This window comes from Orbicella faveolata, unplaced genomic scaffold, assembly GCF_042242905.1.
Source record: "Orbicella faveolata isolate gen_17 unplaced genomic scaffold, um_ofav_v1 contig_12, whole genome shotgun sequence".
Lineage (NCBI taxonomy): Eukaryota > Metazoa > Cnidaria > Anthozoa > Scleractinia > Merulinidae > Orbicella > Orbicella faveolata.
This window is the reverse complement of record NW_028301539.1, coordinates 33,922,834-34,210,117: the sequence shown is the minus strand read 5'-3', so window position 1 is coordinate 34,210,117 and position 287,284 is coordinate 33,922,834. Positions and strand designations below refer to the sequence as shown.

At 39.3% G+C, this 287,284-nt stretch overlaps 16 protein-coding genes, 2 long non-coding RNA genes and 3 pseudogenes across 25 annotated transcripts in view; 8 read left to right on the top strand and 13 right to left on the bottom strand.

The window, feature by feature from the left end:
* Positions 1-385, top strand: part of LOC110067793 (uncharacterized) — a 4,386-nt gene extending 4,001 nt beyond the window's left edge. The window contains exon 3 of the mRNA XM_089283419.1: positions 1-385. This exon is cut by the window's left edge and continues 189 nt beyond it. Within this exon, the coding sequence (XP_089139545.1) occupies positions 1-52 (52 nt within the window). The 3' untranslated portion in view covers positions 53-385.
* Positions 386-1,499: 1,114 nt separating this feature from the next.
* Positions 1,500-4,499, top strand: LOC110067826 (uncharacterized). Its single transcript, XM_020775166.2, has one exon. The coding sequence runs from the start codon at positions 2,217-2,219 to the stop codon at positions 3,015-3,017; it is 801 nt and encodes a 266-aa protein (XP_020630825.2). The 5' UTR covers positions 1,500-2,216; the 3' UTR covers positions 3,018-4,499.
* Positions 4,500-6,315: 1,816 nt separating this feature from the next.
* On the top strand, positions 6,316-16,546 carry LOC110046043 (uncharacterized). Its single transcript, XM_020751711.2, has 14 exons — positions 6,316-6,751; positions 6,934-7,020; positions 7,637-7,735; positions 8,621-8,762; positions 9,170-9,270; positions 10,231-10,430; positions 10,961-11,075; positions 11,700-11,839; positions 12,474-12,635; positions 13,470-13,622; positions 14,224-14,337; positions 14,849-14,905; positions 15,353-15,530; positions 15,857-16,546. Exons 1-14 carry the CDS (start codon positions 6,667-6,669, stop codon positions 16,000-16,002), a joined length of 1,779 nt encoding a protein of 592 aa, XP_020607370.2. The 5' UTR covers positions 6,316-6,666; the 3' UTR covers positions 16,003-16,546.
* A 3,051-nt stretch (positions 16,547-19,597) lies between these two features.
* LOC149117611 (monocarboxylate transporter 10-like) lies at positions 19,598-28,745 on the bottom strand. Its single transcript, XM_089283416.1, has 5 exons — positions 28,432-28,745; positions 26,959-27,255; positions 25,461-26,029; positions 23,511-23,880; positions 19,598-21,671 (listed from the first exon to the last, which is right to left on the bottom strand). Exons 2-5 carry the CDS (start codon positions 27,164-27,166, stop codon positions 21,499-21,501), a joined length of 1,320 nt encoding a protein of 439 aa, XP_089139542.1. The 5' UTR covers positions 27,167-27,255; positions 28,432-28,745; the 3' UTR covers positions 19,598-21,498.
* A 10,530-nt stretch (positions 28,746-39,275) lies between these two features.
* Positions 39,276-46,641, bottom strand: LOC110046041 (zinc finger CCHC-type and RNA-binding motif-containing protein 1-like; annotated as a pseudogene). Its single transcript, XR_016205711.1, has 7 exons — positions 46,547-46,641; positions 45,627-45,715; positions 44,095-44,123; positions 43,835-43,946; positions 42,772-42,879; positions 41,314-41,409; positions 39,276-40,502 (listed from the first exon to the last, which is right to left on the bottom strand). The product of XR_016205711.1 is annotated as a zinc finger CCHC-type and RNA-binding motif-containing protein 1-like (transcript).
* Positions 46,642-46,737: 96 nt separating this feature from the next.
* Positions 46,738-75,976, top strand: LOC110046040 (uncharacterized). The gene is made up of 18 exons (XM_020751702.2): positions 46,738-48,274; positions 54,431-54,643; positions 58,786-58,938; positions 59,842-60,144; positions 60,738-60,985; positions 61,546-61,753; positions 61,966-62,104; positions 62,897-62,982; positions 63,601-63,846; positions 64,034-64,604; positions 64,959-65,185; positions 68,131-68,405; positions 69,177-69,738; positions 70,095-70,395; positions 70,612-70,956; positions 71,595-72,261; positions 72,601-73,372; positions 74,024-75,976. The coding sequence occupies exons 1-18, from the start codon at positions 46,888-46,890 to the stop codon at positions 74,347-74,349; spliced, it is 7,029 nt and encodes a 2,342-aa protein (XP_020607361.2). The 5' UTR covers positions 46,738-46,887; the 3' UTR covers positions 74,350-75,976.
* On the bottom strand, positions 49,397-52,098 carry LOC149117610 (uncharacterized). The gene is made up of 2 exons (XM_089283618.1): positions 50,680-52,098; positions 49,397-50,575 (listed from the first exon to the last, which is right to left on the bottom strand). Exons 1-2 carry the CDS (start codon positions 52,096-52,098, stop codon positions 49,397-49,399), a joined length of 2,598 nt encoding a protein of 865 aa, XP_089139744.1.
* LOC149117609 (uncharacterized) lies at positions 52,213-53,363 on the bottom strand (annotated as a pseudogene).
* Positions 75,977-101,644: 25,668 nt separating the features above from the next.
* On the bottom strand, positions 101,645-104,577 carry LOC149117608 (uncharacterized). The gene is made up of 3 exons (XR_016204192.1): positions 104,368-104,577; positions 102,590-102,832; positions 101,645-102,406 (listed from the first exon to the last, which is right to left on the bottom strand). It is a non-coding gene; the product is annotated as an uncharacterized LOC149117608 (long non-coding RNA).
* A 6,021-nt stretch (positions 104,578-110,598) lies between these two features.
* LOC110057881 (centrosomal protein 43-like) lies at positions 110,599-121,699 on the bottom strand. Of its 4 annotated transcripts, XM_089283412.1 has the most exons (15): positions 121,586-121,699; positions 120,817-120,870; positions 120,114-120,168; positions 119,919-120,007; positions 118,071-118,199; positions 117,267-117,350; positions 116,653-116,709; positions 115,627-115,808; positions 114,859-114,927; positions 113,655-113,689; positions 113,356-113,472; positions 113,191-113,259; positions 112,400-112,475; positions 112,053-112,122; positions 110,599-111,507 (listed from the first exon to the last, which is right to left on the bottom strand). In XM_089283412.1, the coding sequence occupies exons 1-15, from the start codon at positions 121,664-121,666 to the stop codon at positions 111,421-111,423; spliced, it is 1,254 nt and encodes a 417-aa protein (XP_089139538.1). In that variant the 5' UTR covers positions 121,667-121,699; the 3' UTR covers positions 110,599-111,420. The 4 variants fall into 4 exon arrangements, with proteins under 4 accessions (XP_089139538.1, XP_089139539.1, XP_089139540.1 ...); XM_089283413.1 differs by lacking the exon at positions 116,653-116,709 and having other exon boundaries at positions 121,586-121,698; XM_089283414.1 differs by lacking the exons at positions 116,653-116,709; positions 117,267-117,350.
* A 72-nt stretch (positions 121,700-121,771) lies between these two features.
* On the top strand, positions 121,772-144,279 carry LOC110057814 (DNA mismatch repair protein Msh2-like). The gene is made up of 30 exons (XM_089283411.1): positions 121,772-121,896; positions 121,972-122,021; positions 122,110-122,145; positions 123,477-123,564; positions 124,322-124,470; positions 125,187-125,297; positions 126,140-126,226; positions 126,401-126,524; positions 126,848-126,928; positions 127,263-127,321; positions 127,882-128,002; positions 128,437-128,550; positions 128,724-128,785; positions 129,356-129,427; positions 129,623-129,739; positions 129,899-130,013; positions 130,629-130,684; positions 130,805-130,894; positions 131,561-131,732; positions 132,264-132,327; positions 132,571-132,632; positions 133,022-133,117; positions 133,309-133,373; positions 134,382-134,549; positions 134,897-134,988; positions 135,664-135,818; positions 138,201-138,268; positions 141,729-141,801; positions 142,666-142,715; positions 143,479-144,279. The coding sequence occupies exons 1-30, from the start codon at positions 121,863-121,865 to the stop codon at positions 143,632-143,634; spliced, it is 2,787 nt and encodes a 928-aa protein (XP_089139537.1). The 5' UTR covers positions 121,772-121,862; the 3' UTR covers positions 143,635-144,279.
* Positions 144,280-144,929: 650 nt separating this feature from the next.
* Positions 144,930-150,046, bottom strand: LOC110057870 (uncharacterized). The gene is made up of 7 exons (XM_020764475.2): positions 149,896-150,046; positions 149,664-149,753; positions 147,785-147,848; positions 146,797-146,845; positions 146,299-146,365; positions 145,361-145,428; positions 144,930-145,139 (listed from the first exon to the last, which is right to left on the bottom strand). The coding sequence occupies exons 1-7, from the start codon at positions 149,966-149,968 to the stop codon at positions 144,954-144,956; spliced, it is 597 nt and encodes a 198-aa protein (XP_020620134.1). The 5' UTR covers positions 149,969-150,046; the 3' UTR covers positions 144,930-144,953.
* Positions 150,047-150,747: 701 nt separating this feature from the next.
* Positions 150,748-158,503, bottom strand: LOC110057919 (uncharacterized). The gene is made up of 7 exons (XM_020764530.2): positions 158,229-158,503; positions 157,691-157,777; positions 157,025-157,092; positions 156,489-156,581; positions 155,146-155,240; positions 154,380-154,485; positions 150,748-151,379 (listed from the first exon to the last, which is right to left on the bottom strand). Exons 1-7 carry the CDS (start codon positions 158,350-158,352, stop codon positions 151,191-151,193), a joined length of 762 nt encoding a protein of 253 aa, XP_020620189.2. The 5' UTR covers positions 158,353-158,503; the 3' UTR covers positions 150,748-151,190.
* Positions 158,504-158,809: 306 nt separating this feature from the next.
* Positions 158,810-168,567, top strand: LOC110057818 (glycine receptor subunit alphaZ1-like). Of its 2 annotated transcripts, XM_089283410.1 has the most exons (9): positions 158,810-160,342; positions 160,483-160,627; positions 162,050-162,138; positions 162,991-163,058; positions 163,372-163,607; positions 164,233-164,315; positions 164,421-164,555; positions 165,367-165,704; positions 166,131-168,567. In XM_089283410.1, exons 2-9 carry the CDS (start codon positions 160,521-160,523, stop codon positions 166,443-166,445), a joined length of 1,371 nt encoding a protein of 456 aa, XP_089139536.1. In that variant the 5' UTR covers positions 158,810-160,342; positions 160,483-160,520; the 3' UTR covers positions 166,446-168,567. The 2 variants fall into 2 exon arrangements, with proteins under 2 accessions (XP_089139536.1, XP_020620077.2); XM_020764418.2 differs by having other exon boundaries at positions 158,810-160,627.
* A 1,255-nt stretch (positions 168,568-169,822) lies between these two features.
* LOC110057911 (melanocyte-stimulating hormone receptor-like) lies at positions 169,823-171,939 on the bottom strand. Its single transcript, XM_020764522.2, has one exon. The coding sequence runs from the start codon at positions 171,470-171,472 to the stop codon at positions 170,525-170,527; it is 948 nt and encodes a 315-aa protein (XP_020620181.1). The 5' UTR covers positions 171,473-171,939; the 3' UTR covers positions 169,823-170,524.
* Positions 171,940-174,744: 2,805 nt separating this feature from the next.
* LOC149117607 (uncharacterized) lies at positions 174,745-175,646 on the bottom strand. Its single transcript, XR_016205710.1, has 2 exons — positions 175,355-175,646; positions 174,745-174,947 (listed from the first exon to the last, which is right to left on the bottom strand). It is a non-coding gene; the product is annotated as an uncharacterized LOC149117607 (long non-coding RNA).
* A 5,078-nt stretch (positions 175,647-180,724) lies between these two features.
* On the top strand, positions 180,725-207,141 carry LOC110057816 (gamma-aminobutyric acid type B receptor subunit 1-like). Its single transcript, XM_089283409.1, has 17 exons — positions 180,725-180,897; positions 185,934-185,976; positions 193,286-193,568; positions 197,320-197,457; positions 198,020-198,190; positions 198,614-198,718; positions 198,922-198,987; positions 199,322-199,507; positions 199,857-200,093; positions 201,000-201,063; positions 201,529-201,609; positions 202,397-202,547; positions 203,181-203,310; positions 203,626-203,733; positions 204,167-204,295; positions 204,911-205,243; positions 205,725-207,141. The coding sequence occupies exons 3-17, from the start codon at positions 193,305-193,307 to the stop codon at positions 205,851-205,853; spliced, it is 2,292 nt and encodes a 763-aa protein (XP_089139535.1). The 5' UTR covers positions 180,725-180,897; positions 185,934-185,976; positions 193,286-193,304; the 3' UTR covers positions 205,854-207,141.
* On the bottom strand, positions 206,894-226,223 carry LOC110057821 (protein DOP1A-like). The gene is made up of 18 exons (XM_020764421.2): positions 225,595-226,223; positions 223,938-224,290; positions 223,034-223,220; positions 221,824-222,690; positions 220,108-221,203; positions 219,689-219,924; positions 218,845-218,997; positions 218,105-218,220; positions 216,387-216,437; positions 215,696-216,114; positions 215,072-215,392; positions 213,651-214,518; positions 212,944-213,382; positions 212,387-212,578; positions 211,364-211,669; positions 209,610-209,962; positions 208,710-208,980; positions 206,894-208,607 (listed from the first exon to the last, which is right to left on the bottom strand). The coding sequence occupies exons 1-18, from the start codon at positions 225,730-225,732 to the stop codon at positions 207,819-207,821; spliced, it is 7,155 nt and encodes a 2,384-aa protein (XP_020620080.2). The 5' UTR covers positions 225,733-226,223; the 3' UTR covers positions 206,894-207,818.
* Positions 226,224-226,294: 71 nt separating this feature from the next.
* On the top strand, positions 226,295-233,708 carry LOC110057822 (protein kinase C and casein kinase substrate in neurons protein 1-like). The gene is made up of 5 exons (XM_020764422.2): positions 226,295-226,732; positions 228,845-229,114; positions 229,884-230,220; positions 230,869-230,989; positions 231,792-233,708. Exons 1-5 carry the CDS (start codon positions 226,411-226,413, stop codon positions 231,945-231,947), a joined length of 1,206 nt encoding a protein of 401 aa, XP_020620081.2. The 5' UTR covers positions 226,295-226,410; the 3' UTR covers positions 231,948-233,708.
* Positions 233,709-238,377: 4,669 nt separating this feature from the next.
* Positions 238,378-258,653, bottom strand: LOC110057886 (serine/threonine-protein kinase mos pseudogene; annotated as a pseudogene). 2 transcript variants are annotated; one of them, XR_016205709.1, is made up of 2 exons: positions 258,428-258,653; positions 238,378-241,417 (listed from the first exon to the last, which is right to left on the bottom strand). The product of XR_016205709.1 is annotated as a serine/threonine-protein kinase mos pseudogene, transcript variant X2 (transcript). The 2 variants fall into 2 exon arrangements; XR_016205708.1 differs by lacking the exon at positions 258,428-258,653 and adding an exon at positions 242,419-242,531.
* A 1,047-nt stretch (positions 258,654-259,700) lies between these two features.
* Positions 259,701-273,108, bottom strand: LOC110057832 (DDB1- and CUL4-associated factor 6-like). The gene is made up of 12 exons (XM_089283408.1): positions 272,902-273,108; positions 272,419-272,480; positions 269,867-269,959; positions 269,404-269,481; positions 268,092-268,196; positions 267,489-267,602; positions 266,153-266,370; positions 264,314-265,577; positions 263,241-263,397; positions 262,646-262,731; positions 261,706-261,811; positions 259,701-260,817 (listed from the first exon to the last, which is right to left on the bottom strand). Exons 1-12 carry the CDS (start codon positions 272,987-272,989, stop codon positions 260,768-260,770), a joined length of 2,421 nt encoding a protein of 806 aa, XP_089139534.1. The 5' UTR covers positions 272,990-273,108; the 3' UTR covers positions 259,701-260,767.
* Between the last annotated feature and the right edge of the window lie 14,176 nt (positions 273,109-287,284).

Sequence of the window (287,284 nt, the reverse complement as noted above, 5' to 3'; positions counted from 1 at the left end):
CAAACTAAACAAGAAAGATTTTGATCAGTATGCCAAGAAAGTTAAACTTTAGAAACCGTTATGTACACCTTACTGACCTTATGAGTTACTGATCAAGCCTGTCGCGATGGCTGGATATTGGCCTAATAACGTAGCTGTGTTTCTGTCAGATTCAGCTTGGCAAGAATCGAGATGCTATGTTCGTCGCTTCCCACCTCTCCCTATTTTAACTGGCAGTGACATCCACAGATGTCATAAAAAAATTGCTTTTCGCATTTGTTCATTTTCATTTAGTACCGTTCTAACGGGCCACTATTTATTGTCGTACATTTTATGACTGTATTATATAATCAAAGCGGTTTTAGGTGTGTATTCTTTTAGCAATTAAAGATGTAGATTGAAGAAAGAGACTTTGCTTTTTGACTCCGACTTTTGCGAGAGCAAACATCGACGGAGTCGTCGGGAGTTGTGGGGCAGACGGGGGAACTCGCCCCACTACTTCCCGCCTCGTCGATTTTTTTACTCCACCTCAATTTTCGCGCAGGCAGGATGCAAAATAAAGCTCCTCGTTCCTACGGGAACACTTGCTGCGCAGGCTAATGATTGACGTGATGCTCATCGATTTCCGTTCTCGCGATCGAGTCCGGTCGCGATCCTGGAATCAGGCGGAAATCCGTCTTCGTTCGAAGGCTAAGTTCGGCACCCTCGTGTGTCTGTGGTCTTTCCCGCACGGCTGGTCGAGTCGTGAGGATGAATGAGTGTCGGTTTTCTTCGTTGAATTCCTCTTCAGCAATTGTCAAGCAACGCAACTGAGTGTTTTTTTTCTTTTTTCCGAGGGGGTGTAGATTTTTGTTCTCTCTCTCTTTTTTTTTAATGGTGCACAGCCGCCAGTCCGATGCTGATCCTCTAACGTGAGCCCTCCAGCTACATGGTGAATTGAACAACACCACTGAACCGCGGATCATATTTGACGGCGCCCGTTATTCATTGCGTGAATGGGGTTTTGTGGGTGGGTGGGCAGAGGTTAGTTATGAGATTATTTTACAATGTAATTCTTCCTTCGAGATCTACATTCTTCGTTCAAATCTTGCGACCTTAAAATAGTTTCAGTTAGGAATACTTCTATACTTGGCTTCAGAGACTGATGGCCAGGAAACCCCATGTGCGTGAGCACAGACCACGAAAGCTGAGCTTCGCGTGATGAACTGTTGAACTGACAGGTCTCAGCCATCGCGTTATAATCCCGTCGTCTATAATCTATTTTTAAATGTTGCTTTTGGCTGTTGTTTTGATAACCACTTTAATCCCAATTATGTGTACATCCGAAACGACGGCTGTGTGCCAGAATTAGATGCATAGGTTAACTTGCGAAAAGAAAGAAATCAGACCCGGATGTGTGAATCCCTTGAGCGCTCAGACGGGATCACTCGTGGTGTTCATCAGCCACGTACTCAAACCACAGATGTACTACGACACTCTCCTTGCGAACCTCGTGATTCCTAGATTTAATTAATCATTGCATTCCTTCAATAATACCGTAGCTTTCTTTATTTTGTCTATTGGTAAGACAATTCACAAAGAGCAACAAAACAAATCTCGGGAAATCTGCTGCTTCATGCATCTGTGTGGCCAAAAGGTTCCCACAGTAAGCAAAGCATGATTCAGTGTTTTTACAAGGTTCATGTTTCACTGGGCTACCATCTGTCATCAGGTTTCTAGGCACGTAAACATTATTTGCTCCAAACTGCTAAAAAACCCAGCGACAGTTCAGGGATATTCAACACTGTATAAACTTTACTTCGCGGCTTTTTTTTCTAAACCAAAACGAGAACACTTTTTGTGGCCGAGTCGAGACATGTGTCCAGATGGAAAAACAATCGCACCTGTCAAAAGCGGTCTGTTTTGATTCAGCAGTCCAAGGCGTCAAAAGTTTAGAGGCGCAATCTTGAAGAGCATTCTTGAATTACGCAGCTCAACACATGTTTGCGAACAAAGTTATCGTTGTTCGAAAAGGCGCTGACTGGATAGTCAATGAAAAACCCTGCGAACGTGGAAATCTAACTTGTTTGGTAGCCAAATCTGGTCAAATCTGATCTTCAAAGCTCTTTGTTTACAATACCAACGCAGTTGTGGGTCGGAGTTTTTATTCCATGTTTACGAGGACACTACGTCGCTTCTCTACAAGCACTGCACGGTCTATAGTTCAACAAAAGTGTTGATTAGCATTCAAGGGGGAAATGTCTCGATATTACCGCACGGGAACTGATCCAGGGCTTTCGCGACAAAGTTCGAAATCCTACAAAGTAGTCAGACAAAAATCAAACGCTGAACTCAACGAGAAACTCCGCCGCTTGGACATCGAACATCATTCCACCATTTCGAAAATCCTGACTGAAAGATATACCTGGAGAACGATTCATTACAATTTAACACATCCTAGCGAAGAATCGTCATCTGAAAGCGATGAAGAAAATAGGTCAGAGGAAACCACCCTCTGTACTGTTGTCGGGGCCGAAGAGGAGCACCAAAATGCAGAGAAAAAGGTACAAGCTGCAATTGTAGACAGCACTAAGAAACAGGGCTTTCTTCAGTTACCAAGTATAATCGAAGAATCGACGGCTATCTCAAAACAGAGGTGTTCGAAATTTGGTCGGAGTCCTCTTCCACCATTGTCGGAACACGGTTTTCCGACTCGTGTACGAAGAGCCAGCGAGAGCAACCATGAAAAGGAAACGACGACACGACAGCGTCAACGAAGCTCGACCCTTCCGATCGGACATATGCCAGGAGATAGGCAGAGGAAGAGCGAATTTAAGAAAGTTCCAAAACATGAGAAGTTGACTAACAACGATGGAAAACGAGTGGGTGACGAGAAGTCAGGCCATAACCGAACTTTGGACGATAATGAGCCGAAGAAACCGACGTTATCCTGGGGAGAAGAGTTGCATGGCTGTCGGTACTTGAGAAACAAGAGGCATTCCTCGCCTGGCGTTCTTGACACTGATGTAATATTTGACAGCTTAACATCTGACAAATGAGTGAAAATCCCTCAAAAATTGTGAAGACTAGCGGAATAAATGTTTACAATGCTATAACAATATTGCTAACACACTCCGGGTCGCGGCTAAAGGCTTCCAAGGGGAATTCCAAAAGAAGGACGAAAGGAGTGTGGTAGGGGTGTCCTCCTGTGTAGACGTAGCCTGCGTGCAGCCTCACGTTAGAGCACAAGCGTGCCCGGCTTAGCCGCGAGCGTAAAATCAAGCGGCGAAGCCGCGAGACGAGAAAGTGACTTTCTTGGCGCCTCTTCACCGCTTTGCTCTTGGCCGCTCGCGCGTGTGCCGCTCAAAGATGAGCCTGCTCGTAGGCTAGACGTCCTATCAGCTCGTAATGCAATCTTTCCTAAGGAGCTCAAGGACAGGGATTTTTTCCCCCTCGGTTTAAGGCTTATCTTACTAGAGAGCGCCATAAAAAGGTTATGGTTAAAAAGAAAGTTGCAAATGACACCTGGCCATTTCCGAGTTACCTTTTGCCTCTTTTTTATAGCGATTTCTCGTACAAAACTTTTCATTCAGAAAATGAGTGTGATAGAAAGTGAACGTGCGTGTGTAATTAAAACTAATCTCTCATGTGAAAAGTTTTGCCCGAGCACTTGTTTTGACGTAAAGAGAAAATCGGAAACCGCCTGTTAACTACTGATCACTACTCAAAAGGGATCATGCAAATATATAGCATAGTTTGTCATTTTCTCTATATACACCTCCGGTACATTGCGTTCGTAATAACTCGTAAGTTTCTTTTTGAGTAACGGTGTACAAGAGACCATAACACAGATGCATACTGGGAGTAATTAATGACCTCAAAAATACAAGCGTCTCTTATCAAATAGACACGGTCACATGCATGTATACATTATGACCTTATGACAAAAAGGATTTTTGCAAGACGTACGATACCCCTATTGGAAAAGACCGCTATATCTTCTAAAACAATAGCTGGGGTCGCCAAATTTAATGTTTAAAATAAAAGCGAGATTCAAAATAAATCCAATGATGTGAAATGGACTGGTAAAATTGCTTTCAGTAAGTAAAGAGTAAAGAGGAAGAAACCCGACACAATTTCGTTCAGAAAGTAAACAGATTTAATGTTATAGATTTATGACATCTCTCCAAAATGCGGGCACACTGAGGAAGAGAGAAGGAATGTTTTACTTAACGGCTATTTTCGCTGATCAAGATGTCTTTGGGGCACAAAACAAATTGTAGGTCAGTTGTAAGTGAGAGTGACTGGTCACTAAGTAAGTAAGAAAGTAACCTTTATTTAATTAAACACGATAAGTAATTAAGCTTGCAGCTTGTGGGGTCGTGTATAAATAAACAATAAAGAATAATTACAAAATAAGAATTAACAAAAAAAAAAAATTTACAATGTAAGGTGTAATCTAGTTTACATAAAAATTTGTAGCTAATAATAATTACCTAATTATTAAAATTATGTGACTAATAAACGTATACCAATGGGCAGTCGAGTCATCTTCTGCAGTATATATTCGCAAAGCTAATGTCCGTGACCAAAGTAAGATTATTGATCATCTTGAAGAAGCTGTTTACACTGTTCGCCATTCGGCATCCAATCGGTAGAAAATTCCACAGAATTGTACCTCTGTAAGATACGGAGGATTTCTTGATATTTGATTTAAAATGAGGGATTTTCAGCTTAAGGCTGTTTCTTAGATTATAGGAGGACTGTGATTTTGCAATATGTGCAGTCATACAGGGTGTTGAATCATTGTAGTACATTTTATAAATTAGTTTCAGAATGGATTTCTTATAATAGGTTCTTAGAGTGTCCCATTTGGCCCTGGTGAGGGCTTCAACTGATGGTAGGTCTTTAGGAAAATTGAAAATAAGCCTTGCTGCTCTGGACTGTAGTCTTTCGAGTGAGTCGAAGTCATCTGAGCGATTCGTGCCTCCCCATACGGATATACCGTACGTGACTGCAGGGATTATAACTTTGAAATATAGGTTTAAGAGATCTTGCTTAGGTAAAAATCTGCTCTTCTTTATGAGACTCAATTTGTTGACGAAGCTCTTCTTTAGTCCCTTAATATGTGCTGACCAGTTCAATTTATCGTCAATATCGACACTCAAGAGTCGATTTTGTGTGACCCGTTCCAGAATGTTATTTCCAAGGTATATGGGTGGGTGGGGGCCTGTAAAGGATCCTCTGTGGATTAGCGTGTATTCGGACTTTTTCGGGTGCGGGGTCAGCTTATTTCTCACACACCACGCATACAACTCGGTTAGGGATTGATTTAGCGCAGCGGCGACCTCGTCTACGCTCCTCCCTATGTAGTAGATGGTCGTATCATCAGCATACATATGGACGGTCCCAGACTGAACTGACTCCACGAGATCGCTTGTGTAGAGAATAAATAGAGTGGGACCCAGGACACTTCCTTGTGGGACACCGGAAGACACCGATCAGAATCTGGATCATTGCCCGTTTAGGGCCGTGTACTGCAGCCTAGATGTAAGGTAACTCGTCAGCCAATCTATTAAGAGGCCACGTATTCCAAATTGACATTGAAGCTTGTTTAATAGGACGTCATGATCTACACAGTCAAAGGCTTTCTTAAAGTCGACAAATGCAGCACCCACCACGAGACCTGAGTCTATCGCATCTCTCCAAGTTTCTGTCAGGTGGACAAGGAGGAGCTCGGTGGAGTAGCCCTTAATTTCGATATGCCCACTGATTATCTGTTGCCAGACGATTAAAGTTCAGCACGTGGTCTATAATTGTATCGTTGACACATGATTCCAGAATCTTGCTTGGTATGCTAAGAATAGAGAGGACGATAGTTTCCTCTGACCGTTTCATCGACACGTGATCGTTTGCAATTTGTAGAAATAATTTGTTCCACATCCATAGCGTGTCGTCCGGATCATCAAAAATCATAGCTACATGAAAAGGAACACTTTCGATATCGCGTTTGAAGTCCTTCTCGTTCAGTTTGTTGTAGTCACTCACAGCCGAACTTTTTTTTATAAAGGGCCAGTCATTATTTATTGCCTGTGGCGGGGGGAGGGTGGAGGGGGGGGTGTGAGGATTTTTTGGGGGGTATCATTTGATTTTTAGGATAAGAGTAGGGGCGTCAGTCATAACTGAGAGCCCTGAGGGGGTGCCCGGTAAATATCACACGCCCTTACGGGCTTTGTAGCCTGCTACTTGGCACTCTAGAAAGTAACTTTGCAGTTTCCAAGCACTTGGGACGGTTACAGCAAAAGATACGGATCAAGAGACTGCACCATGGCGGCTTCATTATACTGTTAGTGCATCATAGTTAGAATTATTACCTGCATATGAATGTTAAAAGCACTATACGCGTCGAAAGGTGAGTATGTGTGCGAAGACCTTGGGGGCGGATATCACGAAATTTATCACTAGTTATGAGGGGGAGTCACTTCAATAAAATAACATTTAAAAGGGGATCAGCTAAATGTCATTGTCTTTAGCCGAAAATCCTCCAACCAACCCTCCAACCCCAACCGCGACCGCGACCCCCTTGCGAGCCTGCGAGTCTTGGAGATCAGCAGCACTACCGGAAGGCCCGGCTGCTAAGGCAACATTCACGTGCGTTTGAGTGTTGAGTTTTGCTTAGGTAATTTATGTGAAGATTTATCGTTCTTTATGGGTATGGATAAGCATATTAAACAGAAAAATAAGAAAAATTTAAAGCGAAAACTACTACCCAGGGATTCGGAGATCGATAAAGGTAAGGTTCATTGACACGAAACCCGTGTTCGAGCTCATCGACTGGTACATTCTAATGTTGATTGCAATTGTTCAGACTCGTGTTTCACCGTTTAGAACTGAAATCTCAGCTGTTTTGTGCATAAATTCCCTGTTGCCAAAGCCTTTTTAAGCTGAAATTAATGCTTATTGTATCGTTTACAGCTTCGAAGGCAAAGAAACGTAAGGAGATAAAGAAAAGCCACGGGGTTGTAAATTTAGCAGAAGACGAGAAAGTTCAAGATCACCATGGTACATGTCATGAATATTGTTAGCCTTTTTCGGCTTCAAACGTGTGTTGAGTTCAGATTTATCAAACCAGTAAGCTTAGAACACTTTATAAACATTTTCCCTCACAGATATTTCCTGCATACCGAAAAACTAAATAGTGCTTACAAATACAAATAATACAATAGCTCAAAGAAAGGTTGTTGTTTGTTGTTGTTTGTTACTTACTCTAAATTAAATGTCACATGTAGTAGTTGCTTACTTTGCAAAAGGCGGCCTAGACGTTGAATACAATTAATGCGTGACATCTATTATGCTGTTGGTGATTGCATTATGATTGCAGCCGTTTATAAGAATGTATGAGAATGAATTGAAAATTGCTCTAAATGATTTGCATAGAAAATTACATGTATGTACTAAATAAAAGTAGCTTTCCTCATGTTTGTATTGCATTGTTTTGATGTCTTTGTGTTTCTGGAGGTAGTTTAAAGCCATTTAGTTGAGTTATACTTTGTGATGGTTTAGACCACCATGGCTGAAATCATAACACAATCACCAACAGCACAATGTCACATATTAATCATATTCAATGTCTGGGCCACCTGTGACTTTCCATGAAATTTGTTTTTTCAAATTCTAGGTAATGAACCCCCTGTTTTATCAGATGGTGAACGCTGCTTGGAGCCTGCTGTGGCAAAGCAACAGAAACGTTCATATGAAAGTGTTAGCTTACCAGAAGGTAACTTCTAATCCTTATCGCGAATCTCTTCATTGCAAAGGAAGGTCTAATTTAGCACCCAAATGAGACAATAAAAATAATTTTATCACTCTTGGGTAATCATGTGAAAAAGTTTTGTCTGTCTGTTTTATTGGCTGGGAGAAGTAATCTATCCTGTCAAATTTCCCAAGCAGTTGTATGAACACTTGTAACAACATTTTAATAGGTGTATAGAAATGGAGTGAGACCTCAGAGCAGACCAACTTGTTTAGTAGGTCCATATGAAGGGGTTAGGAGATCTTGAGAGCTGTGCTAAGTTAGTGATGGTGTATTGTATGCAGTGCTTTATCTGACAGTTACGGTTAACCCTTCTACACTTTTTGCTCAGTTTGTCATTTGCCGGCAAACAATGACTTAACTTGCATGCTATTTCATAACAATTTTCCCAGACAGGATGTTATAAGCTGTAATTACTACACAAGTTAGATTTGGTTTCTACATTTTACTGACGAAGCTTATTACAGTGCTTCCAGTGAAAGAGATATCCAGTACTGGATGGTTGCTACCCTACGTGTAGTGTAACATCTGTCAGAGAGTATAAGAATAAGAAAGGCCCCCTTCAATTTTTGAAAGCTGCTAATGTTGTAGCTGTCAATTTGCCAGAGTTCCGGAACTGTGATATATATGATGCAGTTATGCATTATTTTCAATTATGATTATTTATGTTTATTAAGTCTGTTTTGGGCTTGAAATTTTTACATTAGGTTCCTTTCTATTTTCCCTGGTCTGATATTTATAATGTTATTCTCTAGATATAAAACAAATGAAAATTAAAATTTAACTTTAAATTTGAAATCAAAAACAAATTAAAATCACAGCTTAATTAGGGCACTTCTTCCTCTGTAGATGTGGCAGTTCCTGATAGCACAGAGTTTAAATCTCTTGAAGAATTTGTGAGTGAGAAGACTCTTAATGCAATCGCTGACATGGGCTTCACCAATATGATGGAAATTCAACACAAAAGCATAGTGCCGCTTCTTAAGGGAAGGTACGTCTGCACCTTGACAGTCACGCAAATAAATGTCAGGGTGTTTATTTCAAACTTGTCCTTGTGGACCTGTGATTATTTGAACTCTTTGGCAACTTAACTCAGCAGCATCTAACCTTGATATACTATAATAATACATGAGGTGCTTTAATGAGCAACTGTCAGTGATATTATTGGAACTTAAACAGGAAACTGAAGGATTTTGACTTGTATCCATGTACTTACATACTTGAGTTTATGGCACTGAGAACTTGACATTTTGATGAACATTGTGCTCTGTTGGTGAGACAATTCTCTTTGAACAATTACTTTTGTCAAGGAGAAATTTTAGATTTTCAGTATTAACTTTTTAACAGCAATAATTATAATGGTTTTTAACAGCAATTATTATCATTGTCACCTAACAGGGATTTGCTTGGGGCAGCGAGGACAGGTAGTGGAAAAACACTAGCATTCCTTATCCCAGCTGTGGAACTGCTTTACAAACTTAGCTTTAAGCCAAGAAATGGTAAGTGTTTAGATGTCTCATCTAACCTTTAAGTATTTTTTATAATTACCCATACATCTATTTCACAAATAATTCATTTCTTTAGGAGTGAAAAAAAATCTCTCTGAGTTCAAATCTAACTTAAATTGCAGACCTATACTGTTCTAGAAAAAAGATTCCAACAAAGTTATTATATGGCAAGTATTGTATGATGGGTTAATAGTGATGTACAAGGCTGTCATTAAGAGCTACGTATAGCAGATGGTTATATTTATTTGACCAGCAACTACAACTGAAAGTGATTAGCAACTTAGCATTTGAAAAAAAAAACAGTTACTTATTAGAACCTTGACAACCTTACTACATGTATCTCAAACTCATCAGTATCTTGAACTTTCCACAGTCTGAAACTCAAATCATTTTCTCTTGGATAGACTTTTCAGTCACTTAGTATCGACCTGGTGACATCTCAAACTATTTTTCATTTGCCCTAAGAGTTTCAGATAGCGGTGTTAACTGTACCCAATGGACAACACCCACCACACGGGGAAAACCATTGTGAAAAATTTAATTTGTGCTACATGTATGTTGTGTTACCATCTTCTCCAAATCATAGCTTACAACTGCGCTGGATGTCACTGAGCACTTCAAAGGAAATCTTGCAGTACCTTATTGTAGCTTACCAATATTGATTAATATTAAAACCACTATGCCTCAAAAACAGTGTGGCATACATGTAGTCAGCATTACTGAGCACTGAATGTACATTGTATTCTTTTCTGGTTATTAGGAAGTTTTTCTCTGCCCTGCGTATCTTTCTGAGTAAATAAATGGGAGAATTTGTCTGTCTGTTTTGGGGTGACAAGTCCACAGAAATTGCCCAACCCTCCTTTAATGTATTTTATAAAGATTTTGTAGAGGTGGGAACTTACATGTAACTGGTGACTTCTCTGATGTATGTTACCCAATATTGATACCTAGGTACTGGAGTGATTATTATCTCTCCCACAAGAGAGTTATCCCTTCAGACGTATGGTGTGGCAAGAGACTTGCTCAAGTACCATAGTCACACGTTTGGGATTGTAATGGGAGGGGCCAACAGAAAGGGTGAGGCTGAACGTCTGCAGAAAGGAGTCAACTTAGTGATAGCTACGCCTGGACGGCTACTGGATCACCTACAAGTGAGTCTAAAACTTGAGGAATGTAAATGCCTTTATACAATAGGTCAAATTATTCTTGCATTTTGATTGGTTCTTACTTATGATCCACGTGTATTGGAGGACAGGCATATAGATGACATCATTAACATTGTTTTTTGTTTTTTTTTAGTATTAAAAACAGATAGATTCCGTTTTGCTGTGCATCTGTTTAGTAACGGATCACAGAAGATGTCAAAATGTGGTAAGAACATCAGTGACACTCTTGCCTAACCACACATGTGCCACGTTTTGTTCTTATCAAATTTTGACGTCTTCTGTGATCTAACACAGAACAGATGCACAGCAACATGGAAACTATTTGTTCAGTTTAAAGCATGCAGCATAATTGCTTCAGAAAAGTGAGGGAACTTAAATTTGTACTTGGAGGAAGTTAATAGACAGTACTTTAGCTGGATTGTGAACAACATGACTTTGTACAATTTTACATGTTAAAGCATGGACAAGTTAATTTTTTATCTGTTTCTTCCCCAATGTCTGCATGTATTTTGCAGAATACACAAGGGTTTATTTTCAAGAATCTCCAGTGTCTTATCATTGATGAAGCTGACAGAATTCTGGAAATTGGATTTGAAGAGGAAATGAAGCAGATTATCAGACTTCTTCCAGGTAAAGCTTAGAATTGTATTAATATTAGTTCTCACACAAAACAGGGGGCCATGCCAAGCCGAACCACTCAGCCTGACCTTTAATATTACAAAACGTTAAAATAGTACAAGAAAGTGACCAGCGGGAAAAGATGCTTCTATGATTACATGCTGCAAAAAAACTCTAATAACTACTGAAAATGATAACTCATGGCCCAACAAGGGCATCACAAGAACTAGAAGAGTGAACTTAATGACCTTGAGAAGCAAAAACCTATCAAGCTAGAAGGGTGGGTGGGTGGGAGGTCAGGCAATGGCAAATGGCAACAAGAAAACTGGCAAACAATGACAAACCATGTGACCTGACCCCTCACACACTAGCACCCACACTCCCAGATGTGTGGGAGAATAATGTTTTCCGCTTCTTTCATTCCTCAGCCAGCAGAAAGCAACACATATATTGTTATTACTAAATTGTTGCTGTTTATTGATCAGAAAATTTGTGAAATACTGCACACGCTTGATGACTACATGTAGCTTTGTTCTCAAAATGTGTGTGCTTGATAATGTACCGGTACTGTGAGGAGAAATTAGATGCTTGTCACTGTTAGGAGTTAAGCGCTTTAATACTGCAGTTACTCTTTAGTTCGCAGGCAGACGGTTTTGTTTTCAGCCACTCAAACACGGAATGTTGAAGACCTTGCACGTGTTTCCCTCAAGAAATCTCCTCTCTATGTTGGTGTAGATGATCACAGAGAGACTTCAACAGTGGATGGTCTTGAGCAGGTTAATAAGTGTTGAATTCAATTCATTTAGGAATGATTTCCTTCTAAGGTGCGAGAATCGCTTTATACAAGGTGAAATTGATCATAGTTCATATTGGCTCCACATATCTGAAAAGTAATTGTTTTTCAAACTTGTGTTCGAAAATATCTAGTTTGGTTTACAATGTATTTCAGACCAGCCACACTTGATGCAGAAAACAATAAATTATCTTAAGTTCTATTTTTGGCACTCTTAGCTACTGTTTTGTACATACATGTACACCTGTGTAAAAATCACAGTGACTGTTATTATTGTCACAATTAAGGACAAAGATGCACTAAAAATAACATAAGTATCAAAAATTGTTGCAGTGTTATAGAAAACAAGACAACATAACAATTATTAGAAATTTTCATGACTGTATTGTAATACATTACAAATTCCAAAAGAGCAGCAAACTGCAGTACAAGTACACACTTGTGGAAAAAATACTCATGGATGAGTGGGCAGGCATGTACATGTAACGCAATGACATGACAGTAGCCTGTTTTTTTCCAAAGAATTACAGTCTTAACGTCTAATCCACAATCTTCTGTAATCTGTTCTTAATTAAACCAAGTCATATTTTTGACAAACCATATTCTTCACAACACAGGGGTACATTGTGGTTCCTTCTGAGAAGCGTTTTCTTGTGTTGTTCACCTTCCTTAAGAAGAATAGAAACAAGAAAGTCATGGTGTTCTTCTCGTCTTGCAACTCTGTGAAGTATCACTATGAACTGCTCAACTACATCGACCTCCCAGTGGCTCACATACATGTAAGTACATTATCCTTCTGAGTGATTCAAAGGCCCAGCCAAACACACACAGCATCTCTATGCAACATTATTGCAACGTTGTGAAAGATGTTCACCATGTCAGGGCTGTGAGACAAAGAAAAGATCGCAGTCTCCAACGGGATTAGAACCCCACGTCCCAGATGCCAGTGGAGTGCTGCCAGTAACCACTGAGCTACAGAGAGACTCCATAGGCTATTTACTAGGTTCATATGCGGCAGTGCAAGACAATTGTATAGTGTATGTTTCACATGTTTTGCCATCCTGTTGGCCCATCCAACACCTTGGAACACATTGAAGGCAGGAGAACAAACACACAGCAGTTTTGTAGTGCAGTGTGTGTTACATTGAAAAGTTTTTTTTTTGGGGGGGGGGGGGGCGCACTTTTAATGACAATTTGATAACTGTCAAAAAAGGCCGCCATTTAAATCAATGTTAACCAAAAACGCGAATAACAACAGCATTTTGCTCTTACAAGTTACTCGCGCTATACGAATTATTTAGATGCAGCTGCGTGAAGAACAAAGTTGATATCGAACCATGTTAACCAAACAAGCTTAGTCAATAAAGGACTTAATTTATGACTTTCGGGGAAATGTTTCTTGTTGGACGCAGTGGGTAGTCCCTAGCAGGCAAGATAGCACCATCTTGCCCGCTTGATTAGCCAATCACAGTGTAGGAGTTGGTTCATCTTGCCTGCTCACGGAACTACACATATAATAAGGCTTCCTTCAGTTTATGCACATCTTTATGCACGTGTAATGGTGCACTCGCCATGCCCTGTGGTATAATGACCAACATATTTGTTTCTTCTAGGGAAAGCAGAAGCAACAGAAACGTACAACGACTTTTTTTGAGTTTTGCAATGCCAGTTCTGGAACGTTGCTGTGCACTGATGTGGCAGCACGGGGCCTGGATATACCGGAAGTGGATTGGATTGTTCAGTTTGACCCTCCTGATGATCCCAAGGTAAAAGGAACAGATCGTTGATTAAGATCATGGAACATTAGGCGTGTTAGAACTCTTTGTGAACATGACTTGATATCTCACAATCAAGACCAGGAAATGACCATGGTGGCAAAAGAGTGTACACCAACGTACACTGTGAACTTTTGCTTTGTATGAAACATGGTTGAGGATCTCCCTGACAAGGGCTGCTTGACGGGGGGGGGGGGGGGGATGGATGGATTTTTAGCTGATGTAGCTTGGGAGAGACGTACATGTATATGTCTAAGTCTCCGCCTTCCACCGAACTACCCCCCCCCCTCCCGACACACACACACACACACACACGCACAAAAAACAAAAAACAAAAAACAAAAAACAAAAAGAAGGAAGGGGTGGAAGACCTGTTCTAAAAGGCCCCATCCCATTGAATATATGCTAGTCCCATGGGTTCATCCGTAGATTCGCCTTAGACTTAATGTTTTGCTTTTGACTTATAACGTTACAGTGTGTCACCTGAAATTTTCCGCCACAAAATCGCAGAGTCCAAACAATGCCGCGTATAACAACTCACGCGACTTGAAGCATCTCAGATCGATGGCTTCTTTTTCATTGTCTCTGACAGGAGTACATTCACCGTGTAGGAAGAACAGCACGTGGAAGCGATGGTCGTGGCCATGCCTTGCTACTGCTGTTACCAGAGGAGCTTGCATTCTTGAGATATCTAAAGCAGGCGAAGGTCAGTTTAAGAAGTGTAACCGTTTTAAAAGGGGTTTCCAAGATCATTTTTTCAAAGTTGATTGAAATGACTTTCGTGCGCACTGTTTAACGTATGTGCTCTACATGTAGGCGACATATGCACTGACATTCTTCTTTCAAACACTTGCTCTCCAACTCAAAAACAAGCTATAACCAAATTCCATTGTTTAGAAAACTTATTTTACCGAGAGTTAACTATTTCTTACAAATCCCTGGAACTTGAAAGCTTACGCGTTCATTCAGCGCATGCAAACCTTGTGACAAACACCGCGAGTTTGATTTCAATTCTGAGAAAATTTACCTTTTTTCTGCTCTCGGAGCAAAAACAGAAGACGTTTGCGCACAAAACCTGCAGACTCTCATTCATTTATCCAGTAAGAACATTTTCAAACTAACCTTACCCGAAGACCTACCTACTACAACGAATTTTCACTTCACTGTTTAGCTCGAGGACAAAGTTTTTATGTAATTTTATTGTGTTTTTCTTCAAGGTTCCTCTCAACGAATACGACTTTTCAGCATCAAAAATATACAACATCCAGTCACAGGTGAGCTTACTTTACGCAACAGAGCGTATTTGGGTTAACGCGAGAAGAAAATGCGATTCACGGGCCTCTTAACTCTTGCAGTGTTCTCTCAATATCCCACCTGGGTTTCCAGAGTAAGACGAAATTTTTCAAAAAAAAACCCTTTCTTCATGTTGGAACAGTTTTTACTTGAGTGTCAAAAAGTAATTGGTTTTGCATTACTACGCTTTACGATTGGCTTAAAAAACCCGCACCACTCTTTCATCCTATCAGAAGTAAAACCAATCGTGATTGGCTCGCACACGTTTTCCCGCGCTTCGCGTCAGCTCCACGTATTTACTTTGAGTTTTGATTGGTTCATTGGATTGTCGGCGTGTATTGTGATTGGCCAGGGTGATTACTGTGGTTTTCTTTTACGACACTCAATTGAAAACCGCTGCAACTGTATGGGTTCGTTGTATCTTGCAGCTAGAGAAACTCATAGAAAAGAACTATTACCTTCATAAATCAGCTCGGGAAGCGTACAGATCATACCTACAGGCATACGCTTCACATCAACACAAGACCATCTTCAATGTCAACGCTTTGGACCTTCAAAGAGTCGCGCCTGCGTTTGGATTCCTGGTGCCACCACGAGTCAATTTAAGTATCCTTTTGATCAGCGTGCAAAGTCGTCTTACTGAGTTCCTTATGTTTCGTTTGATTCTCTTTGGGTGAATTTAGTGTTGCAGCTAAATGTTTGATTACCTGTCGTTTAGCCCCTAACCGGTTAGCCCCCAACCAGAAGTCCCCGTTCACGCTCAGAGAACGGGAAACAGACTGTGTTTTCGACTTCTGGTTTGGGGCTAAACGGCCAGGGGCTAATCGACTGGGGTCTAAACGACGTACTATTTATACTGACCGAAATTTCTGGAATATTTGTGTAAATGGTAAACAACCTTTGTCTCTTTATACCTTAACGAATTCTCCCAGATGTTCACAGCAGCAAAGGAGAGCGAATTCAAAGACGAGGCGGTGGCGGTGGCTTTGGTGCAGGATATAAAAGCTCGAAATTACAACAGAAAGCCAAGATATTCAGCAAAAAGAAGAAAGGGGATTTCAGACAGTTTAGCAGATGAGGCGGTTTGCAGAAAGTGTAACAAAGTATAACGCTGTGTCGCGTCAAGACGTCAGTTACATCATACTACAGAGCCGGAGACCAGACGATATGTGACCTCATTACAACGTGAACTATCTTTAAAGGCTGTTTCCCGCGAGATCGCTTGCGTTCATTGATTGTCACGTATGCTACACACCCAGTGGGTTCCTGTAATTGACTCGAGATGCCACGAAGGGGAGTGGGGAGGAGAGAGCGGGGGAGGGGGGGGGGGACTTACATATGAAATTAACAAGGTGGTGATGGTAAGAAATTTGGAAAGGAACTGCAGTAAGTTCGTTTGTATCGTTTGGTAGTGTGACTAAAATTCCTTTCTCACCACGGTGGAAGAAATCGCCTCGCGATCGAGTTATTGCTAGATCGTATTGGAAACGATATGAAAAGAACAGAAAACTGTTCGAAAAAAACGGTTTTTTAGGAGTTTTAAAGTTCATTACCCAATAATTTATGAGTACGCTTTTGCTACCTGTAGGTAATAATACAAAATAAATCGTTCAAACGTCCAACAGACGATTTGTTAATTTTGTTTCAAACCCCCAGCCGAGCCCCGCAGAACGAAACATTTTTCCGTGGAACTTGTCTCGTAGTAAAATAAATTGCAAACGAATTGCCACGTGCATCCCACGTGCATTATTCACGTGAAACATCCCCAGGGAAGTGTTGCTTATTTGTGCAACTTGCACCTGCAACTTGCATGCTGGAGTGCATTCATCATTCGGTCAGTGTAAAACGAAGATTGTCGACCGGGGATAAAATGCAGACTGCAGACTGTAGACTTCAACTAAATCGTGTTACCATTTCCACCATTGAGAGCTAACAGTAAACAGGCTAACCGGAGCGTTATTTAGGCTAACTTGAGTGATATTCGGGTTAACCGGAGCGATATTCAAGCTAACCAGAGTGATATTCAGGCTAACCGGAGGGTGGCAGAGGGTTTTTGCGTGACGTGTGATCGCCCTAAAATTAGCATCGTGATGCGTGATTGAGACCACATTAGCCGCGTGACGCGGGACAGGACATAACGTGATGCGTGATTTGCTATTTTACAAACACGTGATGCGTGATTTACCAATTAGATTTCCGTGATAAGTGAACGTTCTTTGAACTGGAAGGATGGCATTCATTCAAAGTAAATAGTAAATAGAGTCGTACAAAAAAGATCATCAAATCGTGGCAGACGTGACACCATTTTCTGGTCTTTTTCGTCGTTTTCTTGACCTCTGATATCTTTGATCTTCGTGGATCTCATGGTACTATAAGTCCAAACAATTGTGATACAAATTATAGGAATAAGTCAATTGAACATGGTTAAACTTTGTACAGGGACTATGAGCTTCAGTGTTATTTTTGTCCATTTTGTCGACCAATCATTTTTGGCAGTGCAGCAGACCAAGAGAATATGACACACCATATCCCGAATCCGGCTTTCGTATAAAAGGTCTGAACGAATTTCGTGCAAAAGGGCTGAAACGACAGCACACGTTAGAGTTTGGTGTCATTTTATACCGCTCGAAAAGACGGCTGTGTAAGCAACGAGAGAACAAGGGAAACGTTTGTGTGCCACTTAATGAAGGTCGTCATAAAGACCTAACTGAATTCAAAAGCCACGTTATATCCTTCATAGACATAAAAACGTTGCTGCACAGAAAAGGTCAGAGAAGGATTTGCAGGTGTAAAGGTTTGACACAAATATTGCTTGTATATTGAAGCATGGCAAGGGTGGCGTAGACGTCTTCTCAATTCGTATACAAGATCTCTGCCAACTTAGCCTGTGAACAGGCTCCCGATTGTGTTTTAGGGGAATAATAAAAATGTTTAACAAAACGAGCGGCTTGTAGTTGTGCACCTTAGATCTGGATGTCATGAGTTTCCTTCTGGGTATGTGAATCCCACACAGATGGTCTATTACTGAAAAATAACAAGAGTTTGTCTTAAATGTGTTCGGGGCAACAATGCAGGTTCCTTCTGATAAATCTGACAGTAAAAGTAAGTAAAGTAAAACTTTGTTTAGCCGCCGGGTTAGCTCAGTTCGTGACAATGCTAGTAACATATTACAAATATTTAACTTGATCGAGGTCCTTAAAGAGTTCCACTCCTAGATATTTATTTTGTTTACGATGTTTATTTTTGGTGCGTTTCTCCTTTGCGCGGGACCTCAGTCCTTCGACTTTTTGCTCTTTGGACTCATTGAAGAACGCAGTCTGATTATTGACTTCATTACGAACCTAGGAAGCGTCCACACTACACCGGAGCGATTTAAAGAAAGCAACAATCAGCGGTCGTTTTACATTTTTGTTTGAGGAAATATCGGCCAGGGAAATCATGTGGTTCTCCTGATCCTATCGTGTTCGAAAAGGTCCACACGAAACCTCAAAACCGGCGTTTTCAAATTCCTCCGTTTTGAAGTCAAGAGCGTTTTCTAAAAGCGTTTTCGTGACGGATTACTCTGGACCGTGGGCCTAACCGTATGCGTTTTTAAATTCCTCCAGCGTAGTGTGGACGGAGTCTGGAGCAAACCACGACGTCAATGAGTACCACCAAACAAAAGTTTTGATGAGCAAAACAAAGGCTGTGCAAGGGTGTCCAGTAAACCTTTGTACTGATTTCATAGTCCTTCCATTACAAATCAGCAACGCAAAATGACTGCGAACAAGAAACGATGAGTCGAACTGCTAATTTTTCGTATTTCCATTTAGAATTAAACGCTGTCATTACATATTTAGCCAGAGCGAGGTTTTAGAGCCCTAGGCATCCTGGACAAATTTAATTTTGGCGTTGTCCCCGGCGTCGCCGTCGTCATTTTCAAGATCCTTATATCTGCAATTCGGATGCTGGAAGGTCGATACACTTGTTTAACGTGGGGGTCTGTCATTTTTTTTTTCTAATAATTTTCATTTACAAAACACAGCTCTACAGTACTTACTTACGTTACTTACAATACGGGTTACTTATGCTGGCAATACAATACTCAATACAGTTCCTTACATTTAGAATTGCAAGCTGTCATTACATATTTAGCCCGAGTGAGGTTCTAGAGCCATATGACATCCTCGACAAATTCAATATTACAAGGAGGTTGTCCTCGACGTCGCCGTCGTCATTGCTAAGATTCCTATATTTGCATCTCGGATGCTGGAAAGTCGATGCACTTGTTCTGAACGTGGGGTCTGTCATCCTAAGTGGCATGTGCTCATGTTTTATCCCAAGACCAATCGAACGCAGATGAGAGTATCTTGTAAAAACCGTAAATAATCACATAAATTGCGGCTCTTTGCCAAGGTTCTTTTTAACTCAGCGATTAAGTTGTCGAGCGTTTCGGTAGGAAGTTTTTCCCTCCTGCTCAAACAATCTCGTTTACGTTACTTCGCCGATGCAATACCTTTTCATCTTTCCCATTACTACACGGCAATCGTTGGCATCTTCTTCTTCAGTATAGCTTAAGGCTTTGAACACTTAAAGGCCATCGTCATCAATAAGATAACGTCCTTGAACATGGCGAGTACTCGGGGCTTTCCCGATCCAAACCAAGTAATTATTACAGTATTTCTCTTTCCATAGCTTCCAGTTCTCGGGGATCTCGCTACTTAATTGACCTCAAACCTAAATGCTGCGGAGACAATGATATCTGGCGGAATAACATCGAAAATTGTGATGCTTAAGGCTGCAAGGCACCGGAAGTTGTTTTCGCTCGTAGGCATTCGTGGACGATAAACGTTGACGACGAATTTGAACTACCTTTTCGCTGCAACGTGTAATATTAGATGACAGAGAGAACCTTAAAAGAACGACATCAATCAAGCCTTAATCCGGCTACTGTAACTCAAGAATGCGTATATTATAGAACTGTATGTATGGTATAAATTACATAGCCGTTACAGAACATAAGCGTGAATATAAAGAATGTTTGGCAAATTAACATATTAGAGTCTTAAATTAAGGTATGTCCGCCATTTTGAATAATCAAATCCAGCCGGTGTCAGAAACTCGTTTGTCCAGTTTGGCTGTGACTTCAGTGCTTTCTCATTGGCTCACAGCGAAGCCTTTTGTTCTTTCGCTTTATAAGTGCGACACCACCCGGATGGTTGGGCGGCCAGTTAACTCCACCGCCATGTACACATCTCTCTTAATCTCTCTTAAAACAATACCTCCCTTCAGAGCCTACATCGTATTTATCCCCTACATACATCTTCATGGTCCACTTCTCATTAATACCTCACATATACCTACACAGCCCACATCTCATTAATCCCCCACATGTACCTACCCAGCCTACATTCCATTAATCCCCCACATATACCTACACAGCCCACATCTCATTAATTCCCCACATATACCTACACAGCCTACATCTCATTAATCCCCCACATATACCTACACAGCCCACATCTCATTAATCCCCCTGCATATACCTACACAGCCTACATCTCATTAATCCCCCACATATACCTATACAGCCTACATCTCATTAATTCCCTACATACACCTACACAGCCTACATCTCATTAATCCCCCGCATATACCTACACAGCCCACATCTCATTAATCCCCTGCATATACCTACACAGCCTACATCTCATTAATCCCCCACATATACCTACACAGCCTACATCTCATTAATTCCCCACATATACCTACACAGCCCACATCTCATTAATCCCCCACATATACCTACACAGCCCACATCTCATTAATTCCCCACATATACCTACACAGCCTACATGTCATTAATCCCCCACGTATACCTACACAGCCCACATCTCATTAATTCCCCACATATACCTATACAGCCTACATGTCATTAATCCCCCACATATACCTACACAGCTTTCATCTTATTAATTCCCAACATATACCTTCACAGCCCACATCTCATGAGTCCCTCACATTTACCTTCACAGAGTGATACTTAGGCTAACCAGAGTGATATTCAGGCTAGCCAAGCTAACTGGAGTGCAGACTTTCACTGCGATTAGCCCGATTAACCGTGTTTCCGGTTAGCACTCGATAATGGAAATAACACGATATACACCAAAACGTCTGTATTCTGCAGTCTGCATTTTACCCCAGTCTGCATTTTACCCTCGGTCTGCGGTTTACACTGACCGATTCACCATTGCTAAGTGTAAAAGGCACTTGAAAGACGCATAGTTTGCTGGCTCACTTCTCGTTACTCGGTGCTCGACCCCGTGGTCCACCATTGACCGAGAAGCTTGAAGACTGGGTGCAAGGTTTGTAGTGACATCTTCAAGGCGCCATGAACGTAGGCGGTGTCCGCATGTCAACGAAAGCACAAGATACGTAACTGCACTATACTATACAGATCCATAAGGATTTGCAACGACCGGGAAAATTTGAGGGGGGTTTGGGGAGAACTCTTCAGTGTGTAGACGCCTTGGCGAGTTCGTAGGTGGCGAGACTCTTCCCACGACGGCAAGTTGACCGTAAATGTTACATCACATCAAACAACAGTTACTTTTTCTACCACCACGAGGCTGCTCTGCGCTTTTGTTTCTTTTTCGGCCTGTTTGTGGAAAAAGTATATCATAAAGAACAGGCTTGCACCAGTCAGTATGCAGCTTCCAGCCACGTAGAACGCGGGCGCATAAGAGCCCGTGGAGTCCGCTATGTAACCTGGAAACAATTTGAAAACCACGATAGTGAGGAAGCGTCTTTTTTTTATTATATTAATATTTATTTTTCGGAGTTCATGTTCACGTGCATTTGGTGTTTGTGTTTTATCCAATAAGAAGGAATTTTTCAAGCTGAGGACACCTTTAAGCCTGGGTTACGAAAAAGGGTGGGTAAACTGATCTGTACGGGTTCGCAAATGATCCCAGGACCGCAAATGATCCCGGGCCGCAAATGATCCCCAAATTGGACCGCAAATGATCCCGGACCGGAAATGATCCCCGATAGGGACCGCAATTGATCCCGAATGGCATGGATGGTGGGATGGTGTGGATGGGGAATTGGCGTACGTGAATACCGATGTTTTTATTAAAGCCATCTCATAATTATAAGGGTTTACAACTTGCTTTTTTTTCATAGTTTCGACTAAATTTTGTTGCTAACTACGATGTTATGAATATCACCACTCAATCATCAAAACACGACTTGGCTTGCATTTCTTTGCAATTCTCAGTAAAATTATGATCAGTGCAACGTACGCTACATATCCTCCTTTGTTAAACATTGATATGTCAGTGTTATAGTTAAATCACATTTTATCAGCCATTAACGCCACTCGTCTAAAGTTTTAAACTAAAATCTAACCATGAAGCAACTATTAAGGAAGACGCTGTCACCTGAGTAGACCCACAAGCCTACAACGCTTCCTCACCCTGTAAAACACCTAGTGTGTAGCACTGGAAATTTGAACAAATTTATTTTGTAATTTTTCCTTGGTCGTATTTTGGCTTTAATTCCTCGGAAATGACTACTTAAGTATTCTAAGAAGCCAAAATTCCAAGCTATAGTTGTGAAGTTCAGCTTCATGACCAAGCAAGGCCAAGGTTTGCGTGGGTCGGTACATTTCGCTGACCCGGCTAGTCCATGGACTACCCCGATGGACCTGGGGACATAAATTTAACGATGCTAGAACCCGAACAAAAGATGTGATTGATCGACAAACACACTACGGAACACTTGCAATTTAACAGATTTAACGATCCCGAACAAAATCAGATCAGAACAGTTGCGATTTAATCCTCAAACGTTTCCTACCTTAACATCTGGACCTTTGTAACAAGATATTGGATTCGAGCGAGTTTTCCTTTTGTTTAATACCTACATGATAAGACACGACATTCACATAACCCCATACACCCATATACCACCATCTTGTATTTCTTCCCCCTGACCAAATGAGTGTAGCTAGTAGGCGCAGTAGTCGCTCACGAGTCGCTCACGGTCGATCACAATATGAAAAGGACGCTAGATGGTAAGTGGAAATTTGGCATATATAATCGCATTCATCTCTGACTTGTGAGCCAATTCTTTACGCCATAACAGGGAACGAGAAAAGCAACTCATTTCCTCTATTTCGGTTGTAATATTTTGTGACAAAGGTCCAGTTGGGGATTAAATCTGTTCCATCGCAAATGTTCCGTAATTGTGTTTGTCGATCGATCACATCTTTTGTTCGGGTTCTAGCTTTGTTAAATTTATGTTTGCCACAGATTTCAGGGTGGTCCATTTAGGGTAGTCCGTGGGTAGTCCATTCAAGTAGTCCACGGACCAGGTCCATCGGGGTAGTCCATGGACTAGGGGTCAGCGAAATGTACCATCCCTGCTTGCGCTTCGTTTTGACAAGTTAGCTGTTCGACGGGGTTGTAAACGAAATCGAAAGGTATGGAAAAATTCTGATTCTTCCGACTCCGATTCCGTCGAGCTTACGACTCCGCTTACGACACCGATTTCGTTCAGGAAAAATCGGTCGGTGCTCCGGTCAGGAAAAATCGGTTCACTCACCTGCAAGTGGTGGTCCAGATGCCATGGATAGAGACATAAAAAAGAGCCACATTCCAAACGCGCGAGCCCGCTGTTCTTCACGAACAGCGTTTAACACCAGTACATTGGCCACGGCCGAATTGGCACCGTCGAAGAAACCAAACGTGATGAAATAGAGCAGCAAACTTGGAAAAGTTGTTGCCAAGGGACAGAACAAGGTTGAAATACCCGTAACACAAAGACAGACGTGGTAGAAATAACGACGGTTGACGAATGTGAAGTCACACAGGCGACCGGCCAAGAGTCTGGCAAATACTGAACACAGACCAAGTACTAGATAAAGCTTCGAGACTAAGTTTAAACTGATGCCTTTCTCCTCACAGTAGCGTCCCTAGAAAAGAAATTCTTATGGTCAGTAAAGGGCAGTTTCTGATTAAAGGTTACAAGTACTTGGCACGGCCACCCCGTTGATACCGTCACCTCGTTACTACGGCCACTTTATTCTGGTCCGAACAAAACTGAGCTCAGTCAGTCATTTTCATAGTTAAAGAACCCTTATAACATAACTAAAGCAAAGCGCGCGCTCTGATTGGTTAATTTAGCGTCTACTATTTGCCCATGGGTGTACGCTGCTGACGTGTGTGCTAATGTTTACAAAGCAAATCTTTTGACAGACATTGTTTCCAAAGTAATGGCCGACGTCCTTCTCCCAGAAATGCGAAACTGTCTTCACAGTTGTGTGAAGATGAAACTTTATCGAGTTACTGGTGTGCAGTCGGTTGTCAGGAATGAATTTTCGCGCGCTTGTTTTCTCTTGTCATGTAAGACTACACGAACATTTTTTTGTGATGTAGCTCAATAAAAGGACTTCTGTTGTTCAATGTCTCAATGTTATGTTATAAAACAAATGGTAAACGCCATAGCGTGTACTATTGAGTTATGGATGCACTTGGGAGGTTTGCTAAGCACTCAAGAAGCTAGAGTCGCACGAGGCGATCGCCTCGTGCGACTCTTACCGCTTCTTTCGTGCTTAGCAACCTCCCGCGTGCATCCATAACTCAATAGTGCACGTTATGGCGTTTACCATCTGTTAATTTTAATACGGCCACCCCGTTAATACGACCAAATTGTTGTGGTCCGTTGGTGATCGGATTAACAGGATTCCACTGTAATCGTCTTTGCTCTAATTTGGGTTGGCTTGGTTGCCTGTACAGGCCAGACATTATCCTAAAACCTATTTCCCTGTTTGTTATTTTTTTCTCAAAAAAGTGCCAAACCAAAACTAATCGTGAATAGGCTACAGGCACAGATGGAGGAGGATTGGTGCAAGTTCTTGTCCGTGTCTGAACTCCTCCTCTACATATATGTTACACTGACTTCTCCCCAGCTAGACCAATGAAGACGTCACTCAACTCAGACCAGTCATGAGATTTGACCCTACCCTGTTAATACGGCCACCTCGTTGATACGGCCAAATTTTCATGGCCCATTGGTGACCATATTAACGGGGCTCCTAGCTAGGGACGAGGTTGGGCTGCATTGTGATTTGCTATAAAATATATCGCTCTTACTGTTTAGCTTTGATGGTGCGCAGTTGAACACTCTAACCACATATAAGAGGTACGAAGAAGTTTCATAAGGAGAAACTCTCCACAGAGAAGTTGTAAAAAAGGCTGTATTTAACAATAACGAAGCCTAAGCCGTTTGTGACTGTGATAAAACACGACGGGCATTTGAGAACACGAGGGAAATGTCCGGAGTGTTTTATCACAGTGCAATACACGACTTAGGCTTCTTCATTATTTTGCTTTATGATACAGATTTTACACGCGCAAAACAATAAAACACGCCTTTTCTATGTTTTATACTCTGATAAAACACGGGTTTTTGACCAATCAGAGCGCGCGCAGGGTCCTGTCTATACTCTAAAAATTGTTATGACACTGTACTAAATGGCTTTAATTGACTTACCAGGTGGACTTGTGGAACGGAGTTCCCTAAGACAACAATAGTGGTAGCAGACACTATTAACAAGTATTCAGCATTTTTTATCAATTTCCTTCTCCTTTCTTTGGCATATATGCTCATATGAACATGTTCTTCGGAAGTGTTCTTCGGGGTGTTCGGATCAAATGTACATCCAAGGACACAAATTAAAGCGACAATACCGGCCATTACAATAAACGCTCCTCTCCAGCCCAGCCCCTCTATGGAGAGTGCCAAAATTGGGCTCATCACAAAGGTACCAGCACCTGGCCCCGAGGCTATCATTCCGGTTGCTAAGGAACGTCGTTTAAGGAAGTACTTTGGTACAATAACAAAGACAGCAGTGTAAGTGCAACATCCTCCAAAAGCAAATAAAATGCTATATGTAAAGTATATGACGTATAAGCTCTGGGCTAGAGAAGTTGACACACGTCCCACGACAGATACCAAGGCTCCCATGATTGAAACAACTCTGGGACCGAACCGATCGCAGAGTTTTCCCGCCAAAGGACCAAAAAAGAATGTTAAGGACATACCGAGAGAGGCAATCCACGCTGAAAACAATCAAGTGAAAAAATGATATAATTACTATATAATGTAATAAATAAATAAATAAATAAATGAACAAAAAATAAATAAATAAACAAATAAATAAATAAGTAAATAAATACAGTCGAACCTCCGGTTGTAACCACCTCTCGTAGGTGGCCTCCTCTTCGCAGCGACCAGTTTTCCAAAATACAAAAAGTTTCCAAGTCAAATCACCACCTATCGTAAGTGACCACCACCACTTTTAGAGCTAAAAGTTTGAAATGTTCCTTTGTTTTTAACCTTCCGTAAGCGACCACTTGACAGATAATTATATATAATAGAGCGAAAATTGGATAATAAGTTGTTGCAACATTATCGCATTCCTGGGTAGTGCAAGAGACGGCCATTTCTCCATGGGAAGTGCCGAATTTTTTCTCGAAATTGACTTCTCGCATGATTGAAACATTTAATCATGTGGCAAGTTGCAGTAACCATATGCTAATGAGGCAAAATGTTGACCCAATACGATCTAAACTCTCATAAGCGACCGGGATTGACTTGTTGGGTGGTGGCTTACGGGAGGTTCGACTGTAGTTAAATAGTTAGCTGTTACTACTATGCCCGTTATTATGCAACAAAAATGTTCCCCACCACCCTCCCTCCTGCGAAAAGAACGTAATTTTCATGATATCACGACAGGCTTAAACAAGTTGTAAACTAATCAAGGGATGTGAACAATCTAATTGAGAAAAACACTCCAACTGGTGAGAGAAACAAATCAGTAACACACGTTACACACTGGGTCCAAAAGAACGTCTGATCACAGGTTAAGCTGGCAAAAGGGTACTATTATCTCTGGGTGATCCTCGATGCTCTACCTCCACCATCGTTCTAGAAATTATGCCGGCACAGTGTATCATCCTATACCGCTGTTTTACTGGGGAAAATTTACCTGTCTGTGCTTTGCCTCTTTTAAATTCATCCAAAAGCGAGGGATATATAACACCAAAGCTGTAGGAACATCCGAGAACGAACGCGTTACACAGACTACCACAAATGACGACCACCCATGCCCAGCCACTGTCGTGTTTTTGAACTCGTCTGGTTATGCAGCAAGCGGAATGTGAAGAACAGGGTATATGATCTTCAACGTCTGCCATTATAAAGTGCCCTGGTTCCTGCAGAGGTTTTCTTTCTTCTTTCTTTTACTGATAGCAATCCAATATTGTATGTCTTGGCTGCTGACCACCTACGTTATACAGTATGCCAGTTCGTTTAGTAAGGAGTCGGTACAGTTACTTAACCCCTACTGAATGAAACCTACAGGTCCTAGAGTTTTTATTGTGGCTACGCGCCCATGCGGCGGCCATGCAGGAAAAACCGTAACACTGGCCCTTTGTTTACCTCAAATAGAACACAAGGATAATTGGAAGCCGTATGCCACTACTAACCCTGACGCTCTATTAAACTTTCCACTCAAGAGAAAACTATCATATGTCGATTAAGAACTGCCAAGCGATCCAGAAGAGCTGTATAGATCGCCAGTCTAACGCTCGGTTTATGCTCGGCTCGGAGAGTGAGACCATGGTTTGCGACACTTAAAATTTTTTGGGGTTGACTGCCGGTCACGATATTTAAGGAATCGAAGGAACCCATCCATTCTCATACTTGTAATATAGAAAAAAAAAAATTTGGATCGCTTGAAACTCCTCAGTCGACATATTGCAAGATAGCTTGTACATGATCGGTTCGCTCGATTCCCTTAACTCCGACTGCCGGTCATTTAGTAATTTGAAAACCGTGACCGGCAGTCGACCTAAAAAAATTTAAGTGTCACAAACCATGGTCTCGATCTCTGAGTAGGTTCGATAACTAGCCGCGTTTTCGGGAAATGAGCCCGCGCTCACGCGGACCCGAGAGAGCGATCTCTGAGCCGAGCGTATTAAAACCAAATGTTTATCAGACTTGCGATCTATACAGCTCTTCTGGATCGCTCGGGTTGGGATGGGTTCCTTTGATTCTTTAAATTTGAGAAAAGTATCGGACTACCGGTCATTTAGTGAGTTGGAAACCGTGACCGGCAGTCGACCTAAAGAAATTCTAAGTGTGACAAACCATGGTCTCGCTCTCCGAGCCGAGCGTAAACCAAGCGTTAGACTTGCGATCTATACCGCTCTTCTGTATCGCTTGGCAGTTCTTAATCGACATACGATAATTTGAATTGGATGGGTTCCTTCGATTCCTTAAAATTTGAGAAAAATATCAGACTGCCGGTCATTTAGCCACAGCTTCTCAGTCAAGCCGAGTATAATATTTACTAACCTCACTCACCGTTAGTGGTTTTTCAAGGTCGGTTCACAGGGAGCATACAACATGGTCAATTAGGATGAGACGAAATAAAGGAATGAAAAGAATAATCGTTTACCTGATATTCTTTGCCTTAATATCGAACACAGCAGCTTATAAAGGAAAGACCGCTATCCACATGTATTGCGAAGCGCTGGCAGTTAACCCGTACCCAGACCATCGCACTTTAATTGCAAATTTTCTTTTGCTTTCACAAATTAAACAGATTGACAAGTTTACATATAAAAATTGAAATTTATCCATTTCCATTAAAATCGCCATTCGGTTGATGGTTCCTGTTATGAATTCCAAGAGTACTGCTCTGTATAAAAGCCAAATGCTATTGTTGGTTTTACCGGCGAGATCTGGAAACGTGTCAACATCAGTGCGCATAGATTCGGTTTGAAGAGTTGCCTGAAAACCACTTTTAAGCGATGGGAACATCCTCATAAAATATTTTTAATTATTATTATTATAGATATGACAGAGTTCAGCTCCGTATGCCGGGATTTCTTTGATTTCTTTAATACATATTTTCTACTTAAAATGTTGCGACAATGGGGATGCGATTAGTGTCGTGGGAAGACATCATATTAGCGAAGAGCAGGATTACTTTACATTAACAGGACATATATGACCCGGTATTGTATTATCGACCAAAAGGCACATTCGAAGTCTCAATCGCTGCCTCCTGGACCTATGATTTATCTGGATTTGTTGAAACATTACTCGCATACACAATAGCAAGAAATAAATGAGCATTTTCAAGTTCTTCACATTTGCTTAATGCACTAATGTTCCGTTCTATGTAAAAATTGCGCCTCAATTTGTAAGTAAGATAGTTAAATACATTTTCTCTTGTAAGACATACATACATACATACTTTATTTGAAATAGGTTAAATTAAAGGGAGCCAGAGGCTGATGTGGACCTATATTTAATCTACAAGTAATATTATATAAAAATTATGCTAATAACGATCTAAATACAATTGTCAATTTAAATTTAAATTTCACAAGATAGAGCAGAAACAGCTGGTAATAAGCTCAGAGTCCGGGAAAAGACGTCAATAAAAGTGTGTAAAAATGAAAAAATAATAATGTTCAGAGGTTCCTTAAGCCCTACAAGCTTACTGACTCTTATAGAACGCGCCGGAGTTCTCACAAAGTTAGTAGAATTTATACCTACCGTTGATCAGTAATTTGCTGCTGTGTTATTGCGGTACTGTGCATGACCGACTAAAGCCCAGAAATGTTAATCATTCATTCCAGAAAAAAATACATTTCAGGCGTTCTCATAACATTTCTTAAGTAAATGTTCTGCTGAAAACGAGCCGAAAAAAAAAAAAGGAGCCGGCCGGTGGTCTAATGAGAGAGCGGCGGCCGACAAATATACTTAACAAATTAAAATTTCCTCGGTTTAAATTAAAATATAAACAATGTATAATAATCTGATCAGAATGCACACCCGTGTTGCTTTTTATAACGATCGAGTAACTACGTATTCTCTGAGGATCTTCCTGTTTCCTGGTCTTTGGTAAGTTTAGCCTTTTTCTTGTCTTAAAGCATCAGGAGATTGTTTCTAACTTAAATTTTCCTTGTCGAAATTCGTTTATTTCTTTTAGAGGCGAAGGCGAGTGATGCAATAGCGTTTAATCCTTTTTATCTTGAAATGAGTATAGCACCAAAACTTGCAAAAGAAAAAAGAAAAGAAAAAAAAAGTCGGTGAGAGGTGTACGACACAAACTTTCTGATCCAAATATTATCATAATAGTTGTTTTCATACTGAAGAAAAATTTTGAGATAAAATGATTTTAAACATCTACAGTGCAAGTCACACGAAGTTTTGTAGGTATATTAGATTCGACTAATAGATTTGCACTAAAATAATTAGATCATTTACTCTCGATGTCTATGCAAGGAGCGGGGATGGGGCAGTGGCGAGAGCGCTAGCACCAGCCAGGTTCGAATTCCGGCCCGGTGCCATATGTGGGTTGAGTTTGTTGGTTTTTCTCCGGGTTCTCCAGTTTTCCTCCCTCCACAAAAACCAACATCTCCAAATTCCAATTTGACCAGGATAGAGGACCTGCATGAAAACTAGGCTGATGTGGCTTCCTCTCTAAATTTTATTGTGCGTGATGGTTGACGAAGGCGCCCAGCTGTCTAGCGATAAAAATTTCGAGCTCATATAAATCTAATTGTTTAATATTTCAAATTCCAGGTAACAAAAATCATCTCCGATTCCTACACTAACAAAATGATTACAAATGAGTATGGCTCAATTTGTGGTTTGCCTGGTTGGATTGGTATGATAAGGAATGACACAGTAGCGTACATCAACGACATTTTTCTTTCTGTTGTCAATGGATCCTTCGCCACTTTTGCATTCCTTAGTAATCTGGCCATTATTGTCGCTGTCGCCAAGAACTCTTCATTACAGAGGCCAAGTAACATTCTACTGTGCAGCCTGGCCTCCGCAGATTGCCTCACAGGAATCACTGCTCAGCCCATGTTTGTCGTGTGGCGGTTTTTCCTTCAAAGAGCTCAGCAGTCGTGTTCACACCAAGTGTTGATATTCGACGTGTATTACACTTTGAATCTGTTTACAACCGGGCTGTCATTTACCATTTTTATGATCATCAGTTTTGACCGTTATTATGCTTTGTCAAAACCTTTGATATATCGCACAAATGCCACAAAACGAGGTGAGTTTTCAGATGTACATGTTGTGCCCGTAATTGTAACCATTTTTCTTTCCTTATATATTGCGATCTTCGGTTTAGTTTTCGCCAATATGATAGGTTTTCCAGCTAAAATCGGTTGGCCAGTACATTAACAGTAGGGAGAGATCGAAAAGAATGCTTTACCCAGATAGATTCGCTGAGGTCGCGAGGTCGTCAAGATCATAGTTAGCGATCTACGTAGATTGAGCGCGGAAGCAAAGCAAAGATTTCAAGAAATATACATTAAAAGTGAAATATTATTTGACGAATTAGCAAAAGAAAAAAATATGCACTCGATTCCATGTTTAGCTGCGGACCTTTTCTGCGTGGCTTCAGTTTTGTACCCCAAATACTCAAAATTTAAAGCAAAGACGTGGCATCGAAATGTGCCGAAAACTGGAAACTCACTGTTTGTAACAGAAAACATTTTTTTCCTCTTACAAACAATGATTACTGGCAAACTGAAGATCATCAGAAATAAGCAGGGAGATCCGTCTGAAAACACTACTACATTCACAGAACTACCACACCTTACCAATTCCATTTCCACCTGTCGTGATTATAAAATTTGAAGTAGTATTTGTTACAACTGTTGAAACCACAGGAAAGGTCTTGAGTTATATCACACAGCAATCGCAGCCTACGTTGTAAGCGCTCCAATAAGGATGAAAGGTTATTTTCCAGCCTACGGGCAAGCTAGAACACTGGAGCGAAGGCAAGAAAGAAAGGCAAACAAACAAAAAAAAAAGTGGAGGGGAAGGATGCGGTCAAAATGAGAGGACGCTCACCTCGTAGGCTTCATCTTCTGCACTTAAATCCAAAAATGTGTCTGAAGACTGTGATATTTTAGTCTCCTCTGCCATGAAGTTTGCTCTGGAAGGCATCTTTCCTTTGCTGTCGCGTAATTCTTATTCCACATTACCGTCCAGTGGGTTATCTCTTCTTCTGCGACTTATTAGTATTGTGAATTATCGAGGATATTTAGCTATACATGGGTCCAAAAGCAGGCTTCGAATCAGTGATTATCTTGACATTCACAAGTATATGAGGAAATAATGCACCCGCTCTACACATAAACTGTACTGTTTCACTCTCCTCAAAACATTAGTTTAAAAAATATATATAATTTTCGTTTAGCTATAACGCAACCAACATGGCAACATCATTTTTTTTTTCCACAGATGCGATGAGAACTGTCCTTATCGCCAGTGCTATTTGGCTCCTGCTTATCATCTCCATTTGTTTTATTTTGTCACCATTGGCTGGGTACATTGCTATGATTATTTGTGGCCTGTTGGTTCTTGTGATCCCAGTTGTCAATCACATCAGAATGCTGTTCGCCATTCGCCATCACAACAATCAGCTGGGTGATGCTGTGCCTGCACATCGAATGTCAGTGGTAATGCGGCGAGAGAAGCAAGTTGCCGTCAACATGTGTGTTGTCGCCATCATCCTTCCGGCTTCCCTGATGCCAGGCTTTTTAATGAAGTTTTTTGAACTTCGATATCCTCGAGTGCACGCTATTGTACTACCTTGGTCTATAACCGTAGCACTTCTGACGTCATCTATTAATCCCGTGTTTTATCTTGTCCGGAATCCAAATCTTAGAAGTGCAGTGAAGTCTATAATTAACATATGATTATTGGAATTTTTTAGAATACGTTTACATTTCAAGGTTTACTTTGCAATTTAATAACCCAAACCTACCTTCGCCCCTAATCGCTCCTCTGGGACAAGAGCACTACCCTCACTTCCATAAAAACCTTGTCACATCTAATAGGCCCAAAAGTTTCGAGAACGGACGAAACTTACGCTCTTATACAAGTACACCTGGAGTTTTCCGGGACTTCTCTAAAGAATTAAATAGCATTGTGCAAAGTTTTCTAAATTCGAATATTACATGAGAAATAGAACAAAGACGATAAGCCGTAATTTTTGCGAAGGGCTGGAATAAAGTACATGTATATGTTTCGAATCCCCCGCGTGTGATTTCCAAAATGTTGCGTAAATCTGTGATTTTTTAAATGATATAGCACAATACAATGTTGTACCTTTTTCACGAGTGATTACAACCGTGACTGGTTTACTTCTGCACATCTGGTTTTGACAGCTTTGCAGTTACAGTAAACTAACGATAAAATTTTGAAAACTGACTTGGTTCCTTATGGAGTCACGGCGGGCGCCTTTGACCTACTAACTTCTTGGTTTCTGCAATTTTCCAAATGACTTCGATTAGGATTTGGTGATACTCCACAAGAGTGTTTTGTTGGATATCATGGACTGATCGATGCTCCTGTTGTTCCCGAAACAGCAAAACGAAACCACCAAAACGAAACGACCAAAACAAGCGAAACCACGTCCGAAACAACCAAAACGAAACGACCAAAACAAGAGATTATGATGAATAGTCCGAATCGAGTAAAGGAGTAAATAAAATAAGAAAAACAAAATGGATGCCTTAGCACATGGAGCATACAATCTTGTTGAAAAGGATGAGAGTGTTAAAGGAATGAAAAGAATGTACAGATATTTTGAATCAATGGAGGTAAAATCTGGTTTTTGCTAATGTTTGCTCTTCAGCATTCGTCACTGATATATTGATTACCCCAGCAAGAATTTGATTGTTTACCCTCTAATAACTGTTGTTCTGGGTTACTCTAAAAACAGAAATTAATCAGTTAAAAAATCGTAGAATTTTGTAGTCAGATTGAAGCTTTTTTGCATTCCTCACTCCCATGAAGAAACTTCTGCTGGCTGAACCCTAAAAAGCTGACTTCCCCCCTCCCCTCCCCACCCACCACGACCGACAGGGGACTAGTAGCAATACTCGGACGTTATTTAGTAAAATGAATACTCCTTTTCCTATCTGCTTTCGTCAAACTGACATTGATGTTCCTTCCTTAAAATACATATTAGAGTCAAATTATTGTTTTAAGTGGCCCATAGCAATTTTTTTTTTATTCTTAACAGTGGCCTGTAATGGTCTTCAAGAGTCCCATATGTGTACCTAAATGCGAAAGAATTCCGCCGTTTTTGTTTTGGTCGCTTCCTCGTTTGCGTTGTTTTGTTTCGGTCGCTTCGTTTTGGTAGTTTCGTTTTGTTGTTTCGGGTTTAAGTACATGCCCTTTCATCCTTGCTTTCATCGATCGAAGAGAGCATATGGAAAACAACGTATCTTAATTCTTCCATTCGCGCATAACCACAATTCCTTGTGGCCATGATCTTACCGCAGACCACAATTCCTTGTGTTTTGCACGCAAAGTGGTTGATTTCCCCTAATATATAGATTTAGGCCAGCCTAAAAGCGTAGCTCCTGGGCGGGTTGTTCAAAGCCCGATTAAGCTAACCCAGAAAAAGGCAGAATTTTGATTTGAGTTTTGTAAATTTGCGGTGAGGTTTCTGTATATTGTTTGGCCTTCTGTTTTGAGTTTTAATAATCACCATATACACAAAACAAAACAGCAAACACATTTGTATAGAAGAAAAAGTTATAATTCGATTAACTTTTAATCCTGGGTTAGCGTAAACTGGCTTCCGAGTAATCCTGCCCTGTTTCCAACAAGCTAACCCAATATGAGCCCGCGATCCAATCGATAACCAGCGCTTGGTCAGCGGTCAACTTCATGAAAAAACGTGACCTCGAGGAGCTGTAAACCTGAGCCTGCGATATGGTCACGTAATACTGGTCAGCGGATACCTTGTATTGACAGGTGTCAATTGATCATAACATGGTTGTCCAATATCAAGGAAATACACGGTAAACCAAGGCTGCATGTCTCTGTCAACCTATTATTTGGAGTATGGCCGCCATGTTGGGCAACTCCGCCGTCGCCGTCGTTGTCGTCGTCGTCGTCGTCGTACGTACGCGCCCACGAGCAATACCGCTAGCCATGATAACCATGAGAAAATCAACTCATGGGTTTCCTTTTCTTTCCCATATGAGTATGGGGCTCCGCTTGGCGGCCCTTCGGGCCGCCGGAGCTCCGCTATAATGTAATTTTTTAGCGATTAGATCTGCTGCCTCGGCTTCAGGCTCACTCACTGCGGCAGCAACAAATTGAAACGAATACATTTCCATTAAAATCTCCATTTGGCTGATGGTTCTTGGCATGTGTTCCGGAGAACTGCTCTGTAAAAGCTCCATGCTATTGTTAGATTTGCAGAAATCTGGAAAGTACGTGTAACAATAGATGAAAGAGCTTCCGTATGTCGGGAATTCTTTGATTTCTTCAATACGCACATATTTTCTACTTAAAATGTTGCGATAATGAAGATGTTATTAATGTCGTGCGAAGAAACGTAAATAAAAGTGTGTACTAAAAAAACCGATAACGTTGAGAGGTTCCTTAAATCCTACAAGCGCTTTCACTGACTCTTAGAAGGTGGAGGAGTTCTAATAAAGATAGTAAATGCCTCTGTGAATTAACTCATTTCTACCGTTGATCAGTGATTTACTGCTGTGTTATTGCGGTACTTTGCATGACTAAAGCTCAGACAGTTTAATTATTCATTTCAGAGAAAAATGCATTGAATGCAAATGTTCTGATAAACCAGCCGGCTGGTTCTTCAATCGGAGAGAGCGGCGGCCGGCAAATACACTTAAGAAATGAAGATTTCGATGGTTTAAATTAAAATAAATAAAAAGGAAAATCGAATCAGAATGCACGCCTATGTTGTTTTTGTAAGGATTGAGCACATATCTTTATTCACTCAGGATCTCCCTGTGTCCTTATCTTTGGTATGTTTAGCGTTTTTAATGTCTTTGAGCATGACGTGTTTTAAGTTACAGAATACACAAAGAAAGTTTTCTATGTAGAACCTCGGTAATTTCTTTTAGTGACAAAGTGTTGTGATATAGCGTTTAATCCTTCTTATTTTGAAAGGAGTATAGCCCCAACACTTGCAATTGGTAAGAGGCGTACGACACAAACCTTATCCAATCATTAGCGTTATAGTTGTTTTCTTGATCAAGGTTTTGAGATAAAAACGATTTTAAACAGCTATTTAAACCAACTACTATGCAAGTCGTATTTCGTGTCAGAGGTTATCAAAAGTACTATTCAAAAGAAGTCAGTAATAGCCGATTTTAACACTGAGACATGAAGCACGAGGTTCTGTAGATATAACAGATTCGACTAATAGATAAACGCTTTTCAAAGTAATAAGATAGTTCGCTCTTGATGTCTATGCGTGATAGATGACAACTCTGGAGCTCTAATTTGATAAAAAGTTCAAATTTCCAGGTAAATAAATCATCTCCAATTCCTACACTGACAAAATGACTGCAAATGAAAATGGCTCAATTTGTGGGTTGCCTGGTTGGATTGGTATCGCAAGGAACGACACGGTCGGCTACATCAACGACGCTATTCTTGCTGTTGTCAATGGACCCTCCGCCACTTTTGCATTCCTTAGTAATCTGGCCATTATTGTCGCTGTCGCTAAGAACCCCTCGTTACAGAGGCCAAGTAACATTCTACTGTGCAGCCTGGCCTCCGCAGATTGCCTCACAGGAATCACTGCTCAGCCCATGTTTGTCGTGTGGCGGTTTTTCCTTCAAAGAGCTCAGCAGTCGTGTTCACACCAAGTCTTGATATTTGACGTATATTACACTTTGAATCTGTTTACAACCGGGCTGTCATTTACCATTTTTATGATCATCAGTTTTGATCGCCATCATGCTTTGTCAAAACCTTTGATATATCGCACAAATGCGACAAAACGAGGTGAGTTTCTAGATGTGCATGTTGTGCCCATAATTGTAAGATTTATCTTTACTTATGATAACGATGTTCAGTTAAGTTTTCTCCAATATGATAGGTTTTCCAGCTAAAATCAGTTGGCCAATACATTAACAGTAGGGAGGCATCTAAAAGAATGCTTTACAAATTGCCAAGTTCAGTCAGATAGATTCGTTCAGGTCGCGAGGTCGTCAAGATCATGGCTAGCAATCTAAGTAGATTGACCGCGGCAGCAAAGCAAAGATGCCAAGAAATATACATTAAAAATGAAATATTATTTCACGAGTTAACAAAAGAAAATATATGCACTCGATTTCATGTTTGTTTGCGGACTTTTTCTGCGCGCATTTTTTGTACCCAAAATACTCAAACTGATTACGAGACGATCGAAGACGTGGCATGGATATGTGTCGAGAACTGGAAACTCACTGTTTATAACAGAGAACCTTTTTTCTTTTATAAACAATGATTACTGGCAAACTGGAGATCATCAGAAATAAGAAGGGAGATCTGAAAACACTGCTACAATCACAGAACTACAACACCTTACCAATTCCAATTCCATCTGTCGTGATTATAAATTTTGAAGTTTATTTGTTACATCTGTTGAAACCACAGGAAAGGTCTTGAGTTATATCACACAGCAATCGCAGACTACGTTGTAAGCGTTCCAATAAGAATGAAAGGTTATTTTCCATCCGGTGGGCAGGATATAACACTGGAGCGAAAGCAAGAAAGAAAGACAAGCAAACAATAAAAAAAAAAGAAAAAAAAAAAAAAAAAAAAAGGGTGGAGGGGAAGGATGCGGTCAAAATGAGAGGATGCTCACTTCGTAAGCTTCAGCTTTCCGCACTAAAATTTATTTCAGTCTCCTTTGCCTCAAGTTTGCTCTGGAAGGCAACTTTCCTTTGGTGTTTCGTTATTCATATTCCATATTACCGCCCAGTGGGTTATCTCTTTTCTTGCGACTTGCCATTATTGTGAATTATCGAGGATTTTTAGCTATACATGGGCCCAAAAGCAAGCTTTGGATATGCGATTATCTTGCCATTCCCAAGTATTTGAGAGAATACACGCGCCCGCTTTACACATGAACTGTTTCACTCTCCTCAAAATATTCATAAAAAACACTTTCATTTAGCTGCAACGTGACCAACATGAAAACATTTTTTTTCCACAGATGCGTTGAGAACTGTCCTTATCGCCAGTGCTATTTGGCTCCTGCTTATCATCTCCATACATTTTATTTTGCCACCAATAGCTGGGTACGTTGCTGTAATTATTTGTGGCGTGTCGTTTCTTGTGATTCCAATTGTCAATCACATCAGAATGCTGTTCGCCATTCGCCATCACAACAATCAGCTGGGCGATGCTGTGGCTGCACATCAAATGTCAGCGGTAATGCGGCGAGAGAAGCACGTTGCCGTCAATATGTGTGTTGTTGCCATTATCCTTCCTGCTTCCCTGATGCCAGCCATTTCAATGAAGTTTTTTGAGCTTCGATATCCTCGAGTGCACGCTATTGCACTACCTTGGTCTCTAACCATACCATTTCTAACGTCATCTATTAATCCCGTGTTTTATCTTGTCCGGAATCCAAATCTTAGAAGTGCAGTGAAGTCTATAATTAACATGTAAATTATTGGCATTTTCCAGTGAACCACTTTTATTTCCTGTCATTAAAAATGTACCGTCAAGTTTTATTTTGTAATTTAATAATCCCACCCCACCTTCGCCCCTAATCCACTACCCTCACTCTCATAAAAACCCTGTCATATCTGATAGCCTTAAATCTTTTGAAACCGTGTTTTTTTCACTTCCGCCATCAAGTGCGCCAAATTTACGCCCGATCTCAACGCGTTTGGCAGGGTCACCCAAGCTGACCTCGAACTTTCTTCCGTCTCCCACGAAGGCACTTCGAGTCATCGTCGAGTCGATCGTTATAATGTTTTGGGCGCGTTCCCAGCACATTTGGGGCGGTGAGCCTGACTTCTAGATTTTTCGAATACTCCCATCTCCCTTGAAAACCTTCTGTCGCACTCCTTGGTTTCTTCGCATCTCTGCGTACTTTTCAATTTCCTCCAGCCTCGTTCCCATGGTCTTTCCCTATTAACCAAAAATGTATGAATTCTTTCATCGAGGCAAATTTTGCTCGTCAGAGGCTAAGAATGGTCAATTGGACAGAATTATGGAGAAAATGAAAGTTTTGGAGAAAATTTGTGCTTTTCTTTAAGGAAAAGGCCTTGAGAACGAGGTTGAATTTCCTCGCGCTATTTTTTTATCTTCCAATAACTCACAAAAACAGTTCTCATCGCCACATATCCTCAATTAAACTTGAATTTAATTTCCAGTATGAAGGGCCTCTCTTCTGTTCATGGCTATTAAGAGAAATATCTATGAACGTCTTACCTTACTACTCTTTTCTTCTAAATCACATTGTGAACACATAAAAGTCAAGTCTCCACGAGAAATTGTTTTTATTTGTCTCCAGGGAAAGAAGCGTTTATTTTTTACAGTTTGGGTTCCGGGCTCTCTACATGTCGATTCGTACTTAAAACAATCTCTAGATTAATTGCTACAATAGATAAATTAAGGATATGCAATTTAGAAAATACCTGTATTGCTGTTACGTACGTAATGTTCCGTTAAAAATTGTGCAAAATCGATTCTTTATAGTATGTAGGGTAAAGAAGCTGTCTTGTACTGAAAGTAGTGTTAATAGGTCTAAGTAGTGTATGTAGCCTTTATTGTACTGTTTTAGTGTAAAGTAACAGCAAAAGTATTGTAAAGTAGATGCAAACATGATAAAATAACTTCATTATGAAAAAAAAAAATTTTGAGAAATTTATTTGATTTCTTCTCTTTGTGAGCAATTGAGATCTTGGTCATTAACAACATTGAAATGCCCTCCTGTATTTAATTTTCTGACTTTCATGCTTTCTCACAAATAAACATCGATTAACAGTGTTGCTCTTCTACTTCATGTAATGGGTCACGGAAAACTTCATTGAATCCTTGTGAGCATGATGTACCTCTTGTGGTATATGAAATACATATTTTAAAGTTCTTAGTTTTAAACTATTTCAGTTCAGTGTGTTGACCAGTTTTTTCAAAACGCAATTCGCCCATCCGAGGATTTGATTTTGAAAAGTGAAAAGTAAAACGTAGAGCTAATTACGGGAGAATCATGTCGGAAGGATCATGTTTTGAAAACCTGGGTCTACGGCCTGTTCTAAATCGGCTGAAACATTGCGTCCGTGCTTCCCACAAGACATTACTAGCTGTCCTTCCTTCGTTATATTTGATCTTCCCCTGATGGAAGGGACAACTTTATTTTGCGTCAATGAAGCGGGGCAGTTCACATTTAAGACACTGAAGTACACGAACAGGTAGGCGAATGGTATTATGGTACCCAGATCGCACACATTTTCTCTCCTAAGTCGTGGTCGGTAAGGAGTTGGGGCAAGCGCCCGTTTCTAATCTTCGTCCTCTTCGTCACTAAAATACGAACTCTGTATAATTTTTTTTTTTGATTGGCTGCCTCCACTTGAGGACGTACCAGGATTGGTTGGATCGTCTTTGGAAGCCATTCGAGCGCATTCATCGATGACAGCACTCAGGCTGAACTCGTACGGATCTTCACCGCCATCTTCTTCTTCGTCTTCATCTTGTTCGTCTCCGTCATATCTGCAACAAAACGACATTTCAACTTTGAATACCAAACCTAACAAAGTCAGTGAATTTCCTTTCTTTACGTAACAAAGACCATTGTGTGGGTGACATGAAGACATGCACAACCCGAGAAAAGTTCAGAAAGTGCGAGTGTGCGGGCATTCACGTTTTCAAAATTTCAATACAATCAGAGACTTTGAGGGGCACGGTTTGCGCATCTTGAAACGTTTAGCCTGAATTTTTCAAGTTCGTCGTTTGTCATCTGAGTCAGTCTTCTCCATTGTCAACCATCCTTGTTCCTCTATGGTTTATTATTATTTCTTTGGTGTTTTGCTATCTTAGTAAACTACAATTTTCAGGTTTCCTTCAATTTAAAAGTAGTTTGTACCTGGCCAAAATAACTCAAAAATATTGTGACTGAGCTCCTTTCAGTATATACAAACGAAACGTAGGGAAAACTGAAGGCAAATTAAAAAGTAGTTTCGGGAATCAAGGTGTCGATATTACTGGCTTCGATAATAATGAGATAAAGGAAAAAAAACTTAAGAAAAAAAAGACAAAAACAAAAACAAAACAAAACAAAACAAAACAAAAAACAAAAACAAAAACAAAAACAAAAACAAAGACAAAGACAAAGACAAAGACAAAGACAAAGACAAAGACAAAGACAAAGACAAAAACAAAAACAAAAACAAAGACAAAGACAAAAACAAAGACAAAAACAAAAACAAAAACAAAAACAAAAACAAAGACAAAGACAAAGACAAAGACAAAGACAAAGACAAAGACAAAAACAAAAACAAAAACAAACAAAACCAAAATGTACCGTTCGTCTTGTTTCTTCCTCTTCCTCTGTTTCTTTGGAGGAGGTTCTCTCTCCAAGCATATTCTTTGGGCACTGATAACTCAAGTGGCCATATTCCTGAACAAAAAAGTGAGGAAAAAAAAAAAATCAGTCAAGATGTCCTGTTGGTGGACAAATAAAAACAAATTCCATTTGTACGTGAAGTCTGCAATAAGCGTCTAAGTGGCTACACACCGCCTGAGCTTATATTGGTCCAGTTTGTTCCATGAAGATGGAAAGCTAGCCAGACGCAGGTACGAGACTTAGGTGCTGGCCTCTATTTGACTGGGTGTATTTTAAAATTTCTAACCTGGACAGCGATCAGAATTCCGCTAATCAGTATCGATTTCTAAATAATATTCGTCTCACATTCACTATGCATAATTCTGGGCTCAATGTCTACAAGGCTAAGACCGACATGTATTCAATGGCGCTATGTCTGTTAATCGCTCCCATCATTGATAAAACTAGTCTATATTCACCGCCGTCAAATATAGTATTTAATCGCGCCTGTCTCCACTTGGTCTGACAGCAATCCCGTTTAAGGTTTATCTTGTAGCTCAGCTGGTAAATGTATGGAAAGAGCAACAGTAAAATCTGTTTAATGATCGTGGCTCAGGTCGTGGGTTCAAGATCTTGATTGCGTAGGTTAACGTTAGGACGTATCGAGGGCTATCATTTCCTGGCTTACAAGGACTAACAGCAGTTTGTCTAAATAAGTCGTTATACGTCAGGCATAACTATGGCGGCTAAAAATCGTTCAAAATGTATTAATTAGCGCAAAAATATTGCTGTTTGGTAATTGAAAAACATGGAAAGCTTCGCCGTCGCCAATTTTTAAACGCTAATATCTCTAGAGCTTTAAATGTCTTACATGTATCGACTTAATGAATGTATACAACTATACACAGTACCCGGTTGTGCTAGTTCTATGATCAACGGGATACTGGACAGAATTTATACATACGCGTTTTACTATGGTTTGAGAGCGGCCAACAGAAAAGCATTCGAAATTCCATGTTCTTGTTTTCTGGTCAAAACATAAAATCGACAGAAGCTGGAATTTGTCGTTAATATTCACAATAAGCTGATATTTAAAAGCGTAACCTTTAATCCCCTAGTATATTGCCATTAGACGTAAATTAAAGATTTTCAAAGATACTGGACATTGTCTCAACTTGTCTTAACCCATTAGGCATTAACTAAAGATTCTAAAGATACTGAATACTGTCCATAAAGTTAAAAGTAAAAAACCGAACGTTTTCGACACTATGACGGACGGTCTTTACTTACCCCAGAAGATGACCTAGTGTCGAAAACGTTCGGTTTTTTATACTTTTAACTTTTTTAGCTTTGTAAATAGAAATTATTTTTATACTGAACACTGTCTCTAACGTGTCCTAATATATCGTTGTAAAAACCTTTGCTGCCGAGTCTTACCCCACATTCGTAACAATGTGATTTATCCGGATAGTTTTTTCTCCTGATGAACTCCGTGGCGCGGCCATTGTCATTTGCGATGGTACATTTTATAGTACGGCCAAACATCTGAAAAGAGAGGAGTGCTTACTTACAAACTTTAAGGCAATATCATAAATTAGTAGAGACTTCGATAAAAAGAAAACAAGTGGAACCTTCTGGAGCAGTACAGGAATGAAGTCAGACAGACTGGGTGTGTTTTGAAACACAAAAACAGTCCTCAACCCACAAAAATAGAAGATTGTGTCATTCCTAAAATGTGTTGCATTCTTGTACAGGGCAAACAAAGCAATAACATTCAGTGTGTGAGAATTAAAGAGGTTGGGCCCCTGACATTAATTGTAAGTCAAGGTGGAAAATAAATAGAAAACTGCGATATTTTGACTCTGCAGTCACTTCGCCAAAGGCACTTTTATCTGATTACACTTAACCAGTGGTCAGGCATATTTTTTCGCTTTTATTTATTTTCCTAATGGAGCAAAGGGGAAGCCCAAACAAGGGTTTAAAACAAGAAGCTTTGCAGTACACATGCACTTACATCTATGATAAAAAAAGTCCAATTAGGCTGTTAATATTCACTCAGACACTCAGTTCCAAGAGTACGAATTCCATCTGAGAAACATTTAACATTTACTGTACTTATTCTCCCAAACCAAGTTTTGATTACAAGACTTTCAACTAAACCAACTAGCAAGGCCCACTGGTAATACTGCAGTCTACATAATGGTAAACGATGGGTAACACAACTCAAGGTAAAGTCTGTACTCAACCCTAGAGGCCCATCAAGCGAGAATTATCTACAGTTTCTGTAGCATGGAGCAACTAAGAGTATTGCACCTCCCCTCTGGATGGGATGCTAATCCATTCCAGGGTTACGACCATCCCAAGAACACAACTGTACCACCAGGCTGCTTGAGTCCTGTGCACTAAAAATTAGCCACACTGCCTCCCAAATAACCAAAGTGTAACACCAACTCCCACCAACCTCCTACCACCCAAAATATTTGTCTGACCCAGTAAATACCTGTTTCTTGTTGACTGCTGCAACTGCTTTCTGTGCCATCTGCCGATCTAAGAACAACACAAATGCCACTCCTTTACTCTCTCTAGTCTCCTTGTCTCTAAGAATTGTCACCCTTATAAGAGAAAAATGATAATTTAACTGAAGTGGTAAACAGCTCATTTTGCCTTATAAAATACCAACTCTACTGAGCAAAAAGGTGATGAGAACTGAGATAATAATCATTCAGAAGCACCTTTTTTAAATATGGACATTAAACTTACTTCACAACTTTTCCATACTTCTCAAATATCTGTTAATAAGATAAAATATGCACAAAAGTTACAGTAATCTAAAATCTCTATGGCAAACTGCTAAGTTCAACAACAACAACAACAACCATTTTATTTTGCATAATACATAGAATATCATTCAGCAAAAGAACACATTAAACTTGATAAGCAAAAAAACCACTCACAACAGTAAAAACTAAATGAGCTGGGTAGTTACAAGAATAATTACGCTTTAAATCAGTTGTAGGAAAAATAAAGAAAAGAAGAGGTAGAAAGAGAAAAAAAATATATAGATATAAATAATAATAATAATAATAATAATAATAATAATAAAAAAATAAATATCAGTAGTAACAGTACCAGTCATAGACAGAGCATTGTTTAATTAAGAGCAATAGTAACTTAAAGAAAAAATACTAAGCTAGCATATACAGTACTTGTCCTATTTGATTATCAAATTTGCAATCAGTTGATGGTTCAACTAAAAGCACTAATTTTATCCTTTTATTATTCAAGACGTACACAGGGTGGGGGGGGGGGGGAATCCTATATGAAAAGGTTGGGGATGCTTGTTGTCTCACTTAGGGGTATAAATCAAGGATTCTGGTCTCACTTAGGGAGTTTATGATTAAACACTACTATTTTGGGCTGTCAAAGTATCTTTTAGGGTGCAATCGAAGAAATAATAATTATACAACACTCTGACTTATTTCCCATTTTTAGGCTTGATTTCCAATGGTCTCTCGAGTGCAGTCTACTAGCGCTGGCCCCTTTCCTGGACAGTGGCTGGTAACCAAGCCTAATCCGTTTTAAGAGGTATCTTTTAGCGTCTTCAAGGGGTCAAATAAAGCTCGATCCATGCTCAGATTGGTATCCTTTAGGAATTCAATTCAGATTTTATGATGAGCATCACTGACCCTTTTATATGGGAGTCCCCCCCAGGAAGGGGGGGGCATATGGCACCTTAAATATACAGCTCTGATTTTTTGAGTCACCAAGGAACTATAAATTGGTTCAAAAAATTGACAGGTTCAAAAATACATGTCTGAGTAAATTTCATTTAGCTTATATTTAGCCCATTGACACCTGGAGGTTTCTAAGAAAAATGCATCTTTGACACTTTTTTGGCATTTTCAGTCTGGATATGAGCTAAATTAGCTCCAATCTACTCAAAAAGGCATTTACAACATGAAAGCATGCCTTTCTTTCCACTAGCATTGTGTTTTAATCAAAATTTTGAAAAAGTGACCTATGTCCTTTTCGTTTTTTTTTTAATCTACTTTTTTGCCTTTCTTTTTTCTCCTTTTCTTAACTTTTTGCTACAGTTGATCTTTTCACTTGTGAAGACAACATGCCACTGTATTTTCAGTTGTGAAGATATTGTGTTTTTGCGCAAAAGCTCACCTGGTATTCCATTGGTGTTTATATAATAAATTACAATATTCAAACTACATCTGTGATGTCTCTTTCACAGTCATCATTTGAGTGACCTTTGGCACAGGCATTCTATCTCCATAAATTACCTTGTGTAAATCATTATTTGTGAGAGAATAAGGTAAATTTCCCACATATACTGTAGACTTGCTTGGTGCTAATCCTCCACTCATGCTTACTGGAAAAAAGGATGCTAAATAGGTACTTATACTGTACTTTCCCTAAAACAATGCCATTTCAGCAGTGCTGTGTGATTGGTTAGATAAAAATCAACATAACTTGTATTTATGGTGGGTACCATGGGGGAAGTGATCACAACTACCACTTACTGGAGGAATGGTGAAGTGACTTCCAAGACCTTTGTCTTAAATGGTGGTGTGTGCAATTCCCAGGTCTGGTCAATCAACAAAGTGGCAATCAATAACAATCAGTACCAAAATATATCAATTGCAATCTTGGACTGATATCTAATTTGTGTGATGCATTGCTATCAATTGCCGATAGAAAATAAGAAATTGATCATGATTGATCCATCGAATGATATAGATTATTGAACGATGATTTTCATTTTCTTTTTACAAGTTAAACTAATCAGATCGTAGACAGTTTAGTTTATTACCAGATTGTCGATTGATATTTAAGGCATAGATTGTTTTCCGACATCGTTTTTTATCGATTGATTATATCTGACAGACTGTACATATACACATACATATGAAAGCTACTGAGCAGAACTTTCATGTGAGGCAATTTTGCCATATGTATACGAAGTGATCCTAACTTTTCAGCCTGTAAATAATACCCTAGTGTGTGACTATTCAAATGAAAGGTATTAAACAGTATACTTGAATGGCACTCCTAGTTTTAGTACTTTCATGAGGCATTGTTATTTGTAAACACTGTTATTGGTAAACACTTTTCAATATAAATTAGTGCAAATGCTGTCCGATCGAGTTTGTGTAAATCACTATCTCAAAAATTTTTTGTCAGCGCTAAGCTTAACCAATACCTCCGACCTTGACAGATGCTACGGGTATTTGCTTAGACGATCTGCTTCATACGCTTCGCCGTCCGCCATATTGAAAACCGATGAACATCGTCCATTGTCGGTAATCTTCGTTACATGGTCGGAGTAACTCGGGGAAAGCAACGTAACTTCGTGGTAAAGCGTGGTTACCAAGCTGACAGCATTTTCAAAACATCCTCAAGCATGGAGAATTATATTGACCTCGTGTTTACAACGTGTATTGCTTTTTTCTTTCAATTGGAGTCATGCCAGTGAATTGAAGAGGTTATCATGAACCATCAGAAAAGATTTATCAAGAACTCAGAGCAGTGTACTTGGCCTTAATGCCTTCTTTCGCGCGCGAAAATCAGATTTTGCGGTTCTGGCAGGTTGTTTTGACGTTGTTGACAGTCGTCCTCGTTCCAGAAGTTCTGCCGGAGAATTTACTGCATGGAGCAAGGCTGGCTACTTTTCCAAAACCAGACTTCAGAACTAATTTTACTCTAAAGTCAAATCAAGGGGTCGGTTCATTTAAGGAGATTCGTCATGGGTTGAATGTGGACCCATTTTACGTTCGTGTTTATGCGAAGCCTCGCAATGGGAACAATAGTGCCTTTTGCTTCAATGGAATAGGTTCCAGCCAGTCTTCGCCGTCGAGGAGCTCTTTCGGGGGATTAATTTATGCTTACAACGCGGAATTCGTTCGAATATGGGCTCCGACAGATCCAAATGGTCATGTAGTGTTCGTGAAAGATGGTTGGGGAGGTGAAGTGAACACCCAGGTTTCAAACGAAGCTGAAGTCGTGGTGCAAGTGTGGAAAGACGGGCCGGCGCCAACTTTTCAAATTGAACACGTTGTGGACACACGTGCAGTCCAATTAAACCAAGTCTATCATCAAGTTGATCATGAGTTAAGACAGTTGCCTGAGAGAGTTGTGGTCAGACTTTCCCCAGCGGAATCTGACGATGATGTAAGCAATCCAAACAAGGGATTTTGGTTTCCTGCAGTGGCTTCTTCTCAAAATCCTGACCCTAACAGTAACTTTGGCGGGGTAATATTTGCGTACAACGAGAGATACGTTCGTTTGTGGGGTCCTGAGGGAGCTAACAACAACAACACTGGATGTATTTTTATAGGCAGGGAATACACTGGGGGAGGTCACAGTCAGAAAGTGACTAAATGCAGGGTGGAGACACTGCTTTGGGTCAACCAACTACCGACACCAGCTTTTCAGACTGAATGGTTTCACTTTAACGGGCAGAGAGGTGATAATTCCTTCAAAGAAATAGCTCATGGTATTAACTTGTTACCTGCCCTTGTCATCGTTCAAGTGAGAGCAGTAAATGGAAAGAATATCGACTACGTCTTTGAGGCACAGGGTGCCACTCAGTCTGACGATGATGGCACTAATGAGTATGGAGGTGTTGTGTTTGCCTATAACGAGAACAAGGTCCGTATCTGGGCTCCCAGCAAGCACGATGGATCAAAGAAAGGATATCCCATTCTTGTAAAAAGTGGCTGGGGATATAGTTCAAATTTGCAAGCAGGAAGTGATTATGTTGAAGTCAGAGTTGTCGTTTACTCTAGTAAATGCAATAATTCTGCAGAAGTTCTATTTGAGGGTGACCAGTGTGTTTCAACACTGTATGACTCTTACAAAACAGTGGTGTCAAAGTGGTCTGAATGCTCCAGTATTTGCAACAATGGAACAAAGAAAAGATCGTTAACAGGTGAATATATGTGATTGGATTTATGAAAACAGTAATAATCTAAGCTGTTGCTTAAGGGAATTTTTAAGAAGACTAAGTTAGGAGCCCAGGATAAAAGTTTCCGTGGTCAATCCTGGGGGTTGGGAGTTTGGCGTACATATGGGGAAAAGGGGTTGGATGGAGGTGGCCTAGCGGGTATCCTCCTTTTCTCTGTTGAGATTTTCCTTGAGACACTAACATCAATCAAATTTTTGGAATCAAGCATTCAGCAAAGTGATGAGGTCATGACTGAGGAAGAATATTATTTATGTTGTAATTTCAATGAAATAAATAAAATTCAATAATTGATGTACACATGCAAGTGCTGCAGCTGTTTTTTGCAATAACATTATTGCTTTTGCTTTTGAGTTTTGCCATTCCATTTGAACAAAACAAAATACATCTATGCCATACAAATCATGAGATGCAAGCAGCATGTGAAAAGAAATTATAATGAAAGTGGCATTTTAGGGGGTTTGAATTTGGCGTGACCCAGATATATCTTTTTTTATAACCAAAACTGAATGATTATGTAATTGAAAAATTAAACGAGACTTACCTGTAAGTTGAAGTTTGATTGGAATTCTATGAGTCACCTACTGCAACAAGGGGATCACATGAGATTGCATCAAGCATGTGCCCGTCAGTTTTTGAAGCTCTAATGTGAATGTCGTCCAGAAGTGCATAAATGCAAGTCCCTTCTGTTGCTGCGGTTGGTGTATGACCGCTGTGTTAAGGTAACAGGGTGTAATTGAACACCGTGCTATGGGCGGGGATCAAATGTAACAGGGTGGGCATGTGATCCCCTTGTTGCAGTAGGTGACTCATAGAATTCCAATCAAACTTCAACTTACAGGTAAGTCTCGTTTAATTTTTCAATTCTATTTCGTCACCACTGCCACAGGGATCCCATGAGACTTCAAAGCCCAGACATTCACATGAGAAATAATGTAAAACAAACGGAAATTTAATCATAACATAGTACCTATGTGTGTACAATAGGTCTGAATAAGAGAACGACAAATGTTATATGCATATGGGTAGGCATGACAACATGCAAACTGTCGGCACCCACAGTCTATGGTTTTGTAAAGTGCATTCTAGCTAATCAATGTGCAACACAGACGTGGCAAAAACACCATTCCCTTGGAAGGGCTTGTAGAATCTATCAAATGTTCTCTCCGAAGACCAACCAGCAGTATCTAGAATTTCCTTGATTGGAACAGATACATTTTTCGCTTTCGATGCAGCTGCCGCCCTGGTATTGTGAGGTTTGAAGGTGTTAACATCAACACCAGCATCTGCCATTACAGAACGAATCCACCTTGATATGGTATCTTTAGAGGCCCGGTGATGTGGTTTCATATGTCTAAGAAAAAGCTTTGTTTCAGTACCTCTTAGTGGTTTTGTTCTCTGTAGATATTCTTTCAAATGAGTAAAAACACAGAGAGATTGGTCTTCAGGGTAGGCTTGTAAAAGCACTGAAGGTACCTTGTATCCAGGTCTACTTTGTTTTATGTGTTCTGGTAGGGCGAACTCAAAAAAGTTATCCCCTTCTTTCATAAACTGGATGTCTAACATGTGGAGACTTTGTCCTCTTTGTGCAGATACAAGTGCAATTAACATTGTCAGTTTTAGAGTCAAGGATTTTAGACTTGACTCCGTTGGTTTGGACAACGATGACAAATAAGAAAGGACTAGGTTTACATCCCATGTAGTGCGGTACCGTGGCATTGGTGGGTTGCTCTTGTAGATGCCTCTCATGAAGCGGGAGACGATGGGATGGCTCCCTATGTTCACATTGTCTGTGGGAAGAATGACAGCAGATAGTGCACTTCTTGCAGTGTTTATAGTTGTGTATGACAATCCTTGTTCATGCAGACTGACTAGGAAATCTAGCACTTTGTTCAAAGGTGGATTGTATGAATTAACTTCTCGTTTAGAACAAAAGTCATGCCACTTCTTGAGATAAGGGGCATATTGTTTTTGGGTACCTGCAGACCAAGACTGCAAGATGATGTTGGTAGCTTTGCTTGAAATAGCTCGCTGGCAGAAGGATTCCCTGATACTTTGCAAGCTATCAGTTGCAACCGCTTGCTGAGAGGATGGACTGCATTGCTGTGAGGCTGGACTAGAAGAGTGTCCGACTGGGGAAGTACTAGGGGGTAGTCTGTTAGAAGGTTCAGTAGAAGCGTAAACCAGGGTTGTGTTGTCCAGAGTGGAGCAGTGAGGAGTCCTGTTGATTGGTCTTGTTCGATCTTCTGCAGGCAGTTTGCAATGACACTAAAGGGTGGGAAAGCATAAAAGTAATGAGGTTTCCAGTCCATGAAAAAAGCATTAATAAATTGTGCTCCAGGGTCAGGTCTCCATGAGACATATTGAGGGACCTTAAAATTAAGTCTGGAGGCAAACAAGTCAATGTCAAATGGACCCCAGCGATCATGTATGGCCTTAAAGGCCTCCTGCGACAAGGACCATTCTGTCGCGTCCCTTAGTGCTCTTGATTCCTTGTCAGCTTGAATGTTATCAGACCCTGGGATATGAGTGGCACTTAGCCAGATGTTGCGTTGTATGCACCATTCCCATATAATGGTTGCCATGTCATTATATGGAATTGATTTGATACCCCCCATTGCATTGATATATGACACAGTAGTAGTGTTATCAGATTGAACAAGAATGTGTTTCCCATTAATAACACTACAAAGGGATTGTAGGTCCAGTAGTACCGCTTTCAGTTCAAGATAGTTAATGTGGTTTCTTTGTTCCTCAAGACTCCAAAGTCCCCCAGTGGAGTTATTTCCACAGACAGCTCCCCAACCTAGATTAGATGCATCAGTGGTGAGCATAAGGTCAGGGTTTCCATGGCTAATAGCTTTAGAGGCATGTGGGACATTATTTACCCACCAAGTCAGTTCTGTCCTAGATGGGGTAGACAGGGTCATAATGGCGTCAAAATTCCCCTTGTTATCACGGAGTGCACAAATTTTGTCAAGCTCCAAATGCCTGTAATGCATTTCTGCAAATTCTAATGCTGGGAAACTGGAAACAAGGAAGCCTATGACCTGAGCAACAGTACGGATAGTGGCTGTCTTTTGAAGGAGCAAATTTTCACAAGCGGATTTGACCTTCATGGCTTTAGACTCATTGAGAGTTACCATCATGGTGATACTGTCCAGCACAAAACCCAAAAAATCTATTTTTTGTAGGGGTTGGAGCACAGACTTCACAGGGTGTACAGTGAAGCCAAGTTTGGTAAACAAACTGACAGTATCAAATACATTTTGTTGACATGAGTAAAAAGTCTGACCAATGAGAAGGGAATCATCAATGTGCCCCATACATGTATGTCCATTAGAACGTAGATGTGCATAAACCGGCTTAAGGATTTTTGTGAAAATCCTTGGGGCAGAGGACAAGCCATTAGGTAGGCATGTGAATTGGTAGTATTTCCCTTTCCATTCAAACAGAAGGAATTTCCTGTCCTCCTCTGCTATGGGGATAGAATAGTAAGCATCTTTGAGATCTACCGATGCCATAAAGCATCCAGGTCGGATGAGCTTGAGGGCAGTTCGGAACGTATCCATTTTAAAATGATGATAATCAACAAATTCATTGAGTGGTTTCAAATTAAGTATCATCCTGTGAGTACCATCCTTTTTAGGTCGAATGAAAATATTTGAAATAAAACTATCAGGTGTATTGTTCACCAATGTAAGAACTTCCTTACTCACAAGTTTAGCAATTTCTGCATCAATGATATTGATTTCCACTGGTGAGAAATGGATTTTGTTAGGCCTGGCCATCTGCTTCGGGAACTCAGCCTCAAACTCTATATGGTGATGTTTTATGGCATCCAAAATAATGGGGTCATTAGTCAATGATTCCCACAATGGCAAATGGTGTTTCACGTGCCCTGCTTTGAAATTTTCAACACTTTTGTGCAGGTCCTCTAAATTAATATTTGTGGTGGAATCTATTTCCCTTACCTGTTGTTCTACTGGGACTTTGGGGAGGTCTTGTTCATCTTTGTCTGATGGGTTGTTGCTCGGCCGTGCCCTAAAAAAGGACGGCGTTTGAACGCATTCAGACGATTTGATGGTCGGTCATAAGGCTTCGAACGTGGTGCCTTGGAGTTCGAGGCCTTATTAGTAAAGGCTGAACCGCTGGTCGCTTTCTGCATTTGTTGTCCGGCACGTTTTACGTCGGACATTTCTTTGAGGTGTTTGGATAAATCGTCGCCAAACAGCTTTGTTGAGGGTTTTATTTCCTCTTTACACAGTCTAGTGTAAGGTGGGTTAAGGTCTGGCTTGATGAGCTCCCGGCGTTTCATGTTAAGCTTCCAGTTTGCATGTCCGAAGAGTGCAATGCTATCCATCACGTGCGTTAAGATTTCGCGCGCGTTCACAGTTTTCACGCTCTGAACATCTTTGAATAGCCGGTCGGCTAGAATTAAGAGTGAGGATAACCCAGAAATAATCGGTTCCTGAACACGTTGAAAAGCCAGATCCACTGACCTGTTCTTTCTAGTCAATAAATCCCAGATTTCTTCATTCACCAGGGTCGGTGTGAGATATTTGCAATTTGCAGGTGGTGGATATTTCTCGCCTCTCTCTTTCACTGAATCTTGAGACAGTTCTCCAGTCAGAATATTGTCGACAAGTGTGGCAATTTTCCCCTCAATATCAGGGGACTTTTTGCTAGTTTACAGTAGCGCCTGAGTCAGGCTGTCTAGAAGGTCGTTCTTTGACCCTGAGTCAGAGTGAGCAGGCTTTGGACTTTGGCCTTTGCTCGAGTCGAGCAATTGATTTGTGGCCGCAGTTAAGTCGAGTGAATTGGACGTCTTATCCAAAGCGCCTTCCTCAATCTCTTCGTCTGGATCGGGTTGCAGGAGAATATCTTCTCTGAGGCTATTAAAAGCTTCGGTTTGGGCTTTCGAAACCTCGACAAGCTGTGTTAGTGAGCTTTGTAAGCCTTGCAAAACGCTCGCCATGTCGGCCGAGCTGTTTTTCTCCTCAATCCTAGAAGGGTTGGCACTGGAATCTGTTTTTTCCCTGTCGTCAGCGCTCATGTTCCTTCAGTCGGTGATTTGTTCTTCCAGATAGCGTAACGGAAGTGTGCAAAAGGAATTTTTCAGAATTTCATTCAGCAAAAATTTTTGCTGCCTTCCGACGGCGCGAAGCGAGAAGCACTGACGGGCGCATGCGTGATGCAATCTCATGGGATCCCTGTGGCAGTGGTGACGAAATAGAATTTCATATTTTCTGTTATTTTGAAATTTATGTTTTCTTCATAATGAGAAGTTGGAAATATTATGTCATTAGCATCATTACTTCATTTCTAAAAATGTTTGTTGTTAAAATAGTTATTTGTAACTGCAATAATATTGCCTTTTCCTCAGAAAGGTATCAACAGAGACAAAATCCATTGGTGTACATGATTTGCATTTATGCAATACTGAATTTGCAGTTTTCAAATATGGTTGTTTTTGGCTGTTTTGTGAGTGGAGTGAGACTTTGTTGCTGTGTGTTAGCCCACATTTCTTGTGATAAAAGCACAACAAGAGGAGAGTAACTGTTGATTTCAGTTTTAAAATTTATTGTGTGACTGATTTTATGACCGATTTCATGAGAAACATCCCAGCCGGTCAAAATGAGAGTTACCCAGTGAAAACATCAAATTTACCGAACAAATGCACAATGACTGGTGATGGTTGGCAGGCTTGTTAATGGGAATTTCTTGTATTTCTTATTAGATGGGAATGGAAACTCCATGTTTAGACGCCCACTCGGGCTCCTTGAACAAAAATTTAATCACCTGCACTTGTAACTTAGGCACTTGACTGGCGACTGGGTACCCATTAGACAAAAGCCTTGGGTAATGAAAGGTTTGTTTGTTTTTTGTACCAAGTGAACTACAGACCTTGATTTTATGAATCTTAAAGGTCTGAAAATCTCTCCAAGTGATGGGTAAAAAGTAGAATAGTACAAAAAGTGAGATAAGAGAATGGCGAAGGAAAAAAACCTGGCATTCCTTTGAATGTGCATGAACTGATTATGCGTGAACTGATTATGTAATTTGAACCTATTTACTAGTTACTAGTAAGTTAATTTCATTTTTCTTTGTCTTATCGTGCAGGTTGCCAGGTAGTGTCGCAAAAACGCATCCTGTCATGTGATTTTGAGAATGGAATGTGTGACTGGACTTCTGCTCAGCAAGGAGGCAGCTCTATAAGATGGGTTATAACTAACACATCGACTCCTGAGCCGAACACAGGACCACTGTGGGGTCATCCGAAAGGCTCCCGTTATATATATTCCGACACTTCTCAGGCAGCGCCAAATCAGAGAGGTATATTTAAGAAATAGATAAAATAAATAAAAAAACCTATAAAATATACTTTTATGGAGCTGTATGCATGATATACTTTTAGTAAGGGAGCCTAATAAGCCAATTAATCCTTTCATTGATCTCTGTTACTACATGTACTTGTAACAACATTTTCATTTAACACTTAATTTGACAACAGAATAAGCCTCTTTTCCCTCAAGTCTGTACTTCACAACTTAGCACATTGCATCTTCAACCTACTTCTAAAAACAATTAATTATATATGAATCCATACATGTATTAATTTTTCCCACTCAGACAGCATTGTATTATTTCTCCTTTTGTCATGAAACTTGTCACCAGTGCAAGTATGCAAGACATTATACTTGCCCTGACAAAAATGTAACTTATTCTTAAAAATTTGAGAAAGAAATTTTGGTGAATTTAAACTTTGTTTTGTTTATCATCGTGCAAACATGAGTTGAATTAACACTAACTTATGCAAGATCGTATTGTAAAAGTATGTTTTTGGCCAGTTTGATAACAAAATCATCACTAAATACAATTATTTAACTGAAATGACCAACTCAGAGTGACATTCACCATTATTTTATTTATGAATACTTCTTGATCAGACTACTTATTTATTCAATGTCACTATCCACATCACCTTCATCATCTTCTCCTTTGAACTAATGTCCGAAGGGCAAGATTTCTTACATAAAAAAAAAAAAACATGTACTTGTCTATGGTTAGCCAAATGTTGCAAAATTCAACAACTTGGACCTTCATATTCAACAACTTATATTTATTTTCAACAACATATATTTATATTCAACATTTTATATTTATATTCAATGATACGCATTTTCTTTCAACTTCAACCCAACTTATTTTCATTCAACAAAAATATTTGTTCAACTTCAACCAAAAATAATTTCATTCAACAAAAATATTTGTTCAACTTCAACCGAAAATAATTTCATTCAACAACAGTATTTGTTCAACTTCAACCCAGATTATTTTCATTCAACAAAAATATTTGTTCAACTTCAACCAAAAATAATTTCATTCAACAACAATATTTGTTCAACTTCAACCACAATTATTTTTATTCAACAATGAAGTTCCCGGACATTCAAAATATCGTCATTCAACAAAATTCCCCGTCCCTCCCCCTGAACTACCCCGAACACTGTCACAAATCCCTAGTGTTTTGGGTACCCAAAACACTGAAAGCGTAAAACTGATGCAAGTGAAATCATCCGCAATTCTGCTCAAAACCCATTTATCTTCTTACGAAGCTTTGTCTCAATAAATTAAAGCGTTCTTTAGCTTGATATAAACACAATACGTCTCTGAAAATAGTCGCAATTCATAACAGACTGTCTGATCCGAGTCCGCAGTTATAACGACATATAAAACCGAATTCACGCGCCAAAGATCCTTGTATGAACATGCGCTTGGTGCCTATTGATAACCCTTGAAATGCACGTTATTTAAAACGAGAAAGGCGCTTTCTAAACCTCCGATAGTGCGGCGATTAAAATCAATATGCGAATGAACGGCCGTCACGCAATATGCAGGTCTCAAGCTGTGACCGACCTCTGTATGTGTTGCCTGTCGGAAATAAACTCTGGCTTAAACTTGTTTGTCGCTCTTTCCTTTACCATCCCTCCTAGTATATGTAGATTTTGCTGGAATGTATAAGATGAAGATATAAAAGGTTTGCTTTGCCTTTTAATCCTCGGTCGATTTGGCTACCCTGAATTAGAGAAACGATAACAAACAAGCATATTGGAAAGGGATACCCATATATCACCAGGGATTTAAGTATCCAACTTTCCCAGTGTTCAAAGGACTTAGTCTTGTCTACTTTATTTGTATTTTTTATAGAATTGTCTCCGAAGAAAAAAACTGCTTTAATGGCAAAATCTAATAGGAGGGATGGTTAAGGAAGGAGCGAGAAATAAACAAGTCTAAGACTTTCCCTGTATCCAAGGATTAGCTTTGTCTATACTTTATTTATATTTATTTTGGTTTTGTCTCCGAAGCAAAAACTTATTTAATGGCATAGAGAACTGTTCGCTGGCAAAATTTACGTACACTAGGAGGGATGGTCAAGGAAAGAGCGACAAACAAGTCTAAGCCAGAGTTTATTTCCGACAGGCAACACATACAGAGGTCGGTCACAGCTTGAGACCTGCATATTGCGTGACGGCCGTTCGTTCGTATATTGATTTTAATCGCCGCACTATCGGAGGTTTGGAAAGCGCCTTTCTCGTTTTAAATAATGTGCATTTCAGGGGTTATCGATAGGCACCAAGCGCATGTTCATACAAGGATCTTTGGCACGTGTATTCGGTTTTATATGTCGTTATAACTGCGGATTCGGATCAGACAGTCTGTTATGAATTGCAACTATTTTCAGAGACGTATTGTGTTTATATCAAGCTAAAGAACGCTTTAATTTATTGAGACAAAGCTTCGTAAGAAGATAAATGGGTTTTGAGCAGAATTGTGGATGATTTCACTTGCATCAGTTTTACGCTTTCAGTGTTTTGGGTACCCAAAACACTAGGGATTTGTGACAGCGTTCGGGGTAGTTCAGGGGGAGGGACGGGGAATTTTGTTGAATGACGATATTTTGAATGTCCGGGAACTTTATTGTTGAATGAAAATAACTGTGGTTGAAGTTGAACAAATATTGTTGTTGAATGAAATTATTTTTGGTTGAAGTTGAACAAATATTTTTGTTGGATGAAAATAATCTGGGTTGAAGTTGAACAAATGTTGTTGTTGAATGAAATTATTTTCGGTTGAAGTTGAACAAATATTTTTGTTGAATGAAAATAATCTGGGTTGAAGTTGAACAAATATTGTTGTTGAATGAAATTATTTTCGGTTGAAGTTGAACAAATATTTTTGTTGAATGAAAATAATCTGGGTTGAAGTTGAACAAATATTGTTGTTGAATGAAATTATTTTCGGTTGAAGTTGAACAAATATTTTTGTCGAATGAAATTATTTTTGGTTGAAGTTGAACAAACATTTTTGTTGAATGAAAATAATTTGGGTTGAAGTTGAAAGAATATGCGTATCGTTGAATATAAATATAAAATGTTGAATATAAATATATGTTGTTGAACATAAATATAAGTTGTTGAATATGAAGGTCCAAGTTGTTGAATTTTGCAACATTTGGCTAACCATACTTGTCTGCGCAACTTAATGGTTGTCATAGACCATCAGACGACTGCCAATATGGATCCACCAGCTACAGTCTCTATCCCACGATCAATAGCTACAATATTATATATTAAGGGGTGTAATTGCTGTTGCCAATACAGCTTCCTTCTTTTCCTTTTTCTGTAAGGTATGTATGATGCCATATTTGTCTTGCTTATTAAGTACAAGCGAACCTGGACTGTTATCCGGACTTGTCGGGACTAGACGAAATAGCCGGATAATCGAGGTTCCAGATAATCAAAAATATGAATATTAATGAAGAACAAAACTGACTGACTGTAACCGTGAAACAACACTTTTACAAATCGTTTGGACAACAATATGGTCTACATCTTCACTGTCCGTTTGCGAGCTGTTCATCATGGGCAACTTTCAGCGATTTTCGCTTCAATCTTTCGCTGGTCTCTAAGTTGTCGGCAAACTTCATGATCTTTTCCTGACAAATTGGTTCCTTTTTCTCCTTTCTCTGATTGAAAAAAATTATAGACTGTTTATCTTTGATTGAAAGAACAAATCGCTTACACTTCAAGGACATGATGATCGTGAAATTTCTCTTTGCGATAAAGCAACTCTGAGCCAATTAGAACTCATTCGAATGTTCTTCTTAAGTTACGACGTGTGCGAGCGCTGCTCTTGCTCTTTGAAAGCAAAAGAAACTCGCTTTCCACTGTACCTTTCAATGCTGTAGTTTTAAAAAGAATATGACTAAGGATCTTGATCATGACTGATGAATATTCATGACAGAACTGGGACTAGTGAAAAAGTCTGGATAATCGAGAAATCTGGATAATCGAGGTATGGATTATCGAGGTTTGACTGTAATCATCTTAATATATAAATTAAGGCTGTGTATGTGTACTTATATGTATTAAAGTTAGTAAGAGTTCTTTTTCGTTTTTTTCAATTGTTAACAGCCACTCTAACAAGTTCTAATATTCAAGGAGCTAGCAAGTGTGAGTTCCGTTTCTTTTGGAACATGTATGGAGGTGACATCGGTACACTTTATGTGCATGTCAACATTCAAAATCCAGAAGAATTGGGAAGTCGTGGCAAATGGAATGATTCAGGTGGGTCTGAAAGTACAGTGGCAACCAGATGTACTGTAACATCAATAAACACAAAATGTTGCATGGAACTGTTCAGTAAATTGAGTTTGTAACAAGCAAGGGACTCATTGAACTATTTATTAATTAAATAACCTTTCACACAATCAGTATTAGGAGAAGGTCATAGATTTGACTCCCATTTGAAACTCAATCTTTTATTTAATAATAATAGTAATAATAGTAATAATAATAATAATAATAATAATCAAATTTATATAGCGGTAATTATATAAAATATTCATAAGCGCTTTACATTTTAAAATATAAAAATGTAAAATATACGTATTTTTAAAAATTTAAAATATAAAAAGTAGCATTACAAATAAAAAAAAATAGATGAAAGTAATAAAATTTATCACTGAATGTTATAGGCTTCTCTGAACAAATATGTTTTTAGCTGTTTTTTAAAGGAGTAAATGTTTGGCACCATCTGAATGGGCTTTAGAAGCTTGTTCCACATTGATGGCCCAGCATAGGCAAATGCCCGATCACCCAATGTCTTACATTTCATTCAAGGCATAACTAACAACGTGAGATCGTTAGATTGCAGAGCGCTTTGAGGAGATGACTTTTTCCTTGTAAGATCTGCGATATTTGTCCCATACTCATGAAAAGCTGAATACACTTACTGTAACTGCTTAATTGTTGATTGCTCATGTCCAAATACAAGTCTGAGCTGGTGAATTTCAAATCATCTATTTACTCACTAGACAGGCAGTTAAAATTTTCCACACAGCCTAGAAGGGCAGTCTGTTTTAATCAGTTTGCCTCCTGTTGTTGTATGTAAAACTGCTCCACAATTCACAGAAACAGGTTTGTTCTTTGTTTCTTTTTGAAAACTGTCTGTCATCTGCAACTCTGCAGGCTGGAACATGACTGGTGATCACGGGGACATTTTCTGGAGAGCCGCTTTTGTAAACCTTGAAAAGTTTGACAAGATCTACCAAATTCGGTTTGTGCATATATTGCCTGAGGGAAACTGTCATGCAGGGAGCCCAAAGTGTACTGTTTGCAAGTATCAGAAGTGCCCAGCTGCTAATCTTGCAATTGATGGAATTGAGTTAGTTTGCCAGAGCGAAAAAAAAGATGTCCCTGTTGAAGTGTGCACAAAGAGGACAGCAGTATTGGCTGGTTGTGAAATGGAAGCTGTTATGGCATCAGTTGCTGGTAAGAAATCAGTGTAACATTGTCCATGGTGCAAAGAAACAAACTTTTAGGCTTCCAGGCTGCAAAGAAAACCAATTTTCAGTCCTTTTGGCAAGCTGTACCTATGATGTACTAATGCGAAAGTCATTCTCACTAGTCCCAAATAATTTCTTCTTTTACATTACTTCTGTAATTTGAATTTCCTCAAACTTTTGCCAAGAAACTTCACTTGTCTGAATGTCCACTAGCTAAAATGCATAATCCACTAGTCCCAGGCTATCAAAACAGGCACATGTATCTGATATCATATGGCATGCTTGTAAAATTTTCCATTTAGCATTAACTTTTTCTTTAATACTGTTCATGCAGCTACTTTTGTTAATAAACATTGGGTTGACTCCTTCCCTATTATACAATCTTATATGTACTAGCTAGCTGATTAATGATAAAAAATTTGAGGATGTTAGAAAATTTTCTGTGAACAAAAGAGAAGCTTCTTTTAAGAGCTTTTGATTTTATTGCATAGTTATGTACATGTTTATATGCTTCTCTGAGGTATAAATACTTGTGTATGAAATACATGTACAATTTAAGTCTGTTTGGATTTTTTCAAGGTCCAGCATACAGTGTTAAGACAATTGGCTTAGACACCTACGTCAAAGCAGCTGGTTTACCCCAGCAACTGATAGCTGTGTATGAATTTGAAGTGGTGTTCACAGCCAGTTATGCGATTTGGATGCATTTTTTCGCTACAACAAATCAAACCAATGATATCTCATTCAGAGTTGGTGAAGGAGATTGGACTGTATGGCGACCACCACACAAAGGTTCCCATGCCTTGTGGACACAGTTCTTCTATCAGGTATATTTTCATTCATCTATGTGAGCTCTTTCATTTGTGGGAAGAAATTTTTGGTTTCTAAATCCTCCCTAATATAAAGATATGATTGATTATTACAGTTATGTAGACAACTTAAGCAGCTCTGAAATTAAAGCCTTAAAAATAATTCAGGCCTGAATGGGATTCAAACCTCTGATACCAGTGCTTTGCTCTACTAACTGAGCTATATATCAAACGAACTGGGAGCTGTCACGTTGTGAGTTCGTAGTGCACTGTACCCATAGATGATTAAGATACAAGCAAATATATGAAAGATCATATATTTGAACTGCGGAGAAAGATATGAAGACATGGTTGAACATCACAGTCGTATACACAACCTAAGCAACTATAAATTAAAGCCTTGAACTCATCTGTAAAGGCTTGAATGTTTAATGTTATTATTACAATAGTTATTTTTTTCATTGTCTAGTCAACTTCGTTTATTTATTTATTTTTTTGTATAAATTCTTTGATGTAAATTTGATCAATTCAGGTACCAGATACTTGAAAGTTTCTCCAATTATTTGACCTCTTTTCAGCCTTTCACACTGAAGCCTGGCATCCACAGAATATCTTTGCGGCAACAAGAAGATGGTTTTCTTCTGTCCAAACTTGCTCTTGTTCCAGTTAAGCTATCGATGTGGACTGATTTAGGAATGCAGAGTCATCATATCCCAGATGGGTTTCTGTATGCATTTCCTGAACAGTCAAATCCTGAGCCAAGATTTGGGAGACTACATTCTCAAGGTTTGATTTTTTTGTTTAATTGTACATTCAAGGCAATCTACTGTATGCATGATGCATTCACAGTGGCATATCCATTTAGACCTTCCATACAGGCAATAACATCAGCATCAAGAATCTTTTTCACAACATTGACTTGACAAAAACACATTACAGTCCTGATCTCTGGCCATGCAGGTTGTTGGTAACAAAATGTATTTGGATCTTTTCCTTAGATGCTTGGTGTTCCTCCGACCACAACCCTGGATATGTCTTCTTCCAGATTAAACTGCCTCAGTTAGCACTTCTCTCTAGGATATCAATACAGGGAGGCAAGGACATTCTGCAGAAGCGAAATGATTACTGGGTGAAAAAGTAATGATAATGATGTTATTTATTTATTGGGTCAGAAATCATAGCCAACCCCCCATGGGTGGATCTTTTTGTTAATTGGGGACACCTAAATCTTTTTACAATAATGTAAAAAATTGTAAAATTAAGTAAGTTGTGATTTCTGAGTGACATTTTACTTAATTTATGCAGGTACACAATGTAGGTACTAACAGAAAATTAACTCCCCTGTATTTACAGTTGTATAAAAAACAACACCAAAGTACAATAAATTTACAAAAGAAGAAAACTCAGTTAATAAATTGTTATTATTACACATAATACTGTCTGTTGAAAGTTAAGGTCTGCCAAAGTCGTCAAGTTAAGCATATTGAAGGCAGAACTTAATTCTGTTTTTTATTGTATTCAGCACAAAAGGAAATTTGTTGCCCCTCTTGGGTTGAACTCTGGCCATTTGCAGCTAACCGCCCTTCTTTCTTCCCTGTCATGGTCATTTTTTTCTGCTTTACCGGACAATTCAGCAGGCACCATTTCTGCTTATGGATGGAGTGAAAGGTTGTGAGAGTACAGCATCTTATTGTGCAACAACACAAAACATCGTTCCAGCATTAAGCTGAAACCTTATCCAGAGAAAAAGAGAGAGAAGAGAGAAAAAGTATAATAATTTTGAATAACTGGTGGATTGTCTTGGCAGACTTTGGCTTATGCTAATAATAATAATCAGCAGCAGGGAACAGTTTCATTTCACAAAGTAATGAAGTGTAGGTAGGCATGCTTGCATGTTATTTAATAATATGGTGCAATTTTCGCTTGTAGTTTCAGACTGAAAGTTTCTTTAGATGGCGTCAGGTACACATGGTATAGGGATACCAATGGTCGGCGGACATTTATTGCTAACAAAGGTGCAAAATCCTAGTGTAATGACAATACACATTACATCCAAGTAGTCTGTACATGTACATACAGTTATGGGTCAAATATCCTGCTGCCACACTTCTAAAGCTAATAAACTGATAGCCCATGATCAAGCTGCCCATTGGGTTATAGGTGAAAAAAACCGCAAAACAAAAAAACGCACACACACACACACACACACAAAAACAAACAACAAATTAAACAGTAAGTACCGGAAATTAGGAGTGACTTGTAATGTAAAGTATACAACTGTACTTAGCCTTGGTAAATGTGGGATTTCTTTTTTGCAGTCACTGTGTTAAAGTAGTTACAGTATCTGTATCACATCCTCTTTCATCTCTCTTTAGCCTAATAATTTTTTATTTGGTGCCCTATGGAAATTCTGTGGGGTGACATTTGCAATAGCCAAAGTTTTGAAGGAGAGAATGAAGTTTAACTAGAGACTCCAGAGGGGTTGGCAGTTCAAATGGGAAAAAAAAACCCTCTCTATGGGCAAATGCTGTGGATATTTTCTGTGATATGACTCATTGTCAGTGTCATTACGAGAACCCTGACTAGGCTTGAACTCAGACCTTCTAATTATTTGATTCAATTTTTTATGCCAGATGCATCAAGTGTAATTACTCACACCTTGATGTTTGCTGCTTTGGTGCGTGGGGTAAGAATCTTCCCATATGGCTATGAAAACTGGATTTGTTTACGTGCCGAGTTGTATGGATATTACTTGAGTAACAAGATGTGTGCTTCCTCTGGTCCTGCTATGATGACTAGCAAGCCATGTACTGGTGACAGGAACTGTGGGCAGAATGCTGAGTGTGCATCACCAGGAACTTCAGGAATTAAAAAACAGGGTACAGTGTAATATCTGGACTACAACAAGAATTGAGATCTCATGCATGTACATGCAGTGGACTTGTGTGATATTCCATGGTTTACCACTCAAAAGCATTGCATAGCTAGTTTATAAACTGAATTTACTCTGATCTTAGGATCTGACTCCTAGGATCTTGTAACTCTTATTTTTCTCCCTGGCCATAGATGGTGACAGCAGCATCCAGTCCAGTAACATAACTGAAGAGTTCTGTCACTGTTATCCTGGTTACCATGGTCCCAGCTGTCAGCACTATGGCTGCTCATCCAACCCTTGCCTTAATGGCGGCAGCTGCTCTGAGGTCAATGGCACCTATTCTTGCGCCTGTTCACCTGGTTACCATGGTCACACCTGTCAACACCCATGTAAATCTGGCTACTATGGTTACAACTGCAGTAAACAGTGCCAGTGCACTCGTCATGGCACTTGTGATATAGCCACTGGTCACTGCAATTGCAGACGTGGATATTATGGGACGTACTGTGAACTAGGTTGCAGCCCTGGATATTTTGGCTACAATTGTGCCCAGAAGTGCCAGTGTAAGAATGGAGCATCATGTGATAGAGGAACAGGGTTGTGTAACTGTACTTTGGGTTGGACAGGAGCAATGTGTAATAAACCCTGCTCCTGGAACTTGTGGGGAGTCAACTGCACACTCAACTGCTCATGTTCAAAGTCAGCCAAGTATTGTGACAGATTTACGGGGAGATGCATTTGTTCCTCTGGATATTTTGGCGAGTAAGTTAAATGGTAACATTGTGTACTACTGGAAAGACATTATGACTGGTATTGGGGAATAAAATAGTTTATTTTTTACACTGTAACTATCTCCAGATTACCTTGTTGTATGTTTGTGTCAGTGTGAGATATGTGAAGCCTTTAATTTCTGAATTAAAGTGATCAATGAGTGGCTTGAAATTTAAGCTGATGGCTTTAACTGAAATTTGGTGCTACATCTTAGCAAAATTCCTTGTGTGAAGTTGAGGATTTATTTTATTGTCATTGAGAGTAATTACTTCTCTACTTAATAATTTTCATGTAATGAGGCCGTGATAAGAAATTTATTGTTTAATGCCATTCTATGTTGCACAGGAAATGCCAGCTACCTTGTCCAGTAGGAAGGTATGGCTTCAACTGTAGTGGTCAGTGCCAATGTCAAAACAAGGCAACTTGTTCTAAAGAAGATGGGACCTGCAATTGTACCCAGGCAGGGTGGACTGGGGTGCTCTGTCATCAGCCCTGCCCAGGGGGATACTATGGAATCAACTGTATTAAAAACTGCACTTGTCAGAATGGGGGAGCTTGTGATCCAGTAACAGGTAAGAGTGTGTTGCTTCCCTAATTTTAAACTCAGAACTCAAGTTGATTGAGACAAATCATTTCCATTTATACTAGTCTTAACTTCCAATATAACAAGGAATGATGCTGAATTTACATGTACATGTACCCTGATCAACTTCAAAGTTTATATTAGCCTGTGTAGTCGACGTTTCCTTTCTATTTTCCAAGGGGAGGAGGAGATTGAGCAAGTGAGCGAACAATTGAGTGCACCTGGGATGAGCAAAAAAAGGGGGGGAGACGTTCCTTTCCCTTCGTGTGTTTTGAAAATGACTGCCTGCTATGCCAGCGAAGTTAATATTTAATATGATTGTGTTTAGCTTGCCTGCTGGTGCAGAACAGTAGTTTCTTTGCTTGTTGTTAAAGTGCTTGTAATTCCTTGTGTTTGTTAATTTTAACTTATCAGCTGTTTCATATATAACCAGGAGCCATAATCGGGGACAGAGACCATAAGCGCGCGCTATTTCTAGTATTGGGGCTGTCCCTATGATATGGGACAATTTTTCTATTTTTAGAACAAATTGCGCCATCATGTGCGGCACACGCGCGTACGTGCTGCGTGGATTTTTGCGGATATAGCGCGGGGAAATGGCGTCCGAAATTCCCGAAATGTTTGATGCTTTTGGCCCACAAATCAATACGTTCATGTCTGTTGGAATTTTGCTTCAGTATTTTCGTCGTAAGCTGCTCCAGTTTGAGTGAAATACGAGAGTGCCGAATTTAGTTATGTCCCGCTTTATATCGCTGACCAAGTTGTGTTCCGCTGCTTCTTTTACAAGAGCTCCACATTGCTCCACTCTACGTTTCACATATGTTGAAGATTAACAGCTTTTCCATGACACAGCGAAAAACCAGTTGGATATATTTGGATACAACACCGTTTCAGGACTTCAAAGTTTCCCTCCTCTTGCCACACGCTTGCGTGGATTTCGCCAGAGTCTATCTCGACCGAAAAGTAAAACAAAGTAATTGCAAGTTTGAGTTTCGCCTGAATTGTACTGAAGCAATGCTTGATGCTTTATCAAGACCCAATAAGTGACAATAAAGTTTATGTCTGTAGATGCTGCTCAATTTTGTTCGTGTAAAAATTCAATAAATTGTCTGTTGTCGATGAATAAGAGCGCCCGCCAATGCGTGTTTTGTACAGTCAGTAAAACATGACAAATTGGACTTCCCCACTTTCGTGTGAAAACGTACATCGAACTCATATAATATCTCTAGTTCTTAAATATATCTAAGGTTGATAAATGTTTGATAACATATTAAAAGCTTAGCTGAAAATATGTGAATACAGCAGAAATAATCAGCAAAGTTACGATGACGCTTTCCGTCTTTAATCAACTCGAAAAACGATTTCGATTTCGTTGGTTGAGTTAGCAAAACTCCTTGTCTATTTTATTTTCGCAGTGTAAAATTTCACTATGTTAAAGAAATACACATGATGTTAGTAGCCTTTTGGCGTTGGTGAAAATTGTTGCAGCATCTCAGCGCAAAAGACAACGAAAGAAATCTTTGTCAAGATTTGTTGACAATTGAAAACACCGACTCGGATTTGAAGGTGCACGCGCTGCACTATGCAAATGAGCTACTTATGTACGCGTCAGACTTTCCTTTAAAAAACTTTTGCAAACTCGCCAAACAAACAGAAGCAATAAGAAACTGTCAAAAACAGGGTTTGGTTATGATTAAGCATTGTTTGGGAAACTTTCAAACTAACTCGATACCAGGGTAAAGAGTTTTCTTTCATAACTTTTCTTTACAGAACAAACGCAAAAGCTTACGCGTTCAACTAGCGCGGGCACATGTTATTATTCATTCACAGCGCGAAATTGAAGTCTTGTTTTCGACCCTGAAAAACTCACCTTTTCCATCAGCTCAGAGCATAAAACTACATATAAGAGCCCTGGATCTAATTCCTTGCCTTATTCCCTGTCATCGCTGTGAAAAATCTGCAAGAGAATCTCGCAACTCTCACCATTTGATCACGCAACGTGACAACATCCACGCGAGAACTCCCGACACGTGCGTGGATCCGCGCGGATATATGACGTCAGGATGGCGCAATTTGTTCTAAAAATAGAAAAATTGTCCCATATCATAGGTGCGCGCGGATCCCAAGACTTACGGTCTCCGTCCCCGATTATGGCTCCTGATATAACATGATCATTAGGTTTAAGTGGAAATGGCTGAATTTAGGAGAGGGGTTAAAATGTCCATCAGTGTTAATGGTGAACACTTGAGTAGCGTTTACAACAATTGTCTTGCCCAAGAACACAACAGAATAACCTCACCCAGGGCTTGAACCCAGGGCTCTTGATTCTGAGTTCAGTGCTAGGCTACCACAACTCCCATTTGCAGGTGATGGGATAGAAATCTTTACAATGATATGATGTACAGTTGGTTCAAGATGTTGGTAGTTTATTATACTAAGTGGCTGAAAAAGTATATCCAAGGAGAAAATATCTGAGTTCGGGATAACCGATTACGAGATAGTGAGATTCTGTTGTAGCTAATTATAAACAATTATTGGATGGGGGTTTTGTGATATCAACAATAATTAAGGTTGAAATAGGGGTTATCAGCCAAAGTGGAAGGCTGAGGATGATAACCCCTACCTCGACCTTGACCTTACGGAGACCTTGATTATTCTGGATATCACAAAAACCAAATCTAATAATTGTTTTATTATATGTTGAACAAAGAAAAAAAATGGAAGGCAAGCTTCTGCTTCTTCACTGTCGGCAAGCAACACAAAGCACGTGAACTTGACATGATTACCCTTAGAAATCATGCTCCGCATTCATACATGACATGATTACCCATAGATGGCGCTGATTTTGAAAATTCACTGTACACTTTCGGCCAATCAGAAAAAAGATAGTGTATTCGATGTACAATATAATAATTCTTTTTTTCTTTATCTTAGGATCTTGCACTTGTGTTAGTGGTTATTCAGGTGAGTTCTGTGACAAGCCTTGTATCCAGGGTTACTGGGGCAGGAACTGCTCCATCCCATGTTGCTGTGTTCATGGTGCACGTTGTAACCCTGTTAATGGAGGGTGCACCTGCCGAGCTGATGAGGGCTGTCAGTGTGACCCTGGTTGGTCTGGCTCTGACTGTGGCACACCCTGTAGTGATGACTCTTGGGGACCAAACTGTAAGAATGCTTGTCTGTGTCAGCACAGTGGAGTGTGCAATCAGGTATTTGCGAGTTTCCTGTGATTTACAGTGTATGCTTTAGTCTGCATACAGTGTAGCAAGCGTTCTGTAAGCACTTCCCACAGAATGCTCTCTATGCAGGCTATGGCTTCAAATGAGAACTACAAGTAATGTGATACACTTCAGTATTATTGAAAATCAGTTTAATTTGTAATGGAACAAATTTTCAGAAGTAACAAAACAAAGTGCGTAGCATTCTCTATAGCCCCAGGTGTATAGCCTGGGTGGCGGGGGGAGGGGGGAATTTCATATAAAAAGGATGGGGGTGCTCATTGTACCTTGAAGAGATTTAAAAAAGGCTTTTGGTACCTCTTGGGGTGTTCAGCCTCAAAAGGTCCACAGCCTGAGCTTTCGTGGTACCTTAAAGGGTATTGAGCCCAAAAAAGTCGGTGTCATTTAATGTGTTGTTTGAGAAAAGGTACCTTATACAGGTAAAAAAAAAAATTCAAGTCACGCCCACAAAACAGGATCTTGATACATCTTAGGTTTTTTTTTTTAATTTCCGACGAATACCACGGTCCTTTTTATATGGGAGTTCCCTCCCCCCCGGGTCTATAGCCTCCTACGCAGACGCTTTTTGATCTTGTCACGCAAATTGGGGAGGTAAGATTGCGTGACGAGCCACGAGGATGTCTGCGTAAAAGGATACATTCACTAAGACAATTGATATGTCGTGCCTGGAACTTCTATTTTGAATCCTTTGTTATTGCCTTTAATTTGTATCATCATAGCACAGCTAATTTTCCTCAACAGACTACTGGAAATTGCCTATGTGCACCTGGGTTCATGGGTCTCAACTGTGAACATGCTTGTCCACCAGACCGCTTTGGTAAAAACTGTGTTCACAAATGCAACTGTGCCTCCTCTTCGTCTCTCGGCTGTCACTCGCTTAATGGCACCTGTCAATGTAAACCAGGTTTTGCTGGACCACAGTGCGATGTCCCTTGCCCTGCTGGCACATGGGGTGTGAACTGTTCACAGTCTTGTTCTTGTGTTAACGGATCGTGCCATCCAATATTTGGAAACTGTACTTGTGATCGAGGTTGGCAAGGACTGCTTTGCGACCAAGCCTGTCCCAGCTGTGGTAAGTCCTGTCCAGTGTGTTACCACGGCAACGGATCTTGCGATCAAGCCACTGGGAAGTGCATTTGCTCCCCAGGGTACCAAGGAAGTTCTTGTCTGGAGTCTTGTAAAGCTGGTTACTTTGGTGAAAAGTGTCAGAGGAAATGTGATTGCGTAGATGGTACACTTTGTCACCACATGACAGGGCAGTGTCTTTGTAAGCCGGGAAGGACTGGAACGCGATGTGATGAAGGTATTGACTGTTGTTGTGATTACGTCTGTCCCTTGCACACTACGAAATTATTTTGAATCAGAAGTGACGCGTTAATAGTTTGTTTTGATGCACCCGTTAATGGCGAACCGCATGGTCAATCCTCCTTAAGGTGCTTTTAATACAAAGAGGAATTTGAGAGAAACACTGCATGTAAGATTCAAGGTATTGTGGTTGATGGCACAGGTTAGGAATAAGAGCTCAATGCACCATTAAATTGTAAGGCACATCTCAATTATTAAACCCCACAGTTTGGGTTTTAGTTATAAACCAGTACTGAGACACCGTCAAGAACTCACTAACGATGGTTGACAATATTTTATTGGAATTTTCGCCAGTGTGTCCTCGTGGAACGTTTGGACAGAACTGCACCCAGACCTGCTCTTGTGTTCGTGGCACTTGTATGCCTGAAGACGGTTCCTGTGTATGTCCCACTGGTTACCATGGCTACTCCTGTCAGAGACCCTGCCCTAGTGGCGCTGAATGCAGCCAGAAATGCTTGTGCCGCAACGGGGGCGTTTGTGATCGAGAAACGGGACAATGCAAGTGTTCTCCTGGTTGGACAGGTTTAATGTGTGAGCAGTCTTGCCTTGCAATCTCATCTATTCCTGGACGTTTTGGAGCAAACTGCTCAGAAAGGTAGGGTAAGCCAGTAATAATAGAAGTAATCTGAAATGAGGAAACCAACATCACGAAGTGGTTTTACAGAAGGGTGCTCAATTAAGAAATAAAAAATGAAAACAATCAGGAAAAATCAGTAAAAAAAGTAAAGTTATAAGCTTTGCTAGCTTTTGAAGACCAGAAAAGTATTCTCTATTACTAGCTTAAAACTCACAATTTTGATTTCTCTACTAGATGTATTTGTCCTGGGTCATGTGATCCAGTGTCTGGAACTTGTTTGTGTCCACGTGGATTCCAAGGTCCAAACTGTGCTGAAGCCTGTCCAAAGGGCTGGTACGGAGATAATTGCGTGTACAGGTGTCCCTGCATGAACAATGCATCGTGCGATCACGGGAATGGCACGTGCACTTGTGGGCCAGGTTGGTATGGCGCAAACTGCACGGAAAGCTGCCCTTCTGGTTACTACGGAATGCAGTGTGCTTCTAGGTGTCAGTGCAGTAAAAATGGTACAGACGTTGCGACATCTTGCGATCCTTTGTCAGGACTATGCAATTGTATACCTGGATATCAAGGTTACAGGTAAGATTTAGATTTTTCTTTCCTTCTAGGTTTGTGTACTGTATTGGCTAAGTTAGTTCTGTATCATGCTCTCACAGATACCTTGATTTTGTCTAGATACAATCAGGCGGCAATGTCTTGTTGACGGTTTCGCTTCTGAAGTACTATTAACACTGATGCTCAGTTTTCTTTCGAAAAGAGGAGTTGGGGACACCAAATCACGGTGGTTAACTTTGTTTTTTCTAAAAAAAATAGTGGCGGTTCAGCAGAAAACTGCATGTGGCCTGCAGGTAGCCGCAAGAAATAGACCATTTTGCAGTTGTCTACTCAGTGACCTGGTCTTTGGATGGCAGCGAGGCTGGAGTTGACCTTGTTTTGATACAGACCTCACAGCTTTTATTGTGTAAAACAAGTTGTTCTGATGCTAACTAGGTGCATTTACATGACAAAAGCAGTGAGGTCTGTATCAAAACAAGGTCAACTCCAGCCTCGCTGCCATCCAAAGGCCAGGTCACTCAGCAGACAACTGCAAAATGGTCTATTGCCGAAGTTTGCGCTTGCATTATCTTTTTGAGTTGTTCTGTATTACCGAAGTGGTCGTCGGGTTCCACTGTAGTATGATTCTCATAAGTAATATCCGTCCTTTTGGTTTGTGTTAGGTGCGAAGAGCAGTGTCCTGAAGGTTACTTTGGTAAGATCTGCAGGCAAAGTTGTACGTGTAAGAACAGCTACGCTTGCAGTTTTACAGATGGAAGTTGCACCTGCAAACCTGGTTACTATGGTAAATCGTGCGAGCTAAGTTGCCCTTCAGATCGCTACGGTATGAACTGCAGTAACGTGTGCCAGTGTGTCAAGTCAAATACCCAGTCGTGCGAAGTAGCCGATGGAACCTGCACGTGCTTGAAGGGATACACGGGCGTCTTTTGCGAGAGTGTTTGTCCCGAGGGATGGTACGGTCGTGACTGCGTCGACCCATGCACGTGCCAAAATGGTGCTGTTTGTGATCACGTGTCAGGTGCCTGCACGTGCGCGGCAGGATTCGAGGGTCGAAGCTGCGGAAAAGCGTGTGACGAGGGTTCGTTTGGTGTGAACTGCGCGTTCACGTGCGCTTGCCGGAATGGTGCGAGCTGCAGTCGCTTTACTGGCGAGTGCCATTGTGTATCTGGTTTCTATGGCGACCGTTGTGATCGTGAGTGCGCCAGTGGAAGGTTTGGGGTGAACTGTAACAGTTCATGTGACTGTAACCTGCAGAACAGCGCTAAATGCGACCCCAAAACAGGCTTGTGTCTGTGTGTGCCCGGGTTCAAAGGTATAAGATGTGACGAGGTGAGTATCGTTCTTTTTGGTGCAATGTTTGGTCTGATTGAACCCTAGAGGAAGTGGGTAGTAGTGATAGGTAGCCTTGTTGGTCCACTATTTCTCAACAACAGCAACAACAACAATAATCATAATTTCGAACATTTACGGTGTGTGACAGTATCTTAAGCCTAGGTTTCTTCACACTTTGCAGTAAAGCAGCTTAAAGTTTTGAAGTTCGTCGTTCATAATCCTTCTCGATCATTCCGAATCTTAACCATCACTTTCTCTTTTTTTGGTCTGTTTTTCAATTTAAAGATATGCTGATAAAAGACTTGACTGTAAATGTCTTTCAATCTATTTTAACAGCCTTGTCAAGATGGCTCTTATGGCAATGGCTGCAGTACGCCGTGCCCCGTATGTTCAAGTCACGTGATCGGCCCATGCGAAAAGGCACATGGCAACTGTTCGTGTTCTCCTGGTTACCAAGGCTACCTTTGCCTAGATGACTGCGCTTTGGATCGTTACGGTCTGCACTGCAAGTTAGCCTGCGAGTGTTCAGCGGGCGACCTTTGCCATCATATAAACGGCATGTGTTTGGACCTGGCCCGAGGACGGTTCAGTTTAATCGTTGAGGACAGTATAGACGATCTCAGTCTTTTGGTGCGGAAGAGAGACATCAAGCGTGGATTGGAACAACTGATGGAACAATATTACGATGACGAGCCTTCTTCTCAATCTGACTATGAAGGTAGCGCAACTCAAGCGCGTCTCAGCATGCTGGACGGAGACAACGGAACAACCGCCAACGCTGATAATCCCTCGGATGATTTCTCCACTCCCGTCAGAGATGACGGAGATCAGGAAATGTCACCCACAGGAACCAAGCACGTGTTCATGGTCCGCTTGCTGGAGTTACAGACAGTGGTTAAGGAAGACATGGGCAACGCCACTCGCGTTGTGTGTGTTCTGCTCGATAACTTTACCTTGGTGGATGGACACTATGTAGATGAGGTTCTCTCCAGAGTACCAAGCGGGGATATTTCGTCGTATCTCGCAGTTGAGTACTACCCTGGTAAGCTGTACAAGCCTGGTTCCTCAATGGAGATGCACCTCCCTCTCATCATTGGCGTCTCTGTTGGTGAGTATGTTTAGTTCGTGAGGGGTGGGGATAATTTTACGAGAGGTTTTTTTGGCACTTAAACTATACCTGGTGGAATACCGTGATTGGTGAGACGTTATGTGGTTCAGAGCCATATCTTGTACCCTGTTTGAGGGACAAGAAAAAAATCACAAGCTTCTTCAAAATGGAACTTGTTCCTGGTAGTTCCACTGTTCCTCCGTGTCCAGTGACGTCGTTTTCGTATTAAGACGTAATCGTCTTTTGAAGATTTGTTGAAGGCAAAGCTAGAACTGCAATTTTAGCACGTTTGTCTGAGTAACTAACAGATTGATTGGCTGGCCGGCTGGCCGGTGGACTCACCGACTGACTGACTGACGGACGGACTGACGGACTGGCTAACTGACTGACTGGCTGGCTGGCTGGCTGGCTGGCTGGCTGGCTGGCTGGCTGGCTGGCTGGCTGGCTGGCTGGCTGGCTGGCTGGCTGGCTGGCTGGCTGGCTGGCTGGCTGGCTGGCTGGCTGGCTGGCTGGCTGGCTGGCTGGCTGGCTGACTGAGACTTACTCACCGAGCTTTAAACTCACTTATTGCTTGATGATTGATTGGCTGACTGACTGATTGATTGGTTGATCAATTGACTTACGTAATGTTTCATGCTTGTCTTTTTGTAGGCTTCTTCCTTATACTGGTCATAGTAGCTTTGTTCGCGCTCATACGCCGTAGGTACAAACGGAAATGTGGATTCGCCGCATACAAAAAGAGCAATAAAGAGCAAGCCGAGTTTGAGCTTCAACCGTGGATTGGTCGCAACACGGGCTACTTGCTGGCCTTTGACAACCCTTACTATGACGTGCTAGCGGCAATGGGATTAGACGATGACGTAGAAGAAGACTACTACAATCCTCTGTATGATGACGTCAGTGTGTACAGTGATAGTGGAGAAAACACCAGCGAGGACAGTTGTCACAAAGATCTTAGTTCCATGGTGATACGATAGACCGTAGTTGTCACCATTAGCTAGCATCGCGATAGTCCGTGTTTGGCTTTGAGTGGAAGGCTGTAGACTCGGTTGAGTTTCCTTGCGTTTCACTTCGCAGCTGCGCATCGCTTATAACGCATTTAGCTGCTCAAACATGAGCCTGCGAGAAGGTTCTCACGCGCTGCGACATGATAAAACGTCCAGGAAGGACCTCAAAAGCTAGAAGCCTACCAGAAAACAAAGGGACTTAAAATATAGAGAAAATATTTTGATACCTGTATAGAATAGCGCAATACTTTTTTAGGTTTTACAGAAAGTTATTTAACTTTTATAACTTTTTTTACGCGAATACTGCGGGATTAGTGCAGGACGATGCTTGTACCATGTTTTGTTTGTAGCACTTACCACAGTTGCCAGCGGTTTACGAGCGAAGAAAAAAACAACTTGCATGCGACGAAAATATAGAATATATAATATCAGGTTGTTTGCCCACGGAAAAGAAAGCACTGCATGCGCTACCCAGCCCCAGTAATTTCGTGCAAACGCTGACAACTAGTCGAGTTGTCCAGTTCTGGCCCTCTCGCTGTCACGCAACGCTACGCCCTCGGGAGAGGACCGTCCCCCGAGAGCGTGGCGTTGCATGACAGAGGGCCAAAACTGGACTACTAGTCCAGTTATTGAACGGTATTTTGGGGTACCCTGACAATCGTTATCTTGATCATTACTTAGAAGCTAACCTATTTAATGATTGGAGAGTTTTTGTTCAGGTAATTTTAACTGAGGGGCGCGGAGTTTAAATAGTTAGAACCTGAGGTCACTGGTATTGTGTAGTTGTTAATGTTTAGGTTTTTTTGTTAGAGCACTCTTCCAGACACTTTTGAAAGTGGCAAGATGCTTTCAGAGTTTGTTGACAAGGAACAATTGTAGTTTCGGCTGCTATCAACGGGACCACTGCAGTTCCTGGCGCTACCCGCGGCAGATGTTACTCTCGATGCCTAGTCATTGCAGCAGGTGTATGTTCTATAGACATGAGGAGTGACACGAAAAGGCTCGGAGTGGCCACTCTGTACTACATATTAGACCAAGTTGAACGAATTTTGTCGATAAAACGATTTGTGGAGTGCCTCGAACGCAGTATGACAAACTTCATTCATTTTGAAAGCGGTTGTGACACGGCTCAATTTTTGCCGCTGTTTACCTAACCCATTGCACGTTCAGTTCAATGTTTATATATTTAATTGATGCCGCATTTCTTGAAGGGCGTGCCCTTGTTTGCCTCTTGGACGCTCTAAGGTTATTTTATTTCCGCGTAGTTAGAACGAACTGAAACCAATGTTACTCCAACCGTTGTTTAATGTATTAATTGTCGAAACAACGGAGCAAGAACTACTTCGATTTTTCAGCCATTGTGTTTTTAGTTATCATTATATAGATTTTAGTATGTTATGTTCCTTGTTCGTATACAACCATGACAAAAGTTATACCGCCGTTGGGTCATGGCACGCTTTTTGATACCCAAGGTATTGCAACAAAAGGATAAATTTGAACTATAGTAAAAAGCTTACCTATTTATATTAAATTAACGTTGTATTTAAACAGTTCAAAACTTGTTATCAATTAATAAAAGTAAATTTATGGGAGGCCATATCAGTCAAAAGTGGTATGAGTTCACGACTGGTGATCAAGATATCGATCGCTATGGTTGAGTTTATCGATTGGTGATTGAAAATGTCGATCGCTGTAATTGAGATTATCGATTGGTGATTGAGATTGTCGATCGCTATGGTTGAGATTATCGATTGCTGATTGAGAACGATGGTCGCTATGGTCCAAAAAGCGATTACATACAAAGACTTACGATTGCTATGGTCGAAAAAAAGATTGGTGTCTGGAAACGATCGTCCAGAGATTGACGATCCAGAACACCTACCGCTATGATCGAGAAATCGACTTGCAACTGAGAAATAGAAAGGCCTGGTAATAAGAGAGGGATATCTCACGTATTTTAACATGACGAAGTATCCCAAGAATTTACTATGTGATCTAAGATGGCGGCTGATGATAGGAGTACTTGACGTTAATTGCAGGAATGGCTCCGAGCCTAATAAACCGCTGACCAAAACTATATATGCTGACAGACTTGCTTACATCGTATACTTTCACCACCTTTCATGTTCGTCCATACACCTTCATTCACTGATATACACGTTCATAGACCTTCATTCACCTTCGTACACCTTCATCGACCTTCATACACTTTAATTCACCTTCATACACCTTACATACACCTTAATTCACCTTCATCCACTTTCATACACCTTAATTCACCTTCGTACACCTTCGTACACCGTCATCCACCTTCATCCACCTTCATACACCCTCATAAACCTTCATACACCTTCATTTACCTTCATAGAACTTCGTACACCTTGATACACCTTTATTCACCGTCATCCACCTTCAATCACCTTCATTCACCTTCATTCAACTTCATACACCTTCATTCACCTTCATTCACCTTCGTACACCTTCATACCCCTTCATTCACCTTCATCCACCTTCACAGACCTTCATTGACCGTCATTAACCTTCATTTACCTTCATCCACCTTCGTAGACCTTCATCCACCTTCATTATCCTTCATTCACCTTCATAGACCTTCATCCACCTTGATAGAAATTCATTCACCTTCATCCACCTTCATAGGCCTTCATACACCTTCATCCACCTTCACAGACCTTCATAGACCTTCATCCACCTTTATTCACTTTCATTCACCTTCAGCGTCCTTTATCCACCTTGATAGACCGTCATTTACCTTCATCCACCTTCATAAGCCTTCATACACCTTCATCCACCTTCACAGACCTTCATTCACGTTCATCCACCTTTATTCACCTTTATTCACCTTCATAAACCTTCATTCACCTTCGTACACCTTCATTCACCTTCATACACCTTCATACCTTCATTCACCACCATTCACCTTCATACGCCTTCATGCACCATCATACACCTTCATTCGCCTTCATTCACCTCCATTCACCTTCACATACCTTCATACACCTTGATTCACCTTCATCCACCTTCATATACCTTTTATTACCTTCATCTACCTTCATTCACCTTCATACACCTTCATACACCTTTATTCACCTTCATACAACTTCATCCACCTTTATATACCTTCACTCACCTTCATACACCTCTATCCACCTTCAAACACCTTCATTCGCCTTCATTCACCTCCATTCACTTTCATTCTACTGCTCCATTCACCTTCATATATACACCTTGATTCACCTTCATCCAACTTCATCCATCTTCATACAACTTCATTCCTTCTCATATACCTTCATACACCTTTTATTACCTTCATCCACCTTCATACACATTCGTTCACCGTTATTCACCTTCATACACCTTCATTCACCTTCATACACCTCTATTCACCTTCATACACCTTCATTCACCTTCATACACCTTCATCCACCTTCATACACCTTCACTCACCTTCATACACCTCCATTCACCTTCATACATCTTTATTCACCTTCATACACCTTCATTCACCTTCATAAACCTCCATTCATCTTCATACACCTTTATTCATCTTCATACACCTCTATTCACCTTCATACACCTTCATTCACCTTCATACACCTTTATTCACCTTCATACACCTCCATTCACCTTCATACACCTTCTAAACGTAATTTCTTCTGTTTTCACTGCTGCAAAAGCGTAAATACGTCTTTATTAGGTTATCCTTGTGTTTTCTGTTTTCTTACTGTCGGCCCTAGCTTAAGTCCTGAGAAGAAAAGGTAATAAATTCACTGAAATTCTCATGCTTGTTTGGATAATTAATTAACGCAAGATGTAGCTTAGATGTTGTTGTTTTCATAACCGGTTATCAGAGCAGCTCGTTTGTGTCTTTTCAGTTGATAAACTATTCACAGAGCACTTACCTCACATTCATATTTTATTTATTTATTTATTTATTTTTTCATGTGATCAGTTTCAACGAACCCAGATCAGTGCTGAACTAAAGCGGTGACTATTGACGACTATTCGCCACTATCCGTGACTGTTCACCACCATTCGCTATTCGAGTTTTTTTGACACCCTGCTAAAGGTCAGGAAATTGTCAGGAAAAAGACATTTTCCCTATGAAAAACGATTTGTTAAAAACTTGTCAGTCATAATGAATCGGTGGAAAGGAGGTCTGCCCCTGAGGGCAGGCTAGAAACCGTTACTATGTCTGTTGTTTATTTGGTTAGAGAAATTTTATTTTTATCAATGGAAAGTCAGAGAAAAGCATTGTTCTGGACCTCTAGTTTTGTCTCTAACTCAAATCCTTGCATTGCGGGTAAAAAATTATGTTTGGAATGCAGGACAGAATTGATGTTAAATACATTTATCAGAATTATTTTTGATATGTTTATATTTTTTGCTTTTACACAATTTTACAGTCCCAGTGTTGTCACCGAATAGTCCGAGAACGCCTTCCGTGCCTATCATGGTAAACACCTGACACCTTTAGTTTTCAGGGCTTGGCTCTGTAAAATGCCAACACAACTGAGAATAAGACACGTTGTGCATTTAAAACGCGGCGATGAATTTCAAGCTCCCGAAGACACATGTCCAGTCTTTCCTTGGGGTTTTTAGTGATATCACAAAGGACTTCAAGAGTCAACTTCTTGAAAACTATTCAACGAATTTCATTTGAAATACCTGTACTTTTTTAGAAGAAAATAACTGGCGACTGAGTGCGTGCTTTATTCGATATTTTTTTTTATTGATATCATTGTATACTCTATTGTTTGACGCACATTAATCTCAACGAAATATTCTGATGCAGCAAACACTTTTCTAGCGGGTGGAATGAATTTTAATCGTGTATGTAAGGAAGTCTCAAAGGACATCCCGTTCATTTTAGTGTCAGAAAGCGTCGTGTGTCGTGAAGGTGAACCAGTATCCTCGTCGATGTGCTCCCCTTCGCAGATAAGTATACGCTTTCGTTTTTTCATTTCATGACCTTGTTCGCTTTTCGCCTCGTTCCGCTACGCTTGCCCTTTTCCGCAGTTTAGTGGTTTAGTATATCCAGTTCGCTGAGCAATTTTTTACGTCCACACAGTGAAGAAATTGTTGAATACTGGGAGGGTGTGAAACTCTCGGAATAAAGAATTACCAAGTTCGTTTAGACAAGCACATCGGAATAGCAGGTTTGAAAGTTTCTTACTGAATACCACAATTCAGAAATACTAGCTCTCTTGTTCGTCGTATTTGTAACTGTTTAATGTTGTCCACGGCGGGTCTGAACTGCAGGTCACATTCCACAGGTCAGAGTACAGAGTCACTGTGCTACAGATAAATAAACAGCACCAAGATTCAATCTCCTAGCCCTAATTAGCCCTAGCACTCTGCAAAAATGTTGTTTTAGATCGAGGGTAAACTTTTGGCATAGTTATTCATCAGTAGAGTAAGGATTTCTACTCTTGACCTGTGGAATGTGACCTGTGTTTTAGACCCGGCTTGTTGTCCATTGCTCCGATGCTCTGAGTTACTAAGGGTATGAAGATCTGACTGACTTAATATCAACAGTTTTAAAGTTACGTCAATAATATTCTCTGAGAATTTAAATTCTTTTCTCATGCAGGAACAGTTTGTTTCATTACAATCGCTGAACTTACTGCTCGTGAGTGTTTTAATTGGAGTTTAATTTAGTCGGTTTTACTTTGAGAGCGACTTTGTTGAGATGTTATACAACCATCCTTGTTCTTTGCCACACGATTGATTTCTGATACATTTTCGGGTAAGTAATATCAAAATATTTGGTTAGAATTTCAGACATAAAGGCAGATTTGAGTTATAATTGCATTGTGGCTTTTGTTCATTTATCCTCATGTTTTCATAATTGTTCACATTTTCGTGAAATCAGAAATTACTTGACGAATGGAACCAATTTTGAGCAAACTTGCGTTGAATTCTGGCGAGAAAATAATCCTAAGAGAACATTAAGAAATTTGTTAATGCAGGCGATATTGTCCGATGTTATATGACCGGTTTCTAACTACCAAACTGATTGACCGACTGATAAGACCTCAAACTCAAAAGTGATATATTTTTGACAGTTTCCTCTCTCCTTCTGGCATTAGACGAACAGAGGGGAACCCAAAGGAAATGTAACCATTATGAGCAGCCGTGTTCAGCTTTGAAGCTCCGTTCTCTCCTTATCAGTCTCTTCATGTTGCGATCAACTCCAATTTCAGGTAAATTCTAGGTTTTACTTTATCTTTATTTTACAAGTATGGTCTGACCTTGTTGCAAAGTCTGATTTAAAAATTCTGACTAAGCTAGCTATCACGATAAATTGATTGTTATGGTTCAGTTTGACCTTTGCTACAATTTTATGATTTTTTTGTTCTAGTGTATGGTAATTTAAATTAAAATGTAACAGAAACCTTTTTGGATTGCAGGTTGTAGTTCTTGGGTTCTAGCGCAACCTGGTAGTTGACTACAGGAAATGACTGATTTCAGATAAGTACAACGTAGTTTTGTCATTTGTTCGTCGTTTTCCTGGTAAACGATTTAATTCAGAGCAACGTTGATCGAAATACAATATACCACCAGAATCCCAGACCTAACACGTTTGTACTCGGTAAATTCCTCAGCGAAAAGAAAGCCAGTCACCACTATAAAATGCATTTCTCTAGTCTCTTGATTTCAGGCTAGCGAATACAATGTAATATGCCTGAAAATAGCAACATTGTACAACTACAAGACTGTTCTATTGAATAAAAGGAGATTTACTTCATTTATTGACATTTGCTTTCTTTTTCCAAGGTTGAACACAGAGTGCACGTGCATTGAAAGAAAATACAGCCATTTTGGATTGTAGTGTTTTACCCTTCGCTTCGATGCAAGCAGACGACATCTGAAAGATTTTATAGCCAGATAAGCTCGTTGTCATTTTCTTAACTCTTCTGTCTTACACCATTTACAGTATCAGTCCAAGAAGGAAAATAATTGATTTCCTATTATCATGTTGAGTACATCCTGAGGGAAATAACCAAATGAACTGTCTTCATGTAGGAAAAAAAAAAATTTATACTGCTTTGTGCGTTCAAACGCTGCCTGAATAGTATTTATGCTTTAAATGTCTCTGTGAACCGCTAGCTCTGCATTGTTTTGACCAAATTCCTAAGCCTAACGCAATTTTTAAAAGTCAGTATATCAAAGCTTCCTTTTTTCTTTTTCATGCAGGTTTTAAAAAAGATGTGCTGAGAGAAAACAAGTCCATTTTGTACGACAGTGCGTGACGCTAATGTTCTTTGGTACAAAGTAAGTGTTGCAAACATCTTTGTTCAGATAGACCAGATATTATCTTCGCGGTTTTCTATTCATTAACTGAGAAATGTTGTCTAAATGTACCACCAAAGCTCAGCAGTAACGTTCATAAAATATTTTTTGCCGGTGTTAGAAATTTATCTGCAACTTGCCTCACTTAGTTTCTGGAAAATTTATGAAACGAAGGACTGAAAATTTGCCAATGAAAGAAAAGCAACTTCGTTAGCTCTTGGACTCAGTGGTTTCAATCAGTAGTTCACTGCTTGCTAATGGCTGGAAACGCTTTTTCTCCACAATAAGTCCAGCACCTCAAATTTTCCGTTTTTTTCGGTTTCAGTCCAAAGTTAATAAAATCTCCTTCCATGTCAATACATTTCAAAGTATCTTGCAGAGAATATCTTTAACTATTGTAATGTCCTCGGCAGAACCAGGAAGTTTGTTTGAGATTTGCCAGCCAACAAAAATTTAGTGTTTTCTTAAATAATTTTACCATACAGTATTGATACCTGCTTTAAGAAGTCACGGCAGAATTGTCTGTTATTAAATTTATAAACGCGTTTCGAATTTGTAGATGAAAAAAATAGTTCGTTTTATGTTTAATCTCCCTTTTTGCCAGGTGAACTCGGATATTGAAGAGAAAGTGTGGCCATTTTGGATTGCAGTGTGTAATTCTTGAACGCTGGTGCACTATGACATATTGGAAAAATCTTAATTCAGATAAGTTCCCCCTTTCCTTATTTTACTTGAATTTGTCGTCGACCACTTTAATAACTGTGTCATTCCAAGTATCCTGTAGAGAAATTTAATCGGGAGTAGTGAAAGATGAAATTTTGATCCTATGGTGAGCGTGGGACAAAGAATTGAACATCTCAGTCCGTGACGGGATTCGAACCCATAAACTCTTAGATACCGGTTGGGCAACGAGGAATTGTTCTGATGTCCGAACGAATTCTTAAAAGTAACACGATTGCGAGAGATTTGTTCATCAATTTCAATAAAGTAATGCTTTAGAAAAGCACTGTAAATGTGTATTTAGGGGCAAATATTCGTAATTAACACAACTGGAGATCCGATAATTGTTGAAAAGTAATTTAATTTGTTGTTTTTTGCTCTTTTTATCACCAGGTTGAATGCAAACGTCGTTTCAATAGAAAGTGTAGCCATGCTGGATCAAAGTGTGTAAGCTCTCGAAGCCTGGTTCAAGTTGACAGCCGTTGAAAACACCTTTTTTCAGGTAAGTCGTTTTCTTCTCTGTTTATCACGGAACGGTTTCAGTCCAAAGAGTGATCAGAGTCTGACCATATAAATGCCTTCCTGACCCTTGTTATAAGTATCTCAGTTGGAGAGAAAATATTGGAATCAGGATATATTGTAACTAGTAAGAAGAATTTTACTTGAAGATTGGAGACTTGTCCAGTGACATAATGGAATCAAAGTTAACAGAATGAAACAACATGCTGGTGTTAATTATTAATTAGAACTTTCCTAAGAACATTGTGAAAACAGTGTTAAGTGATGCAATCAATGTTAACCAGCTATTGTATCGATGTTTCCTTTCTTTCTAGGTTAAATGCCCTTTCAAAGAAATATGTAGTCATTTTGGATTGCAGTGTACTGGCTCTTGGACCCTGGCCTGGAAATGTCTTACTTCAGATAAGCGTTTTCTTGTTTTTCTAGTCGTTTACCATTAATTAACGGCTTCAGTCCAAGAGTGATCAAAATATAACCTCATCTTACCTCGTTGCGTTGTCAAGTATGTTACAAAGGCAATTTTACCAAATTCATAAACTAAGAACAAAAGAAATGTATGACAATCAATTGGGAAAATTAATATTTTGATTTGAGACTGAAGTGAAAGGTTGAACATCGCAATTTATTATTCAAAGGACAACTTGAAACGGCCGAATATCCTCCGCATTGCAAAATTGAAGTGCTTTTTCCTGACATTTTGAATTCAAATTTAACAGGATAAAAACGTGGTTGTGGTGCTAGTAATTGTTACAAATTTATTTTGATATAAACCTTGTGAAAAACAAAGATTCTAGAGTAGCATTTCAGCTTACTCTCGGCTTGGCTTTGCGAACGAAGATTTAACCCTTTGAACACCAAACTTTCGCCAAAAAATACCACTTCTAACCGTTTAGTCAGGTCTTTTAGGTGCCACGACGCTAAATAAGCCTAATTTTTGCTAAAAAAGCTTTTTTTAACTAAAAGGAGAGATTTTTCGAGGATTAGGTACAAAATTGAGCAAAACTTCAATTCCGGGCATGCGCATAAGCCATATTTTTTTTTGCCATTAACCGTTCTCAATTTCGTTTGTTGGCCCTTTCCTTTCTGTTTTTCTCGGCCCTTTTACACTGGCTACCTTTTGCATTGTATGTTCTTTTTGGCTGCAGTGAAAAGTTGGATGTTAATTACGGGCGAGGCCTAGAAATGGACCTTGATCAATCATAAGCGTTGTGGACCATTTTACCACCGTTTTTGCACCAAAACTGATAGCGTTGTTTCTCGATTTGCGACGTCAGAATGTCGTCGATATCTAAACCTGACCATTGTGCGGAAAGGGCTAGCTTAGCACTACTATTTGCTTATCAAGAATATCTGATGACATTTAAATTGATGACGTCGCAAGTGGTACAAAGAGCACGACCATTAATTACGCATATATGCGTAGTTGATATTCAAAGGGTTAAGGAAGTGATCCACTTATACTGCAGACAGAGAACCATGAGCGACAATTTACGAGAACAATTCCAGTTTAATAGTACAATGATAATTTGCAGTGCGAACAATGCTTTCCTTATACGCCGCAAATGAACTTTAAAGGCGATTCATTTAGAGAAGGAATTGCTCAAAATCAAATGTATTTTAAAATAGTGTTGTCAGGCATTCAAGAACGAACAGCAACTTAATTTATAACGACTGATAGAGCGGCATGACAGTTCTAATTGCGCTTTGGTAAACACGATCATTTTTTGGTCATCAATGTTCGAAGCTTGACCAAAATCTATATAAACATGCACTACTTTTTCGTCTGTGTAACTGATATAAGTAGTGTTAAACATTGAGGTGAATGAAAAAATATCATCGCCTAGGGCAAATTAGTGTCTTGCTACTGACACCATTTAATATGGAAAATTAACGTTTAGAACAGAGGAAACAGAATTAATTTTTCAGGTGGCTGAAAATATTTACGAGCGTTGTTTAGTTTCGATACGTACTTACATGTGTCCGGGCACAAGTGGGCTCAAGCCTTGAGAGAAATGTCATGTTTTCGATGTAGCGATGTTTCACTGACATAGATTTCAAAGTGTAGTTTGAGTATTTTCTTTTTTTCAAGAAAACAACAGTTTGTTGCATGTGAATAAAGTTTTTGTGTCAGTATTCAAGCAAACAACAAACAAATAACATTCCAGCTAGAATAAATTTGTGACACTAGTCTCGCAGGGTAGCTGAAATGATAAATTGAAGTAATGGTCGATACATTTTGAAACAAACAGCAAAAAAACAAAACAAAACAAAACAAAACAAAAAACAAAATGGACCCAGAGAAAAATGAATAAATAAAACAAGTACACAGGTCAAAAGGTGTCAAAACTACTGTTTACACATTTGAAATGTAATAATGAAATGGAAAATAGATAAAATAGAATCGAAAACTTTAGAAAGCTTTGAATTTACATAGTATGTTAATTGCTGCACGCGCAGTCTCCCGCTTCCTTGGAATGTCGTTTTCCGTAAAAAATAAACAATCTTCAATCTAAGCAGGAGCCATAACTGGGGACGGAGACCGTAAGTCTCGGGATCTGCGCGCACCTAATGATATGGGGCACTTTACAACAAAAACAACAACAACAACAACAACAATCTTTATTTCGTGCCCACTTTTGCTATTTTTAGAACAAATTGCGCCACCCTGACGACATACATCCGCGCGGATCCACGCACATGTGGTGGGTTCTCGCGTTGATGTTGTCTAATGTAAGAAATCTCTCTACTCTGGTATCGAGGTAATTTGTGAATTTCTCAAACAGTGCTTAATCATAACCAAAACCTGTTTTCGATAGTTTCTTATTATTTCTGCTCGTTTGGCAAGTTTGCTCCAGAGCGTGCACTTTAAAGTCCGAGTCGGTGTTTTCAATGGTAGCTAATTGGCAACAAATCTTGACAAAGATTTCTTTCGTTATCTTTTGCGCTGAGATTCTGCAACAATTTTCACCAACGCCAAAAGGCTACTACCATGTGTGTTTCTTCAACGGGCCGCTGTAATTGGCTAAGCTGTAGCGACTCCCCTGGCCATTTTGTTTTTTTGTTTTTGTTTTTTTCTTTATGTGTAATAGTAGGCCGAAGCTTAATAAATAAATAAATAAACGTAGTGAAATTTTACACAGCTGCGAAAATAAAATAGACAAGCAGTTTTGATAACTCGGCTAACAAAATCGAAATCGTCATCCGAGTTGATTGAAGAAAGCGTCATCGTAACTTTGCTGATTATTCCTGCTGTATTCACTTATTTTCAGCTAAGCAGTTTAATGTGTTCTCAAACATTTATCAACCTTGAACATATTAAAAAACTGACTGTACAAAACACGCATCGGCGGGCACTCGTACTCATCGACAACAGACAATTTATTGAATTTTTACACAAACAAAGCCTAGCCTTATCTACAGACGTAAACTTATTGGGCCTTGATGAAATATCAAGTGTTGATCACAATTCAGGCGAAATGCAAACTTGCAATTTGTTACTACTTTTCGGTGGCGATAGACTCTGGCGAAATCCCCACAAGCGTGTGTGGCAAGAGGAGGGAAACTTTGAAGTCCTAAAACGCTGCAATATCCAAATTTTTCCAACTAGTTTTTTTTTTTGCTGTGTTACGGAAAAGCTGTTAATCTTCAGCATATGTGATATTTAGAGTGGAGTATTGTGGAACTCTTGTAAAAGAAGCAGCGGAACACAACTTGGTCTGAGCGATATAAAACGGGACACACCTAAATTCGACACTGCCTTACTTCGGTTGAATTGGAGCAGCTTACGACGAAAATACTTAAGCAAAATTCCAACAGACATAAACGTATTGAGCTGTGGGCCAAAAGCATAAAACATGTCAGGAATTTCGGATGTCATTTTCCCCGCGCTACAACCGCAAAAATCCTCGCAGCATGTCGCGCGCTTTCCGCACACGACGGCGCAATTTGTTCTAAAAATAGAAAAATTGTCCCATATCATTGGGACAGCCCTAATGCTAGAAATGGCGCGTGCTTTCGGTCTCCGTCCCCGATTATGGCTCCTGATCTAAGCTCATTTTAGCAACGCAGTGTATAATTTTCACATCTATTCGACATAGGGAAGATTAGTACAAAGTTATTGCATTGAAAAACGTTATTATCAGAAGTTAGAAACTAGTCTCACTTAGTGCAGGAACCGTGATTTTACAAGAAGTATTTACAAGTAGTATTACTGAGGAAAGGTTTCAAGACATAATTATCATTAAGGTTTAATTTTTGCTTTGGAACTTTTGAACGAATCTTTTGAATTTTAATCATATTCGTCTATACTTTTCATCTTTTACATGGAGTTCTTAAAAATGAAACAAATTTTAGAACATGCAAAGGGTGAAGGTTAACTGAGAGTGTCTCTTTCCATGTTCATCAAATTATAAATGCGGTATAGTAATAAAACATATATTCAGTATGTGGTGATTAATCATCTAGGAATGTTAATTTTCGTGCAATAACTTGTCAGGTAAAAATGATATCGTGCTTTTGAAAAGGACCTCCATCTTGGATTTCAAAATTTTGCAAATATGTCAAAAAGTTTGAAAATACTAAAAAATATGGCGATTCAGATTTTTTTTTAATTAAGACTTTGTAAAAACCAAAACAAATCTTTAAAACATAGACTTGAGCTTAGAAAAGTACACCAAAATTCATAAAACACCTTTGAGTGTGCGTGTTTGCCACAGGAACGTCAAGAAAAGCAATGAACTAATAGACAAAACAAAACGTTCCCTGATTGTTTGAACAAGGAGTTACCAAAATTAGTTATTTATATTGACTTGCGTCAGTTTCCATTGTTTTCACTTTATCAAGATACTGGAAAGAGCATTGACCTAAATACTGTTTCGAGATGCATTGGCAATAATTAAAGTGAGATAAGAAAGTACTTAAACACAATGCGTTTGAACATAGTTAATAGAGGGAAATGGTTATGAATCATGGCAAATTTCTTTGTTGTATGTTTTTGTTGGCTGTTTGGGGCGGGGGGGGGGGGGGGGAGGTTGACCCTGCACAAAATCTGGAAAAATACAAAAAGTGGTTATGTGTGCTCATGCAACTAACCAATAGAAACATTGCGATTACGTAATTCATGCACAGTCTAGGAGCATAAAACAAGAAGATGTACAGGGCCAAAGACCTTCCAACATAACTCTTAGCCTGTTTGTTTGCTTTTTTGATGTTTGCTGGGATTCTTAACCATTCCCTCTATCAACTATGATTTGAACAAACTGTCTTAAGGATATGCTTGAAATTGTAGCGATGACCTATAAGAAACTGGAACCGAGAATCAAACACGTAACCGTGAGGAAATTTAGTCGTGGACACGTTGACAGGTCGTTAATAATTTGCAGCAGGAAATCATTTCACATCATTGCTGATAAAGGCTGTATTTTTACCCCGCATTTGTAAGTCTATTTCTTAGCTGGTCGTTAATAGCAGATCGAGTTTTGATGTTGTTTCTGAAGCAATATTTGTTTTTCAACTCCTTGGCAGGTAAGTGTACTATGGTTTCTGATAGTTAAATAAGCGACGCTTTGGTAAGCAGTGAAAACACAAGGTCAATTTGCAAGGACCGACGTAACCTAATAAAAAAAGAAGTACCGGATCCTGTTCCTGTAAAGGATGTAATTGGACTTGGTGATGTCGGACTACTGACAAAAACGCTAGGCTGATAAAAAGGTTTGAGAACGACATAATCAATCCATATATTTCGAAAAGCTTAAAAAAAAACGTCCAGTGCCTTGAAAAGATTGCAGAAGCTTTGTTTTTGATTTTTCGGTTTTAAGTTCTTTTATCAATAATATCAATACTTTTGAAGCATGAATCAGTGGTACCCTATCAAAAGTTAAAGGGACACAGTCAGCTGAAGCACATGCGCATTTGATTTCATAGTTAATTTGCATATCACAGAGACACGATCCATACTGGTTTTAACCAAATATGATACAAAAACTATCATAGGATGAGCAAAAGCCCACTCAAAAACAGGTTTTTCAGTAAACGATTGAAAATCAAGCAAAACACTACGAAGATTGAAGCGGATTTCTAGATGTACTCGACGAGTATCTTTGATTTCAGGTTGAGGTGAACTTTTTCAAAGTGAGAAAACTAGTGTCCAGGTCAGCGCGGTCCCAAAGCCGACTGTGTCCCTTTAAGGATACCAAAAACATAAAAAAAAAACATCTTTGACAAGAGGTGCTGTTTTCTGTAAGCGATAATCCAACCAAGTATTAACACAGCGGAGCAGGGCTTAAGTTTTGTATCACTCGACTTCAGTTTGCAGAGAAATATTGAGCCACGGCCCATCCAAGGATGCGAATAAGACAAGTGGGAATGAATATGTCTGTTTCTTTCTTAAGATTTGTTAAGTGCAGTTCAGAAAACCTGAAAAAAAGACATTAAATGCAAGTCATTTCTTCCCTACTGGTTCAGATCGAGGAAGAGCGTGTTGTTGATGATGAGTAAGGAAACAAGGTCGTGTCAGCATGCCAGCAGAAGTAAATAGTTGCTGCAAAGTTAAAGTTTTAATTTTGAAAATGAAATTTACAATTTGAACTTTAAAATTTCTAGGTCCAAAAATGTTTTCTGACAAAAGAATTCACAAAGTCAATCAGTCTTCATAATGATTTCATGAAAACGTTTTGTTGTGATCACTCATGATCATTATGTAAGAATTAATAACCAACAGTTATTGTGCTTGACAACGGTACAGTAATCTGTTTATCATTAGTACAAATCTACCGGATTATACTAATGCAATACTGCATTCTGATTGGCTAATGTATATCTTGTACGATCAGCCATTACTATTCAGTGGTTGAAGATTGTCTGCAAAATAGGGACATTTTTTCTCGTCTCCCCGAAGTTTCGGAAGAGGATTTAGAAATATTGAATGGATAATCACATTCTCCAGAAGGCTCGGTAAAACAAGGCCATTTGCTGTCACAGCAGTCGAAATTTTAGAAAAAAAACTGATAATCGCTCGGACAAAGCTGAAAGATGGACTCAAAAGACAGTTCATTGTGCGTTCGATAACACTATGGTGACGTTTTAAAGTGTAGAGATTTAATTGGCAATCATTTAGTAAGAGTTCTATATTTAAACGACTAGTTTATTTTGCTTAGTATTTGTTTATTTTTTTCTGAAGCCAAAAGCTAGCGTTACCTTGTGAACATTTCATTATGTATGTAAGCACCGTAAGTTTTATTTGGAAAGAAAATATAGAACAAGTAGGAGAGTGTCGCAGCAGCACCCTCACTCCGACAGTTCATCTCATAATAATACATGTTGATTCTGCGTGACACATTCTGATGAACTGTTAATATTTGATTCGATCAACAGGTAGCCTGAGGAATAGTAAAGAAGGTGAACAATGATAAACCACAACGAACAACTGGCTAAAAGACAAATGCAGAAACACTTTCAAATAAATTCTCTTTGAGCTTGGAAATAAACTTTAAGAAAAGCACCTGTACTCCGTTTATCGTAAATCTGTCGATCCTCATAGTAAGTTACGATGGAATAGTTGATTAACAAATGAAGCGGACGTAAATATGTATAATATCAAGTCTGTATGAGGGAAGAATAAAAAGATAGAGATTTTCGCAAATAACGAAAGTAAACTTAGTTGATGTAAGGAAGGTACAAAGAGCAAATTAAAGACTAGACTCCAATAAGCTCTTACACCTTCGTGTGATAAAATATTATTTAGAAAATAACTGTAGAAAAAAATATGCCGCAGAACCAGAAAGGCGAATGCGGTTAAACCTGTGTCGTTGTCCTTTACTTTGCATTTAAATTCAGTTTAATCCAATGAACATTGCTCATTCCCAAAGCAGAGGGCAATGCCAGAAAAAAAATCATCAGATAAAAAAAAAATCGTGAGATACCCCTACACGAGCCATTGTGCACAGTAGCTTATCTTCGGCCAAAAATCCCCCACCATCTTATAGGGGAAGATTGTTCGAAGAGTCTTAATTCCTGTCCCCCAAAACCCCCACCCACCTGAATGAAACAATCGCGAAGGAGGATTAAATCTCGTCCATAGTCCTTTACTTTCCTAGAGAGAATCTATGGAAAGGAAGTTTAACTCTCATCCATAATCTTCCACTCGTCCTTTAAAGTTCAAAAAGGGGTTGTAATATGAGGTAGACTTCCTCCCAAAGTACTTTTCTCTGAGAGGGTTAAACGTGAAGAAGTAGCGGTAAAACTAAACTACACTATGTCGACACTCGGCATAAATAAGCAGTCTAGTCTTTCAGCCATTTCCTAAACATTGACCATCTTAAAAAAAATTACTTTGGGAGAAAGTTTTACTGAAAATGTAACCACTTTTGACTTTTAAAGGAGAGATTAAGAGATTATAGTTAAGACATACACTTCCCTCCAAATCTCCTTCCTAGGAAAGTAGGGGATTATAGAAGAAGTTAATTCCTCACGCGCGATTGTTTCATTCAGTGGAGTGGAGGTTTGAGGAACAGAAATTAATGCTCTTCGATCAATATTCCCCGGTAAGATAATGGGGAATTTTGGCCAAAAGATAAACCACTGCGCTCAAAATATCGTGTAGGGGTATCTCCCAATGACGATTTCCTTGAGATATTGCGCTCCGCTTTGGGAATAGAAAATATATCTGGGATTCGACTAACTTTAAGTGCAAAGTAATTCTCCTTCCAAGCAAGATAGAAGATAATAACTGTTAATAATAAAAGCATTTCCACCTTGTTTATAACGATTTCTGGAGTAATTACGTAAATTGAATATATGAATAAATTAACCATGGAAAGAGTCATCTTGCTCCCTACTACCTCCTCTGGGGAGGAGGAAGGAGGGAAAAAGAGTCATCTTGCTCCCTACTACCTCCTCTGGGGAGGAGGAAGGAGGGAAAAAGAGTCATCTTGCTCCCTACTACCTCCTCTGGGGAGGAGGAAGGAGGGAAAAAGAGTCATCTTGCTCCCTACTACCTCCTCTGGGGAGGAGGAAGGAGGGAAAAAGAGTCATCTTGCTCCCTACTACCTCCTCTGGGGAGGAGGAAGGAGGGAAAAAGAGTCATCTTGCTCCCTACTACCTCCTCTGGGGAGGAGGAAGGAGGGAAAAAGAGTCATCTTGCTCCCTACTACCTCCTCTGGGGAGGAGGAAGGAGGGAAAAAGAGTCATCTTGCTCCCTACTACCTCCTCTGGGGAGGAGGAAGGAGGGAAAAAGAGTCATCTTGCTCCCTACTACCTCCTCTGGGGAGGAGGAAGGAGGGAAAAAGAGTCATCTTGCTCCCTACTACCTCCTCTGGGGAGGAGGAAGGAGGGAAAAAGAGTCATCTTGCTCCCTACTACCTCCTCTGGGGAGGAGGAAGGAGGGAAAAAGAGTCATCTTGCTCCCTACTACCTCCTCTGGGGAGGAGGAAGGAGGGAAAAAGAGTCATCTTGCTCCCTACTACCTCCTCTGGGGAGGAGGAAGGAGGGAAAAAGAGTCATCTTGCTCCCTACTACCTCCTCTGGGGAGGAGGAAGGAGGGAAAAAGAGTCATCTTGCTCCCTACTACCTCCTCTGGGGAGGAGGAAGGAGGGAAAAAGAGTCATCTTGCTCCCTACTACCTCCTCTGGGGAGGAGGAAGGAGGGAAAAAGAGTCATCTTGCTCCCTACTACCTCCTCTGGGGAGGAGGAAGGAGGGAAAAAGAGTCATCTTGCTCCCTACTACCTCCTCTGGGGAGGAGGAAGGAGGGAAAAAGAGTCATCTTGCTCCCTACTACCTCCTCTGGGGAGGAGGAAGGAGGGAAAAAGAGTCATCTTGCTCCCTACTACCTCCTCTGGGGAGGAGGAAGGAGGGAAAAAGAGTCATCTTGCTCCCTACTACCTCCTCTGGGGAGGAGGAAGGAGGGAAAAAGAGTCATCTTGCTCCCTACTACCTCCTCTGGGGAGGAGGAAGGAGGGAAAAAGAGTCATCTTGCTCCCTACTACCTCCTCTGGGGAGGAGGAAGGAGGGAAAAAGAGTCATCTTGCTCCCTACTACCTCCTCTGGGGAGGAGGAAGGAGGGAAAAAGAGTCATCTTGCTCCCTACTACCTCCTCTGGGGAGGAGGAAGGAGGGAAAAAGAGTCATCTTGCTCCCTACTACCTCCTCTGGGGAGGAGGAAGGAGGGAAAAAGAGTCATCTTGCTCCCTACTACCTCCTCTGGGGAGGAGGAAGGAGGGAAAAAGAGTCATCTTGCTCCCTACTACCTCCTCTGGGGAGGAGGAAGGAGGGAAAAAGAGTCATCTTGCTCCCTACTACCTCCTCTGGGGAGGAGGAAGGAGGGAAAAAGAGTCATCTCCTCCTCCCAACATGTTATGTGCGTTTGGCTACCCTGTTGCGACATGTTTGGTGTTTTTTTCAAGTATGAGCCACCAGCAGGTAATATGACTGAACAGGTCTCAAGAGGGTGGCCAAGTGCGCGCAACATGTTACGCACAACAATGTTGTGATATGTTGGGTTGGGGGGTTTTAGATCGTTATTTATTAACACACTTTGTTACAGCTTTTAAGTAATGGACAAGGACACAAGATTTTGCCGCAAACTTACTTTGCGGCTTGTTTATATATCTTTTTTTCGTTATTTAATGATCTGACGTTGTAGAAGGTTTCAAGAGCTCTTTTTTGCGAGTCCTTTAATTAGCCCTTACACCTTCTTAACACTACGAAAGGCTTTGCGAAATTTCACTTAAGTATTGTACTGATTCACACTATTTCAGAGAAGAAAATGCTGATGAAAGCTACTTTGCAAGTCTTGTTTATTGATTAAATAGCTTTCAAAAATTCAGTAATGTTTTTCCAAAAAGTCACTTAAGTCTTTTCGAAGACTTGCTCACCTCCTTTTTTAAAACTTTATTTCAAGGTGGTTGAATTTAATATTGATAAGTGCTGCAGCTCATTTTCTTAACGGATCCGTCTAATCTCGGTGATCCTGTTGACAAGAATTATTATTATTGATCAGTTAGAAGGCAAGTGTAAGTGCTATCTAGACAATTGAAAATACGTGCACTGAGACGTTATATGCTAATTTACTAACTGTACTGGTTTAACAAGAATGAGCGTAAAAATTTCAAATCTCTATGTCAAGTTTTTTCTTTCTTTAATTTCTTTTCATACACAGAAGCTATTTGTATCGATTGGGTTTGATAGGTTGCCATCACTATTTGGGTGCTACTTTATCACAAAATCCGTTAACCAGGATTCTATTGTCATTCTATAGAAAGCCAAGTTAACAACGTGTTATGCTAAAATGAATAAGAACTGTAGATCTACTTCAGCTACCTTAAAAACAGCGAGGAACACACATGGTATCCATGGATACACTGACTAAACTTATACTAGAAAATTCGGCAATGTTGTCAGATTTGATATCAAGACAACATCCTATACAGTTTCTTTATTTCTTTATTCTCATCACTTGACTTTTTGAGAATGTTTTAAGACCGCTAGGAGAAATTGTATGTTGATTTCTAGTTCTTGAGAATTGAAAAGTTCACTCAGTTCTACCCACTGTCAGACATATTAAACAGAGTGCGTTTATTTTCTCACTGAGCTTGTCGTGTATGGTAAGTCATTTTATACAGAGAACGGGTTTGTTCGGGAAATTGATGCCTCGCCGGCACCTCTCTCGAGACCGTAGCTAGAAACGCTCCAAACATGTATGGAGTTACCACTTTTTATCGGTACTAACTAGAAAATTTAATATCCGTTCACGACAAACAGAAATATTTTATTATTTTAGGATATGTCCCTTCCAGGAATCTTAAAGGTACTGAATAATTTTAAAATGTCTTAAGCTATCCCATAGCATTTCTAACAGAGTGTTGCCAAATTATTTCTGGTTACAATAAAACAATGGAAAATCGAAAACTAATCATCTTTATGGAATAATATAACTTTACTTCTTGTTTACTTTTGCAACAAAGTGGGCGGCACTATTGAAAGTTGGAAATGGATAATTATAACTTAACTCACGTGTCTGCGTATTGAACATCTTATCTTTTAATTGTCATCGTACACAAAGAAATTAGAAAAAAATCAGAAATCGAGAGTGAAATTTGCCTTCCATCGCAAAAGTGGTTTTGCATGAGAACTCGTTTTCAAACAGAAAGACAAGGTAAACTCGGAAATGGCCTATTCACTGCTCCATCAAGACAATGATCCAAAGTTGATGACTTCCTTTTTTCTCATCATCTTGTTGAAATTAATATTATTGTAATTAACTGAAATTAATTGAAATTCTCATCATCTGCAGAAAGGAGAAATGAGCTGTCGATCACTATTTCTCGGAATAATAGAGTTAATTTCTATAATCGACTTTAATAACTTGAATTTGTTATTGCTTTCTAGGAACAATACGTGAAAACTGGAGCGGAGCGAATGTTGGAAAATCACATCTTTGTTTGCACCGAAATCGCAAAGATATCTTTCTCTTGAATTTATAAACAATCCACCTCTGAATTACAGTTCAACAAGTTTCTCACTTTTTCTTCTACAAATCACCAGTTAAGAACTTCACAACCTTAACTTTTTTTGTACAGGACGCTTAAAACAAAAGTACTGTTTTTCCTTATCATTTTTCATGTGACTGTACCATGCAAGGAGTTAAATTCACACTCTTGGTATTACTTTGGAATTTTTTTTCCTATTTTGTCGTTGAACATCTTAGTCGTCATTTAGTTTTTAAAAAAACATGCTAAGTCGAGCTGCCACAAATTGCAGCCGCTTCATTTAATGCTCTAAGAAAGTGACTGTATCGAGATGAAATCTACACAATATGCCACAAGAACAGTTCTTACAATGTGGGTAATTTATAAAGCCAGAATTCCTAAATCAAGCATAATGGTTATTTTGGGGGCATCGATTTCCCTTCCTGAACATGTACTGCAATTTTGGTGTCAAGATTGAACTTAAACAAAGTTTTCAAACACGTAAATCCAATTCTTTTCTCTGACCTTTTCCAATAAGAACGCCGCAAAGAGCTTGTAAATTGTACATTTCTTCTACCTGGCCTCCTCTTTAACAATGCATAGAGTCAGCTTTCGTCACGACACACGACTGAAAACAATCTGTTGTTGGTGTTTTGTGGCGCTATTTCAGCCCAAAATGCGAGCGATTTGACAAAATAAATCTTACGTTTGATATTTTTCCACTTAAAAGTATGAAACATTCAATATTTAGTTGCTACATTCTTTCTCGTATATTTTTATATGCGAAAGATGAAAATTTGGCAATAAATATTGTAAATTTTGACATCAAGACAATATCTCATAGTTGATGTATTATTTATTCTCATCACCTGACTCTTTGGCAATGTCTTAATTCAGTCAAGAGATTTAATTGCTGATCCACTGTCAATTTTATAACTTTACTATCCGTTGGCTCATTTGCAATTTTTAAAGCGGTGCCCTTGAAATGAGTTTTCGAGCTGAGTCAAGTCACTTTTTTGTGCAAGTGATGTACGAAGAGTCAGTTTTTAACTCGAAATTGGCAAGAAAGCCGTCTATTTATTTCCCTTTGGGCTGGTATATACGTAGCCAAACAGTTTTGTAAACTCTCACAACCTGTCACAATTTCCCTTTGTCAAACATAATCATATCATAATACATTTATTTTTCAGTCATGTGATTCAGTGAACAACCGGGTTTGGTTTAGAATTGATGCCTCGCTGACATCTGTCTTCAGACCCTGTTAACGCCCAAACATTGAATTCACCACTCATGGAACACTTACTTTTCGTATCAGTTCTAGCTGGAAATTAACCACTCACGAAAATCAGCAACACTTATTGTCTGATGTCACCAAATGTCTTACGAAACACCGCCCTACGCTCCCAGTTACCCATGTGTCCTAACTTTCCGGACATAAGGGAGCTCAAGCAAACCACGACGGCAACGGCAACGAGAACTTTTGGGCGGAATTAAGGGCAGTCTCAGTCACGTAGAAATTTATTAATCCAAATATTGTGTTGATAATGATTGCTTATTTTTTTTCCAATCTTCTTAAATTGCGTAGCACAGTAAAGGCAAGCGCTAATGCGAGTTTGACTATTGTTTTCCTATAAAACAAAAATTGGAAAAGCCAAGTAAATGGGTCAAGCTAAAGAAAGAATTTAGCCTTGATGACAAGCAAGTTTCAGAGGCATTTCTTCTGCCAGTGAGGGCTGCTAATGAACCGTATCTACGCTCCTTTCGGTACAAAGTGTTGAATTCTGTTCTGTTTACTAATGACCGCCTGTGTAAAATGGGATACGTTTCTAATCCCAACTGCATCTGTAATCAGCAAACGGAAACAATATCCCATATTTTGTTCGGTTGTTCTTTTTCATATTCTTTTTGGCATGAGGTTAATGAAAAAGGTTTTGAGCACAATCAAGAGTTGCAGAAGCCTCTCGCTTACATATTGCGATGTTATTGTTAGGTCTTTTGAGGAGGAGATGGATCTATTTAATTATATAGTAATTTTAGGAAAATCTTTCTTGTGGACTTGTCGATGTAGAGAAACATTACCTTCCTTGAGCCACTTCATAAGAATTTAGGTAATTAAATATGAAACTGAAAAACATATTTCAAATCGAATAAAACGAATTTGTTTAAAGAACAATAGAAGATCTTTGAGGAAACAATTCTAATTAATAATTATAGTAGACAACGCTATTAAGAAAAATCGTTAAGTTAAATAAGTATAAAGATAAGAATTGACAAAATCTTTTTTCTTAATTAATTCAATATGGTGTCATTGTTAACTTCTGCAAACCAAACATTATTCGTTCTTCTGTAAATTAATTGTTAAAAAAACGATTGTAATTGATGCAATTATGGAAATAAAAAATCCAAAATGAGGAAAAAAACATAAAACAGCAACGAAAACGTCACCAAACAAAATATTTATTGAGTAGAACAATGGCTGTGCGCGTTCGTTTTAAATCTTTGTGCATTTTGTAGCCGTAACGTGATATGAACAGGTTCTGTGCATTTTGAAGAACGTAGGTCGGGATGGAAAATTTTTTGTATTTCTTTTTGGAATGGATCGCTGGTGTTACATATTTAGTTTGAGCAAGCTTTAAGTACTGATTGGCGTACGGAGCAGGTATCGAGATTGTTACGAGATTAGAAATATCATTTTTCTTTCCAGGAGTCGTCCCTGACGTAGGTATCGTCGTTGTTTAAGCTAACTATTTCATTTCTTATCCACAACTCAAAATTCATTCTTTCATGTATGAAAAACAGAGGTTTTCGCATGCAGTTTCCAATGAAATTGAAAACAAAGTAGTGATCGAGTTTTAACCCAGTCAAGAAATATGACCTGTTAAGTCGATTTAAATAAACGACAGAAATTCCATTTATTAATTATACAATCTGCGTTTTTTTTCAAGGATTTTCAGTTCGACGTCTAGTTGACTATTTATCATGTCTTTAATATCGTTGTGTTAACACAGTTTTAATTTTCGTTTTATGATCAGTTATAATAATTCATGAGTCTTCTTTAAAATTTATATTGTCTGAATATTTTAGCGCAAAGTTCCGTCCAATAGATAATACGGCCAGTCAACAATGCCCCTTTCCCCATTGAAATGTCACTCAAAACGTTTTTTCACATGAAACACTCTAATAAGTACAATTTTGCTTTGTTAAATAATTAAATGAACTTCAGTTTTCGGTTAACATTGTATCACGAACATTTGATGAGAGAAAATTTGATGAAAGAGGACTCATCGCAAATTGCGAAAAAACGTTTTCTCCGCGAAATTTAACCCGTAGACCTAAATTAAGTCATAGCAATTTTTTTTAAATTTTCTCTCGTTCTGATCTATCTACGAGTCCGTGTAAGATTTAACCCCCCAAAGAAGACATTGCACATATTTTGAATGGTCAATGTGCAAATATATTCTGAAATCACCTAAATATATTCTGAAAGTCCCTACATATTTTAGCCGTTTTTCATTCTTTTGGAGGGGCGGGTCGGTTAAAATATTCAAAAAAGTATCCTTACGTGCTTTCATAAGCATGCCATGATGAAAAAAAAAAAAAACTACTCAGGGCTCCATAAATGTAAACATTATGCAAGTAAAAAAACAAGTTGAGAATTAATTGCAAAGGCACTTCAGTAAGCTTGTATATCTGGTATCGGTTGAAGTTATATTGCCAAATGCTGTGTTAAAAAGTTCTAGTAACGGTATGAAAGTTGTTTCATGGTCTCCTTTTAAAATTGCTCACCAGGTTCATTCAATAATCTTCTTCCGAGTAATTAAGAAGGAATCTACAAGACGTTTGAGTAACAAGTGGAAAAAAACTTTGTACCGAGAATATTCACATCGTATTGCAAACGGCTGTGCGACTGTTTTAAATATCTTCTCAAAGGAAATTATTTCTAATAACACCAAATGTCGACTGAAACAGATTTTGAAGTTCATATGAAATACTTGAAATTACTGGTGAAATGAAACTGATGATGAAAGTTTACCTTTGTTTGCACAATTTCCCTGAACTTTGAAACTTATTTTCCCACGTTTCCATGGGAAATGGTTTTCGGTGTTATTTCAAACAACTATTTATATCTTAACCTTTTAGAAAATGCGGAAAGGACTGCAAGATACTTAGATACTCTAATTAATGATTAGATCTGAATAAGGCGACTTAAATTATTCTATGCTCAATTCAGTGGAACGTTTTCACGTGACGTCATCAAGCTTTTAAATCCAAACGTAAAGAGCCACCAGAGTTTCTACCCTCATCAGGCAAAAGAGATGCGAAAATTATACATCTTGACAACATTTCAGCGCAATGGTGTCCTTCGTTTTGAAACAAGTGCATTTTGAATTTTAGAGTTATGACAGTGCGGGACATCGCGTTGTCGAAAGATATGTACTTATCTCATGATTTTTAGCCCTTCGTGAAATAAAAGTAGCAGTTAAGTGTTAATATGTTGGTTTGTGCAGAATAGGCAATCAGTGGCCTGGATAACCAAGATCCAGATTGTCACACTATTTTCCGGCTGCCATATTGGCGAATCTTTGCTGAGGTCATTTTTTACATTTTTCCTCATTGACATACTACTTTGCACGGAGAAGGTATCACGCTAGACACGAATTGACTACAACAATTTAAAGAGCTTGTGAAACTTAGTAATTGGTGAAACTTTTGGCTCTTTGGCTGAAATATTCGAGGAGAAATTGGCCTTCAAAAACTGCCAAATTTCTGGGTGGCAAACGCCCCAATGAGCTTTTACATTCTTTGTTAAATTTTGAGTTTTTTAAACCCGCGTCGCTCAAAAATTATTCAATACATCGAGCTCAAATTCCTTGACACAGTTGATCGTGCTATGCCCTTTCAATATTCAGAATTTCCATCAGAAACTGTATCACTTATGGGGCAAATATTGTAAACAAAGATTCCCCAATTGGTGTACCACGGAGGTACACCAATATGGCGTCACCATACTGAAGTTCTGTAAATTTGTGCAAAACATTTAGGCAAATAACTGAAGTTTGGGATAGCGCATAGACCTAAAACCTGGAGAGAAGTGTTCTTTACTTATCTTCAATAAGATCGAATTTTCTTGTTCTTTTTTTCTATTGCACGACGGTGAAAACGATCTATTGTAGTCCGGCTATCTGACTAGCTGTGCCTTTCCAAGATTTTTTTCAAGATTTAAAATCGTTCTTTACTCGACAAAAACAAACAAACAAACAAACAAACGAAAAAACAGAAGAAGTCCTTTTTAGAGCAATCTTACTTTTAATTTGGCTCAATGTGATACCGTCAAGAGTTATGCGGCTGTACAAACAGCACTCTGACATGGAGTTTGCAATGTATGAGAAGTGACGAACTGGAAGATTAAAAACTTTCAATTGAGGTACTTCACTTTATATTCTAGAGAATACTACTCAAATGCAAAGGATGTACACATGCAAAACGACAGTTCGATGTATCATTCATCTCGGCTCAATGGGAAAACTAGTGAGCATTTACGAGATGATTTTATTGATAAGCCGCGGCCATGTATTAATTACTTCCTACCCCTTCCTCTTCATTTAAATTTTTCTCGAAAAGAAACCACCATTGTTCTCAATTTAGCAAAATACTTTTTTCTCTTATCTAAATTTCCGCAACTTTTGTGATGGTCTTTATCAATGCCTTGAAAAAAAAAAAACAAAAATTACGAGAAATAATATTCGATAGTTTCAGGTTGACCTTCAGCATAACGAACTGAGTGGTAACGTTTAACACATCCCATGCTCAAAATGTATATTCTCATTACTGGTTTTCTCATATTGTTTTAAATGTTAACTCTGAGAATTTAGTTTTTCAAAGTGGTAACTCTTTAGTACATCCCATGCTCAAAATGTGTATTCTTGTTACTGATTTCTCATATTGTTGTCAATATTAATTCTAAGAATTTGGTTCTTCATCAAGACAATATCTTCTAGTTAATTAGTTTCTGAGATTTTCATAATTCTTACACTGAAACTGTCAAAAGTTAACGAGAGTAGAAATAAAGTACTTATCTGAGATTTGATGTTTCCATTAGTCAACTTGTGCCAGAGTCCAACAGTACATTGCGATCCAAGATGGCTACCGCTTTCTGTCAACAGTGATATATCAGCCGCCTGGAGCGAGAGAGACAGAAAAAAGAATATTTAATCAACACTACCTTGTCAACTAATAAATTCATAGCAGTGTTAGATACAATTGATAACTATGTAAATTTTCAGAAAACAGTAGTGTTTTGATGTGTTTTCGAATTTTAGCATTTTCTTAAAAAATGAAATAGAATTCCCTTGGAATCCAAGATGGGTTGTATTGTTCGCGCTTCTAAGAATCAAGGATAATGCTTTCTAACTTGGTTATATTATAAGCTAGCTATTAAAATTGGATTTAATGATTATTAAAGAATCTTTTTTATGACTATTTACGTCGTGGTATTCTCCTCTTGACCTAAACGTTTTCAGACGCTTAATTCCAAGAACGTAAATGAAAAGTGCAAGATGTTCCTTCACATAATAGCTCCACCCCCACGCGAAAATGATCTGAGCCAACAAAAGTTCGACCCAAAGTCCTTCCAAACAGACGGCAGTCTCATTATAATAATTATTATCTAACATAATGCAGTGCACGTGTATTGTACAGATATAAATTATGGCATTTTCTGGACAACAAGACAGCCGTGCGCTTACATGCAGCAATGGTACGAAACTTGAAAATCTATCAATTTTACAATCAGAATCACGATTTTTAACACTCTTGGAGTGTAAAGAAAGGAAAACCATTATCCACTTATCTGAGCTGAGATGTCTTTCCAATAGTCACCGATCGTACGCCAGAAGTGAAGCTCTGCACACTGCCATCCAAAATTCAGTTAACGTTGATGAAATTCAATTAATTAAGGTTGATGAATAAATCCAGAAACTCGTGAACTGTCCTTTAACACATCTTTGGTCATCCTGGAGATAGCAGAGCAAACGGCAGCAACTTTAGTTATTTAATCACCTAGGTTTACTTATGATTATTTCATGGACAGATGACTTGCTCACCCCAAAAACTTGTTCGCATGTTGTGGTCAGAAAGTTGAACCATAATAAATGGCCGTCACAAATTAAAACGAGATTATAACGAGATTTACTTACTTTTTTAATTAATCCTCTTCGTTCTCTGTGGGACACAAGGCAGCCACAATCCATCTAAATCTCTATTTTGTACAATATGTTGTTCCTCATTGAGCTCATGGCAGGCGCCAGGTGGTTTTTGGCCAACCAGGTTTGCTGTTGCCAGTTGGCGTCCATCTCTAGGCAACCTTGGGAAGTGTGTGGTCAATGCATCGGATTCATCTCCGTTTGATTTCCTTGACAACATTCTGGCAATAAGTTTTTCTGTCAACGGATCAGAGATAAAGAGCAATATTCACTGCTTGCAGACATTCACGTCAATTGTTTTGAAACAAACAGCTCTTTGTTTCAAAAGCCAATTGCTCTCATGTTGGCGAATATAGCTAGCCTAACGAGCTTGCAAATCTTTTCCTGCGCTGAGAATTTTGCTATTTTTTGCTCATTTTCCTCATTGAACTACGCCTATAGGCTCGTCAGTTAGCTTCAGCTCAGTTAAAATTTCTCTTTTTTAGAATCAATAAACGAATTTGCCAGTGTAGTCAATAAGGTAGAAGTTCTTAGATTCATGCTATGGATTTCAAAAAAGTCTTTTTTTAAACAGGAAAACACGATCGCAGGACGATAAACTGAAGCATTCTACGAATGGATTATGTAAAAAAAAAAAAAAAAAAAAAAAAAAAAACATTAAAACTTTAGTGCCACCAAATCGTAAGATCTTAGACTCGGTACTCGATTTCCTGTATTTGTAAGATAAATGAAAAATGTTTTAATTTAATAGTGCGAAATAAATAATACGTGTCACTTTTGTCTGTGGGTTAATTTTAAGCAAAAATACGTCCAAACACGAGACTCGTCCATTAAAATTACGAAACATTCAGCACCAAGGGATACAAAATTACCAGCGACAGGCACTCATTCTGAAATCGATCACATTCTTTATTAAATTGCAAACCGGTTCTAATGTTACGTCTGAATGCCCCTAAACTGGACTTAGCTGCAAAGCTTCAAAGGATTACATTAAATGAAATCTAGCGACAACTGTGATTCACTTATCTGAACTTCGACGGAGTTGTCGTCAACATGAAACTTGCCAGGCGTCCATAGCTGGTCGTGCTACACTTCATTTGAATTGGTGAATGACGCCTGTCACTCCAATTCAATTCCTTTGGATACAACTTTGCTGCCTTTGGTCAATTCTTGTGAAAAAACAGGAATGCCATGGTTAAGTTTTTCGCGTGTTAACTCAAGCAAAACTGACTTGATTGAATATTAGTATCAGTTAACGGACGTCTATCGGCCTTGCACTTAACAAAACTCCCTCAAAATGTGGAAAAACACTTTTAAACGACTACCAACAAAGTGGTGCACTGCAGTGGGAACGAACTGAAGATTAGTTTTAGGTTTTGATATAACTACATAATTGTTCTCTTCGTATCAGAGCAAAGGGAAAGGCGGTTGGAATTTTCTGTTTTTATCACAGTTAAAAAGAGTGTACATGGTAGCGCTCCGAGGTGACGAAACAAATTGCGAATGACAAAGTCAAACGGCAAACCAAGCAGATCATCAAGCTGCAAACAAACATTTTATTAAAAATAATCATTCAGTTACTCACAAGAGAAATGTTTGCTATTCGGTTTTTCAACTTCGCCTAAATACAGTCTTCGGTGTCAAGGAAAAACACATGCACCTCGAATCTTTCACAGCATTGAGGAAAGTTTTATTATACCATTAAATGATCACATTGAAAGACGAGGGAAACAGCTAGGACACGTAACTAGCTAGAGAAAATGTGGATTTACCTGAAGGAAGCACATCGACTAAGATGTCTTCGCCCTTGCCTTCAATTCAACGGCGATAAATAAAGAAAATATGGACTTGCCTGAAGGGAGCACAGCGACTAAGATGTGTTCGCCCTTGCCTTCAATGCAACGGCGACCGACGCTAAAATGGGTGTGTCATTCTACACTTCTTTATATATACCCACATTAAAATTCATTACAGCCACGAGAAATATGCTTTGAACAAAAGAAATGCATCCCACGTTTAGATTGTGTGCTTTGAATTGTAAAAAATGAGCAACTTGGGAGAAAAACATGTACCTGAAAGGAATTTTGATCCGAATATGCTATGTTTGTACTTAATAGGCCAATTTTGATATATTAAAATTCTAACTTGGCTCCGCGAGGCTTAACGGAATAATAAAAAAAGAAGTTGATTATTCATCCCTTAGACCCGAGGCGGTCTCTTTTGTTTTATTCCCCTAAGCCTCGGAGCTAAGTAAGACATTTAATAAATCGAAATTGGCCTCTAACTGTCCAAAAATCTCACAGACAAGAATACCACGGTGAAGCGTCGTAAAACGTACTTTTGGTCCAGCTAAGTAATTACAGCTGCGTCATAATTCAACTTAAATAATGACGAAATTTATGCGCGCGCAAATTATGACACATATTCAGTTTTCTTACCTCTTTTTCACGTCTTTGGAAAATATCTTTGGAAGAAAAACTTTTCTCTGACAATGAATAAGCTTACGCAATCGCATGAAGATCTAACCGTCGATACAACCAACATTTTAAATTTTGACCGTAAAAATTCCTGCTGACGAAGTTCGCTGGAAAGAACGTGCTGCACTACGGTATTTTAAGGTTACCGTATACCTTCAGGGGTGTCTCGCGTGCAAGCGATGTAGCGCGTGCAGTTTAAGCTGTAGATACCTAAACCCCTATATCAAATTAAAGCTTATAGAGCTGGCTATCAGACTATACCAAGAATTTTAAAATAAAATGAATTGTTCAATTTTTCACGACCACTAACTGCGAGCGCCCGAATCACCTTCGAAAGCTACAAGTCAAAGCGAACTTTGTTTTTCACCAATTTAATTTTTTCCTGGTTTTCAGGACCCAAAGCGCTTAAAAACGTATCTGCGTTTTGGCATACTCATTTGCAGTAAAAAGTTACGGAACATTTTCGAAATAGGATTAAAAAAATGTGGAGTGATCGTACAAAAATCGCTCTCGAAGAAAAAGTATTTCGAAATTTGCAATTCGCAGACAGTTTTTTGTAGTTTATATGTTAAACTAGCTACTGTATAAATTTGAGGGCAATTGAACAAATTCCCTTTGAGTTATAACTCTTTAAAGTGCCGGCTTCAAGCGAAAAAATTTATTCGAGAAAACAGCGCTAAGAAAAATCTTCTGCTTCGCAAACAAACTCCGCCCACAAACGCCTTCAACTGGGTTCTCAGATAATTGAGCCAATCAGTGCAGGGAAAGTTTGCTACCGTTAACCTCCTGGTGAAATCTGCGCGCGAATCTCCAAAATACCCTTGTGTTTCGCAATGCGCTCAAGGCGCCGAAAAAGGCCGAACGAGGAGAAATAATTTTTCTGTAGCTCGGTTTCTCTTGAAGCTGGTCTGGCAAAATGGGAAGACTAGAGAGGATACCAACGCTAGAGTGGCTGGGCGAAGAAAACAAACAAAAGAAAGCACTGTGGAGCAACCGTTTGTGGTCAACTTTGCATGGATAATATTTCAAATGGTCTCATGGAGTCCGACGATTCGTCGATATCGGACTCATCAGAAGAGTCTCTGTCAACATCCCTGTTATTGCTGTCAAGTTCCAAAATTTTTACAGAACCTTTCTTTTCTCTTACCACGAATTTTTTTATACGATAGCTATAGCTTCATCCGCGAGGCGAACTTTTGCTTCTTCACTCATTGATGTATTTTCATTCGTTCTTCGCTGTTTTCGCTTTTTCGAACTGGTTTATGTTTTTAACGTGGTCCATGTTTACTTCTAACTTAATAGAGTTACACCTAATACCAAGAATGCTTGGTAGTCGGAACAACAAGGCTTATCAACTGAGAAGACATCCGTACAGGTAATTCCCGTGAAAATCGCGCCATAGGGCTGTCAATCAAGAGGTAAACTTTTACTTCCGGCGAAAACGAAAAACCGCCATTTCTCCGCCAATATTTAGCCTTTTTCAATTTTTTTTTCAGAAATTCAAGATTAATCTTCGACCACTACTTTGACCCAAAAAGCCAAATTTGAAGAAAATTGCCGACCCGAAGGTATAGTGTAAGCTTAATTTAGCGCTTCTATATCTAGAATTCAGTTTCTTTGTAGAATTTAAATCTAGCTTGCCATTTGTTCGGTTTCTTTTTAACATTTTCTTTAGGTCTCATAATTTCTCGTGATTTTTTTTACGGAAATAGACAAATTTAAGCTTATTTATTGGAGCTCAGTCACGGTTTGCGCATATTGAAAAGTTTAGCCTCAATTTTTCAAATTCGATGTTTGCAATCCGTGTTAATCGTCTCTATCCTTAGCCATCCTTGTTCCTTTATAGTTTATCATTATGTCCTTGGTGTTTTTCTATCTTATTAAACTCTTATTTTTCAGGTTTCCTGTACATTCCGTATCTGAAGGTTTATCCTGTTCATTTGACACCGTGAACCAACTTTTTCACTGCAAAAGTACACAAAGGAAAGGTTAACAAAGACTGCCAGAGATAAAGTTCGATAGACTGTAAACAACAATTCTATTGTCTTTCAGTCAATCATATTCCAAAATCACGATGTGTAATTTGCACTGGTGTTACACTTTTTGCACTGGTGTTACACTTGAACCGCACTGCTCTCAGCCAATCAGAATCGTTTAATTTTTTCATGTATATTATTAATTTTGTAAGTACACTCAATCCTGGACATAAGTGCATTTGTTCGTGATACAGCTGGCCTTCTTACAGGGGTGGGTGACTCAGCTCAATATGTAGTTCTCATAAAACATTCCCACTGCATTCTCTTGGGCTACAGTGTAAACGTTACAGAAGTTTGCAAATGTATTACAACATTCTTTGCATTAATGTACTAATGAAGGTGAATGACGGTGAATGAGAGTGAATGATGGTGCATGAGGGTGAATGATAGTGAATGATAGTGAATGAAGGTGTATGAAGGCGAATGGGGGTGAATCCCGGGGGGGGGGGTCACTGCCATATATGGGCTATATATGTATGTGCCACTGTGAAGGGTATGGTTTTCAAGCAGTTTACTCTAGGATAGGGTATATAAGTCAGAGCGTTTGGGTCTAGAATAGAGTATCATTTTTTCCCAAAACTGACTAGCTGGTTGAAGATTTTATCTAGACTAAGGAAACCAGGAATTGCCACTCAAAAATATAAAAAAATCAAATCGGCAAGTTTAAATTTACGCAAATCAGCCTCGATAGTGTCGATAGATGGGGGGATTTGGGGAGTTTACTCTAGTATAGGGTAGCAAAATTCAGCTAAACTAGCTCTGATATAGGCTAAGGGTTCCAGGGTCCCAGAGGCACATCCCCACCCAGAAATTCCCAAAGTACCCCCCGGGGGGGGGGGGTGAATGAAGATGAATGAGGGTGTATGAAGGTGCATGAGGGTAACTGATGGTGAATGAAGGTGTATGAAGGTGAATGATGGTAAATGAAAGTGAATGAGGGTCAATAATGGTGTATGAAGGTGCATGAGGGTGAATGAGGTTGGATGATGGTGAATGAAGGTGTATGAAGGTGAATGAGGGTGAATAGTGGTGTAGGAAGGTGCATGAGGGTGAATGAGGGTGAATAAGGGTGATGGAGTATGAAGGTGAATGATGGTGAATTAAGGTGATTGAGGATGAATGAGGGTGAATGATGGTGTATGAAGGTAAATGAAGGTGAATGATGGTGTATAAAGGTGTATGAAGGTGGATGAAGGTGAATGGAGGTCAATGATGGTGAATGAAGGTGAATGAGGATGAATGATAGTGAATGAAGGTGTATGAAGGTGAAGCTCAAGTAACAGGAAAAATTCAGAGATGTAAAAAAGATACTTTAAGGATCCCTGTCCATCATTTCAGTGGAAGTTGTTATTGTATGGACATGTACATGTAACCATGTAGATGAACCATGAGACACATAATAAGAGACAGTGAAGATGTGTGGCCAAGTTTTTATGTGTCTGTAGTATAAAAACTACCTGAATCAAGATCTGCCTTCTCTACCAGAAACCTAGTTCAGCAGTCTTCTATCAGTGCAATATACAGTTAGTTATCTGGACAGACTTACACAACAGCATTACAGTACTACTGACATGTGATTACCAAAATAGAGTCAATAATGTGGTAGTGGTTTATATTTGGTTTGGTTGCAAATTTCTATAACTAAAAATGTCTTCAAGAGTCAGATGGTGAGTTGTGTTTCTGGTTTTGACACTGTCTGTAAATCCTAAGTGACACAACAAAATGGTGAGACAATATTCAAACATCATGGTTTATTCAATTTCAAAAACATGAACATACTGATTTGTCAGCTAACACAAACATAACCTTAACAGTAGTTGTTGAATGTACATGTACTTAATTAACATTATTTTGCTTGTCTAATAAGTGAAGTGTGAATTGCTCTAGCAATAAAAGTGGTTTACTTTAACTGGAATTCCTTAACAATTTTACTGAAGTATATAAAGTAATGGCAATGTTTCACCTTACCAAAGTAAAAAATGGCAAAAAAAACACTATAATGAAGAACGGTTTGCCTTTACATTGAGATAAGCCAGTTGATGGTAAAAATAAAGTGGAAGTGAGTCATTCTTTTTAGTACTTGGATTATTTTGAAATTCACCGCACTAGTAGGGCTTACTTATTGCACATTTAAGCTGAAGGAACCCAGGCTGATGACCTTGTGCCGTTTTTTTCCCTCTAAACCTTTGTGGCATGGATTTCCTGGAGCAAATTTTGCCGAAAATGACAGCAGGTCTTCAACAGTCTGCTTCAGATCACCACTGGCATTACCCTGTATTGCGATTGCTATTGCGCTAACAATTTGGAAATGGTCCTCTAGCCTACTCTCTCAGTAGTCTAATGGAATAGAAACATTTTCGTCAGTAAGCGGCTGATCAACATCGTCAAAGCATTGTTTCATGGAGTCAAGGAATTCCTCGACATCTCGACTACTCCGATCATCAGCCGCCATCTTAGATCACAAGGTAAATTCTTGGGATACTTCTTCATGTAAAAATACGTGAACTATCCCTCTCTTATTACCAGGCCTTTCCATTCCTCAGTTGCAAGTCGATTTCTCGATCATAGCGGTAGGTGTTCTGGATCGTCAATCTCTGGACGATCGTTTTCAGACAGCAATCTTTTTTTCGACGATAGCAATCGTCAGTCTTAATATCCAATCGCTTTTTGGACCATAGCGACCATCATTCTCAATCAGCAATCGATAATCTTAACCATAGCGATCGACAATCTCAATCACCAATCGATAAACTCAACCATAGCGATCGATTTCTTGGTCACCAGTTGTGAACTCATACCACTTTTGACTGATATGGCCTCCCATATTAATTTCTAGTGATTGTCTTGGGTCACTTTTGAGTATAGAAAAACAAACGAGTATAGGTAATCGGGTAATCGTACAAAATGCACGTCTTACAATTTAATCTAAAATCATAATTGCGAGTGCAATGAAGGATTTACGCTAGAGTGATGTTTGAAAATTGTTCTCAAAATTGCACAAGCCTTGGCTTGCTCTCAGCCAATCTCGAGGTAATTTTCTCAGTCAGAATAGAAAGACAATCTGACGAAATGAGCCTAATATAAACTCTTTTCCAACCCTAGCCTCCCGTGGGGGTTACAGAAGAGGGTCGCAAAAAATCGACTGCCATCTCGGTAAGAGATTAAGCCCCACGCTTTGACTACTTCATAGATGTGAAAACATCGGTTGAACTTCTGCAATCTTCGCGAGCCACCCTCTCGAAAATCGTCGTAGACCTGTAATCTTCGGCTTATGTTCGGAAGTATTCCGTTCCTGTTCGAAAGTCTACGTCAATTCCAGACTCTCAGGACATCCTTGACTGTTAGGCATATGTTCCCGTCAAATTAAGTTATTTTCGGAGGCTTAATTCAATTTCAGTTCACATGCAGTACTTTTATTCCTGGAGACGTATAAAATGGCGTTACCAATCCCTTTTACTTTGGGCTGCCACCCTCAAAACAGACTTCAGTGTTCTTCGAATAAAATTTTATTCACAGCATAAACGCCTCCTTGTCACTCGCGTCTTTATATGCGACAATATACAATGCATATGCAGGTACTATATACATAATAAAATACCTCTTTAGTAAATAAATTAAATGCCAAAAATATCAAAACAATTAGACGCCGAATTTATGTTGAGAAGTTCTCCGAGTCTCTCGGTTGTTTACTGAATACAATGGCGAAAGTTGCTATGAATTTCAATCACATCCTGACTTGTTGAATCCTGATTTCTCGCATCTCCCGGGGAAACGAAATTGGTTCGAAATATCGGAAACTGGAGATATCGGATTAAAACTACAGTGAAAGAAACCCAACGGAAACGACTTTTGGTTTGAGCAATCGAGAGGTTTGAGAAATGGAGGGTTCATTCTTCAAGAAATGTGATTCCAATGCAACAAGATATCAATGCCACCAAACTGTTTTGAAACAAAAGGCAAGTTTTGGAGCTAAATACATATTTACAAGACCTCTTAGATGGTTACAATTACCGCTACAACGAGACTTGGACTATGCTCATTTTAGACTTATTTAGTAAACAAGGTATTCGAGATCGTGCTTAAAATTTGAAATTCGGAAATGAAGAAAAGTGAAAAGAGCATCAAAGCAAAATTATTAGTTTCAAGATGGCGCGTACAAAAAAGTCATACGATAGCTCAAGTAACCCAGTAACATAGAATACTTGATTTGTTATTTACGGTTATAATATACAACAGGGTAAATGACATATAATACACTAAACACGCTAAGCCAAGCCTTAAAATGTGCACTTCGTTAATTAAGAACTGTTTCTCAAAAGTTCAAAATATCCTCTGCGAAGTCGAGATCTCCAACACTGGCCTGCGACACTGTGCGGTCTGTGGTGAGAAGATCATCCAGCTATCGACAAGAAGACAAACAAGTTTCAGTGTAAAACTGAGATCAAGGCAAAAGCAAGTACATTCATATGATAATAGTATGGCGGCCGTAAAGCATGGAACGAAAACCTCCGTCTTTTCTGAGTGCAATTACCCTGAAATGACAGTCAACCCGACTTGTGCCTCTCGAGTCAAGGACAAAACTGCCATTTTTTCTTTCTTTTCCCGACGGAAGTAAACATGACCAACGGCTAGCTAATGGCTCAGTGTCGGTACAAATAATTTAACTCGAGTTTTAATAGACTCTTAATAGGACTTTACAATCTGTTCCATTTACGTCCGCGCGACTGCCATTTGGGTTTAACGACCAGGGTACAGAAAGTTGAAAACGTTCGCATCCAAAACTGTTCGCTCGGGGTATTTTCAGCCGCATACCGAAAGGGGCTCTAAAAAGATATTTGTTTTGCCCTACTGAATGAAAAATAATGATTGCATTTTTTCCAAAAGTTTTTTATTTCATCCCTCTGGTTTCATCCTGAACTCTGACTTTACAAGTAAATTACGAACCTTGGCGCTGCCGCTGTGGAAACTGCTCATCGACAACTGCTCATCAATGTCTTCGGGAATGCTCATGTCACTAACAAGAAACACCCGAGAATAAAAAGTAATTAGACCGCACTACTGCTGGGTTTCCTTACTGGGTAAAATAAAGAACATTCAACGTTATCATTTTTTTCTGCTTATTTTTTAGGGCCTGGGACGCTCGGGGATTACACGCAAGAGGACGGTTGAACCTTCAGACTACTGTAGATCAGAACGTATTTCGGGTTTTCTAGGTTAAAATGCGAAAAAGACGTGAAAAGACAAAAACAAATTATAAAGTTCCTAGTAAATTACAATTAAACACTCTGCACCTAGTCGGATTGAAATCATCCTCATAATCATCATTGTAGTCGTTGGCTTCGCCATTTTTCTCTTCATCTGGAATATCTGACAGATACAATAAGGTAAAAACTTTATGAAAAATACAAAGATTATCAGTTGAGCACGGCGCGACGAAAATTTGGTGACTAGGTTTTAAAGTTCAACTTGTGTTGTTGTCACGGGCATCAGGCTCCGTTTCCAGTGTCAACTTAGCTTGTCGGCCTTTGACGTCGTTGGCATCAAAGCGCGCGAAATTGCAACCGACAGTTTAAGAAAGGGGAGAAGCAAATTAACTACTAGAGAGTTTTTGCTTTTTATAATGCCCGACCCGTTTTCGCTATGCGCTCAGTTCATCCCTCACTCGAAAGATAGGTCGGAATTCTTGTTTCCAGAAGCCACGATTCTTTTGGTTAGCGGTTAGCACTAAGAAATCGAGACCTCTGGGAGAAATCAGAAGGTGAGCCAGCATTACTCACAGCGGTTACTCTCTCTACGCATGTTCAGAAACCGTTATTGAACTTAAACGCAAGCGCACAATCAAAACGGAAAGATAATTTTCTGGTTCCGGTTTTTGATTTCGTCTAGAGCGTCGCGCTTTCGTTCACCGGTGACCGAAAATGCGCGGGCTCTGGGGCCGAGATTGAGATAACCGTATGACGTAGCTCTATTGTCTCTGATTGGTCGTTGCTAGATTTTAAATTTTCGCGCCAGAGAAAAAACTAATCAGCAAGAATCTCTCAGATGCACGTCGATTGACGTGTCGCTCAGTCTTATCACTTACCAAATCCGAGTTTACTGATCTTGCTATCGATATCGGCGAGGTCCTGCCAGTTGGGTGATTTGGTAGGTTCTGTAAGTAACAGTAAGTCTTAGCTACAGGCCATTTAAAAAAAAAATTAACACAAACGCTAGTAAATTTAGTTTCGATCTGTGTTAGATCACTCACCTCTGTTATTGTTATTCATTCCTGGTAGTGGTGGGGCTCCTTTCAATGAGCCTAGCCCACTGTTGCCAAGAGATGGAGCACCCTTAAGAGATGACAGCCCGCCAGCGGACTTAGATGCTGAAAACAAAAAACAGTTATCTGTTACAGGTATCAGTTTTAATATTACGTAGTTAACAAACCATGTGAAATCCTCAAAATTTAACCTGTCATCAGGTACTCTATTTTTAGAGCATGAAAAATCAGCGGAAAAAAAAAAGAGTAAAACCACATTCGTGTTATAAAATTCGATTCTCTTTTACCTGTTTCTGTTGCTGATCCCTTTTTCTGACTTTCTCTGCAATAAAAATAAACATCGATGGTAAGCTATATTCCATGTCTTCGAAAATGGCCAGGTTCAATTTTTAACTAAGAACAGCTGCAGCACATGGAATGCATATTAGAAAACAGCCCTAAGAAAATAGGCGCGCTGATTGGTTTAAAATCGTGTTTCTATAACTCGATAGAAACACAGAACTAGCACAAGGCTGTTGACGTAATGATGGCGCGAGAAAAGAGAATTTACATTTTGATGATCAAAGTAAACAAGTTGTTTCCCTTTTTTTCGTCGCTGTGTTTCTAAAAGAAATAGAAAACATGTTCTCCGTGTTTCTATCGAGTTATAGAAATACTCGTGAAAGTTTGGGAGAACTCAAAAAAGCTGTGGAAACACTCGCCCACGGTTTGTGCTCCCACAGCATTTCTCGTTCTCCCAAACTTCCACTCGTGTTTCTATTTAACAATTAGATTATGAGCTCGAGACTTCTATGAGGTGATAATTGATGAAGCCGAAGGCCGAATCAACCATCGTCTCATAGAAATCGAGAGCGAATAATCTAATTGTTTGAGTAGAATTCTAACTGAATTTTCCCTCAAATAACGATTCCAATTATTTCTGATCTTAGTATTAAACTTCTCGCTTTAGAGAATTTACACGGAATTGTCAATTTTACATTTGCAGTTGCGTACGCGCGCTTATCAGTTTCTGTCAAAAATTTTGAGCTTTTTAATTTAAGAACCGAAAATGCCCTCCTTTTAGTCTTCTCAGGAATTTGATCATCCATTTGTTTCTAATGTTCCTTCAAAACTTCGGAGAAACGAGGAAACGTTGCAATGTTTTCGACCACACCAAGCCACTGCACACTAATGGCTTATAGCGTGCAATGGCTCAGCCAATCAGATTGCAGCACTTGCATTAGTATATCAGTAGAATTCTACTAAAACTCGATAGAAACACGGTACATGTTTTCTTGTTTCTTAAACAACAAGCCGGGTTTCGTCTACAGACTTAATGAGTTAGAACCAATAAATATTGAGGAGAACTTTGGAACTGAAAGGACCTCTTACTAACAAAAAATACGCGTAATATTCTATTATTTCTGGCAGTGGTATGGTAACTAGCAAACGGCTTTACTTTCCCTTCTTATTTAATGTGTAATACTCCATACCACAGTGTTACAGACTCACCTTGTCTTTAATGGGAAATCGGCAAAAATATCTTCTCCATCGTCACTGCCAATGGTGACATCTGGGCTTCTGTGTTGAATAGATTACACATGTAATTAATGATGCACACAAATCTTGTATTAATCAAATGGCAATGCCAAAAATATTAGCATTAACAAGAAAAATTAAATCCTGCATGCCCAGCACTTAAGCTTATATGAAAAAGTGGTTTTTTTCCAGTCAAAAGTCAGTAAAAAAAAAAAAGGGTTTTTCCAGACAAAAGTCAGTTGCCTGTGGCACCTGGGCACTTCTAGAGCACAGCCCTGATTAATAATTTACAGAGTAGTAAAGCATGAAGTTTCATGCGATATTTCAAATTTGAAAGAAATTTTCTTCAAAGCTTCAAACTCCATCATAAAAGAGAAATACATTGCGCAAATTTGATGCCACTAAATTTCAGCAAGTGACTGTGAGTATTTTTCCAGACAGTCTAATTTTTAGTATCACAAGCCTGCAACGCGTGCAAAATAAGACAACTGCATTTTAGTAGTGAGTTTAAAGCTATTACTAGTCACTGGGCCAATACGCTAAAACGGACAGGGCGTTAAAACGCAGCTCTTGAGGCCTGGTACATGTCTCGCATGATACTTTTGTTCAGAGATGATTGATAAAAAATAGTATTACACCAGTTGAGTATTGTTGAAAAAATAGCAGCCTTTCTTAACAAGCAGAGATGTCATAATTTCAGTACCACAGTCAACGACACACGCAGCACACAACACAATTTACCTTTTTCCACTTTTGTCCCTTCTTGAATCTGACAAGGAATTCTGCTCTTTGCTGGAGTTTAGTTTTTCAAGGAATGAGTCTTGCTGGCTTTTGTCAGATTTGATGGACCTCTCATCTCGCACTCTCTGTGGAACGTCGTCTCGCTTTCTTTGCGGAATTTTGCTTGGTCTTGGACTTGAAGGCTGTCAAAATAAGACATAAAAGGTGGGGGGCTTAAAAGGCAAATAACTCATACAAAGATCCTAAAAGCTTCACAGCTGGTAAAGTGAGGTTAAAATGTTTACAGTCATGTGGTAAGAACAATTACTCTTGAGTAATAGGTTTTGTCAATCCTCCAAATTAGAATCAAGAATCACTTTAATTTGAACCTTAACAATTACCTTCCAAGAAATGTTTTGTTGGTGATCAACATTAAGATGATTAAGTTACAATAATTATTAAACTGGCATGTAAGTAAAAAAAATTGGACAGTGTGAACCCTTTGCTTGTTGGATCTGCATCATAAAGTAAGGGATCTCCTCCTGTGTTTACTATGATATAATAATTTGGAAGACATACACTGTTTAATCAATGGCAAATCAGCAGTACTTCTTTATGATTCAATGCCAAATATTCAGAAACAAAAATAATCATGCTTTGACCAGCATATAGATGGCATTAGGAAGTCCTTAATTTACCTTTTACTTTAACTTTATTGAACTTGTTGCATACTTATACATAGTTGTTACATTTGTTATCTTTTACTTTTAAATTTATGGCTAAGAATTTAAATAACTTGCAATCACTAGGGCAGAGATAACAACTACAATAAACTTGCTAATAGTGACTATTGTATTTTAGTCATTAAAAGATAGATTATAAATTATTAGCTAAGTTTTTTTAAGCCTCTAACACCATGAGCAACAGATCTTTGTCCAGTTTAACATGACTGTAATAAAGGGATAATTATTACTGTTTGCACCACAAATTGTTTCAAGCCTAAGATGGCATTTATTCCTGAATGAATCCAGTTTAATATAATTTTACCACGCTATCATCACTCTCAATGTCAGAGCTAAGTACTTCACCAATGTCTTCATCAACCTTCAACAAAGAACGCTTTAACTTTAGTAACCATGTTAAGTTAATTCTATACACAGTTATTTTTCTTACCAAATTATCATCCAAAAGTCATACAAGTTTTAATATTTTTATTTTCACATTATCTTTAAAAATAGATTTTCATGATCAGCATCTTTATTTTGCTCAAACTTTCTTTTTTCCAATAACAAAATATATCTAGTGATGTGCTAAATTATGCAGCAATTAAAATATAAAAAAAAAAGTTAAAAATAACCAAATAATTTTTTTAAATTTTTACTTGTGCAGCCAGTTCCTGTGACTGTCGGAGTCAAATATTGACCAAGTTGTCACAGAGTTGTTGGTCTATATTAGGGACTATTGTTTGATTCATTTTTTTTGCAAGTTCATGGACAGGATAAAGCCTGAAACAAGTTATTACAACATATTATACAATGTACCTGTCTGTTGAACAAGTTAATGTACTGAAATAAAAAAATAAAGGGAAACTAGATCTCAAAATAATGCTCTTGGCAGACTCCATATGGGACTTTGAGTAGATTTTTTATAGCTACATGTACCTTGTTTCCATTAGGAGGGCTAACACTCCTTGGACTATCCGGGGCACTATGTCTCGGTGATGTTAAAACTGCCTCTTTTGAAATCTTTCATAATTGAAAGGAAATAAAACACTTTTTATCATTTATATACCAGAGCCTAAGTTGTATAAGAAGAAAGTCTACTTTGACGCTCAAACTCTTGATCATTAAGGGTTCTTTCGAAAAGGTTGCTGGAGATCACTTATTTTAAAAAGTCAGCTATTTTCAAAGGCTAAAGATTTCATAACGAATAAAAGATCACGGAACAGAAAAGGTCCTGCTTGTTATCAAACTATACATGCATGCATGCCCTGTTAATACACGTAAATAGAAAAGAAAGTAACCACAAAAGAAAGAAAGGCAGGAAAATTTGCTTTGTCCTCTCTCAAATGGTGATTGCTGGTAAATATTGATCAAATGAATTTAATTTACCTTCTCACAAACAAAATATTTCATGCACAACATTTGGTGTTTGTGCCATGAATTAGCACCATAGGACTGTGTTGCTACCCCTCTTGGATGCATTGCTTGCCTATATTCACTGTAGCCAGTAAACCGGCTCCTGGTTGGCGTGTAAGGTGAAAAAAAGAAACTAGCGAGTGGAAGCCAGAGTGTGGTCCAGGACAAGCTGAACAAGCCAAAAGTGGTTAAAACAGGAAAAGATGGCATTTTTTCTTACTCTCACTTCTTAACTTGCCTAATATTTTATGTGCTTGGCAGGAGTTCACAGTTCACAGTCTATGTTTACTGGTACTGCATGTTATAATGTCTCCATATATCACATACCTCACCACTGGTGCTGGGTGATTTTAGTCTCTTCACAACTTCAGCTAGTAATGGACTAGGAGCTGTACTATCAGCATCATTGAGCTTCAACTCTCTTGCAAGGTTGTTCCTTCCAGGATATTTGTCACTCTGAAAATGTCAATCATTATTGACAATCTAAGTGTTTCCACTCCAACATATTAGAGAAGATAAGTGGCTGAAGATTAGTTAACATTGAAATCTGTGTTTTACTCTAGTGGCTGATCTAGTGTATTTCTGGTTTCCAGAGCGTGAACTGACAAGAAGATTTCCTACCCCCCCCCCCCCCCCCCGCCCCCCCAGGGCTGGAAATAGCAGTTGGTCTTTGGACATTGTCAGACCAAATTTTAAATACGTCCGGCCAATTTCACATTATGATCACACATGATGACCGAACATTTCACCAGCACCACGTTATTGTCCATCTGTAAAATTTAGTTAGATACTTTGTTAAAAGGCTTGAAACTGCGACTGGTATGGTCGCCAATACAGCTAAAATTTCATCTTTAGGGACCAAAAATTCTGGTTTAGTGGACAGCCGAAAATATGTCTGCGTTCACAGGCTACCATAATGGCGACTACGTTTGTCTGTGTTGACAATCAATAATGGTTATTTTCTTAGACATTATGTCCATCCAGAAATACATAGTCAAAGATCTTTGCTTCTATAACATTAAAGATAAGAAAAGAAAGCAATCTATCCTTTTGCTTTGCTGTAAAGGATTCCCCCACATCGGAAAACTTGCAAGTGGCTGATCGTGTTTGAAACCGCTCTATAATGCATTGCAAACCCTTGAGCATTGAGTACGTCATGTATGCCTACCCATTGTGTCTCTTGGACTGCATGAATCATGATGGGTCTGTGAAAAGGCTGGGACAGGAATAATTGGGGTAGTTGCACACTCCTGGTGATGGGTTCCTGCTTTAAAGGGACAGTCAGCTGGAGCACATGTGCATTAGATACCATTTCTTAGCTAATTTGCATATCACAGAGACGCAATCCATACTGTTTTTAACCAAATATGATAAAAATGTATCATAGGATGAGCAAAAGCACACTCAAAAACAGGTTTTTCAGTAAACGATTGAAAATCAAGCAAAACACTGTGAAGATTGAAGTGGATTTCTAGATGTACTTTGATTTCAGATGGAGGTGAACTTTTTTTAAAGTGAGAAAACAAGTGTCCAGGTCAGCACGGTCCCAAAGCCGACTGTGTCCCTGTAATGGTAGCATTCAATAGAAAACCAGGTTTGCTTGAAGAAAATATAATCAGGAGATAACCAGGAGAGATTGGTGCAGTTATCTTGTAGATAAAGTCATCTAATCATCATAAATGATAAATACATTAAATTTAAATGCCGTTTTGAACGATTTGTACTGAAAATCTTTACAGCATGCTAATAAATTTTATTATGCCAAGTACTTATGCAAATCAATTATGCAAATTAATGTCCGGTCAAATTTAGATGATATCCGACCAAAATGAAGATTTGAAAGGACATATGTCCTGTTAAAGAAAAACTATTTCCAGCACTGCCTCCCCCCCCCCCCCCCAATTGAAATGTTAGTCCATCACAGAGTTACCACCCCCACCCTTCCCAGCATTTAATTTGCTGATACCCACTTTAACATCCTGGTGGAGAAAGCAATGTACCTGCATGAAATGTCTTGCTTATTAGAACACAGTGCTCAAACTCAGACCAGGCAATCCAGAGTCCAGGGCCACTCAGTGTGATATTTAAGAACTGATTTGAATTTACTTGTATCAAACATGAAAAACATTATTTTCCTTAACAGATAAATAGCATATATATTTGGCTATCACTTACGAAATTAGTCTCTGGATCAAATACAGCAATGGAGAAATCAAGATCAAAATATTCCAGGAACTCTCTTACTAATCCTGTAACAAGACGTCCTGATGAACATAAAGACAAGAAGTGAGGAACACAGACTTACAGTTTATCTTTATAAATAGTTGTGTTGTCTAGGTTTTTTACAACGAACAAAATAAGAGTTCTCACCTTCACTTGTGCCTATAAACTTCTTCAGGTCAGGATTTACAAGTGTGATTTTTCCCTGAAAAAAATAAATAAAAATAAACAAATAATAAAAAGAGATGAGGATTTCATCATCTTGCTAAGAAATGAATCTGTTAGAGTTATCTTTGAGTTTTAGCATAACTTCTCATTGAAAGAAAACACAATGGTCAGTCAAAAACATATGGTTTATGAACCAGTGTGGAGATTTTTCTGAGGAAGGGTTGGCATCTTTCTGAGCGAATGAAAATTATACCGGGCAAGTGCATTTTGAGAGTCACTTGCCCGAATGGCAAGTGCTGTCAAAATTTAGCTCCCAACAAAGTGTACTCACCTTTGATATGACCAATATGTTGATGCTCAGGAGCAACTAGAGATCAATCATGCCATAATAGTATTTAAGGGTGCATTTCTTTGGAATGATCCAAGATCACTTGGATCATGGTACATCAAAGGATTTAATGAATCCACGCTAGGCAAGGATTCATCAGTTTGTTTGATCTATGCACTAAGATCCAAAGTGATCTTGGATCATTGATCCTAGTCCAGATCATCCTAAAGAAAAGCACCCCAAATTATGATGAATTATGCTGCATATATAGAATCAAATACGCTAAAGTCATTAAGCTATCCCAGGAATAGTAATTAATTGCACAATTTCACTTTCCATAATATATATCAAACAAACCTCGGATCCTTCTTGTTCCTCCAATGCTAGAAAGACACTTGCTCTAAGCTGCGCCTATGAAACATCATAATATAGAACATATACTGGTTACCTAACTAACAGCTGGAAACCCCAAGTGATTCTCATATACAAATTCACTGTCCTCAAAACATGAACAGCAAAACACCTTAGTTTTGAATGTTTATATTACTATTCCTCGAAACTTCAAAGTCAGATAACATTAAATTGCTGTACCAAATCACTTACAAGCCCTGTTTGCTTCAAGGCCTTTTATCAACAAAAATGTCATAGACCGAAACTGTGGTTTCGTCCGGAAACCACAGAAGCCTTGCGAGAAAACTGGCCTTCTGACGACCTATAGATTTTCCGAAAAAAAAAAATTAAACATTTTTTTGAGGTGATAATTGAACCAAATGAATGGTAGAATTCTTGATGAAGCGAAAAGCGAAATGTAGGGAAAAAAAAAATGTAGCAAGAATTATATTTCAGTTGTAAGTTTGTTTGTTTTTTTTCTTTAACAGCATCGAGAAGAAGAGCATGTTTCTTTGCATGGAAAGCAGTAGCAATTAAAAGGACTAAAATCGATTAGCTGAAAAACCACAAAGAAAATTTACAAACTGAAACAAAAATTCGTCTTTGTTAGTTGCCGTAGGGTGTTCTCACCATACTTACGAAATAAAATGGTCTGACAAATCGAGTTAAAAGGTACTCCAATTATCAAAATTTTGAGATAACGTAAACACTTGATTCAAATTGCACGTTTCCCTACCCTGATTTTTCCGAGAACACCTTTACTTTCTAAAGTTTGAGCCACCATATCTCTCAACTCCGTGTCCTCTTCCGCCGACATTTTGAATTTTGTCCCGTACCCAGGCCTTACCGAGTTTATTCGGATTCCGAACATATGACGGAATCTAACGGAAAGACACGTCGGATTACGAGTTCCCGGATGCCCGCCAAATTTGTTACTCACGTGTGTCTATTTCGGTCGTCCGCCATTTTCTGGAAGAGACAAGAAGAACACTTCATCCACTCCGTCGGAAATCATGGCTGTCCAACCTTGTCAACAGTTTTCTCTAGGTGATGATATCGATTTAATAAATTTGATTCCATTTTCACGACAGCATAAATAAATTTTATTTTGTACGTCTGCAGATGGAGCGGCAGAACAAGGCTTCCTTGCATTTTATCGATCATTACCTGAGGTGAGCTTGGCCTTTGTGATATCGCTGTAAGCTTATCATAAAGCTTTAGAGAAGAATGTCTGATCTCGTTTTTCTTCCTTACCTTTAGAAACCAGAGACAACCTTCCGCGTTTTTGATCGCTCGGTGAGTAATGACGGTACCTGGTTCTATGCAGCTATCCGCGAGATTGTAGAATACCGGGTCACTCATTTACATATCTCAATTTGAATGTTTCCTTTTGTTTCTATATGTTTCGTTCTGAGAAGCGTTGAGGGATATGTTAATAAGTGGCCCGGCATTGTAAAATCGCTCCAAACCTGCTGAGATCTAGATCGAATTAGTCAAAAGAGCAAACAACGCTGAACCCCCAGGAGTTACCGCAAATCCTCGAATTAGCACCCGGGGCGCTTATTTCAAATTTAGGAGAGGACACGGGGCGCTTGTTCGAGGGGGGTGATTAATCGAGGTTGGGGGGGAGGGGCACTTATTTAATTTTTCCCAAATCGTGCCCTGACATGATAAGTTTTTTTAATACATCATGTGGACGCAAACAACAACATAAGCTGTTCATTGACATAAAACGCTGATCCTAAAGTTTAAATCACTCATTACTCGTCTACAAAATAGGGGCAGGGGAGAGGGCGCTTATTTGAGGGGGGCACTTACTTTAAATTTTTGGCCTATAGGAGGGGCGTTTATTCGAAGGGAGCGCTTATTCGAGGAGGGGTGCTAATTAGAGGATTTACGGTTGGGGGGGAGGTTGTGGAAAGTAAATAGAAGAAATTGATTAATAAATCTGTATGTTAAAATATGAACTTAACTGAATATGTACACTAATAAACAATGAATAAACAAACAAATTTACAAGCTATTTAGGGATAAAAAATGTCACCAAATGAACAGTCTCAGACTTTCAGTTAATCAAAAGTATAGGCTAGGGCTTAATTGAGGTGGTCTGTTACCTTTTCTGTGATTGTCACTCCCATCAAAAACTGTTAATGGTTTGTGAACTGTCAAAATTCTTGTGGGTCCGAGTTTCCTTAAATCTACCAGTCAAAATAAATCTTCTCCCTGCCTTACCAAACCCAAAATTGGCAGGATACTAAGAATTTGACAAAAGGTAAGGGGGTGAAATCTATTTATGTTGACTACTGCATAAAGAATTCTTAATCAATGTATCTGTGATGGTTTCCAACCCCTCCAACTCCTCAAACCCCTCCTGCCCCCCTCCAATAGCCTCTCTCTCAAAAATTCCACTCAGCTGAAATCCCCACCCTATTAATTTACTCTAAAACACAAAATTATGTCCTGACCTTCCATTACCATCCCCACTGTGCTATAGGGTGTTCTTACTCGGAATACCCAAACTGTGAGGATCACGTGGATTGCATGACCTTCTGTTTATTTAGAAAATAAATCCCACAATTTTACCAAAATGGCTCAGTTTTCTATCTTCCTGTTGTCATGCTTTGTAGGATTATTACACTGTTCATGGTCCTGATGCATCATTTGCTGCTAAAGAAGTCTTTAAGACTGCAAGTGTCATTAAATATCTTGGGGCAGGTATGTTTTCTGAGGTAAATGATGGCAGGGAAATACAGTACTCAATCTTTTGCATTAGTCCACTTCCCACTTACTGCCTGACAGTGAGAGATGTGCTGTCAACATGTATACTGTCAGGTAATAGACAAACCTGTCACATTGTATGTCACTGGTTTAGGGTGCATTCCTTTGGGGTGGTTTGGATCAGGATCAATGATCTAAGATCACTTGCATCATGGATTCATTGGCTCCGGTGATGCACCATGATCTCAGTGATCTTGAATCAGATCACCCCAGATCACCCCAAAGGAATATACCTTTAGATTCATTCTTTTTTCCCACATGATCTTGAAGACTTTGTGCAGACACTATGAAGTTGAATGGTCATTTCTGTAAGAACCTTTTTAAGGAAGACTGTTGCATAACAAAATCATTCATGTGTGTCATAAGCCAACTGGCAGAATGCAAATATAATTGTTTTGAGTGTCATTGTTGTTTTCCTATCATAGTCTGTTAGAGGGACTAACAAAAAACAGTGCTCTGCAAAATTGCCAAATAAATTAAAATTAAGGGGCCAAATATGGCTAAAAAGGTTGTCTTCCTACATGTAGGCTGAGGAACCTGATATGATTAATATGTAGCATTCATGTCCCTTTAATTACGAACTATTGTCCATGAAGTATTGGTAACTGTAACTTGAAAAACCTTACATCATTATTCTTTTACAAATTTATAGTAATGGTACAATATTGCTATTATGATTGTCCTTGCTTTTCAGGAGAGAAGAAGGTTCCATCAGTCATTTTAAGCAAAATGAATTTTGAGAGCACAGTGCACGACCTGCTGTTGGTACGTCAGTACAGAGTGGAAATGTACCGTGCAAGTAAAGGAGGAAAGAATACGTCAGCATGGGAACTAGTTGCCAAGGTACACGATGAACGAGATAAAACGGAATGAATAAATAACAAATGACTTGCATAGTGCTAATGCAATGGTGGGAACCATAGTGCACAAGATCTAGCATCCCAAAGTCAAGCTGTGGCTGGGTTGGAGGTATTGTATTCTTGGGCAAGATGCTTTACTCTCATCAGTGCCTCTCTACGCTCATGGGTATAATCGGTTCCCAGCAAATTTAATGCTAGGAGGTAACACTGTGATGGACAAGCATCCCATCCGGGGGGGGGGGGGGGTAGAAATACTCCTAGTCACTTAATGTTACAGAAACCAGTATGAGCTCTGGCAGTTTTGACCACTTGGACTGATGTAGACTAAATATAAAAAAAATGTGTAAAGCTTTGCTGTTTGTGCTTGATAGATATTAGAGCAGTTTTCAATTGAGTGTCGTAAAACCAAAACCAAAACCAATTACTTACCAAGTAGACTTCTCAGCTAATCTCAAACTGTAGTAAAACCAAAACCAAAACCAAAACCAAAACCAAAACCAAAACCAAAACCAAAACCAAAACCAAAACCAAAACCAAAACCAAAACCAAAACCAAAACCAAAACCAAAGTAATTGTCTAATTACTTTTGACACTCAACAAAAACCACTCTAAAAGTTGCCACAAATAATTTTCAAAATTGATACTGGAAACTTTTCACTAAACAATGTTCTTTGACTGTAATAAATTAATTCCTTTTAGGCATCTCCTGGGAATTTGCAACAGTTTGAAGATATCCTCTTTGGAAACAATGACATGTCTGTGTCTGCAGTTGTCATGGCAATCAAGCTTGGTACAGAGAATGGCCAAAGGGTACATTATTCAGTTTCTTAATAAAGTGTTAATTATTTAAAGGTTAACGCACTCAGCGAGTGAATTATTGGGATTTACCTGCACAAGTTCACAAACAATGAACTCGAAATTTTCAATACTGCATTCGGCAAGACCTTGTGCAGTATTGAAATTTCTCGTTCATTGTTAGTGAACAAGTACAGATAAATCCCGATAATTCATGAGTAAAGATTGTGTTAACATTTTTATTATTCAAATTGAATACACTAAACAAAGAAACACTGCATTGAAACCACTATATTTGAGTCAGCCAAAGCCATGGTGTAATGAAAGTGGTGTGTTGAATTTACACCACAGCTGTTACACCACAATAATGACGTTGAGGTGGTTGTTTCGTCACAACCCAGTATCACGTGGTACAAATCAGCCAATCAGAAAATTGGAATTCATACAGTGTATGAAAGTAGAATGATAATTAATTATAACTTTTTACATGCAATTTAATTAACATCATGCAAATTGGAGGTAAAAATTTTATATTTATTATCAAAGTGCACCGCTTTGTCCAAATTACAGTGGTAATGGCAAGCCTTTGAACTGAAACACAAATATTAGTTTTAAACTGCTACTAATTAGTTTGAAAATGACTAGATTTAAAACATGTAGCCCAACATGCTATTGGTGTTACATAGAAATGTAACTGAAAGATTAAACCTCTATTTGAACTTCTATGTTTGTGTGTTTTAAAAAACTTATAACTAGTCAGTAGCCACCTCTATACAGCGGTCACTAAATATAATTGGATCTCAAGCATACCAAAAATTATTTAATTGATAATTAACTTTAAGATTTTTTTTCTTTAGATTGTGGGTGCCTCATATGCAGATGCTGCAGCAAGAAAGCTTGGAGTCTGCGAATTTGTAGATAATGATCAGTTTTCTAATCTAGAGGTGCATGGAATTCAAATGTTTAATAACTGTTAAGTCTTAGAGTGACATTTGTGCTAGATTACATGATAGTTACAGCCTGAAAATAAAATTGTTTTTTCTTTGCACCCTGATATGGAAAAATATCTCTGATAAATCTGTTCCTGAGTGTGTGGATAATGATAAGATTTTTTCCAGGCTTTGCTGGTCCAACTTGGTCCAAAGGAATGTTTACTGCCACAACATGACACAAGTGCTGATGCAGCAAAAATGCAGGAAGTGATTCAGCGAAGCAATATTCTGATAACTGAAAGGAAGAAAGGTAAATTGCTGAATTGATGCAAATAGCATGCACATGATAATATACATGCTAATATTTATAGCCTAATTATAGCTGGTTTATTTGCCTACTTAACAGCAAATAATATTAATTATCCATTTGCATTTTTCTGCCACTTTGGCTGAGGTGTAAACATAATGCAATAGTCTTTGTACAGGAGTCTGACATGTTATTTCCATAAATTAATATGACATTAATTTCACTTGGAAACCATGTCGGAAACAGCAAGCAGTTTAATCTGTTAATGGTCAGTGGAATAAAATGTATAGAGCATTTCTTGTGATGCTTGTTTTATTTTCATCTAGCTGAGTTTTCCAACAAAGATGTGGTTCAAGATCTGAACAGGCTTTTGAAGCTGGGCACAGCTGGTAACAGTGCAACACTAGGTATTGGAACCATATTTATTTTCTCTTATATTTCATATAAAACATTACTAACTGAAGTTTCGAAATGACCTTACATGTAGTTATTTCTTTTCCTTTGCTGTCATTTTAGGCAGATCTGTTATTCGTATTCTTGTAAAAACTCCTTATAGTGATACCAACTCCTAAATAAACTAATGATGAGAAAAAAAATTCAACTGAGATAATAATTGTACCACAGAATTTCATATTGCTATTAGACTCGAATTTGTTTCAATTAATATTAATTAATGAGATGAAACAATTATTAATGTGAGTACTTTATCTTACTAACACAGCATTTCTTTACTTTTGATAGCTGAGATGGACTTGACACAAGCTACATCTGCCCTAGCAGCCTTAATTAAATACTTGGAGGTACTTTGTTATGGTGGCTGTTTGTATGTGCAATGTTTGTATGTGGCTGAGAGCATTACTAAGAGAGGCATCCACTTATGGGAGGTGTCCACCTACAGGAGGTGTCCACCTACAGGAGGTGTCCACCTACAGGAGGTGTCCACCTACAGGAGGTGTCCACCTACAGGAGGTGTCCACCTACAGGAGGTGTCCACCTACAGGAGGTGTCCGCCTACAGGAGGTGTCCGCCTACAGGAGGTGTCCGCCTACAGGAGGTGTCCGCCTACAGGAGGTGTCCGCCTACAGGAGGTGTCCGCCTACAGGAGGTGTCCGCCTACAGGAGATGTCCGCCTACAGGAGGTGTCCACCTACAGGAGGTGTCCGCCTACAGGAGGTGTCCATCAGTGGAGGTTCTACTGAACATATTTAAACTGAGCTACAGGAGAATTGTAGCAAGCTGGATCAGGTTCAAATGTGACATCCATCCAGTACTACAAAACTGCTAGGACTTAGAAGCAATGTCAGAATTAGTAATTTGTCGTAACTTTTAAACTGCAATTTAAAGTATCTCTTTATCACAGTTTCTTGCAGATGAGTCAAACTTTGGCCAGTTTCATCTGAGTACATTTGACCTTACACAATTTATGAAGCTTGATGCTGCAGCTGTCAGGGCTCTTAATCTTCTTCCCAACCCTTTAGATGGTAACTCTTGGATAATGTGCTATAAAGTAAAACAAAGAAGTGGCAGCAGGTCTGATTAATTATCAAATAAATTTTAAAGGTTGAATGGTAGAATATCGTGACTCAAGAATTGTCTATGCCATAGGTGTTTTAATAGATGCTGGGTTGTCAAAATTAGCTTGTTGCCATTGAAAATCGCCATCTACTTCTTCATTTGCACCAGTTACTCTGCTTGCTAGTCATCTGACTCTCAAGATAAAGATGGTGAAATCAGCCACCCACTTAAACAATAATGCTCTTTTCTTCAAAACATTGGGACTAACATATGGACACAAAAACTCAAGGGCAAACTTGCAAATTAACCTAACTTAAGACTTGTCATAAACAGTGTAATACACCTCATGTGTGTACTGTAGCCCCCAAACTTATACTGCAATTCTCGTCTGATATTTAAGGAGGGAACAAGAGTATGTGTTTGATTGGTCTTTTGAATAAGTGCAAGACAGCTCAAGGACAGAGATTGGTGGCACAGTGGGTTAAACAACCTCTGATGGACAAGAACAAAATAGGTAAGTAGTGCTTTGCATTACTAGTACTTATGTTGAGGTGCAAAACTAGTTATTATCATAACTTTTTTTCTTTGAAAATACATGTATGTCTTGGAAATTGTTGGATATAAAACTTGTTTTTAAACAATGTTTTAGCCTTGTAGATATTTTGTCAAAACTTGTTTTGTTTACAGAGGAAAGACTTGATATAGTTGAAGTGTTCTTTGACGACACAGAATTGAGACAAACAATCCAGGTATGCTGTTTTAGAGGGTTATTTTAATATATGAATTCAAAAACCATGTGGCACTACTGTAATGAAACTGCTAGTTAAATCAGGTTTTCCAAAGACTACCAAAAGTTCAATAATTACATCGTATAATTTAAAAAGTCAAGGAGATGCCGGCTTCTTACGACTCATCTAAAACATAAACTATGAGTGAATTTTCAAGTTGTTTGTCAGCGGCATGTCCCAAGCTCCATCTAACAAACTTCTAGACAGTGTAAATGGCCAACACACCCAATGCAACTTCTAAACTACAAGACTGGTGATATTCATCTATTAATATTAGTAGCATTGGTTGTCTGTGGGCTCAGTTTATTACTTGTAAAGCATGCTGTTAGTTACTTTGTAACCAGTAATGGGTACATGCAAATCATTCATTGTAACAGATGTAATAAAACATAGCAGTAGTACTGATGACAATCATAAAGAATCATTATTTGCCTCATTTAACATCTGGTAGTCTACACAGAATCTTAATACAGAGGTCACTTGATAAAATTACTAACTAAATGATTTTGCTGCTATGTAATTTTTCTACAGGAAGAACTACGTAAAGTCCCTGATTTTTCTAGATTGGCCAAAAAATTCCAGAGGCAGAAAGCAAGTTTGCAGGTCATTTACAATATTACAATATGTAACTGTAACATTTTGCTGTGTGTGTTGGGGTGGCATTGCTTGTCTAATAGTGGGGTTTAATGTCATGAGAAAAGTAGTCTTTATGTTGCTAAAAATAAACTACAAAAGTGCTATACAATGCTCAAAAAGGCAAAAACAGTACCTTAATTCTTGTAAATTTTTTTTGAACAGGACTGTGTAAGGGTGTACCAAGCCCTCCATAGACTTCCCTCTTTCACAGACATTCTCACAAGCTATCAAGGAAACCACAATGAACTTATAAACGATTGCTTCACAACACCCTTACAGGTGATTAGTGTTGATATTTCCTCAGCTGTGCAATTGGCCAACTTTTATGCAAATATAACCAGACAGTAAAATACATCTACATGTATAGCTGAAATCAGTTTTCAGCATTATGATTTGTAATACTTTGGTACTGAAAGGATTAATTTCACTATTTTACAGGATCTTGTACAGGATTTTCAAAAATTTACTGAATTGGTGGAGACCACAGTAGACCTGGATCAAGTAGAAAATCATGAATATTTGATCAAGGCTTCCTTTGACGAAGGACTGCAAGGTATGGTTTTAATTCTGGCTCTTATAAGGAAAGTGTATTCCACAACCTGGTTGTAACTGTCATTGGAAATAGGATCTTCTTTTATGTGGTTGATAGAACAGCATTATCATCCCCTACTGATACATGCAATGAATGTCCAGATTGTTTACAAGCTGTTTTTGTAATAACAGAGAGAATTCTCATGTGCTCACTGGTTGAGTGCCAAGTCTTAATGCAATGCAAAGGTGACTTTCAGAGTGTCGACAAATTTTCAAAACCCGCAAATTATGAAACGTAAATTGGGGCATTTGAGGTGAAATTTTCAAGGAACTTGGTGGGTTCAACAGAAAAAACATTATTGCTGGTAAGTGCGATTTTCCCTGTGATATTGCTGGTGAATTAACAGTTATCTTTAAAACCAAATCAACCACATTTTGCCTCTGACTCCATTCTTACACACCTTGTGAATGGTGTTGTGAAATATCAAAATCTTGAAGTTATTGAAGTGGATTTGGAAGTGCGTCCATGTAATTGGTCTTTAAATGTAGTTCCATATCTTAAAGAATAACCAAAATTTCACCAGTTTTTTTGGTTCGAGAAAGAATAACTGTGAACTTATCTGACTCTTTTCTGTAGAATGCAGAGAAAAGATGGATGAGATTTTAGAGCAGATACCAGTGGAACTGAATAAGGCTAGTATAAGCAGTATCATAAGAATGTTTTCTTGCATTCATTGAGTAAAGCATGGCATAATTATTGTTTTATTTAGCTTTATTCACATTTTGCTGTTTTAATTGTTCTTTTGTATACAGGCTGCCAGAGACCTAGGTCTTGAAGCAGGAAAGTCAATAAAATTGGAGTCTAATAACCAGTTTGGTTATTTCTTTAGGATAACAAAAAAAGTGAGTTTATAAATTTCAATGATGATACGTCTACCTCTAACCTCCTCCTACCTCAGCGATCCATTGGCTCCACTCACATCTGTCTTCTTTGCAGCATCCATGCAGCATTAGATGCATCATTGGGCATGTCTTATATCTTAGAAATGACTGGCCTGCACCATTTTGTCTTTGTCTTTCTTCAGTTTATCGTAGCCCCTTCTTGTCGTGCCCCGTGTGCGAGTGTCTTCTTTTCAAGCTCAGAATGCACCTACATGCACCATCTTCTTCTGTTAACTCCCTTAGCTCACAGTGTTGGACTGCCCTTTTTGCTACATGTAAGGCATCTCTCGCAGTTCAAAAAGCACTGACGTACGGCTTCCAGGCTTTGGTCTCCTTCAGCTCCTCCTGGTAGAGTCTTCAGAACCTGTTTTGCCACCCCACATTTCTTTCACTGCTCCAACACACAAGCAGGATTATCCTATGCCCTTCTTCGTTATGTTGTTTTATCATCCTGGTACACATTGGAGACCATTATAGAACAGCTTTGAGAATTTGTCTAGTTTGGAAGAGGGCTTGGTATATACTAAAACTTATACAAAGGCCTGATCCTAGAACATTGGATGTTTGCTCTTACAGTTAAAATAGCTGGGTTTTTCAATTTATTTGCTCTGGCTTTGTGTTTTACAGGAGGAAAAAGCATTGCGAAACAGCAAGCGCTACACCACAATAGACACAAGGAAGGATGGCATCAGATTCAACAATTCCACCTTACGGCAACTCAATGAGCAGTTCCAAGCATTTAAAGAAACCTACAATGATGTGCAAAGTAAACTTGCTAATGAAGTCATCAAAGTGGCTGGTACGTCCAGAAAGTATTCTTTGGCAAGATAATTTACTCTTGCCAACTTGCAAGCTTGTCAAATATGTCTGAAGAAATTATATTTATCTTTAAAGGATCACACATGATTGTAATGTCACAAATATCATACTTGTGCCTTTTTTGAAAAGGGAAGGAAAGTGACAGAACGCATTTAACGTTGTTGTCAACTCTGGGGCTAGTCTCTTCCGCAGCCGTTTTTTGGGATGTCACGCAACACTCCCCCCAATGAAACGGCTGCTTTCTTTGGGGGAGCGTTGCGTGACATCCCAAACAACGGCTGCGGAGGAGACTACTTTGGAGCTGCATGTGTATTTTCAAAAGTGTCGAGTGCAGTTTTAAGGGTTTTATTATGTTGCAGCAACCTTTCAAAATGCTGTTAGGACAACCAGTTGTGCTGGAATATAACTAGCATCCTATCTACGAAGAGTAAACTATGGAACACTCAAAATTGGCAGGTTACCCCAACCTTTTTTCCTACATTATGGCAAATTTGAATGTTTGTTCTAATAGGAGGTTACAGTGAACCGATGCAACTGTTGAGTGACATCTTTGCACAGCTTGACGCCTTGATAAGGTGAGTTTTACGATATTAATAATAAGCAATTATTAAATGAGTTTGAGCATCAAAGTTCAAATTGATCAAACATGATGACTGAAGGTTAATTTTTGTATTATTGTAATTATGCTCTACAAACTTTATTTCCAGTTCTCAAGTATATGGTGCTTGTGAGTGTTTTCGTCTTTTCTGTGTTGCCCGTGTCAAAGATTTGTCATTTTATAAAGTTGACTTCTAACTTACGTATTTTATTTTTTTCAGCTTTGCACATGTCTCTGCTAATGCACCCATTCCATACGTTCGTCCTAAAATCACCCCTAAAGGTAAGTTTGATACAGATGCTTGTGACAGTTTTCACTGCTGTGATGTATTCGTTCATTTTCCGGCTAGAATCAATCGAAACATTTCCATAAAACGCGTTTCATTCTTGATTGTTACATGTAGTGGATTTCTTTCAGCCTGCTTTGTTTTTCTTGGTCTGTCGAACGTGATGCCAATAAACACGCTGGTTATTGGTCATTTACAAAGCATGGCCAAGGAGTTGAACGTGGGACTACTGTAAACAAATTCAGTTTGTGGCAGGTTGAAGGGCTTTTGACCGGAACTTCCAGATTACCGCACTATCCCTCTAAACCCCTCGTTTTATCCATATTCCATTAGTGGTATCTTGATCTTTTTGCAACATATGTCTTTGTTATATAACCCTCTACAGGGGAAGGACACATGAAGCTTGAGATGGCGAGACATCCCTGCCTTGAAGTTCAAGATGACGTGGCGTTCATTGCAAATGATATTGCAATGGAAAGAGGTATGAAAAAGAGCAAGTTAGCCAATGTTTTTTTCCTCTAACGATCTTTTTTCTTTTGTTTTCAATATCATTATGTGGCTTAGTTTTTAAACAACACTTTCCAACTTTTTGTTTGTTTGTTTGTTTGTTTGTTTACTTTTGTTTTGTTTTGGTTTACATGTAGTTTTTTTGGTTTTTGTTTACACTGGTAGGTGACAAGGAATTCTTGATCATCACTGGCCCAAACATGGGAGGGAAGTCCACTTACATCAGGCAGGTCTGTTAGGTGTCACTATCAAGACCTTGACACTTTTGTTCTTTTTTGGATCTTCTTTCTTTTGCTTTAGGGCAGCCTTTTAAAACTTATTGTAACATGGCATAGAACAGAACCTAAAGCAAGATGTTCTGGTATAGAGCATAAGCGCCTTCCATAGCCATTCTTATGAATCGTTAATCGAACTACACAGGCGTAAACATCGAGTAACCAGCATGTGCCTGCTCTACAGTTATAAATTGGTGATTTTTTTTTCTCAAGGTCCTATAACAGTGTCACAAAATAATGTTTTTGTAATTACTGTTAACTACTAATGTCAACACTTATTGATTTGATGAGATTTTAAAGTACATGTGATTGTATATATTTGGTTGCTGGGCTCTGCGTCTAATAGAGTTTACTCGACAAAAGCTGTGTTTTGAACCGAATTCAAACCAATAGTTTGCCACATTTGGTTACATCACGGCTTAAATGAGTGTCGTAACACCAGAACCAAAGTAACCACTTTGGCCAATCACAAAGGACAGGGACTATCTAGTGAACCAATCAAACCTGGAAGCAAATACATGCGGGAAGCGCGAACGCGGGAAACGTGTGCGAGCAAGTCGCGATTGGTTTCGGTTTTACTTCTGATTAGATGACAAAGTGGCGCGAGTGTTTTTTAGCCAATCGCTTTCGACACTCCAGTGAAAATTGTCCACCGATTTGAAATAACTATAATTTTCTCAAATTCTGTGCACTTTGTCAAGGTTAAGGAGTCTCCGAATTAACCCTCAACTGATTTAGCTACAATGCAGTTAAAAGTTAGACTTCGTTACATTTTGTATCGGAAGTTGGGAACGGTGTAAAATTTAGGTGGTGCCATCGCTCTAGTCTTAGTTTATGCCAAGACTTCAGTATTGTGTGAGGTACCTTTCTGTACTTATATGTGTAAACCTTATTCACGAGTTAAGCCATTGGTTGTTATGTTTCTGTTTCATTGTCGTTTGCCTTTCTATTTTTGGTTGTCAGACTGGGGTGATTGTACTGATGGCACAACTTGGATGCTTCGTGCCATGTAGCTCGGCCGAGATCTCCATCACAGACTGCATTTTAGCTCGAGTGGGGTCTGGAGACAGCCAGTTAAAAGGCGTATCAACATTTATGTCTGAAATGTTGGAAACTGCTTCAATATTGAGGGTAATGATTTGAGGGTAATGATTTGAGGGTAATGATTTCTTTGTTACAGTTTGTGCGAATTTTGCTGTTGAATTGAAAAAGAAACCAAACAAACCGAAGACCGCTAACAGTGCAATGAACGAATCAGAAGCGCAATACGAGAAATGCAGGAAAAGGCACGTGACTTGCGTCTGAAAGATATTGAAATCCGTGTACAAACGTAAAAGTCTGTTCAACTAAGGTCACATTTTCAAACTTGAAGAATCATTGAAGAATTTTGTCAAACTTGTATTCGGCGAATTTCGTCAAACGTTTGTTGTCTCGTCTTGTCTGAAAACCTTCTTTTTTCTTTTCTTTTTCTCCCATAGTCTGCCACAGAGAATTCACTTATCATTATTGACGAATTAGGAAGAGGAACATCAACGTATGACGGCTTTGGACTTGCCTGGGCAATTTCACAGTAAGATTTGTTGGTTCTGATTGCCTATGCCGGTATGAGAATAGACTGCTGGCAGCCGACATTTTCTCTAAGGGCGTGAAGTTGTCCCAATCCCTTTTGGTCTAATTCGTCTCACCTCATAATCCCTCCCAAATTTCGAGAGAAAAAGACTCCCAGCAGTTAGGCTCGATTACATGCCGCTGTTCGAGAAAGGAGCCCGCGCTCGCCCCCGGACTCTAGTGAGGGAATCTCAGCTGAGATCAAGGGAGAAAAAAAAGCACCACTTTTAAAACTTTAAAAAGTTTTATTGTTCACATCTGCCGCAGCTTCGTCGACTCTTTTTGCTTTACTGCTGCAGCTAAAACTCGCGTCCTTGTTAAATTTTCATCCCCATTATCGGTCGCAAATTCTAGGTATCCGGGGTAGCCATCTTCCCCTTTGAACACATCCATTTGTGAAGCGAGATCTCTAGAACCAAGCCAACCCAGTTGACCGCACTCTTACTGACACGAGGGGCTCTAATACATTAGACGGGTGCTTTGAAAGTACTCAAACTTGAACTAGCCTTTAGATGAGAGGAGATGGAAAACTTGTTCTCTTTTTCTCTCTTTCCACCTCCCCCCCTCCTCTCTCTCTCTCTCTACTCTAGCTAGCACGTATGTCATTTGTTTAACTATGGACTTGTTACAACCTCAGATATATAGCCACCAAGATCAAGTGTTTCTGTTTGTTTGCGACTCATTTCCACGAGCTCACAGCCCTTGCGGATGAAGTTACTACGGTGAGAAACCTTCATGTTACTGCAATGACCTCCAGTGGAACGCTGACGCTTCTGTACAAAGTTAAACCTGGTGAGCTGTTTATTGTGCAAATAAAATAAGTCTAGACTTATACGTCCAAAGTTCTGATCTGGAGAAGATTTCTCTACAGGGTTATGAAAAGTGACGTCAATAAGGCGTTAACATAGCCTGCATAGCTGGCGGGAAAAGTGAGCGAGTGTTTTTTTTTTGGGGTGGAGTCGCCATTTTCTTTTCTCGCGGTCGAAGCTCGCACCACAAGTGAAAGAATAGGCCATTGTCCAGTTGCCTTTTGCCTCTGTATCAAAACGAGTCCCCATGCGAAACGAACGAACGAACGAGCGAGCGAGCGAGCGAGCGAGCGAGTGAGTGAGTGAGTGAGTGAGTGAGTGAGTGAGTGAGTGAGTGAGTGAGTGAGTGAGTGAGTGAGTGAATGAATAATTTTATTACCGTGTTAAAAATCAATAAAAGAAATCAAAGCCATGCATATGTAAATGTATTCGGCCTACAGGTTCATTTTGATGCAAATAAAACTCATTTTCATAGGAAAGGTTTTGCACGAAGATCCCTTTTGAAACAGAGGCACAATGTTACTCGGAAATGACCTATTCAACTCGACTCATCACCAATCCTCACGCGGCTTTGCCACTCGCGTCCAAAAGGACGGATGCTCTCGTGCGCGAAACACCACGCAGGCGTCAATCGTGAATAACTTAAGTGTAACCAAACCACTGAGGTGGTCATCTAAAACGAGGTCAATAAGGCATTTTCTGCGAATAACTAACGGGTAACCAAACAAGGAAGTTATGTAACAGGTGGCTAGTTAGGCGTGTATTGCGCATAACTCAAGTGTAACCAAACACAAGGAGGTTATGTAACACGAGGTCTATAAAGCGTTTATTGGGCGTGACTCAGTTGTAACCAAACACTAGGGTGTTATGTAACACGAAGTCTTTCAGGTGTGTTTTGAGCATACCTCACGTGCAACCAGACACAAGGGGGCTACGTCACACGAGGCCAGAAAGGCGCGTAACCAAACACGAGGAGGTTATGTAACACTGGGTCAATAAGGTGTGCATTGAGCATAACTGACGTGTTACCACACAATAGGGAGTTATGTAACACGGGGTCAATAAGGTGTGTATTGAGCATAACTCACGTGTAACCACACACTACGGGATTTTGTAACACGGGGTCAATAAGGTGTGTATTGAGCATAACTCACGTGTAACCACACACTAGGGGGTTATGTGACACGGGGTCAATAAGGTGTGTATTAAGCATAACTCACGTGTAACCACACACAAGGGGGTTATGTAACACGGGGTCAATAAGATGTGTATCGAGCATAAGGCACGTATAACCACACACTAGGGGGTTATATGACACGGGGTCAATAAGGTGTGTATTGAGCATAACTCACGTGTAACCGCACACAAGGGGTTATGTGACACGGGGTCAATAAGGTGTGTATTAACATAAGGCACGTGTAACCACACACAAGAGGGTTATGTAACATGGGGTCAATAAGGTGTATTGAGCATAACTCAAGTGTAACCAAACACTTGGGGGTTATGTAACAAGGGGTCAATAAGGTGTGTATTAAGCATAACTCACGTGTAACCACACACAAGGGGGTTATGTAACACGGGGTCAATAAGGTGTGTATTAAGCATAACTCACGTGTAACCAAACACTAGGGGGTTATGTAACAAGGGGTCAGTAAGGTGTGTATTAAGCATAACTCACGTGTAACCACACACTAGGGGGTTATGTAACACGGGGTCAATAAGGTGTGTATTAAGCATAACTCACGTGTAACCAAACACAAGGGGGTTATGTAACATGGGGTCAATAAGGTGTGTATTAAGCATAACTCACGTGTAACCACACACAAGGGGGTTATGTAACACGGGGTCAATAAGGTGTGTATTAAGCATAACTCACGTGTAACCAAACACTAGGGGGTTATGTAACACGGGGTCAGTAAGGTGTGTATTAAGCATAACTCACGTGTAACCACACACTAGGGGGTTATGTAACACGGGGTCAATAGGGTGTGTATTAAGCATAACTCACGTGTAACCAAACACTAGGGGGTTATGTAACACGGGGTCAATAAGGTGTGTATTGAGCATAACGCACGTGTAACCACACCATGGGGTTATGCAACACGGCGTCAGTAAGGTGTTTATCGAGCATAAGGCACGTGAAATCACACAGTAGGTGGTTATGTAACACGAGGTCAATAAGCGTGGATTCCGCGTATCGCATGTGCAACCACTCACTAGGGGATTATGAAACACGAGGTCGATAAAGCGTTCATTGCGCGTGACGTGCGTGTAACCAAACACATTTGAGTTTTGTAACAAGAGGTCAAAATAACTGAATTCCTTAACAATTTAATTGTCAATGCTTTTTTTTATGTTCTTCCAGGCGTTTGTGATCAGAGCTTTGGTATTCACGTTGCAGAACTGGCGCACTTTCCAACAAGTGTCATTGATGTAAGCATACCGTTATTTTTAAAGTCCTATCAATACTTCATTCTCTGCTCACCAACATGTTTGGTACGCTCGACGTAGTCCAGCCAAAATACCCAAGTCGAGACCAAATGCGCCTGATACCGCCGAAGCGAATAAAATAAATAAATACGATTACATATTTACTGTACCCAAATTCGGCCAAGTTGCCATGATATCGTAGTCATATCAGGTCAGTGACTGGAGATCACTGGTACGACATGTTTAAGATTTTACCTGCGCGTTCTTGGGGATTTACTGCCGTTTGCTCACAACTTCGTGGATGCAATGTTTTTGCCAGTCGATCTAAATAACTTTGGAATAGCTTTCTGATTCTGATTTTCGTGGGAGACAATCAGGCACCCGACTGCGGTGACTTAGTAAACACTTAGCCTGTTCTGTCGAGGAACTCTCGGCTGATAGTTGTACTGCGGAAATTTGATGTTCTTGAAACAGATATTTGTCCGCGAAGCGAAGCTTCGACGGCAAATATGCTAATTTTAACAATATAAAACTTCCAAGGGTCAACTACAGACCAGTAGTTCCGAGACACTCTGTTGTCTTCTTCCGCGCGCCAGTTAAAAAATCGAATCATTTTCAGAATTTGAAAAAGATAACAGACAAAAACCCACGAAATGTTTTTTTGTTGTTGTTGTTTTGTAACATTCATAACATTACAAACCGTGCCGAGTTTTAGGAAATTTTTCATATGCATTCGTTTTCGATGGACTTAAAAACGTGCTCTGATGGAAGAATAAAAATTCCTGTCACCTGCCTAACTGAACATGCTGAAATAACCAAACACACGTGGAACGATGTAACAAGAGTTAATTACATGTAACTCACATGTGACCAAACACAAGGGGTTATGTAAGATGAAGTCAATAAGGCGTGTACTGCCCACTTGAGGTTACGATACACAAGTAAAACTGAATGACTGATTCTGTTAATCTCGAGAATCTCAATGTTCCTGAGACGGAGAGATTCAAGATGCAGGGGAAACAAAATTAACTGGTTTCCCGAGGGACCAGACATTAAGTGATTTGCTTCATAGCACAACGAAACAAATGAAATAATTCACCTACAACGGCGGTCGTGCACTGTTACCCTCTGACGTGTTTACGAAAACCACGACAGCAACGGTAACGTCACTTTCATTCATCACTTTCATCCATCACTCTGTCGTCACCTTGTTTTGATCGAAATGTCACTGCTTTTGTCACGTAAATGCACCTAGTTAGCATCATAATAATCATCCAATAATCTTAGGTTTCCTTCTCTTCTGTTGAGTATAAATTGCCGGTCAACAGCCTGGTGAAAAGATATTTACACTGAATTCTCAACAAACTATGGAGCGACTACGGCAATCCGTCAAGAAGATGAACAGGGCTCTCACAGAAAACAACAACCAGATAGCGAAACTGGACATGAGTTCTGGAAACAAAGACCAATCCAGCAGTGAGAAAGGTAGATCAAACTACCCTTCAAATTCTGTCGGGGAAGATGGAAAACAGGTCCAAGCTACCACAAAACAGAGTGGAGATCAGATGGAGCCGAGAAGAAGACGTTACATGGACGACAGAGTGATGAATGAAAGTGCCAAAAAATTACCGCCGGAACAGATGGCCGCATTAGAGATCGACATTTTCAAGCCACTGGATTTCTACGAAATTTTATTTAACCGACTGAAAGGAAGCGATAAGGGGAAGATAATAAGTAATATCAACGAACTGTGAACGTTGCAAGTCTTTCCCTGGAAAATAACTGTCGATACATATATTACGTCATTTTTCTTCGCTCAATAGGCGCTGTGTGTATCGTTCATTAAGTAAAGGGAAAATAAGATCAACTTTATTGATCAGTTGCCAATGAAGAATTTTGTTTTGATTGGATGGTTTTGTTTGTTTTGTTTTTTTTTGTTTTGTTTTGTTTTGTTTTGTTTTTTTCGCTTCTGGAACTTCAGTATGGCAGGCGAAAGGTCGAGTTAGTCCATTGAAAACGGGGAATGCTTTAAAGATTTCTAAAACTCGGTAGTGTTATGGTGTTATAAATGTTGCAAAACTGCAAAGAGAAACGCGATGGTTATATTACCGCGTAATAGGAGTGCGGGCACCTTCGGACTTTGAAAAAAAAAAATACGGAATGCCCAAAAGCGTGAGTGTTGAAAATCGAGATGCAAACGCACTCAAATTGCATGAAAAACAAAAACGTTCACGATTCTCTCATCTAATGAAACTACTATAATTTCAAATAACCTTACATACCCAATGACCTCTATTAGCAGTCCCAATTTTTGCTCGAAAAATTGCACAGTGACCAGACGAACATATTATGTGATTCTTTCAATATACAGAACGACCGAAATTACGCCATGGTCTCAAATTATATGTGAAAAATTCGGAAAATCGAAAAAAAACGGAAATGTCATATCCTATAAATCTAAGAATACTCATAAGAATATTTTCAGCCTAAAACTAAAAAAAAAATTCAGCCTGGGCCGGAAAAACAATATTCTTACTTAAAAAGAGTGCTTTCACGACGTGTTTTTACTCAGTGATATTTGGAGAGTTACGTAATAATGTTGCATTATATACTGAACATGTTGTCTGAAAATTGTTGAAAGAGGTATTCAAAGGGTGGAAACAGGAGGGTAGAAAAGTTAGCGGCAGTGAGTAGCAGTGATCTCACAAGCTATGGAATATTTTCTGCTGTATTCAGTTAAATTCTCGGTTTATAACTTTCTTTGCGCCGATTTGTTTTTCGCATTTCTTCGTCTTCGTAAACTTCTGAGGCACGAGTATCAGTTGTGATACCTGAATTGCTTGCTGAGCGTTTTTTCCTCGATGTGCCGAGAGTTCCTTAATGGTGTTACGTAATAGTACAGTTTTCCCGTAAATTAAAGAAAAAAAAGAAAAACAGTCGATAGCGGTGTGGAAACATGAGTAGCAACCATGTTCAACTGTGTCAGGTCGTGGACCTCCCACAACTCGTTTACGATGGTTATTCCTCAGTTCCCTTCGCGCAAAGAATTTTATTTCATTGAGAGGATACATGTAGGTCTCCTCATGATGGATAGCGATGGAGCGATCGTCAAATTCAGAACTAGCCCTTGGTTGAATATTAGTGGTCCTGTGATCTATGTTTGCATTGGTTCTGAAGGCTGAGAGTGATTTGGTAAATTACACAACATTTTCAGCATACAAAATGACATTTTTTTTTAAATCTCAGCCTAAGTCGGGTTTACTCTAAAAAATCTTCTTGAAATTTCGCAAATGTCAGCCTCGATGTTGTTATGAAATATATTCTTAAGAGAAAAAAGAGTGTTACCGGTTTCCATGTGATAACTGCCATCGCTGTATTGTTTTGGCAGCGGTCGTAGCTGCTATATGGAAACTGCTGTATAGCCGGTCGTTGTTTATCTTGACCCTTCAGTTTTTTTCTTTAGTTTGCCAGGCAAAAAGCAGCGGAACTAGAAGACTTTCAAGGCAGTACGGCGCAGTTAGGTGATGGAGTGTTAGGTTAGTGAAGGCAATTTATTGTGGGGCTGTTTCTGATAACACAGTTGGAGTAGTCGAAGAACGGAACCATTCGCACCAAATTTCACTCGAACGCACTCTACGGAGTTGGATTGATTGATTGACATCGGAAAATGGAACGTAATCGAACCCTCGAAGTTCAGTTTACGCAATCAATCTCAGTAGAAAACACGATCTTCGGGAAAAAAATGAACGAAAATTCATGGGCTTGATATCGTAAAGCCTAGTTCGATTACGTTCTATTTCGCCAGGGAGCACGTGCTGAACAGGGCAGGCCCAGCCTTAAGGCCTGCTCGTTCTACTCTGGGATGGTACTGACGTTTTACAAGATTAGTTATGGAGTCAATTGGGAAACAATTAACTCAAGGACTAAGAAAGTCTCTATTTCCGAAATGAGTAAAACGATGTAATGAGAATGTTAGTTAATGATGAGGTTTGGTATGGTTACCCTTGCTATTGTATACGTCACTAAGCGTTGTCGACTTGAGCCCCGTCGTAATATTGTTTTTAAAGAAAGACTTCTTGATGGAGAGGGATGGGTACTTAATAAATTTTCTGGCTCATAACAAGATTTGTTTTGGCACATTTTAAGCTACTGGATAGTGTATCTATATCAATTGTTTTTGTACAGGCTGTGACTAAGAACACTGTTAGCGGTATCCAAAACTTTCCGAAAAATATCCCAATCACGATAACTTCTCATTGAATCTGTGTAACGTGATGTGTTTCAGTACATGTTGATCTACTGGATAATTGCTTAAAGATGACGATGATGATCAATTAAAACTCTGAAATTATCTATCTTCAATGTAAATATTGAATCTCGCGTTGACTGTTTTCTCTTAGATTCAGAGACTGGTACATCGCCCGCAAAAAGACGGCGCCTGGCCAAGCAGGTGAGACTAATCAAGGGCAAGGCTAGGCTTGCACTGCCTCTCTGGAGCGCGTCGGCCTAATGGCTGTTGCGCTGGACTACGGTTCGAGCGGTCTGGGTTCGAGCCCTGGTTGTGGTCACTGTGTTGTGTTTTTGGGCAATACACTTTACGTTCACGCCGGGCGGGAGGTGGGTGGGAGGGCGGGGGGTTCGAAGGATGGGCTAGCATCCTATTTAACAGGAGTAGGAGTACTCCAATCTCTTCATGGAGATACCCCGGTACCCTGGTGCCTGATAAGTCACTAGGTTCGAACTGAACGCAGCCTTTTTTTACTGCCTCTGGAAACAACGCACGTTCAAAGAGAGTTAAATCCCTCAGAACGTTCACGACAAACGCAAAGCTACTCACTACAGAGTACAAACGGCAAAGGGGGACTTTGGCCGTTAGTGGGAAAAACAAGTCGTGCCTGACCTCTAGCTGCCTGGCCTTGCCTCGTAAAAACAGTAGAGGGAGTGAAAATAAGTGTAGATTTTTAAAAGAGGAAGGGACTTACTGAATACTTAGTTAATTAGCCTAGTGTAGATCTTTTAAATTTGTGACATAAGTAAGATACTTTTAGTCGTTCTTCTACGTTATGTCAACTGTTATGTCAACTGCTTCATTCTGAGTTTTCCTTACAACTGCAATAACTGGCGTCATTACAAAATGAGTTCACTCTGTTTAGAAAAGAAACAAGTTTATGGTTAATCGTGTTCATGGGTATTTTTGTGTCCCATTTTTTTAGGACGGTGAAGAAATTATCAAAGAGTTTCTCGGTCAAGTCGCAAAGTTGCCAGTCGAAACCATGACGGAAAAGCAAACAGCCTGTGAAGTGTCGAAATTAAAGGAACAGGTCCTGGCCAGAAATAACCCTTACATCCAAGAACTTCTTGCCAAATAGGAATAACAAAAAGACAAGTGGACAAGGGCCGCTTTAGTTTGTGACGGTTCCTCGTAAAGCGTAAATATACAGTTAAAGTTCCGAAGACCTATCGATTCTTGACCAATCACACTTGCGGGCGAACTCGCACAGTTGTCACGTGAGCGTGTCGTTCCCAGAATACGTTTTGTTACCTGGCAACTGCTGGCTAAGACTGTGGGCTTTAAAGATTTCGTATTTGTTCTTCAGACTGTACTTTTCTAAAGATGGAGAAAAAAATATTCGCATATAAAATTGAACAAATGCTTTCGTAGGACTGGAACATTCCGGATAAATGTTCTCGCTGGAATGAGTGGGAGACTGTCCAAGTTGTTCAGTTTTATAACGCTTTTTGGAAACGAGACCAAACCCTTCCCTGGAAATTTCTCTTCCATTTCCTCCAATGACGACTTAGATAACAAGAAAACCATCTAGCGGGGGTTTTTCTTCGACAGTGGAAAACGCTGGCAACTTAATCGTATCATCGCACGGGAAAAAGTTTCCGTAACAGCAGCTTGTAGACGCGCATTTTGACAGTTGTGAAAGATAAACTATCTGTAATCGTAAAGAGAAATCTATAGACGTTGAGTAGTAAGAAATATTCCAGAATAAAGTTAATAGATCATAGCTATGTTCTTTATTTTTTGTATGCCATCAAATCAATGTTATATGTAGGCTCGACTTGCGCCACTTTCCCGAGTCTGGTCTGCATTCCTTTAATCGTGCTCGCTTTGGCTAAGTTCTCGTCTTTGCTCTCTTGCCCAGCTGCCCTGCATTATGTGCCATCTCAGTTCTGCTCCCTAGGCTTTTCCTCTATCCCGATGTTTGTATTTGGGCCACGAGTATCCTCGTCCGTTACACTGTGTGTTCCCTTAAGAGTAGCCTATGCTTTTCAGAAGGTAACGAAGCTTGAATTCATGATCGAGCGCGCGCGGAATAACGCGTGGTAGGGCAAAGGACACGCAGAAGAGAGAGAGCCCGAGAACGAGATTGCCCATAGAGAAGGGCGGACACTCATATCATAACTTCGCCTGGGTATAGAGTGTCTATATTGGTTAACAACTTCTTTCGCAAATTCTGTGTCTAACTACGAGAGTTAAGTCAACAAAAACCAGCAAAGGTGTTGCAATTTTGCATGTGACCGCTTCGTGATTAAGCAGTACAGTCTCGGGTCTCAAGTCAACTTCACATCCCCTCTCCCCGTCAATCCCACCCATCCCCTCCCACACCACTGTCGTTTCGTAAAACGCACTTCAAGTTCATGAAGCAACAACAAGCATTTTAAGCAGAGTTTATTTTTATTACTGTCTTGTTGTCCTTCTCCTCATCTTGTACTTGTTCTTCGCTGACTGTGGATGATCTAGTGGTTCAAGGTCCAATTCTTTCAAAAGTTCTAGGTAACGCTCAAAGCGAGTGTCTTTGAGATGCTGCAGTCTCTTCCTCCTCTTGCAAATCAGCCAGTGAAGAAATACTTTGCTGTGTTTGTTCTGAGATAGATGGAACCGACAAATGAGTGTTAAAGTTATCCCCGTTCAACATGACCTTATGTCGCCGGTCTGTACTCACGACCTCGGTCAAGATTAGCTAAGATTCTCCCATACAGACCTGCTCGGTTGATAAGAGCTAATTATCAACTTCAAGTTCATACAGTGTGTAACTAGTAGATGTGATTTAAAACTTTTATCGACAAAGAATTGACTTTTTTTACCTTAGCTCCCCTCTTTCCATCCTCATTATTCTTCCTCACTGCTTCGATTTTGACACACAATTCTGCAACTGAAAGGGATGAAATTGGTAAAGAAGACTTCTGTAAGTAAAAAATAGTACCTTTTGAGTTCGAGATTAAAAGTTACCCAAGTTTTAAAACTTCCTCAGAACTGCTAATTGCCGGTTTTCATGTGACGTCATCAATTTCCAAAATAAGAAATTACCAATCCTTGTGAAGTTTTAGTTTCATCAGATGTAAGACCCTCTAATAACTTGACGTTTTGCAACGTTTAAGCCCGACAGGGTTCCTCATTATGTAATGGAGCACGTCGGAATTTCCAAGTTTATGCATTGCGTGACATTAAAATGGTGGCTCAATAAGGCTGTCAAGTAAGTCAAAAGATAAGTTATTGCTCAAGTTTTTACTAACTAAACAGTCCTTGCTCTAGACAAAGTATTAATTTCAATGTATCGGAGCTCTAGAGTAATAACGTTTCGTTTCAATGACAAAACTCAATGACAGATGTTTCTGTTACTTTACGGCCGCCATGTTTGTGTCCCTCCAAGGGGCACAAACATGGCGACACCACACAAAGCTCTATAAATTTGAGTGAAACACTTTTCGGAATAACGCGCGGATGGAAAACCGTACAGACTTAAAATTTGGCGAGGTTATTTATATATCAATCATCTTTCATATCTCAGCTTCTTGATTTAATTTATTGAATAGTTACGATTTTTATTTTTGATGGCGTGACATTGCAAACCAGCCATAGAAAATGACAGTGTAAGATAAGTTTCTGAGACAATAAGAATTAAATGTGTTTTTAGTACGCAAGTTTGCACTAAAAAAATGGACTATTTTTTCGTTAAAATCAAGCCAAGAGTGATCTTGTGTAATGTAGTCTAAATGTAATTACATGTCATCATTGAACTTACTGTATCGTTCTTCCTCGTCATTGTATTGTTCTTTGACTTTTTCAAGTGCAACTTTTCGGTGCTCTACCTGCAAATAATAAGGATCACAATGGATTGGTAAATATCAACTAAGGCAATGTAGTCTTCCTATGCTTAGGTAATTCATGAAATACGCACATGTATCAAATAACCAATGGTACCTTTGACCGTAGTTAACTGGTCATACTTTGTCAGTAACCAAGTTTACATGTACACCATCTTTACTTTATCAACATGAATGACGTAAATGAAAGAGGTATCGAGCTTGAACAACACACATTTAGAGGATATTTCATGGCTGTACAGAGATATGAAATTTCTCTTCGAGTGATGACAACTGAATATTTCATGAGCAAGTGCATTAAACGAGTGAAATATTTTTCAACATGCAAACACAATGTGGGCGCAACAAAAATCTACGATATTAATAATAGACTTTGAATTAATATTATCATTAATAATTAATATATGATATCTTACCTGGCTTGCATTTTGAAGACTGAACACTCTTTTGACTTCTTCAGGAGCACTTGTTACAACAAAAAGAAAACACAAAAGACACAGTAATAACATCTACTTATTGACCAAGAGTGAAGTCTTTACGGGCAAATCTCAAACCGAGACCTTGCAGTACTGACCGAGCGATACTTTCCTGTTAAGACTAAACGTTCGAGGTCAATATTTTATATTTATTATATTGCTTTTTGCCTTGGTTTTGCAGGCCCGTAATCACCCCATGGGTATTACGGCAGAATAATGCCCTAGAGTTGCCAGTCAGATCCAATCAGAGTGCGCATTATATCGGCTACAAACACAGGCAATATAATAAATAATTTTAATATATCTATTAAAACAGGGGTCTATGTAATAATAACACTAACCCAATTCAAAGTGTTCCAACAATTTTTCCCAATTTATTGTTTGGGACATATTTTTACAAAGTATTTCAACCTACAGTTTAGCAAGAATGGAGCCCTTATCATCTTGTCACCATTATCAACTATAGGTGTTTCAGTCTACAGTTTGGATATACAGTAGTTTAAGCATAAAAGAGTCGAGAAAAGTGTTAGCTGTTTACAGTGTAAACAGTTTGCACGAATGGAGTTCGGACATGTCGTCATCTTGTTGCCATCATCAAAATAATGCAGATTTTTTAAGACTCTGAACTGTCCAGACTCCATTCGTGCAAAGCTGTTTATTAGCTGACATTTTTCTTGGCTAGTTCCTCAGTAACTCTAGTTTCTGGTAAATGTTTTAGTGCCTCCTAATACTCAGCAATTTCTGTACATTGCAAGTAAAACAAAAGTATCCACTTGTAGAATTTCAAGAACTTTCATTAACTATACTAAAAGTAAGTGACTCTCTCTATGTTTCAACAAAGTTATGATTACTGGCTTTCAACTAGTAACCATGCAATGCATCGTCATGTTTAGACAAAATGTGTTTCATGCAGCCTAAAGACACATACTTGTGAAGTTCCTCGATATCTTCAAAACCACTGACGTATTTTCTACCATTTGACCAGGAGTCAGCTTTGAAAACAAAAACAAGAAAGTATCAGAAATGAAGAAAATGATGTTGAAATTATTTCTTCTTATTCACATGTACCAGTATCTGTGTACAACACTCTGAATCTCTCATCTGAAAACACCTTTGGGACCAGAAAGTGAGGTGGCTGTCTAGTGGAAATAAAAAATCTTTGATTTGTCTGCAGTTAGGATCATGACAACCTCAATCAACTTGTGGAGTAACAAGCTTGAATATGAATTATCTTACATTTCTCACAGATTGTCAGAGACTTATTGCCTATAACCTACTGATTTGGGGGTACACCAAAACAACATCCATTAGAAACAGATTTCATCAATTATTGATGAAATCTGCTTCTCTGGTTCTCTCTCGACCTTATGTATTGATCAGTTAATATTGGAAGAGAATAGAAAGTGATCTTCAGTTCCTTGCCCCCATGTAGGAGATTGGGCCAGATTGAAGTTCATCACATTAGAGAATTAACTGGGGATATTAAATGTAGCACTACAGATTTGTAAATTACAACAAAAAAAAGTCTGTTGGAACACTCTTTCATTCATTCATTCATTCATTCATTCATTCATTCATTCATTCATTCATCCATTCATTCATTCACTCTATGCTCACAATACATTGTTTCAAAAAACATCCATGCCCCTCCCATGGAGTGTTTTTTGGTTTGAACCCAGCAACACCCCCAAAAATTCCAGTTTTGGTTTGCACTTTCCTTTAAAATTTTGGCTTTTGAAAGCCCACCCCCTTGAAACTTCTCATAACCCTCCTTGTGGTGGGTATGGATATTTCTGGAACCACAGAACATGAGTGTTGTATCTCTGGATGTACAAGAAATCTCATGATATCAGGATCACATTTGACAAGGAGAGGTACATGTACGCTGTAACTTATATAGTTTTGAGTGGCACTGTACTGGAGATTACCAGTACTGTTACTCTCAAAACATCAAACCAAATGTTTTAATACGTAGTTCACTTGAAGTTTTCACCCATTAATTTAATTAACACCTAATTCTGCACACTGTACAGACAGTGTGTTATCATAGTGCAACTACAATTGGACCTTGCTAATTCGAACTCGGTCATTTCAAATTCCCCATTATTTCGAACTTAAAACCATTTCCCTCTGATTCACCCTTCAGTCATTTACTATCAGCTATTTCGAACTCCCACTGTTTCAAATCATTTTTCACTTCCCCTGAGAGTTTGAAATAGCAGGATTCAACCGTATGATTAAGCACTCAGACTAAGGGTATCTTACAATCTTTATAGAGTTTTTTTTAACTATAAAGTGTCACCCTCTTTAAATAAAGTTTGATTGATTGATTGATTGAATCATCTGTCTCAGGATCAATGATCTAAGATCAATTGCATCGTGGTGTTTCAAAGGAACTAATGAATCTTTACCCAGAGTTGATTAACATCAGTACCTTTGCTGCACCATGACCCAAGTGATCTTGTATCTTTGACTGTTATCATCCCAAGAAATGCACCACAAGTTTTATACCAAGAGGATTAGACATGTGATTTACAAATCTCATAAACAAGGAAAGTGCAAGCTTAACTACCAATAGTATACTATTACAGTGTGTTGTCAACATTTGGTTGCGGTAGAAAACCCGGGCTGTCCAGTCGATGAAATCAATAACCGATAACAATCAGTCAGTCTTCAATGATGATTGACCAATATTAATCGATACCAATTAGCTAATCTTATCGAATGCTGGATTATTTTTCCGATCAATGATTTCCATCGGTTGGACACCCCGGACCCGACCCAGCTAGAGAAATACTCTGCCTCACCTGTCAGATCCACTACTGCACTAAGTTTCTTGCAGTAGAGCTGTAAAAATCTTCTTGGAATCCTAACTACAGAGCTGGATGCCGAATTGGCTAGAGGCAAAAAAAAAGGAGACTTCGTGAAGCAAACTGTTCGATCACCTGAACAACTCAACAAGCAGGCCAGCTTCAACCGGACACAACGCCTGCTGGCTCCATTGCGAAGAAATGTTAAATAAAATCAAACATTTACTACCTCTATATGCGGATATAGTTCTCTGAAAAGCCAAAGGCGACGGTAAAGCCAACAGCCGCCGAAGAAGGCTCATTTTAATTTGTTTCACACTGTAATCCGTGCTGTTACACCGCCATCTTTGATTCTGGTCAGCAGCTTGAACAGCAGACTCCGTAATAGAATCCCTCAATCCCAGGCTCTCCCGACGGCCTTTATTGAAATTTTCCCACAAAGGAAGTCGAAAACAATAGATGGAAGCTTTTCGGGTCAACCAAAAAGTAGGCTCGATTACCAGCCATGAACAGCCGGTGTTATGGGAATAAGGACCCGCGGGAACCGGATCCGAGAGAGCGGCGAAAATCAAATCGATCTCGGTGCAAGAAAGTTTAACCACCACGTGTACTTAGGATAAACCAACGCCTAGCTAGATACATTAGCAGCCCCCTCCAGGGGTGGATGGGCATGTATCCAATAGAGTTTCATATAGGATCCAGGACGGCTCAACCCCGAGGGCTAAACCCTTATCCTTTAGATATCATTTTTGACGGAAAAGGTAACAAGTTAAAATCTGGACACGTTATGTTCAGTTTCCCATTATTAATGGCACGAAACACGGCGACAACAAAGAAACACCTCTCCTACCCCTCGGAGGGATGCGGTCAGAAGGTACAGTCAAATGTATTGACCATTATCAGCACGTGAAGTTACAGACTTAGTTGAAACCCTTGACCAGGCAAATCTCCTGTTTTATGACTTTTATTCCCGAGTACACGTTGCCCTAATAATACTGTCTACGTTTCACGGGTCAACATGTACTGCTAAACCGTGATAATGGCTGCAATGTTATGGGTCATTCAAAGTAAGACATTCGGATTGACAAATCACACTCGATTTAATGTTTTGTCCATTTAATCAGCAATAACAAGAAATAGTACGTTGAAATGACTCATGATATAATTATAGTTAAATAAACCACTAAGTGACGGTTGTGCTCTGTACAAATATATGAAACTCAAATATCAAATACATTGTGTTGTGTTCTGTGTTAATAAATTACTCTTGTTCCAGGCATCAGCACGTGGAGTCTTCAAAGCCGGTTTAGCTCTGTATTTAAAAAATTTGTAATGTGAATGCTACCTGAGCGAACAACTCATCAGTAACTCCATCCGTTCATTATTCCTGAAAGGAGTGAGAGCGCATGGTATACTTATAGCCTAGTTGCCAAACTTCACACTCAATATGTCGCGCGGCGCGACTGTTCGGTGATGATGTTTGCGCTTTGAATAGAGGTAGCCAGAAGTAGCTAGATTTCACAGTCACCGCTGAGCTGCTTCAAATGAACAGTTTGAAAGAGGTATAATATCTGCGGGCTCAGTTTCTTCCAATTTGCTTGATGTTGAGACTTGTGGGGTGCGGATAACACTCAGAATGGTGGCCCATACAAGACTGACAGCCAGGCAGAAGTTCAGTTGGTAAGCTACTGGTATCAATTTAAAATTCACGACCTGAATGACGAGAAATGAAAAATACAACAAAAATAAAAAAATATATATCTGGACGTGGAAGGCATGAGAAAACTTGTCAGGCTGGAATCGAACGAAAAACTCTCACGTTTTCATTCCCTGCGGCTCTCCAATAAAATTGATGAATTTTCTCTCATTTGGCTATATCTTCTCTTATCCACAGAGGCTCGAAAGTGTGTTGTGGTGGGGAGACTCCGTTGAGCAATGACAGTGACGGAGCAGTGGAACGTGAAGACCCATTCGACATTAAGCCTCTCTAGCTAAATAGGAGAGGCTCAGTTCGCAGGGTGCTATAGCTACTGACCCATGCACCCCACGGGCTGGAGAGCCACCTGACAACGTCCTTAAGAGCAGCTTCGCCTAAATATCAACTAGACTTGGAAATAGCGAAAAAATCGAATTTCTTCAAACTCGCCCAGAATGAAGCCCTACGGGCACTAGTTACAAAAATATCGTTTTAAGTTCGATAAATCAAAAATTATTTTTTTCCGCAATTTTTCCGTTTCGATGCCCCAAATCGGCCAAAATCCATCGAAAATGAGCGGCATATTCAGAGGCTCGTAAACTCAAAAGCAAAAATCTTCATTACAAACTGATTGCACGTCGTATTTGTACTTCCTTTCTTGTCTATTTAAACCTAAATAGATCGTGATTTGATTTGCACTTAAATATTTGACGAATTTTTTAAGTTAACGACCCAAGACAGCTTTACAAGAGGTCTACATTTAGCCTATTTTCAAATGCTAAAAAGGCGTTCTGGTACACGGCTTTTCCCAAAACGACTAGTTTGGTCTGAAAGAGCATTGTTTCTTCTTCAAATTAGTGAAATAAAATTTTTGGGTAAATAAAATCGCGAGCGCTGAGATAGCGAACTAAATGCAGCACCTCGTCCTGAAAACGTGACCTTTGACCCGAGGGTAACGAAACCGATTACTGCAAGAAAACCCGGAAGAAAAGCAAACGCTTCGTTATTTTGAAACAATTTCTAGTGATATCCCTCCGAAACCATGATTGCAAGAAACTATTTCCAGATATGAAATCTTGCAGGGTCAAAGACGGGGCTAAAGGGCGCATTTTGACACAATAACTTTGTTTGCTGAGAATTGAATTGCAGTCAATTCCAGTGAAATTTGCAAACTTGACGCATGTTAGCCGATACTTACCTGAATATTTATATTTATATTTATAGAAGAGTCGTCTTCTTGGATTAACCTTCAAAAGAAGCTGGATCCAGATTTGGAAACCTCTAAAAGAAGAAATGTTTAATGTTCCGTGACCTGCCCGCTGCTATAAATTAGCTTAAATTCCATGCACATGCCGACCGCATGTTTGTCGTAAAACTCACTTAACTCCACTGACAGTTTCCATGGGTAACCCCAAAATAAACAATCCCCAAAAATGTAAAGTGAAATTGGCTGTCTTCATGAACAGTTGAAAGCTAGAGTCAAGTTCCATTACCCTTTAAAAGTGCTTGATTCTACTTTGTTCACTCAGTAGTTACTGTCACGTTCGAATACCGCTTAGTATCGGTCATGCCAAAACACTGCAGACCGTACAGACTGAGTAAGTTTCCGATACAAAGTCTTGTACGCGTTTGTCTATTGAATCAAAAGTCAAATACTGCGCTTGTGCAGCCTGTGGGTAAATGACAAACTTTCAGATATATTTAACACTATTTTGTAACTAGACCCAAAAAAAGGAGTCACAATGAAAAGCCCAAACAAGTGTCTGCAGTCTGCACGGTCTGCACCGTTTTGGCGTGACCGATTCGCGGCATTCGAACGTGAGAGTAGTGAACAAAGTCGACGCAAACAAATAAAATCAAGCACTTTTTAAAGGTAATGGAACTTGACTCTAGCTTCTAACTGTTCATCAAGACAGCCAATTTCACTTTACATTTTTGGGGATTGTTTATTTTGGAGTTGCCCATGGAAACTGTCAGTGGAGTTCAGTTGATTTTACGACAAACATGCGGTTGGCATGTGCATGGAATCTATAGCATCGGGTACGTCACGGAATATTACACATTTCTTCTCTTAGAGGTTTCCCAATCGGGGTCCAGCTTCTTTTGAAGGTTAATCCAAGAAGACGACTCTTCTATAAATATAAATATAAATATTCAGGTAAGTATCGGCTAACATGCGTCAAGTTTGCAAATTTCACTGGAATTGACTGCAATTCAATTCTCAGCAAACAAAGTTATTGTGTCAAAATGCGCCCTTTAGCCCCGTCTTTGACCCTGCAAGATTTCATATCTGGAAATAGTTTCTTGCAATCATGGTTTCGGAGGGATATCACTAGAAATTGTTTCAAAATAACGAAGCGTTTGCTTCTCTTCCGGGTTTTCTTGCAGTAATCGGTTTCGTTACCCTCGGGTCAAAGGTCACGTTTTCAGGACGAGGTGCTGCATTTAGTTCGCTATCTCAGCGCTCGCGATTTTATTTACCCAAAAATTTTATTTCACTAATTTGAAGAAGAAACAATGCTCTTTCAGACCAAACTAGTCGTTTTGGGAAAAGCCGTGTATCAGAACGCCTTTTTAGCATTTGAAAATAGGCTAAATGTAGACCTCTTGTAAAGCTGTCTTGGGTCGTTAACTTAAAAAATTCGTCAAATATTTAAGTGCAAATCAAATCACGATCTATTTAGGTTTAAATAGACAAGAAAGGAAGTACAAATACGACGTGCAATCAGTTTGTAATGAAGATTTTTGCTTTTGAGTTTACGAGCCTCTGAATATGCCGCTCATTTTCGATGGATTTTGGCCGATTTGGGGCATCGAAACGGAAAAATTGCGGAAAAAAATAATTTTTGATTTATCGAACTTAAAACGATATTTTTGTAACTAGTGCCCGTAGGGCTTCATTCTGGGCGAGTTTGAAGAAATTCGATTTTTTCGCTATTTCCAAGTCTAGTTGATATTTAGGCGAAGCTGCTCTTAACAGCCCTGCTGGCTTTTTTACGCCCGTATATAGCACTTACCATAACTACAGGCCAGATCATCCAGCAGGCCTTTAGTGTTGGCCAGTACAGTTCCTTTAATCTTTCAACAGTATCATCATAACTGAGGCCTTCCATCGCTCCCATGCTGAAAAGGATTTTTTGGTAAGGTCAAGGTCCTTCGCAAATTTAGTAGTCACGAAATCAGAAATTTCAGTTTCCAACCTCCCATAGCAGGGTCGACAACAAAATGTTACACGTTGAGAAACAAGTAGAGTTAGAAATTTCTATTAAATTTACAGCCGCTATTATTTTTGACAAACCGTTAATTGTTTATCCTGCGAAAAAAAAGTGAAGAAAAGGTAGTTTAACATATTAAAAACTAAAATAAAGCGTCCCAAATACATGAGGGGTAAAAAAGCTGCAGCATATAAAATTGAAACCTGCAAAAATGTTTAATAGGCTGGACATATATATACATGATTCGCTTGATGAAACGTGAAATTAAAAAAAAAAACAAATATCTCTGCCGAGAAATCAGAAGGTGAGCCAGCCTCAATTCAACAGATACTCTCTCTACGCATGTCCAAAAACCGTTAATAAACTTGAACTTAAACGCATGCGCACAATTAAACCCGAGCCAGGATTTTCTGGTCCCGGTTTTAAATTTCGTCCAGAACGTCGGGCGTTCGGTCACCGCTGACCGAAAACCCGCGGACTATGGAGATGAGATTGAAAGACCCGTGACCTTTAATGTTTTCTATGAAAATGAAATCGCAAATACCTGCCATCATAAAGGTGTACTCACCTCACATGGTAAACAGCAGTAATAATTGGAGCCCAGTAACCAAATTGATCTAAAAACATTTTCACAAAGGGCACAAGAGAGGCCCGGGCTGCTATCTAAAAATAATGAGATAATGACAATTCCAATCAATGCAAAACTGATATAAGGTTACTAAGGACCCGCACCCGGGGAGAGGCTGGGGGAAAGTAGTGACTCCCATCAGGAGCCCATTACCCGGAGCCTCTATCTCCCATACTAACCCTGTGAGTCAACCCTTTCCCGTATCTTTCTATTTTTAGTAACAGCTCTCGTGGGAGTTTTCATATGACTCCTATTCAATACCCAATTATACCCGAGCTAAGACCATTCTTTGTTATAACAAAGACTGAAATCCCACTTTTGTGCCCTGTTTTGCATTTTCTATCTGTAGAAACAAGATATTTCGTGGGAAACCAAGAGACCCTTGCGGTTATTACAGTTCTAAAAATAGAATGATACGGGAAAGGGTTGACCCTACGTTACAGTGCAGATGGAGGCTCCGGGTGATTGGCTCCTGCTCCCATATAAAAATGGACAGGGTGCTCATCATACCTTTTAGGGGTTAAAAAAGCAGTTTTCGAGTACCTCATAGGGTGTTCAGCCTCAAAACTTCCACAGCGGGAACTTTCACGGTACCTTTTAGGGTATTGAGCCGAAAAAATATGACAGGGGATATATTACAAGCAACTTTACAAGTGGAAGATGTTCGATGCAATCGTCTTTATCACTATTGAAGCGTCCGTTAATGTGTTGTTTTAGTTATTGGTACCTATTAGAGGTGAAAAACGTTTCAAGCCATGCCCACAATACAGGATCTTGGTACCTCTTAGGGATTATTTTCAAAATTTCTGACAAGCACCCCATCCTTTTTTTAAGGAGTCCCCCACTAGGGACATAGGCCTGCAATGCATGCAAACAAAGCCCACTGTGTGATGTCCATTATTCTGGCCACAAATAGCATTAGATTCCAGTCCCCAATTAAAAGCAGCACATTGGCAACTGGGGTTATTCACTTATTTTTGCATAAACATGGATAATGTACTGGCTATATGATTACCAGGGTATTCCATCAAAATTGCCATGTTCAACAAATGGGATACCTATTTGGTTTACAGAACTAGCTATCTTATCTGAAACATTGAACTTCTACAGCTAGCAATGCTATATTAAAGAAAGAATAATAACATTGTCTTGAGTTCACCAAAGTCAAGATGTCATGGTCATAGCAGCTGCAATCCACACAATCTTGTATTCCCCTTCCTTAACCCAAGGGTTTCTGCAAACATGGCTTTTAAATAGAGTTAACTAAAATATAAATCTCCTACCTTACTGACAGTGAGCCATTCCAAAAAGTTGAAATGGACATGAGCGAGGGGAGCCATTATGAGAGAACCATATATCATAGATCTCAGTAGGCGCTGCCAGGCAATTAATAAAAGTCAAAAACAAATTATTCACATTATTTTACCTTGCATGTAAGATTAAAAAAGAGAAGTACTATGACAATCTTATTGGCTAATATAGTCTAAAAATAAATTGTCAACTAAACAACTTTGGTAACTTCATAAATCCCCAAAACAAGGCAGCTTGGACAACCCTGATACATCACTGACATCTTGTCAGTCATACTCATGTCAGTGTTCAGGTTTTTGGTGATTAAGAAGAGGCAATGTACTTCATCAATCTAAATTGTCAAATGTCTCATTTCCACATTAGTCTTAAAGACTCACTTGAAGAAAATCATAGTAGTAACATTGTATTCAACATTGCCAAGTCTAATGAACTTGTTTGTTGAAATCAACATCTTCCATTATTGCCTTCAGGTGCATCTCATATAAGGCAAGTTCTACACATTAGATACTTTATCATTGATACTGTTCTGAGTGCCAGTAGCTTTCTGAGCAATGAAATCACCAATACCATACAGCACTGTGAAAGTAACGAGAGAAGAAATTGAATCCTTGAATTGTGTGAGATAATGATTGACATTGATTATGCAGAATTGGAAAACTTCAGAGACTGCACGCTTATTTCGAAGATTTCACTGGCAGATCTACTGGGGTGCCAGAGGGCCATTGGCCTCCTGTTACTGGCCTTAATTAAAGGCATGGAGGGTCATAAAAATTTTGGGACTCCCTCTTATGAAAGCTTTCTAGATCTCAGCTACTGGACATTTGAAATCATTTGAATTTATTAAACTCGAATCAACGACCACTATCATTCAAGATAAAACATTCATCAAAATTCTTGAAGCAGATTCTGATTGTCTGGGACAGAATTATTCAGCACTCAAGTCTTGCTTTTCTCTGGCTAAATTATGATCATCTTCAATGTGGTAGACTGAACAGCCCACAAAATACATTTTACTCCGCCTACACCACTCTCAACAGTGTTCCCCACCCCTCTTCAGCGTACTACCCTAACAGCAACTGCCATTATTTCAGGACAACTTATTCCTATAGCTATATGATTTAGACGTTTGAATTATAATTGTTAGGTTAATGTTATACATTATTTTATACATTACCCCCCGATGTGATACATTTTGTTCTGATTGGATGCTTGTCCAGCATCTTATTATACCATGTAAATGGATTCCGTGTTCTTGAAAATACTGAATAAGACAAAAAGAGATACATAAATGGGCAGCATAACCAGATGTTATTGATGCATGGCAGGAACGATGTTCATCTACATATCCAGTCCAATATCCTAAGTCCAGTCCAGTCCAGTCCAGTCCAGTCCAGTCCAGTCCAGTCCAGTCCAGGCCATTCATTTCTTTTACAATGAAAAAAGCATTATGAAATAAAATAGAAAATTTTATAGTTATTCGAAGCAGGTAAGTCTCAAAGGGATTCTATTGTCTCGGCTATTGTTAAGTTAAACAAGGAGCTGTATGCATAATAAATGATGTATGGCAGTATTTAAAATATGATGTGGCATGATTCAATAAATCAACTGCAAAACCCCTTTCGAATGGACCAAAATCAGTTATAGAGACATTTTCGAAGCATGTTAGCTGATGTAACTTCCAACACAACTGCAAATAACATTAAGTTGAATACTTCTCAATCCTGCACGCGAGCAGGAAGGTCGAATCCAATATGTTCCAGGTCCACTCCGAAGGTACTTTCCACATATATTGGATCGCCAGGCAAAGATGTACGAACAAACACATCGCTGAGCCATGGTAAACGCTGTGAGATAAGTCGTTCTTTGACGAGATACCTCAAACGTTTCTATGTGTTAAAAAATGCAAATAAAATGGACCTGAAGGCGAGGCATTATATTTGGAAATAATGTTTTAGCGTTTCACAACATTTGCAGATTACGTAATTAAATATCAAGAATTGTGGGAAGGACGACAGAACTGATGGGAGACGGAACGTTACGCGATGTCAACGTTGAAGGCGCGGGATGTTGGTTAAGTTATTTATTTTGGAGGTAAATAATAGAAAATTTCCTGTGTTATTAACGGTTTATTTAAGGTGTCGCATAGTCAATTAAGATAAAAATGGCAAAGACCAGCTACCTGCTATGACTGAACAAAAATAAACAGAACATTAAAATACCTGGGGTTTTAAGACTTCATCTGTGGTCAAAGCCCTATTTATTTATTTAATTTATTTTTTCTGCCTTATTTCAAATGTTTAATGGTCATTATTGGGCCAGTACTGATCCATTTGAAATATTCTAACCTCTAAAACAATGTTTTCCTTTAAAGTTATTTTGACGGGTTTTACAAAGAGCGTCATTTTAGCATTCGACACATCTAGCCAGGATTTCCGTTATTTGTACACACTGATGAAATTACAAGTGTTAAGACTGCAAAGCCCTATCTGCGTTAATTTAAGCCCTTGGGAGGCAAATTGTTAATTATCAAAACTTTAAAATACCTTTTTTTCCAGCGCTGATATTGGTCAGTTTCATGTTCGGTCCGCGAACTTAACTGATTTGTAACCCCCGCCCCTCCCCCCTCTCTTTTTGTAGTTGGGTGTAGCTTAATTCATTTCACACAAGAGTTGTCATCTTAAAATAAATAAATAAATAAATAAGTAAATAAATAAATAAATAAAATAAAATATTTATAGAGGAAGCCACATTAGCCTTATATGCAGGTCCTCCATCCTGGGACTGTTGGATTTTGTGGAGAGAGGAAAACCTGAGAACCCAGAGAAAAACCCTTGGAGCAAGGCGAGAACCAACAACAAACTCAACCCACATATGGCATCGGGCAAGAATAGCGAGCCCGGGACACATTGGTGGGAGGCGAGCGCTCTCATCACGGCGCCATCCATGCTCGCCCTTATTGTTCTATTAGCATTTGCGACATTCATAACTTATGTGTACTTTTTCGTTGACTCATCAGTGATCTTCATAAGAAGGATATAATTTAACTTTGTACAGCTCTAAGCTAGTCAATTAAGTACTTTTATAGTGTGGTAGCACCTGCCGGCCTGTTGTTTATATCTGATGGCCTCCAGCTGCCATTTAATTTTCCAACAAATTGCTTCACATTTCGTCGCGCAAGAGACAGAGAAAGTCTTGACCTCGACGTATTTTACACGAGTGCAAATCAACTATTCGCTGTTATAACGATTATTGTTTTCAAATAACTATTCCCAGACTGAGGGAATAAGGTTTTCAACGTACCAATACTGGAAGCTTATGATGAGTCGCTTCCATCCCTGCACTTGGGGGTTGGCGGTTTCCAGTTATTAATAAATTATCAGTTCGTTTTTCATTAACTCTTTGCAAAAACCTGCATTTTCTCCTTTCCTGAGCTTATGTCGGGTTTAGTGTCGTGGAAAGAGGATTTAACAGAGAGCTTTCGTGTTTTCGCATTTGGAAATTTCCAAACGAGTTAATGAGTGGATAAAACCATATAACGAGAGGTATATAATAAACAGAACTGCTTACAACCCGCTGTAGGCAGTAATATCTTTATCTGCGCCGGTGAACCGTTTAGACGTCACAAGCTGGACCCCTGCTTTTAACTCCTAGACGTCAAGGTGATAATTTTAAAAATGTCGTTAGTTCAAGAATACGGGGGGAGATGTGTTGTAGTAGTAAGGGAAACTTGCACATTTTGAATTTTTGTCCAGAGAGGTTGTGTACGGTAAAGCTGATCGGATATATCGCTACGACAGAAGCGTCAGGAGCTCGCTAAAGTCCTCAGGTATAACAACAACATTCTGTTATTTATTAAAACGACTTAAGTTGAAAGAGTTTTTCTATGGGCGCTTGGAACAATGCCATAGCGGTTTCTGCTTTTATACATGTGTATTCTATTTTAAAATGCTCTGTCTTTGTTTTTAGTCAAACGTGGTTGTCATTTTGAAGTACGTTGCTGGAGAATGCATTTAATCTCCCAAAGGTATTTTGATAATGGAGGAAAATTCCCTGCTGGCATGGCTTTGAGGTTTTTGTACTTGGCTAGCTTCCTGAAAATTGCTAACGGAGGGTATGTATCTAAAACGTAAACTAAATCAGTTCTCTGAGTTTAGTTTGAAGGATGTAATAACACTTTGCATGTCTATACTAATTTATGAAAGACATCTTTCATGCCATTCAAAATAGCTCTTCTCTCTGATAGAATTTAATCACATTTACGTTTCCTGATAACAAAGCTATAGCACCTGAGTTTTCGATTCGGATTCAACGTACCATGAATAGAACGATGGGAGCCTAAAAACGATTTTTCCTTACAATTCGAATATTAGGTTTAATATCAACTTTGCAATGATTCGATCCAAGCATGTTTTATAGTACTCGCTCGGAAAAACCGGTAAATTCTTAACCATAAACAGCTAAATGCATACAAAATACGTTGAATTCGAGGTTGGCAAACTTGTTAAGGTATTGTGATAGATTGGGCTTAAGGTATAAGCATGTTAATAAGACGGGCGGAATAGAAAGACAGCTCTTTCTGAAACAACTGCAATGTTGTTCCAAAACAGATCGATAGCTGAACTTAGAATAGTTTTAATTTTTGTATAAACCCGTTGGGTGGCTCATTCAGTGCTAGCATTTAACTCACTTACGCAATAAGGTTTGCAATTTCCTTAGTCTCTCAGAATAGATTTTTATTTATAAACAGATAGAGAAATATGCAGAAATATAGTTTATTTCACCAGCTATAAGCCGACCTTCAAAAGACTGCGGTCACGCCGTGTTAATTAAACGCTGGTAGAAGCAAACAACTGTCGGCAATATAGCTGAACTGTTTTGAAGTCACCGTCCTTATAAAAACAACACAGTGTATTATTTTAACAGTAGTATTTTTATATAAAGGGTATGTTATTTATTTAATTGATAAAAGACAGAAAAACAATGCTAATGCTGCGGTTGAATTGTTTATCTTAACACAACCATAGCGTCTAAAAATAACGGTTTCTGGGAATTTTGTTATGACTTGAATTTCACGCAGTGGGAAGGAGCAGAGCGTCACCGTGCTTATTAGAGGTAGCAGGTGTCCAAAACAGACAAAACAGCCCGGAGGTGTGATGGGGTTTAATTTAAATCACCGCCCTATCCAAATCAACTAGCTTTGCCAAGCAGTCCACAAACCACAACCCAACCCACAACCGGAACGATGATCCTGCTGGTATACGTTGGATCAACAGTGATCTAATCGGCTTTACATATAAAATGAAGAATACAAAAGCAAAAACCGATCGACACAACGAAGGATGATTTTTTGAAGGTGTACTATATTTTGGCTGGCCAAACCAGCCTTCTTCAGGTACAATGGAAAATTTTACATTGGTACGTGTTTTTATGTAGCCGATATTTAAAATCATCCTACGTTGTGTCGGTTTTTGCTTTTGTATTCTTCATTGCATTATTACATATTGTTGTTGCTGCGATATTTGTTGTTTATTAGATGCAATGAAGCCTGCAATAGAAGCGTTGATGATTTACTTGTATGGATTAAAAATGGCTACGACGGTTCCGTGAGACCAAATTCGACTGGTAAGGATCGTTAAGTCATGATGGTGCTGAATCTTAGTGCTGAATGCTCAATGTTAGTTTATGGTGGTCGAGTTACTTAGCTACACCCAGCAACAAAAATAAAAAAAATAAACTGAAAGTTAACGTAATAGGCCATAAATACACCGGTTATGATATTTAAAATTCTACTTGGCGCCAGGGCATAATTATTTTAATTTAGGAACTTGAGGGAGGGCGAGTAACAGTTAAAAGACTGTTATTACAGTGGCCGGACGGGTATGATTCGGTTTCGTAAACTTCCGATGCAATACACGGCCATGTTGGGTACGCCTAAAGACAAGTTTCTTCCTTTCCACTTCGGACCCGGAGTCTTCGCTCCCCTTGACCAGCGGTCGGGAAACGAGTGCTGATTGGAATTCCGAAAAGATCAGACTTCTGGTTCAAATGCGCATGCCTAGCTAACAAACACGTGGCTCAACCGACACGCTGATGTTCTACTTCCGCTCATTTCTATCGTTTTTAAAACCAATCAAAATCGAGCCGCAACCACGGAACTCTCGAATGTCGCTCGTTTCGTTAAGCTTGCGCAGTAAGAAACGAGGATTCAAGGAACGAGATTGGGGTCGCTTAACAAGAGGGAGTCAAATGAGGAACCTTGTCCATAACAGGGTAGCAAGTGGAAACAAGGGCTTTGATCTCATGTACAACATGTATAGAAAATAGCAAGAAAGGATAAACATAACAAAACTAAACCTACAACTTCCAAACTCCGAAGCGCCTTCGTCTGAAATTGTTAATAACATTTTAAAGGTACAGTGTCATTTCTTAGGAGCTTCACTGTAAACAAGCAATGTAAGTTTATCTTTTCTTTAGGGGGCCCAGTTGTGGTTGATGTGGAGACATATGTATCAAGTGTAAGCTCCATCAATGAAAAGGATATGGTACGTATAGTCCGTTTCTCGCATATCAGACAGAAATGCAGACAAGAATTGTACGTTGGTACTTCAGTGAGAATTCGATGGACCTCAGACAACTCTGTATCCTAACTTGGCCATTGATGGCTTTTGTGTTGTTGTTATAACTTATAATTTTGCTGCGTAGTTATTCTCTTTATCGTTATGCTTGTTTCATTTATTCACCGCAAATGCAGACAGTTACAAGAGTTCCAGCAAGATGACTTTCCACGATGTTATGAGTTATGGGTGATTTGATAAAATTTAATCAAGAGTGAAGTATAATTGTATCTTCCCACAGGAATTCTCGCTAGACATGTTCTTCCGACAGCGTTGGAAGGACACGCGCCTTGTGTACAGGCCACTTCCGGGAAAAGAAGCGGACCAGAGAGTGATCCTCAGTCCGGCACTCAGTAAGCATGTCTGGCAGCCTGATGTTTACTTCCGGAACAGCAAGGAAGCGCGTTTTCACATGGTACCAACTCAAAATGTTCTGTTCGGTATCAGCCCTGACGGAAGCATTCTACTGAGCGCAAGGTAGGGTGCTGCGAATAGAACAAGCTAAAATATGCAAGCTTGGTGACAACGTCAGACTGGTTAATGGCTTCACTTCTAGTTTATTTTCAGGGCTGTAGCCAGTATGAGGCAAGCCGGGCCACTTGCCTCAGTCATTTTCTTTCTTCATTTTTCTTTATCTTTTGTTTTTATCTTTTTTGAAGGGGGAAAGTAGAACACTGATGGCAAATAAATATACACCCTAAATACCTAACAAGCGAATTTAACCATCGACATTGCCACAGCCATAAATCTTTGTTGAGAGGGAGAGATTATCGCAGTTGTGTACGCAGGTTGCGAAAATAGAGCCTAAAATCTAACTCTTGCACGTTTTGTTATTAAGTTACTTATAAGAACGAGGTTAGATTTTTTTGACTATGGCATCACGCATCAAATCCTGAACGAAGACGTTTAGCCCCTTAAAAAACATTTCTTTAAGACTGTGTCGCCAAACACAGCATTTCTTGAATAGGTACATTAACTTGTCTAACGGTAGCTTAAAATGATCATGTCTCGCCACATTTTCGGTGTCCCAATTATTACAAAAACGTTGAATTTTTGCATAACTTTAAGCACACCGCTACGTTTCCTCGACATTTGTTTTCAGAATCACCACCGTGCTTGCCTGTCAGATGAATTTTCGTGAATTTCCTATGGATCAACAGACCTGCCATTTCTATGTTGGTTGCTGTAAGTACAAAAATTTTCAACTTTCATCGCAATTACTGGGTGGTAAAAGGTGGCCTATTTCCTGTTAACAGTAGAAAAAAAAAAACGATTTTTTTCTCACATAAGATTCCCAGACGGAGGATAACGTGATCGTAAGATGGAGGAATGGTAATGGAGTGATTGTGCCCAAAGACATGGAGATTCCTCAGTATGACTTAAGTTCAGTGGTCAGCAAAGATAAGAGAGGAGTCTACAACACAGGTTTGCGATAAGTTTCAACTGTAACTACTTATTAACCTCGAGCCTTCTGTCTTTACGGGAAACTCTCAAGCGGAGACCTTGCCGTATTGACCGAACGATAGCGAGGTCAATACGGCGGGGTGGAGGTTTGAGATTTTCCCGTAAAGATCGAACGTTCGAGGTTAATAAGTTGATACGGCTTTTTGCTTTGGTTTTGCGGGCCCGTAATCGGCCCGTGGGCATTACGGGAGAATAATTCCCTAGAATTAGCCAATCAGAGCGCGCGTTATATCGGCTACAAATACAAGCCACATTCAGATTATTACTGGCCCCTAGGGAAACAGTGTCCCCAAGAACCTCAATGTTACAAAGGGGAATTTTGAGTGTCAAGATTAAACAGAACTCGTTGTTATTTATGGGGATAGTAATTAAGTGCCTTGCCATCTATAATTCATTGCACCGTTCTATTCTGCTCGAGGCGTCGCGCGCATAAATTTTCCACAGTCTTTGACGAATGGGCCCTACACGCAGTTGATTGTCAGCTTGAAGTTAATAAAATTATATTAAACACCGTAGCAAGTTTGGAAAAGCTAAGTTTTCCAGCGTTACCCTTTCGTCGGAACAAAATATGGAGCACTCATTCAGTTTCGCGCGATGCATTTTCGTCCAGTCGAAGAAGAGACTTCACTCGTGGGCTATAACAATGGAATGACAACAAAATCGTCAAACTTTTCCGTTAAGTTCGCTGTACAAGTTAGTTATAGTGGATAAATATTCATTGCCTTCATTTTTCTCATGCATGCCACCATTTCGATCCGCCTTTTTTCTGCAGGTGTTTTCTCCGAGCCTGAGGCTACATTTATCTTTAAAAGACGCCTGATGTTCTACGTGTATGGGTTTTACCTTCCTATCACTCTAGTCGTTCTCCTCAGCTGGATCTCATTTTGGATTGACCCGGAATCCACCCCTGCCCGCGTCTCCCTTGGAGTCATAACTATTCTAGCCATGGGGAACTTCCTCCACGGCGGCGGCGCCACTCCAAATGTGTCGTATGCTACAGCTCTTGATGTGTACGTTATCACGTGTTTTGTGTTCGTATTTGCCAGCTTGATGGAGTATGCTGCGGTGCACTGTGCTCTAATGAAATATCAGGAATCAAACATGAATGAGGTATGCTAACTTGTAGTTTGGAGACGAACTTCAAAAATTTAGGGTAAACTTTTCAAGATTTAATAGTATGTAAAAAAATATGTAAATATATGTAAATAATGTATGTAAATATGTAATTTGTTTACCCACGGAGCACCAAGGAGTTCACAAGAACTCGTTCAGAAATGTCCGTGCATTCCAGGATCGAATTGGAATTTGGAAATGTTGTTTTTTGAGGAGAGGGGAAAACCGGAGTACCCGGAGAAAAACCTCTCGGAGCAGAGTCCCGGGTTCGGGAATCGAGCCCGGGACTCATTGGTGGGAGGCGAGCGCTCTCACCACTGCGCCACTCTGTTCCTCAAAGATACGCAAACCGTGACATAGATCCTATTTCAAAATGTAATGTTCGCGAATCAATGACATCTTGTTCTTTTCATCCGATCTCAGCCTTGTACTTTGGTTAAAGTCGCCGAGTCACTGAAATCCGAGGGCGCCACGGAAGGCATGGAGAATGAAAGCGTTTCAAGTTCGAGTACTGTTCGTCTCGCTGTGACGACAAACAACAATGAAGAGGACAGATCTAGATCCTCGTTAAGTCGAAAGTCTTTCGCCCAAGAGGCCAAGATGTACTACTTCCAGTTCAACTCCCATTCACTGGAAAGTTATTCAAGGGTTGCATTTCCTCTTCTCTTCGCAATATTTAACCTCATTTACTGGTTGAGATATTGTGGACAAGGAGACAAAAACCATGGTATCTGCTAATAGTCGTAGATGCCAATTAGAAATTTACTTAGAACTCAAGCCAGCGCTGAATGCAATATTGGGAGTTCCAGCTGGCTTTTCTGTTTGCATTGAGTTTTTTTTTTTCAAAGAAATACATGTAAAACCCTGTCGAAACTAGAACTGTTTTGCGATCAAACACGATCAAACATTGTTTGGTGACAAACATATTGATGTTGTACTGTGTGACCAAACGGCATCAAACATGTTCAAACGGACAAAATGTTTACAGTGTTTGATCGAATGTTTGACTTCGTTCAAATTTCATCAAAGACGATCCAACACGATCAAACAAGGTGTCTAAACGGGAAAATGTTTGGTCACCAAACAATGGTTGATCGTGTTTGATCGCCAAACATTTCCCGTTTGGACAGGGCTTTATAAATGTAAAAAAAAAAAACCAACCAGGCTTGCATAAATGGACGGGTCCATTCAAGATGTTCTCACAGTAAATAACGTTAAGAGACTCCAAGCCCTGAATTCACGCATCTTTGGCATAAAGGGCTCCTATTCATACCAAACTTGTTTCAAGATTTCTTTCAAAACGCCAGTAAAATACACGGATACGATACTAGATATGCATCTTGGCAAAATTTATACATATCAGAAGTACGTACCAATCTGGAAAACAAACAATAGCTTACACAGCGACTATTCTCTGGAACCAGCATTCTACTCACCTTAAAGATCTCAATGTCTTCAACTTCTTGAAACATTGAACTGAACCTTTATTTACTGTCAGAACAACATTTTGAAAACATGTAATATATTCTCTTTTCTGTTATACTATGAACACATCTCTGTATGTTCTGTATGCTCTGAATAGCTATAGAACCATTTACAAAAATAGGTACGCAGTGCGTACATGATCGGACATGCAATACATGCATGTTACCTCATTAACAGTAATACGTTTCTTTGTAGTGATCCTTCATCATTTATTTGAAACATGAACAACGCATATATAGACATAAAACCAACTACTAAAACGGATTTATTTAGAGACAATGAGTCTTTAAAGAACAAGTAAAGACCGTTTATTACAAGCTTGCTTAGATGACAACTCAGATGGTACAAATATGGAATGATTTCTACGACTCTGGTCATTGTGTACTGTCTTGTGAAACCTTTTCTAGCCAAATTATACTTGTTTACACTGACAAGTCTGTTATGCTGAAAATGTGAAGTAGGTTAGGCCAGTAAGATGCATATGTAGCCTCTTTTATTCTGCTTGTCCTACAAGCAGAATAAAAGAGGCTATGAATTATAATCATTATAATTTATTACCAATTGTTTTATATCGAATGAGCTTTGATATTCCCTGCCAAACTTTCACTGAAGTGCAAGCTAGAATTAGAGTTAAATACAGACACTTTCTATGGTAACTCACAAAGAAGCAAAAACGATTGCCGAGTGCACTTTGACAGCAAGTTGTATAAAGAATCCCCCTTGTGTAAGATCTGGGCCATACCAGCAGCGCTGGAAATCAGTCTATGGTTTTGAAAAACAATGTAAATTAGAGAGTTTGCTACACAGTGCTTCCTTGTGAGTAAGGGGCAGAAATAGTTTAACTGACATCAAAGTCAGTCACAATTGGGGCTGGGTTTGTCTCAACGCAGTCAACTTGACACCGCTGCCAAGTCGAATTCTTAATTCAGCGATATAACCTTTACAGAAACGATACAAAAATATCTGTGTAAGCCAGAGACGATTCATTTTCGTTATTTCGAAATGACGAATCACACATTTCAGTACTGCTAAATAAATCGATATGAGGTAAACAAAAGCAGCATAGCACACCAGAATGTTTCCTAGGAGCTTCCTCGATACTCCCCGAAAGCTAAATAAATGCTATGCATGGCAGCAACAAGTCTGTACGTTTTGTGTTATAGCTTTTGTGCCCAAATTCAGTGCAGAATGATCAAGGTGCTCAGAACTAATTCGAAGTTTCTCAAGGAAACTGATCAACGTAATTCTCGATAAGGTATTATTTAGCATGTGTTGCAGCCGGATGCGTCACAAAATCCCCGGTATGGTCTAAACCGGCGGTTTAGGCCGTATGCGACGCAGGCAAGGTATTATTTTACTCAGGTTTGTTCAAAAATGCTCCAAGGTTATTTCAAAGTCACACAATCGTGCGATCACGCTCGCGATCGAAGTAAGGTGCTACTTGAGTATCGATCCTCGCTCTGATGCAATGTGTTTGCATGTTGTAGTCAAATTAAAATGAAGAAAAAATGCTCACGTTTTGTTCTCAAACAGCTAAGCCACACACAAGGAACTTGCTGGTGAACAGCCACGCAACACACAAAGAACTTGCTGGTAAACAGCCCGGGGGGGGGGGGGGGGGCACTGCCATATATGGGCTATATAGGTATGTGCCGCTGTGAAGGGTACGGTTTTCGAGCAGTTTACTCTAGGATAGGGTATATAAATCAGAGCGTTTGGCTCTAGAATAGGGTATAATTTTTCACAAAAACTGACCAGTTGGTTGAAGATTTTATCTAGACTAAGGAAACCAGGAATTGTCACTCAAAAATATAAAAAAATCAAATCGGCAAGTTTAAATTTATGCTAATCAGCCTCAACAGTGTCGATAGATGGGGGGATTTGGGGAGTTTACTCTAGTATAGGGTAGCAAAATTCAGCTGAACTAGCTCTAGTATAGACTAAGGGTTCCAGGGTCCCAGCGGCACATCCCCACCCAGAAATTCCCAAAGTACCTCCCCCGGGGTAAACAGCTACGCAACACGAAAAGAACTTGCTCGTAAACAGTTAGGCGAAAGGAAATTGCCCGGAAAACCGTGACCGAAAACGGGCGCGGGCTAGTTACGATAGGTTCTGTTTTTACTTCTGATCGGACGAGAAAGACGCGCGAGTTTTTTAAGCCAATCGTATAGCGTAGTTGAGGCAAAACGAATATTACTTTTCCACATTCAAATGAACACCGTGCAAAATATGAAGAGAGATAAACAGAAAACGTGTCAAGCACAAACAACCTCAGGTCTTGCAATGCAAATATTGGGAGGCACATTGTTTGAGTTTATTGAACAGTTATCCCAGTAAAAGCAGAAATCCTTAGTATTGCAGAACGTCAAAACAAAAAGAGAACAAACAAGCTAAAAGGTCTATCATTTTGCATCCGTAATAACAACTACTATGCAAAATAAACGACTGATTCTTTTACTATTCTAAAATTTTGGATCATAATCTTACAAAAGGTTACTAAAACGTTTTTTCCGTCCTACTTACTTAATTGATGTCATTTTTTAAAATTTCTTTAAGTTCCCAAAACCCCAAATATGAGTCGCATAAGGCGCTTTTCGCTTGATTGCCGGCGGTAAAGTGGTCGTTCAAAGTTTTCACAGTCTACAATTTAGTTAGCTAGTGTCTTCCATAATATTAGTAAATAATAACATGAGCGGTTTAATTCGTTACGTATTTGAATTATTTATTTATAAACTTTTAGGCCAATACTCTAGCCTCAGCTTAACACCATCTCACGTGAATATTATAATGCCATCGGCGATTATTCAGTTTTCACTCGGGAGCGTGGTTACAATTACGGATGAGCAGAATATTGTTTGCAGTGAGCAAAACACATTTAGACGGTACTACGCATGAGCAGACCATTATTTGTAGGCAGTTATTTGCAGGGCACGTGGTGGGCTCTCGGCCAATGAAACGGAAGGAAAAAATGCATCGAATGATAATCTGAGTTGTTTACCAGCTTGTTATAGTATGAACACGAAAAAGCTAAAAACTCCTTAATGCATGGATGCCTCAAAGTAAAACGAAACCTTTAAACTAGCAAGCCACATCGACAAAAATCGGACGAATTTTGACAACAAAAACGTCGATATATTTAAGTCAAGCTCTCCCCAAATCCGTGTTTAGTACTTACTACAATTCACTAACATGAGAGCATCTCCACAACACGGCAATTTCAGCCGGTTTATAAACGTCAGTTGCACACTTACTCACAGGTAACCTTGTCATTAAAAAAAAAAAGCTATGGTCTTCTATGTGATCATTTGTAGTTTTCATACTCCAGTGATTGTTCAGCGACAAAAGATTTTCTTCAATAAAGTCATGACTGGTGCACGTATAGCAGGAAGGCGCCAACAGTAAAGAAACGGATTGACGGCAGAGTTCAGAAACACTATTGTGTTCGCTACTTTCCACACTATCGGGTTGTCGAGGCTGGTGGCTCCCGTCATCCTCAGCACCCAAGCGATAGAAAAAGGAACGTAACACAGGAGCAAAAAATAATAGACGATGAACGTATTCACGGCGGTTTTCTTAAAGCGTGCCATGTTGAATTCGTTTGTCGTTTGGACTGCCTGTTCTTGTGCCCGGATCTCGTTTCTGTGTCGACGAACTATTCTGTAGATAATTACGTGGATAACCGTGGATGTTCCAAGGAACACCATCATCACAGTGGCCACGACGTACAAAAATGCGCTAAAATGCCAAAGAATTAGACTCGAACAAAAAGTGCTTGCTAACCAGCACAATGTGATGAGGAAAAGCACACGAGGAAGGGTTACAATACTGGGATACCTCAGGGGATATTGAATCGCTATGTATCTGTCCACACTGATGAGTGTTACAAGACCAAATGAAACACCACAAACTAAAAAACCCAGTGCTAAAAACGCTGTTTCCAGCGTACAGTCGCCTCCTGATGGAAGTCCGTGAATTTTTAACAACTCCACAGCAACGAACCAGGGCTGGACGACCAAACCAATGGCTAGATCGGACACGGCGAGACCGCAGAGGAACACGATCGAAGGATAACGTAGCGAGGGAGTTCTCCATACCGCAGATACAACCAAACTATTCGCTAAGATTGACACTATCACAAGAATGGTGTTCAACCCGGAGTTCAGTATGATGATCGATAGCGGAACGCTTTCGACTTCAAACAAGGTGAAATCCTTACATAATTTCGTGTCTTGTGTCATGTTTTTGCCCTCTGAGCAATTTACCGAGCAGTTTTCTGTCATACTGCAAGGGGCTGAAAAAAAAGGTTGCTAATTTGATCTTGTCCGGCTGTACAGGGAATTCCAATAACAAGTAGCTGTATCAGCGTCTCTGATGATCGTTTTCTAAACAAATGGAACAGTTTAACTTAGCCAACTGTCGACCACTGATCACAAATGAACCTCTATTATGATTTTCGTGTCACACCTGTGTACATCATGTTGATATTCATTGGACAATCTTGTCATTCAGCTGCTAACAGGAAAATATTACACTTTCTTCTGCCAGAATTCTCAATTACCAATCCAGTGCTAATGCCCGCAGGTAAAATTTTAACAGAAATCATTTAACAAAATAAAATACGGAAAAAAGTACGCATAATTATTTTAATGGTTTGGTTGACTGCGAAATAAAGATCCTCCGACCACCATCAAAGTAGTATTAATTCAATTGTAGCACAACTAGGAAATGAAAGTCTCGACGATTTTGCAGAGTGTGAAAAATTCTGTTTAGAAGTCTTATTATAGCAGTTGTAGTTTTTCGCTCAACACGTTAAGCTTGTTGTTTGACAAAGAGTGCATTTTATTTAAATACGCAAGGGCTGATTGACGGGCCTCTTTTAACAGGCAGTTATCGAGTTTCCATGGAAATCTGTGCGTATGAAAGTATTATAATCATCAGGTTTTTACAGGCTTTTTGATAGTCAGTTATTGATACTTGGACTTAAAAATTCAAAATTCAAAATTCAAAAATGTTAAATACCACTGAGAGACAGAAAATGATGCGTTGCCTAACTTGTGTTGCAATTAGCTGGACATCTTATTTTTTTTTCCCTAGCTTTTTTTACGTTTTTCAAAATAACAATAATGATGTAGATATCTAAAATTGAAAATGTAAATAAATAAAGGTAATTAATTATTAAAACTACTTTCTTTTGTTTACGGGATTCCACCTTTTCACCTTTATGTCAAAATTTAGCATTTAAGAGCATAATGAGTAAGTGATTTTAAAAGACAAATTATATTCCTATCAAATTTCTTTCGGTGACGTAAGTTTCACATTGAAATAAGCTCGCTGCGAAACATGAGACATTTGTTTCATATGTTAATTCACCTTGCTGTGAATTAACACTCATTTAAGTTTTCTCCAATTCGCTCCAGTAAAAGATATTAGGTGCATAAAAGACGTGTCTTATGGACATCCTAATGGATCGTGCTATAAGAAAGTTTTAAATGAAATATTGTTTGGTAACTATGTTCCGGTTGAAACTAATCAGGAATTTCACCTTAAGTATTTTAAAGCGTCCTTTTTCAGCTTTACGTATCGTGAGTTTTAATTCCCAACTGAGCAGAGAAATAAGATCAACAATATACACATAAATCTTTTGTTTACCGTTGATTGATTAAAAAAGCTCAGTTTGAAGTTGACGCTCGGCAGAGCCTGATTAGCCCAATGCTGCCTTGAGCAACCGGATATATGTCAGTTGCTATTAACTACACTTAATTCATTCGCTATCCAGGAATAACGGTAAAACAAGATCGAATATTCAATAGTTACACTATTTACAATTATCACAAAACATTAGAAAGAGCAAACGCGAATATGGAGTCACATTGGGACAAGGTGCAATTGTAGAGACAAATGAGAGCCAAACTGTAACAAATGTTATTCAACCCCCTTATTGCCAGCGTCGATCGAGTTCTTATTTCTTCTTCCAATATCGATACATGTTGTTAAGATTTCTTGAGACAGGTGACAGGAAAAAAAGAAAGTAGGTAGCGAAGGTTGTTTAGGTAATATTGTTCACCTGATGTGTCGATCTTTTATTGTTTTTTTTAAAGGCCGACCACTCTTCTTGTATTACAGTAGTTTAGAAAATATCCTGTTAAGAAAGAACCAGAAAACGTGCGCTGAAAACCGTGGACGCGATCCATTCAACCATAATTTCCGGGCTGAAGTTCGAAAATTTCTTGGTGTCGAATGGATCGCGACGGGTCCGGACGGTCTCGTTCCAATCCACTCGCAAAACGAGTTCGCGCTCATTTAAATGGAGGATGTTGGATCACTGTTGTTCATACTAGAGCTAGATGACGATTTTGACGGTGATATCAATGATATTGTGTGAGCTGTTTCCAGCAGAGTATTATTTTGAGCGGACCGTTCCCAGATATTTGTCGTATGAGTTCAAGAACCATTTTCGAATGACGTAAAGATCATTCCAAATTCTCTCGGGAAATAAACCGTCTTTAAGAGCCGTTAACAGCCAAAACATACACTTGGCTTGCGAAGCAGCTCCAGACCTGTTGTAACTGCGCATGGATCGATGTGCGAGTAACACCGATAGATCCGCTGTTAACAGTCCATAAAAGCTGCATAATAAGTGTTTTCCTCCATAACGCCTTCCAAACTAAAATGTGGCATTCCAATTTGGAAAAATTCCGAAGGGTACTGGTATTTGATGCCGAAAAAGTTTGTGTTTCCGAAAGGTTTTGGCTTATTGGAAGGAGAAAAAGAAGTGTTCAGTTGAGTCCGCCAGGGACAATACATCCAATTTCACCAAAATGTACAATTTAATGTAAAAAAGATCGTGCACCCATCGCCCTTTCGTTTTTTGAGAGATTCAGATTTTCTGATCTCCCGGCCCACAACTTATCAGAATGAAACGGTCATCTATCTATGATTCTAAAAGGATTCAGAATTTCTGATCACCCAAGGCTTTAATAGATTCAAAAACTGATCCCCAGTCCACAACCCGTCAGAGCAAAACAGTCATCTACTTATAATTCTAAATGCATTCAGAATTTCTGATCCCCATCACCTCACGGGGCAAAAACGGCTATCTGTTCATGGTTCTAAAAGTATTACGAATTTCTGATCCCCCTCCCCCATCAAATCTGCTAACATGATAGAAAGAGCTGTTGATTTATAATTCTACAACAATTCAGAATTTCTGATCCCACATGACTTAAAGGGATTCAAAAATTCTGATCCCCCAGTGCATAACTTATCAGAACAAAACGGTCATCTACCTATAATTCTTAAAAGGATTCAGAATTTCTGATCCCCCTTATCAGGTGACAGGACAGAAATAGCCGTCTATTTATAATTCACAAGAATGTCTGAGAGCTAAAAAGTAACGATTGGATAGTAACTTTAAGCACATGACAGACAAAATGGATCACAGAGCAAAGGGCGTCAGAAAGGTACACAAATGAAATATTCACAGATAGGTCATTATTAATAACGATTTGAAACCACGCCAAAGGATAGAGACAAAAATTGTAGTTTCATGCCGGACAGTGAAAGGTTTTATTTTCAATTCAAAAAGATGTAAATTTAGGCTCCAGAATTACAAGCTGTTATTTAAAGTTCACATCAAAGATAACAAGAATTTTAATCAGTACTCAGCTGCCGTCTGCGCCACCTCCGTTTTCTGCTTTAATGTGTTCGTTTCGGATTGACGGCCGCTATTCTTGCCTGTTTTTTTTTCCCTCTGCTCTGCAATGAAGCAATAGAAGCTAAATATTTTTATAAATAGCGATAGAATTAACATTTGTTTTTCATTAATCAATTGATCGGGAGTGTATTCTTTTGTAAAGAATAATGAACAGTATGTAGGCAATGCGGGAGTGACGTGTATCGAGCGTGATCTGTAGCTTCAAATCAATTTAGTGTAAACTTTAAGTTACCTCTTCAAAAAGCACACTAACAAGCTATTATACAAGCATTTCATACATAGGAAATGCGTGTGAATAATTTCTTCGTTACGGGTGCTAATAAAATCAGGAGAACAAACGTTTTCCTTGTGTTTCAGTGATCGCGAAATAAATATAACAACGAAATTTCTTCAGCCACAACATTGATTTCGATGACAATTATGATACACTTACTTTTCTGCGACTTACCTTTCTTTCACCGAAGCAATCAAGATACTCATTTGAACTTGGACAAATCATTCCATGCTTCTTGCTGCTATTAACAATGTTGGATTCGAAATTGCGCGCAAATAACCGACTCCTTTGGAAAGGGAATCTGCTGGTGAAAAGTATTCATTTATCAGATTCACCGAAGGATTATGGGATGGGACGGAAACACCAAAATGGCGGGCAAAGGTCGTGGTGAATGTTGTTAGGATTCGATAACAAAGCTCTCTGTTATTTTATAGCCTTGTTCTACGTTGGAAAGCAGTCACAAATTGTTTACAGATATCCGTTGTTATTCCAATTGAGTCAAATCCCAGTAAAGGTGGAAAAGTATGAACGTTCGTTGGCAAAACAGTGTGGCAATCAAACTATTTGCCAGCAGGTGGCGGTTTCTCTTGCACTCGTCAGGTTTACAAAAAGCTTATGGTTCCTGCAGCTTTCCAAGGTAAACTGATTTTCTTGCATAATTTGTGAAGGTTCTTGAAATACTGGAAACGTTCTGGCCGGGTTAATTGATCGTGGAAGATGCAGATGCTTTAACACATTGTTAAGTCTTGTTGATTTCGTGAATGCAAATGTTCATTTCCTAAAGGAGTTATGAAAGCAACTGCATTCAACACAACAATATACGAACAATTTCGTATTGGGAAAATCATTCATTGTAAAAGTATAATAAGTGCAATAAATGTGAGCTCTCTCATGTGGTTTACATATACTTCATATAGCTAGTGTATATCTTGTCTAGGATCAAGTGGGCATACATGTATTTATACAACACCTAAAACACAAGATATCAAAAAGCAACATCCTTCACCTTTTTGATTTTCAGGTTGATGGTGGTGCTCTTGAGGTTATGTTAGATGTGCATATTACATTATCAAGACCTTTTGTTTGCCACCTATTACTTGAGTTGCAAAAGACTGATGTTATTTTGATTAGGGTGGTTGAAGTTCTCTTTAATTGGGCAGTGTTTCAAAGGTTCTTTATAATTTGGCATTTTGTTATGCAAATAGAGGTTCTTTAGAGCAGCAGATATAATTCACAGCCAGGTTACGGAAAATTACTTTTAACCACTTCCAGAACTTTGGACATAAGTCTTACCATAATTTGAGAAACCTATGATTCATGGATAAAATTGATTGAAAAAAATACTTTCATGAAGAAATTAATGTAATTGAAATTTGAAATTCATGTCAAGAATATTTTGTGCTTTTCCAGTCATGAAATCTGTTTACATTTCATGAAAATTTACTGAAGAATATAAACATTTACTAGACTCCAACTTAAGTAGCTGAGAAGTGTTTCAAACAGGATTTTAGAAAGAGATATGTTAAATTTAAGTATGTTTTGTAATAAATTGCAACATAATGGAAACTCATTTCCAGCCAGATTTTGTCCTCCTTTTGCATCTGGGTGTGCCTGGTTTTTGGTATTTAATTTTAATGTACAACTGTAGCAGGTTTCGATAAAGCTATGAGTTATTTATACATTTTCCTGTGTAAATACAGAGATTTCACTTAGGTTTGGGATTTGAAGAGCAGTTATCAAAGTTCCGTATAAAATGAGTAATGAAGAGTTTTCAATAGTTAGGTATATTTTCACCACCTGTGACTAAGAAAGCTTTTGGTTAGGTTAATATTAAAGTGCTACATGTACATGAGTGATGGATAATTTTTAGATTGGCTGCTATCTTTTTACTATCTCTGGCAAAGATAGCTTTTGGATAGGTTATCACAGTGCGATATGAGTGATGGGTAGTTTTCAGATAGGCTATCTTTTTACCAACTACAGCAGAGGTAGGTTTCAGATAGGATAGTATTTTATTGTTCAATACGAGGACTAGTCTTCAGATAGCCTAGGTTTTGGCTTACTACATTAGTGGTGGTTTTTGGATAGACAAGTTAGTGGATAGATAGGCCATCTAAGTATCTGTTGACTATCTACACAGGAAGCGAGTTTTTAGCTAGTCTATCAATTGCCTGACTATCTGATGGATAGATATTAGTTAGCTTTAAGCCATGCTAAAGATAGCTATCCTCTATCTACAAAACCTCTTGGATAGAAAAAAGATAGAGATTTTCATCCGTCAACCAGGAATGAGATAGTTGCAAGTAGCATCAAGTTGGTAATAAACTAGTTATTAGATATGATTGTTTTTGGGAGGGCTTCTTTAACTGAGGACAGCAAACTATTGCCAGCTACCAGGAAACATCTCCAAGATGAGTATGCCAAATTAAAAAAGAAAGAATAGAATTGTTTGTGGCATTAGCTACAATACTTGCATCCATATCTGTCAGGTCTTTATAAAAACAATTTTACCCACACTCTTCTCCTTTGAGCATGGTTAAACTGATTGCTTAATTGAAGTGTGAATGAACTGGTAACCCACTCAAAAAGTTAGATTGAAGATGTAAAAACGTGTTGGGCAAAGCTAAAGTCCATGGCCTCTGCTATATGACAACAGGTTTTTGGAGGACACTGTATGCATATATGTAGAATACATCGACCCACTTAAATGTATCAACTGCAAATTTAAATGTACATGTAACTTGCAGTCTTTAATTGTCATCCCTGTAATGCGCTGTAGTGTTCCTGAACGCTCTTTTTGTTTTATAACAGTCAGGTGCCTTGTTTCCATGTTAAACAGAAATTGTTAGAATTTTTCCTTCACATAAGGTGGGCAAATTCTGACTGAGAAAGTGGAGTCTGCATTTTTGCCTACAGTTGTGCAGTTTGAGTAATCTTACTGTTTTGGTCAATTCTGAACTTTCCTATCCTCTTAGGTACTGTTTGCTATTGTTTTTTTTAACTTACAGCTATTGTAATTTTAAGTGCATAGATCATTGTAATACAATGTGTGATGTTTACAGTTACTAATATTAATAGACTGCTGTGAAGAAACTTGTTCTTCATCACTCTCTCAGTATAATCTGAGTGTATGGAATCTGTTAAGAATTATGCTATATTTGTATAAAATTTCTAATTGAATATTGTTATCAAGAAAAAATATTTTGATTAGACATTGTTCAGGCAGGCAGCAAGATCTAAACCCTGTCTTCAATGTTATGATTTAATGTGGCTACATTGGATGTAACACTGGCTTTGCAAGGGATCAGAAATTCTGAATCTTCTCCTGTGTTCTTTGGGGGATCAGAAATTCTGAAGCCCTTTCTAGTCTTCTTTGGGGGATCTGAAATTCTGAACCCTTTCTGGTGTTCTTTGGGGGATCAGAAATTCTGAACCTTTTCTAGTTTTCTTTGGGAGATCAGAAATTCTGAACCCTTTCTAATGTTCTTTGGGGGATCAGAAATTTTGAATCCTCTCTTGTGTTGTTTGGGGGATCAGAAATTTTGAATCGTTTTCTATGGAGGTACCTCTCGAGACAAGAAATTCAAAAATCGTTTGGTTTCTTATGCGTGACTTAAACATTACATTTCAGTTCAAATAAAGAATAGGAAATTGCTTGGAAGAATTTTTTCATTCCTTGCAAACTGGGAAACTTTTCCTCTGAGTTTTAAAACCAGTTTAAGATTCTTAGTGTATTGCAAAAATTGTCTTTGGAATTAAATGGCAATCATGGATTTCCGTCTAAGCTCTACGTTTCACTTTAGGTCAATTTTGCACTCATTTCCAATGGAACTTCCAAGACTGCAACGTAAAAATCACTTTTCTCCGAGACAGGTTTCTATTTTACACCGAAAAAGTAGCCATTTTTGAAGTGGTTCTTAGTATTTACTCTGAATTTTATCAAATTGGAACACCACATTTTAGTTTGGAAGGCGTTCCATGTTGTCAGTACATGGAAAATACCGAACAGCGAGCTACTGGTATTGAGAATGGGTCGCAATGGTGAAATGGAACGGTCCATTTTGATCGGACCGATCCAACCGAGATAAGTGGTCCACCTCGAAAGATGGGCTGATTTTTTCGAAACTTTTCCGGTTGGACCGAACCGATCCATTCAGTTTTAGACCGAAATTTCCGGAAATTTTGGTTGAATGAACCGCGCCATGTACTTCTATAACTCGGTGAATAAAAATAAATGGATGATTTTCCTTTCTTTTTCTCCCTGGGTTTTCTGATCGAAAGAATAAAAAAAAGCATTCTCTCTGTTTCTATGTCTAGTTAAAGAAACACTCGTGGAAGTTTCGGAGAACTCGAAAATGCTAGCTTTCGTTTACTCAGACTTTCACTTGAGCCCAATCTCGAATAGATGATTTGCTTGGGGCGAGGAGAGGGAGACGGCTTCGTCAGTGAATCTTTTTGTTTTCGGCCGCTCTCTCTTCCTGTTTTCTATTCCCAGATTTCGCTCGCCAAGATATCAGAAGATTGCCTACAGTGGCAGCTTGGCGATCGTTTCGAATAACGAACCTAAGCTGTTTTGTTATAACTTATTGAATAACCAATCAACATTGCTTCTCTTTGATAATGACCAGAAATCTTAATAAATTGTCCTCAAAACTCTATTTGGATTACGAAATATTTTTCATCATCAATTACCATGTTCTGTATGTTTGTCGATTCTTTTGTTCCAAATGTTCATCATAATTCTTCTTACCGATTTTCCATGAAACTCTTGCGGGTACATTTCACGCGCGAAATGTTGCACTCAAGCAAAAAAAAGTTGTTAATTGCAGCCTCGCTGCTTCGCATTGTATTTTTTATAGCGCAGTATAAAATCTCCGATCCTGTTTCGTCATTCGTGGTTTTTTTTTCAACAAAAGGTTTGAAAAAGTAGTGATTTCCCTCCTTCGGTCGAGACTTTCTCGGCGTACACTGAACACCGATATGCTTTGTGGGATAACAAATTAGAAGTTGAAGTCTGATTTGAATTTGCTTTCGTAGAGTCAGTGAAATAAAAATTCACCACAACTTAACGGAGATTTGTACTGGTCTTTTTTTGTTTTTAACTGAAGACAATTTCAGTAAAGAATTAGAGCTGATATGTGAGTGTCAAACACATGCAATATCTGAGTATATTGCACACTCCAAACTATTCAGATTAGCGTGCGTCAGTGTTGCGTACAAGAAATTATGAGAGAGAATTTCTCTTTGTAAAAATTCAACACTCGACTTGTAAAATCGTGTAGCTTCAAGTTTAGCTTGTAAAATCACGCGTATTCAATTAAAAAGGTCTGATTCTTACTACTTTAAAATCTACCATATCTGTCATGCAAAATCCTCATTATTATATTCTTAACAGGCAAAATCCTGAAAATTCAATATTTACAGTGCTAAATCGCGAAAATTTATTAATCGTCATGACAAATATTGAAGAGCTTAACAGGTCAAAGTTTGAAAATCGGAAATTTGACATGACAAATGTTCACATTTTCAAGACCTGGTTGTTAGAAGTGATAACTAACGATCTCTTTTCTGACAAGGCAAGATTAACTCAGCTGGTTGGTTCCCTAAACAAACGTATTTTACCCAGTTCCGTCCATTAACTCCCGTAAACAGAAGCCAAATCTGTTTGCAGTGGCTTTTTTTGGACCAAAACTACATCAACTGAGAAGAACAGCAAGGTGAGTGCTTTGGTGATAAGACAACCGGGCATGTTAATATGGAATGCGGCATAACTCAATGGAGAAGACTCACGTTACAGTAAGAACAAGCCATTCGTAAAGCTAGTCGTTGAAGTGTAATGACCCGGGGTTACTGAGCATCGCCAGTTCTGTGTCAGTGAGCGTTTCGTATTGTTCGATGTATTCAACAGTGTAGAATCATCAATGAAAACAACGCTAGTAGGTGTTACAAGCAGCCACATTCTTTGAACACAACTTGCATGCGATAATACAAACTGGCAAGGAAAGAAAATTTTCATAAATCCACTTCATCAAGTGTGACTCATGCGGTACGACTGTATGTGAAATTCATCTTCAACAAAGGTTTGTCATAAACATGATAAATGACATGATTATATTAACCAAAAGAAAAATTGAACATTTAGCATTCGAAAGGCACAGATCCGTAGATTGAACTTGTTTGCAAATAAACACTCCACTCTCGGTTCATTACAAGAATAAGACTTTTTAACTCAATGCCTTGCGTTAATCGTCCCAATAATCTACACTGACAGGTTGCATCACCAAATAACCCGGTCTCTTAATGAAAGAAAAAAGAAAAAAAATGAAACACATACACTTTAGTCTTAAATAAATATATAAGGAACTGCAGCTAGCCACGCCTGTGCCTGCGCCAAGCTTCAACAAGCCAAGCTTCAACATTAATATCATTGATAATTCGCGCTTATTTTCTTGGCCTCAGTCTCACTGTTTTGTTTGTTCAGGTGCTTTTGCTCAGAGGCGCTATAGCCTCTGTGAGAAAGTGCGTTGAACTGATTTAATTTAACGACAAGGAAGATTCAGCAGATGTTGAACCAGCCTAGATTTCGCGTTGCTTCAAGCGATTGTCAATCACACCGTTCCCGAAAGTAATCCTATACACTTCGATTAAACAAAACATGCTCCTCTTCAATTTTGTGATTGCTAGGTGTGCATAAACAAAATAAAATTAAACAAGTAATGTAATGAGTGAATTCATCAATCATAATTAGCATTCACTCAGTTCTGATGAATCTGATAAAAACTACAATTTGGTTAGTCCGACAGTTTTCAGGCTTGACCCGCTCGATTAAATCGGCACATCTTTTTACATGTATTTCAAATGGTGGCCGTAGTATTTTTTTTGTTCAATGCTCTGAATTATTGCAAAATATTTAAGATATGGGGAACTCGTGTATCTTATTATCATTATCATTATCATTATTATTATGTATTATTAACGATTAATAAACTCAGATTATTATATGGCTCTGTCTCACAAGGACTGGGAACTACCGAATTTACGAATTTGATTGGCTGAAATCGATATTGAAAGCGGTCTAGATTTTCCCATCTAGACCGGCATCTAGGCCGGTAATGTTTTGCCGTAAAAAAGTTGCAAACTAAAATGCAAAGTCATTGACTGTTTTCGTCTAACAATATTTATTTATGGAAGGGCCAAAAAGCCTGATGAGAAAAAAAAAAGTTGAGAGGACGAGCAAACTTTAGCAGAATTAAATACCTCACTGTCGTTCGCAAGCAAAACGACAGGTAGTACAAACCAGTTGCATTAAACGAATTGAATTATTCTTGTTTGCGCCATATAATAAACGTCTTATTAACCGGGCTTAGTCGGTCTGTGTCGGAGAATCTTGACCTCGGTGGTGTGTACAGACCTCACTGCGTTCGGACTGTACTCGCGACCTCGGTCAAGATTCTCCCATACAGGCCTCCTGCTCGGTTAATAAGAGCTAACTAGCACAGAGAAAGGAAAGCGAGAACATCTTTCACTATCAGTTAGGCCTTTCACAACAGTTGGTCACGTGATATGCCTTTCAAGTTATTGGTAATGCATAAGATTATTCACTAGTAGTGGAAAGAACATTTACAAATAGGCTTACATTCAAAGCTTAAGGTTTATATTCTTTAAATTAAAATTTTTGTGGACGTTAGATGGATTTTCAAGTGGTTTTCCATACAAATTCTTGCAATTGTGCAAGGTTTCGAGCTGCAATAAGATCTTTGCCTTTCGGTTTGGAATTAAGAGCCTAGAATTTTCCATTCTTCATAATATTCTACCCCTCTTTCTATCTCCAGTGGTTATATGTCTGCAGCTTACTTTTTACATGATAAATAGCGAAAAAGGCTCCTGGAGGGCAAAGCTTCCTCGCCTCCACACAAACCTTCTAATTTTTGCAAAATTCAAATCGTCATTAAATCTCAACCTTACACGGCATTAGTTTGAAAATTAGTGTTCTGGCTATTTATAAACACGCTCTTTCCAGTTCTGGAATTCAATTATACCAGAAGTTAAAAGTTTAGAAATAATCGATCACCTGACCAACTGTTGCCAAAGGCCTACTATTCTTAATTAGACTTGAATAGTGCATGTCTAGTTCAGTTTCTGATTGGTTTACTGAATCTCGGTTGCCAGCCATTATATGCCTGTGTGTTTGACCAGAAGCTTCTGATCTGACCGTATTTGGAAAATGAGTGCGGCAAAATTGAGTGTCGCTTGATAGAAAGTTCTGTCAGAAAACTGGCTTAAAAGAGCAAATTTGGTAAGCCCCGCGGCTTTCTTCTGAGAATTAAAAATTACCAGAAATAATTGGCAACGCCTTTCCTGAAACATCAAAAAGTTGCGCAAGGTTACAGTTAACTCAGCTACTTAAAGTTTATACCCGCAAACATTTAACAAAAAAAGCCTTGTAAGTGTTTAATAAAAAGCAACTGAGTGAAAAAGAAAAGCAGCAAAAAAAAAAAAAAAAAATCACTGAAAGATCCAAAAACCGACAGAATTTCATTCAGTTAGTGAAAAAAAGCAGATTTTCAGAATACGATTGGGCTTAATTAGCACACCGGTAAGGTTTATTACCTTACATTTGGGTCTTGCCTTTTTACACTTCAGTCCACTCGATATATTCAGAACCACATAATCTGTAGTCGTGACGAAAACAGTCGCGACATTTGACTCGTATCCAGCGTGGACTCATTGAATTGGTAAATCCGAAGAACAAAACTGAACATCAATCAGTAATTTTGGACCCTCGTATGTCATCTCAGAGTTTTCAGCTCCTTACCTTTACCAGAGTTACTTTGGGAAAATCTCACAGATTGGCGAAACGAGATTTTGTAGCTGCACAAATGACCAACCTTCTTTGGTACCGGTTTACCGTCAGTCATTTAACCAAAACCCCAATAGAGTATATATTTTCTGAAAGCTTAATAATGTAGGTGCTGAAGATATATTTATTTCGAGTAAAAGAATTACTAACTGGAGAATAGAGTGTTCGATTTTCAAAAGTGCAGAGGCTTGCATATCGCGATGTTTCCGGCCGGATTTCGGCGGGAGAAAGCGATCGCAATGTGATCTAAACACCACCTTATCGGGGAATTTTGATAACTTGCCTGGTTACTTTTTGACCCGCAGTTAAATTTGAAGAGTCGGTAAAATTATCGGTGACAAAAAATGCAAAAAGATATTTATTTTTTATCATCGGGCACCAACCAAAACATGTGAGATGCAAATGAATCGCCAACTGATTATGCGTGGCGGCTAACTGTGTGAAGTCAAAATACAGACATATTCAAACCCCTCTTATTTCAATTCACTCTTAAGTGCTCCGCATGGATACCAGAAATCTTTGCTTTCTATGTAGTGTATACCTTTTAGTTTTAATTTCGCCGGGTTTTCTTAGTAAAACTGCAAGTGATTGTTATCTGTAGTAGATTTATTTTTCTTCGGGTTAAAATATTGATAGACCGCAAGCTACTGGAGCAAACTATTATTATCGAAGCTTCCCTTTCGTATTAAGTTTGAATAAATACGTGTAAGCAGCGCTGTTATTTTAAGTCAGTTCAACATGTCAAGTCAGTTCGTATTCCTTTTCGTGCTTTCATCTATATTCTCCATGGAAACAAATTAAGGGGCTGTTATCGGATAAGCACTATTCTCTTCCAATCTTTTCTAAGGAAAAGATGTTTTCTTTTCTTAAGATTCCCGAGTAAGTTCCCAGAAGTTTGGAAAATCGAAATCACACTTACGAACTAGCCCGGATTCGACTATTGCCTCCGAAAACGGTATTAATTAATGAGCCTTTTGAGTAAATGAATTACAAGCAGATTAAAACTTGCGAAAAAATACGAAAGCTCTCTGGGGGATTTCAATTTGAATTACTTATCAAAGCTATTGTGTTTTCAAATCCTTATGAAAAAATATTGTTAATTGACGTTAGCAGACAGTCACAAAACGTGATACCTTTTGTTCACGATGCACGAATTATTATTAGACTTAAGTGTGCTCGACTAGTAGCTTCTTGCTAAGTAGTTTTGACTAACACACCGAGTCAGTTGCTGAAAAAGATAATGATGAGACGAGTTCCGACGGAGCCGGTGAATTAACAAACGATACGGAACCATTCGTCATTCAGTACAATCTGTAACGAAGCTTCTCGCCGTCCAAGGTTATCGAGATTAATTTGTGCATTTGATATAGCATTTTTGATAGATCTGTCATTTTAAGGCCGGTATCTAAACACGACCACAAGATGACCTACGGAAGTACTTACATTAAAGTTAATGAAGTACCTTATATAAAAGTAATTTAGTGCAATGAATCTCGAGAAACCAGGCAACCCCGAGGCCGCCAAGCGAACATAAACTATAATTAACTATAGTTAGGTGCAACCATGTTTTACATGAGATACATTAAGATATTTCTTTGCTGCGGTGAAGGCTCTACAAAGATGGCGGCCTCTACACTTAAAATGTTTGCCGTGTAATAAAAAGCGGCTTTGAAAAGTCGCCGATGTTTATCTTAGCATGCATGTAATGTATTCTTGTTTCGACTGTACATTACATGTACTGTGATAGGTAGCATTTATAAAAGAGGTGTTTTGTTCAGATATCAATCAGTGTCATATGCGATTATCATACAGGTTACTGTTTTACAATTGTGATATTTTCTTTACTTTCTTATAGCGGTACTGAAAATAACCGATCGATTATTTTTTCTCAAGGTGGCACTTCAACTGTGCAGCAACGCCATCGACATACTTTGAGGTAAATATTTTATGATGTGTTTTCTTTCCTTTTAGCTGTGATTTCTACTTATTTCTTCAAATGAGCAAAATAACAGGCACGAGCCATAAGGGAAATGTGTGCCCTTACCATAAAAACAGAACAAACATTTTCTTCACTAGTTTCAAGGAGTTAATGCGAAAACAAGCACAGTTCCATTTTAAGTTTCTGTCTATTTGTGTTATTGATAACGAATGAAAAGAAATTGAATTTCGACTGTTTGTGTCAAAAGACAAATGCAAAAACACAAAGTGAAGACCTTTGTAAGAGGTTGAAATCTTGAGTCGTCACTAAAACAAAGACATAAAGTTTGACACAATTCTGGTCGCAGATTCGCAGAAAAAAAACGATCAGAGTCTCTGTCAGGCGTTATATTAAATCCACATTTAATTTTTTCGACGTAATTCCATTTACAGAAACATAGGTAAGCTACTTACTTTTATGAGTTAGGTTTAAGAAATTTTAAATATTAATGAGATCAGTTGCAGTATGTTCACCATTTATTTCTGAGGAAAAGGCAACAACAGGTTAGCGAGAGGATCAAACTCGAAATTACAAATGACTGAAATTCCAAGATCATCCCTAACATTAATTTTAAGTTCTCTTATGAAATAGGGATCAAATAACATCGTAAATCAAATGAACATGAATTTTGATTCTCAATGTAGTTTCAAGTGGACATATAAACTGCGAATGAATTTATGATTAAGACCCCTTGCAGCTAAGCACCTGAGCGAGGAAGTCCAAAAAATTTCTTATTTTGAAAACACAGTAAACATAACAAAGATTACAGTGAGGAAGCTCGAAATCTTCAAAACACATTGCATTTTTTGAATTTGTGCCTTTTTTTGTGAATATAAAATTAGGGCTCTCCATATTAACAATAGCATTTAGCGTTTTCACACTGTCAAAACGCTAATCTTGTGCATTATACGAAAAGCCTTCATTCTTTACACACCAATAGTGTTTATGGTTCGAGTGTCCGTTCTGTAGGAAGGCCTCGTTCACGTAAAATTATTCTTGTCAACATTTTGGGACGAAGCAATGCAATCAAATTATAGCAATACTTTATAAATCAGCACTTGCCTAATATAGATTTGATGTTAGCGTAAGAAAACAATCTCCGCAAAGGTACTTTATTATTGCTTTGGTTTCCTTTTTCTATTTCTGTACGATGTAAGCCGGATATACAGGGCAAGAAAACCTGTTTGAACAAGTATCCTGGGTTTGTTTGTAAAAACAAAAAACTGTCCAAGTTCTTGATTATGTTTTTAATTAATTTTGTTTTTCGTTCGGTCTGTGATGAAATCAACAAAGTAAAACCGGGATTCAGAAAACATGTGTTCATGTTAGTATTTGTGTTTTACTGTAATGAGGTGGCATTTTTTCGGCGATTTGAGGTTTCGATAATATTACTCCGATGTTATTTATCGTTTTAACAGCTTTTTACCTCAAACTTTATTAGATTTTACGTCTTTATTTTCATCCAAATCTATATGATAAAGCATGATAAAGACCTTGCACCTAGTCTCAACTTGAACCAGAGGCTAAAGGCACTTCAGAAATGACACATTGAAAGAAACAGTCGGTGCAACGAGGGTGTTGTTCCGTACAATTAGAGCACGCAGCTGCTGGTGACTTATAGTCATAATTATATCGCCTCAAAAGTGAAATTGTGATGGGTCTGACACCGTTGAATATTTAGAAAAAGAAGCTGATCTAAGGTAAATATTGACTTAGTTTGTGATGCATTTTTGGTTCCTGTAGCTTTGCATCGTCATTTTGAAGTCGTAATTAATATCAGTTTACATTTTCTGCCGATGCGTATTATCTTCAGAACAAATTAGAAGTCACCTTGTTTTCAAAAAACAGAATTCAAACAGCTTGTTGTGGGAATATGGTATTCAGTAGTGTCCGATTAATTGAAAGTATCAGTCTTTTTGGCAATTTCAAGAGATGTTGGGCGTCACAGTTCTAAACGCATGGTGGGTAATGTCATCTTCATAGTGAAACTGTTTCGGTGGGATACTTTCATCACAATTAAGCACGATTGAGATTGATGAAGGGGATATTCCAAATACGATTGTATTTGTAGAGGAAATCCGCTCTGTCTCCATAAAGGTAAACATTTTGGCTGCGAAGTGGTGCTAATGACCTTTGCTTGGTTAGTATTCAATAATACGTTGCTTATGCAATCATATATTCGTGTCATACTCATCTTAAAATGTCACAAAAGAAGCTGAAAATTAACATGTAGTCCGGCGATAGGAAACTGCAGCTCTTCAACAGTCCTTAAAAATCGTCGTTACCAAGTGAGTGCTACTTGAAATGAAGGGTACATATGTGGATTTTTTTGATTCTGTAAATCAAATCTTGAACCTAGATCATACTTTGTTGGATTTAATTCATAGCAGTTTCTCCTCTATGTATATCCTTAAATCATCGTTTATTGAGATGCTACAATCAGCTACAAAATCCTAGGCTTTACAAAGCATGAGGTTATGTTTATCTCGCCGTCAGAGAAAAGCTAAACTATCTGAGAAAACAAAATAATCAGAGAATCTATAAGTGAGGTGCAGGTTTAACGGTTTAGCTCGCTTAAGCCTTGTTATTCATATTCACAAGGAAAAAGCAACGGCGTCATTTGGCGAAGAAAGGATTTGGAAATACCAAATTATTGAACTTGTTCGGCTGTCTTTTAGAGAATCGATCAAGTTATAATTAAGACTATTAGTTTTTCGAATGTAAAATTGATCCCGCAGGCCTACATAACGTCTCCTCTGACGCACCAACATTTTAATTTTTTATGCCATTTAGACTAATTTTTTAGCATTCGGTGTTTATTTTACCGTGGCCTTTTCGGTTTTAAAGCTAGGGCGTCAATTATTTATTCAGTTGACGAGTGCCAGTTGTACATAGATGATTACTTCAATTACGTCTCATGGAGAACAGCTTTTTTTCCAGTTCATATATATTCATGTCAAATGCCATTTTAAAACAGGGAATGAAGATTAAAGGAAATTGATTTGCAGAATGAATCGTGAAGTTCAAAAGTCTGCAATAAGAACAAATGGTTTTCTATCCTTTTTGAGGATTGAATAATTAGTGTGCTAAACTCACTTCAAATTGCCGGACACGGACCATTTTTATGGATTTCCTTTCTATCAAACTAGACGTTGTTTTTAAATTGTCAGTCGATAAAGTATTTAATAAGCAGACGGAAACGCTATCTTTTCAACATAACGCCCCAGCAGTTTCCAACCGAATAACACTTTCTGCCTCCGAGTCGTAACAGGACGTCTTTCATTATTGCTGGCAATTCAGCAGTCCTCATTATCTTTACAAATACAACTCAAAAGTCAGGTGTTCAGTTTTTGTGCGCAATATAAAGACAGGGAGAAGCATAAAAGTACGCTTCCCCGAGAAAAAGTCAAAATGTTCCGCCAAGAGAGTGTTTTTCAACTTGTTTTACAATTCGTTTTCATTCCGTTGAGAGGAGGTACGAAATTACTCTGGGGGTCTTCTGGCAAATGAAAAATCAACCAAACCTGACAAAAGGTAGTTATTGAGTTAGCCGAGTGTTCCATTAGGTTCGTTCACACTGCAAAACTGAGAACAACTTAACAGCGTGATGAAAAACAGTCAGTAAAATAGATGGTTAACGTTGAAAAATAAAGTCTTTGATTTTAATCGAGAACTTAATAGTACGAATGTCTATAGATCGTTTTCACTGTCACGCAATAAAAAAATATATCGAAAACCATCCACTGGAAAAAGCTATGAAGTTATGATGTTATAGAAGATAACTAAATAGGACTTTTCTCCAAGTTTTAGGCCTGTGCGTTTCCCCAAACTTCAGATATTCGTCGAAATGTTTCGCAGACTGTTATATCTAAAGAGCCCAGCATGAAAACGCCATGTTGGTGTACCTCCGTGGTACACCCATATGGCGGCCGGAAAATAGTGAAAACATCTGGAACTTACTTTGGCTATCTAGGCGACTGATTATCAGTACTGATCAAACAAGCATTTACATAAGCACTTTTCATAATGCTCTAACTTCTAAAAAGGCTCAAAATCATGAGATAAGTATACATTTTTCAACAAACTCGATCGTAGCCTTGTGTCACGCACCTCCATAACCCTGAAATTCAAAATTCTCTGGATTCCAAACGAAGCACGCTATTGAGCTGTAAAATTGTAAACAGATATAAATATACCGCCTCTTATGCCTGATAAGGATAAAAACTTTGGTGGCTCTTTAGTTTTGGACTTTAGAAAGTGATGGCGTCACGTGAAAACGATCTATTACCCTCGCGCGTTTGATTGCGGCATTAAGTGTAGAATTGGTTATAGTCGCTGATTGCTCACCCAAAATCTTATGAGTTTTTTTTAAGTAGGTGGAACGACACGAATTTACTTTTTTGGTTGATTTATCTTGACATAAATCCATCTGATAATACATAAGCTTAAGGTGTCCTCTAACATTAAATCTAGGAAAAAATGTTCAGTCGAAAAGAACAAAAGTAGAGAAAAGATAATTAGCGGTGCATGAAATTATAACTCCGTGAAATTAGAGCTTTAATAAAAATTGGAGAAACTAACACGCACTTTTTGAGTGCGTCAGTCAGCTAGATGACAGTAACTAACAAATGGCTTAAAAACATCATTCAATTCATATCCAATTTATAATATTGGCTGTGTTCCAAAAATTTATAACGATGCCAGGCTCCGTCAAAGACTATTGGCGGCATTGCAAAATGTCGGCAAATTAGTGACCGTGTCGAGGTGCAACTATCCTGTTTTTCTTAAACAGAAGAGAAATTTTCCAGGAAGGACCATCGTGTTGCCGCTCACGGAGAGAACGGTAATAGAATAATTTTTCCAATATTATTGCTTACAGTGAAAGACTATAGTTTACCGTTGATAGCTTACTTTCATCTAGAGATACTTAGGTACGGTTTAGAACAAAGAAAGGTAAATATTCAATGGGGAATTGCTCTGTATGACTTAAAGCTACAGAATATTTCTCATTAGCAACTGAACTTTCATTTGAAGAAATTTAACTGAGACAAGACAAACATCTGAAGAGCAGACGTGAATTTTACCACTGCTAAAATGCGAAAAACTTAAATAAATGCTGGGTCAAAAAAAGCTTTTTAACAGCAAAGTTGACTCATATTTTTCTCACAATCATTTTAGCTAAAGATTTTTCATGAAATTACGTGCGTGATACATTATGCACTTACCGAATTGGCATTCATTCATTTTTTACGAAAACACGCTGTGGCTCTAGGGTAGTTTTAATTTCTAACCGACAGATATTGGCCAAAATACACTTTGAAGTCTCGTTAAAATGATCTATTGTAGTAATTTTTGGAATAAGCTACCCATCGCCTTACCTTTCACATTTTTTTTTTTGTGTAAACTCTTTCAATCTATTCTAAGAGTACATGCGTAGCCAGCATTTATATTCTAAGAGCAAAACATGTGAGTAGGATCATATTTTCTACAATATTAGGAAAAGAGTCTCCCCCGGTTTTTTCAGATCTGGTATTTGAAAGAAAGATACATGTACGTTTAGCACACGGGAAAGAAAATTAACATTTCGTGATGGAATAAAATCACGTTAAGACTTGAAATAGACATTTTTGTTAAGAGCATATTATTGGCTTTATGCCTGTTTAGTAGTTTATTATTTGCATAATAATCGTTTAAAGACAGGCACTGCAATAGTTTTCCTCTTCTGCTGAATGTTGCATACATAAACAGTCGAGTGAAAAGGTTGGCCGATGGCTTAGACCCGTTTAAACCTGAAATTCAGAATTGTACCGTTGCGTCATTTCTTGTAATTGAAGCCACACTCATGTATGTTGTGAATTTTTAGTCTTCTTTAAAGTAAAAACGGCTTATTCGTAACAAACGAAAACCTTTATTTCGAAACAAATTTGCAAATTTCTTAGTAGGGAGGGGGGGGGGGGGGGGAAATCAATTTTATTGCGGTTTCCTTGCTCCTAATTGTGTGCCCGGTTTCGATTTGTATCTTTCAAGGGTTAAATAAAGCTCACGTCACGCCCAGATTGTTTCCTTTTAGTGGGGTTTAGTTCAGTTTTTTTTTTCCGAAGGCATCCCACCCCTCTCACTTGAAATTCCCCCCTCCTCACCGAAGGTGCAAAGAGTCCTTGAGGCGCCATTCAAACCAAGCATATTATTTTAGCTTGCACAAGACATAACGCCTCTTACCTGTAAACAATTCCTGTAGTTTTTTGTTCTTTGATATGGATACATCGAACCGCGCGCCTGAAAACCTATGGAGAATAATATAAGTGCCACAAGAAATCCATACTAAAGGAAGCGAAGTGAGAACTAACTAATGAAACCTGAGCTGAATAGAAGCACATGAATGAATACTTAAATTGTAACATGCGCCAATCATGTTCACTCGCGCGTTTAACCAAGCCTTGCCCTTGATGAGATTCCAAAATTACTCGACGACCTCGCGTTCCGCGCTCTATTTCTTCACAGATTCACTGCCTGCTTACAGTAATACGACTTGCACCTTGTCTTTCTGATAGAAACATCTGCTTCTCTTTCTGAATCCGTAGTTGGCGTACCAGACAGATATTCGCTCACCATCGACCAACCGAACTCATTCCTATCTGCCAATTTAATTACCCTAATACGCTTCCAGTCCCAGTCAAACTAATAAATTCCTCAATGGCTTTAATCTCCTTTTACGCGTTTCCTACTGGACATAAAATGCTTCGCCTACGGGAGGGAATCGAGAACTCAAGTCTCACTCGATGGAATGCGAATCGATGTTATTCAATTCTTTACGAACCACATTCCTTATCTTTGAGGTCTTTCAAATTCTTTTTCCAACAGCTTCATTGATTTTTACAGCTGCGAAGTTGTTTCATCAAGTGATATGAGAAAGAAGGAAGCATAAAGCTTCGACCGCTTCGCATCCACAATTGCGGTTGTTTTGAACTTTGAATTTACTTCATGTAAGTAGTTGCTAGTTGCGAAATGTCGTTGCTAGTTGCGAAATTAATTATATAGAAAGATCTATATAATTAATTCGTGGATTATTCTATTTTCACTCTCGCCACCGGAGAATTAGGTCTTTATATTTATCAAAGGAAAATAACAGTGCATTTATACGACAACGACAATGTATGCGGCATTTGGCACGAAGTTAATGTTATTTCAATTAAAAATTTATTATATGAATTTTACAAACTAAAAATGACAGTCATCTGGAGTAACTTTAAAGACATTGTTTCTACAGATCACATCTCTATAATAAAATGAACAGATCGAGGGAAGACAGGATGGCGAACAGGTTTCTTGTTATTATTTGTTCTGTGTTGCTGACTTCAACTGCCAAAAGTGATAACTCCAAGTCCAAAATAGAACTCTACATTGGAGGATTCTTTGGTAAAAACATTAAAGCAGGCGCCTGGAGCTCCGCTGCTCTTATTCCTGTTTTGGAAATGGCGCTTGATCACGTGAACAATGATTCAAACATTCTGGTGGACTACCAGCTGAAGTATGTGTGGCGTGATTCGAAGGTAAGCAGTACTTATGACAACTAGAGAGCTTAAGAGTCCCTGTCCATAAAAATGGGAAATAACTCGCCAAGGGTCGAAAATTCGATTTCGCTCATATTTTCATGGGAGATAGGCTAGGGCATGAAAAAAACTACTGGATAGTTTTTTTGGCAAGATATCCTTTTATTTCGAAGAAATATGCAAATTACCAAATTCCGTTAAAATCGTCATTTGACGCACCATTTTATTAAGCAAGTTTGAGGGCCTCGCATGCAAAACCACATCATTCTTCCCTCTTTAAAACACTCAAATATTTTTGTGCAATGTTTAAATGTGTACTGGGTTGACTTTAGGAAATGTTGCGTTGTCTCTTTGGGTGCAAAATAATTAAATTTCGAAGACATGTATTTTATTCACGTGAAAGTACTTCGTGAATATAATTATTTTTCACCATGCGCGAAACCTTCAAATGGATTAAGCTTCTGGTGGTTGAATTGCAGAAGGATGGTCTACAGATTCCTGTTAAAATTTCTTTGGGCAAATGATTGTGAGCGACGCGAGAACTTTTCAAAGTACGTTAAAAATGCAAATATTTGACCATCCGTCGTCAAATTTCAATTTACGGGTTGGACGTACATTTTAGCATGCGCCACATGACTTGACCTATGTTAAGTTGAAATAGACACAGAGCTGATAATTTCGAAATGTTCTAACCTCATTTGCTGTAAAAGGCAGGTCCAAAGCCGATTTGACGTGTTTCTCTCACCATTCGTCGCGCATAAAGCAGAAGTTTGCTTTTGTTTACACAACGTCCGATGTGACCATCTTTCTGCGCATATGAACATGACTGCATCTAAGTCAAAAACGGCTGAGTCATTTGTAGATAGTTGCTTGCTTTGTAGTGCGCCAAAATATTTCGTTTGATCGATTGCTGACCATTGTTGATAAGCGTGTCGGCGCAGCACAATCTTACAGCCGTTATTTGTTCGTCACGCAATGCTGTCACGGCAGATGCTGCACATTTGGATCTATTTTGTATAGAGCACTCTCAGGGTAAGTGAAACAATTTAATCATAGTTCATCTGTTTGTTCATATATATAATAATATGTGTATATTTATATAACCGTATTCTATAGTGTACGTGACCTCGGTCCAAATCACGTTTGTTTCAGATTCAGCCGGATAAAGCTAGTGCCTGTACTCACTAGAATTAAAAAAAAAATCACCATAAACAAATTATAGATCAACGAAGCAAGAACTAGCTGAAATAAAAATAGGAAATCACAGCGTGTCTAATTCGTGAGAAAAACGGACTAAATTTAATCAGTAATTACGTGAGTAAATAGCCCTGGCCATGCCATTTTGACGTATTTTGTTTGCTTAGTGGGGAGGCATTGGTATGTTTGTAACAGAAAATAGAGGACTGTTGTCAGTACAGTCCAACACTATTGTCAGTAAAGTATTGTAAATAAAACACCTATTGACCGGTTACCTCCGCGGCCACCATTTGGTCGTTCCGATAAGGGTTAATTTTTATTATTGTCTTTACCCGTATTAAGCGGCCACCCAAAATTTCAACACTTTGTTTTGGAAAGGGCGATGGCAGAAAAGAGTTTGAAATTGAAGGTGCATGACGAGTTATAACTCATACACACGCCTATCATGATTGTCTTGAATTGACTCCATGTTCACCAAGAAATTTATAACCCGATAGTGAAAAATTAAATATTCAAGGTACACCAACCTTTATTTAAGGGCTAGCCCCATTAAGCGGTCACCACCCATTTCCCCGAGCGTAGCCCACTGTATTACATGTAAACGAAAAATAATTGCACAGCGCGAAAAGACCTAGGTATGAGTTTAGCGTTACAGTATTACGCAGGACATGTAGGTAGCGGTGATCGAGTAAAGATAACAACAGGGGTAATGGTAAACTATTCATTCTTTCATTTCTTAATTTAATCTCTTCCTACTCAACGCGATTGTGTGCTTCTAGTGGTTCCAAGCCTTACGGAGCCTTACGTATTAGGATAGAAATTGTCCTACCCCTAGCCCCTAAAATGGGATGACAGCATTGCGTGACGAACAAGGAACCGCTGCAATCAAGGATTCAAGCCATCAAACCATGATGATCAAACGTAATATTTTGGTGTAGTGCAAAGCAAGCAACTACCTACAAATGCATTAGCCGTTTTTGACTTAGATGAAGTGGTGATCATATGTGTCGAAAGAGGGTCACAGATTCATGGTATTCGACCATTAAATAAGTTGACAGTTGGCGATGTACACCCAAAGAGACAACGCAACATTCCCTAAAATCAACCCAGTACACATTTAAACATTGCACAAAAATATTTGAGTGTTTTAAAGAGGGAAGAATGATGTGGTTTTGCATGCGAGGCTCTCAAACTTGCTTAATAAAATGGTGCGTCAAATGACGATTTTAACGGAATTTGGTAATTTGCATATTTCTTTGAAATGAAAGGATGTTTTACCAGAAAAACTATCCAGTAGTTTTTGTCATGCCCTAGCCTATCTACCATAAGAATATGAGCGAAATCGAATTTTCGACCTTTGCCGCGAAATTAAGAATTTGTCTGATTTTTACAGGCAGGCGCTCTTAAGCAAAAAGAAGAAGAAGAAAAAAAAAAAAAAAAAAGAAAAAGAAAAAAGAAAAGAAAAAAAAAAAAAACACGACGGCAACGGTAACGAGAACGCCATCAAATGAAAGGCCGTTTAATGAGTAAAACAATAGCTGTGCAAGTGCGTCCTCTGCACAACTACCACTTGAAATGACCAGCTAAGCTCTTCGTATTTTGGAGAACGCGCAAGACGGTGTCTCGTTTCCTTTTGTATTTTCAATTGGAATTGATCGCTGGCGTTACAAATTTATCTTCAGCAAGTTCTGAGGCCAACGGACGCTTTGCGCAGATCTAGTTTGAAGGTAAAGTGTGAATTCATTTTTTACGGCTAGGTGTTGTCCGCGAGGTCGCCGTCGTCATTGCTTAAGCTCTTCACTGTTGTAGTCTGATATCGGTGAGGTCTTGCAAGAATGGCATAAAGTCGACTGCTCATGGAGTCGGGTGGGTCACGTCCACCAAACAATTTAAGTTGCATTTTGCAATGTTACTGATGGTAAAGTCTCACTTATGCACATTTTTATTGGGGGGCCGATAGACCAGTTACTCTATATGTTGTTGGGCTTATTGTGGAAGTACACCGAGCACGAGCGTAAGCACAAACGCAAGCGCAAACACAAACAATTCGATACAATAACAAGCACAAGCAAAATCATCCGAACCATCCAAACTGTTTAGGCACGAGGTAATCTGGATCCAGTGTTTTTATTGGCCAAACATAACCACGTGTGGTAAATATCCTTGTGCTCGTGTTATGCCTGAGCGGTATTTCGTTTTCACTTGTCGCAGCGAAAACGAAAGCATAAGCGCAAGCACAAGAAAAAGGAAAAAATTTGATCCTTGTGCTTGTGTTATGCCTGCGTCAAGGCCGTTTTAACTGTGAAATAAGAATTATTGTGTTTGCGCTTGTGCTTGCGTCGCTGGTGAAAACCAGACTCAAAGATTTCTCTGAAAATTGTCACGCTATCTTGCGCAGTGAGCATGCATTTCGCGGGATTTATCTCTCAGTTGGTATTGATTTTCGCCGAATGAGAACGCCGCCATTTTTTCTCTTGAAGTAACTTCATTAGTTCAAACAGGCAGGGCAAAGACATCTCTTCAATTTGTAACACTTTTCTCACATTTTTTCAAGTGCGAAAGTGGAACAGGTATTCGTGCCATGCTGGAGATGATTGACACACCGCCGCACAAGATAGTTTTCTTAGGTCCCGGATGCTCGGTAGCAACCACACCTGTTGCAGAGGCCGCGCCGTACTGGCAAGCAGTGCAGGTGAGCTGATAAAACTCGACAGCCGAGTCTCCCTCTTTATTGAAGGACACCGATGTCCGAGATTGGATCACAGAATTCAGAATTATTCACATATATATTGGTATCCGTATTTCGAAGAGAGATATAATCAGCAACCAATCAGTGCCACGGACATTATGATAGCCAATCCGCTTCGATGGAACAGCAGTCGTCATGACAACCGAACGGGATAGATGTTTAGCAGTCTCTCTATTAGCCTCCTGGGCAAACACGTTTAAGTTGCGAACCCAAAGAAAGTCTGTTCAGACAGTTTTATTCAGTTTATATCGAGATGGCCCTTACAGAGGCAATGATATCAACGGAGGCCCTATGTGGACGTAGAAAGTATAAAACATCCTCATACAGTGAAAACCGATGACAGCTATAGTTACCTACACGATTAAACCGTATGCAACGATAAAGAAAGTTATCAAAACTTGTTACAGTTGAGAGAATGCGAGTGATTATATGGAAGATCATACACTCTTTTGATCATAAATTTGTCTTTATATAGTTACAAGAGTTCACTTTTGTCTTTTCTCAGATTGGATATAGTACATCGTCGCCATTGTTTTCAGACAAGGAGAAGTTTCCTCTTTATTTTAGGACCAGTACATCAGAAACGATGGAGAACCCATCCAGAGTGGCCTTACTTAAACAGTTTAACTGGAAAAAGGTCGCCCTCCTTGTGCAAAACCTGGATATTTATGTGCTGGTAAGAGGTATAAACTTAGAACAGTTTTTCAGACGTAACGGGGTGGGGGTGGCGCCAACGGGAGGTTCAGGCAGAAGGAGCGATTTGAAAATATGTTTATCAGTACTGAAAAGGTCGCGATCAAGGCAGTCACTCTAGACAAATGCTTAGGTTCAAATCACGTATCATAAGATTTGCAAGGGAATGCCCGACAGTTTATTGAGAACATTTTTGTGAACAAAATGTATGATTGTCCATAAGTTTCGTGATTTAAGATGAATTTACAAGGCTTAAAAATTAAACATTAAAACGAAAAAGCGAACGTTTTCTTTTAATGAAGTTATCTTTATCATATTAGAATGAATTAACTTTTAGTCTCGGGTAAATAGAGATTCTTAGCTGTAATGCTTCCTTAAGTTATTTATTTTTACTGTTTCTGAATAGACGAAAGAACAACTCATTCCAATGATAGAAGAGGCAAATATCACCATCACTGCTGCAGAAAGCTTTAAAAATGACCCATCTTCATCAGTCAAGTATTTACTTAAGGTAAAATTACATCCTTAGCTTAAAAAAATATCTTAAAACTTAGATCTACCCTAAATATGTGAGTAGACATACATTTATGTGGTGCCTTTGAAATATCTTCAACGGGCTCTACCGCATAAATTTGGTAAAGCTATTTTTAGTTAACTATCAACAGATCAAAATTCCTGTGACTAACTGACTGACGTTTTTCCTGTAAAATGTAGGAAAGAGATGCGAGGATTATCATTGGTTTGATGTATGAGGACATGTTCAGAAAAGCCATGTGCACTGTGAGTATCGAGCTAATTACAAATTTAACACAAATACGACCCGGAGGGGGGGGGGGGGGGAATAAGTACTAGTTAATGGAGAGTTCTGGGTAGCCGAGACTGGACTGTGCCTGCAGTCTTCGTCGCGACGTTGCTAAGTAAAAAATCGCACCACGCTGGCGCGGCAACTTTCGATGCATTCCCGAGTGTTCACCGTATTCTAAGATGAGATAATAAAGATCGAGACTCAAAAAAAATTATCTAAATCAGCTCATTTAAGTGGTATCTAATGAAAATCGAACCTTAGTCGGGTCTTAGAATTTACAACTCCGTACAAAGCATTTCCTTCCAACAGGCTTACAAGGAAGGAGTGTATGGCAGCAAGTACGTGTGGATTATAGTCGGTTGGTACAACGATGACTGGTGGTCCAAACCTGATGTGGAGTGTAAGGGAGAGCAACTGCTAGAAGCAGCTGCTAACATGATAGAAACTCTTCCACTGCCTCTGAGCACATCACAACAACCCACAATATCAGACAGGGTAAGTGTTCGAATATCTACAAGTGAACAACATTTGAGCGCCCACACAGCGGCAGGAAAAGATCAACCCAGAAAAATACAAATAAAGAATATACACTGACCCAAAGGCCAGCGTAAAGTAAAGGTGACATAATAATTTTCTGATTAAGTTTCAGTTATTGTGGAAGTGAAATGTTTTAGTAAAGCTCAGGGGCGCGTTCCTATCAACAAATACTGTCGAGATTTTGCGGTAATCTCGCACAATTTCATTTGAAATTCAAATAACTTCGAGAAGAGGCCTTTTTGCTACATTTTACAGAGTTTTACAGTGAAATAGCATGTTTTGTAAATGTATTTTCCCTCCTTCACAGACTGCAATGCAACTAAAAACAGAATACGAGGAGCGACTTCAGCGTCACAACTACACTTACAACATGTACGCGGCGTTTACTTATGATGCTGCCTGGAGCATCGCTCTTATGTTGAACAAATCCATACCTCTGCTTCGAGAAAAGAACCAAACCTTGGAAACCATGACTTACCGGGACAAAGAGGCGGCGAAGATCATGAGAGATACTCTGTTCCGCACAGACTTCTGGGGAATGTCGGTATGTACCTATGTGATGTCATTACCACCGCTCTGCTGGGAAATTTCACATTTTTTTCGGCTTCATTTCCGCCAACATTGACGCCTCATTGATTTTCGGGCTTATTTTGACCAATTCCAGGTTTTGTCTGAAGCCCAACCATTGTATTGCTTCAGATTCCTTTGGTTGTTATCATGCTTAGTCACAATTTGATTTTAAAAAAAAAAATGGGGGTCAACGAGCTCGTTTTTGGGTTATAAGCACTTAGAAATTAATGATATGTTGCTATGGTAACTTGTTATAAAAACGTTTGATGCCACCTTTTACCAATGATTGGCCTGGGCATTTGTGTAATATCACTACTGATTTTAGGATCATATGTTAGAGGGTGGTAGTATTGGGTAGTAATGATCTATCAAATTTTAAGTCCCCGTAAACGCTACGCCGGAGAAATTTGAAAACGCAGCTTTATTTCTACGGCTAGGCCTACCGTCCACACTAATCCGTCACGAAAACGAAGCTTTACGAAAACGCTCTTCAAACCGGAGGAATTTGAAAACCCGACTTTTCGTTTTCGTGTGGACCGAAAACATTTTGGAAACGGAGTTCTTTGAAAACGATGACCTCACGATAATCATATGATTTCCTCACCCAGGGTTTTTGGAAACACAAATCCAAAATGACCGGTGATTGTTGCGTTCTTAAATTTCTCCGGCGTAGTGTTGACGGATTTTCAGAGCAAAACCTCCGTTTTCAAATTCCTCCGGCGTGGTGTGAACGGGGCCTAAGCGATGGAAAGATCTGGTACTGTTGTCAGCCACCGCTATAATTTAGGTTAAGTCTAAATAACGCTTGAAAAATTGTATCAAGCATCTTGGAGATCTTGTCCCTTTAGAAACTAATGTGGATGGTGTTAATTGTTTTCAGGGACACGTGACGTTTGACCAAAATGGAAACAGAGAAACTACTGTGCAAATTACTCAGAATAAACGTGAGTTGAAATCGAAATAACTGTTCTTTGGATAGTTAACACGTAGTTTATTGGCAGCAAAAATGTATAAACTATTTGCAATACAGTGGAATCTTTAGATGGCGGCGGGGAGGCGGAAGGGAGGAGGGGGGGAGGACGGGGGGAGGTAAAACCTAGAATTTTTCGTACCCTATTTCAGAATGACTATAAAATGTTTAAGCAAGCAACCGGACCCGAGCAAAAAATTGACACCTTATTCAGAGCTGTAAAATTAGTACATGGCTCTAAATATGACCGCAGCTAACCAGAAAGGGCTTCCATTTGAGTGCCCCTCCCCGGGGAAGGTGGCTTTTAATACACTTTGTGATATTTACATTTAGAAATTATCTTTCAAGCAAACAACTGATGTCTGATTCTCAGATGATTAGTGTGTCAGGTAGATATTGTGTAATTATCTTTAGCCGGGATGTGTCTGTTTTACTTCAGGTGGCAAAAAGAAAGTCGTTGCTACGATAGATGTTCGTGATGGAAAACTGAATCAATATAACGACAGCTTTGAGTGGGAAGGTAACATGTAAAGCTAATGTGTAATCTTTATTATGTCATTACAGATGGTTTTACCTCTTTTAAGGCTGACCAGTATGTGATCATTCAAATGAAAGCCACTTACCAGCAATTTCAATGTTGTACTGGTTATGACGTTGTACATGGTTGGTCTTGCTTAAAGCCGGTAGATGATGATGATGAAACCCTAGTGTGTGACCATTCAAATGAAAGCTACTGAGCAATAATTTAATGTGATACTGTTTATTATGCGGCACAACGTGGTTGTACCTTAAAAGGCTGCGCAGGGATTCCCGAGTGTGACTATTCAAATGGAATCTAGTTGGCGGCACGTGTAAGTTCGGCTGTTGTCATGCTATGCAAGGTCGTTCTAACTTTTGAGTATGTGGATAGAACCTTCTCGAGACGACGATCGAATGCATTACGCAAAGAAAAACACAATGTTTAATTGGAAGCTACACGCTCAAATCGGGCAAATCAACGTTGTCAATAAAGGGATTACTTAATTTTTTTTTTTTGAAATCTTCAGCTACTCTAAAATTTACCTGCAGGCAAAAAAGGAAACTGACACAAGCAGCTGATGTTGATCACTAACCCCCGTTTAAACAGGTTGACCAAAGGCTAAAGGGCTTACAAAGCACAAAACACTAGTAGCAAATATACTCTTACCATAAGACAAGACAATTTATTCCGCCTGAATCATTTTTGGATTTATGCACCTTATTTGCAAGTGGCCAAGTTTTTCTAATGTAAACAAGTTATAAAATATTTTCTGTCTTGTCTGCCATAGGGGGCCGTGCACCTGTGGATGGTGTCCAAATCACTCAGAAGATCTATCAAGAAAGTCTTGACACATCTATAGTTTTCTACTTGTTGGCTTTTGCTGGAATACTATTTTGTTTGTTTTGCCTTCTACTTAACTTCGTTTATCGCAAGCACAGGTAAACAAAAACAGATCATAGAAATGTCCTTAGTTACACCAAAAATATATTTTTAATTCTTTTATCTTCTTGAACAGGACTTTGCTGATGGAGCAAAAGTTTAGATAAACTTGAAAAATATTTTCAAAATAAGGAACACTGCAAAGTTTAAAAATTAAGACGTTCGAGTTTCAGGAAAGAAATCGGCTCAAAATCATGTTAACTTAGTATTTTCGATATTTTTGGTTTCTATTTTTTTAGGTTTTTGTACATATTCAGTAGTTTTTATTTTACTTTTTATCTTAACTTGTATTAATAGCCAATTGTATTTTATGTACTGATCACCGGTTCATACCAGCGTCGTTATATTGAATTCGCTGATCGGTTTTTCAGAATAAATAAAGCTTTTATTATTATTATTATTATTATTATTATTATTATTATTATTATTATTGAAACTATATCTTTTAGGTAAATTACATGTGAAAGTGAGTTTCACCTCTATATCCTGTAAATCTAAACGCTAAGGGTTGTTTCCCTCAACCAATCTTTCTATACACGTGTCGACATTATCGGCTAATAATTAGTGTTTTCTGGCGTCGTATCTTATATTCCAGCCAGTGACTTCTTATGGTTATTTCCTTCTGTATTCAGGTTTATAAAAATGTCGTCTCCAAAGTTCAACAACATAACTGTGGTGGGATGTCTGCTATGTTATATGGAAGTGTTTTTATCAGCGTACAGCAGCTCAGCCTCAACGCAGCACGATCCATCTGTTTGCTATGTAAGAACAGTTAGCATATAGTTGATGTTTTTGTACACGAACATTTCTCCGTTGTATATCGGGGTTTTCATTGAAAAGCTTCGCGTTTTTGAGAAATAGTCGATAAACAGTGTCCCCAGTATATCATTCCACTTGATGAAGACTGCAGTTAGGGTCGTCGAAAGTTTCTCTTCTTACAATACTTTTTTAGCCAGAGGAAGTTTTTAAATTTTATTAGTATCCCGTTAAATCTATTTCCCGCGATTTTTTTTTGTATTTCCGTGGATTTTTCCTTAAACATTCTCTCACAGAACATTCACTCTTTGTAATCTTTAGATTAAGGCCTGGTTTCTCTCAACTGGTTTCACTTTGGCATTTGGTGGCATTTTCGTCAAAACCTGGAGAGTATACAAAATATTCACAAATAACCAGATGAAAAGAGAGGTGAGCTAAGAACATAATGCACCCAGAAATTTTCCTTCATTTTCATGCACAGTTGTCCTCCTCCGATACGCCGCCCCGCCGCCGCCGCCGCCGCCACCACCACCACCACCACCACATTATTTTTAACCAAAGCCACAGAGATGGCCAACGCATCAATATCATCATCGTCCTCATTATCGTTCCCGTGTCAAATGAAAATTGTTTTCAACTCATGTAAGTTTTACTCTTCTGTGGGACCATTGTGCTTTTGCAAGGCCCTACTTCATTCAGGAAAATTGTTCAGGGCATCGACAGATAATCCCATTCGAAAAGAGACTGCGGATACTTCTGCATGTATCACGTGATGCTACACAAACTGAAGGTAACAGCTGGTGGTAATGAGCCAGCAGGTTTAAGTCACATCTTATCGGGCGATGTTTTCTATTCTTTACAGCTTGGCAAGCTGAGTAACATAAGTCTCCTTCTGAGGCTATGTGCTGGTTGGTTTATAGATGTCATCATTTTGTCAACTTGGGCAGCCATTGATCCATTAACGATACATCTTCAGATGATTGATGAAGAGGTAAATAAACATGGCAGTCTTCTCGTTTGCATGAGGGTTTTTAGTTCATTATATGACAAAATAAAGAAAATTACTTCATTGTGATTGGCTGAGGGCAGGCCTTATTTAAAGAACCCCTTTAACCGTTAATACGGCCAGATTTTTTGTGGCCTGTTGGTGACCGGATTAACGGGGTTCCACTGTAGTTGTATTCATTATCTTGGACTGGAAATTTGTTTTCATGAATACAACTACCATGATATCCTGCAGGCGCGTCTCGCAGAGGAAATTGGCTATTAAGGTTTTACTATAAGGTATAAAGCGGTTCTCAATTATGTGTCGTAAAACCAAAACCAAACCAATTACTTACAAGTAAGACTATTGTGAGCATTTACTACAAAAAAAAAAAACAAAAAACAAGCTATTCAGCCAATCTCAAACCGTAGTAAAACCAAAACCAAAGTGATTGCCTCTTCGCTCTCTTGCGGGATGCAGAGGGCGATCCCGAGTTGTCAAGATACACGTAGTCTCATCCATCGTCTCGAGCAGCCAATCACAGGGCACGATTTGATCCATCTTGCCCGCTTGCGGAGCTTGTCATATACTACCATGTCATAACTTTGTTCTCCTTTACAGGTTGAAGATAATGACGATGACGTAATGCAAGAGCTGTTGATCTATCGATGCACCTCTAACTATTACATGACGTGGGTGATGTCAATCTGCGGCTTCAAAGGAATTCTCTTGATTTTTGGTGTGTTCCTGGCCTGGGAAACTAGAAATGTGCATTATCCTTCGCTGAATGACTCCAAGAACATTGGCTTAGCTGTGTACAACGTTTTTATGTTTTCATGTTTGGCACTCGTGGTTGAGTTTGTGGTCACGTATCCTCCTCTTAAGATGCTGGTTGGACGATCGATTGTGCTCGTGGGAACCACGTCGACGATTTCTTTGCTGTTTGTTCCAAAGGTAAGAAATTGCCGGTCGTCATGTAAAGACATATTCCAGAGTAATAACACAATTGTCAATCCAAGCTTTACGTTGCTTGACATTAAAATGGCGATCCAAGAAAACTATCACGTAGATCAAAAGATAACCTATACTAGTCCTTGCATTTATGTGTCGGAACTTTAGAGTAATAATTTTTCGCTTTAATAGCTAAGTCTAATGGTAGATGTTTTGTTGCTATACGGTGCCCCTCTGAGGGACACCAACATGGCGTCTACATACGGAGCTCTATAAATTTGGGAGAATAAAGTACGTATGAAAAACAACACAGACCTAAATAATCTTGGCGAGGTTGTTCATCTATCAATCACCTATCATATCTCAAATTCTTGGCTTTATTTATTGAATGTTTACGATGGATATTTTCGTGCCCGGGTCTCTGCCTCGATACGATAGTTTCCTGCTGGTAAGTTTTAACAGCTGTACTTGTTCGTTTTCGCAGATTCTTCATCTCAGGAAAAATAATCAAGTGAGCATGACCACCACTGAACCGAGCAGGAGTGAATTCGAAACTTATGGAGGGACTGGCGGGCATTCCGAGATGAGAATAGAAACTTACAAGGGCACTTAGTGAAATTTAGGCCTCATTTCGCCAAAATGCCGAGTGAATTCAGTCTACGAGCCGAGCTGAAGAGGATTCAAGAAAAGTCGCCAAGCATTTCCGGGACAAAACAAGGGTTCGTTGCTATGCCTGCTCGGAGAGGTCAGAAGATTCCCCGAAACATTTCCAAAGAACGCGACGCAGTCGCAGAGGTACTGAAACAACCGATACCTGGAGTTCTTAAATCTCGAACTACGAGTGTTAAAAAGCAGCAAGAAGACTAGAAACTTCGCCATTTTCCGTTTGGGTTTGTTATAAACTTTACACGAACTATTACTGCGATTTCTCTCGATTTGAAAGTTTTTTTTTTTTTTTAAATCGCAGAAAATTACATATCGTTTCAGAGCTCGTTGTCGTGACAAGCTTATATATTTGTAGAGAAACCGTATGTAACCTTCATGAATATCAAGGCGATCGGAAGATCTGAATTGATAGGATGGTACTTATCGACAATATAACCAGCTTTGTAAACGGATAGCGGTCATGCCAATTCGTAGGATTTGTACAGATGTGGATTCCGAATCGTGTCTCAGCTTCACTGTCCTTTACTCGGTCATTTCCTCCACACTACGCCGGAGAAATTTGAAAACGCAACAATCACCGGTCATTGGAATTGTTTTTGCTTCTACTCAGCCAGGGAGAGATCACATGATTATCGTTGCTACATCGTTTTCGAAAATCTCTGTTGTCAAAATGTTTTCCTTCCATACAAAACCGCAAAGCCGGCGTTTTGAAATTCCTCCTGTTTGAAGAGCGTTCTCCAAAAGCTCCGTTTTCGTGACGGATTAGTGTGAACGGTAGGCGTAACCGTAGAAATGAAGCTGCGTTTTCAAATCTCTCCAACGTAGTGTGGATGGGGTCTTAATTGGGTTGCTCTTTTAAGTAACGCATTCGCGGCCTACTCTCCCTTCCAACGCCCCGTCCTGAAAAAGGCTTACGTTCGCAGTTCTCAACTGATGAAACGAACGCCTCCTTCTTCCGATTCATAGAAAATTAAAGGAAAACGAAAACCCAGTCTAACAAACTCTTTATTACCTATTTTTCGCGTTCTCTACAGTTTCATATCGCATACAAAAAAAGGTACTATTAAAATAATTTTATCATTCTGTGTTTTTAAATAAAGTTACCCGTTTACAAGATTTCGATTCAGAGACGTTGCTTTCTACATTTCAAGATTTCCTACGTAAGCCTAGGTATTCTAGCGAACTAAGTTATTTGGTTACCTGCCGTTTGATATATATTGAAAAAGAAAAAGAAATCACTGATTGAAGCAAATAGCTTATATCCCTGAACGAGTGATAGGCTATGATGGCCTATGGCTGCATTACCTTAAATTAAATACTCGCTTTTATATTTAAATCTTTACTTTCATACTTAAATAAATTTGAACGGTTGTTCGGGAAAAAAAATATATTCACCTACATGTATGAAAAAAGAACGACTATTTTTAAAGCAATTTTTTACAATTTTCTGCTTTCAATCTTTAAGACTATATTCGCTATTATGTTTCTGGAACACGAAGTTTCAAATACTACATTTATGAATAATTCTATGTTAAGGCCTGTGCCCCTGTTGATCACACAGTATCAAACGGCGACTTCCCAGCAGTGATGATTAAATAGCATCACTTTTGCAAATTAAGATAACCTCACGTTTTTACAGTATTACAAATGTTATGACACAGCTCACCTGGTGGCGGGACGTATCAAACCAAGCGATTTAAAAGATAACACATTTCAGTGGTCTGATCTTTACATAACACCAAATAGAAGTCTCAATTTTGGTAATAAAATGTAACAAAAACTTCCATCTATATCATAAACACAAGCTACCAGCAAAATGTCTTCCTTTAAGAAAGTATTGTAAGATATATACATATATGTGATCTAGCTATGTTTTTGAATTTACAGGGCGTCTTCACTGGCATTTGTTAGTTTAGTCAACAACAAGAGGTTCAAGAAAATCTCTTTCCACGATTCGTTCCAACAAGCTTTTGCCTTGCGGGTTCTTAGACTTGTTGTTTTTGTCCCGAGATTCGCCGCAGTTCTCAAACCTGTTTCTCGACAAACACTGAAAAAAGGGAAGAAGTTGATCCAAGGACTTAATGTGGTACATAGTTAGTAAAGGTTGTCCAGATACGCGCTGTAGTTCCTCAATATCACCTTGATCTCTCCTTTTCCTCTTAAGTAATTTTTCTAAGCGAGCAATGTGAGGCTTAAAAACGGGAACTTTTTCCTCCCCAGCCGTCATGTTGTACGCTTCGCCCTCAAACGCCCAACGATACAGCTGGAACTGCGACAGATAATCGCTCGGCAAGGCCTGAGAGAGATCAAGAAGTTTACAGACCGCTAGGTAGAGACCTAGCCATTTCTCTTGACTGTAGTTCACATAGCCGTTAGAACCGAGCAGTAACTCGGATATGGCCATCCTCTGCTTCTGTGATTTGCCATCAGTGCTTAGATCGCTCTCCATTTGAAGCAACACATGCACCACTTCCGACACGATCGTCGGCCACAATGGCGTCAGGTGCTGCGCAGACATGCGCAATATCAACACCCGAAAGAACAGGAAGATTTGTTCGTGGACGACTGGAGACTGGGGCAGCCTCAGGCTCTCGGCGAGGCGCTCCTGTATTTCTGGCAGAACGTACTGGTACTGGTCAACCTCGCTACAGAAAATTGTGAATGACAGTTTCTTAAGAAGTTGAGCGCGTTGTTCCATTTCCTACAAAACAAACAACAACAAAAACGTTAAACCACAGATTAAACCCTAGAAAACAAAGAACCATAACAAAATGAGTCTAAAATGGCATAGAGGGCAATGTACCTGTTCTCTGTTAGCAAAGATGTTAATAGAAGCACTCTGACTCAAGCCAGCCACACGCGTCATCAGTTCTTTGAATGACGTGTTGTCTTGCGTCATCAAGTTATCGATAATTGTCCGCCAACTTCCAATGCATGAGATGTCCATTTGAAAGAAATTCGGGTCCAGTAACAGTTCCATGACCTCTTTCTTCCAAGCACGGCGGGTGTACTGGTACCCACTTAAAGAAGCCAGCAGGTTGCAGCAGGCGCGGAAGCTCGGCACGTTGTGTGGGCTGGAATAAACAGCAAAAACAAAACGTAAATAAACCGTGTTCAAAATAGCCGCCATGATGGTCTCCAAATTTGACATTCGGCACCAATCTTACAGTACCGCTCGGAGATAAGCAAACCATCAAACGCGTTTTAAACTCGCTGACAAAAAGAAGTCAACGCGTCACCAACACGTTTGGAAACTCGTTTTTCATCAACGCGATCTGCCTTAGATATTCATTTTGTCAACTCCCATTTTTTTTACTTTTGTGCACTTTCTCAACCTGGTCACAGGACGCTTAGAACTGAATTGAAGATGGTGTGATTTAAAACTCTGCCTCGATTGAAATGATTTCAATCTTCGCCCATGTTCCTTCGAATCAAAGGAAAACTAAGTACTGCAGAAGTGTAGTCGAGGGCGAGACAAAATTAAACCTGGAACACAAAATCGGCGTAACGAAAACTCCAATGATGCCTTGTTTGCCAACCCCAACCCCAATCCTAACCCCTCTAAAAGATCACCAGCTCAATTTGTATCATAATGTGAAAGCCAATATGGTGGCGATTGTGAATAAGGGCTACTAATAAACGGGGGTGGACAACGCAACAAAGACATCATGTTATTATATTGGGAAGGGCAAAGATAATTTACCTGTGATTCTTGAGAAACGGCGTCACATTGTACATAACAGTTGTCAGAAAACTCGTCATTCGTTCCTTCTCATCGCTTCCAAACACCATATCTAAGACTGGGGCGAGCACTTCTGCCAACACGAAGAGAGCCTGGGCACTATAACTGCTTGTATTGCTGGTATTACCGCTGGGTACAGGGGGAGGTGGCACTGGAGGCTCGGCCTCCGAGATTTCGGATTCGACGTTGCTTGATTGGTCGGATGCGACATCCTGTTGTGGGATGACAGCCAGGGTTCGTCTGAACCACGCCGCGTTTTCCAGTGATGAACCCGCCACCGTGTTACACGCCTCCACTAGGCGCTGTGTAATGTCCTGGTTAATTTCACAAATACGAGACATTAAGAGTTGTCGTAGCTTTTATTTATTGTACCGTGTTTCTATCGAGTTTTAGTATATATCTACTTGTGTTCTATCAAGAATGGCGTTCTCTGATTGGCTACACTACTCACTATCTAGTGAGTTGCGGAGCAGTGTGAGTTTGCTACCAAAACGACGGCAATTTCTTTGCGTTTCCGCAGTGTCAGTGAAGTGGATTTTGATAAAGTTTTGAACGACTAGTACATTTATACTAAAATAATTAGATCATTTGCTCTCGATTTCTGAGTGATAGTTGACTCGGGCTGCGTCATCGTCAACTATCACGCGACAGAAATCTGAAGTTTGAGAGAACGAGAAATGCTGTGACGAGCCGACAGGCGACTATATCCACAGCTTTTCGAGTTCGAGTTCTCCCAAACTTCCCCTAGTGATAGAAACACGGAGAACATTTTTCTATTGCTTTTAGAAAACACCGCGACGGAAAAAAGAAAACAACTTGTTACTTTGATCATCAAAATGTAAATCCTCTTTGCTGGCGCCATTATTACGTCAAAAGCTCGTGATAGTTCTATGTTTCATCGAGTTATGCAAATAGTAAGCGTATTTTCTTTAGGCTCGTTTCTAATGTAATATTGAGTGCACTAGACGCCGCGGGCCTAGCAGTCCAGGTTGGATCTCTTGCTAGGGTCTCAAGCAAAAAACATAATTCTGACAGTGCGGAGAATTGAATGGTAGGGAGTTTAATTTTGTCCCGGGGTGGATTATCATCCCACTTGAGGGGGAAGAGAAAAAAATAATACTAGTAGTGGAATCATGCAACTAAAACACGAGATAAGAGCAGCGCTGGCCTGAGGGATACCTCAAGCTTTATTCCCTTGCTTGAATAGAGAAGACAGAAACTGATCATCAAACTTGTGTTTTCCTTATACTATCATTTTCTGCATATTCTTACAACGCCCAAGGAGGACAAGCTATGTCAGGGATAACGCATCTTGAAGAATTTAAACCCAAGAATTTCAAGCTTGTTGTTCGTAACCGGTACGAATCGCACCCAGAATTATTCATCCTTGTTCCATATTATTAATTAATCTAACTGGTGTTTTTCTACCTTAGGAAGCTGCTACTTTGAGATTTCCGACGATTAGAAGGCAATTTAGTACATCACAAAAATATACTTCGTAAATTTTCATATATCGCAACGTAGTCGCCGTTGCAATCACCTGTGCACATGTCTCACAGATCGCGTTTTCCTTCCAGCCGCACTAGACTGGACTCTGTGAGCTTTTCAGTCTGTTTTTGTTGCATTTTTAACTCAGTATCAAAATGATCTCCTAAATAGGGTGAACTCACCTCTCTATTCACACTACAGTAAATCAAAATGAAAACATGTGTTACCTGTAACTCCTTTCGCACTTTCTTGTCCTCTTGTAACGGTATGTTCTGCACGTATGACCGCAAGATAACCAATAACAAGAACAGTGCTGGAGGAAAGTTGAGCTGAAGCCCTTCCTTCATGAGAGATAAAAGAGAGGATCGCACAACAATCAACTGGCTTTCCGATGCTTTGAGCAAATACTCGTACAGAAACTGCAGTATGTTGACTTCCAGGCCTGACTGAGTGGGTGTGGTCTTGTCTTTGCTCATGACAACTTGGCGCAGGATCTGTTTTACATTGTCTATCATGTCTTCTACTGACAACGCCTGTGAACAAGGATAAGTTATACGTTAACCGTGAAGGCTAAGGGTGATTTAGAATATTGGCAATTAGTGGCTAGCAGGTGTCTCTTGTTAAAGCACCATATTGTCCATAAGTACTGTGGAGACAGCTGACGTTCAGCCACCATTCAAAATGAAAGCTATTGAGCAGAACTTTTAAATAAAACTGTTTACTGTACAATGCGACTCTTACTTTTAAGTCCGTGGATGAAACCCTAGTGGGTCGCTGCCATTCAAGTGAAAGCTACTGAGCAGTACTTTCATACGGTACTGTTAATTATGCTGTACAAAGTGATTTTCACTTTTAAGTCCGTGGATAAAACCCTAGTGTGTCACCATTCAAATGAAAGAGAATGAGCAGTAAATTCATATGGTACTGTTAATTACACGTATACAATACAATGCGACTCTAACTTTTAAGTCTGCTGATGTGGCCATTCAAATGAAAGTTTCTAAGCTTTGTTTTCATGTGGCACTGTTTATTATGTTGTACAAGGATATGTTTACTTTTAAATCTCTGAATGAGTCTCGAGTGTATGACCCCTTAAATGAAAGACGGTGAGCAGTTTTTTGATCACTGAGGAACTATCAGTTTTTCAATAGTTGGTAAATGGAAATCTCCTTAAATATTCTTCAAGACTTGCGCTTTGAAAATTGATAAGCTTGCATTAAGAAAAGAACTCTTTTCAAAGATATTTCTACCTTGATAGCGTACACGATATCTACAACGATAATCTGTTCTTCAGAAGCTAATGGGATTGCTCTCGTTGCCTTGATCCCAGATCCCTCTCGCCTCCGCCGTTGATACCAAACGTCAGCCAGCGAGGCCAGGAATACAATGGTGTGATTCATGGTGATTGGGGTCAGCAGCTGAAGGATCTGTTGTTGTACAGCCTGAAAATGAAAGACGATAATACATTGAATAAACACTTTTGTTTCATTTCAATTGGAGGAGAACGTGTCACGCGTCATGGGTCACAACTCACTAACTCCCTTGGGAAACAATAACTTGAACTTTCGACTAACACGTGATCAGGTCGTACACTTTTAAACCGCGGCAAATTATGCGCCAGACGACGTCAAGAAAATTATTTTTTCGCAGGTTGTTCTATTTTTACACTTGACTGGCCCCACAGGGAACAGTCGACCCTCACTTTTTCCCTTAGGGCCAATCGTTAAGTGTTTAATGTTACACATCGGTGGTCAGTAGCTAAGTTAACGAAGGACCTTTCATCCAGAGCTTAAGTTGCTATGCCTACCTTTGGACTGCCCATCAAATTGAGCGGACATTCAGATGGAAGCCGCTGGCCGGTTGAATCAGTCCTTTGAGGACTCCACGTGCTCCAAACCGTGAACAACGAGGACAAAATTTTGGGCAGAACGCTCAGCAAGCCTTCCCGGGCGTCCAAAATGTGCTTTGGCACTTCCACGCTGGGTACATCACTGATTGGCGCGGACTGCACTGAAAACGCGTGCAGGAGATTGGTGAAGACAGAGCTACCACTGGATTGGATTAAGTCGCTATTCACACCCACAGCGGGCGAAGAGTTGGACCGAGCGATCCGAGGCTTCAGAGAGAGGGCTGGTGACTGAGGTGTCGTGTTGTCACGCAAGCAGTAGTGACATATTGATGCCAAGCTTTCCAACAGGGTTACCATGTAGTCCGGGGGGACATTGGAAGCATCAGTTTCAGGTCGTCTGTTTGTGAAAAAAAGTCTTGTTAACACAGCAGAACAAAGTCTGAAAGAACAACTTCTTTGCTATGACTATTACCAGTATGTTCAACATTAAAGATAATAGGACTTTTTGTCATTTCTTCAAGTGAGCGTCGATGACCAGTTACCGACCATAGATATCGATATTTTCAATCTAAAAGACTGTTATTACATATATAACCCAGTATTCTGATGAAACTTCCCCATATCATCGGAACACTAATTATTGTATTTTAGAGATCCCTTTTTACCTTGTGCCAAACTCATCATTACTGCCTCTCCTGGCAGACCTTTTGTCCTTATCCTTGATGTACAGAGTCGTCAGTCGTTCTAGAATCCGACACAAGTGCTCAGCCACAGGGACTACCCACGTGCGCAGCTGCATTGCCATGTGTGACAAGCACGTGATCACGAACTGCAACCACTCATAATGCATATCGGGCTCATCATGCCTGAGCCCGTGAAGAACCGCTGACAACAACATACCCTGCTCCGCTAATGGCTTCCCAGGAAGGTAGCGATGAGCCGACTGAGTAACTTTCGTGTCACCGGAAACCTTCGCGGGACTCTCGGGTTTGCTCGGAGGCGGCGTGCCGTGGCTGCCGGCAGTTTCTTGGGAGATAGTTACAGCGGAGTGAATGTAGGATTCTAGGATGAACACCGACTGAACAAGCTTGACTAGTTTGACCTGAAACGCTTGCGCCTGCGATTGGCTTATTTCTGAGCTGACGTGCACGTGACTGGAGTTAACAGTTGGTGAAGAAGACTTGCTAGACGTTCTCACTCCGGTTCGCTCGTACAAAGTCGAAAGAAGACAATGAAGCAATGCCTTTTGAACTTTACAACGAGAGAACATGTCACTGATGTATGTCCCAAATCCAGCACCGCTCTCCTTCACGACCTCGACCAGTTGCCACATAACACCTAACAGAAGCTCCGTGCTCGCCATCTGAACCTGAACATTGCCGTCTATGTCTTCAGGTTGCACTTGTAGATGACTAGAATACTCGCTTCTAATGAAGTACAGACTTACAGAGATGAGAACTTCAAGGTACTTGCTGGTGCTGGGCTTGAGGTAGATCAAAGGGCCCCCGAAGAGGCGTGCGCTGTGAGCAGGTCCTGAAAACGAATCAAATATCACCACATCGTTTTCTAAACGGCAAACTGCTCCACGACTAAAAGGACAATCCTGACTGGTTTCCTGAGTTTTCCGAATTTTGCAAAACGGAACGCTAACGACTGATTTTCGTCAAAGTAATTTTTCAAAACACTACACAGACGAAAAAAGGTTTTCAGTCGAGTGTAATTGTTTTTCTCTTGATATGTGGCGGTCAATTTAAGTTAAAGAAAGCGGCAAGGGTCCCACTGAATGTTCTACTGCATTTTCATTGCTGAAAATGTAGTAAGCTAATTAATTATCTGTATGTTGGGGACGTCAGTCTCTTTTTCGCTGGCCCCCTTTATACACGCCGATCGGTTTCTCACCATTCAGCATAAATGAAAACGGACCTCTTCGGCGATACGGCGGCCATTTTGAATTCTATTGTTTCAATAGTTATTCTGGGATGCTCAGGGGGCAAATCAGTATGTATTTACCCCCTAAGCATCCTAGCTATTTGAACCAATAGAATTCAAAATGGCCGCTGCGTCGCCGAGGTCCATTCCCACACACCTGTCGGCGAAACAGGACTGTCGTACAAAGCGCCATAAAATCCCTTCCCCAGTAGGGACCGTCGGTGTCTGATCAACAGCTCCTTGATCTTCTCCTGGTGTGGCGTGTTCGATGAACTGATACTTGTGGTGGATGACGCGCACACGAACTGGTGAGGAGCGCGCATCAGGATTGTTTGCAGCGTGCTGAAGGCGTACAAGGTCAGCTGAGAGTCGTAATGTAAGATGTACAGAAGTTTGTGTTGGTCCAGCGGATGGACAAGTGATTTGCGCGGGGGAGGGGACTGTGGGGCTTGGTTAGGTAAGTCGTCTTTTTCCTTTCCTATAAAGTAAAAATGGTGAAATTCTCAGAGATCACATAAAGTTTGACTCCGACAAGCCTTTCCTGCAAAAGGACATTTGCAATCTTTCTTCATGCACCCAGGTTGTGCAGATAACCACAAAAATCTTTGTAACTCTGCTCATGATCGTTATATTAACAAAATATTATGCGCCCGCCAACGCAGCGAAAGTATGTTTTCATGAACGCAGCAAAGATTTTAGGATGACTAAGGTTTCTGTGTAAGTACAAAATTGTCCGAGCACACCAACTTAAAACTTAAAAAACAAGGTTAGTATATCGCACCTTTTTTCGGTTCGTTGTCTTCATTCTCATCGTCAGCCTCAGCTCCATCACCGTCCGTATCCGTCGAATGTTCGACTTCACTCGGCCCACTCGGACTTGTGGTTTTACTATCGCCTGATTCCCGAGTGCTCTCCGAAGTAAATCCTGGTTTTCGGTTGACCTTTTCGTTCTTTTGTTTACCCAAAGTCGCGGCCCCGATTTCTGTCTTCGGATAAACTTTGACGTCGTTAAAGGTTTTCCTCTCGGATCCTCGTGCATTAGACATTTTCCTAGCCATTTTGGAGTCGAACAGGGAGTACAAATAGTGGATTGAAACCCGTGCTGTAACTGGATGAAGTAGCAATAGAAGAAGTGGATCGATAATTCGCCCGAGGTCCCCGTGCTGCAGAGCATGGGCGAGCCAGTGTTGAGTTAATACACTGGGGAGGAAAAAAAACCAAATAAGGATTATTTTTTTCATTTATAGGACGACCTCGCGTTCCTTTGCTTTATGTTGATGGGGGGAGGGGGACATCAAGTATCAAAGAAGTTCGTAGTATATCACCGGTAGTTTCACCTGTATCGCACTTTCGGATTTATTCTAACACTGACCTTAACACTTTAATAGCTATTACCTTTGCATACTCAGGAACGAGGGTACAGAAGTGTTTAAACCAAACAGCTAAGTTATTTAAATCGCACTTTGACTTACCTTATTTCTGGTTCTTCATTTTGCAGGCTATCAAGCATAATAAACAGTGCTCTACGATAAATCAACGTAAAACATGAGAAAAGTTTATCAGAGGATAAAAAAACTGTTAACGACAATGAGAACTTCCCCAAATGAAGGCCGAAAGAGGGTTAAAACATGGCTTTGCATCTGCGTTTACTAAACAAGATACTTTTCTTAGCCGTCTGACTCTCCGTGTTTGCAGATGAACTACGACGGAGAATTTTTCGTGCTGCTTTCTACTTCCAGCAGAGGAAATGATCTGACTCCGATATATTAGGCACCTTAAGATACCAGGACGGGACGAACTAGGACGGCTACCGGAAGTAAATTTACTCAACCGGGCATTCGCACGAGAACTCTCGACTCATCACTCCGCCGTCCTCGTCTCGTCGAGGACGCCATTTCCCCCGACTAGCCGTCGTATCGAAAACGTGAGTACTTTGCTCTTGTTTTGTCCCGACAAATGTTCCAATCGACCTTATTTTCGGTTATATTGATAAGAATGTTTATAAGGTTCACATTTTTCGTATTTGTAGTGTAGAATACTACGCTGAGATACGAAAATGTGAATAAAAATATTCCTTGTCTTTCGTTTGTATTTCAGTCACTGTTCAGACGCTGTCACGAGTGTGCAAGCTCAAAACTAAATACAAACTGTATGCATTGAGAATACATCAGTGTAAGTACAGGCGATAAAATGTAGTAAGAATGAATGCCATGGAAGAATCTATCGAGCAAATAAAACGCACCATTTCAAACTGATATTTAGTTTTTTTTTATACTACCCGGATCGAACTTGATGCGACGTTTGTTTTATTTTTATAAGGCTTGTTACAATCACAGATGGAAATTGAAATATTCACCAAACGTCTTATATTCAATATTCTTCTGAAACGTTCTGGTGGAAAAAAGCCATCTGAAGCTGGTCGACCAGATTCATACGGAAATTCAGGTTTCTCTATTAAAATATTGACAGATGTTTGCTTCGCTTATAAAGAAAAAGAAATTCAGCATCGCTGTTCACTATCGTATAAGCTTGATAGGATAAGATTTCTCTTCTTTTAAAGTCTAAAGGATATCATTGCTTCCGGGAACAGCTTGTGCGAAGTTCGAATTATTGACGTCGCCGTTCTTTACGAAAACACATCTAAAGTATTTTGTTTTTGGCGACCCAACGGGACCCGCGAAAGTTTCCCGCGTCCACTGCCGTTTCCGTCCTGGCCTTCCCGTCCTCGCATCTTAAGGTCCCTATTGACAAACTGAACGGCATCTATAAAGCCTGTTTTCACTACGACATAAGCACAAGCATAAGAATAATCATAGTGGTAGTGAGGACGCCCACAACACAAGTATAAGCACGTAGGCATGCGCAGAATGGGTCGCTTCCATTCCTCCTTACAGCAGCGTACTCTCACTTGACTTACACATAAGCACAAGAAGAACAAAACTTTTTGTTCTACTTGTACTTATGCTTATGTTGTGCACGTCCTTACTACCGTGTGCTTGTGCTTATGCTTATGCTCATGTTTGTGCTTGTGCTTATGTCATAGTTAAAACCAGGCTTAAAATTGTGAGACATTTTTAATAGAAATTCATTGTTTCAATCGGCGTCATCGTTGTGGTCAAACGCTAACCCCCACACACATCAAGAGGATATAAGAGCACGGAACATTGGCACAATATTGCAGGTTTTCTACCTGTCAAGTGTTCGGAATTCCCCAAGTCTTGATGTCCTGCCAGAATCCTGAATTACGACATTCCTGGCAACATGCCAGAATACAGCGAATTTCCAGTGACCCTGTAGAGACACTCCCTGAAATGATAAGATAATGAAGCCCCAAAAAGGTTAGAATAACAAACATAGGGGAATCTCTTCTTAGAATACAATATTTGTCCCATTAGCGTTAGCAGCTCGAGCTACAAAAAAATCAACTTTGAGTATTGAAAGAGTATGGCACGATCACGGGTCCAAAGAAAATTGAGCAGATTCTACTAAATTTATTTTGTGTGATATGGGTTGAAAAACTCAAAACTGATTGCAAAGAACACATGAGCTCATTAACGCTTTTGCCACCCAGACATTTTGCAATGTCCTCCAAAAAATCGCACCCGAAGGTCTCAAGAGCTCTTTATAATGTTTGGGGTCGATTCCAATCTAGTAATAGTACATCTGCACGCAAATCCGCACGTTCATGAGGAAAACTGATAACAACGATGTCAGCAAAGATTTCCCTATACAGAAAAGCAATGGAATAAATATTGTTCAAATAAGGAAAAAAACTACAGATTGAAGCCTTTGGCTCACGTCGGTGGACAACTGAAATTAAAAAAAAAACAGTCGAATTTGACTTAATGCTACTGTTTTAACTCAATTTTACTGTCCGTTAAAAATAACGTATATGGCAGCACGATGAGGCAAATACGGTTTGTCATTTACCTTGCTGATATCTACCAGTGAATTTCCAATGACATTTGCGCAAAGAGATGGAGACGCAGTCAAATTGTGAAGCTGTAAAAACAGTTCAACTATTCTCTGATGGAACTGGGTGGTGTCTACCTTGAGATGATCCCACAAACTTTCGGCTATCACCTGTTATTTAGGAAAAAAGTTTACAAGTTAGAGGTGAGTATTCCGAGTCGATTTGGATCTGTATTTAACTATAACGGTGCGGCTAAATAAATGCGACCCTGACCACAAATCAAAACTCAGATATCCTATTATGGACATTTAAGTGTGGGATACAATATTTTTTAGTTTTAGGTTATGCTGGTTTTGACAAGCTTGTTGGGCGAGTTCATATTCAAATCACGAGTAAAACGTAACAACGACACAGCTTGAAAGCCAGACTTAACTATGCATCATGAAGTAATGAATTCAGCGCTGCCACCCACCGGAACAAAAAAAATATTCCCGACTTTTCACTGACTGTATTTGGCGCCTGTAAGGCAATTTTCACTGACCTTGCAGGATGATTATTCCGGCCATGAATCAAAAAAAATGAGGATGGCTCAAACAATTTTTTTTTTTTTTTAAATCGCCTTGTCTATACGAGAACATCTAATAAAATAATTTGGGGCAACTTTAAGATAAAATTGTCTGACTTTTCGCTGACTTTGAACAGGGATTTAGAAATTCCCTGACCTGATACAAAACTCCCTAACCTTGAATAAAATTTAATTTTCCCTGACTTTTCCTGACCGTGGTAACCCTGATGATCTAGCTAATTGTCAAGTATTATACATACGACAAACTTTTCAAACAAAATATTTCTGAACCATACCTCGTACAAATCCGACTTCTCAATCACCCCCAAAGACTGCTTGGAAATCATTGGGATAACCACCACGGGCGCGGAAGGCCTGGGTCCATGGCCGTGGCCAGCATTGACAGATAGCGTCAGGTTGATCAAGTCGAGAAGCGTGCCAACCGCTGAACTTTGGATATTAAACTCGCTGACCTCGAAACAGCACATGATTAGAGACTGCAGCCATTCTGGGAGATACGACACCTTGGAGACTTGATCGGAAAGAAAACAGTTACTGATAAGTCAAGTTACATTAAGTATAGAGAGAAAAATACTGTCTAAGTACTGTCTTGATCCACATTCTCTAAAAAAACGTTACAGTCTGTGTGTACCAATCAGTAAATAAAAAAGAATTAGTCTTTTGAGCCCGAAAATTGCCGGTCAATCTTACACACCTTCTTTTATATCAGTTGTTGCTCTCTGTGATTCCGAATCCTTGCCACCCCAGACTGGAAAGCACGACAATTTCAGCAACAGTTTACAGGCTGCCGCAAATGCCTCGGCACAATTCTTGGACAATTGCACCGACCTGAACGAAGCAACGAGCGCGGTCGGTCCAGTAACATTTCTTCTCGCCTTCAGATTCGTTTGCGTCTTACAGGCGTCCTCGACAAGTTCATCCCTTGTTACATCACACGCTTTTTCGATTTGTTTCCACATGGCATCGCTAACGATTCCACTCGCCCGCAAAGTCGTGTAACATTCTTTGCTCATCATTCCTGAAGCGCTTTCGTTGCTAACACGAAGCGAGTTGACGTGTTTTATCACTCTTTCCACAACAAACTTGGCGAAGAAATTCTGGAAATATTTCACACAAGCTTGAATGAGAGACGGTTGAAAGAGATGCTCAGAGTTCTTTGGTAGCACGTTCTCTCCAGACTTGACAAGAGTCTTATCTCGTCCATCTGCGGGATTCACAGCATTCAAATCACTTGAAGATTCCACCTCTTGGAAGTCGCTCCATTCATCTAGCTCGTCCTGAGTATCTTCGTTATTATCCGCTGAATCAATTCCAGCATCACGTTGCTCCGCCAATAAATTCAATTCCATTAAATTCAATTCTTTTTCATTCGACTCCACAACCGAGTCTATTTTTGTGTCTTCTTCCTCATCGGTATCTTCACTTTCAGCCATTTCTTCAACGAATACCTCCTGAGAACTTTCCAGTGAGTTTTCTGGAGCACGATCGACCTTTTTGTTGTCCTCCTTAGCACTTTTTAAGTCGATTATACTCCACTCCTTCAGCTCATGCTCTGCAGAACCTTCCAACTCTTTTTTTCTATCTTTATTCTCGGCGTCCCATCTTGAGTCGTTCCTCCCTTTGTCTCTGGTCTTCATAGAGGGCATCACCTTGGAGAGAAGTCTGGAACACAGGCAGATCCCTTCTTTAACATCCTCCAGAGTCATTGTCTCGCAGCGTTTTGTCATTTCGATTGTAATCTTGCGCAGAAGTTCAGGCCAGTGTTCTGTTTGGATCTCCACATCGGCTTCCTAGATAAAGGGAAACAAAAAATACTGAAGATTAGTGTCTGATGGGTTCTGAGTCCTCTGTGTATCTCAAACGATCTCGAAGAACTTTAAGACCAGCAGTAGAATTTAGCTGTGTATGGAGCATATCATAAGGAGCAGCCATAATGCTCTGTATTTGTAAAGGATGTTCTTTGGAGATTATTTCCAGAACAAATTACCTCACAATTTCCGTTTGAGACAGATAGTTTAGCTGTCATAGTAAACAACACTGGTGGCTTAATAGAGATTTGTCGGCCAAGATACACTCTTTAAAGAAGATTCACTCTTGTTTAAAGCAGATTTAAGAAGACCAAAAAGAGAAGACGAAATGGATTTATAGCATCCGTGCTACCGTTTAGATGGAACTGAAGAGCGCTTAAAAGTAGAGCTGCATTGTACATCGTCCCGAGTCTTTTCTTTCGAGTCTTTTCTTTGTTTTTGGATTAAACTGATTACTTTCGAATCAGAGAAAACCTGAATTCAAAATAATACTATATTAGGGTGGCCAAAGGTCAAAGTGATAAAAATAAAACCAAATGAAAGAAAAATAATTGAGATTGGAAAGATTAAGATTGCCACCTTGAGGATACTACTCGACTTACCAAAGTAACAACGTCCAGAATGAAATCTGTTAAACGAAACACTTCCGAGCAGTTTGTCGTAGATGGAGTAACAACAAATTTACTCTCCTTGTGATCTTCCCAGTTTTCAACTCCATTGACCTCCTCGCTCGCTACTGGTGGTCTATCGCATTCCGAAAGCAACTTGGCTATGTATTCCCACATAAAGTATGGTTCGAAGGCATTGAAGAGCAAGTTGGCTGTTTTAATCAGTTCATCTATCAGCTTGGTCTTCGAAGACTCTGCAATAGCCGCGCCACTATCAAGAACCAGGCTCTCGATCGAGTCCCTTCGGTCACTCTCTTCAAAAGTGGCATCATTTTCTCTTAGCACTTTACACTGATTGTACAATGCCCTGAAAACATCGAGTAAAACGTCTTCAAGGATCGAGGCGCCGATTTCAGGTTTGTCCAAAAGACTGATTAGCAATCGAAATGGTTTCAGCACTTCTAACCTCTGCGCTTTCTTAGATCCATTGGCATCCCCTTTGTCGACAGAGTCGTGATTCTGAAACAGTCTCCTTACGGCCTCGATTACAAGCGGCCTCGAATGCAAGCTGAAGAAGGTCTCCGTCGGCCCTTCGTGATCAGCATCGCTACTACAAACGCTATCGGTCCTCGATAACGATTCATTCTTTGCTGCATTCGTTCCTAGTAGCCATGTGTAAAGACGTCTGTTCAAAGACATGTCTCTTCGTAGCAAGACTTCTAAGGCAGCTGCTACCAACGTCACCTTTTCGTTGGACAGGAGATAGTTTGTATCCACCGGAAGAAACGCAAGAAGAAAATCAAGCATACTCCGCTGGACGAGAACACTGCTGTCTCTAAGAGCCACACTGACTGCTTGAACCTGTTGAGAAAAATTGTGAGATCTAAATTTGGTCGTTTTTATTTTGATCTCTCTGTGTTAAGGCGACCTAACCAGAATGGTAGGAGGAAGCAACATTTCTTGCAGTCACTTCCTGTTATAACTGCTAAGTTTAAGACTACATTGTGCAGAATGTCCAGAGCTCATCCCAGTTTTCACAGCATAAACCGATCTTAAGGCTACAAAGCCCAAGAAATCTAGGATAAGTATGGCAGCCACCAAGAGAAATATTAGAGCTACATAGCTGACTGCATGCATTACAGGTACATGCCTACAATGGCGGATTAAATTGAGGAATTAATTATCAATAACTTTTGTTACTTACTAAAACATGGATATCATTTCCTACGAGGTATTTTTGTTTTCCAGCTCCTTTCTTATTCAGTCTTGTTAGTATAAAGGTGACAGCTGGCAGGCGAATGGTAGCTGATGAATAAATGCACCCCCAAAGGGTCGTGTAGAAAATGTTTTTGTCCGTGTTCTCACTGAAGGAGCCCAGCAGTGAAATAGTCCTATGCAAAACAGCAGAAACAATGAGTCAATTTATATTTTAAAAAATAAAACATACAAGTAGTGTCTAATATTATTTTTAGATACTTATTCACCTACATATAGTGCCATTGACTCCTGACAACAGCATCACACATTTTAGTGTCATGGCAAATTTGTACTTGACAAGTTCCTAGACCATCGTAATGGAATCATCCACCAGATATAAGGCTCAATTGTTCTGAAAATTGCTTTAATTTGAAATTTTAAAATGAAATTGAGGATTTTAACAAGCTGTAAGTAGAACAGTATAAATATGAAAGTGAGCTGTTGAGGTCATAAAACAAAGTGTACACCATCAGTCATTACAAGAGAACCCAGCAACCGAAATATCAGGTACTGCATCTCATTTAATAATCAATTTTATTAAAGAATTGTCATGAAGGTTGAGTCAGGAAATAAAAATTTTATATAAAGGCTTGTTATTCAGGGCTTCCTACAAGGCCTGCTGCCAGAACTACTACATGTAATTGGTTCTATTAATTTGAAAAAATAATAGCTGACAGTTAATCATTAACTTAATATGTTTGAGGTGACTATATGATCAAAATACATGTAGCTGTAGAATCATTTGCATTCAAAGATGTCAGCCTGCCAAACAAAATTCATGCAATGAGTTATCTGCAAGGAATTGATCACCAACTGGATAGATGTTCATTGTATCTACAGTTAGTACAAACCTGTCAGTGTATTCAGACCCTTCTTCAATTCCTGGTAAAAGTCCCAACAGCAATCCTGGTAAACCAGGAAGCAATGCTTTTCCAAGCGGAAGGAAATAGTTCTCATACATAGTCATCAAAACAGGCCTAGTCGACATGGCAGCATTTCCCAGCAAAGGAAAAAGTCCAGCGCTGTAAATGAATAAATCTTGCGCGAGCCCTTTGTGGCCAATCCGTTTGAAGATGAGTTCGTAAGTTTCTAGTGCCTTCAGATGCACTCCACTTGGCAGTGTCGGGTGCATACATTGAGCTAGTCTTTTTCCAATGGTGAGCTTTCTTGGTAGTACCTTAAATTTTGTGTGATTTTGTAACACCTGAAAAGTAAGTGACATGTCATATGGTATCAAATGTTTTTTGATTTAATGCCGGGTCCTGAACAAACGTTGGGTATCCCAAATAGATTTGTAAATAGGACCCTCACGTTATTTATATCCAAGGTATAACAATCTATAGGGATAATTATAAGATCTTTAGCTCTCAAAAATAATGAAAACAAAACCTCTGATAAACTCCAGGCTCAAATAAACAGTAAAAGCCAAATAAATGCTGCATTCACAAGGCCAAGTTTGAAATAAATGCTGGGGGTGTTTGATAGAGAAAGTATGGTACATGTACATGTATAATCAGGTGCGAGGCAACTGATCGACTATCTTTTACTAACACTGTGCACAGAGCAGTCAATGAGTTTTGCTTTAACTGTAGCCTTCAGATCTTCACAACCGTAACAAACTTGACAATTTATGGGTGAATTGTATCAGCTACAGGCAAGTTCACCCATAACATCACAGGCCCATCAAACATACTCAGCCTAAACAGGTGTTACAGGTTACAGCCCTTATTGACAGCCCCAGTGTACAAAAAGTGTACAAAATAAAACTATTGTTCAGATGGTGAAAGCATGTTGACATTAACCTGATGCAAATTTTACAGCTACATGTATGTAAGGAGAAAGTTCTGGAGAATTTCAGACCTAACATCTTTGCATCAAACTTTGTTATTTCAACCCCAAGCCAGAAATGATTTCAAATTGCAGACCAGAACATTTTAACACAAGGAATACTCAGATTAACAGGAATTTAAAAAAATACCCAATTAAATTTAGTGCAAAGGTGCTAAAAGCTTGAAAAGTAAACTTCCATATAGACAAGCGTAGGGTGCATTTTGAACAACTAACTATGGATAACATCTATTAAAAAAAATCCCATCTTGGGCAATAAAAGATGGAATTGTTGCAAACTTTCTTCGCGGATCACAAATTCTAATACAGAGATAAATGTTGAAAATTGGGAAAAAACTTATTGAATACATGAAAAACTCAGGTCATCAATGCTCTCTTTATAGCTGACTTGGAAGGAGGAACATTAATCACAGTTGTCTTTATTCTTGACATAAACCATGTCATGGTAATAACTGTCTGAAATTAGTGTTTACATATAAGAATCCAATGACAGCTAATCCAACGAGTCGAGCATTTTCGAATCTTATTTGTATAGAACTAAATAACATGCGCGCGTTTGCATATTATTAATTCTTGTTTAGTAACAAACAAGGAATTCTCTGTTTATACTGGCGCCCGCCTCGTGAAGTAAAAAGATATTTTAAGTTTACAGTAACTTACCTTGTTTAATTTTCCGAGAGCAGAAATCAGGTCCGCCCACTCACTCGAATACTCAAAGCTTTTAAGAGCTTTTTCGACGGCGTTGATAAACTGTCGATACTTCGAGTCGGATAACAGTTCCAGCTCCTCGGTATTCATCGTCTTATAAGCGATTGAACATCAGACAAAGAATAATTAACGGGGTCAGTTCTGAATCGAAACGTCTTCCGTATACATGTGCGTGACTACGAGAGTATACGTGGACTTTGGGTCGGATTAATCAAATTTCATTACACATGGGTAGTTCTCGAATTCCTCAAGATTAAACCAGAAGCTGGCTGCAACGTTGAAGAATATCAATCCATTGGAAGTCCAGCCAAATGTGCGACATTTGACTTCTCAAGCATAGTTACGGCAGTCAAAGGGAAACATCCACAAAATTAGATACAGGTGACGTCATGGGCTGATGTAAACTCGAACTCTTCTCCGATCACTGTTTCCGTAATATAATTCATCAACAGGATGGCAGTCCTCTTATTTCTACCAGGAGATCACAACGAAACGTTGTCGTTTCTGGGTTGGGAAGCTATCAAAGATATTCTTCAACATGACTGATTTTCCTCCTCGCCTCCGCCATCTTGTTAAGAAATAAACAGGCGAGGCTACCAAGTACTAATCGCATCCGCTGTGATAGACCGTGGGCTCAAGGTAGGGATAAACTTTATGGGAAATGGGAAATTTATGTTTATTAGAAACGCAAATGTTTTCGCATAATATGATGTTGACTACCAAGAGTAAACGTTCCCCAAAATGAAATTTTTATTATAATTTTCCAAAATGGAGGCAGAAGTTGAAGGAGGTACCTCAAGTGGGCCTGTAACTTCCGAGGAATCGCCAAACGATGCCGCACTATATCCGAGTGTGAAAGACATTGAAGATCGGAGGGGCGATAACAACCTCAAAGTTGACAACTCAGACGCAAACTCCGTCAGACCAAACTCTCCTGCTCCGCCACTTACTGGTTTTAATTTTTGGGATGTGAATAGTTACAAGAGAACGGTCAAGAGAATCGACGATGGCGCTAAACTATGTGATGACCTTTTAAAACTTTTGGCGGAACGTGCCGAAATCGAGGGATTGTATGCTGCTAAACTTCAAGGTAAGTACAGGGTAAATACTAAGGCGTGTTTTTACTAGCATCGATCCAAGGCGTGTTTTTATCGATCCAGCAAAACAATCTTTATTTAACTGATCAATAGACTTTATGATGGGCAGATTGTGTATTCATTCGTCCATACAATAATTTCGATGGAGTACTGTGCGTGGTTTACGTGGTTAAAGAGGTGTGAAACGAAATTCCACTTTCTCTCTCAAGTCAATTGGGTCTGTAGTTCTGCATGGGGATGCATGATCTTCTTAGCAACAATGAGGTATATTACTAAGCTTAACAGCACGATTGCGGATTCGTTGTTTAGAAGCGAATTAAAGGTGAAAGTTAAGGGAAGGACATTCAGACTTCCTCTCTATTTATAGCAGACGCTTTTAAAGTAGATGCCTTAAAAAAAGTCATTATTTTACCCAACCATTTTGCATATCGACAGTAATCTTATTAGCTCCTTTTTATTTCCTTGATTAGTTCTTAGTTTTTTCTCGTTTGTTTTGTTTTGTGTCTGTTTGTTTCTTTTTCTCATACATTAACATTGATGTGAAACCTTTGTGAGTTATTCTGTGTGACTAAATTTTCAAAAATGCAGGTCTGCATGTAGATTCGAATATAGCCGTGTTGGCAATATGTATACACTTTAAGTGCCCTCTTAATTAGCAGGATAAAATTGTTGCCCACGTTTCCCTAGCCTTAAAGCAGGTGCACTTAAACACTACATGTATCATTTGCACTGGAAAGCCTGCGGGCAGACCATCAGTCGACAGCATGTTGCTTTCATGATCATCAAGATTGTAAACATTTTTAATTTAGTGGATGTGCTGTTTAATTTTCCTTTTCCTGAATTAACCCAGTAGATCATTTATACATAGTGTACCATGAATATATGAGTGTGTTACTTTTACAGAACTTATTAAACTTACAAGTATTTGCTTGTAAAGTTTTCAATAGCTCAATAGCACCTGCTCACAACATCCAAGACAAGCAAAGTAGAGGAGTAAACAAAGATACCTGTTACCAAGTGACAATTAGGCCAAATTGATCTATCACTAGGGAGAAACAGAGCAGAAACTTGTTCCTTTTAGAAGTATGCATTCAAGAAGGTAACTGAGCACAAAACATGTGCTGAAACAAATATCAGATGACAAAACAAGACTCATAGTCAGTGTCTTTTATCAGCTTCTTGAATGTGTGTTTTTATCCCTTCAAACTCATTTTACCATATTGAAAAACCTGACAGGATCTTTGCCTCGTTGGCTATCTACCATCTTAAATCCATAACATGCACTTGTGGAATAATTTAAAAATTACAGAATTAAATATTTACTACTTTTGGGGGGTCACTACTTTCGGGGGATCGCTTCTTTTGGGCGGTCATTACTTTTGGGGAGCAAAAAACATCATACAAAGTTGGTGCAACTGAGCTTTTTTAATGAAATATAAGATGGCAATTCATAACAAAACATTTTTATGAAAACGAGGTAAAATTCATCATTGTTCCAGTTTCATGTTACTGACATCATCACAATGCACTTAGGGGTTGTCTCCATATGTCTACAACATGCATGTTGTCTGTTGTAGGCACAGGTTGTGCAAGTTTCTCCTAGAGTTCTTTTCTAAGCTCTTTAATCACCTTTTTTTCACAGTGACATCATAGAAACAAGGAATCTCTATTCCTCCTCCTTTAGCTCCCTGCATCCACACACAGGCGCACTCCTGCTTTGACCAGACTGCATGGGAGAATCAGCCAATTTTTCAACTTTTGTTGAAGCTGAAACATTTCTGTTATTACCTACACTGCACATTCTGGTTGAAAACAGCATGAAGGGTTTTAAATTTTAATGCGAAGAAAAGTTCATTTTCCTGTTCACTTGACTATTGATTGGAGAAATAACTGTACCGTTGTATTAGACCTTGGTCTCGTTATATTTGGCGGGTAGGTGGAGTTGGCGTGGGGCTGGGCTTGCTTCTTTCAGGGGTTGCTACTTTCGGGATTTACTAGAGGCGACAATTTTTTGACGTCACTTTGGAGGCGTCACTACTTTCGGGGGGTCGTTACTATTGCAAGTTTATGGTTAGCTTTTTCACAGATCTTTTACTCAAATGCAGGTTGGAGCAAAAAGTGGAATGACCTGATCAATAAAGGCACTGAGTATGGATCAGTGAAAAGTGCCTGGCTCAACATTACAACTGAAGCAGACCAGTTAGCAGAGATCCACAGTGAACTTCAAATCAGGCTGAGTAACCAAGTCCATGGAAATGTACAAAGGTGGAAGTCAGCGAATTATCACAAGGCGATGCTAAGCTGGAAAGAAACCAAAAATGCAGAGGAAGGATTCAGCAAGGCACAGAAACCCTGGGCCAAAAGGCAGGATGAAGGTATATTTTGTATTCATTTATTTCTTATTTATTTTTAATAATGTACATGTAGAGGCAGCATGCGTCACAGTCTCCTTGATTTCTTAAAAGAATGACTACTACAGTAACTCTGAAAGGGAATTGGATTCCTGGTACAGTGAAGCTTTGACATGTCTATTACTGTTTAGTTAATATTTATGTTTGCTACATGTATAATGCAATGGTAAGGTTAATGTTAATATTTATGACTTTGTTAATATTTCATGTTTAACCACATGTATGTTGAAATCTTCAGTATGGCATGCATGTTGCTAGATTGGCTGCCAAGTGCTCACAGAAATCAAAGAGGAAAATGATTCATAGTAATTTTTGTAAAACTAAAACTTAGGCAGATGTTTAAATTGACACAAGTTTGGTTTATTAAAAAAATGGTATTGAATGGAAAATGCATACATGTGGTATAACTGCTTTGAGTAAGTCAGCTACTGCACATGAGTGGTAATTAAAAGAGATGCATGTTATTAGTGAATCTGATCTGCAGATCTGTTGAATCTTGCAAGTGTGAAAACATGCCTGTTGATTGCATGAAATATACAGAGGAATGCCACCTCATAGCCACCCCTGTTAACATGACCATCTCATTATTATGGAACATATGAAGAAACCCCTTTCATATGGCCTTCCCATTAATATGGCCAGATTTTTGTCGCCCAACAGTGATTGTGGGGCTCCACAGTGACTGTACAAATGTAGTACTGTAACACTATATACATGCTGATTTCTTTTTTAGTGCTGAAATGTAAACGGGCATACTACCAAGCTTGCAAGGCTAGAGACCAGGCAGAGAAGCTTTACAAAGAAGCATGTGTTGAAGGAAGTACAGTTGGAGAGGAACAAGTCAAGAAACTCAAAGATAAATCAGAAAAAACTGCTAGTGACGCACAGACTACAAGAGGTAGATATGAAGAAAGCCTGAGAGATATCGGAAATTATAACCCCAAGTATATGGAGGACATGCGTTATGTGTTCAACAAGTGTCAGCAGTCGGAGGAGGAGCGGAAGAACTTCTTCAAGCAAACCTTCCTGAGCTTCTGCCAGCAGATGTCACTGGCACCACATTTTAACAGGTACATGTAGGTCGTTAAGCGATAAATTGTTTGCAAAAAAAGGATAGAATGTGTACAGATATACTTGGGGTAATGTGGTTTACACAGTGAGGAGCATGTGGTAGAATAATCATGCATGACATGTTTGAAGTGATTGGTTACCTGCAGGTTGTTTTCTGTTTTAGGTTTGAAGCAACTGTTATTTCTGAGCTACATGTATGCATACATGTATGTGCTTTTAATACTAGCAAAGTGTCTTACACATGTACTTAATTTAATGTAATCCTCTTCATTCCCTGTGGGACATAAGGCTACAACAGACTCCCTCCATTTATGCCTATTTTGTGCGACATGCAGTGCCTCACCTCAAGTGAGTTCTGCCACACTGAGATCAGCCATGACAGGTCTGCATCCGGTGGTTTTTGGCCAACCAGGTTTCCTTTTACCAGGTGGTGTCCATCGCGACGCAACCTTCGTAATACGAGCCTGTTTCATTCTAAGTATGTGGCCCAGTCATCGGATTCGTCTACGTTTAATTTCCATGACAATACTCTGGCAACTAGCAAAGTGAAGCTATTAATAAGTATGCAAATGTTGCACACGTATTCAATTGACATTGACATGTTACATGACGTATTCTTGAACAAAACCATGTTATTAACATTATAGGATATCCAGTATCTACAGTAGTCTTAACAAAGCATTTGAGGCAGCAGACATCGAGGCTGATATTTCGTGGTGGTCTGTTAACTTTGGCACAGAAATGCCGACAAGGTGGCCAGTATTTGAGGTAAGTAATGTATCAAACACGAGAGACAGTGTTTCATTGGGATATCCAAACACCGAGAGGATAGTTGAAAATAGGACGGGCAGCGGAGTATTTTTGACGAACTTGGAGGTGTTTGGATAGCCGATGAAACACTTTCTCGAGTGTTCAAGGTGCATGTATATCTTCTCAGTCGAAACAAAAACTAAGGAGTAAACGGAGAAGTGAAATCGTCAAAATCTATGCTAATTAAGACCGGGTATCCAAACCTCCTTCACGGTTGTGATTTTCTTTGTTTTAACTTGATGAATTGTTAATGAGTTTGGGAAGTATTGACCAAGAATTGTATGTTGCATATGTATTTACAATTGAACCTCCGGTTGCGACCACCTCTCCTCAGCGACCAGTTTTTCAAAATACCAAAAGTTTGCAAGTCAAATCACTATATTTTGAACCTCTTGTAAGCAACCACCACTCATAAGCGACCGCGACCATATTTGGAGCTAAAAGTTTGAAATTTTCTTTTGTTTTTAACCTTCCGTAAGCGAACACTTGACAGGTAATAGAGCGAAAATTGGATAATAAAGAGTTGTAACATTATCGTATTCCTGGGTAGTACAAAAGACGGAAATTTCTCAATGGGAAGTAGCAGATTTTTTCTCGAAACTGACTGGAAAATTTCCTCTGACAGACAAATTGGACTCAGCCTACGGCGTCATTCAATCCTGGCTGTCCTCATAATTTTTTTCATCGAAATATTTCCAAATTGAACAGCATGTAGACCTACTACATTATACTAATTGATTTGTTTCTGTCACATTTGTAGGAATACACTGGACAAGAGGTGCAAACGGTCACAATACAACAACAACAACAACAACAACAACAACAACAACAGACAGCTGTCACTCAATCAAATCCCTCTCAAGGGACCCAAGCCTCTCCTGGTGCTAAGAAAAGCTCTGTTTGTACCACCTTATAGATTTATCAATCAAGTCAATGAAACAAGCACCATTTGAAAGACAAAATCACATCTTAGAGAATTCACTGAACTGTCAGGGCTCACTTGTACAGCTGGGACGCTATTCACGCTACTAAGTCTATACCTACATGTACCTTGATTGCAACAAGCTGTAACAAAATGGCGAGCTTGCCAGAGCACTCTTTAACCTTCAAGTCGCCTGGTTCTTAGGCCCAATACGTCACCAGTCAATCCGCTTCAGGTCACGACTAATGAAATCCTAGCAGCGCAAGCAACCAGTGGCCCTGTTTCTAGGACCCAACTCAGCCACCTCACTACTAAGAGTAACTTCACTTGCCAAGGTCGGCCGGCAAAGCTTAGTGATCCATCTCTCTTGTTCATTCGGACCTACATGTATTTTATGTACTTTAATTTATTTTTATCACTTTGATATTTGTATTCCGCAGTTTGAGGCACTTGAGGTGTGATTATAGTGTTGTACATATTTTAGTATTTTTAAGTAGTTTACTCAGTCGTTGTTGTACAGTCAAATGCATGTGTTTGGTCCACTGTGTACGCGTAGTTGTAACATAACTGAGCATGCTTCATGCACTGCTTCAAGTCAAAAGTCGTTTGGCTATTCAATACCAAATCACATGATAATTGTGGTTGGCTCACAACCTCAGCAAACGCTTTTCTGTGGGGTTTATTTGTTTATTTTTTATTTTGGCTATAATCTGAACGAAACCCCTCTTCCTTTATCTTCGATCTTCTGCTGCTTAATCTGCAGGATCTGCCCTTTATAGAGGGCTGCATTACGATCGTGTACACTTCTTAATCGTTTCTGTAGGGGACGGTTTTCTATTATCGATATTTCGATGTTTTCTCAGACGAACTGTTGTAAACGCGGTTCCGTTTGGCACGAAATTTTGGCGGTTCTTTTCCATAATCCACAAAAATTAGAACCCGCAAGAATTTACTCAACTGGCGAAATTATACAACATTTAAACCTTACATGCGCAATCTTGTTAATGCCGTTTATTTCAAACGTTGCCCATGACACAGTATACTTGTGTAGCTGCTAAAAAGTTAACAGAAAGGATCGGGTGAAGGTACTATCAGCCACACTGGGGCAACACGTAATTGTAAAAGATTGATTGATGTCCGTGTAGTGTAATATTGAAAAACGTCGAAAATGGTGTTTTTCAAATAAACTGGACTTTCTGAAAATCGTAAAAATTGATACCCTGCTCGAAAAACCAAAAATATATTATATAGATATTGAACTGTGCTTTCATGTCAGTCGTGTTTTCCGATTTAACATAAGCCAGCATATCGCCTGGTTTACAATACCGTTAAACTCAAAAAAAGTTTTACTTCGTTCACAACATTAACTCACGGTTTGCCTAATATTCATTGGTTAATGATGGTTGGGCTGTTCAACGAAACTAAGTTTGAAGGAAGGACCTAACATTTTTCTAAATAGCTAGGATGGACATTTTATCGCCTAATTTTTTGGGATATTTTTTATGCTCAGCAATGCACTGATACAACAAGAGCTGTCCAATTCGTGTGTTTTCAATACTCTTACCTTTTGTAGTAAATGCTTTGTACATTTGGTGTGTAAAAGTTATGCTGGTCATAATTTTTGTTTTGGTGTAAATACTCCAGTAATATAAAGAAAGCAAAGTGATCACAAGTATGAAAGCTTTGCTTAATTAGACTTGAGTTATGGAATTTTAACTGCACGAATTACAAATTAAAATTTCACTGATAATTGCCTATATTTGTCATATTCACTGAACTTTTAGTGTGTGTGAATGAGTGAGCGAACGAATTGAAGACAATGTGCATGTATTGAGGAATAAAAAAACCCTTCAAGATAGCAAAACTCCCTGTTCTACAAAAAACAGCACAAGTAGTTCTGCAGTGGTAGAGATAGTAAGCCCGTAGCACTATCTTTTACCTTTTTTGGCGATCAAGTATTTTCTCTTGTGGAGCAGTTTGTAGAATAATTCTAAAACTAATACAATTTGTCTTTAAAGGTCTTACCAGTTGTATTCCTGATAACCAGTCCGCCATTTCTTTGCGTGAAATGTTCCTCGTTCAGTGCCAGCTGCAGAAAATACCAACGATCAAAAACGTTGCACATTTCTCAGATAACCTCGATTTCCATTCTTTGATCCTGACTTAACACTTAATAAACTTATCGGAGTAACCTGTAGGACAGGCGGATTACGGGGTAGAGCGCGAAGCGCAAGACATCTTGAGACCTAAACCATCCCAATGTGCACTATGCACTGGCTTGTGACTGTATCTTGGCCTGGGTTGAGCTGCTCAGCTTGTTCATCCGAGAATCCAGCCGAGTTATTGCGCCGAAACACCACGTTGTGTTACTGTAGTCTTCTTCGCATGCCCTAAGGCCCCGTTAGCCCACCAACTGACTTCCGGCGAGGACGAAAAAACAAACAAACAAACAAAAGAAAACAAACAAAAAACCAAAAAAAGCCAAAAAAAAAAAAAAAAAAAAAAGCGAAAATGAAGAATTCGGAACGCGAAGCGATTGGGAGCTGGGCTTCGTTCGCGCTCGCCGCGGGCGTAAGGCCGCGTCCAAACTGCGCCGGAGGAATTTGAAATCGGAACATCAAATGTTTTCCGTCCACACTACACCTAAAGAATTTAAAAACGTAACAATCACCGGTCGTTTTCGATTTGTGTTGAGGAAAACTCGTTCAGGGAAATCACATGATTAGCGTGCATACATGGTTTTAGAAAAGTTCCGTTTTTATAATGCTTTTGGTCCACACGAAAACGAAAAACCGGCGTTTTTAAATTCCTCCGGTTTAATGAGCGTTTTCGAAAAGCTTTGTTTTCGCCGCAATTCGTGACGGATTAGTGTGGACGGTGGGCCTAACCGTGGAAATAAAGCTGCGTTTTCAAATTTCTCCGGCGTAGTGCGGACGCTTCCTAAGTCGGCTTATCGCGCAAGGTGGCATGCCCTCGCACCCCCTCCCCCCTCCCCGCCCCAAAATAAATAACAACGGCTTACAATGACACAGCTGAATATTTCTATTTAACTAAGAAGAAAAAAATTGCACGCATTTACGTTCGTTGCAGTTGTAGAACTGTAATGAACAACAGTTGAACACTTTTTTGTTGTTTTTTTGAAGAACGCGCGTGATTTTGCAGTTCTTTTCAGCCTACTAACACACGTACATATTCTTCATTTGCTCGCTCGATTTGGTGACGGTAAAATTTCATGACCTCATCGAATACAACAGTCCGACAGACTGTTTCCAGTCTCTTCAAGTGTACTTCGCGCTAGCCCATGAGAGGAAGTGAACTCCTAGGAACTAGGCTGGTCTGTGAAGGGTTGTGCACGTGAAGACTGAACCCGTAAAGGCGGCATCACGTGAGCATCAGGTGATACACCAAAATAGAACTGAACTGAACTGAACTGAACTGAACTGAACTGATCGATGGCATGATGGTGGGCTGTGCTTAGCACGTACCAACCGTTAGTCAATAATTAGAAATTAAAACCAAACATAACGGCAAACTCCAAAAGAAAATTTGCTCGTTTTAGACAGATAGCTTCTGCTGGGATCAAACGGGTGTAAATTGGTGGTTTTCAAGGTCTGCTGGGAATCACTCGGTTTTAGGCTTTAACAATCAAAAACAGTTTTAAAAACCAGTTGTCAATCTTTGCATCAGGCATTAAACAGCCAGAAATTTAGTCTAATGAGGCAATCCGAACAAATTTGAATTAAACTCTAGCTTTGAAATTAGTATGCATAGAACAGTGGGAATAGAAGCGAGAGGTAGCGATTTTAAATTAAACGAGCGTTAAGAATAAACTAAGATTGCTGAAAAAGTCTGCACTAGTTTCAGAGACAGTGTTGGGGATATCTTCCTGCTTTAGTGCTAAAGCAATCTTCGATCGTGTTCGAGAGTGTTTTCAAGGAGTCCTTTCTTTCAAAATTGCTTATGTATGAGTGATCTTGAAGTGAAACGTTTTCTCTGCGCCAAACACCTGAACTTCTAACAGCGCTCAATTTATTACACAGATGAAATGGCTGTGTCCTCCGCCAGTGATTTTCTCATGAGAATTCTAGCAATTCTTTTGTCTTCATTCTCGCCGATTACTTCTCCACGCAACACCAGACGGTGTCAAGCTGTGTCCTGTATTAATGGAAGCTCCAACGTACGATTGCCTATTTATAACCACCGCGACCAGCTTAGAAACAATAGGACGGGTTGAGTTGATATGCTTCAATGGCGTCTATGGGCTAGGAACACATGTAGTGAGAGATAAAACAACATTAAAAAGCTGAATATAGGAGCGCTTTTAAGAATAGCAATGGTTTTAATAGTTCGTTTTGTTTTTATTGCATGATCCGTGAGCTAGCCTGCAGCTGTAAGGGCGTCTTTGTGGTGCCAGAAACCACTTTTGCACTTCAGTTTCTTCCGTACTCTAAAGGCTACGGTTAATGTCTCAAGTAGCTTTTTTTATCTTTCTTTTGTTTTTCTTTTGTTGTTTTCTTTTCCTTCTTTTTAATTATTAGATTAGGCCAGCTAAAATATAAACGAGGAACGGAATATTTTGCAAGCAATTCGAGGACTCTGCAAACTACTTAGCCATTAGAATTAGATAGAGCCACGCTTGATTTCTTTGAATTCGGATAAAACCCGCTCAAGGTGTTCGATCAGTGTTTTTTTAATCTCTCAAGCTTCACTTTGGAACCTTTTCAGCATGTAGTTTGCCGTTGCGAGATTGACTGGCGAGGTCGGTTATTGAAATAGTTATATATGGTTCACGACCAGCTTACAATGACCTACACTGCTGACTAGCAATCGCGGATTATATGACACGATGAGTTTTCTGTACGTGATCCAAGCGGCTCGGAAAAAGAACTAATACCGACTTCTCCAGCTATACGAGTCGATTACTTTATACACAGAAAAACAATAAAAAAGTATTGTTTCAACGCTAATCTGCACAAATGCAAAAACAAATTGCTCTTTATTGAGAGACATGAAGGAGAATATTCGAATCTACCTAGTACTGCACGGTTGCTTCAGCTACAAAACTCGGTATTGCGTGCTAAACATATGCAGTATCCAAGGAGAAGTTGGTGAGTGTCAATCGTTTTCGTTCCTGGATCGCAATTAAATCAAAAGATACTATTGCACAGGTCATAGTTGTAGTTAGTGTTCAGACAGTATTGACTTAACTGGCCAAATAATGCTAAAATACGCTCAAGTGGCTGACTGTTTTACAAGTCCGATCTGTTATGAGGTGACTGATATTTCTCAGTCTACTGCTGCCATTTATTTGACTCAATGAGCTCCTCAGCAAAAAGGTCTTTCTTCAAACACTCATCTCTGTTAACCCCTTTGATGATATCTGATGGTCAGGAAATGAGTGTAAGAGGAATTATAAATGCAGAAAAGGTTTTGAAACAATCAGCATTGAATGTTGAAATAACCCAAGGGTTTTTGCAACGCCCAGAAGTTGCTCAGTTACGAACTTCTCTAATCAGATGTTGCGCAATTCCCAGTTTCTGTGTACATGTAGCCACCCGTTCGTTACAAGGCACCTGTTCATTATTCCACACAAGAAACCCTGGGACAGATGAGAGTTTTTCTGACAAATAAAGGCATAACGATTCTACAGATCTAATGTGTAGGCCGCCTGGATTGAAAAGCAAACACAGGACCTATACTCGCGCAGGCCTACGCTATACACAAATGTGCGGTACAATAAGAGATATATATCGGGCTCTTTGTAATTAAACTTGGATTATAAAAACGCATTATCTGCTAAAACACTGTTAGAATCAAAATTCTAGCTGGCATAAATTATTTACTATCTGATAAGTGATGGTGTTACCGTGCGTGTTTGGAAAAATTTCAGGAAATTAAATGCTATTTCCATATTCAACCGAGTTTGTCCCGCGTAAGATAGACACGAAACTAAAAGACTATGAGTCCTCAGACAACGAACACATTTTGTGAAAACAAATAGTTGCCAGTAAAGGGATTGCCTGAAATTTTTTAGGTATGTCACGAACTCCGTGGCAGAAATAATGGTTCAGAATTTTGGCACGGACTGATTGAGCTCATGTTATAGCAGGTGTGCACTGCCTCGATCAATTTTTAGAGGGCGTCCTAACTGCTTCGTTCAGGACTATCCGTCCGTCAGCATGACAGCAGAACAGCTCAGCCACTCAGTCACGATCTGCAGATCACGTTTCACGAGCACAGCTCTCATAAAACACATGAAAAGTGCAGCCAATGTAAAAAATTAAAATACCAATTTTCAAAAAGATGGTTTTAGGAAACGTCTGTTTTAACGGAGCGATCAGTCTCTCATGCACGGCAAGCAAAATGTTCCCAAGAAGAGCAATAAAGACTTAACTAAAGCGACTCTGCAAAAAGCGTTTCGACCTCAGTTTAACTGTACTTTATTCAGTTAAAATTCATTTAAAATATAGACAGTTTTGTCAATAATTTACCCATGCATGGGTCTTATAGCAAAGAACAAGCAATTCGACGTATTTGATGAAGTATCTTTCTACCAAAATCAAGACATACCTCTCAAATAATTTTACTCAATAAATTATTTTCCACAAAGTCTTACATAAAACTATTGAGATACACACTGAACTGAAAAACTACGTACTAGCTAATTCGGCGGCAGAGACATTGACTTGTCGGCAATGTTTAGTTTACGTGTTTCGTGGTATTAATATAAGTCCGATAAATGCAAATCCATAACTTGGACCGAGCTAAGATCAGAGGAAGAAAATATTGTCGTTCGTACGTATGCTCAGCATAATTAGGAATTAGAATGATCACGGTGGCAGTTTAATTGGTGATTAAATTTCTCTAGGAAACGAATAAACTTGCCCGACCCGAATGTGCATGTCCAACAGTTGCTACAAATAACACGTGTTGTCCCATTCAAAATCTTCGATGCGCTCATTGTTTTGTAAATACTTAACATCCACAAATTGCTTGATCTATTTTTAACCGAGTGAAAGATGACTCGCTCGAGCTGAGCGACTTATTATGAGCGACATAAACCTATCCGGAGTGAAATTCGTTTCCTAGGAACAAAATCGACCATAATCCGTGTTTCTCGATAGTTCTTTTTAAACTACCCTTTTTAACGAATGCATTGTCCTTCAAATAAGAGACATATGAATTTAAAAGTGATCAGATTTTAAAGCTGGCCTGTTACATATTCTTTCGTTTGGTTTCCAAAAAATATACAGTTTCGTTAAATGGTATTTCTTTTGATTTTTTTCTCTCGAAGTACCGTAACTGCTTTTTTTACAAGATTATTACTAAATAGTTATATTTATAATTGGAGCTCAGTCTGTCGGCTACTTGAGTATTAAATCTAAAAAGCGCTTTACATATAAAATCTGCATAAATTTACATTTTCTGTTAGTGATAAAAAGATAAAAATGGCATCTTTTTAGGCGAATAAACGACCAGTAAAACGCCGACAAAGTTGTATATCTTTGCTACTAATAAAACTAGATTGCACTTGTAGTGCCGGGGTCTTTTTGTAATAATTAGGTAAACGTTTTCCTTTCGCTTTTATGTGCAAGCCACCCGTAAGAACATATCCGCGCTTTGTGGCAAATTGACTCCGGGCGGTGACTGAGCGAAGATATGCTAACATCGTACGACACGGAACGAGAGAAGTATCTTTGCGTCATTTCACCCAGTGGTGAAAATTGTGTTTGTCTCAACGTTGATGAAGAAATATGGTCTCTACAAAAGATGAAGAACAAAGTCTTACTACAAAATTATCCTAACAAAGGAAACTTCCATGTAGCACCTTTGTCAATTTCGGATAGAAATTGAATCGAATCAATTGCTTTCGCAACGTGTAATTTATCTGATGTACTTGTTGAATTTCGCAAAACCTTCCAAAACTTCGAGCCATTAAATTTACTTTGCTTCTAAACAACCAAGCGCTGAAGAGTAATTTTTTGACCGGACTTTTGCAATTGACGTGGAATCAGGGCAGTTTATTCAGCCGTAATAACAATATTATGAGTGATAGAAGTGGTTTCCAAGAGCCTATTTGTGACAGAAAAATTCTGATGTTTGCGAACTCGGGTACCTCAAGTTGAACTAAAATAAATTTGTTTTTCCTTCCCAGGAAATGTTTCTTTTAGACTTGACGCCTTGCCATTTCAAAAGCAAGCAAATGACACATTTCTGGAAGTGATTCACGATCGCATTAAATCTTAATCGCTTTCTTTGACATCAACTGCGAGGAATTCCCTACGATTTCTTTGCAGAAAGGAGCCTAACATTCTTTTAAATCGCTATTTTCTTTGTAGTGATCGTAAAATCCCTATAGTGTCGCTAGCGGTGGGTCTTAAACATGGATTGGCCTGCCATAGGCTTTCCACTAATTGTTGATAATGACATGAAGTCTCGTCTCCACTCGGTACACGTGGTCGCAGATTGTACGCAACAACGCCGAACACAACAACATAAAGATTTTCCGATCCGTACGGCTGTTCTCTCGTCAGCAATTGCCAGAGACAAATTCCAAGAGAATAGATGTCCGCTTTCGGAGTTGGAGTTTCTCCCTTGAGCAGTTCAGGTGCCCTATAGGCAAACGTGCCTGTCAGATATGAATAGGTTGGACTAGCAGGTAGATTTTCGTCGCCTTCGTCCAATATTTGGCTACAGCCAAAATCTCCCAGTTTACAAACGTCCTTAGAATCCACCAGAATATTGGCTGGTTTAACGTCTAAATGGGCGATATCCTGCTCGTGAATAAACTCCAACGCCATGGTTATGTGAGAGGCGAATTTCAGTCTTCTCTCCTCATCAATAACCTCCTTTTCATTGTCCAGGATATTCCGTAATGTTCGCGACCCAGCAAACTCCATTATAATCATCCTCTCGGAAAGAGGACGATCTAAACTTGACGCTGCTATTGTTCGTACGATGTGGGGATGGCAAAACGATGCTATAGAAGTCTCTGCTTGAAAACTCTGCAACACTGCCCGCGGATTTTTTGAGTTTGTGTTCATTTTCTTAACCGCAACAGTTCCTCCGCGATATTTTCCCTCGTGGACTGAGCCAAAGCCTCCGCTTCCTAACAGCTTTGAGATCTGAACGAGGGCTGCTTCGTCTTCCGAGAGAATTTCAATCTCTCGGACAAAGGCCTTACATTGAGGGGCCATTGTGTCTGCAGTTTCTTTGGACCGACTGCGAATTTGTAAAAGCTTTTCGCTCGCCAGCATTTGTTAAGGGGAAATTCGCCTCGATCCAAGAGTTTTGTTTCCAGTTGTTTCCTTGAAAAGCTCAGTTTAGATGCGTGGCCTTAAGTCTGAGAAGGCCAGCTTCGCGGCGGTGCCTTTTGAACGAAGTCCAGCTTCTTGGCTCCAAAAGAGGCTTCCGCTGAAGTCGCCCGCAACTTCGGTGGAAATGCAAGCCACTGTCGTATTCAGCTGATGTAAAACAAGCAAACAGCTGGTCAGAGAGGTTGACATTTAAAGCGCTATCCAATCACAGCGCGCGTTAGAATGTTTACCCTTTGTTACCCGCCAAAGAGGCGTGACTGCGAGGCAGGCCTTTTCTCGCACGCTTTCAACGCGTGCAGACTCGCTCGACTTCCCAACGTAATTTATGCGAGCGGAAGCGCAAATTGAAATCGAGTTAAACTTTCCCTCTCGTCGTCGCCAAGCACATTCTGCTTGGAAACGGAGACTTTCTGTACCATTAAAAAAAAAAATTCCAATTGTACCGGCCATGAACTAATGTCAATTAGGTCATAATAATGGACATCGTGAATAATTAATCAGTACGGTCAGTAATTATTCCTCTCCCTCCCGTCGAATGGGCTTTTAAATGCTTACTAATGTCAACTTTGCAGATAAAAAGGCGTGCCTCGTTCAGCTTTATACTGTGGTAGCCCCAGCGACTATAAACACTGTGTTTAGAGAACATAAATTTTAATAAACGTGTCATAGTTAGTTTTGCAAAAAAGTCAGGAATGTTTGCGAAACGCTTGTCAAATATCGCTTTCAAATTCAGCTTATGTGGTGAGCCTCAATGAGTTTTATTCAACAAGTTATCACCTTTTCCGCTCATGCGTGGAATCGATCGTTTTTCTGATCTTTTGTTCTCGAACGTTTGATCAATATCGAGAAGAACTGAATTTTGTGCAACTGAACGCGATTCTACCGAAAGCGTCGATTGCGAAATGTACTTGAAATTGAGTTCCAGGAGAGCCAGTGGTATAATAGTACCAGTAAAATCACCAGTTTCGCGTCGCTTCTTCTACAAAAGCACTGGTACTTTGTCGGTTAGCTGCTTTCTTTGTCTGCTATCTTCCAATGACCCTTGAAAAGAGCGTTTTGAGCAGGTAGCGTCCTCGTTAACAGCTGGCGAAGGAAAATTTTCCCCGATCGATTGTCACGAGTTTCTAGAAAAAAAACCTAAGTCTTACCTTACAGAGTAGATTTGATTCAAAACTCTTGAGCAGCGCTCGGTTACATGGAACAAAGACAGCCACGCTCGCCAGTTGACACTACAATGCTCACTAGATGTGATAAATGCCGTATTTCTATTTAATGAAATGAAAGTCACACAGGCTTCCTCTTTTCAATTGCCTAAGACAGCTGTCTTTTTTGTCGCGGTTTGTTGATGAATTCACTGAACGCGAACTACAATTGACAGGACGTGGCGGAGCGCATATTAAAAGCATCACTTCCGAGCTGACTGAGGCATATGCATGTTCAAGAAAACAGACCTGAGAAGCGCCTTAAGATCGGCATGGGCCTCATTACGAACTGATCTGAATGACAATTAAGAAGAATTTTTTTCTTTGTTTAACTGCCAACAAAAATTTACTTAGTTGTCGACCTTTTCCACTGTCATTTACACGAAATAATCTGACTTTACGAAAATTGTTTCCCGTTTGAAGAGTTAGTCCATGAGAGAATCTTCTTTGTCTACTTCTGTTTCGTGAAATTCTAATTGGTGATAATTTGGTTTATCGTTAGCGCGATGACTAACCCAATCAGACGTATTCATATTCAATTTCAAAATGTTAGGTTTATTTTCAATTAGTGATGTTGTCTGAGTAAAGACGTTAAATTTCCATTCCGAATTTCTGCGAATTTCTACTGCGATCGCCTTTCAGTATAGCCTGATGGTGATCTAAAGAATGTTTAGTGTTCGCTGCCAAATGTCTTGGCCATTTTCCGTTGAAATCATTTACCTATTAATACGCGTCTTGAAACATGAGTTAAACGCTGAAAAAACTTTATTACCTCGCATTCAGGATAAATCTTACGACGCAGCTGAATATTTCTAGCTGAGCGTCCACCGTTCATTTCCTTCAATTATACTTGGAGGAATTTCAATCCAAGACAAGAATGTTCCGTGCATGATCAGGAATTCTGTTCTCGTGATAGGCTTGCTTAAAACTGTTAAATGTGCTATGAAAGGTAATGAGAAACTGGAGATTGATCATTTCATGACAAGGGACTGACGATATCTGTTGACACGACAATCAGAGGGATCAGAGGGTTATAATTTTAATCAGCTGATCAGAATGCTTTCTGTCGCTCAAGTAATTTGTTGTAATTGTAATGCGTGGTTCAGTTCCACCTGTTACCATTCCCCCCCCAAGGCAACCCCCGGGACAAGTCCAGTTATTCGTATCCGGGGGTGGAGAATTGTCTAAGAGGGTCTTGCCTGTGGAGGGGCGGGGGTGGGTAGGGAACGGAGCAAATCAAAAAATTGCTTTGTACATGTGGCTTATCAAACGCAATGACAACGCAGCGCTTGCCAGACCTAAAGATATTGTTTTGGCTGGAACAAAACAATCTTTCTAAATTAAAGCCCATGTTTGAAGGTAAGATTATTTAATATAACTGTGAAATCAAAAGAGTTATACATTATTACAGATCGATTACCTGTATATTGAGTAAAATGTTTGCTATAGCAAACATTTTACCCAATATAAGGTAATGCTCTGATCTATACATATAAAATCGGTAGCTATTGATTCAATCTTTTAAGAACACTTTTTATACGACTTTTATATTGAAAGTATTCATTTGCTAAAGAAACACTTTGAAACATTATATATGATTCAATATTCTCTTTACTTTTTGGGATCGTCAATGTAAAATAAATCAGTTCTTTTTATCAGTATGTGGTAACTATATATATATATATATATATATTATATATAAATATATATCTATATCTATATCTATCTATCTATCTATCTATCTATCTATCTATATATATATATATATATATATATATATATATATATATATATAGATAGATAGATAGATAGATAGATAGATAGATAGATATTACTCTACGTAGTATCCTTCGTTCATAAACTCTAGAAAATCGTTGCGTTCTTGACCAATATTGCCACCCCTTTTATTCCACATACAGACAGTTGAGGTAGATAAGAGTACCGGGGCGGGGAACAGGCCGCCGAATAAGAAAAAAATGTCAAATCCCAGGGGTATGTCCGGGGGGATGGTAACAGGTGGAATTGAACCTCGCATAAAAGCAATGTCTTACACTAAAAAGCATTCTGCTTCAACCTCAGCTCAGGTATTGAAAAAGCATTAGGATTCTAATCGGGAGAGTCCGACAATTTTACAAGCAATTTATTCCCAAAGATAATAAATGAGGTGGTGTATTTTTAGCTTGGTAGATATATGAGTTGACTAATTTTTCTGTCAGCTAGTAACACAAGCATACCCGGAAAAAGGAATCCGAGTTCTCCATCCAGGAGTCGAACCGAAAGCCTTCTAGATACTAGTCCAGACACTCTAGCTCTGAGCTACAGGAGATTCGGGGGAGCTATGGTTGTTAAACTACAATGAGCGACAAAAAATAATGTTGAGACTCTTCGCAGTAAGATTCGATTTTCGAGCGTCTTGGAAACATTTCCCTTCCCCCTTTCCCTCCCCAAACAATGTTGAATTTTCTACTTTTAAGACTGCACAGATCACAACACCTACACAACATTGAATTGGGTGACCGGGGGTATCAGAGCATTAACGCTAAAAGTTTCTCAACACTACCTTTTTTCAGTCGCCCATTGTAGGTTCTTGAGACAGACATCTTTCATACTGCTAGGGGAAGAATGTCTACGCAAAGTGGCATATTCGCAAAGAAAGCAAATTTGGTGGTGGAATTTTAGAGTGGTAAATATGAGATAAAAGAATCATCTTCTCCTATGCTATTTACCGGACTAAATTCCATTCCTCTCCCTCATATATTACCTTTCTCACTTACATTTTTCTTCTGAATCGCAAATGTTAGAAAAGATGAATATCGAATATAACACAGCTTGTTAGACTTAACATCTACAAGACAGAATGAAGGGTAAGGTAATCCCCCACGGCATAAATCCTATTCCCAAGGTGATCCCTCAAGTTATTTTAGATTGCTGCCAGTTTCTGAAATCCCAGGGGAGTCTCGAAATAACCAATCCTGTGACGCGGATTTTAGTAACGTGGACAGCCCAAGCGGCTTTACATACATTTTTCCTGCTCCCAAAAACATTCACGCATCACACGTGCTAAAATGAATAGAGGAAGAACTGGGTACCATGTCTAAAAATAATTTGAGATGGTTTTACCGTGGGAATAAGGCCTAAATGAAGGATTAACTCTCTTGCGTTCATCCTCTCTTGACGTCTTAACAGTGTTTATGGAAATAGTCACCAAATTTGGAGTTCATTGGATGCAGTTTCTTGAAAGGTTAAACTGAAAAGTATTTAACACTGATAAAGCGTCATAATCAGCTCAGGCCCGGTTCATACGTCGCATTTCTGCCGTGTCGAATTCAATTCAACGAATTAAATTCGACAGAAATTCGACGTCAGAATCGGCTGCCGCATTTCTGCCGCACGTTCGACTGGTCTTGTCGCATTATCCGACAGAAATGCGACAACGATTCAGACGTCGAATTTCTGCCGTGTCGAGTCTAATGCATGCATTATGTTAATGTATTGAGAATGTGGAAATGTTTTCTCGCCAAAGAAAAAGAAGAAACTTGGCCATTCTCGACCCAATGCAACCTGAACATATTGCAACACATTCTGCTCCGTTGTCAGCCTTCTCCTTTTCGTTCCATTGGCGGTCAAGTTTTCGCAAAATTAAAGTCCTTCGTCGCTCAGTATTTTCGTCCGCCATATTGAATACCCTACATTTAAAACATTTTCCGCTGGCCGACATACCCGACAGTACAAATTCTGAATTAAGTGCGAGCAGGAGCCATAATCGGGGACGGAGACCGTAAGCGCGCGCCATTTCTAGTATTGGGGTTGTCCCCATGATATGGGACAATAATTCTATTTTTAGAACAAATTGCGCCATCGCCTGCGCACACGCGCGTCCATGCTGCGCGGATTTTTGCGGATGTCGCGCGGGGGGGAAATGGCGTCCAAAATTCCCGACATTTTTCATGTTTTTGGCCCACAACTCATCGCGTTTACGTCAGTTGGAATTTTGCTTCAGTATTTTCGTCGTAAGCTGCTCCAGTTTGAGTGAAGTAAGACAGTGTCGAAGTTAGGTACGTTCCGCTTTAAGCTTAGATATATATCGCTGACCAAGTTGTGTTCCGACGGATGTTTCTTTTACATGAGCGGTACATTACCCCACTTTAAATTTCCCATAACAGCTATTCCATTACACAGCAAAAAACTAGCTGGATATATTTAGATATAGCAGAGCTTCAGGACTTCATAGTTTCTTAGCTCCTCTTGCCACTCGCTTGCGAGGAATTTGCCAGTCTATCGCGACCGAAAAGTAAAACAAAATTTGCTAGTTTGAGTTTCGCCTGAATTGTAAGCAACGCTTGATGTTTCATCAAGGCCCAATAACTTTGCGTCCGTAGATAATTCTCAGTTTTATTCGTGTAAAAATCCAGAAAATCCTCTGTTGTCGATGAACGAGAGCGCCCGCCGATGCGTGTTTTGTGCAGTCAGTAAACATGACAAATTGGACTTCTGCCGCACTTTCGTGTGAATGCGTACATCGAACTCAAACAATAACTCTATAGTTTTTAAATATGTTTAAGATTGATAAATGTTTCAGAACATATTAAAAGCTAAGCTGAAAATATGCGAAAAAAGCAGAAATAATCAGCAAAGTTACGATGACGCTTTCTTTAATCAACTTCGAATAACGATTTCGATTTTGTTGATCGAGTTATCAAAACTCCTTGTCTATTTTCATTTTCGCAGTGTAAAACTTCACTATGCTTATGTTGAAGAAACACACATGATGTTAGTAGCCTTTTTGTGCTCGTGAAATTTGTTGCAGCATCTCAGCACAAAAGATAACGAAAGAAATCTTTGTCAAGATTTGTTAACAATTGAAAACACCGACTCGGACTTGAAAGTGCACGAGCTGCACTATGCAAATGAGCTAATTGTACGCGTCAGACTTTCCGATTTCAAAAAGTTTTGCAAACTCACCAAACAAGCGGAAACAATAAGAAACCATCAAAACAGGTTTTGGTTATGATTAACCATTGTCTGAGAAACTCACAAATTAACTCGATACCAGAGTAGAGAGTTTTCTTGCTATATTCTTAAGTCAGAACAAACACAAAAACATACGCGTAAGCTTACAACTAGCGCGAACAGATCTTATTATCCATTCCCAGCGGGAGATTGAAGTCTTGTTTTCGACCCTGAAAAACCCACCTTTTCCGTTAGCTCAGAGCATAAAACTACATATAAGCGCCCTGATTCGTATTCCCTGCTTTATTCCCTGCCTACGCTGTGAAAAATACGCAAGATAATCTCTCAAGGTCTCGCAACTCTCACCATTTGATCACGCAACGTGACAACATCCACGCGAGAGCCCCCGACATGTACGTGGATCCGCGCGGATATATGACGTCAGGATGGCGCAATTTGTTCTAAAAATAGAAACATTGTCCCATATCATAGGTGCGCGCGGATCCCAAGACTTACGGTCTCCGTCCCCGATTATGGCTCCTGGTGCGACACAAGTGCGACGTATGAATCGACAGTCGTATCTTTACCGCACTTAATTGAATTGAATTCGACACGCAGAAATGCGACGTATGAACTTGGCCTCAGTTTATATGAAGCACTTGGAATAAGACGTAGCGACAAGCAAGATCACACGCGCTCAAAAGAGTTACAAAGTGAAAGCATCATCAGTAACTTAAATCTTTAGACGTGGTACATACGTGGTAATTTGCACATCTTAATTCCTTGCCATGTTCATGGAACTAAGGATAAACTAAACTAAGGATCAATTAGACTGCCTCCTTCCCCCACCCCCGTCACCTTCCCCTTTTCAAAAGATAAGGTTTTAGAGTCATTTAAGTTATCAGCGTTTAGATTTTCTTGTGTTTTTAAAAAGCTCTGACGACAAATTCCAATCTACGGGTAGAAGTGTTTCAAGCCGTTTGTAATTGATCCTCGAACCTTTTGGCTCATTAAATGTTTGGGTAATGAGGATGATATAAAACTGAATGCCAGACTGCCTACAATGTGACCGATCAAAGCAGCTCGAGCAAAATGATTTCACAATGGCTCTTCGATAGCAACTTGAATCTGACTGGCCAACACGACGTGTTCAGTTTACCAAATTAATGCTCTTGTCTGAGTCATTTATTAGAATCTCTAAAAGTGATTCGGTTGAAATAACTAACGAGCCTTCTCGATTATTCTCTATTACAAACGAGAAATTAAGCGGTTGCTTTGCGAATCAAAGAGCAAGTCTTTTATCACCGACATCAGGTCAGCGTCATTCAGGAACTCAAGATGTTTCGACTTGATTTATAAACAGCTGCTACCAAAATTTTTGATCGGTCGAAATGAAATATTGAAAACCTTTGCTGCCTGATCAACGTCAAGAATTTCAAGAATTTAGTCTGGTTATTAGATACAAATGAAGCATTTTTTGATAGCTGACTTCTCAGTACTGATTGGTATATTTCAAGTTATCAGCTGAACTGACATTTGCACATACGTTTATTTATTTATTTATTTTTTTACATTTACTACTACTTGATTATTATGTTTGTTAAAAGGCGCCGAACAATTGTTCAAATAATTCAAAATATTTTAGCATTTATATTGAAAGCTTTCAAAGGATATCGACCCGCTCCAACAATGACACCCTCTCGAAGCAAGAACAAAACAAAGCAAGTTTAATGTCATCGACAATCAATGTCTCCAATTAGAAAGTGGGGTAAACGGGCTCAGTGTTAAAGTTGATAAATTTTGATTAGTCTTATAATTTACTGAAAAGACTTCTTCCAGCTCTGCACATTTGTTTTGGAATAGCTTGTAACTCATTTGTTATTCGGCTTTGGACAGTTATTTTAGCTCTGACTCGGTGTTTATGAAAATAACAAGTTGATGGGAGACAAAATATATAATCTATAATATAAGTGTTTGAGTAAAACAGTTACGATGCTCAAAGGCAAGCATACCATCCGAATAAATCATCAAGAAATTTACTTTATATTTAACTTTTCCAAGCTTATTTCAAAAATCACCGCTTAACTTTGTATGTGGAGAGAATATTAGAAAAGAGTAGACATAAGGGACACTGCTGACAATAATTATTAAAATTAAAACCGCACTATTTTAGCTTTTTCATCGTCTGAAAATGCTAGCATCGCCCGAAAGCAACTGATCTTCTCTTTTAAAGATTAAAGCTAACTCACTTGAATCTTTTGACTTACTGATTAAACGCAAATTATCGAACGAAAAGCTAATAAGACTGGTATAAGTTTTCTTCGACGGTGTCCTGAGCTACTGATACACAACAATAACTAACACCATACCTGAGTTGGATAGTGAGAAAACTTGCATCAGATACAGCGAGAAATGTTTCCGCTAATTCAGTAGACTGAGCAAATGGATGAATTTTTGGTCACTGCTAAACCTCTCCCGATCAATGCTGCGTAAATATGACTTTTTCGCAATACGAAGTGTATTTTACAGCAGACGAGTAGGTGGAGACCCCCTGGAAACTGATATCACCAAGGCGTACTCATAATTGATCATTTAACTCGACAAGGGGAGTACGTGAACGGAATATCTTAAGCCGAACACCATGAAAATGTTATACATAAATATTTCAAGTTTTAAAAGTAGCTGGTGCCATTTTTGCATACTTAATTGCGAATAGAAAGAATGTACAAGCACCAATTGCAGAATTCTCTGGAAAGCTTTTGTTTGTCCCGTTGTTGCTGACGAGACCTAACTATGACGAGATGGAACACAGAAATTCAGCTGAAACAACAACGACCTGTTTCCCTGCCTGTTGATGCAAGGAAAAAGAATGTTGAAATTAGATGGAAAAGTATTTTTCGTCTAGAGTGGAAATCCCATTTGAAATAGCTCGTTAGGCCCAGTTCAGACGCCGAACTTTTCATGAGCCGAACTTAATTCGAATTTGGACCGACCCAAATTATCAAAAGTACACCTTGTGATTCAGACGTCGAACTTAATTCGCCGAACTTTATTTAGTTTAAACCAAAACACATCGAAATGTCAGCGATTTTCAGGCAAAGTAAAAACTGCTTGTAAAATACATTATAATAATTTAGACATTAGGTTCGGCTCATGAAAAGTTCGACGTCTGAATCAAAGCCGTTCCAAAGTCGAAATTCCCGGCTGAGCTAGGCGGGAAGAACGGCTGGGCCGTTCCAAATTCAAATAGCCGTTCTTAACTGATTCAGACGCCGAACTTTTCATGTACTTAATTCAATGTATTTGGTTCGGCTCATGAAAAGTTCGGCGTCTGAACTGGGCCTAACTCTCGGTAACTCTAACTAAACGGCCAGATAGTTCGAGCTACGAGCACTCGATTTAATTGACTAACACAAGCTTGCTCTCAACGCACCAGTACCAGAGCGATATTTTAATGAGTGAAATTTCTTTATTGTGAATCGTCAAAGTAACGTAAGATTTGTTAAGATCGATGAAACTTGGACAAGTTACACTCATATAATATTATCGGAGGAGTTTTTAACCGCTCAAACATCTTGAACGATCACTATATCAGTTACGTAGGTGCCCTTCCTATCCAAGGATAGGCCAGAGACAGTACCTCTGAATTCAAAGACAGTCACTGCTTTACTTTGTTTCATGCAGCTTGAATGTAAACACTCAAAACAATGCGACACTTGTAGAGTATAGTCTAGCAGTATTTCATTTATTTTCATTTGTTAACGTGACTTTCAAGTTCCCGTTATGGAAATTTACTGTACTAGTCTCTTAAAATCACCATCCACGTTTCGATATTTTCTGAGTTTACCACTGTTTAGAAAACGCCTAAATTATTCACCTGACGATCATCGACGGTCTGGGATCAGCATATAGTTGTGTACAAAGTCGTAACTCAGTATTTATCAAGACAGACCGGGAAAATACCACTTTAAAATGAGCAAACTCATGTTCCTAGCGGCTAAAATCACTTTCAATGACTCAGTGCTTTTACGCACGCCTACAGTAACTAGACATTTGAAGTTAATCGTCAGCTAACTCGTAAGCTCAACGTTGAACTTAGCAGTAAACAACATTAGCTCCGTTCGCGCCTGAGAAAGTTTAGTTGTCCTCCTCGAAAAGTCAGTACTTAAGTACTTTTCAAATATTCGTTGAAGTGAAATCGATGTACTACTGGTGGCAAGTCCTTTAGGTCTATCGTAGGTCAACTTGGGCTTTATTATTCCGCGGGACTCCTAGTGGTTTGAATTCTTTACTTCAAAAACAACCTTGTGCCCGAAGTCTTCTTTTCCCTTGTCCAGTGGCCGGAAAACGAGCGACCCTGGAAAGATCCGATTTGAAGTCCGAAAATATCGGACTTCCGATTGAATTGTGCATGTCTGACTGGCAAACACGAGGCTCAATCGAGACTTTGGCGTTTTACTTCCGCTCATTTCCACTGTTTTTAAAACCAATCAAAATCGAGCCCGTAACGGAACTCTCTAGAGTCGCTCGCTTAGTCAAGCTTGTTAATTTTTCAGCCAATTTTCAGTGGTTGTATTAACTCTTGGCTTGAACGTGGAAAATTCCAGAAAATTGAAACGTGCAAAAGCGTTTGACCGCTGTGCATCCTATCGAGGGGAGAGAAGTGGAGGCATTTAGCCCGAAGGGGAAGTTACCGTTTCTTTTATATTACCCTAGCCCTGTGATGTTTATCAAAGGGCAATAAAACGTTAGATCTGCAAGGACAAAAAGGTTGTCGCTACAAGGCCCGTTATAAATGTTTATCCCACCTTCACTCTCCTCTCAAAGCTGGTTACGTAAAACCTATTCTGCTCTAAAACAGGCTCGAAATAATGTTGCAGGGAAGTGGGCCTTGTTTGAACAAAATTGTGACAAAGCTTCAAGCCCCAACACCGCACTGGTCTACAAAACTACGGCCGTTGGTTTTAGCCAAACTACGTTTTTGCTATATACCGCAGCTAAAGATAATCAATTTGAAAGCAGTGGTCACATAATACGTCTCTACGATTTGGCTAGTGACCTGTACGCATGCTCACAGCCTATTACCCACGTATGGAAGATGCCAATCTCTGAGAAACCTTAGACTCTAGATTGGACAGCTGGTCAAGGACTGGACACGAACTCTGGGAGTGAGACTAGCAAGATGCTGGCATGGAAAGTCAGATTACGCAATGATTGTGGTCGCTTGTTAAAATAAGTGCATCGTTTCCAAAATCAACACACCAAGCAACGCAAATTCCAATAATTCAACATAACTTATGTTCGTCGAAGTACCTCTGTTTAAAAGTTTCTTGTCCAGACGAAGAAGAAGAAGAACAAAAAACAGGTGCGATCCCTAAAGACGACGTAAGTTTCTATTCAGCCTTGTTAGGTTTTTTCATGCGCATTAGACCGCAGTCAACGAGAGCATTGTGCTTCCTAACAAAGGAAGCACCACGAGGTTTCTGTGTTATTGTATTGTAGTCTTTCATACGATATTGCGCCTGCAGACAATGAGGCTGGTTGTACAGATTAACGCGAAGTTATTGAAGAAAAAAGACTAGAAAAAGGTAGTTTTACTGTTCTTTATGTACGCTTACTGTAGATCGACAACATAATTTTAACAAATCGGAGTTTTGTTACACTAAGGTTAGGATACGAGAAACCTGCCTGAAAATACATTATTTATTTTACTGGCCGTCTGACTGTTTCAATAACTTTTAATAAACTTTATTGGTGCGTCGAAAAAAAATGGAGAATGGAGTAAGAATGGAGTTTGCTAGAGTTGCAAGAAAATTGGGAAGTCCCAGATATGAAATGATTCATTTGTATGATAGCAAGAGAAAGCGCTGTACGTTTATAAACCGAAAGCAATGACTGATTTCAAATGTAATCTCGGACACAGTGTATTTGTAGAAAACATTCCATGCTAAAATACCCTCCAAGTTGATTAAGAAAACACTTTAAGATTCTAAAGAAATACTTCACAAGTGGAATAGTATACCGCCGAGAAGTTACGTTTGGAATATTCGACGAATTTCGCAACAAGTATAAATGAAAGCTTAGCGCGCGCAAAGCGAGTAGCAGAACTAAGTATCTTGCTGTTCTTTTCGTAACATGACACACGCAGTCAATTTAACTGTCCCGTCGCATCTTTAGACGAAACTCAATAAAAAATACAAGCGCAGCTGGGTTGAGTTTAGAACGACGAATTTAGGGCGATTATAAAAATATATTTCTTAGCGCCAAAAGTCATTCTATATGGAAAATGTTGACTTTTAACATCTCGCAAAAAATATGTGTTGTAAACCAGTAAATTGCACTGCAAGACACCAGTTAATAATCGAGCGAGACCAACGGAACACGTTTTAAAATGTACAAAAAAAAAATAATAATAACAAAAAGTAGATTGAAAATTTGGCTTGCTACCAGCATCGTTTGGAATAACTTTCTATTTACCTTTCGTTACAATGTCGACTGATTTTGCTCCAGGCGGTTAGGTATTCCAAAGTTTCTTTCGTAAGAACGCAACTTGCGACTTAACCGTTTCACTTTTGCAAACAAACGTTGTCTCGAAAGCACATGTTCATCATGTTGGCTTAGCAGCTTTGGCGAATCACAGCTAAAAATATTCCGGAGTAAACTGGCGTCCATCCAAGCTTTCGAAAGCTTTCTCAATTTATTGTATTCTAACACCTCTTCTCTCGCACCTGCCCAGAGCGGAGGCCACAAGCACTTCACACTTTCTTGGACACGCCGTGAATTTGGAGCAATTGATATGAAATCCTTTTAAATTAAAAATTACGCTCCATTTAACGTCAATATCGTTTAATTACGCTTTTTTTGCTTCACTGAAAAAGAGCTGACTCAGAAACCAATAGATTTACCAATCAGATTTATAGACCGTTCACTGCATTTTTAAGAAGTTGGGCTAAAGAAATGAGTTCCTTGTGAACTTTACACCTGTCTCTCAGGTGACCGGTAACAGTTAGCCTAGGTAAGTTACCTTTTATGTAAAAGCCAATTGGTTTGTGATGTAAATCAACTTGGTGGGTCTATTCATACCGTTTCAACTGGATAAATTTGGTCAACTGCAAATTTAAGGCTATTGGCTATATTTTTAATGACCAGTTATATATTCGATTCCCATTTTCCATTCCATTGACCGTCAGTTAAGGGTTTAATTTAAAGACATCTCGGCCAGTTAGTACGCGCGCTGTGATTGGTCAATTTAGCGGGCCGTAATCTATTGTACGGCCCGCTAAAATTTAAAGCTGTTTTTGTTGTCAAAATGTTTCGTGATTTATCGCCAAGTGTTCTTAACATTTTTAGCAGGTAAACGTTTAAAACTTTCTTTTACTTCTAAAATTGTGTATTAAAACTTACTAACGATTTCAAATTGACTCGTTTAGCTTTCGAGGTGCGTCAGAAATTTGAAGCCGTTCTGTGTGAATAGAAATCGTTCCCGAACCCGTCAGACACCGGGTAGAGATATAATAAATATCTTACTGACCTCGTTTTCTCAGTCCGTACTGTAAGTTACGAATCCTTGTTTTTTTTTCCCCTTCGATTTATGGCCCAAGCGCGAAGCGCTTGGGCCATAAATCGATGGGGCTGAAAACTCGGTCCGTAACTTACATTATTATATGGCTGTGTCTCACAAGGACTGGGAACTACCGAATTCACGAATTTGATTGGCTGAAATCGATATTGACCGCGGTCTAGATTTTCCCAACTAGACCGGCATCTGTAGACCGGTTTCATTTTGCGTTGAAAAAGTAGCAAACTAAAATACAAAAATGTTCACCATTTTCTTTTATTTTCTTCTCAATCATTTATGGAAGTGCCAAAAAGCCTGGTAACAAAAAAAAAAAAAAAGAAGTAAAGAGGACGAACAAATATTGGCAGGTTTAAGTTAAGCTCATCGCCGTTCGCAAACAAAATGCCAGCAAACCAGTACATTAAACGAATTAAAGTTTTCTTCTTTGCTATGTAATAAACATCTTATTAACCGAGCTAAGTCGGTCTGTATGGGAGAATCTTGACCTCGGTCTGTACTCACGACCTCGGTCAAGATTCTCCCATACAGACCTCCTGCCCGGTTAATAAGAGCTAAGTACGGCCCTCGAACTCGGGTAGCAGGAGGTATGTACGTTTGTCTGGCAGAAGTGTCTAATCACTAGGAGAATTTAAAATTTCATTAACCTGAATTCAATGTCGTATGACTCGATCTGTTGTTATCTGGGATGACCTTGACTCTCGCCTTGTAAGCTCTGTATTGTCTTCACAACGCTGCCAGACCAAGTCAGTTAAAATAGCTCGATCTATACATGAAATTAAACTGACCTGACAATAAAACCGTACAGAGAGTCTAAAAAGAGACCACGCCTGGAAAAAGATGTTCTTTAACCCTTTGATAAAATAAAATAAAATCCAAAACTTACCGATCAAAAGGCGTCAGCCGGTCTAACATCTTCGTTTATAATATAGCACCAGTTTAAGATTTTACCGTTCTTTTCAGTTGAATTATTTTGTTCGGAAATCACTGTACGCTCTTATTAGACTAATCTTATTCGGGACCGCCTTATGAGAGAATATTGGACCTCGCTTGTACAATCAGGACAGTTGAGACCAAAGGCTAATCAGATTTTCCCAGTGCGGGCCCGGGTCGAATTAATAAGTAAACAGGTACACTTGTATCAAGATTGGAAATAAACAGGCTAACTCTATCTACCCCAGACGACGAAAAAGCAAGTACATCAACTAGCTACACTGTGATTACTCTCCGAGTCGCAATGTTGTTTTTGTAAACTGTGTTCCTTTGCTTTGTTGTTTTTTTTCTAGGGTTACAACGAGTGAAAATATGGGACAATGAACAACAGGTCAAAGACAATTAGATTCTCTATCGGGACTTTCGGTTCGCTCAGTTTGGCGAAAATGCAGTGAATGGTTAAACGATATTGATTCGACTGTAAAGAAAAAAAGGAAATGTAAAGAGGTCCGTCTCCAGGTAACTGTTTTCTTTGTTTCTTCAACGTTTAATACCATCCTGCAACCATTCGGAACGAGGCTCTAGGGAATAAATACAAAGTTTGTGGGGTTTATTCCCCAGAGCCTTGTGCTGAGGTCTATTGTCTTAGGCTGAATTTTAATATATCGAAATTGGTCTATTAAGATTTACCAATTCAAAGTCTTTTCCAGATCAGACCCAAAACTCTAAATGTAACGAGAATGTAAGTCTCATACTTTGAGAGTTTTAAAACTGTTGTTTGTTGTGTACAACTGTGGCGAAATCGATCGCGCTGATCGCAACTGTTTGTAAAATATTTACATGTTTTTTTAAGTACAAAATGCCTGAGATACATTGGTCGAAAGGTTCGTTTAGATGAGAGTATATAAACACAGTTTTGACGTTTTAATTCGTGCGGATTTTTGAGAAATATTTTATAAAAACAACAAAGTGCTTTTTCCATGTTTATATAGCGTCATCTGAACACTTGGGGGGTCAGTGGGAGAATTCTCAGAAGTTATGCAAACCCTCACCTGCGTGTAGGGTTTGCACAACTGTCTCGAATTCTCCGAATCCCCCCTCGTGTTTAGATAAGGCTATGTAAACACGGAGAAAGTGCTCTATCGCTTAATTATAAGAGAACTAAGAGAGAACTAGGAGAACTTGGGGGTATTATTACATCCCGAAAAGAGTTTCCAATAAAACAGCTCAAGCGTTGTCATGCGTAGCTTGTTGCCACGATACATCATGCCAGCATTATGTGGGCGTAGTGAATTGTGGGATATATACGAGGTCCTGGGATCAAGTGTATTTTCGCGCTCTTCGAAAAAAGAGAGACGCTATTAATAGGTTTTACTTTTCACGGCAACAAATAATAAAAAAATTCTATTTTATTAACATGGATCGGCCCATATTGTCGTTTTAGGTTTCTAAGACGGGACCCTCCGAAATTTAATAGATGCTAAATTTAAAAGTGACGGGGATTCTTTATCGGACTATTTAAATTCCCAAAACTACCACCGTATAAATCTGCCCGCATAAATAATTTCATTCTTTACGATAAAAAGTAAACCAAGAACCTGATAAATAAGCGAAACGGGCGAACCGTTAGCTAGGAAACAAACAACATGCTGGGGGAGGGGATAACCTGTGCCAATGGCTTATTCCACCCGGAGGGGGGCGGGGCAATTCTCTAATTAACTTCACACTACGGAAATCGTAGTCAAAGGCCGGTCTCAAGGAATCCAATGGCTTTCGAAGCATTTCGGATTCTTAGGATTGGAACGAACTTCTCTGCTGTTTTACAACCCGTTTTACGCAAAATGACTTCGAAATCCTTGTCTGTTCGTTTTACCGGTGACTCTGGGCAAAACGTTTTCATTGAGATTTGGCTGCTTTTCAATTAATGGTAATTGATGAGCCAAAATAATGAATGAATGAATGACCTAATGTCTTTTACTAGTCACAAGTGTTACACTGGCGACTTTGAACTGCTTCCAGCTGATAGATACCAAAACACCCGTCCGCAAGAAAAAACCGGATCGACAACCAATCACAATTCATCTTTCAAATGCACTGCCACCCAGAGGACCTACAGTAGGTTTTAAAACGGGTGACATCTACCTGCAAATTCCACCAATCAAACCGCAGCTTGATAAACAACATGACTGGAGATTTAAAATAGATGCTCTCCATTCATCATCGCTATTTTCATTTAAAAAATGTTCCTACTTTTTCCGAGTCTTTTGTTTTCTCCGCAAGCGTGCCTAAAATTATCTGTCTTTAGCGTCTTAGTACAGTTTCTTTTTCTTTTTTTTAAATCAGTTTAGCAGTTTCTTGATTTTTTTTGAGAATTAGCATAGGTGCCAAAGCAACTTGTCGATGAAAATATATCATTGCAATCCTGTACTAATCGTCTGTCTCAGCTTCACTCTAAGACGACGGAATTTAATCAGTTACAGTTTCAAGTGTCCTTACCTCTCAACCTTCAGCTTTAACAAATCACTTGAACGAGCCGCATATCCAAGGTTTAGCTGCAGCTAAGGACTTGAAGTTCCTCGATAAATAAATTTCACAGGTACGACTGGAAGAGAAATCTTTTGAGACATCACTGGTACAACCATTCCCAGGTCCTTCTCGGTCAGGGTAGCCCAAATGAAAAAGCCTTCTTGAGCCCGCAGTTTTTTTCCAAGTGTTGTTAAGCAACACGAAGTAATTGGGGCCGTAAAGAATATGCCAAGAAAGGATTTCAAAACATCGTAAAATTAAAATTCTCAAATACATAAAGCCCAGTTCTCCACAGGGACATGAACTTGCTAGTTGGTTTGTTTCTTTTTCTAAGGTCCTTTCTAAATTGAGGCGGGGGGTGGGGGTAGGCGTGGGGAGTTATCCAAAGCCGGCAATCAAGCTTTCCAAAAGTAGCTGATCGCAGAAAAAAAATTATAATACATATAAGAACACCGCGAGATTAGGTTCTCGAATGCCCCGTCCACACCTTGTCGGAGGAATTTGAAAACAGAGGTTTCACTCTGAAAACGCACCAAATGTTTTCCGTCCACACTACGCCGGAGATATTTGCTCGCATGATTAAGGTGACGTCATCGTTTTCGAAAAGCTGTATTTCCAAAATGTTTTCCGTCCACACGAAAACGCCAAGCCGACATTTTCAAATTCCCCCGGTTTGAAGAGCGTTTTTGAGAGGCTCCGTTTTCGTGACGGATTAGAGTGGAAGGTAGGCTTTTCTGTAGAAATAAAGCTGCATTTCCAAATTTCTCCAACGTAGTATGGGCGGTCCTCAGTCATCAAATGGACATGGCCCACACCACAATGAGTCAAAATATCAATCCAAAAACTTATTTTCCGATACCTTTCACTCACAGGAGGCAGGGCGGGAGATGATGTTACTCGTAAATTTTGATAGAAGACTTTCGCCAGCTGACAAACAATGGAAGGAAGAGGCTAGTAAAATTCGTAGACTACACCTCCTGGTCTATTCCATCGCCTCTTAAATACTGGCGTCCTCGCCTTCACGTGGTACGCGAAAGGCCTGGATGGACGCGTGAAACCATAGGCGTCTGAAGGTTCCAAACGAATAGGGTCGGTATACGTTTCATCTATTAATTTTTCCAGTTTCTGGCACCGCTCGTGAGTATATGCGGAGAACATTGCACGAAGCCCTAAAGGTGTGGTGTCTCGAGTTTAAACATTTTTTTCCTAAATGGACCAGCTTATTTACATAACAAGACAAAACTCATTTTTGAAACAATATTATTTACAACTATTTACACATCCTTAGTAATTTGTACAATTTTTTTTATCCGTCTTATGTTCTCATTAAATTAAACGACTTTTCTTATGATCGTTCAGACTTGATAGCTACTTAAATAAATTCAATTCATTGGGAAGACATCTTCAACGTTCCAGAGAAGGATCAAAAAATTTCCAAACAATTTTGACAAGCTGCTTGGTTTCAAAACTCTTGCTTCCTAATATACCGTAGCCTTGATTTCACGAGCAAGCGTCTTTGGTAACCAGGCTTCAATCCATGAAGCCTACACGTGTTACTGACGGCGTATCTAGGAAAACAAGTCTGTTTTTCATAAACAACATTAATCTTCTTCACTTGTAAACATCCTTGTCTGTTTTCAGCTTATCATTTCTTTTGTTATTTTTTTTTTTCTACAGAGAACTATTATTTTCATGTTTCCTTCAATTTGAAAGTAATTTTGTACATCAAAAAATGACTTCCAATATCGTGACATGTACTAGTTGATTTAAATCTCTCAAGCTATTTATTTGGCAAAACACTGAAAGCAAAGGGTTTTATTAAACAAGACAAATCCAAACCAAACTAAACCAACACATTTTAGCAGAGCTTTCCTATTGTAACTAAAATGTTCAACATGCCACTCAACAGCATTTGATGTTTTACATCCAAAATGGGAAGTTGCATTTCTGAAATGTTTTTTTTCCCTCTGTATCAATTTCAAACGAGGTAAAAACCTGCCATTCTATAAGAAAATGAGTCTTATTAAACAATAAATGAACCTGGGAGAAAAACTACTTTTCGTATGAATGGTTTTGCGACGAAACTCGTTTTGATCCGTTTTGGGCCAAAGGAAAAAAGCGGACTCAAAAAGCTCCCAAGTTGTAAAACAGTAACCTACTAAACATATTAACTACGAACATTACTAAGTTATTATTTACATAAAAGACCCAACGTAAACCTAGGGAACAAGAAACACCCATGCAGGTAAGTAACTCAATTGGCTTCAAGTTGAGTTGCGTGACGATTGCGTGACAAGCGCAACACCTCTTTTAGTCGTCACTGGAATCAGAATCAGTATCCTCATCTTGATTTTGTTGACCTGTTAAGAGACACGAAAGAACAGTTCTGAACATACTCAGCCAAATGAAGACCACAACTGCTGTTTTAATATGTCCCTTCCGCCGCTTAACTTACCTCTTTTTACGTTCATGCTAATCTGTACCGCGTTTGTTCTAAGGGTAGGAGCGTTTTTTGTGTTCTTTACCAATTGTTTCGTTTGGCCAGTCGGCTATAAAGGAACTTGTAAACGGTGCAGGTCACCCCGTCACATCACCGGTTTAAACTAGTTACACAGTTAGCGTCAATTAAATAGTTGACCTATATTGTCACACGATAATTTCTAGTTGACTTGCAAATAACAGATAGTGCCTTAAAACGGAAAAACGCGTGCGCGACATTTACTGTTCACGTGCTCTCGACCAATGGAAATGCTCGGAAATTCTAACCACCAATCAATGGATGACATTAGAAAGCGTCACGTTCAACGCACGAGTCGACCTTTGTGAACCAATCTTACCACGTATAATCCCATCAGGCTTTTAACCCCATTTTAAGCATCCATTTCATACCATGACCATCTGTTATGACTGCTGACAAGTTACTTGACAGATAAGTTTGCAAAAGACCAATAAGCAATTTCCGAGTTGCTGTTACCTCTGCTTCAAAAGGAGTCTTGGTGCACAACATTTCTTATTAAAATGAGTTTTTCTTGCACGTTCATTGTCTTGCAAATCAAACTCATTTCCATACGAAAGGTTGTGCACCAGGACTCGTTTTAAGGTAAAAAGCAACTCGAAAATGGCTTAATGCATATTTGCCTAGTCCGTAAATGACAAACCAATCTACGAGGTAACAAGCAACAGGCAAGTACTAAGGCATATAACATTTAGTGACAACTATTTCAGAAAAAAGAAGGTTGGCTACGTACCAAACCTGGCGTGATTCAAAGAAGCCAGCATGCGGATCATGAAGGAGGCTGGCACTGTAATCGTGTCTCTACTCTCCTCTAACATTTTCTCGTTACGACCGATTATCTTCAAAGAAAACAGAAACGAAAACAACAATCATTTATTAAACTGTATTTGACAAATTATCGCAGACAGGACGGATGAGCCAGCTGGGCTGAAGCAATGGGTGTGGCAAAAGACAGGGTTGCTTGGAGAAGGAGAGTTGCAGCCATATGCAGCACATAGCGAGAAGAGAACTAGTAAACTAAATTATCAAATCGTTCACTTAAAAAAAAAAAAAAAACAGCCTTCTCAATTGCTCACGATAGGTAACAGTAATTGGATCGGCTGGAATACAATTCAGGGAGTAATCGTGATCGAAATTTCAAATCGGCTTTGCACTCGTCCGATCTTGGAATTATTCGCCCGATTACTGCCTGAATTGTACGACACGAGGTCCAACTACTAATTACATGTAATCGTATCAGGGACAAAATTTCAAAATTAAAGAAGTCTTTTGAGAACTTTTTTTTGAGCGAAAAAGTGAGTAGCGCCTTCCAAAACTGTAGGAAATATTAAGGCCATTAAAGCGCGCGTAATTAAAGTGCGAATCATATGGGTATCCAATTACAAAAAAGTTGTAATTGGATACCTGTTATTGGGCACCCATGTGATTGTACGCCGATTACATGACAAATAGGCGCGCGGACATCCAATGACGATCGAGAATTTTGTTATAGATCTATACGATTAGAAACTGAAAGAACATCAAGTTATTGATTAGTGACGAGATTGCCAGTTTAGACTTCACTTTTAGTGGGAAAAGCTGTTTTATTCAATTTACGAATATTAGACATTACGACAAGCGTGCAGATTACCAAACTTACCATTTACTGTACTATTTAACTACATGTAACAAACCTCGTCCTTATCTTTGGGCTCCATGGGCTCTTTAGCTGAAGGAGTCCAGAGTTTGATATCGTAGTCTATTCCACTCGATGCCAGAACTGTTAGTTTAATGCAACAGAAGAACAGAGTCAATATTAAGGTGTTACTGCACCGCAAAAAACTCCCTTGATTCAACAATGACACAAGATAAATTTCGCCCCATCGAAAATGAAAGATGACTTTTTCTTGCGGTTTTCAAACTTTTTAAAAATTTATGATAGAAAACGTATATTAAATACATATCTATAAGTTTGATAAAGAATTGTTTGCATTCATTAAATTCTACTTTGATATACTCGGCTGAAATCACTGAAGATGACTCTATATGAACCTCATTGTTTGAAGGGTTATCTCTACGAGGATTCGTTATCGTATCGCTCGTTTCGATGAAGACTTTTCAACAACGACAAAAACGTTAGCCTATTCACAGACCTCCCGATATCTCTTGAGATTAAGGGGAGCGCGAGCAAAATATTAAACGAGCGCGAAAGCTCCCTCAAGCACATCTCTTCGCTCCTGTGAAAAAAAAACGGATTGTGAACAGACTAGGGCATAATCGATGACTTACTAGGGTCAAATGGGTGTGGCTGGACGCAGTTGACCACGTGTTTGTCGCCTTGAAGAATCATTACCAGTTCAGCGCTGTACTTGTCCCAAATAAAGATGCGCCCACAATCACTGCCGCTGAGAACATACTCCTCACCCCAGAAATTAGCTTCCTTGATCTGCAAAGAGGCACATAGTTTGAAAGTTCAAACCGGTTTCGATATATTACGAAAACGTTTGGTTACACAGGAATACCGCTTGGTAAACTTTCGGTACGATACGTAACTCCGAACAAGTACCACACGAGCATAATTAAACAACAAAGTCTGTTCAGTTCATAGACCCTTCATTTCCTCTAACATCGTAGAGGACGCAAGCTAAATAGAAACCGCGGGATATTCAACAGACGCGAACGGAAAGAGCATTAGGTAGATAAAACTAAGAAAACAACAAAGAAAACGGCTGTAAGCAGACTAGTAATGATATAAAACGACAAAACAAGCCTTATAGTATCAGAACGCCTTTCAATTGAATTATCATGGAGCTTAAGCAAACCACGACGAAGAAAGCAACGAAAACGCCACCAAGCAAACGGTTTAATGAGTAGAACAATGGCTATGCACGTGCGTTGTAAATCTTTGTACATTTCTTTGCCGTCCAGTCTGCAAAACAACAACGTGAAATGACCAAGTTCTGCGTAGTCTACTGAACGTGGACGACGACGGCTAATTTTTCGTATTTTCATTTGGAATTGAACGCTGTCATTGCATACTTAGAGTGAACACGTTTTTAGAGCCATTAGCGCACTGAACAGATCTAGACAATTGCGAATTTCGCTGGTAAACTGTAAATTCATTTTTGACTAGGCGTCGTCCTCGTTGTTGTTTAAGCTCTCTTTTCTTTTAGGCGGGCGGGGAGGGGGAGGTGTGGATAGGGAAGGGATAGTGATAATTGGAATTCAGGCGTATCTACTTTTCTCTGACAAAGACATAACGCTCAAAACGTCAGCACCACTAACTTGCAAAGGCAGTTTAGTTTAAATTTATCAAGTTCAAGTTGGTAAATAGCTCAGTATTGGAAATAAGAGCACCTTACCATTGTTCGCGCGTTACGGTGACCCTTGTAGACACGTGTCATTTCTGGGATCCAGATTTCCTGTTCTTCGTACTCTACACTCGACTTAGCTTTCTTGTGAAGCCTATAAACACGCTGAATTCGAGTGGCTGCTGAGGTTTGATCCTGAAGCACGGCGCTTTCATCATCACTCATAGCTAAGCTTCTTGCGCTTCTCACTTCCTCGCGAGGCGTGGGTTCCGCGTGCGTTCGACTCGGGGTGGGCTCTGCTCGCGTTCGACTCCCTGCTCTGGTCGGGAACTCATCAGCGTGACCACTGCTTGCAGCTGCTAAATTTTCAACTGGTTCTGTCCTTTTTACACTTTTGGATTTCTTTTGTGGTCTACCATGTGTTGTAATGGCAGACGTTGAAAGCGAGTCCCTTAAATTAGACGAAATCGTTTGACCAGACGTTCGCTCCCTGCTCGACGCAACATCGGTATCACTTCGGCTTAGCCGATCCACAAGATGTCTATTTTCGTTTTCTTTCGTAATTGACAGTGCTTCATTTAAGGTTTCAGAGTTCTGTCCTCGCGAATCTGTATCATTCCCAGCTGCTGTTATATAAACAGTAGCACTGTTAGTTGATGTTTCACTCGCCGAATCAGAAACACTTTCGGTTTCCTCTTGGGAATGTGGAATAAGCTCAACAGATGTGGTACTGGAGACACTTTGCGCAGTTCTACAGCTATTTCCTATGCTCGGCGTTGAGTCCGAGTCGGTTTCCATGGACATGTCACCGGACAAGTTTACTTCCAATCCTCTACTGCTTTGGGACGACTCGGAAGTTCGTTCGTGACTCCGACGTCTCCTCGGCTCCTCTCCGAAAACTCCAGAAGTACCACTCGACTCTGACGAACTACCAGAAAAATATGACGCCGTCGAAGACGACAAAGACGAAGATGACGTCGTGGACCTCGAAGACGACGTCCGCGCTCTGTGACGCTGACCAGCGCGAAACGATTCTTCGAGCCAGCGCGCAAACATATCAGACATGCGCTGCATAAGGGAGCTTTCTGGGGAGGGGTGTTCACTCTCAGGCCTGGCGTTGGGCCCAGTGTCTGACCAATCACCTCGCAGGCGCAGACGCTTCAATGGCGGCACATTCCGATGGCCGTTACTACCGTTAGAGTATCCGTTATCTGAGCCATCATCGCGGTAGGAGCAGGGTTGTTTCGTGCCTCGTAACGTGAAGAGATAAACGTAATCAGCACAGTAACTCACCAGGAGCTCACTACCGTCAGGGCTGCAAAGAAAAAGACCACATTTCAATATCATGATACATATTCTCCTTAGCAATAACCATACACTCTCTAATACCAGTTGTGAGATTTTGTTAGAGCATCAAAGGAAAAGGTAATCTTCAAATCTCTCTACTCTGATACTGTAAGAAAAAAACTACGTACGATACCTCCACGTACTTAACGACGAATATCTTTGTCTCATAGGAACCAAAACACCTTTACAAAAGACACACCCTTTATGTTATTCAGACAGCACTCTAAAAAATGTAACTCCCCTAAAATCTGGAAATCTCCTTCTCAATGACAGTTCTTCAAACTGTCCTGGAGTCACCAAAAGTCATGTCAACTCAATCCCCGAATGATTAAGACACCATCTTAAATGCTACTTGCTTACATGACTAGCCACATGAAACCCAAACACGAGAGACTACCCGCAGGATACCTGCCACCTAACTAACAGGTCCGTAATGCGTACATAGTGTTTGTACACAAGTAACCAGCTCTATGTATCTCTGTAACTAAGTAGATGCATTCACTCACTGACCTGTCACGTCAAGTACTGTAATTAAGCACGCACCTGTAATTGAGTGATGTCACTCTACACGTTCTACCATTAAGTGAGTCTGGTCTAAACTGGCAGAACATGCCATTCATCTTGTTTGAACTGCTACTGCTCAGCGCTCGTCTGTCAAACACACGCACAGTACTGTCCTCGCAGCCAATACCCAGGTGGTATGGTGTGATGGGGTTCAGGTTGATTGATGTGACAGCTTTACCACAGTCAATAAGAATATCCTGTGTTAAAAAAAAACAAAACAAAACAAAAACATAAAATTAGAGACAATTTCTGACCTTACAATAGTTAATTAGTTTACAAAATTGTGGTTATTTTGCCCACTCTGATAGGATGTGTGGTCATTTTGAATGAAGTTATGTAAACATTCGACATCCTTACACTGGATCACTGGAAATATTTTATTGGCTTTATTTTAAACACAGTAGTCAACCTGTGACTAGGGCAAACATGAAAATCAAATTATCTTATGTGGTTCTTCACTCTTCTAAAGATAATGATTATTGTGGCTGAAAATACTGCTTCATCTATTTGCATCAGGCTGTATAAACACAGGTTCCATTTTCTATTTCCAAATACCACCATGCATACCCTTTTGAGCACTATGCTGTATTAACCATTTTGTTGTCAGTTCTTCCAATACGTGAAACTGATCTACAGTGTATAGTAAGGTTTAACTTTGGGAGTGTATGTGTTGAAAATATGCCAAATCGGTGGCTTTCATCCCCAAAATCATGGGAAAACTCTTTTGAAGGCAGCTAAGTTGTATGGTGTACGGTTTATCAGGCTGTAGAGTGTTTTCACATGATTTCTCAAACTTACTAATAATTTGTCCAGTTAAAACACAGGAAATCATGACTGTGATGGTGTTTGGATATCTGGTCTCAATTAGCATAGGTTTTTACCATTTTACATCTCCATTTTCTTCTTAGTTTTAGTTTCAATGGATAAGATATATCAAACATTCACGACCGTGTTTGACGATATTTCCAAACAACACAAAGTTCATAAAAAATACTCAGCTGTGTGTCATATTTTCAACTCTATTCTTGGTGTTTGGAAATGTGGTCAAAAAGGTCTTACGAAATTTGAAATATCATGTCACTGCAGCCATATTGGTGTCCTAAAAACCATTCCTGTGGGAGTTGAACTCTTTTCTTATGAAAACACTTCCTTTTGTTGCAACAAATTCACATGGCTGTTGGCACATGAGTTAAAACCTCCACGATAACATGTACATGTACATCTGCATTTGCTACACTAGGGTTAAAATTCAATCTAACACCACACAGCCTAGACTAACTGACTAACATACTAAGAAGTGCACTGAGTCAGGTACCTCTTTGCAATCTCTATTTGAGCACTTTGTTTTTGTTCTGAGGTCAAAAAGCCTCACAGTTCCATCTTCTCCACAACTTAAGAATGTATTTGGATCTCCAGGGGTTGTAATGACCTGATTGAATACAAATAAAATGGATAACTTACACAATGCATCTTCTATGCAAAAAGCACTCTGGTAAGAACATTGCACCCACGATTTATTTTTGGGAGTGTAGGGCAGCTGGTGTGGGAGAGATGCTTTTCACTGTAGGGAATTAGAAAGTTTAGAACACATTCTGAAATTCTGAAAAAAATTAAAAAATACCAAAAAAAAGGTCCTAAAAAATTTTACATATAGTGGAGTAACACAGTTGTCAAATGCAACAAACACTTCTTGATGATAAGAGGCTTATAGTCAGAGGGAACTAAATGTTTATCATTTTAAGAGCTACAGTATGTAATGTATGTGACCAATGTGTAGTACATGTCAGCTGAGGGTTTTTGCTCCTTTTTTTCATATTTTGTTAAGGTATGAGTGAAAAAATCCCCTGATTTACAAAGTAATAATCTGTAGCATAACAATAATGCAAGCATGTCTATAGATACAGAAATACCGGTATACCTCATATGTAGTTCCTGCGTGACAGTCAAATTGAAATTGTCCATATGTTGACTCCCTTTCAAGATCTGTGAAATGAATCATGCCATCTCCAGCACAGGAAACTATCTGTCGATGTAAATACCCAGGCACATGTAATCAGATATTAACATCATTAGATTTTGAACACATTGTTGGTGTTCTCACTAACAAAATAATAGGTTGACTGTAATACTCTATGCTGTTTCAGTGACTGGAAAAGATGGCATCCAATATTTGTGACAGAAATAATTATTACATGAAAATAACAGAGGCGTAGTGACGATATGCACACATACGCAAGTGCATACCTTCGCAGAGCGACAAGTGTCTTTAATGATCAACTTAGCTAGTTAAACAGTCTTTAGGCTCTCCTGTATAACCTAATATCAATTATCCCTATGTTTGACATACTGTATGAAACAAGGTACTAAATACTATTACCTTTTTCCATGTTTTGATCTAACAAACTGTTCCCTGGAAAATGTGGGAAATGGTATTTCAAGCCCCTAAAAATAAAAATCCCTGGGGCATGCCCCCTAACTTCCCAAAGCAGCTTGCGCATTCGGCACTCGATCAACTTTCTTTTCAGTACATAATGCATGAAAAATGCATGCTACACCTCTCAATCAACTATAAATGACAATGATATATATTTATTGTAAAGGACACGTGTACTTGAATTTACTTTTTGCCATAAAACTGTGGGGGTAATGGGTTGGAAAAGATATATAATAAAATATATAATAAAAATATTTATACAGCGCCAAATCCACTAATTGTCCATGGCACTTTACATTAAAGATTATTTAAAAGCTAAAAGACAGGGGGGGAAGGGAAAAAAAAAATAGGAATAAACTTAGATCTGCAAAGATGCACAGTTCACAAAATTATTGTACCCATTATCTGCTGTAGAAAACATCTGCTCTGCAGGCGAATGGATAGAAACCTGATTGTTTACCCATGTACCATGCATTGACAAAATAATAGTAATAATAATAATAATAATAATAATAATAATAATAATAATAATAATAGTAATCAACTTTGTTTATTGAGGGTTGCACACAACAGTAATAAATGAAAAACCAGTGGCCCTCATATATTAAATATTTACAGAATAAAGAAGATGACAAGTTAAAAATTAAAAATATAGAAACTGATTCCCAAATATGCAACCAATATGATTATATAAAAAAACTGAGATGTGAGATACACCAAAATATTAAAAAGCAAAGCATTGGATTAAGTCTAATAATTAAAACAAGAACATACGTAAGAATGTACATGTACCAACCCATTTGTCTCCAGAACAAGGCAGAAATTTGGCACTGAAAATGTTGGCCCTGTGACCAGATCTGATAGAGTGCAATAACTGAAAAAGAAAAGAAACAATGTACTACATTTCAATTCAAAAATACAACCAATAAAAACAAAATAAAAAATTCAGTAAATTATATTGTTGCGATTCTTTTTTACATATTGGAAATTTTTCTCGATAAAATGACTGGATAAATTAAATTTATGGTGCACAACAACCTGGAATCTTAGATTTAAAATAGGCCCATTATGGATTTTGCTAAACACAAATACATATTGAACAATAGTAGTGTATCCAACTATATTTCCTAAAATTTATGGCCTAGCTGATTAGGCCATAACTGACATGCAACCAGAAGAAACCTCACTCCATATGATATAGCTAAGCACAGACTTAAGACTCAGTTTATAAGAGGTACACCTATGTATATACAACAAACCTTTCCATTGGCAGGCCGGTAAATATTAAGATGGCAATCATCAGCACCTGACAGGAGATAGTCTCCAGTCTCATTCCATGCAATACTGTTAACCTACAAAAGACAATATTAATAAGACATGGACAATTAATTCATAATAGACTACATGCATGCAAAATATATTGCTTCTCTATCACAATTCGTCCCCACACCACAGGGTTCTCCCTTGTTTTCCATACAACAGGTAAAAGAGCATTTTAAAGCGGTAAAGCAATCAGTTGAAATGCAGCCTTGTTTATTAGGTCTGCTCTGTACATTACATGGAATTGAAATTTGCCCCATTCTTGTCAACTTCAGCGCCGACCTTAAATGAAACCTTCACAGATACAAGTTTTACCCTCATTACTAGGTAGTTTGTGTGATTATTAAATACAATACAAAAGACCAATGGTTGTCAGAATGTTCCTTAATTGTGATTTTCTCATTGTTCCTGTCAGCTTGTTTCAGCAGTAGGACTTAAGAGCTACCATAGAAAGCGAAACCGGTTTTTTCTTAGAGGTTTCTTTTTTTTTTTTTTTTCAGACGCTTGGTCAACCTCTCAATACACGAATCATCAATAACTTGCTCTACTTTCTATCCTGTCCCCCCCCCCCCCCCCCTTATTGAATTGCTCACCAGAAGAACATTTCAAAAAAGGAAAGGAACTAATAAAAACATATTTTTTGAAAAGACCTCCATCTAATATGCATTACAGTTTACTAATTTTACACCTTTGGCTTTAGATGTCAAATGAAATCAAACAGCATTTTCATTTTTAATTGTTTTATTCCTTGTCTTAATTCTCTTGCCCTAAAGTCACAGAAAAGTAGGCAAAAGCCACTTCCAGGGTATCCTCGCTGTGCTTACATGAATGTCACAGCAAAATCAGCGGTCATCACTCCAAACCAAACGAAATCGCTGCATATTCGTTTTCAATTACGTTCTGGAAGGGTTTTATTGTCAAGGATTCTCTCAAAACGTCGTCTGAAAATAGATTTTAAACACTTTTGACCTGAATGTGGAGCATTTCGTGACAAAGATGAAGTTTTCGATCACCACACGTGAATGTTGGTCAATTTAGCAACACCAGTTTTCTAAAGCCGATAGTTAAATTGGAAGTTCATGGAACTGATTTCCCCCACATTGTTTGCAAATCAAATACTTGTATCGTTTAAAATTACTTTACCTGGAACGTAAACAACTCCGATGCACGTGCGAAGAAATGACATCTGCCCGGCAAAAATTCGCAGCTCTTGTCTCGAAGTTCGAAACCACAGATAGTACTTACAAACCATAGCCTGCGCAGTTTATCTTTTAATCTGTTTATTTATTCTTTTACAAGGTTAAAATACCGATTACGTCAGTGAAACAACTATATATTTTTTTCTTTTACCTGTTGAATTTTCAAGAATTCCAAGGGATTTTAGGCAGTAATGAGTGTTGCTACAGATGGTAAATTTTACTGGTTACCGCCCGCAAAGGAGAACACTGCACACCACTAGGTGTAGGTGACTTAACAACTTGTCAATGCCACATTGATATTTCATGTGGCTAAATATCATTTAGGCAAGGTTAAACTCGAGCTAATGCAGCCAGCTAGCATGCCCATCCAGCTAAAATCATTTAGGCAAGTTATATATGAGCTTATGCAGCCAGCGGAGTACGTGACCTGTGGGGTGGCCTTCAGGGGTTTTGCAAGGGTTTATGGTTCATTGCATAATTGTTGTAGTATATTCTGCTGATTGTTGTGGATCAGTTGCACTGCTTTGCTCTATTTGTGATGAGTTTAAAAAGGCTTTAGATTTACAGTGACTTTGTCAACATGCGATGTGACAGTGTGGATATCAAATGGAGACTTGGGAATGGCCCTCATGAAATTAACTACATTGTAAGCCTAAAAATATCAGTAAAGTTTGATCTAACAACAGTAATGTTGATGTTTGCCTGTCACCTCTAGCTCTGAAAGCTAATGATAAAAGATCGTACATGTAATATTACATCTCACTTTCTTGGCACTGCATGCCTGCTAAGATTGACATATTTATGATGAAGTGCATTGTATGATAAAGTGACTAGCCAATTAGCCAGGATTCCTTCTACATGTATTGTGCAGTTCCAGAAAATATAACTATTGTTATTGTTAAAACCTCATACCCACTCCCCACAAATGGGATTAAAAATTCCAGGGGGATGGGGGATTCTAGCAGACCAAAAAAAAAAATTCCTCCCATGGGGGACATTTTCTGCAAAGTTCTACAGTACACGTTTCTCCCAAGGTGTACAACCTCCTGGCAGGACTAGGAGCTTAAAATTTAGTCGGTAAATAATATTTCACATATTTATTGCAAATTTATTTGAGGACTTCCAAATTTGCTGAAAAAAAAAATGCACCCTTGATCCAGCAATTATTATTGATTTTCTCTAATACTAAGGTGGGCATCGATTCATCAACAACTGGAGGCCAATCCAGTTAAAATCTTGAAGAGGTGCATTATTAACTTCAAGACACAACACAAAGTACACCCCAAACTTACACAGCCCTCGTGTCCAGTCAAAATGGTTTCTTTCTGCAAGCACTGCACTAGATATTTACTTCCTTGATCCATGCAAATAAGCAAACGATATTATAATTAGTCAGTGTACACCAAAAGCTAAATTATTTTTTCCAAAACGTTTTAACTTTGTCATACTGATTGTTTTTTTCTTAGTAAGCATTCATAGCAGGGAACAGGAAAATACATATCGAAGTCTTAATTATATAACTTAAGTTAATTAAGTTACTAAACTATCGATCACGATAAGCCGGTGTAAGATTAAAAAAAATCAGATTGCTGCGAATAACAATATTAGAACAGAAAAACCTACGCAAAACGCAGCGAATTTCTCTAACTTTCTGGGTTATAGTATCAAATCCTGTTGAACAAACAGCTGAGACATCAAAGAGATCAGCAGATCTTCACAGATCTTCACAGATCTTTCATCGTCTCTCACCGATCACTCAGAACCTTCCTACATACCTCGAGCGCTCTTCAATATGGCGCCAGGCGGAAAGCCACCGTAAACCCTCTGTTGTAAAGTCTGATGTAACGTTCTCCTATTCTGCATTTTTCAGCTCGTGAGGGCGAACAGAACTTTATAAATGTTCACGACAACAGTGCCTCGGAGTGACAGCCAGACAAAATCGCCATCTTGGATTTTGCCGATGTTTACTGAGCTTACGCATGCGTCAAGTCTTATGAACAACTCTGTAACCGCGCCTGTAGCATTCTCGACCCCAGAGCTCTTCTCATTTGTGCATGGCGCGAGCAGTTAAGAAAGCGAAGGATCTGGGGTCGAAAATGCGCCTTTTGTATTTCGAACAAGTTGGTTGTTCAATGCAAGGGAAGGAAAACACGATCTGGCGATGCTTATTTAGCAGCTTTTTACCATTCTGAAAGTCATGAGACATTGTTTTTACCATAGTATTTACAAAAGCAATTTATCCTCTCGGGCGAAGTGCTAAAGGTCACCAGTGAGAGTTGTGTGGATTCCCGGCGGGGTGGTTGGGCGGGAGGGCGGGGGGGGGGGGGTGGGGAGGTGTTACTTTCGTATATGGGCTATATTGGTATGTGCGGCCCCAAAGGGTATGGGTTTTTGGCCATTTTGGTCACAAATAAGGTATCAATTTTGGCCATTTTGTTCTCAAATAGGGTATGGTTTTTTAGACTAAAATTGGACTGAACTGAAAAATTGAACATTTTAAAGCGCTCACGAGTACCAGACCACGTCACGTCAACCGGTCACAACTTAAAATGGGACCACTTGACATTTTAGCAAAAGGTCAGTCAGGTTCAGTCAGATACACATTGCAAGATAAAGGAGACTACTAATAAGAGACTTGAAACCTACCCTAAACTGATAATGTTAGTAGGAATAGCTTTACCTTTATTAGTTTGCATCTTTTAATATGCAAATTTTGTTCAGCTTATATAATTGTTATTGTTAATTAGTTACTCATCTTAAATTTTAAATTTAGTTGTTCTATTCTCAACCGTCACTTCTGAAGATGTATGTGGAAACATACGAAACGTGAAGTTTTATGATATAGTTTTATTTTTGCTTTCCAACAATGCATCTTATTGTCATGTTTATCACCGCTTTTTGTGTGTTATTTCTTGTTACGGCTACGATGACCAAAGAAAAAGATTCTTTACCATATGGGCCGGGTTTTTCATCATTATCGATACGGACCAACAAAAAACCCTTCACTAACCTTCACTACCTTCAATATAATAAAATTGAAGTGAAGTGAAATTAAAATTGAATTCACGATGACTTTCAGCGGTCTGAACTAGGAAACTAATTATAAAACTGGTCTGAAACAGGGTATTGATTTAAGGGTCATGTCATAAATAGGGTAGGGAAAATCACAGATTTTGGTCTTAAGGTGAAATGATCCCCTAAAAGAGGCCAAAAAGTTTGTTTAAATATGGTGAAGTAAGATCAATTGCGTGCGATTGCAATCATGAAGAGAAAGTAAGGTTTTACTCAAAATGGTTGCTGTGGAAACCAGCTACACTCTTTTGAGTCAGTTTTATATTATAGCATTGATGCCAACAGTTCCTGCACTTTTACAAATACAAAATTTGTCTTTCAAACAAGCATATCTTATATGTTTCTGTTTCGTTCTGTGCAATAAACTAAAGTTTTGACGGAGTCTTTCACGTTTTCAGTCTTAACAAATCTTCCGGAGGGTTCGCGTCTCAACATCACGTAGAATACAAGTAATAATCTGAAATCACGAATATCGGTTAATAATTTAAGTTCTTCACGGGTCACGCAAAACCTTCAAGTCACGAATCACGAAGAACAATTTCTTAAATTCACGTTTCACGGCAAATAAAGTCAGCTAATCACGCATCACGAAAACACTCCTGTACGACCCTGTCTTTGGTCCGTGTGTTAGCCTCCAACCTTTTGAAGTTTATTTCCGAGACAGGAAAGATAAACAACGGAAAAATGTCGTTTACTTTAAGTAAAATAAGGAAGCTATACATTTCGGGCATTGGATCGTATTGACTGTACATAATGTTTAATTTGTTGGTTTTGATAGAGGAAATACGCTAAGTTCTTTAAAATGGATTGGAAATTGTCGAGCAACGTTCAACAAATATAACGTAATGTAAGCACGTGCAGATCATACAGGAAACTTCAACGTATCACCATTGACAATAAAACACGTGATTACCACTGGAGACCGGCACTCCGAGAGAGACTGGGCCCAAATGCGTGCCATTAAAAAAACAACCACAACAACAAAACTTTATTTCTTTTTCAACAATAATAAATAATGTTTATCAGTGGCTTATAAAAAAATACAACTGTAAAAATTCTTAGGACAATATATATGTCAGGGAAATACTAACTTACAAACGAATTTCTTTTTCAATAATTTACAGCCGTGAATTTTAGGTTAATGAGTTGTCTTACATTTACACTTTATTATCTTTGACGGAGTTCAGTGTCTCTAATCCGCACGCAGACCTCTGTTGTATCTTTCCTGATTCAGCGCTAGCGAAATGGAAAGCAGGGTGTAAAATTCTCCCTTTTAACCATATAATTCTTGGGTTGTCGATTCTATGATGTCTTTTTTAAGGCTGATTTGGCATTCTGATAGAGCCATAAGACATGATAGTTATATTTACGTCTCTGGATTCTTTATCTGTTGTCTCTGAACTAGTGGTTAAAGGGTTGCCATTTCCACGTGCAAAAAGTGTTTGTAGAGTGGGGTGGGACGGGGGCTCTTGTGGAATGTCAGCATGCAATTCCTGGTTGTTGAACAAGTAGATTGACCTCGAAGAAGACAACGGCTGAATGGCCGAAGTTAACTTTCTGTAGACGAAGGGGCATACGACTGCAATCAACAGACCGGAAGCAGAAATATAAATGGCAATCATGACTGTAAGATTAGTACATGCGTTTTTTTTCCTACAAGAACCAAGACAGCACGACTCGTCCCACTGACAATCATCGTCAAAAGTGCAAGCCTCTCCTAAACAGTTAAAGCCCTCAACACACTTGTTACTGCAGCAGACTTCTGAAGTAGCGCAGTCGACGTTGATTGCACAGTTTTGGTCCAAACTTCTGTTGTTCTGGGTACATAAGCCATTCCAACAATCCCCCGCTGTGGTGCGGTTTTGTACGTCGGCGAGACTTGCAGTTGTTGACATCAAGGCACAAATCGCTGACAACAGGAGCAACTTCGTTGAATATAAAAGAGAGTTTACCGCCGTCGTTTCCAGCAGTACGGTTCTGGAGGCTGGCATTGTCGTAAACTTGACATTTAATACATAAACTTGATAGAAGTTTAATTCTTCTTTACGACTTGCACTACGATAAACGGGAACATAAATAGTGGGACGAGACACTCTCGTTACTTCCGTTACATCTAGTTAACAAAAACAACCTTTGCGATGATTCTTGTAGGTGCGGGTTGTTACTGAAAAAAAACCAACAAAAACATTAGCTTTGCAGGAGATGAAGTAAAAGGTTTTCCGCGTCTTCTCCAAATTTATACTTCATTGTAAACTGGAATAATCGATATAAAATGGAATTTTGGCACGTGAATAGCAAGCATATCATTATGGTAGTCACGCGATTGGTGACCTTGAGCCGATTACTTAAACTCGTGAACATCAAATGTTTAGACTTCTGTAACTAGCAAACAAATAAATGTCGTAGTTTCCCGACTTTATCAAACTTAATCGAACTATTGAGTTCGATTAGTTCGATAATCGAACATCGTCAATCGTACCAAAACATTTGCCTAAAAGAGTCCTATTGCGTTTGATTTCCGAACTAATGGGTCACTAATCGAACCCAATCGAACACAATCGAAAAATCTAAAATTCACCCTAAATACCACCAGTTAGTGTTAGTGTAACAGTCAGTGTTAGTAACAGCTACAAATTTATGATTAACGAGTAATATACGTTTATTGACATAACCTCTGGGCATGGAAATTACATCGATTTTACAAATGAAAGAAGAAACCGTCTATAAAATCGAAAAATCCAGAAAGGTAAAGTTCAACGGACAACAGAAAGTTAATCTTACTTCACCGGCCATATAGTAGTTCCATTCCAATTGTTTTGTTTTATCAGCCTAAGAAGTCAGTCAATAACTAACTCGATTAGCCTGCGTATAGCTGAAGTTTCTTCGCTCCACACTGAAGTGACTCCGTTTAAAAATTATTTATGGTACAAGTGTATATATAATAACTAGGTTGTATTTAATTTACCTTACTGATGTTATATTCGATCTATTTATAACTACGATGAAGGCATAAACAGTGTTGTTTTCTTGTCACACGTACTAACCAGGCGGCGCATACTTTAGGAAGCGTCGCTCCACTTTTGAAACCGTTTTCGAAAGTCTCCGTTTTCATCAGCGTTTTGGGTCGTTGTTGTGTGGACGCGAAAACGGCCACACTGATGCATTTTTACGTCTTTTAATTACAAAAATATCCGTTGTCGTCATCTCAAACAAAACGAAGCAAAATATCAGTTTTTGTCCACACTAGCGTTTTCGTTTTGTTTTCACCTGTACACACTATTGCGTTTTCATTCGAAAACATATACTTTTTAATGCGGTTTCGCCTATCGTCTACACTAAATACAACACCCGAAATTAAAAACGCTGATGGAAGCGACAGTATATGACGCTTTTTTCGTCACCCTTTTTAAAAATCTCCGTTTTCACCTGTCCATGTTAGGTTCCGTTTACACGGACGCGGTTTCATTTGTCTGTAACCGCATCTTTTTCGATCCGGTTACGCCTTCCGTTTACACGGCAACGATGGAATAATTAATGGGACCGCATCTTTTTGAAAACGCTGTCGAAAGCTTAAGTAGAGCGTTATCAAAACGATACGGTCTCATGTGCTGCGTAAACGGGGTAACCCTGTCTCTTTGAAAACGGCCTCCGTTTGGCGCAAAAAAGCGGGAGAATCTTAGCGGGAAGAATTTCTTAATATGGTGAACATACAAAGCCGACTGCAACGATCGCTTTTTCCGTCCCAACTTTGTTTTCTGGGCTTGCTTCGTTAATGCAACGCTTCAAGGTATAATCGTCTCCTGAGATTTCTGGTAAAAGAACATGTCGCGGCCATGACATAACAGCCAAGAAAACGGATAAATCGTTTTTGTGTAAACACTTCCAAACCGTGTAATTTTTTATACGGTTTCGAAAGGATGTACCGTGTCGATTTGAAACCGCGTTCGGATAAACGCAGCGCTATGGCCTAAGAAACGGAGCGTTTTCAAAACGCTTCACTTTTGAAACTGTTTTCGAAAGTCCCCGTTTTCATCAGCGTTTTGGGTCGTTGTAGCGTGGACAATAGGCGAAAACGCATCAAACCGAATACGTTTTCAAACGAAAACGCATTAGCCTGCCCGTCTGGTTGGGGCCTTAGATTCGCACAACGCGCGTGAACCTTTCAAAGATTTATTATCATATAACCTCGTCACATTTAGTCAGCTCAGAGTTGTTTCATGTGCTTAGTGTGGAAGAAGGGCCTAACTGGAGAAACAAAGCTCCGTTTTCAAATTCCTCCGGCGTAGCATGGACGGAGCCTTTGAGACTTACAGTCTTAACAAATCATCCGGAGGGCTCGCGTCTCAAAATCACGTAGAATACAAGTAACAGACTGATGAAATCACGAATATCGTTAATAATTCAAGTTCTTCACAGGTCACGCAAAACCTTCAAGTCACGGATCACGAAGAGTTATTTCTTAAATTCACGTTTCACGGCAAATAAAATCAGCTAATCACGCATCATGAGAATATCCCTTTACGACCCTCTTTTATAGCATTGACGCCAACAGTTCCTGCACTTTTACAAAACACGATTTGACTTTCAAACAAGCATATCTTGTAAATTACTGTTTCGTTCTGAGCATGCAATAAACTAAAGTTTTGACATTTAACTCTTGTTTACGGTGCTTTTTACAGGCTTTATTTGTAAATACCCTTATTTGGCACCAAACCCAGTGGACACATTATCTAGTGTCATGTGACAGTCGTTAAAATGTTACGATTTCTTTTTATTTCTATTGCATCACGACAAAGTAGAAATGTTGGCATGTAGTCAGTTGGTACAAAAGTAGACTTTGGAGAAAAATAAATTTAAAGTTTCTTACATGACAAGCCAAAGAATTGCGGGGAGGGGGAGTGCAGATTGGATCTCAGGGGGAGGGGGAATGGTTGTTCTATCAGTTGTAAAACGTTACGGCAGTTGTAAGAAGTGTATTCCTTTTCCGAGGGAAATGAATGAGCCTTTGATGGTAATTCAGGCAAAGCTTTTCACAAATAGTTATACAAATGGAGTTGTGCATGTCTTTACAGCTTTGCTACAAAGTGCCGTTCACATATGTGAAAACTAATTTATATTTTTGCTCATGTTCTCACTGTAAACAGTCATTGCTATGGCCTTTGCTACGTAAAAAAGCTCAAACCACTCTGTACTTTCTTTAAATTTCACACCCATCTACAGGCAAATTCGGCAAGATCGTTTCAAAATGTTTTTGACAAGTGTTCAAGGGTCTTAAATCTTGCATCTTCAAAACATTGGAATTTTTCATGGACATCGCCATATTTTGAGTACATACAATATTAAATGGGGTAAGGGTTTTGAGAAGTGGGCCGCACAGCTCCACCCGCTTTTTCTGGGAGTACCCCCCTTGCCTCCAGGGGTAAACACTTACTGTTGATAACACTGACGTGGTTTATTTTCCATTTTCACATTTTTAAACCTCAATAGTTTCTGCCTAACGCAAGACACCCGCTACCAAACCAAGAAGGAACATTAAACAAAGCGAAACAATTAACTTTACGATGCTTGGTCCTGGTTTAACGAGCTGGCTAAAGTACACCAAAAAAAAATTATCGCCCCGTCTTCAGCGAAGTTAGTGCAAGCATTCGAATTTGGACTGCACCATCTCAAATGGATCATCTTGGCACATGGGTTGTACAATAGCATAGTAGGTATCTCATCTTCGTATAGTTTTTGTCCAATTTGTTCACCGAATGTGCAGCACGAAATGCGGGAGAATCCAAAGGCGTAAATGTGAAAGGACTATCAGAACGGATTCGACAGATTTTGAACCGTGAAAATATCAAGACGTCTTTTAGACCACTCGGTGAAAACATTGGGTACTTGTGTTTTGAAGAAGCCCAAAGGCCGAACGACAAAAGAACAGTCGAAGCGCATTGTTAAGTATGGAACGTGCTCATTTACATATACTGAAGAAAGTAAGGGACCGAACATATCATGAACCCGGGGGGGGGGGGGGGAGTACTTTCTTATATGGGCAATATAGGTATGTGCGGCTCCAAAGGTTATGGTTTTTCAGCCGTTTTGATCATAAATAGGGTATCGATTTCAGCTGATTTTGCCCATCCTGGTCTTGATATAGGTCAGTGTTTTTAAGAAGAAGCCACTTTTTTATCATTATCAACAAAAGCCCTTCACAAATGTTGTTTACGGTAAGTTAACATTGGTCTGAACTAGGGAACTAATTATGACGCAGGTCTGAAACAGGGTTTTGATTTAAGGGTCAGGTCATGTATACGGTTTCCAATTTTTGGTCAGGTCATAAATAGGGTGGGGAATATCGCAGATTTTGATAGGTTAATAAAGATGGTGAATTTTAAGCTCGGTAATGAAATGTGAAGGTGAATTGATCAACATGACACGAGCATGGGACAAAGAAAACTTCTGAGTCCCCGACAGGAATCGAACCCATGACCTCCCGTTAAATGACCTTGCTTTCCATGAGTTCCCGTAGCTCAGTGGATAGAGCTCCCGCCCGGTGTTCGGGAGGTCATGGGTTTGATTCCTGTCGGGGACTCAGAATTTTTCTTTGTCCCATGCTCGTGTCATGTTGATTAATTCACCTTCACATCGCAGATTTTGGTCGTAAATATGGTAAGGGTTTTTTGTTAAGCGGGCCGCACACCCCCACTCAATTTTTCTGGGAGTACCCCCTCCCCGGATCATGAACCTGGAAAAAGTGAGAATGTTGGCTCCGCAGGTAAACAGCATTCAGGTAGCGGCTCTCGCAAGTTCTCGATACCGCAGGCTTTAAGAGAACGATAGGACGAAAAACAGAAAAAAAAGCCCCTTTGAAAATTCAGTTGCTGCTTTTCCTTCTTTCTTTTTAACCGATTTTTTAGGTCTGTTTGAACCGTTTTTAAAAATTATCATGTGCAGAGACCGCTCTAGCTGTATTATTTCGTTATATAGTTGTGCTAAAGACCAAAACCCTGGGATGGTCACTCGCGGAAAAAACTGGAATATTTTATTTTTATTTGACAACATTACTCTCTAGTTTAGTGGCTTAAACCATCACTATACTAGGAAAGAACACTTAAGTCACAAAAACACACATGAATTATTACTGTTGAGTTTTTTAGTGGTTTGGACAAACGTTTCAGTAATCCTGAAGTTTTTGTCATCCTCCCGTCTTTAGCGAAGTGTTCTTTGAGGTGTTCATCTACATGTTAACGTCAGCAAAAAATTTTGAGTTATCACGCCAACTGTAAGATTTAAAAAATAAATAGCAGATAGTCTAAAAAACAATGTTCTAGTCAATGTTTTTCAAGCACGCTGACCTGGCCGGATCTGAGCACTATTACTGAAGTCGTCATTTACTCGGAGACGGTATTAGTTTGTTGTAGACTGGCTATCTTCCTCTTCATACTTCTTTTGCCATAATAGTGACCGTAACTGGAACGCCGACGACCATATCCCGAACACCCACTGCGAAGACGAGCACTATACCTACCGTAGCCATAGTAACCTGACTCGCTGAAAAAGAAAAATATCATCTGATATCAATATAACGATTCTCGCTATCGCCCCTCGGCCATGTATATCTCATCTGACCGGTAGAATGATGTTTTAAGCAAGATTTTCTCCAGCCACTTAATTAACTGTCCTGATCTAAACACTCCACTTAAAAAAACGCAGTGTTGATTAAATAGATGTTTACGTAGTTTTGATCAGATTTCACCATTTCAACGCTGACATGCCCCCATTTTCTATGAAAATCATAAATCTCCCGTTCAGGCGGTATGCACTTAGTTTAAACATCTCACGCCGTCATTCTAGCTCTGTCATGCGTATCCACTCACCCAATATCTAACATGGTCGACAAAACAAGTGCTGCCATCAGAACCTTGATGTAAAGTTTCATCTTGCGTTCAGACTTCTTGAATGGCTACAAGTTTCCACAAAGCTAAAGAACAAAGTAAACCAGAGTTATTTACGCATTCTTATCGCTGAATGAGTCCACCATTCAGATCCATGCAGGCATATCTTGAAAATACCCTCACGCTGAGTTTTTGCCCGAAAATTAAGTCACCTATCAAAGGCTTCCTGCCTTCTTTGATTGTGCGGATTTGCTAGTTTTAGTCTACGCTAATGTGGCTGGGGCATAGTGTCACGATAAAATATTAGTGATCTTACGCTTACGATGAAAACGTCCTTCTCGGGTTTCCGGCTTCTTGCTAACTTAAAGTGTGGACCACCGTGATACAAGGTGAATGCTGAAGAATAATGATCAACGCGCTGGCTCGAAAATAGGAGTGACCACTTGTTATCTAATTAGCTGGTATGCTGATAATGAACTGCACTCTTCTCGAGAAAAATAAGTGAACAAAGGGCGTACTAATCTTGCAGAAGAATAGCTGAGACGGGCTAATTGGAAAGAACAAAACAATAATGGTCGTATCAAGCGGGCATGAGAGAAAATCGCACGACTGAACTTAGGCAAAGCGAAGTAAAGTTAACTTAACGCACGCCATGAGCGTTTATGACTGGATTATGTTGCACATCTTTTCTTTAGTAAAACAAAACTAAGAATGATCGTGCGGAATTGGTACTTATATTATAACGCTAACGGTGGCTGGTACATGTACCATGGGATGATATTAGGGACCTTAAGCAAATGTCTTGAAAATAGCAGTGACCACTTGGTAATAAATTAGCTAGGTCAGTGATGGTAAAATGAAATCCAGGTGGGGCACTCCGTAATATTGGCTATATAGGTATCTGCGGCCCTAAAGGGTATGGTTTTTCAGCCGTGTTGGTCATGGGGTATCGATTATGGCCATTTTGGTCATAAATAGGGTGTGGTTTTTGCACTCTAGTCTTGATTAGACCTTCAACAAAAGCCCTTTACAAATTATGTTTGCGGCAATTTAACATTGGCCTGAACTAAGGAACTAATTATAAGGCAGGTCAGAAACAGGGTATTGTTTAAGGGTCAGGTCTTAAACAGGGTATCAAATTTTTGGTCCGGTTATAAATAGGGTAGGGAAAATCACAGATATTGGTCTTAAATGGGGTAAGGGTTTTGGTGAACGGGCCGCACGCCTCCACCCGATTTTTGTGGGTGTATCCCCTGGGTGTGGATTTGAGTTCATGTGACTTCAGTTTGATAACTGTCTCTTTCAGGGCTGCCCCAGCACTTGATTTTATTCACCGTTAGTCAGTTATGCATTTAGGTGGAGAAAGACTTAAGACTGTAAGAGTATGCATGGTGTCTTTCCAAGAACACGACAGGAGTTCGTCTTGAATAAGAGACGGGAAAATACACGTTCTCAAAACTCTTGTCCCGTGGGCACTCTTTAGGGGCGAGTAACCAAAGAAGAGAGATCATACCTAGTGCGATACTGCAAACAAAACTTGTGGACGATCACCTCTATTAAGCGAACGCAGCCAACGAGGTACAACTGAAGTTCTTTACGCTCTCCATTAAACGACTAGTAGGTATAGTTTGTGGTAGCCTTAGCCGGCTGACAACATCAGATAAAACAGTGTAAAAGGATAAAATGTGCTACTTAGCTCCATCGAAACTGAGTGTTGATATACATCATTATTATCCAACAGCAGAGAATACCGTGCAGATAACAGCCAGCGATATTGTACAGTTATTTGTAAAGTAGAACCTGCTTGCCGGACAGGTCGGCGCGCGCTTGCAAAACTGTCACACTCTCCCTTTTTCACCGATAAATTTATTGAATAGCTACAGCAGCTGGATAATAAATCTCTTATTAGATGTTTGTTGTGTAGTATCGCATTATTAGCTCATTCAAGAGAACGGTCACATACCCTGGTATTCGATAATACAAATGTTTAACAAAACGAGCGGCTTGTCGTTGTACGCCTTAGATCTGGATGGGATTCAAGAATTTCCTTTTAGGTATGCGAATTACATACCCTGGTATTCGATAATTAATTGTATATCCAAGATCTGGATGTCAAGAATTTCGTTTTTGAATCCCAAACAGATGGTCTATTACTAATGAATAACAAGAGTTTTTCTTAAAAGTGTTCCGGTTCCTTCTGATATTGATAAATCCGACAGTAAAAGTAAGAAAAGTAAAACTTTATTTAGCCTCCATGACAATGCTAGTAACATACAACTATCCTTTAAGAGTTCCATTCCTAAATATTTATTTTGTTTACGGTGTTTCATTCTTTACGGTGCATTTCTCCTTTACGCGGGACCTCCTTCAGTTTTTTTTCTCGTTGGACTCGTTGAAGAACGCAGTCTGATTATTGACGTCATTAGGAGCCTAGGATGCTTAGGCCCGGTCGTCCACAATACACCGGAGCAATTAAAATCGCAGCAATTACCGGTCATTCTATATTTTTGTCTGAGGAAATCTCAGCCAGGGAAATCACGTGGCTCTCCTGATCCTATCGTGTTCGAAAAGGTTTGTTTTAAAATGTTTTCCGTCCACATGAAAACTCAAAGCCGGCGTTTTCAAATTCCTCCGGTTTGAAGAGCGTTTTCGAAAAGCTTCGTTTTCGTGACGGATTACTCTGGACCGCGGGGCTAACCGTAGAAATAAAGCTGTATGCGTTTTTAAATTCCTCTGGCATGGTATGGACGGAGTCTGGAGTAAACCACGACGTCAATGAGTACCACCAAGCAAAAGGCTTAATGAGCAAAACAAAGGCTGTACAATTGTGTTCAGTGAATTGTCTTTGTACATTTCATAGCCGTCCACTGCAAAACAACAACGCAAAATGACCGCCAACGCGAACGATGAGTCGAACTGCTAATTTTTCGTATTTCCATTTAGAATTGAACGCTGTCATTACATATTTAGCCTGAGCGAGGTTTTAGAGCCATAGACATCCTGGACAAATTCAATTTTACAAGGTGTCGACCTCGGCGTCGCCGTCGTCATTGTTAGATTCCTATATTTGCAGCTCGGATGCTGGAAGGTCGATACACTTGTTTAACGTGGGGTCTGTCATCCTAAGTGGCCGCTTTGTGCTTTGCTCATGTTTTTATCCCAAGACCAGTCGAACGCAGATGAGAGTATCGTGTAAAAACCGTAAAAAACCAGATAAATTGCAGCTCTTTGTCAAGGTTCTAGCTTTTTAATTCAGCGACTAAGTTGTCGAGCTTTTCGGTAGGAAGTTTTTCCCTCCTGCTGCAACAATCTCGTTTACGTTACTTCGCCGATGCAATACCTTTTCATTATCCCCATTACTACACGGCAATCGTTTGCATCTTCTTCTTCAGTAAAGCTTAACACTTAAAGGCCATCGTCATCAATAACGTCCTTGAACATGGCGAGTTGATACTCGGGGCTTTCCCGATCCAAACCAAGTAAATATTACAGTATTTCTCTTTCCATAGCTTCCAGTTCTCGGGGATCTCGCTACTTAACTGCCCTCAAATCTAAACGTTGCGGAGACAATGATATCTGGTGGAATAACATTGAAAATTGTGTGGCTTTAGGCGGCGAGGCACCAGAAGTTGTTTTCGCTCGTAGACATTCCTAGACGGTAGACGTTGTCGATGAATTTGAACTACTCTTTCGCTGCAATGTGTAATATTAGATGGCAGAGAGAACCTTAAACGAACGTCATCAATCAAGGCTTAATCTGGATAATGTAACTCAAGATACGTAAGGTGAACGCTTATTTTAATATATAACTGTATGTATAGCATAAATTACAAGGCCGTTAAAGAACATAAGCGTGCATATAAAGAATGTTTGGCAAATTAGCATTTTATAACCTTAAATTAAGGTATGTCCGCCATTTTGAATAATCAAATTCAGCCGGTGTCAGAAAATCGTTTGTTCAGTATCGCTATGACGTCAGTGCTTTCTCATTGGCTCACAGCCAAACCTTTTGTTCTTTCGCTTTATAAGTGCGACACCACCCGGATGGTTGGGCGGATAGTTAACTCCATCGCAATATACACATCTCTCCTCAATATATACATCACAGCCTGCATCTCATTAATCCCCCACATATACCTACACGGCCTACGTATCATTAATCCCCCGCATATACCTACACAGCCTACATCTCATTAATCCCCCGCATATACCTACACAGCCTACATATCATTAATCCCCCGCATATACCTACATAGTCTACATCTCATTAATCCCCCGCATATACCTACACAGTCTACATCTCATTAATTAATCCCCCACATATACCTACACACCCTACATCTAATTAATCCCCCACATATACCTACACACCCTACATCTCATTAATCCCCTACACATACCTACACATCCTGCATCTCATTAATCCCCTACATATACCTACACAGCCTACATCTCATTAACCCCCCGCATATACCTACACATCCTGCATCTCATTAATCCCCTACATATACCTACACAGCCTACATCTCATTAACCCCCCGCATATACCTACACAGCCTACATCTCATTAATCCCCTACATATACCTACACAGCCTACATCTCATTAATCCCCCACATATACCTACACAGTCTACATCTCATTAATCCCCCACATATACCTACACAGTCTACATCTCATTAATCCCCCACATATACCTACACACCCTACATCTAATTAATCCGCTGCATATACCTACGCAGTCTACATCCCCTGCATATACCTACACAGTCTACATCTCATTAATCCCCCACATATACCTACACATCCTGCATCTCATTAATCCCCTACATATATAAACTTCATTTATTTTTAGTATTTTTTGCGACTACAAAGTTTAGATAATGTTGTAAATGTTTTTTAAATTTGATTAATTTTGATTGTGTAGTTATTAGTAACTTAGTAATTTAAGTAATTGTTCCTGAAAAGCCCCATTGGGGAGGTAACAATAAATTTTATTATTATTATTATTATTATTATTATTATTATTATTATTATTATATACCTACACAGCCTACATCTCATTAATCCCCCGCATATACCTATACCGCCTACATCTCATTACATTCCCCACATGTAACTACACAGCCTACATCTCATTAATTCCTAACATATGCCTACACAGCCCACATCTCATGAATCCCTGACATTTACCTTCACAGTTTGCA

What these genes read in the sequence shown, in the direction of transcription:
- LOC110067826 (XM_020775166.2), top strand. Translation starts at nt 2,217, where the DNA reads ATGTCTCGATATTACCGCACGGGAACTGATCCAGGGCTTTCGCGACAA.
- LOC110046043 (XM_020751711.2), top strand. Translation starts at nt 6,667, where the DNA reads ATGGGTATGGATAAGCATATTAAACAGAAAAATAAGAAAAATTTAAAG. An exon ending in GTGCCGCTTCTTAAGGGAAG is followed by an intron (nt 8,763 to 9,169) that starts GTACGTCTGCAC and finishes GTCACCTAACAG; the next exon opens with GGATTTGCTTGGGGCAGCGA. An exon ending in GATATCTAAAGCAGGCGAAG is followed by an intron (nt 14,338 to 14,848) that starts GTCAGTTTAAGA and finishes TTTTTCTTCAAG; the next exon opens with GTTCCTCTCAACGAATACGA.
- LOC149117611 (XM_089283416.1), bottom strand. Translation starts at nt 27,166, where the DNA reads ATGGCAGACGTTGAAGATCATATACCCTGTTCTTCACATTCCGCTTGC. An exon ending in AAGAGGCAAAGCACAGACAG is followed by an intron (nt 26,030 to 26,958) that starts GTAAATTTTCCC and finishes GATTGTTTTCAG; the next exon opens with CGTGGATTGCCTCTCTCGGT. An exon ending in CCGTTCCACAAGTCCACCTG is followed by an intron (nt 23,881 to 25,460) that starts GTAAGTCAATTA and finishes TTTCTTTTCTAG; the next exon opens with GGACGCTACTGTGAGGAGAA.
- LOC110046040 (XM_020751702.2), top strand. Translation starts at nt 46,888, where the DNA reads ATGCCTTCTTTCGCGCGCGAAAATCAGATTTTGCGGTTCTGGCAGGTT. An exon ending in TGTTATGGCATCAGTTGCTG is followed by an intron (nt 60,145 to 60,737) that starts GTAAGAAATCAG and finishes GATTTTTTCAAG; the next exon opens with GTCCAGCATACAGTGTTAAG. An exon ending in GGACACAGTTCTTCTATCAG is followed by an intron (nt 60,986 to 61,545) that starts GTATATTTTCAT and finishes ACCTCTTTTCAG; the next exon opens with CCTTTCACACTGAAGCCTGG.
- LOC149117610 (XM_089283618.1), bottom strand. Translation starts at nt 52,098, where the DNA reads ATGGCCAGGCCTAACAAAATCCATTTCTCACCAGTGGAAATCAATATC. An exon ending in CCTCCAGACTTAATTTTAAG is followed by an intron (nt 50,576 to 50,679) that starts GTCCCTCAATAT and finishes CCCACCCTTTAG; the next exon opens with TGTCATTGCAAACTGCCTGC.
- LOC110057881 (XM_089283412.1), bottom strand. Translation starts at nt 121,666, where the DNA reads ATGTCGGCGGAAGAGGACACGGAGTTGAGAGATATGGTGGCTCAAACT. An exon ending in GATTTCCCATTAAAGACAAG is followed by an intron (nt 113,690 to 114,858) that starts GTGAGTCTGTAA and finishes TTTTTATTGCAG; the next exon opens with AGAAAGTCAGAAAAAGGGAT. An exon ending in TCCACAGCGGCAGCGCCAAG is followed by an intron (nt 111,508 to 112,052) that starts GTTCGTAATTTA and finishes TCTTGTCGATAG; the next exon opens with CTGGATGATCTTCTCACCAC.
- LOC110057814 (XM_089283411.1), top strand. Translation starts at nt 121,863, where the DNA reads ATGGCTGTCCAACCTTGTCAACAGTTTTCTCTAG. An exon ending in TTGTCAACAGTTTTCTCTAG is followed by an intron (nt 121,897 to 121,971) that starts GTGATGATATCG and finishes GTACGTCTGCAG; the next exon opens with ATGGAGCGGCAGAACAAGGC. An exon ending in ATCAGTTTTCTAATCTAGAG is followed by an intron (nt 126,227 to 126,400) that starts GTGCATGGAATT and finishes GATTTTTTCCAG; the next exon opens with GCTTTGCTGGTCCAACTTGG.
- LOC110057870 (XM_020764475.2), bottom strand. Translation starts at nt 149,968, where the DNA reads ATGAGCCTTCTTCGGCGGCTGTTGGCTTTACCGTCGCCTTTGGCTTTT. An exon ending in TGACGAGGAAGAACGATACA is followed by an intron (nt 145,429 to 146,298) that starts GTAAGTTCAATG and finishes CATCCCTTTCAG; the next exon opens with TTGCAGAATTGTGTGTCAAA. An exon ending in ATGGAAAGAGGGGAGCTAAG is followed by an intron (nt 145,140 to 145,360) that starts GTAAAAAAAGTC and finishes CATCTATCTCAG; the next exon opens with AACAAACACAGCAAAGTATT.
- LOC110057919 (XM_020764530.2), bottom strand. Translation starts at nt 158,352, where the DNA reads ATGGCTCAGCGATGTGTTTGTTCGTACATCTTTGCCTGGCGATCCAAT. An exon ending in CTCGCGTGCAGGATTGAGAA is followed by an intron (nt 157,778 to 158,228) that starts GTATTCAACTTA and finishes TGTCTTATTCAG; the next exon opens with TATTTTCAAGAACACGGAAT. An exon ending in ACTGCTGTTTACCATGTGAG is followed by an intron (nt 154,486 to 155,145) that starts GTGAGTACACCT and finishes AATCCTTTTCAG; the next exon opens with CATGGGAGCGATGGAAGGCC.
- LOC110057818 (XM_089283410.1), top strand. Translation starts at nt 160,521, where the DNA reads ATGCATTTAATCTCCCAAAGGTATTTTGATAATGGAGGAAAATTCCCT. An exon ending in CTGAAAATTGCTAACGGAGG is followed by an intron (nt 160,628 to 162,049) that starts GTATGTATCTAA and finishes GTTGTTTATTAG; the next exon opens with ATGCAATGAAGCCTGCAATA. An exon ending in AGCATTCTACTGAGCGCAAG is followed by an intron (nt 163,608 to 164,232) that starts GTAGGGTGCTGC and finishes ATTTGTTTTCAG; the next exon opens with AATCACCACCGTGCTTGCCT.
- LOC110057911 (XM_020764522.2), bottom strand. Translation starts at nt 171,472, where the DNA reads ATGACAGAAAACTGCTCGGTAAATTGCTCAGAGGGCAAAAACATGACA.
- LOC110057816 (XM_089283409.1), top strand. Translation starts at nt 193,305, where the DNA reads ATGAACAGATCGAGGGAAGACAGGATGGCGAACAGGTTTCTTGTTATT. An exon ending in ACCTGGATATTTATGTGCTG is followed by an intron (nt 198,191 to 198,613) that starts GTAAGAGGTATA and finishes GTTTCTGAATAG; the next exon opens with ACGAAAGAACAACTCATTCC. An exon ending in AACCCACAATATCAGACAGG is followed by an intron (nt 199,508 to 199,856) that starts GTAAGTGTTCGA and finishes CCTCCTTCACAG; the next exon opens with ACTGCAATGCAACTAAAAAC.
- LOC110057821 (XM_020764421.2), bottom strand. Translation starts at nt 225,732, where the DNA reads ATGAATACCGAGGAGCTGGAACTGTTATCCGACTCGAAGTATCGACAG. An exon ending in GGGTCTGAATACACTGACAG is followed by an intron (nt 223,221 to 223,937) that starts GTTTGTACTAAC and finishes TGTTTTGCATAG; the next exon opens with GACTATTTCACTGCTGGGCT. An exon ending in TCTTTGCTAACAGAGAACAG is followed by an intron (nt 208,608 to 208,709) that starts GTACATTGCCCT and finishes TTTGTTTTGTAG; the next exon opens with GAAATGGAACAACGCGCTCA.
- LOC110057822 (XM_020764422.2), top strand. Translation starts at nt 226,411, where the DNA reads ATGGAGGCAGAAGTTGAAGGAGGTACCTCAAGTGGGCCTGTAACTTCC. An exon ending in GTATGCTGCTAAACTTCAAG is followed by an intron (nt 226,733 to 228,844) that starts GTAAGTACAGGG and finishes ACTCAAATGCAG; the next exon opens with GTTGGAGCAAAAAGTGGAAT. An exon ending in GGCCAAAAGGCAGGATGAAG is followed by an intron (nt 229,115 to 229,883) that starts GTATATTTTGTA and finishes TTTCTTTTTTAG; the next exon opens with TGCTGAAATGTAAACGGGCA.
- LOC110057832 (XM_089283408.1), bottom strand. Translation starts at nt 272,989, where the DNA reads ATGCAGAATAGGAGAACGTTACATCAGACTTTACAACAGAGGGTTTAC. An exon ending in AGCCCAAAGATAAGGACGAG is followed by an intron (nt 261,812 to 262,645) that starts GTTTGTTACATG and finishes TTTTCTTTGAAG; the next exon opens with ATAATCGGTCGTAACGAGAA. An exon ending in TTTGAATCACGCCAGGTTTG is followed by an intron (nt 260,818 to 261,705) that starts GTACGTAGCCAA and finishes GTCTCTTAACAG; the next exon opens with GTCAACAAAATCAAGATGAG.